The 238,241-nt window shown below is 40.2% G+C and overlaps 7 protein-coding genes across 12 annotated transcripts; 4 read left to right on the top strand and 3 right to left on the bottom strand.

Annotated features, from left to right (window-relative positions):
- The first annotated feature begins 4,645 nt into the window (after nt 1-4,645).
- Nucleotides 4,646-93,854, top strand: LOC309720465 (ankyrin-3-like). The gene is made up of 49 exons (XM_082557443.1): nt 4,646-4,783; nt 33,714-33,815; nt 34,085-34,183; nt 36,372-36,470; nt 36,866-36,964; nt 38,290-38,475; nt 38,923-38,946; nt 40,469-40,567; nt 41,844-41,942; nt 42,122-42,220; nt 42,801-42,998; nt 43,526-43,624; nt 43,797-43,895; nt 43,978-44,076; nt 44,174-44,371; nt 45,569-45,667; nt 47,286-47,384; nt 49,042-49,239; nt 49,489-49,587; nt 50,234-50,332; nt 50,450-50,548; nt 50,660-50,755; nt 52,687-52,759; nt 52,897-52,953; nt 56,639-56,762; nt 60,307-60,409; nt 61,794-61,903; nt 62,730-62,762; nt 63,639-63,863; nt 63,979-64,133; nt 64,832-65,043; nt 65,244-65,451; nt 66,644-66,740; nt 67,733-67,961; nt 68,074-68,199; nt 69,212-69,334; nt 69,872-69,898; nt 71,640-71,721; nt 72,992-80,245; nt 81,059-81,133; nt 81,506-81,637; nt 82,051-82,194; nt 86,370-87,804; nt 87,908-88,070; nt 88,374-88,451; nt 88,800-88,883; nt 88,997-89,110; nt 90,031-90,122; nt 91,767-93,854. Exons 1-48 carry the CDS (start codon nt 4,661-4,663, stop codon nt 90,100-90,102), a joined length of 14,046 nt encoding a protein of 4,681 aa, XP_082413569.1. The 5' UTR covers nt 4,646-4,660; the 3' UTR covers nt 90,103-90,122; nt 91,767-93,854.
- Nucleotides 93,855-96,246: 2,392 nt separating this feature from the next.
- Nucleotides 96,247-115,811, top strand: LOC309720691 (coiled-coil domain-containing protein 6-like). The gene is made up of 9 exons (XM_082557828.1): nt 96,247-96,605; nt 97,703-97,852; nt 99,738-99,866; nt 100,452-100,555; nt 101,706-101,866; nt 105,792-105,948; nt 107,961-108,061; nt 109,255-109,376; nt 114,471-115,811. The coding sequence occupies exons 1-9, from the start codon at nt 96,351-96,353 to the stop codon at nt 114,672-114,674; spliced, it is 1,383 nt and encodes a 460-aa protein (XP_082413954.1). The 5' UTR covers nt 96,247-96,350; the 3' UTR covers nt 114,675-115,811.
- Nucleotides 115,812-119,376: 3,565 nt separating this feature from the next.
- Nucleotides 119,377-127,115, top strand: LOC309720689 (monocarboxylate transporter 9-like). 2 transcript variants are annotated; one of them, XM_082557825.1, is made up of 7 exons: nt 119,377-120,256; nt 120,717-120,858; nt 120,979-121,228; nt 122,979-123,122; nt 124,052-124,147; nt 124,596-125,474; nt 125,659-127,115. In XM_082557825.1, the coding sequence occupies exons 3-7, from the start codon at nt 121,036-121,038 to the stop codon at nt 125,841-125,843; spliced, it is 1,497 nt and encodes a 498-aa protein (XP_082413951.1). In that variant the 5' UTR covers nt 119,377-120,256; nt 120,717-120,858; nt 120,979-121,035; the 3' UTR covers nt 125,844-127,115. The 2 variants fall into 2 exon arrangements, with proteins under 2 accessions (XP_082413951.1, XP_082413950.1); XM_082557824.1 differs by lacking the exon at nt 120,717-120,858.
- Nucleotides 127,116-127,336: 221 nt separating this feature from the next.
- LOC309720687 (protein FAM13A-like) lies at nt 127,337-147,238 on the top strand. 3 transcript variants are annotated; one of them, XM_082557820.1, is made up of 21 exons: nt 127,337-127,710; nt 128,475-128,676; nt 128,804-129,013; nt 129,878-130,058; nt 132,630-132,795; nt 133,254-133,372; nt 137,204-137,242; nt 138,278-138,499; nt 138,811-138,925; nt 139,071-139,156; nt 139,845-139,917; nt 142,159-142,351; nt 142,963-143,212; nt 143,465-143,597; nt 143,837-143,918; nt 144,420-144,619; nt 144,727-144,810; nt 144,942-145,043; nt 145,334-145,548; nt 145,717-145,818; nt 146,279-147,238. In XM_082557820.1, the coding sequence occupies exons 1-21, from the start codon at nt 127,681-127,683 to the stop codon at nt 146,403-146,405; spliced, it is 2,931 nt and encodes a 976-aa protein (XP_082413946.1). In that variant the 5' UTR covers nt 127,337-127,680; the 3' UTR covers nt 146,406-147,238. The 3 variants fall into 3 exon arrangements, with proteins under 3 accessions (XP_082413946.1, XP_082413947.1, XP_082413948.1); XM_082557821.1 differs by having other exon boundaries at nt 127,338-127,710; nt 139,860-139,917; XM_082557822.1 differs by lacking the exon at nt 137,204-137,242 and having other exon boundaries at nt 127,338-127,710.
- Nucleotides 147,239-147,354: 116 nt separating this feature from the next.
- Nucleotides 147,355-162,598, bottom strand: phyhiplb (phytanoyl-CoA 2-hydroxylase interacting protein-like b). Of its 2 annotated transcripts, none has more exons than XM_082557827.1 (5): nt 162,518-162,598; nt 153,816-154,012; nt 152,247-152,421; nt 150,160-150,277; nt 147,355-148,722 (listed from the first exon to the last, which is right to left on the bottom strand). In XM_082557827.1, the coding sequence occupies exons 1-5, from the start codon at nt 162,579-162,581 to the stop codon at nt 148,179-148,181; spliced, it is 1,098 nt and encodes a 365-aa protein (XP_082413953.1). In that variant the 5' UTR covers nt 162,582-162,598; the 3' UTR covers nt 147,355-148,178. The 2 variants fall into 2 exon arrangements, with proteins under 2 accessions (XP_082413953.1, XP_082413952.1); XM_082557826.1 differs by lacking the exon at nt 162,518-162,598 and adding an exon at nt 161,728-162,511.
- A 5,338-nt stretch (nt 162,599-167,936) lies between these two features.
- bicc1a (BicC family RNA binding protein 1a) lies at nt 167,937-228,169 on the bottom strand. 2 transcript variants are annotated; one of them, XM_082557446.1, is made up of 21 exons: nt 227,643-228,169; nt 210,759-210,805; nt 199,611-199,680; nt 195,979-196,058; nt 194,784-194,942; nt 193,444-193,497; nt 188,773-188,955; nt 185,185-185,436; nt 183,486-183,617; nt 179,890-180,094; nt 178,110-178,271; nt 177,714-177,886; nt 177,469-177,610; nt 175,532-175,685; nt 174,195-174,354; nt 174,054-174,093; nt 173,676-173,830; nt 173,324-173,486; nt 172,844-173,007; nt 172,423-172,522; nt 167,937-171,107 (listed from the first exon to the last, which is right to left on the bottom strand). In XM_082557446.1, the coding sequence occupies exons 1-21, from the start codon at nt 227,833-227,835 to the stop codon at nt 170,980-170,982; spliced, it is 2,916 nt and encodes a 971-aa protein (XP_082413572.1). In that variant the 5' UTR covers nt 227,836-228,169; the 3' UTR covers nt 167,937-170,979. The 2 variants fall into 2 exon arrangements, with proteins under 2 accessions (XP_082413572.1, XP_082413573.1); XM_082557447.1 differs by lacking the exons at nt 210,759-210,805; nt 227,643-228,169 and adding an exon at nt 201,681-201,825.
- A 1,401-nt stretch (nt 228,170-229,570) lies between these two features.
- Nucleotides 229,571-236,193, bottom strand: LOC309720481 (ubiquitin-conjugating enzyme E2 D4-like). The gene is made up of 7 exons (XM_082557468.1): nt 236,010-236,193; nt 235,385-235,448; nt 235,236-235,267; nt 234,417-234,494; nt 234,075-234,180; nt 230,571-230,664; nt 229,571-230,491 (listed from the first exon to the last, which is right to left on the bottom strand). The coding sequence occupies exons 1-7, from the start codon at nt 236,031-236,033 to the stop codon at nt 230,446-230,448; spliced, it is 444 nt and encodes a 147-aa protein (XP_082413594.1). The 5' UTR covers nt 236,034-236,193; the 3' UTR covers nt 229,571-230,445.
- Between the last annotated feature and the right edge of the window lie 2,048 nt (nt 236,194-238,241).

The following is a 238,241-nucleotide window of genomic DNA, read 5'->3' on the forward strand; positions in this document are numbered from 1 at the left end:
GGGAAACCATGCAATAACATTTTGGTCTGGTTTGAAGGGGACTGCTTGGTCGTGACACACATTTAGGTAGGTTATTGGTAGCTAACTGGGTTAAAGCGCGTGTCTCATGGCACATTTGCTTATCCGGAGGGGAGACATTAGAATAATTTAGATGACAGAATAGCGGAACGAGAAAGGTATTAAGGGGAGGGAGAAAAATAGATGGTATGCAAAAAAGCTTGTGCATATGTGTGTGTGAGTAAAACCTAGTTTTGTGTTGACATGCAAATGATGAGGGTTAAAAAAATAAAACTCACCAAAACAACTACAAATCGCCTTCAGCTATGGCCGTAAATACACCCACTTAAGTATGACTGCAATACCGCTGGATATAAAGTGAGACTTGAGTAATTTGTTTACGTTCTACATATCCCGAAGGAATTGATGATTTTTCCTTTGGTTGTACTTGTTTCCATCCCTGCATTTTGGTGTTTTTTCACCTCTCTGTTCTTGTAGACTGTTACTTCATCCATTATTTTTCCTTTATTTCTGTTCTGTGGTTTTATGTCATGGCGTTTTAAAACACAATACCTTCTTTTCAATCCCCACCACCTCTACTCAGTACTTCCCCCCCCCCATGTTAGCCTTCAGGCCAAGTGTAGGTGGTATTTCTCTGTGTGGGTAGATCTATTTCTTGTCAGTCTGTGCCACTTGCCATTTGACCTTGCATTCTTTTCCTCTGCCCTTTTTCTTATTCCTGGAGGCATTTCCAGACCAACAAACAATGATTTCTTCCCAGCTGGAGCACAGCACAGGGAAGAGTATTTTGCACAGATGGATGTTATGGTCTTATATGAGCTGAATAAGGTTCTGTTATTTTATATGTAAAAGTCTTAAGCACAGAGGCAAAATCTTAAATCTTTAATGGCTGCGGTGGATTGAGAGAACAGGTGAAATTTGTTCATGTGTTGTAAATAGTAGGCAGCTATAGTGATTTCTTTATATATCCCTGAATATGTGGGTGCTTTTCAATCTTATCAAATTTTTATGATGTCAAATTTGCATTGCCTATGTTTTCTAAACAAAAACTCATTTTTAAAATGTCCTGTACTGCCTGATGAACTGTTAATGCAGTTGACCACTAGATGGCAGCAGAGTACAATGTATGTGTGCAGTCTGACTGGTCAAAATAAGCTCATACATTTTTTTTTCTTTTTTCCAAAACCTCCAATCGGATGCAGATCATACATCACGTGCGAATTGGTTTAGTCAATCTGACGAATATATATGAAAAATGGCGTGTAAAATAAGTATAAAATCACCAGTGCAAAGAAACACTTAATTTATATTTGGGTCACAAGTAATTACCTATTACACGGCCTGGTTAAAAGGGGCAGTAAAACCATTCATGTGGCTGGAGAAAGCGTCACCTTCCTCCCTCTTTTATTGTGTCGGTGTAATTATCTATTCTGTAACCTCAATGTGACTTCTCCAGCTGAGATACTCTGGATCCTGTCTGGGCTTCTGCCTGTTTTTGTTTATGTGTTAGGGTGCACTGTTGTCACTGGAGAGATCAAAGAGGCCACTGGGAGTCACGCTGTGATTGGACAAGCTGTATTCAGCTTGGGAGCTGCATAGGATACAGAGGCTCAGGACAAGGCAGCCTACCCCGGATATAACAACATGCTTTCAGGAATATCTGAAGAATACCGGTTACTATTGCTGCTTGTAGAATGATACTACAATAATGCGAAGAATAATGTTAATTAAGAATGATATTTATTCCAAAGTATTCCTTCACAAAGACCTTTGTCAATCAACAGCACAGACACAAATAAATTTGCTTTATTCTGATAAAAGACTTAGATGAGCACACAATATTAACATTTCTCTCTGAAACTGGATTAGACCATTAACATTTCAGGAATGTTTAAGTACTGTGTCTCCATTGTGCCAATTCATGAACTTGCAGCTCTCCTAATAGCCTGCATACATTTTGTATGCAGTGTATTCTTCATTTTGTGTGTGATTTATCACTCTAGTGGTCTTTTTTTTATTTGGCCTGGCTTTATGTTTATGGCATGGTGCCTGAAGAACAGTGGAAAACGTCCAATAATCGTCCACTTCTAGAGTTCACCGGCCACCAGCCAACTCCACTCTATTGTAGTAGTTGTTATTTCCCTTTGCCTCCAAAATGCTGGTGTCTGAAATATAGGACACCTTGGCAGTAGCTTTTACTACAAATACAACTGTGGGAGAGTGCACTCTTCTCTTGGCTATTAAAGTGCGATTAGGGTATTATTGATGAATGAATTGTGGAAAAAAAGGGGTTTTAGAACTGGCAGGTACTAAATGTATTTTTTTACACAGTTAATTTTTTTTAATTTTACATTTCTCTTTGGACAAAGGATTTTCTTTTCTTTCCACTCGGGTGATTTGTATATCATGTGCACATATGCCTCCATACATACACATGCACACATGTACCCACCCGCTTGCTCCCTCCCTTTCTAATCCCTCGTCTTACCTCTCCACACTCCTTATCCATCCATCCTGTCCTCCCCTGAGCCATCCCATTGGCCCTCACCTAGCAACCGCATGATAATTTGGCATAATGTGACACCCCCTGATGCATTATGGGGGCTGTAAGTCAGCTTCAGCCCCCCTTTTTGCTGTTGGCTGGCGTTTGTGGTTGAAAAGAAAGAAAAATGAAGTGGTGAGGATGAATAGATTTCTGCGGGAAAGAAAAGGGAATTTCACGCTCATATCGTTACATGACTGGTGTCCACCAGCTAAACCCGCTGTGTCTCCCAGGAGGGTTGTTCTCCTCTTTCACTAACAGCGGCGCCCGATCATCTCCTTTCCTATCCCCCACTTTTCCCCATATGGTTCCATGTTCAGTCCATACAGTTAGAGCTGTGAATGAACACAGAATTTGTTGAAAGCAGACAGGCATGTGATAAGGCATCCTCTTGGTGTCGACAGGACCCAACCAGACTCATGATTGCCTCTGACACGCAGGCAGGAAGGGAAAGAAATACAAAGATGGCTGCCGCATGCTCCATCTGCCTCCACGATGCCATGTGTGACGTGAGCGTGGTGGTTGTGAAGGACATTCTAAACAAGACGTTTTTTCCCCATTCTTCAGTCACCAAAATCAAACAGGGTCTTTTTTTTCTTTTTCTATGCAGATCTTCTTTACTGTCGCTCTGTCCTCCTCCTCCTCCTCCTCCTCTCTGTTTTCAACAAAGACCCGAGAGATTTGGTGAAACAAAAGCTCCCCTGGTCCTGTTTGACCTCTCCATCATGATGTCAATGATCCCAGATGGGTTGACCACACAGAAGTTAGGGAAGCACAGGATTGAGGACTCATAAATCTTGGAAGCAGGCACTTACTTGTTAGATTTTGGATGTGTGCATTTATTAAATTATTCATTCATTTACTAAATCATTTATAATTCTGTGCAGATTAGTTAATTTACTTAATGGATGACTGGATTATTATTTCTTGCAATTTTGTGTCAGTCAAGAACATTGTTACAGTCTTCCTTGTGCATACATGTGTATGGTTGTGTGGTTGCATGAGCGTGGGGGTTGAAGGGTGTGAGCATCAGTCATTTACTCTCTCCTCCCTCCTGCATTGGCTCTACGTGTGTCCTCTGCATGTTCTACCATCCATTACTTGATCACCTCCAACTGGTAATGCGTGTATATATGTGTGATAGTAGATAAATGCTGTTTAAACACACACGCGCATACACACACACACACACACACACACACACACACACACACACACACACACACACACACACACGTATATAGATATATCTATATAAATACACACTCACCCATTCTGCTGTTGCTTCCTGCCACCATTTCCTCTCCTCTCCTTTCCTAGCCAATGTCTTTGCTTCATTCATGCACTCATATCTACTCACACACAGTTTATCTCTGTTGCGCACACACAGACACACACACAAGCGCCCTGTGGTGGAGCACCAGTTGAGGTACTGTACAACAGCAGCAACCAGAGCACAGAGACAGAGAAAGAAAGTGAAAGAAAAAGGGACAGGAAAAAAGAAGGAAAGATTTAAAAGAAACCATTAAAAAAAAAAAGAGTGCGGTTACCATGGTAACCCCCACCCCCCCACACACACACCCTCCCTCCACTTCCATTCTCTCTCTCGCTCTCTCTCTCTCCTTTCTCCTCCCTCCCTCCACCTCTGTGCTGGTGATGCTCGTGTCTCTTTTCTCTCCATCCGGTTCGTCCTCACCTCTCCTGGACGTGCTCCTCTCACACTGCCAACGGATGACACACGAGGAGGAGGAGGAGGAAGAGGTGACGAGGAGAAGCTGCTGTCTCTTTTCTCCCAGCTTTCCATCACTTTAAAAAAAAGAAAGAAAGAAAGAGAGACCAGACCGGAGCAACAACCAAAAGAAAGGACACATAGGATATATATACATACATACAAAAGAAAAAGAAACCCTACTCTTCTCCATTCTCCTTTTCAAGGAGGGCATTTTTCTTCCCTTTCCCCCCCTTTCCTTTTCTACCCCGATTTTTTCCTCTGAGATCCTGGTTTTGTCAAATTATAGCCCCTGAACTTCTCTGGGATTTCAGGTGAGGCACGCGTGTGTAGTGTGTGGTGCTTCTTCGTTTTTTTTTATATTACCTATCATGGCTCACGCGGCCTCCCAATTGAAGAAGAATCGGGGGGAAGTGGATGTGAATGCAATAGAGGACGAGAAGGAGAAGCGGAGGAAGAGCAGGAGAACAGCATCCCGGGAACAAAAGAGAAAGGTAAAAGAGACGAGGGCTGGCTTGGCTGGCTGGTGGCTTCATCTGCTTTGCTCCACTAGCGTCGCTGGACCGTGACTCTGTGTGTATGAGCAAGTAGATGTGGACGTTTACCTCAGCTTGACTGATTAAATGAGCTTGGAGGTCTCGCATACATTCATTCATTCATTCATTCATTCACGTGTTCATATAAATCCAGATGTGGAGATTCTCTTGCTGTATCTCTTTACTCTGGTCGTGCTGTCCAATTCAAACAGCATCTGTAACTCTGTACTTTAAATGCATGTGTGATGGAGTCAGTGTTTATTGCCTCTATGCATTCTAAAGTGTATCTGAGTATGTGGGCATACATGACAGCGGAAAGTCAAAGATAATTACACCTGCTTGCGATTATGATCTTAGCTACCTGCCTCTGAATGAGGTAAACTCACCATGGACTTGTGCCTTTTGTTTTCTTATCCCATTCCAACTCTTTATGAGTCATATTGTCTGTCTTTAGTAAAACTACACCACACAAGGCTCCTTTAAACAATTCCATATCCATCCTTCCTCGTTTTAGTGAAGAACGGGCATTATGCAGAGTCAGGTTGTTGAGACTTTTTTATTTCTATCAAATGAAGTTTCAAGGAGCGTGAGGTGATGATTGCATGTTTTTAAAAAAAAATGCTATTAAATGGAGCAAACCCAGGCCAAGGTGCAAACCTCTCACATAGATGCACTTGACCACTGTATTGTAAATATAAATGATTACTTTAGTGAGTTTTTTAGGTTCTTGCATGTGCATGTCTGTGTTTGTACTTGGATGCACAGACAGCCATGTATAATGCATACATATCTGATTTATTGATGACAAAGCTTTTCATTTGAGAGAGGAGGAACAGAAATGCACGTGGGGTCTCCCTCCTCTTCCTCCTCTCGTACATGTTAAGTTCTTTACTTTGGAGACACTCATGCAAAAATAAGGAGAACACAAGGAACTTATGAGCTGCTTCTGTTGAGAAAAAAACACAAAATCAGCAATGAATTCTCTGTCTGTCTGACCAGAACAGAGTTTAGAGAAAGCATGTATTTTCATTCTGCGTATTAATGCCAGGAGATTTGACCGTGAGAGATCAATTCAATAACAGTGACATTTACTGTACTTTGCGCCCATGGGTGCCTGGTTTTGAATTATGCTGCTGGCAACGTTATTTGACCTTAGCATAAACAAGAAGTGAGCTAGCATGGCCCAATCTTCTCTAAACAAACAACAAAACAAAGATTCTTGAGTTCAAGTGAGTTGGTGGAGTTCTTTGGAGCCAAATGTGTTTTAAGACTGTGCTCATGTCTGTTGGAGCGCTTTTTTTACTTTCTCCTGTGTTTGTGTGGCAAACTTATATGTGTCTGCAATGCTGATCTGTATTGGAGGTTTTATGGTCCTTATGAAGGGTCATGTTTCTTAGAAGAGAACAAGAGACAGAGATGGAGAGGAGAGAAGAGGAGAGGGTTGTATTGATTGGATTGTGCACAGCACCATCCATGAGAGTAATCAGCTTTTTCTTCTCGGCCTGCCCTGCGTCCTTCTCTCTGTCCTCACACCGATCTACTCTTCATTTCTCTGTCTGTCACTCTGTGTTCCTTTGTAGGGCTTTTTTTTTTGCGTGTTTGTCTTTTGTCTTCTCCCTTTTTGGCTTGGTCTCTCTTATTCACATCATCCTGTCCAATCACGTATGGCTCTGTGACTTTTTTATTATTTGTTGTTTGGCTCACACTGCTAGCTTTTAATAATACTCTGTGACAAAACAAAGTCAAACACTAAAGTTAATTTGTTTGTCAGATGGTGAACTGTGGGCCGCTGCTGTCAGTCGCTCGCTCTCCCACACTTTATACAGTAGCTGCATTTCAAAATACACACACCGGGTGCTCTTATGTTTTCATTCCTATGGCTTTACTCCATGGCTGCCCTTGCTTGTGCATTGGTTAGTCTTGTTGGTGGCCTTCCAACTCTCGCTGTGTCTCATAATATAGACCAGGAGTTATCAGAGTCACAGACAGACATAACAAAAGAGTGACACATTCAGAAAAATGTGATAAAAGGGCATTACAGTCAGAGACAAAAATGAGAAAGAATAACAGAGAAGAAAATTAAAACCGTGATAATTTGCGCACAATGTATTTGAATTTTTTCCATCCCTTTAATGTTGTTAATGTTGTAATTGAACTTTTTTAGAAGCCATGGAGCCCAACTCAAGAAATCTCGCATCATTTCAAAGTTATGTTGTTATTTTCTCTTTATTATTCTGCCTGAAAACCCTTTATTTCTGTCTGCATCATATTGTAGTAAACGCATATGTGCTTGCTTAGGCGCAAATTGTACAACAGAGTGTTTTGAGTCACTCCTTTCCCAGCCCTACCAATGCTATATTTAGTTAGCAGAGCAAGTACAAAACACTTTTAAATGCAGAGTGGATGCTTCGCTTTTTTTTGCATTAGTCACCAAGCAGGTGGATGACTGTATGTGTCATGAAATGCAGCAGAATGTTTTGAAATTCATACTTAATTTATGTTGCATCGATATTTATTAACTTTTCAAGTTGCATTCTCATACCACTTACTGTGATTGCTGGGGTTTCCTGTCTTGTTTGAAGTAATGTCGTATTATAACCCAGTGTGAAGTTCATTCAAGCATAGGCTGTGCCCTTAACCACTTCTTTGTTCATTTGATCACTACTTCCTAAATGCACCCAGTAAACTAAGCTTTTGGACATGTATTAATTATTCATTTGTGTTGATTTGAGCTAAGCAATTCTCATTTCGTCACCTGCAAAATGCAACTGGATTGTTGTGGAAAGGTCATTGTTGCATATGCCTTATCACTTAAGCCATCTTAACTTGTGTTAGTTATGTAAATCGCCAGGAAAGCATCATGGGAGGATGGAGGAGATGGAGTTTCTAGTGAGATGTTACGTGCGTGTTTGCATAAAAGCTTAATTTTCATGTGTTGTGTGACAGTTTCAGTGGAATCGGTGAAAACTTGGTCGCTGCAGTGGTCACTTTAATGGGAAACCCCCATTACGGTGTTACAGAAATGCTTCAAGCTGCTGTACTTCTAATGACATTATCTAGAGCCAGGAGCCCCCAATGGATTCCCAGAGAGAGAAAGGGAGAGAGCTAAGCAAAGCATGGGTTTCTTACTGTCCCAGTTTTGCACACCATTCCAGTACCCAGAATATGCATTGGTATGGTACTTGTTATTCTTCTTCCAAGGTTTATTTGGGTCACTTGGTCCTGTTTTGATAATGCTTCACCTTCAGTTGAAGTGTTGTGCCTATTTTATAGTTTTGTGCCTTTGTGCTTTGACTGTGTGTCGTTGAAGCCTCGTACTGCACCATTGTGTCTGTTACATTGAGAATGCTTTTACTCTTTGATCCACTTAAGTCTGTCCTCCACATCGGAGGTAAAGTTTGTGATTCATCACTATCATCACTGTTCATTAGGAGGTATAAATCTCGATAATAAGAGTGATGAATCTAAATAAGGGCTATGGGATGAGAGCCTGAGGGTAAGTTGGAGTGCTGAAATTGGATTCCAGCCCTGTGCTTCAGTGCAAGCTCATGGCAACAGTGGCAAGGCATGATTCTGTCCAGCCCCTGGAGCAAAAATAAACAACGGCGTAAAAAAAATCCTCAGGGGAACGTAATATTGGTGGAAATTAAGACAAATTTATCTCTTCGTTTTCTCTATTTTTTCTTTCCTACTTTATTGTATAACGTCCCTGCCATCGCTTTGGATGAAACAAAGCCGACACGCGTATTGCTCGCCTTCTCCTTCCCCTCCTCCTCTCCCCACCATCCCCTGAAAGATGGAGGTTAATGAATTCAGCGCCCATGCATGCCTCAGCTAATTGCACTGGCATTGGGAACTCCTCCCAGTATTACAAAACGTTTTCACCATCAAGATGGCCATCGACTGGACAATTGACAGACCTGGATTTAGGAAAGGCTGCTAAGCTTCAGTAATATAATGTATTATGTGCAACTATGTTTATCACGAAATCTGTTTTTTTTTTTAGTTTGTAGTATAAGTACTACACTGTTTGCAGGACACATTGCATGAGTGTGTGTGCATGTGTGCTTGTCTCAGAGAGGCAGTGGTCACCTGGTCTTAATGTCCAATATTTATATTGAACGAAACATCACGCTCTTGACTAGGGATGGGTATTGTTTAGGTTTTATCCGATACCGGTGCCAAATCGGTACTTTTGAAATGGTGTCAGTGCTCAAACGGTGCTCAAACCGGTGCTTAAAGAATGGAGAACACAAAATTGGTCCAAAAACCTCTCATGTTCAGCTGGTTTTTTGTAAAAAGATAACAATGTTAGCCTTTTCTGCAGCTATGGGGCATATATGGTATCACTCTTGGCTGGAAGCAGTGCTTAAACAATGGAAAAAACACAAACTTTGTCCAAAACCTCTCATGTTTAACTGTTTTCCACTTTTTCTTTGGTCATTTTAGCCTTTTTGGCCAGGGTGAAGGGAGTATCTGCCATCAAACAAGAAGACAGCCGCATCTAGCTATGATGATGTTTGCTAGTTCACCTTACATGCATTAATGTAATAACGTGGTTAGCCTACTCAACGTAAATTACACACGGACAACATTAAGCTACTCACGCAGAGAAGAACGGCTGCTGCTGCCACCATCATCCGTCATCATTTCTGCTACACTGGCAGGGCTAGGGGCCAGGACTCTCCTCTTCGTGTTTTTGGGGGATGTTGCATAACAGGCACCACACCCGCAGTAGATGTGCTCGGTGTGAGGTCTCGCAGCAAGCTATCATACGGCGCATTTCTGGGCTTTAAAAACAAACGCTATGCGTCGCCGGGTGTTTCATCGGATTTGAGGTGTTACCTCCTTTGACAGTATCACAGTATCAGCTTAAAGCACTTGTTGCAGGCTGCTGAGTTTGCATCTTTTGCTGTGAAGTACAGCCAGACTTTTGACCGCTTCGCATTGGGCATTTTTAATCTGTAGCTCTGCTCTAAAAGAACGTACGTACCTGGCCCCGCCTACTATCATCGCAAACGTAAAATGATTGGCTAGAAGTGTATCACAGCTCAGGAAAAAAAAGCACCGAAATAAAGCACCGAAATGTGCGCTGCTTTTTGGTCTGGTTACTACCGTTTATGTCAGAACCGGTGCACCGGTACCCATCCCTACTCTTGACTGTACACGTACATATATATATATAGTAGCTTATATGCACTGACACTCTGAAAGGGACAGACATAGTTCAGTGAGACTTTCACTAAATACCTTGAAATTCTGTAAAAGCTGTGCCTTTTGATATGAGATTCCTACGTTGTCTCTGCTGGCATGAAAATAAGAAAAAATCATAAAAGATACTTTTAAAAAAACTAGAAAATCTGTTTGCTGGGACTTGATGAATCATATTTATTTAGTACCTCTTTGTATAGTTGATTTAGCTGGAGGTAGGTGAGTTGAATTCCTGTGCTGGTTTCTGATTGTTCACGGAAAAGTTGCACTAACGCTGTTTGATATTCACTGCAGTTTTATCAATAAGCATACCAACAATTTAGCTTTTTCTACCAGCTGTCTACTTCTTTGATAAATACAGTTTGCAGTAGGGCATACTCTGGTCCGCTTAACCAGTCTGATGTCTTTCTACATCAAATCAAATTTCATTCAGATGTGAGAAGGAACAACATTTCCTGAATCTTGACAGTGTGGCTGTGTGATGTTATGCATTCACATGTAGATCCTAGTATAGTAGCATAGAGTTCCATCAGTACACTGTAATCCTCACTCCTGCGTTTCACATGTCCGGAAACGTGATGGATTCCTCCAGCATTCAACGCGGCGTTCTTACTCTACTGTATCCTGCTATTGTTCTACATTAGCTTGAGTCTCTAAGGGAAAATGAGAGCATGTAATAAGGATTGTTCTAATTATTGATCCACCACTCTGAGGGTCCTCACTGAAAACAGCTGCTGGGGGATGGGGTGTGTGTGCGTGATTGTGTGTCCACATGTAAGAGAGAGAGTGGTGGTGAAGGGGTTTGTTAGGGAGCGCTTGTAATGGGAAACCAGTGTATGTGGGAATTTGTTTGTCCTGCCAACAGGGGAGAAAAAAATCATGTTTTCTAGTTGTGTCTGTGTATAACTCCTAAGTGTCTTTTTGTTTTATGTGCAGCAGGTGATTTGGTTTTTATGGAAGATCAAAAATGATGACATGCTTGTAAAAGCCAGGTGGATGCTGACCATGGTGTGTGTGTGTGTGTGTGTGTAGAAGAAGAGTGTTTGTCTATGAAGAATCATAGAGGAAAAAATCACCAGCAGGGGTTATAGAGGTAGAAGAAGAGTGGTAGAGATAAGGACTAATAGATCAAATGAGAGTAAGCGGGTGTGATGGAAAGGAGCGCAAGAGATTAGGAGAAATGGAGAGAATTAGAGAGGCAAGGAGTGAGAAATGATAGAGAGGGAGCGTGATCATAAGCCTAAAGGTCATTTGAAGGTCATTGTTCACTGCGAACACAAACGAACACTGCAGCATCACTAAGAGTTAAAAACTGTCTAAATTCTTTCATCTTTAATAAAACGATCAGCATTGCTGCTTTACCAGGTGTAACTATGAAGTTTAACTTCCAGGCATCCATGAAAACAAAATGTATTACATTTAACGGAGTTAGAAGTTAGCAGGAAGCTAGCGGAAGTTAGCTCGCTAGTTTCGCTAGTTACCTAAGCATGATATTGCATGTTCTGACTGAGAGATTTCTGAAAAAAATCAAACGTACAGCTCTGCTATCACTTCCAACATAAATGAAGACAGGAAACTAAACAGCAGTGACGTTTGTAGGGTTACTGAAGTTGGGCTAGCTGGTATATAATAATGTGCTACGTGATCGCTAGCGACACAGCTATGTTAGCATAACATAAACAGTGAAGCTGGAGGACGAACACTAACACTTTTCCACTTATAAAAGTTAACGTTAAGGTTCCTCATGGTTAGAGACAAATGCAATCGCATGGCAGGATGCTGTAAACGGACCAATCTTCAGTCAGGAGAACAACTGAGATAATCCATCCACAATACGAGGTTAGTCATATACTGCAACAACATGGGAATAGAGCAGCTGCCAGAGAATTCAACATTAATGAATCAATGGTACAGAAGTGGAGGAAGCAAGAAGAATGAGTTTAATAAAGTTTGATTTATCTGACTGCTTTGTTTCGCGTAATGTGCCTTATAATCCTGGGCACCCTATGGTCCGAAAAATACGTACTGCACACTACAGTTTAATGTTGCAAAGCACCTCTTATGTCAGCCCATTTCTACTGGAAATGCCTTTTGGTTAAACTTTCAGCAAGGAATTTGCATTTGCACTGTTACATTTTTATAAAGCTTTAATGTACATAAAAATCAGCTTCTTGTTTAAGTGAAAATAAATGATAGGTTGTCTTTTTGCGCTAGTAATGTTGTGGAGTTGTATTTTGTCTCGCATCAATTATATCGTTGGTTATATCGTTATCGCAAATTTTCAAATATATATCGTGATAAATATTTTTGGCCATATCGCCCTGCTCTACACCCAGTGTGCTTTTCTGTTGCTGTAGCCCATCTGCTTCCAGGATTGACATTCAGTTTGACATCCAGAGATGCTCGCCTGTATACTTATGCTTGCAACAAGTGATTATTTGAGTTTCTGAGTCATGTAAAACACCTTTCTTCAGCAGGTCATCTTGACCATATCTAAATGTCTAAATGCGTTGAGTTGCTGCCTTGTGATTGGCTGATGAGATATTTGTTTTAACAAGCAATCGAACAGATATGCTTGACAAAGTGGCTGGCGATTGTAGTTACAGTGCTGAATGGTATGTAAAGGGAGGAGGGGTAAAGAGAAAAGAAAAGAGAGCAGAGGCTTGATAACGTAAGGACAGAGAGCGACATAAAGAGAGGGGGAGCAGGTGTTTGTGGCGATAAAGAGAGAAAAGAGAGAAGGGGGCAACCTGAAGCTGGCTATAAGAGAAAAAAGATCAGGGATAAGTGGATGAATTAGAGTTGGTGTTTGAAAGGGAGGAGAGAACTCAAACAGTGTGCACACATAATCTGACAGTGACTGATTAGATCTCCTTGTCTTTCAGCTACTGATAGTGTATTGCTTTTAAAAAGCATGATGCTACCTGCAGGCTCTAGCTCTTTTTTCATCCATTTGATGTATATGTCTGTCTCGGGGTCACTTGCAGCTTACTGTTCACTGAAGCACTATTGTGCATGAGTGTGTGTGAGTCGAAGAGGGGGAAGAGGGAAAGAAATGACGCCCCCACTCTTACAACATCACACTTATTAAACCCCTGCTGTGCGTCAGTGCCAGACCTCCTCCATCAGCTCTTAAATGCGCCAAATGGTGTGTCATGTGTGCGTTTGTGCATGTATAGCAGGTGCTCCTCATACATTCGCTGATAAAGCTTACCCGTAGTGCTGTCTAGATTTCCTACATGTCTTGCAAACACCCACACACGCACACACGCACACTCACACAAACGCTATTTACCCTTGGGACTCACGCCTGTATGGCTTGATAATTACTTTCATTTGCTCGCCCCCACCTGCACCACCACCCTGTTCCCCTGTCCTCTACTTAACCACCTGCCACTCCACCATAACATGCAGAGATAACTGGAATCATGCGACCATCACTTTTGTTGTCTGGCTTGATTTTATGAGTCAAGCCAAGCTCAGTAGAGATAATACTGAGAACCCCCCTCCCCTCCCCCCACACAAAGAAAAGGCTACCCTAATTAATACCCTAATCTCATATCTTATCAATAGTCCTGGATGCGTCATCCAGTCTTTTTACATTTTCTACCCCTAAAAACATCTGCACCTGGCCAAGGACAGGAGCATGTGGTCCTGGCTGGAGGAAATGGGCTGTGTTAGGACAGATCGATGGTAATCACACCTCCACACAGTTAGGTCTCTCACATGGAGTAGGGAGAGAGGGAGAAAAGGGGGTAGGGGTAAAAAGGGAAAGCAGGAGGTTAGGGGTGTATCAAGGGTCCCTTTGGGAACAGAAAAACGCCTTGATTCATGATTAGTGAAAAAATATCCACCCCACCCCTATCCCCTCCACCCATTCCAACTCCCAAACATGCATGCAGCCTACTTTCTGAACAAGCTCCAACCTCACTGATTGAATTGTTTTAGCAAGCTGATTTTGCTGTACATACCTAAGCTGCTCTGGTGGTGGTGTGCTGTATTTCGTCTTTGAAATGTGTAATATTGCCCTCTGTAGAACAGTAAAACAGTCCTGCGATGTCTAACTAAGAGACTCAACTTCAACACTGGCTCTTAAAACCACTTTGTCACAGTATAGACGCGGCATTTTTGTGTACTTTTAGCGCTGAGGGAAAGACTCCATTCCACCTTAAATCAGGTAATTTAGTGTGAAAAGGTTGCAGTGTGATCTTAGCATGGGGATTCTGAATTTTCACACAGTGTATGTGGTCTCGAGTGTACTGTGCAGTATAGTGAGATATAAAAGAAGCAGTTAAATGATCACTTTTGTCATCTCTTGGTTTTAAAACAACCTTGTGCAAATTGTAATCCAGCATAATGACAGCTGATGGGAAAAGGTTCATTGTAGCTCCAAGCTGGGATTGGTATTCTTTTACTGGTTATGTGCCAGATCACTGGAAAAACAGACCTTTAGACAGGGAGCATTACACATAAACACACACAGAAGTCTTTGGCTGCATGTTTTTATTAACAGTTGTGTGCACAGCCAGGATAGAGGCAAAGCATTCTGTCTACTTAATTTTGATAGTGAATTATTCACAGGCAGCTTTGCCAAACATGTTTGCACTCTGTTATCAGTGAAGACTCCCAGCATATTGCAGATTGGATATGTGATTTATCATCCCCACGAAGACTATCTGCTCTGAAAGATGACTAAGGCAGCACAAATTCTAACTAATAAAAGCACTGGATTTTGCCATAGAATACCTAAACGACAGCTTTAGAAAGGTCAGAGAAGGTTACACAGAATCCAAGTTGTACCCAGTTGTACTATGTCTGAAATTCAAGGATGTGGCTGGAACAGATCGCAAAAAGAGTGGATTCATATCATGCCTATATTTGTGCTCGCCCTCCCCCAAATGTCCTCAATTTCAAGCCCAGAGTCTACTGATTTTTTTCCCCTCTCTTTCATATTTTTTCTCTGTCCTCCTGTCCTCCCTTCTCGTCCTTTCCCTGGTTGTTCCTGTAGGTAACCAGAGAAGGGAATCAATGCCTGGGTGGCAGTTGTAAGCAAAAAAGTCTGGCTCTGTTATGACCTCCTATCTGAGCTAACATATTGGTCATCATTGCGGGACTATATTCTCATAAATTATGCGTTTAAGTCATTCATAAATGTTTAAAAAATTAGTTTGGGCCAGACTTTCAATATTTACAATAGGATTTGCTTTGGACTTATCTTTTAAGGTGTAGTACATTATAGTTATAGAGCAGGAGGGCATATTCTAGTTTATAGCTTTTATTAAAGTGGGCTTACATTTAAGATCAGCTTGAGCATCACAAAAGTCCTTTATTTAAAATTATTATATGGACTTACACATCCCTGTTTTTAAAGGCCCTTTGAAAGAATTAGTATGCTGCCTTAAATGGTGTTTTACTAGGATAGTTAGAAAATTGGTGCTCCAAGGGGCATTGTCTGTACACGTTGTGATGTAGATTTACTTGTGTGTCTCCAGGACTGATGCTGTGCTCTGTCTCTGTGTGTCTTTCAAATCCATCAGCCTACTACAGATCTATCGCTAACACTGTACAGCCAGGGCTAAAACAGGAAATGAGAAGAGTAGAACATTGAAACAAGAGCAGTAATAAATTACTAACCTATAAAAAAGAATCCATGGTTATAGATTCACAAATGTCAGTATATATGGGTGATTTAATTCCCTTTTTCTTAAACTAAATTGAATTGTGTTTAGGACAAGTGGTCCCCCATGTCTGTCATCTTATACAGTTTATCAAGTTATCAAGAAAATATTCCATAAGTGTTGTAGTAATGAAAATAACTCAGCTCCAACCTGAAAGAGATGTTAAACCTAAAGCAGTAATGAAGACTGTTCTTGAACTGATGATGACGATGGAACTTCATCTCTGTTGTATCACCTTTCACCTCATGCAATCATTTCATTACCAACACGTGAGCCGCCCTATTCCAGACATAACTGAGTCAATGCAGTGTCTCGAATTCACTGCGTTTGAAATCAGTTTGCTTTACAATTTCCGATTGCACAGCTAGCATGTTATTTTAACTCTCACCCTCTTCTTCCTCCTCTGCTGGTGGTCCTTTCTCCTTCGTTTCACTACAGCTCCTTTCACAAACCCTGCGTGTTGAAAATAGATCAGCCCTACAGCAACTTCTAGCAATCTCCCTTGATGATGTGTATTGCCGCGTTGACAGTCTCACATCAGATATTTTTGGTTGTGTTTCTAGTTGTTATTTCAAATGCAGCTTGAGTCACAGACAACCCAAGTTCTGTATGCACTGTGTGTCATCTGTGAGCCCACCCAGTAGTCTCCTACCTGAAGGACAGTGAAAAGCATTACCCAGAGCTTTGTCACATTGTTACTGTTTTAGAACAAACGTACTGGGGCATTTATATGTAGAACTTTTTGTTTTTATTAGAAATATTTTGTTATATTTTATAACTTTTTAATATACTGTATTATTTAATTTCATTTAGTTAGTTACTATGACAATATAATTTCATCTGGAATTAATAAAGTACTCTTATTGTTATTCTGAAAGTACAACTTCAACTGTGAACTTTCATCATCCTGCCATCACTGTTATGCTAAACCAGTAAGTTAAGCAGAAAGGTCAGATATTTGCTGTCAGACTGTGTATGCTGTACTTTGGTGGCTCAAGCTTGTTTGTAAGGTTTCCTTTTGCTTCAGTTGGTCACATTCACATTGGACTTTTGAAGTAACTTGATTTGCAGCTGCTGCATGCCACACTTTTTTTTCTTGATTTCCACATTCGTTTTTTAGGTGAGGGAGATGAAGCACTAGAAGAGACTCTAGAGGGGCCTTTTCTAAATTTCTTTAGGGCTCCTCGAGGAACCATTTTAAGGCGGGAGGTGTTCTGCCCCTCTGCAACACTTCTTGCAGTGGCAGTGCGAAGCTCTTTTTGTGTTGTCTGGGCTTAAAGGCTACACCCGATGAGGTGCAATTAGTCATAACTTCGGTCAGCATGGAGGAGCATGATCATTCTTCTGGTGATTTATATATCAAGAATGATTGTTCAGTTCATCAAAACCTAATCAACAGATTAATCAACTATAAAAAATATCCACAGGTTATTTTAAGGAATCATATATCGCAGAATTTGAAAAAGGGAAGTGCTAAATCATTGTCCTGTTTATATAATTGCAGTTTGCTATCTGACAGACTGAAGGCTTGATCTGATACACTGAGACGGAGCAGTACGCGTCAGGTTGCTGTTAGTGGTGCTGCTGACTAGGTTGCTGTCACCATGTGCATTTGTGTGTGTGTGTGTGTGTGTGTGTGTGTGTGTGTGTTGCTGACTGGGATGCTGTCAGCTGTGTGTCAGCCATCTCGACACCTATAGTGCACTTTTAACTTTTTTTTGGGACCTTCCCTCTTGATGCCCAAATGTCCACCTCAGCTGAAGAAGGGCACGCACACATACACACACATACACACACATTCACACACAAGTTGCTGAAGTGACCAATTATAAGAAGTGTTGGAACTAAGCAGGAATGACACAGTCTAGAGAACAACAGGAAAAAAGCTGTGCTTGTTCTTCCTTTTAAAGGGTCAGCATGTGAAACGTGTAATTTTTAAGCCCAACTTGATTATATCCTACAACGTGTTGATTTAAATTTGATTTAAAGCTCTTTTAGCTGTTATTGATTAGTCTGTTGACAGTAAACTAGTAAAGAGTAAAACAGCTGCGCAGAGTCTGTCATCACATTACGTTTTGGCAGAATTAAGATTAAACACTTTGATTCAATCTCACCGTGACTCTAATAATGTTATGAGTCAGGCGCAGGCCATTTTACAATTGGTGCAGCGGGAAGCTGTCCCGCAAATGGATGATTGAATTGGTGAAGAGTAGAGAAGCATGTTTATGCATCTCAGTTTTTAAAAAATATGGATTTTTTTGTGTGTATTCTATTATTCTATTATAGAATTAGCAATACCTTCTGTTTGTTTGAGAACTGCTGATTTATGTTACAAAGAGGAGACACTTCATAGTGAGCTGAGTTATGGGTGGAGACTGCTCAGTTGCATTCTCCTCATAGGAGCACATACGACACTTAACCTAGTGAACATCAATTTGTCTGCTACGACTCTAGGAATGGATTAAGGAGTCCAAACAGTCAGCCAACATGTAGGGAGTTGCAAACATATCCTTAACTGAAATAACCTCAGTTACTTACGTAAACGCTCGCAAATGGAAGTTTAGTATTTCAGCTTGTTTGAAACACTTCAAATTTGTTTCTTTTCCTTTTATTGGCCAGTCTCAGGTTTGTGTTTGTGTTTGTAACTCAGCCCAGATATCCAACATTCAGCTGCCTCTCCACTGCTGATGTTGAAACTGGTGTTTTTTGGGTACCATTTGTAATCAAGCTGCCAGATAGGCACCTGTGAGGTGTTTCTCTACCTCATGACTTTGATGTACTTTACCTGCTGCTTAGTTTTGCACACCAACGTCTCTCTCTAGTTAGAGCCAGTTTGTGATGTTCTGTCAGGGTAGTAGTACTTGCAGTTGTGTGAAATCTTAAGGGTTTTTTTTTTAAGTTGCTTTGTTTATTTTGTGTTGTTTCCTGACATGGAATGGTTTTGTTTTTGTTGATTAAGAACAATGTGGAAAGTTGAGCTTTTTTAAGACTTGAATCAAATCCACAGATACTGATGCTCTGGACACTTTCAGAGTTATTAAACTTTTTTTTTCTGGACAAGAACAGGACATCTCTGCTAGCCTGAGTTAACAGATTATAAAACAGAAACAGTACAAAAGGAGAGATAAGACAAGGGTGCTGAAAAAAATGAAGTAAAATTAAGCATAGCAGATCTGAATCCACCAGGGACAGAACGATGTTGCAGAGAGCAGGAGGACTCTCGACTCACTCTGTGTGTGTGTGTGTGTGTGTGTGTGTGTGTGTGTGTGTGTGTGTGTGTGTGTGTGTTGTAGAGAGAGTAAGAGTGAACGTGTATACTGCTCTGTTGGCTGCTACAGCAATGCTGACTGTCCCTATCAGTCAAGGTTATGTCTTATTATAGGTCATTAGTCTCTCTGCTCAGCTGTGACCTTGGCGGTACCTGCAGGAGCATGTATATACACCATAGTAGTCAAAAAGCTGTGTGTGTGTGTGTCTCTAAGTGTTGTTTATGTATGTGTACCTAGGCTGCAGCCTTGATGAGCACTGAGTTCTGGCTATCCGTGTGATAGATGAGTGGACACACGGGGTCACAGAGGGTTAGCTAACACACCCATATGCGGGGGGCAGGGAATGGATGTCACTCACAGATTTAGTGCTACAGGACTGATGCTGGTCTAAAGTAAAAGTGCTGCCACCCACAATAAAAAAAAATGTCTGCTGTGCAGGACAATAGCTTGTGTTCTAACTGCCAACAGACATTTACTGGTTGCTTTTCTTTTCCCATTCTGACAGTTACACTGAGACACGCAGACCACAACTGGCTATATCATCAAATTCTAACACACCTATTAGACTCATTTTTGTGGATTTAAAGAAATAATCCAGGAGTTTACGTGCCATAAAATAGTCTGGCACATACACTCCCACAAAACCACAACACTTTTACACTTTTTTATTTATGTCTTTCTTGTGTATTTGGTATTCTAATATCTGAAAAAATGCAAAGCTTGGCAGTACTTAGTACATAGTACATAGTACAATCCATGGGTCTAACCACATATAATGGAAATATACAATATTATATTACTCATCAGAATTACAATTTTCATACACATTTTAATCCTCTGAGGGCCCAAGATCAGTGTGGTAGTTTAGTTCAGAGCTTGTTCCAAAATCGATGCTGTGCCAGTTGATTAGATATTTAATTTAGTATAATTTACCACTGTTCCACTTGTAGCTTGCTCTGACGGTGAACTGTGTTTTGGATGTTGTATAGAATCAGATTGGTCATAACTGATCTAAAGCCAGTCTTATTTAATGGACTGAATAAATGTGAGTTTAGGAACTCTGAGATGCTGAAATGCATCGATTGTCCCGTGCTAAACAGCACAGATGTTAGAGACTCTGCTCATAAGCATAGCCAGCATTAAATAGCAGACAGCATCAGAGAGAGAGATTTTACATTTGGGGTTTTTTTTGAAGGTCACATGATATGTCTTTACATGGCATTGTTTGTGTGCACTGACATCTGCTGGTGTTATTAATTTAAATCAGTTGCTCTATGCAGAGACGCTTGGATTGCTATTCCAGCGCTCGGTCCACTTGTCAAAGCCTTTACAGTCTTTTGGTTTCCAGGATTAGCCTTTACTATTATTGTGATGAGTTTTAAATAAAACTAAATATAATTTAGAGTGTGCAAATTGTTTAAAATGCTTTTTGCTCTTAAAGAAATCAAGACGTTTCTGTGTATTAGTGTGTCCTTTGAGAAATGGACCACTTCAGGGTAACAAAACACAGGTGAATTTCTCTACACAACACACTCACATTGCCTGTCTTGTTGCCATGTTCAGGGAGCACTGCTATTAAGGATTTGGGCCTTACCATTCAACAGCCTATTACTTTGTGTTGCCTGAGGGGCAGCTGGCTGTTTCAGCACCTAATAGCCTTCTGTTTGCCAGAAAGAAATGCCAGGATATTATTCCAGTGTAAGAAACAGAATGTGTTACAGCTTCTGTATTTGCAGAAAAGAGTAGATATTTAAAAGGTATAAATGAAGGATAATCAGTTGTATTGGTGAGCAGGATGATGGGCAAATCCAGTGTAAATCCATGTTCACGCTCATATTTTTTCACATCACTTTGTTTCTTTCCTCTTCTCCTCGGTCAGAAATCCTTGGCCTCGTGTCAAAGGGGCGATCGTGGAGAATTAGATTATAGTCCCGTAATTTTGACAATTTCTACTGAGCAATTCATGCTCGTGTATGTGTTTAGTTTAAGTGCTTGTTTGCACATGTGCGACTGTCTAACTGCATGCTTGTTTGTGTGCGCACTGTGTGGAGACTGGGGGGGCTCAGAGGGGACAGATGGCTCATGGTCTGTTCTCGTCTGGTGCTCTCTGTCTGCCAAAGATCAGGCAAAAACAGGTACAGCACTCTGTTTTTTTCAGCCCTGCACCGACAGGGGAAAAGCAGGACTTTTTATTCTTCCTGTTTTATAGATAGCTTTATGAGCTCTCATAATGTTACGGTCAAAACTACAGAAATGACATTTACAGCAGATTTTGTTGTACCTCAGTGTCAGACAATGAACGCATGATTTTCTTCTGTGGCTCTTTAATGTGGTAAATGTTTAGCTGGAAGACTGTAGCATACTTTTTGACTGGCACGTGTTTGTATTCCATCTTCCAGACTCTAAGACTTTAATAATTTATCAGGGGGATTTCTGAATTTGCTCTGCCGGGTTTTCTTAGTTCAAAGACATCTTGACTAAGTGTGTCCTGCATCAGACCGTACCCCCCTTTTTTACACGCTGTATTATTTGACTTTGAAATAACAGCTGTTTGCCACAGTGCAAGCAAGAAAATGAGCAAGAAAAGATTTTTAAATGATAAAAGTTATGCAAAAGGTTTACCATGCCAATGAGTACACGTTAACATACCAGCTGTGCATTTTGCTCAGTGATGGACAATTCACATCTTATTGATCTTTCTCAGCCATCATAGCCATTTGTGATAATGGGGATGGGGAGTTTTTATACTTGGCTTTTCCTCTTTTCCTATTTAAAGCCTTGGAAAGACCCTCTTGGTCTTCTGCAGGGGCCTTGGAGACGTATAACATAAATACATCTTATACAGAGACACACTGGCTGCACACGAAAACATAAAGATATTTTTCATACTTACCTATAGTACTTCAATTTGTTAACAAGATCAGCTAATTCCAATGTTTTTGAAGACCACTTGAACATCATAACCCATGAAGACTGAGACAAAGAAACATTAAAGGCCTCAAGCGTTTTCTAAAGTCAGAGGCTTTAAACAAACAGGATGTTGGAAAGATAAATGCACAAAAAAAACTGGCAACAAATCATACTACCTTAAAACTTGATTACATAACTCTGAATGTCATCTTGAATTCAGTTTCACCGTGTCCTGTTAAATTTAGGACTAGATGCCAGATGGGCATTTAGTGTCTGACACTATCCAGAGTACTTTCAGTTATTGTAGCAGAGCTGTGGTGCTGGGCTAGTTGAGCTAATGTGGAATTTACAAGGTGCATAGATGCTATAGTTAGCTTGCTGCTTACATACTAAGGCTAGGATTGTAAACCAAAGAAGCTCATTCCCTTTTTGACCTCAAGAATGAAATTGAGGAAGCTCAGTGAAGCAAGGGAGTAAAGATTTTCACTAACGATGTGTGCAGTTGATGAAGTGAGATCAGGAGCCTCTGTTCATCTTCCTTTTCCTCCAGATCATTGGTAGTAGCTTAAACAGTCCTTATAAACTGACACAGAGGAAAAAAAGCCAATTCTCTATTCAGACTAATCATGTCAGTTCAGGCTGCTCAATTTTATATATGCATGTTTCTCATTTACATTTTCTCCTCAGATCTTTCTTTTTGAGCGTTTTGTGAGTCATCACATTTGGGACTGTAAGCTTTTGTCTTTTTCAGGTCTTTTACAGCCGAGCTTCTTTCATGTGTTACCCCCACACACACTTTCAAATGTATTTATTTATAAGTCACATGTACCTTTTTCTCTAGTCCATATAAAGACACACACAGATGCACACACTAAAAGTTATTGCAGTTTCAGCTCCCACAGCTCATTACCTGCTGTTCAGCCAGGACTGGGTCTTACACTCATTACAGTCCATCTACCGGTTAGTCATTTGCATTTTTATGTCACATTTTTATGTCACAAAGAAAGGAAACTCACTCACATGAAAATGTGACTGTAGAGGACTGCCCCTTTTTAAACACAAAAGGTCTGTTAAAGTGGTTATGGGTTTATTGTTTCTTTCAAATTGCTTAACTTCTCACCAAGTGCACATGATAGGTTATTGAAATTAACGTGTTGAAAACATGCAGTGATGAGTCCAAAAATCATTAGTCCTTGTGAGCAGCAAAATCACTCAGTGGTTAGTAGCAGCCTTACCTCAGAGTAAGGAGGTCTTGGGTCTAAATCTGCGCAGTGCTGCAAAGCTCGAGACTTCTAATTCCTGGTTAAAAACATTTCTCAACGCCAGAATAGTGTATCAATGGGGAAGCATCTTGTCACAGTTCACTCCAAACAAAATCTCTGACTGATGCATTGTTCTCTAACTGAACAACACAAACAAGGAATCTAAATGAATTTACGAATGCATTTCTACATTTTAACTTGTCCTTCTTCTGGATGTGTATTCTATCCACCAAAACACTGTTGGTGTTGACGATGCTTAGCTAATTCCACAGTGAGGTTTGCGATTCTTTGCACAGTTGTCATGCAGGAGACTGCCCACCAGAGTCCAGTGTTTGACTGCTCAGCAGAGTCTTCTGCAGGTCACACTGAGGTTAGAGATGGTGAGCTGAGGGAAAAAGAGGAGTTGTCTCTGAATTAAAGCCAGACTCTGATATGTTGTTTAATTTTCTTTGCCCTTTTAGCCCAGAGCCCTTTTTATCTGCCCAAAGTCTGTTTCCTCCTCGTGCCTGTGCGCAGCACCGTGTGACCATCGATCTTCTGGAGCCTGTTTTAGGATGACTTTTTGGCGCGACAGCTATCGATCGAGTATGGTGCACTTGTGTGTAGATTTAGCTATACAGGTGAAATCCAATGCGACATTATGATGTCACCCATGTCAGTGTCAGCGTTACTGGCCCTAGACAGCAGGGAGACAGGACATTTCATGTCATGTGCAACAGTAGTACTAACAGTAACATGATAATAGGTGATAGAAATGTTTTAATTACCTACACACGGCTGCAGCAGAATCAAAGGAAATACTGACACTTGATTATAAAATGTATTAAGTCAAATATTAAATGTATTAATCAGATATTTTTAAGATGATTTACTCCGGTCTGTACTAGTTTTTAAAAGCTAGATTATATTAGCCACACTGCATAGTTGTAGTTGAAGCTTACTTATTGAGTGGTTCACCTACTTTCCATGTTCTCCTTTCCTTCTCCTACTCTCCTTTCTCCCCCTCCTTGCTGCCTTCCCAGCTTTCTCCCTCACTTCCCCTCCTAACCTCCCTCCCTAATGGTTTCATGTCCCAGGTGACACAGGGGAGCTGTGCCCTTGAGCACGCTTCACGCAGCAGGAGCATTAAATATCTGTGTATGTGCGCGTGTGTGTGCTTGTGGGGGTGTGTGAGATGTAAATTTTCAAAAGACTTTTAAGCATACACCCTGGAATAATGAAAGTGTGATATTTTATAGCCTCTGTGAGGTAGCTCAGTTCTCGTAAGTGTTTGTAAACTGGAAAGGAAAGCTGGGCAACAATTTGCAAAGACGTTTATTTTCTAGTACGACAAAAACCTCCAAGAACTGTTCGAGTACAGTGTGCTGAGCTGTATATCATGCTGGTAATTTTATTTGAAAATAGTTTGTCAATTGGATTTTCAGAAAATGCACTGCCATGTTATTACTGCAGGGTGGCAGAATATTTTTCCTCCCAAAACTTTTATCTCTGATTAAAGTAACGTGTTTACGTCCTGTTTAGATTTTAAGTAAGTGAAAGAAAGGTTGAAAAATTTACAGATTAACAATACTGTGAATTTAAATTAAAATAAAGTAAATAAAATAGATTCTGATCATCCTTTTTTTGCCGTGACGTATGGTTCTGCACTATACAAGGAAAAACCCTGACGTCACTATGTGTGTGTGTGAAGGTGAATAAATGGTGGAAGACATATTGGTTCTCTGTTTCTTGCAATTAATTTATGTTATTTTTTATTTCAAAGAATACGATTTAAAATAACACACACTAAAATACCACACAAATGCCACCAGAATATTAAATATATATATATATATATATATATATATATATATATATATAGTTTGTTTTTTTCCCAAGTAAAATACTAAACCAGGACTAAACCAGTGGCTGTGATTGCTGGCAGCCGCTACCAGTCGTGAGTGCCAGAAAAGATAATTTTCCATAAGTAGGCCCGACTCTCTTCCCCTTTTGTTGTGACCTCCCCCGTAACCATGGTAACCATGCCTTTTCCAAGGAAGGCTGCTTATTGCAGCGTTACTGTGAAGGGACCTGTGATCCACCAATCACATGTTCAGCTCGCCACTTCTGGTCCAGAGCATCTGTCACTCCCTCTGCCACTTCTCACGTGCACTAGTCTCCCTCTCTCTCTCTCTGCATTTAAATTTCCCTGACTCCCGCTGATTGTCCCCAACTCTCTTTATCTGTCGTCTGGCAGTTTATAGAGCTGGAAAATACCCAGAATGCAGTGGTGTTATTCATCCGGAATAGTAACAGAATGCACTGGCCTTTGCTGAGAGATGGAGTGCATGTGACTGACTATTCTGTCTGTGTTTACATCAGTGTCTGTGATACTCTCTGCTGCCAGGAGAGTCCCCAGTAAGAAAATAACAATTTATTGTCAAAATCTTACATGCAACGTATTAGGGATTTTCCATATGCTGGCATTTAACCACAGTATTTATTTAGATAATCTTTGGATTAGATTATCTTCCACTGAAAATAGTATTAGTAATATGTATTTTGGGGGGGTTTTATGCTCATGCTGGATTTTCTAAAAGCATAAAAACATTATTTTGTTTTACTTTTGAGCTTCAGTTCAGATGTGTTTATTTTACTTTTATAGCATCTTTTAACAACAGCACTGATCTCAAAGCACTTTAAATTTCTATAACCACGGTCTTTTCGCCCTTCGTTTCCTGTGTAGTTAACCGGTTGTGTATCTCATTTTCCCCATGCCATGGCCCTGCATTCCCACTTTAAATTTTTTTTTACTTGATGATTTTCTTTCTATACTATGTACACAAAAGAAGCTTCATTCTCATTAAAGGAAATACTCTATTTTATCTATATGAGGGATGACACAAGATGCCCACTCACTGTGAATTTCCTGGACATTTCCCTGCGTTATTCCCACATGGGTGCAGTTGGATTTTATATCAAGGAGCTGGCAGAGTGAAGTTAGTTTAATGTCCAATCTGACTGATCTAGACATTTGCATTTTCACGTACAGCTGTATCAGGTAGTGTCAGTGAGAGGTTCGGGGCTACAGTGCACAGTGTAGCACAGGAAATGGGACAAAAGGGCTAAGAAGAAAAAGAGAGAGAGAGATAAAAACCACCTAATCAATGGTGTTTTGGGGTCTTTTCATGCTGTTTGTTGACATTAAAAAGATACATGTTGATATGTAGTGTTATAATGGCTATTATCACATTGTCTTTCTGCTTTATCGACTGCAAATGTGCAGTTGGAGCAATGGACCAATCTTTTAGCTTTATAAACATGCAACTGAAAGCTATGTGAAAGCATAACAGCAGCGGGTGGTCTTGGAAGATGAATGATCAGATTGCATGCCACCCACAGGTGCAATAATCCTGGATAAAATATACACCTCACTAGTTATGCTGGATGTTATGCTTAACTTGCTCATACAGATAGTGATCAGATCCAGCTCTTCATGTAGAGCAGTGAGTTCACTTGGTTGCTGTCTTACTGTGTGGGGGGATTATCCAGCAGAATCTGCGAGGAGAAGTGGGGCGTGCCTGCTGAGGGGTGAGAGGTGGAGAGACAGAGGGTGTCCCTAATACTGACGGAAAAGCTCCTAATCCTCTGTTAAAATATCCCCATTGACCGTTGGGGGTGCCCCTCGGATCCACCTGCCCCTAGGATAGTGTGTGGTGTTATTGTTGTTGTTGTCTGTTGTTATTGGAATTATAAACCCCATAAACCACCCCCAGTAGGCACGCAAAGTCTCACTGCTGCTAGCTCCCATGTTCTCAGATCCCCCTGGCTCATTTTACACAACTAGGTAGAGCCGCCCCAGCCGGGACATTAACTCACAACACTCAAACTGGTCTTTTGTTAGGGGAAAATAGCTGATAAGCAGGATGACAATAAAAAGCCGTGTGCTGGCAGACCCTGTGTGAGGCAGGGAGAGTGAACCAGAGAGAATGAGTGGGAGGGAAAGAGGGCAAGTGGGTGGGATAACAAGAGGGGTTGAGGGGGGGTGGCATTTTAGCGAAAGTATTTGTTTCAGCTGCTATTTTCAGTTTGGCCCATGTCCATCATTGACTACCCAACCTTGGATATCAAGATAACGGTAGCAACCCCCACCTACCTACCCTGAGAGTAAATGAAGGTGAGAAAGAAAAGGAAGGAGGCAGAGAGGGAGGGAGAAGCCTCAGCTATTATGGTAAGTCAGGGTGCTCTTCCTGCACACTCCCTGATTTGAAGGTGCTTTCTGGGGCAGGGGCCAGCTTCTGTGAGGCAGCAGGGATTTACTCTTGTTGACATTTGATAAAAAAGACACCAAGAGGGGACAGGGAGGGAGAGAGGCAGCAGAGGGGATTTGGCATGTGTCCTTTCTACAGCGTGAAAGACTACGAGATGTTCAGTGCTTTGTTTACTCGCTACAGCAGTGCTGTGTAGACCTCCTCTCTAGTTTTTCCTCCTGACATCAATTTCCTTTACCCTCTGCAATACGTCTTCAGCTTCCCTCCATCCCTTTGTCTGGTGTGTGGGGCATCAACCAGGCAGAAGAAGGGGCTGCCTCCAATTACTCGTATGCTAGCACATCTTAGTTTAAAAAAAAATCCTTTGTTAACTGAACAAGTTGCACCTTGCTCTTTCCTCTGAGTGGATAGGATGGATGGTCAGGAGGCTGAGATAAGGGCAGGACTAACTAACGGACTGACTTAGCAAATGACTGCTTGGCTGGCTGGCCACTCTGAGCTCAGGTTTCACTGCTTGTCATTCTGAGGAGAGAGAGAAAGAGGGAAATAAAGTGATCATGGCGGTGGAGGAGGGTGCTGTCTTCCTAACCCAAGTGAGTAGTGCTAGAATTTCTGCCTGGATTAATTTGATTTATTTTGCAGTTTTGTTTATTGACTCACTCAGAGGTTAATATTGTGAATTTAGAACCATTTTGTGAACCATTAGAATGGTACTGGTCTCATGTCATTCATTTGTACTAGGCTGTGGCTGCGTATGAACATGGAAAGTCAACTGATCTTAATGAACAGAGCTTGAAGTGACTGTGTGATTGTTTGATCCTGCATGGCAATACTAGATCATGTTTTTGACTGGACTGATATTTGCCCATACAAATTGTACACATCCAAAATGTAGGTAAGTAAATATGTGAGTTCAGCTGAAACTTTTATTGAATTACTGTAGTGTGATAATATTCTCAGTAAAGCTGTTTCATTGTTGAACGCTCTGGATTAATGAATTTTTTCCAAAGTGATTTACTTTAGTTACTTGCTCATTCATTCATTCATTCATTCTTTTGCTTTCTAAGTCACACAGTGTCTCACTGCCGCTTAGCCTAAAAGCTTTATTAGAACCACTTGTCTGCGCCATGTGCTGATGGTACATGCAACTCTTACATTTAAAATCAGAGAAGATTAAAAAAATGTCACATCTCTTCATATAGATATCATGTTATCACTTAACATCCATGTCTCTAAAAGGTTTAATTAAGATTTTCTGGTGTGAGCTTGTTGACAGTGAAATGATGGATTAATCAGCAGCAGCTTTTCTGTATTTTGCATGGAGAAAAAGAAAGAAGTCAAGTTTCCATGGGGAAATAAGCAAGGCTGGGGATTTGGGAAGTTTGGCTATTTAGAGCTGAGAGGAATGGATGTTGTGGTTGCTGAGATGAGGTTCTTTGGCACTCATAGAAGATGTGGCCTGTTACTCAATGCCCCTGACTCTCTGCTTGTAGAGCTCTGTGAGTTTTGTGTTGTCAGGAGAGCAGGGGATAAAATCAAACAATACAGCTGCTGCTGGTCTGGCTCTCCTCTTCTAAGCTCCCTCAGTTCACACAGCGCCTACAGCGATGACATCAACGCGTGTGTGTCTACATTGTTTTTATCTGTGGTGCAGCGGTTAGTTCTGTCCCCTCATGCTATGAAAGGTCCTGATTTGAAGCACAGCTGGGGTCCTACTTTGTGGAATTTGCACATGCCCACTTGGGTTTGTTTCAGGTACATGCGTGTTTTTAGACTCCACAGTCCAAAAACATGCATGTTAGGCTCATTAGTGATTCTAAATTGACTTCGGATGACTGGTATTTAAAGTGTATATAATAAAGCGCTATATGAATGCGTGGTTAAATGCGGCTTGTAGTCTAAAGTGCTTTGGATGGTCAGTAAGATTAGAAAAGTGCTATATAAATGCTGTTCCACTCAGTGTGCGAGCTTCTGCTTTGTTGTGAGCTTGGTATATAGTGCCAAGCTGACATCATTGTAGTCTGGAAAGACAGGATATCAGTTCTTTATACTAAGTACCTTCTATCCAGATAGACTATCACTGCGTTGATGTCATGAAGCGAAAAGGTGCCAATTACAGATTCAGCAAAAATGAAAACAAACAGCAGCAGCAACGGGTCGTGAAGTTCAAATTCAAGAAGTGAATGATGTGACCCACCCAAAATCTGACCGTTATGCCTTTACTAGCATCTTGAGGCGACTTTTGTTGTGATTTGGCGCTATATAAATAAAATTGAATTGAATTGAACTTAATTTCATCCTTTTGTGTCATACTGTAATGCTAATTTTATTCTAATAGCTGGATATCAGATTTGCCTTTGGAAGGAAAGAAAACTCCAAGAACAACAAAAAAAAGAAAACAGATCTATTTTCTTTATCCAAAAATGTTACTGTGAGTAGATTCTCATTTTCCAAGTTTATTGTGGGAGAGTAGCATTTGTTGACACCACACATGCATTGTTACCAGCTTACAGTATATATCATGTGAGCAAAAACAGGGAATGTTTACTAGATATTTGAAATCTGTACTATCAAAATTTCAGTAGGGATTGTGCTTTGTTCCCATGCTTCCCTTTTTTGAAGAGGCAGATTGAACCTTTAAGGGTTTGTTCTTCTTCAAAGAGCGTATCCACTCTATGAAACAGGTGCTGTAGTGTTATCAAACACATGCATTTTGGTTCATCAAATGCCAGCACAAAGGCCTAGCTGCTTTTTATTCACATTTCTTTTTCTTCATTTTAAAGAGCATCTGCAGGCAGTGGCGACAGGGCTCTATTAATTTTTAACCCATATGGTTAATTCTCATTTTTATAGCATCTTACCTGAAAGTTAGCTCAATTTTTGACTCTTTCAGATGTTAATTTGGAGTGATGGCATAATTTCAGGCTTTTTTCGTTAGCACTTGTGTGCCAGATTTCGCTCTCGTCCTCTACTTTCTATCTAACATGAGATTAATGCTTTCCTTCAGGCTTAACCTAGTCTTTAATGGCCCCATTTTCTTTGAACCTCTGATCTGTGGAGGCTTAATAATATTTCTCTTACTAATCTCATACCCAGTCGTGTGTAATACTTCATTCACAAAGACTCCAAGATCCCTCATGTTAGACATAGATGGGGATGGCTGTGGGGCTGGACGTTTTGGTCACTGTATTAAGGGATAAACTGAAATCAGTAATAATGTAGATATGGATGTGGACTACTTAATCTGTTGCGAGAAGCAAAGAGCACCATGTGATATTTAAAAGACTATGCAAGTTGTCATAGAAACACGTAAAAGCTCTTAATAAAGTAACTTTTCTGTAATGAAGTTTATATATTTTTTCTGTCTCATCTGCTGCCAACCAGTCATCCCTCATTTAATATCTGTATTAAACGATTAAAGGCTGCATTAGATATCATGTTCGACCTAGGTAATATTTGATGGTGTAAATCAAGCAGCAGTATTGGTGCATGCTGTCTTTCCACAGCAGTGTGACCTTTGCATTTCCATGTCAGGGGGTTTCAGAGCGGTCACGCATTTGGTTGCACTCAAGAGCTCATACGTGGGTCAGACATTGCAGAGCATGCTTCACAGTGAGGACACATGGCAGTTAGTAGGAAACATCTTAGTTGGTGGGAAACACAAACATATGCTGCACAGATATTATAGTATGTGGAGAGACTTCAGTAAGTCAATAAAAAGGCAATACCCATTTAAGTTTTGGCAAATAAACATTTTATATGTTTCCTTCCCATCTTCGATATTGTTCAGAACCACTATAGTTAAAATTAGATTATTTCCATATGCAGTAATTTCCACTTTGTGATGTGACATGCCACCCTTTAAGTGTATAGTGATAACAGACATGACGCTGATTAAGACAGAAACAGCATGAAAGGACGAGTTGGGTTGGAAGTGAGTTGCAAAGAGCAGCTTTAAAGCATCTTAAATAGTATGAACTCTATGAGAACTACCCATAGGATGCATAAAAGAGTGTCTGATGAGCAAGTTGATGTAATCTGGAACTGAAGACAGATGATCTACAGGATTGTGGAATGTGCTCGACTTCAAGGCCTGCCTGAATTTATGCTGTGTTTAATTCTGCGGCGGAAAAATGTGTATGATGTTTTTTGGAGGGGAAAACGACATCATGGTGTTGCTTTTTTTATTTTTACAGCCCCCCTTCAATATTTAATATCAATATTTTCTCACCATTCCTGCATAGCCAGCACTTCTCACTGTAAAGAAGGTTGAAAACAAATGAAACGTAGACCTAACAGAAGACAGAAAATAAAAATGATGACAAGAAAGAGGGTGGCTGCTGACTGTGGCTGGGCCACAGGTTATCATAAAAGATCTACTCACTGTATTATGCTGAATTTTAAGTAAAGGTTATGCTTAATTTTAAGTTAATTGCTGTGGAGATTGTTTACATTACATCACGTTGTTTATAAAGCTATTTGGAGGTATTTCTCTGAAGAAGATCCAGAGCATAGCACTAGATGTTTAAAGGCTTTCAGTATCACAGCCCGGTACAATTCAGCAGTGCTAATGCTAAGTAATGCTAAGATAATCACAGCCACACACACTGATAGAGCATCAATCTTAAGAAAGAATCTCAAGCTTTTATTATGCCTCTTTAGACCTTTGAGACATTTATAATATTACCTCTGCACATGCATTTGATAAAGTTAAGAGCTGAATTTTTCTTTAATTGTTCTCGGTGCATGGCTCATTTTTGCTGTTTACTTATCATGCTGGTTCGGTACCACGCATGACTTTTTCTCAAGGCCACAAGAGCAGAAATATCATTAGTGATTCAGTGCTATCACACATTCCTCAGAGGGTTGGGGCTATGGAAAAAGGAAGGAGAAATCTCTAGATGTGGCTGCAGATATATAAGTTTTAGCTTAATGGTTTCTTGTAATCTTGTAATCAGGAAATGACTCGGGTTCCAGTTAACACTGCCTCATTTGTATTTAATTTGTTTGTCCACACATGTGTGCAAGAGCACAAACAGAAATATTTTCCTCTCAAACTTTTATACAGACTAGTGGAACAATCTAATACTGGTGTCTTGTTCCCTCACATTTTGGCAAAGGGTCAGATCCCTCTATGCTCGTCAGAGTTATTTCTGGACAAGCACAGTGGAGGGGGAGGCAGAGAATACAACATTGGATAACCACTTGTACCATTGCCCTGCTGCGTTTATCCTACATGTCTCTGGATGCAAGCTAAATTTAGCAAGTCTGGGCTTTTGATAAATCAGGGGAATTTGGTTTTGTGCCCCTGTTATGAAGCAGCATATCACAGCATCTCTCCCTCCTGCTCTCAGCAGCACCAGTGCTGAGTTTTACAAAATGCTCTTTGCAAGGCTGCTGCGAAGAAGGGAGACAAAATGTGCAGAGTTTGCTGTGTGTCATTTTATGTCAGACCTAATGTCCTCTGAGGTAACATGAACACAGAAAAGAAACTACCTTCGTCTCTTCTATTCTCTTTTTTTTTTTTAGCTTTCTCCTTCTCCTTCTCTTTTTCTTTCTTCTCTCTTCCTCCTTTCCATCTCGCTCCCTCCCTTTCTTTTCTTCTCTACACGCACATGCTCACCACATTTGTTATGGGGCAAAAAAAAAAAAAAATGCTTGCCTCATCATTATATTTTGGTGTGCAAAGCCCTATTTCTGTAGTGAAATAAAGGACAGCTGAGCAGAACAGCGGATGCTCTGCTTCTCATAGCACGGCAACGTAGAGTCATAACTGCTTTGCTGGTGGACAGAAAACATCTCAGAGGAAAAGAGGAGGTCTCTGTGGCAGCTGTAACGACCACCCGGTCACTGAACTTCTTTCACTGGGGAATCATGGACATTTGGATTTAACAAAGCTGCAATAACATTTCGGTGGGATCTGATGGATGATGAAGGATGATGTGAATTGTCGGGAAGATATGCTTGGGCTCTCTCATTTCTCATGGATTTACTTCTTGAAATGTTTGTGTTTTCTCGCTTTGAAGCACAAGTAGACTTTTTTTTGTTCGCAGTGTAAAAATGAACACATTGCATCTGTGGATATTAGCTTTGTTTTTTTGCCAAGATAAGATGTTTTTGGATGTCTGAGAAATTATGACAGAGTTCTACCTGGTACAGTAATGCACATGCTTTGTTCTACTGTGGGCTTAAAGATGTGTTATGTTTAAATCAAGACAGTGCTTAATTCGTCTCTCTTTGTTCTTGCTCTCTCTCTCATCTGCCTCTCGTGCCCTCTTTCGCTCTCTTTGTTTCCTCCTCCTCTTAAGTCTGATAGCAATGCCAGTTACCTACGAGCTGCCCGGGCAGGGAACCTCGAAAAAGTCCTTGACTACCTCAAGTCTGGGGTTGAGATTAACATTTGCAATCAAGTAAGTTTTTACCATTTAAACTGTCATGTCCTTATGCATGCTCATTGATTTTAGAATTAAAGAAGCATGTTAGGGTACGCATTAAGCTGCAATGCTTCCCAAGCTAAATTTAAGAGGACTACAAGATTCATGTATAACTTAATAAACACTATCTTACCATAAATAAAACATAGATGATTTTAGCCAACGTATCATTGACAATCAAACGTAATCTCATATTATCTCATCATGCATAAGACCCCTAACTCCTATAAATGTTTCCTTCCTAGAATGGTCTAAATGCTCTTCATCTGGCCTCCAAGGAGGGACATGTAGAGGTTGTTGCTGAGCTGTTGAAGCTCGGAGCCACTGTGGACGCAGCCACAAAGGTAAGACCAACTCCATCAGGTATAATGGAAGACTATATTTGGACCGAGCGCGGATCATGGCATCTCTGTAGGATTAAACAGTATGCAGAATCAGTACGACGAAGTGTGCAGCCTTTGTTAGTGTTTGATACTGGATCAATATTTAATGACGTCTATGGGGACTACTGCTGGAAGCAGACAAGGTAATTAGCCATACGAAAATAATAGAATGTGTGCTAGAATGAAGCAAAAGAGTGTGTTGCAAGAATTGTATGTATTAAACATATAGATAAGTAAAACCAGTTGTAGTGTTATTTTATGTATTGTAAAAACATGCATATATTTTAATAAGACAGGTTTTTGCTATGGACGCATCTCAATTCTGATCTAAAAGGAGTTCAGAGGAAGAGCCACTGAAAATGTTTTCCATATTTCTCCCCTGAAGCCTTTTACTGCCATTTAGTGGTCTGGCTCAGCCTCTGGGCCCCAGGCCACATGCCTAGTGCTGACATAAACATAAGACACAATAAAATATTCAAGATCAAGGAAAAAATCTTCCCAATTAAAATATTTCTGTATTGTGACCTGGAGGATGCTCGAGGATTAGTTTGATATGCCTGTGTCTGCTTGCATCCTAATGCCGATCAGTTTCCTCTTTAAGCAGCCAGAGGAGGCAACGCTATCGAGGATTCTTGTTTAGCAACAGCGTCTCTGTTTGATTCTAGTTATTGTTCATTAGCCCCTCCAACAGTGCTGCTCTCACTGTGGGAGAGTTAAACAAGAAGTCCTGTGTTCACTAATAGTCAGTGATACAATAACTGATCTTTTGAGCTGTAGTGGCATCGCTGCACTGGATTACATGAACTTAAATACGTGTCTTTAAAATGGTATTCATAGTGTTTGTTTAGCCAAAAATATTTGAGGGTTCTCAGCATGAAGGAATTTAAGGAGTATTTTTCTAATCATTTTTTTAAATAAGGCCAAGATCTTCACCAGCCTTTATCTGTGTGTTTTCAGTGCTCAAATGTACACTGTGAAAACATTGGCACATTTTTTCAAGCACAGGAGTTGGTATTTTTGCAAAGCTAAATAATGTAACTTGTCAGTTAGCTTCAAATAGTGCAGCCAGCACTTCTTTAACACTGCTGTTTAAGTGTTACCACTCATAAAGGCTACGATAGATCTGAATGAACACGATTCCAAACAAAAGCTGAAACGTTTGGCCTCAAACATGTAGTATTGTACTAATGTTGTGTCTCGTTAGACACATATGAATATATAAATATCTCTTCTCCCTATATATAAATATATCTCTATATATTTGTGCAACTTTTTTTTCATTTACAATTTTGATGGATATAGCTATGACATTTCTATATCTAGTGCGTAGAAAGAAGCTTTTCAATTTCTTTTACTGCATTTCTTGTGATTTATTTTGTTACTATGGCCTAATTACTTATATTTTGATGTATAGCAAGTTGAAATGCTCCAAAAAAAAGGCCATTACAGCATGTAATAAAGGTATAAACATAAGTACAATTAGCCTGTCAACAATAATAAGGTGACTAAATGAATATTAAAATAAAGTGACAGCGTATCAAAACACAGATATTTTATAAATCTGTCAAAAAAAATCATAGTGAAATAGAAGAAATCAGAGTTTCAACCATTAAACTAATTTTTGTATTCAGCAGTGCTTGCAAATAACTGTAATTTGGCATCTTTGGCAGCTTTGAGTGGTGGTGTAATAAACAAAAAGAAACTTGTCTGTTTGTTAGGAGCCATGGCTATCAGATTTCCCTGCTCCTGTATGCGCTATACGTGACTGATCGCTATTGTGCAAAAGAACCTTGTGATCAACTAGCATCAGGATCATGTGGCCATGAATCAGGCTGAGGGTCGACTCTGCCCTCACAAGGAACTGCACAGGTTCTTAAAAAGTCTCCACTAGTTTTATTTACCGGCGGGATAGGAAGTGACACATTGTTGGCACTGCATGCAGGGGGATGCCAGAGCTGGAATGCCAGCAGTACAAGCATGTGATCTGTGTAAGGGGATTCACAGGTGCACGTAGATACTGACGTGGATATATGAAGAGCATAGTGGCAATCAGTCACATTCACACACGCACACATACACACAAGCAAAACAGTGGGACAGGTGGGCCAGAGCTTAACACGCATTCCTTTGGTTGTTCCGTGTAATCCAGAAAGGAAACACTGCTCTGCACATAGCGTCGCTGGCTGGCCAAACGGAAGTCGTCAAAGAGCTGGTCACTAATGGAGCCAATGTCAACGCACAATCTCAGGTGGGATATACTCGAAATGCCTGCAAGTCAATGTCAAAATGACAGCAAGGTCTTGGTGGTCTGGCTTTAGGGTAGGTATAATTACACTGCTGTTGAGATGATCTATATCAGATAGTCGCTGACATACAGGGAGAAATCCTCACTGACAGAAACTGGCATAATGCCAACTAGGCCTCTGCCTCTTCAGGAAACTGCTTGTCCTTGCATTTCACATTTAACTCTATTAGATCGAAGCGAGAGAAAATATTCAGCCAGCTTCTTTCTCTCTGATAATGTCCAAAATAAAAAAGCAAGCAGAGGAAAAACTCTTTACCTTCAGACCACTGGAACATGTTTTGTTAAGATATACTCAGTGTGTAAAAGATTGTGTGTCTTTTGGTTCATGTTGTGTGCAGAATGGCTTCACTCCTCTGTACATGGCAGCCCAGGAGAATCACCTGGAGGTGGTGCGGTTCCTTCTGGAGAACAGCGCCAGCCAGAGTATCGCCACTGAGGTACTGTACATGTGTGTGTGTGTGTGTGTTTCTTGTGCTCACATGTGTGTCCATTTCTCTGTAGTATGTATCCGTGCATTTTCTATGCCACTGTCGTATCTAAGGTTTTTTTATCTGTTGTACTAACCACCTCCATCTCCTCTCCTCCTTTGTTTCCTTCCCTTCCTCCCTTTTTCCTCCACCCCCCACCCCCCCATTTTGCCTCAGTCTCCATCGGTGTCTTCATCTTTTTGTCTCCTTTTTCACTTTCCTGTTTCTGTCTATTTCTCATCTTTTTTGTCTCACATGATCCCTCTCTTATCTTTCCCCTATTCTCCTCTGCCTGCCCCACCTCCTCTCCTCCTTCCTCATCTCTTTATGAGGGACTAGGCAGAACTTCATTGATTGGTAGTGTACGGAGGAGGTAGAGTGACCTTGAGTGGGTCACTGATGAGGTCTGCTCTGCTCCCTGCCTCCTCTCTACAGCTGCTGTTACTGCTCTGATTAACGTTGCTTAGTCTGTGGAACACACGTACACTTTCCAGTCACAGCACGTTCACACAAACACACGTGCACATACGCAGATGATACAATACCCAGTGTACCCTGTCGTCTGCAAGTTTACATTTATGGGCACGCATGCACAGTATCTACTCAAACATGATATAAGGTAATATACAGGCTGGTGACAAATTAAAGGAAGTGCCTTAGCACTTCCCCCAGGAGGGTTCAAACCCAATTTTCCAATTAAATAGTCCCTTGTTTAGTATTTTGATGATGGCGATGGAGAGCACTGCACTGTCAGTCTATAACCTCCCATCAGTGTTCAGCTGGGCTGAGTCACCCCTCATCTTGAAAGAGGCTTATCAGGACAGGAAAAAAATGTGTGTATATATATATGTGTGTGTGTGTGTGTGTGTGTGTGTGTGTGTGCACACTTCTGCCCACACATACTGAGACATGCAGTATCAAAAACACAGTAAAATAAAATGGCAGAGCTTTTGGCTGAATTATGTATCATAAGAGCAATGTGAGTGGGAAATGCCGAAGATGTGAGCTGGAAATGTACAGTAACTTCTACATTATATGAAGTTATAATTAATTCTAAATGCTCCTCTAGGTCAAGCTGCCTCTATATTTTTATGAAAACACATCACTGTTATTGACATAGTTAACCTAGTTGTTTATTATAATAATTAATACCTTCAAATAATGTGAGCAGCCTAGATTCATCATTGCCTATAAAACTATTAAAAATCATTTTGCTTTTTATAAGCTGCGTTTAATTTGCTCTCATCATCCACGCCATCCAGCATTGGTTACTCATTTCTTCCCCTCCTTCGCAGGATGGCTTTACCCCTCTGGCAGTGGCCCTCCAGCAGGGCCATGACCAGGTGGTCTCCCTGCTATTGGAGAACGATACAAAGGGCAAGGTGCGCCTGCCTGCCCTGCACATTGCTGCACGCAAGGATGACACCAAGGCCGCGGCCCTGCTCCTGCAGAACGACCACAACGCAGACGTCGAGTCCAAGGTGAGCAAAAACGCTGATGCAGCCCATCTTTGGTAGTGAATGATCAGTTGATCTCTTTCTTTTTGCTTATTTGATTATTTGTTTTTAACACTGATTTCTTTGGTTTTCTTGATTGTCTTTTTTTTCCTGCTGCCTTTTCTCTTTATTGTTTGAATTTGTTGTTGATGCTCTTTCTTTCGGAAAAGAAGCAGAAGTACATTCATGTTTGTTTTTTGGCCAGTTTTATCTCTGAAAAGATTTGAGTTTGAGAATATCCTTCTCATTCTTAAAATCAAACTTCAAGTAAGAGCGCAGTCTGCACACCGAAACTTTTCTGCCGTAGATTATTTTTCACTGAGCTGCCTCTCCCTCTTCTGCTCCTCCACTTCATGTGAGTGAAGGCCCTTTTTAATTTGTTTTTTTTTCTCACTAATTGCCCGTTCTCTCCTCTCTTGGCTGACTCTGTAGATGATGGTGAATAGAACAACAGAGGTACACCTCTACTCTGTACATTATGTAGTGTTCATCCTATTCATAAAAACTCTGAAAACAACAACGACAATCACTTCAGTGCCCCTGACTTGATGCAGTAGTGTTTCTGCAGCCCTCTGTCACTCCCCCTTTTCCATTTTAGCTCAGTACTGCCTTCTTCCTTTTCATTGCTTCATCAATCTAGTGGATATATCTGGTCATTGAGAAAATCAGAGCTAAAGCGCATGCTTCACAAATACTGATTTAATAAATCTGAGGCTAAAGGCTTGGGTATCAAGGTTTTCCTTGATTCTAATGGTTTCATGGTGTCCAAAGCTGAAGTGTCTTATTTTTGGAAATCCCTTGTCACTGTTTAAAATATGTTGTCTTAATGTGTCCTGACTAAGTCCCTCCATGAAACTGATTAGCATGATAACCAGTGTACGCATGAAAAATGGTTATCATTCATTTGAAACCAGCAGTTTGTCCATAACTTGCATGGCAGTCTAATTCCCTTTACACTCTAAAGAACCCCTGCATTCTAGCATTAGTCAGGCTCTCTAATTTGTTTACTGGTGTATCCTTTATTGAGCTCTAGTACATCCAATATTCAACACTCACACCTAAAGCATTTTGCATGGGACCAAAGTAACAAGCTAGTGTGACACTGCGTCTGTGGTAACATTGGCCCCTTTTTTAAACCAAAGCCAGGTGGCCACCTTCTGTGCGTGCCTGTTTTGGTTGGCATTGTCTGTGGTTTTGGCAGGCTCTGATATGATTCATCCAAAAATGGCTTTGATTTCAGACTTATGCATTGCGTTAAACAAATGTGTACTCAGATAGAAGAAAGACACTGTAATCTGTTTTATATGAATAGTGTGTTTTTTCAAGGCAGATATAAATCATTTTAATTTTGGTGAACTTTGTGGTACGATTTCTCAGTTCAGGATATCGGTGGGGACACGTGTCTGAATTACTGATTGACTTTTGGCTCTTTGAAATTAAAATTCCAGCAGTTGGATTGTTTAATGTAAGACATAAGGTCACAGATATTTTCCAGTGTCTTTTAGTTGCTCCGACAGCTAATCCAGGAGTTATATCAGGATACATCTCTCATTGAAGATGTTAACAAATGGAGATTAAGTTCATTTGCAGGGTGATTATTTGCAGCTAAAAATATCAGAATGCTGTAAATAGAATTAAACAGATTTACACCAGTTAGCTCTTGAGCTTTCAAATCAAGTTGTATATTACACTCATATCTTTGTAATTAGTTTTTTGTCAGTTAAATGTAAAATTGTTATATTTTAGTTGGGCCCATGTTTGATTCTAACAGTTTTAGAAAAAATAGACTTTTTCTGCAACTGTTAGAAAAGTCAGGTGTCAGTGTAGCAGTGTGCAACCAGTGTGTCCTTGTTTGATGTAGTGGGACTTTGTAAAGCCAGATGTTTGATCTTGTGTGAATGTTGCTCCACTGTTTTTTTAACATGGTGTGTCTATTTGTCTGTCTGCACGTGTGTTGTTGCATTTCTTCAATCCTCAGAGTGGTTTCACCCCCCTCCACATCGCAGCACATTATGGCAACATTAATGTGGCCACGCTTTTGCTGAACCGCGGGGCTGCTGTGGACTTCATGGCTCGGGTGAGTTTCTACTGCCCTCTGCTGGTTGGGAAAGGTGTAACCATTACACACAATAAATATGAATATGGTATACGGGTATATTTAATGGATTAAAAAAAAACTATGAAACGGTAAAACAAAGGTATAGCTTAGCTTTTATGGCAGAGGAAAATCACTTTGATTTCCCAAACATCTGTCACATTTATGCTCCTTGAAAGCAAAAGCAAAGAATAAACTTATATTTTGCATGTAAACCCTTCAGCAAAATAGGATGGACTGAAAATATTGGTGTCAAATGTGGGTTTTTTTTTTTTTACATGAATTCTGTTTGTGGACTTTTCATTGATAGGCGAATGCATATTTTGTTTACTCAAGGGAAAAAAACAACAGTGAAACCCAAACCACCCACACACAAACTTTAATGTCAAGTCAAGTAGAGTTTTATTGTCAACCCAACAATATACACTCAAGTATACAGTGGGACGAAATATCATCCTCTTGGATCAAAGGTCAAAATGTAAAAATCAAAATGAAATAAATTCAAATATGCATTTATACAACTATACAGAAATAAGATAAACTAAGAATAAATACAACAGTACTGGACTTGAATAGAAGAGAATGAATGAATAGAAAATAATGAGAATGAATATAAATAAATACAATAGTACACATACAGAATAGTGCAAGTATTGGAAGTAATGTTGGTACGATGAAGCCTAATGTATTTGTGTTCATTCCCATAAATATATAGGTATTCAGTGGTAAAGAGAAAGAGATTCCTGGATTAATAAAGACCCTCATGAAATGGGAGATTTTTTAGAACAATGGGACATTTGTTATATATGTATCTGTTATGTTATTCTCAGACTGAATTCATATTTTTTTGAGATATGATTAAATATAAAGACCTGGAAGAGATTTTATGTGACATATACAGAGTAATCTCAGTGATGTTGTCTTAGAAAATGGGTTTCCATATTAGATGTTTACTAATCAGAGTGATCAGTGGCCTATAATTGAATCAGCTAGTGTGTGAAGCAGTGTTTATGTTTGTGCTGCTTTTATACTGATTACAGGTAAGGTCCAGAAAATTATCCACCAGCAGTGGTGGATGGTTAAACAATGGAGCTGGTTTACAGCTGTTTGCTTGAGAGCAACAAAGCATTACAGTCTGTTGCAGACTAGTCAATTTCATGACGAGTTTCTAATGAATTAATTCTGTCTAATTGTAGATATGTTTAAATGCATAATGTGAGAGCAGAAGCGTCTAAGAGTTTTCCACTTTTTCACTTAGAATGACATCACACCGCTTCATGTGGCCGCAAAAAGGGGCAACAGCAATATGGTAAAGTTGCTGCTGGACAGAGGGGCCAAAATTGATGCAAAGACCAAGGTAAGACTTTTTTCACAATTAGAAAGGCACTTGAGGCTGAAATATATGTTTTTTAGACTTACAGAAGTTTTTGTCTGTAGCAGTATTTGATTTTGCACAAACGGAAGTTTATTAAAATTATTTTACAGTAAAATGCAAATTTAAAAAAGTGTTTCATTTTGTTATTTTGTTCTTTTAAGGACGGTCTGACACCTCTTCATTGTGGGGCACGGAGCGGACACGAGCAGGTGGTAGAAATTCTTCTGGACAGAGGAGCTCCTATACTGTCCAAGACCAAGGTAGTTACTTGGATGATCAATTCAGGAGATGCTGCTAAGCTCAGAATAGGGAAGGAAAGAAAGTTCACAAACACATGACATCTTTTTCATTAAGTTAAATATAAAACAGACCAGAATAGATCACTATACACGATGTTAATAACACTGGAATACCTTTGTTTTCAAAATCAGCTCTCCTAACCACTCGGAGCTATTTAAATAATTGTCATCCACTCACATAGCAGGTCTGTTGTTGTTGCTGTAGTGTTGTCGCATTGTCTCCATAACATCTGTGCGACCTCTCCAGAACAGCCTGTCTCCGCTGCCTTCGCAGCCCTACAGTTTGACCGCGCAGGACGACCAGTGTAACAAAATAGACATTGTTGTAATGGCCTCGTTATAACAATGCTTCTGTAACCTTCTCAGCAACTTCCTTCGCAGTCTTTCTGTGCAGCGCATGGCCGCGTCCTAACTTACTGTGTCTGTCTGTCCATCTGTCTATGTGTCCGTCTGCGTGTGTGTTTGTCGCTCTCTTTCTTTGTCTGGCTCTCTCTTTCTCTCCCCTTTTCTCTCTTTCTTTCCCTGTCTCGGCCCTCTATAGAACGGCCTATCGCCTCTCCACATGGCCACTCAGGGGGACCACCTGAACTGCGTCCAGCTCCTGCTCCAGCACGACGTGCCCGTGGATGACGTCACCAATGACTACCTTACGGCGCTGCACGTTGCTGCCCACTGCGGTCACTATAAGGTGGCCAAGCTCATTGTGGACAAGAAGGCCAACCCAAATGCCAAGGCTCTGGTAGGGATAAAGCCGTACAAGGGGTGTTAAGAATGGGGGTGCAAAACAGAAAAGTCATGTGATCGTGACAAAAAAATCACGTTCAAGAAATACTGAAATGTTGATGTTGGTAGGTGTTAGTCACCAAAAGTTTTGCTTTTATGATTAATATTATACTCATAGAAAAAATAAATGGTTTGGTTTGGGTAGCTTTACAGTGCAGAAGTCTTAGCACTATAATATAAAGTTTTACTGTGTCTGTCTATTTTCTGATAGTTTTGTCTGTGTTGGATATTTTGTTGTTGTTGTTGTTGTTTTTTAATGATATGGACTATTTTTGTGTGAAATAAATAGATATGTGCTGATACGAATGTTTAAAACAGGACTGAAAACAGGTTTATTCCTCATATTTACCTTTTCTTTACCACACATTTGCATCCTGGCACATCTCAGCATTCACTCATTTGCACATGTTTAGAGGCTGTGGGGAGTTTCTCAGTGATCGTACTGGAATACCAGCCTTAGCTTTACACTTTCTCTTCATGCAGAATGGTTTCACTCCGCTTCATATCGCCTGCAAGAAGAACAGAGTCAAGGTGATGGAGCTGTTGCTTAAACATGGAGCGTCTATCCAGGCTGTCACAGAGGTAATAGAGCATACTGGAACACCTTTACTCTTCTGTACCATTTAATACATAATAATTACTTGGAATTGATCTTATTGTTGTTTGGTTTTGATGTTCAGGATAAAACTTGGTTGCTGATTTGGTCTTTAGTGTTTTAATGTTTCATGTTGATCATCGTATCTATTATCTGCAGTCCGGCTTGACGCCCATTCATGTGGCAGCCTTTATGGGCCATGAAAACATTGTCCATGCGCTGACGCACCACGGAGCTTCGCCCAACACCACCAATGTGGTAAGTAGACTAATTTTAATGTACTACATGTCGATACAGATTAGAAAATCTCCCTTTTGCCAACAACCTTTGTATCTTCCAGCGAGGAGAGACAGCTCTCCACATGGCAGCCAGGGCAGGCCAGGCAGACGTAGTCCGATACCTGCTAAAGAACGGAGCCAAGGTGGAGACCAAGTCCAAGGTTAGAACACAGAGCGTCATTATCAATCACTGTGTCAAGGAGAAAACAAAAAGGGATACAGAACTGGGCCAAAAAGTCACTTCCCCTCTCTTTGCAGGATGACCAGACAGCGCTGCACATATCCAGTCGGCTGGGGAAGGTCGACATTGTCCAGCAGCTGCTGCATTGCGGTGCGTCTGCCAATGCTGCCACCACCTCAGGCTACACCCCCCTTCACCTGGCTGCCCGCGAAGGACACCATGATGTTGCTGCCATGCTCCTGGACAATGGTGCCTCACTCTCATCTGCAACAAAGGTATGTCTTGTGGAAGATTAAGCATTATATTGCAATGTAGATAATGTTCCCATTTTCCAGTATCTCCACTAGTAGGCATGGTTTTGTTTCGAGTGGCCTCCAAGGTTCTTGTCATATGAAATAAATGCCTAAATACGTCCTTCTCCCAGCAAAAGAATTCATAGTCTAAGCATACTAAACTGACTAAACTGACACACAGATCTGACTAATTGCATAAAAGTGCATTGCTCAAAGTATAAAATGGGTGTGGAAGATGTGAGTGTGATATGTTTCTGTGGACTGTCTTTGAAGGTGACTTCTGTTAGCAGAGCAGATTAATGAAGGGTAAACCCCATGGTGGGCTCTTACTTCCTCACACACACACATATAGCATCTTTTGGGACTTTACCTTAGTCGGCTTTTCAAGCAAATGATATCATATCTGTGTGAAAACAGAAAATTTGTGCCATCGAGCAGATTAATTGACCCCTTTTAGGTGTTTATAAAGCAGATTAAATGAATAGAAATTTAAAAACTGGCACGATTACTAGCTATCCCACAAATGAGGTCAAGTGTTTCAGAGAAAATGGGAATCTGTGGAGTCCCACATTCCTCTGGAAAATATGATCTAATGTCTTTAAATATCTTTGCAGACACACAGGAAGGAAGCCAAGTGATCACACTGGCAAATCAAACCCAGCATCACAGCAAAACGTGTAATAGACATGCATTTGCCTCAAGAGATAGTAAAGACCTTTGCCTTACTTTCTCAGTGTAATGAACCCCTATGGAGAGAAAATTACTCATGCACAGACAATACTCATTTGTAAGTTATTTTGCATTTGAGTCTTGTTAATAAAGTGAATCCATCCTAATTTAAATATGGCTAAAATATAACTTTATTGAAAATGTTTTCACAATGTTGAACTTTTTAACCTATTTGGACTGCAATGTTCGGTGTCCTGTGTCTTATGAAGGAAAGAGATGTTACTCTTAAGATCAAACTTTCTGTTTTGTTCAGTCTGAATAACACAAAATCTTTGCTGCTGCTGTTTTGTTTTCATTTGTGACTTGAGCACTGAAAGACAGTGAGAAACTATGTTGCTTAAGGAAAAGCTCGATCCCACACCAGCCAAGTGGGACCTAAAATAATGCAAATATTCACTTCCTGTTTAAATACCCTCACTACTCCCTGCTCTCCCTTTTTTGGCCCAACAGAAAGGATTCAGTCCCCTCCATGTGGCAGCAAAGTATGGCAAGATGGAGGTAGCCAGTTTGCTCCTACAGAAGGGAGCTGCACCTGATGCTGCTGGAAAGGTGAGATGTCTGAAAAGGCGGAGAGTTTCTTGAGTATAAATTTAAGAAACAGAAAAAGATGACCTGTTTAAGACGAGCAGGCAGGTTCAGCAAGGAAATGACAGACAGCAAAAGTGCAGTATAAACCTGAAATTCCTAATTTCATGTCCTCATCTCTAAGATAGTCAGCAGGGCTGTGTTGTGTTTTCTGAGCTGCAGCTGGCCCAGATGCTGGGAGGTAGTAGTGTGGTGGAAGCAAGCTGAGGTCTGATCACAGTGCGACACATCAAACAGATGCTTGTCCTGTTGCAAAAACCTTGTAGGCAGATTTCTTTTATTCCACTGAGAGAGACTTAAATAGCTGAGACCTGCTGGCACTAGTCGTATGTGCATCTTTGCCACCATCTGAAAGCGTTTAACATAAAGACTGTCAGATATGATAATGAAACTTCCACAGTGTCTGGTGGTGTCATGCTAAAATCTGCCTCAGTGTCAGATACACAAAGAAGAAAATCAGGTCGTTATTATTATAATACATTTTATATCAAGATGAAAATAAAGACTTTAAGATATTATATGGTTTTTTTTATATCTTTTGGTAGAAATAATGAGTATGTCACATCATATGCCGCCCTGTTTGATCACTCTGCGTGTGCGTTTTGATGAGAAAACATTGTAAAACACTTTTAGAGCCTAAGATTATAAGGTACTCCATATATACAGACCATTATTTACATAATGCCTCCATCATCTAACTCTTATAGAAAGTATTAAGACAATGACATGACCTTGAAACTCTCTTTATGGAAGGTTGTTGTTAGTGAGCCACACTGTGTGGAGGCCTGGTTGGGCATTCACCTTCTGTGGGACACGTCCTATGAAAGAGTAATTGCGAGCACGGTTTTGGGGTTTAACATGAGTGATGCAGACCCTTTAATCTCCCACTTGTGTCGATGGATACACTGAGAAATCTTGTCTCAAAATATATAATTTGAACAACTAGTGGCAGATAAGCACATGCTTTTGGTTAAAAAAAATTATTAGATTCAGTTTTCTGATCACATTTTAAAATAATAACTAGACCTTGCTGCTTCTGCTGTTGGTAAACTAATACTAATCCTTCTTCTGCTGCTATAAAAATAATGCTTTAGTCACATCTTTGCTGGCCAGTGAAAAGTGTGTATCTTCAGTTTTGGTGCTTTTGCACACTTGAGATGACTTTAGCATGTTTTGACATGGCTATTGAATTCCAAATCAAAATACTGTAGCCGTTGTAGATAAGTGCTGCAAAGTCAACATTTTGAAGATACATTGAAATCTATCAGCAGGCCAGCAGGAAAATTCTCTCACTCAGTTTCCTAATAATGCCATCTACCTTTAGCGCATGAAGTTAGAGCTCTAACCGTCTCCTATACTTTGTATCTTTCATCGGTTCGATGCCCATCTCTAAAAATTTCTTAACACAGTTTTAATTTGGCTCTTTCATTTTACTTGTCAGCGTGTCTGTGCTTGGGTGTGGTCGGTGATCTTCTAATCCCGTGTTGTGTTGCATGCCTGTGTGTATGTGTTCCTGTGTGTGTGTGTGTGGATGTGTCTCTGCATTTGTACGTGTGTGTGTGTGTGTGTGTGGGTGTTTTAGAGTGGGCTAACTCCTCTGCATGTAGCTGCTCACTACGATAATCAGAGAGTGGCACTGCTGCTGCTGGATCAGGGAGCTTCCCCACACGCTGCCGCCAAGGTATCCACACAGACACATATCAATACATGTGTTAAGAGGAACTCACCTGGCTTATCACTTACGTAACATCCCATTTATAATGATTTATGTGTAATATTCATCCGTGTGAATGTGGATCTAATGCTCGCCCATTTCCTCCATCCGTTTCATCATTTATCAGTGAAAGTGTGAGTTTTATTTTGTGCTCAGTCAAGTCTTACAAACCACCTGACCAGCCTGAAATGAGGTCATGCTGTCAGCAGATTTGAGTTGCTGGTTTGCTACATATTGCAAGCAATATACTGTGTTTCTCCTAAAAAGAAGAAATGTAATTACTCCAGAGTCAGTAATAGTGCCAAACCACTAAAATTTCCTTTTTTTTTTGTCTGTTCAAGAGTTGAGAAAATGATGTATTCCCAATAAAACCTAAAAAAAAGCTGTTAAGTTAGACAGACAAACATAAGTGGTCAAGTCATGGTTTGTCTCCTGCCAGGCTTTAAGAGTCTGTCGAAACCGCAGAACGAGTGTGAGCAAAAAGCCAGAACCAACCAAAAATGTGGCAGGAAATGCCTGTTTTGCCTGGACTGTCAAGTGACATGCCACAAAGGGAGACCAAAGCTTGCAAAGCCACTTTGGTCCATCCTAGCTCTCTTTCTCTCCCTTAATCTGCGTCTGTCTAAATTTATTCCTTTGCCTTTCTTGTCGCCTTCCCACACTCATTCTGTCCTGCCTTCTTGCTTTCTCTCTTTCTTTCTCAAATTGTTTTTCATTTGGCTGGGTTCTAAAGTTAGTGTGCTTGATCTAATTTAAGTGCTTTTGGAAACAAATCAATCAGTGTGTAGAGAGAGGAGTTGTATAGAGGCGCTAACACAGATACACGAGTAGGGTTACTATTGCAGTTATTGCTGCAATAGTTCCCTGCAGTACCATAATCTGTGCTCCGTGTGTGATGTTTTTCTACTTAGTGATGGAGATAGAAAAAAATGGATTTTGACTTGAAGTATAAGTCTTGCTTTACACAGTGTAGTAAATTAAATCAAAGAAGGAAGCCAAGTTAGGCTCTGTAAATAGAGGCTCTTCCCTCTTCCAGACTCACCTTATCCTTTTACTCACTCTCATTTGAGCTAGAATTACCTTCTCCCTTGCAGACCTCAAGGCTACCCAGAGGTTTGAATGTAGCCCTCCTGCTACTTTGTAATGTTTTCTCTCAGGTCCTCTCCTCCACAGTAGCAAAAAGGAGGAAGCCAGGGTGGTGACTGTTCACGTTTAAGTTGCACTCCTGTTTCTACACTTTGTCTCTAGCACTTTCACTGTTGTGAATGTGTGTAACAGCTGAGGTCAACCTTCTGTCTGAGGTTTTCCCATCAGTTTTACCTGTGATACGTTAGGCTGGCCACACTAGCCTCATGACTGTCAATAAGTTGAAAGACCCTTGTGCTGTAAGTTTGTTTTCATGACAAACTGGATTATACGTCCTGATGCAAAATTACAACATTTTTAATCAAAGCTGTATCCTGATTTTCAGCTGCATCTATCATGTAATAGATCTTTAGTTTTGTAGATAAAATGAAAATTACTTTTAGACACACCCTTCAGCCCTGCCCATAGTTTAAGTTTTACAACCATAGAAGAGCTCGGTCCAGCCTCCTAACCTCTACGCCTCTCTTGCGGACCTTAGAACGGCTACATGCCCCTTCATATCGCTGCCAAGAAGAACCAAATGGAAATTGGGACCACACTGCTGGAGTACGGTGCAGACACCAATGCAGTGACGCGGCAAGGCATCAGCCCAATTCACCTTGCAGCACAGGAGGGCAACGTGGATCTGGTGTCACTGCTGCTGACCAAGAACGCTAATGTCAACGTGTGCAACAAGGTAGAATCTGTCACATAGCTCTAGTATTTATACAGGAACTACTACAAATGTAATTAAGCTTACACATGTATATGGCCCACAATCCTTCTTACCCAGTAGACAAACACTTGTCATGATTTTTGCCATAACACATTAGACTTCTCAAACAAGTTTTCTGAAAAACACCCTACTTTTCATTCTTCTTCTGCACACCCACCCTAATAAATGTAATTGTGGATTTGCATGTTTTTCTCCTTTTTTCATATACAGAGCGGACTAACACCACTCCACTTAGCAGCTCAGGAGGACAAGGTCAATGTTGCTGAAGTCCTTCTCAATCATGGGGCTGATGTCAACCCACAAACAAAGGTACAGCTTTCTCAGATGACTTCTTGCACACATGGGAAAACTGTAAATACTTGAGTAGGCAGGTTTGCTGCATATTTATACTTTTTTAACTTCCATCAGTTAATTTGCTTTATGTGCTTATCCTGATTTTCCTCTTTAGCTTAACACGCTCATACACTCACTTGTCTGCCGACATCTCAGTTGCTGCATAAATAAAGGATTGTTACCTGAGTAGAAGGTGATCACGTTGTTATGGATGCAGCAAACACATTCATGCACATAATCACGTTCACTAAGAGCTGCAGTAGCTAAAGGTTGGGCTAACACAAGGTTATTTGTGGTGTGTTTGTGCTGACAGGACAGTTGTTTACAGCAAAGAGGTTATTCACCCACTGATCTCCATGATACACAAATACATAATTCATAGAGCAGATGAAATACGATGCAGTTTTAATTTAGGATTTAGAGAAATCCCATTATGTGAGAGGATTTATATATTTGCCTGGTAAATTTTACACTTAAAATATAAACTTTCCAAAATTCAGGCCAGCTCTCTAGTAAGCTGTGATGTAACAAATTATAGTCTGCAGTAGGCACTTGTGAGTAATTTTCCGTCCTGTTTTAATTGAATTGTCTGTGCCTCTTCTGCCATCATTTGTCATTCCAGATGGGTTACACTCCGCTGCATGTAGCTTGCCACTATGGAAATGCAAAGATGGCAAACTTCCTGCTGCACAACCATGCCAGAGTCAATGGCAAAACCAAGGTAGACACACAGAATCACACACATACAGTCTTGTATCGCTGAAGACCTTCCTGCAATCCTGCAGTGTATTTGCATCTTTCCTGGACAAACTGATTGTGTTTGTCTGGCTGTGCTTAGAACGGGTACACTCCTCTACACCAAGCTGCTCAGCAGGGCCACACCCACATCATCAACCTGCTGCTTCAGAACGGGGCCTCGGCCAACGAACTCACTGTGGTTAGTACGCAAACACACGGGCTAGACAGCAGAGCTTAAGTTTGAGGAAATACTGAATGCTTTTTTCCTTTCTGTGTGTAACTTCCTCTGTGTGTTTTTGTCACTGGTAAGAATGGGAACACTGCCCTATCCATTGCCCGCCGTCTTGGTTACATCTCTGTTGTTGACACTCTGAGGCCTGTGACTGATGAAAACTTGGCCACTATGGTAAGACACTGACTTCTTGTCAATGCCATCTCACATGCTTTAAGACATACAATCTTAAGACATATAATTACTTCATACATCAACTGATGGATATTTTGTGTAACTTGACAGCTGGGCAAAGATTCTGTGCTTCTTATTGAAAGGTTTTAATATATGTTTTCTTTTTTTGGGTGTGTGAGACTGTGTGATTTTTATTGATGATTCAGCTTCATTAGTTTAAATAATAAACTGACAGCTATCACATTTTAGCAAATTAACATGAGCAAATCTCATTTTCCAGACACTGAAGGGTAAACTTCTATGTTTTATTTTCTTAGCAGCCATTTATTTTTATTAGGGTATTAACTATGTGGAAATCAGCTTTGTCACTCTGTGATACTTTACATTTTCATGCAGTTTCTGGTTTTAATTGTTGGTGCATTAAAGGATTTTCTGATATGTAAGATTTCAGAGTTGATTCCAATGCTTTTTGGGCTCTGACATCAGGAAAAACAAGAATATCGGAACTAAAAGTTGTACAGTGCATTAGAAATAGTATCACTTTGGTTGTTTGTTGGATTAGGAAGGTTGTTTTTTGCTTAAAAGCGAACATTAGAAATAAGGTTTTTTATTTGTCTGTGAAACTACTAGTGTTTTCTTACCGAGCAGCTAGCTCATTGCCAAAAATAAACCGTGGCCGTGGACAGCCAGCAGCACACTGTAAGTGGAGTTAAGGTGTGAATACTGCAAATGAGCTTGCAAGTCAGTCTGTCACGCTGTGTCACATGTGTGAAGTTGTCCTGCTTAAGAGAAAGGGACGGCTCAGATTGGAGCTTAAGGATTCCCCTCGTATAGCCAACGTTACTAACAGCAATACTAACAGCTGACCCTAATGATCAGATGAGTGAGGTACAGAAAGACAGGCAGTGATGAAGAAGTGACAAGCGTGTGAGGGGGACAGTGAGTGAAGAGCCAGGAAAAGGGGTCATTGAGGATCCAGCACAATCAGCAGGAAAGTGTATTCGTCATAAATGCTTCAAACCACAGGAGTGTGAATAAAAGATCAAGGTCATCTCCTCACACCTCAGTGTGCCTGATCTATTATTCACCGTACACAGACCTCTGCTGTTGTTTTATGTTGCTCTTAAGCCTACATCTGCAGCCTTTGGAACATTTGCTGATCGCTTATCTGGGTCAAGATGGCCTTCAGAAATACAGTATGGCTACTTCTTGCTATGACAGGGCCTGGAGCCCAGTCTAAGGCCCAAATAAGGAAATATATGTGAAGCTTTCACTTTATTTGCAACTTATATCCTGAAGTTGACACCAGCTGACTACATTTATCAGAGCTTCAGCTGATAAAATATTTAAAGAGTGGGTAATAATCAAGATCATCTTTTCTTATGTTCCCTTTGCTGTCACGCATAAACTGACTTTCAAAATATCAACAACAATGTCACTATCAGTACTTTCTTTTAATATGTAGCAATGTGAAAGGCAGTGATTTCAAGTGATTATGTGACATATCATAATTTAAGAAAATCCATTTGTAACTGCTTAAAAAAACAGGTGAGGAATATACTAAGGGGGAACAACTAAGCTGTAGTGCCTCTTCACCTCACTGTACAATACCTTGTGCAATACTTTTTGTAAATAGTCAACAGTGCAATAGACTCAATACTTGAAATGTGCAATTCACTTGTATTTTTATTTTTTATTCCTATTTATTCTATTTATCCCCTTTGTATATTTTATTTATATTTGTCTCTGTATTTATATATGTGTGTGTGTGTGTGTGTGTATATATATATATATATATATATATATAACAATTTTGTAACTGTAACTTCAGTCGTTGCTGTGCTTTTTGGAAGTCGAATTTCCCAGAGGAACCCACCCGAGGGATTAATAAAGTTCTATCTTATCTTATCTTATTTTTTTTGAATTTCCAGAGTGCATCCGAAAAGCATAAAATCAATGTCCCTGAGACCATGAATGAATTCCTCGATATGTCAGATGATGAAGGTATGTAAAAAAATGTTTTTAAATTTTATCACTGAGGCCTAAAATCAATGAAAGTGCATAATTCCCATATACTGTGTGCTAAGTGATGTCATTCTCATTAACGTGCATGTTTCACTGTATGTGTATCCAAAACACAGTCCAGGCCAATGTGCCAGAAACTCTCAGTGAGGAGTCTTTGTCAGATGTTGACGAAGGTATCGGTTTGAATCCTCTCTTCTATTTTTTGCTTCTTTTCCTTTAATACAACAGAGCTGCCTTGCCTAGAACTAACAGTGTCGCCTTTGCTGTACTGCTGTTCTGCTTTGCTGTTCATGGTAATGGGAACGTTTTCAAAGGAACTTACTCACTGACCAGAATACACACTGTCCACTCAAACTAAATGCTGTGGTTATTCTTTAGTTATTATGTTGTTAAGGCTCCATGGGTTGTGCATATATACTGTTTTATTGTATTTATTATCTTTCCTTAGTCTTTAATCATGCAGACAAACAATAAAGTCCAGCTGTAGCCATTTTATTTGACACAAAATTGTTTAGCTGTGAAAAAATGAAAGCAAAATCAATGTGACACACATCAAAATGCAGAGTTGGAATATGAAGAGGCCGGCATACATCGTGTCAAATCATTTTTCAATGTATGTAAAATTCAAATTTCATAGTTTGCAGCAGAGTAGCTGCTTCAGGACTGCAGGCCAATGTTCTGCCAAGTTTATGGTACAGAGGACCGTCCACTCAGTCCTCTGTCCTTTGTTTTGGAACTACACAGCCAAGATTCTTGCAAAATTGATGAGCTCGTTCACAGGCTGTTGCTCGGGGGATGTTGGTCAAGGGGTGTGGAGTTTCTGTGTGAGGCGATACAGCTAGAATCAACAAGTATACACGCATATCAGGTTTTAGGAGATGAGTTTGTTCTGAAGATCCTCACATAGGAAATATAGTGCCCATGACTTAATGTCCCCCACATAAACGGTTTATACCATGCATGTATTTCATCAGCGTTGTACTTCTGTGGCCTTGATAATCACTTTGCCCAATAGCACCACCAGACTGGCTTCAGACAGCAGTTGTATTCAGGTCTGCACTCCTTCATTTTCTATAGGATGCTGTTGTTTTGCTCTATGTGGGTTTGTGTTAAAGAAGTAGCAGGAGTAAATGGAGACTTTCTTCAACTTGTTTTAATCCTACATGAGGGAAGCCAATCCTATTAAGCTGCAGGCTGGAGTGACTCTAACAGCTCCCCGTGGTTGCTGTTGTGTGTGTGTGTGTTTTCTTGTGTGTTATTGTGACCTGCCTTATGACTTCTATACATGACTACAGCCACTAATCTATAGAGAATAACTTAAATCTTTGATTTTCTCTGTTAGCGTCATAGTATAGATTTCTATAATTCCTATGGCATTGGCCTGCAATAGTTTCATTACTGCAGTTAACCGTTGCTGCTTTGCTTGCATTCTCTTACTCTTGTGCAAGTTGTAGTCACTGTGTGCAACACAGAGACAGAAGAGCTAGACAGAGAAATGTTGCTCAAAAGATTAAAAATTGCAAAATTATGTGGTTATTTCGTCATTATTGTAGCCCCACTCCCACTTTGACACACAGCCAAACTCCCTCTAGGATTTCCATCACAGAGGAAGAATAAAACCTCAGTGAAAGTTTCAAATGCTGACGTTCCCAGGCATTTGCTCAAACGACCTGTCAGCTGACTGTGCTCTCCACAGAGCGGTAAACACTTCCACCGCGGCCCCTGTTGACACTCTTCAACTGGAGTTTGTTGTGGATGCTGCTGAGCCATAGACGCACTGTCTCTCTCTCGCTTTAAATCCAATGAGATGAGCTTTTTTTTGAGCCGCCTGCAAGAGATTTAACCCCGGTGTGGCCACCGATGTCAGGTGGCTTAGACTTAGGCTGTTTTATGTTTCCTCGTGTCCTTTTTGTGCAACAAGGAGACGCAAAACTTGGAGAGGTTCTAATCTACATTATTTTCGCAACGAAAGCAGCAGGGATGTGCGCACGGGCAAAGAAACACGCAAGTTGGTTGGAGTGGAGTTAAGTGTTTGAGGTGACGAGAGGGCAGCTTTTTCCACCAGCACCAGAAGCATTGAATGGACTTCTTGATAGTCTTAAACTTTCTGCAGTTTTTACACCGTGGGCGTTTTGTGGCGTTTTAGAGAAACAGAAATTACCGCCGAAACACGAACAGAGCTGTAATCGATATGGCTGCGGTGGACAAAGGTAAGTCGCTCGGGGGGTTTAAAAGAAGTTTCAATAGCCGGTGCAATTACTAAGCCACAGAGAATTGATCGAGAGACAGAAAGTAAGAAAGTGAGAGTTACTGAGCGCCAATGTGAAATTGTCACTATAACATGTGGTTATTATTTTTTCCGTTTTTACTGATTTTACGTAGTTTTTATTGTGTGAATTATAATCAACATCCTTTTTATATTTGTGAACAGTTTTTGTTTTTTCTTCTTCTTAGAGGGACGGAAAAGGCAGGCTTTGTTTTTTTTTTGGTTTGTTTTTTGGGCGGGGGGATTCAGAATATGCTTTAAAATATAGGCTAGAACAGGAGGGTGTTTGTGTGTGTGTGTCGGGGTGTAAGTGGTGGAAAACTGAGCTTGAATGGGACTGCCACACTTTATTCTTAACAGCGAGCAGTCGATCCCTTTCCAGGTCTGTGAAGTCAGACAGAAATATCTGTGAAACGCAGGAAGTCGGATTATCCGCTCTGCCACAACAATAAAAGATATCGTTATGCGTTCAATAACACTATGCTACATCCACATCATAAGATATGCATATTTCGCTTTCATTTTTATTGAGATTTGGAAACAGACAGGAAGCGATATTATAATCGATATTTCTCTGTCCCAGTGTTTTAAAATTAAGGTGCACAAGATTTCAAAATTATACTAAATACACAGAGATTATTTATTAGTTAAAATATTTCTTTAGTATAATTAAAATATTGCGATATGTCTTCGAAAATCTTGCATCTTTTATCAATTTCCTTGCTTCACCTGAGAGAACATGTTCACAGTATTCTTTGTAAGAGTAGCTGATGAACATTATAATTGTAATTTATGAAGTGTAAACATAGGGAGTAAACAGGTTTAATTTTTTTCTTTGTCTTTAGTTTTGACTAAAGATAATTTCATTTATAACCCTTCCACCACTGGTTTTATTTTGAAATCTGACACCGGAAACGCTGCCATCCCTTGTCCTCTTGCTTGACACTGGTGGTGGTGTGTGATCGGAGTGCGGCAGTATTGAAGGTAGGGGGAGGGGCTGCGGTGAAGGAGCAGAGTGTTGCAGGCAGGACAGAGCCGGACATGAGGGAGAAGGGGAAACACTGTAGCCGCCCCGGCGGCTTCATTGACCGGCGTGTCATCGTTCACCGGTCCGCCGATCGAGGTGCGGTGCGGTTATGCACTTTCTCCTTATTCTTTGCTTATTGTGCTGAGGCTTTGGTAGCTATAAAACCTTCTGCTTTGACTCTTCTGAAACGAGCTGCGTTTGATTTTACAGGAGAGCTCTAGATATACCGCAAAGTGTCTTTGCTGCTGCCTCTTTCTCTTTTAATATTAGTCTCACCTCTAAAGTCCAGCATAGGCGCTGCTGAGTGTTCCAGCTTCATGTTGTTGGTGTGCTACAAATGAAAAGAATAGACTGAAAGAAAGAAAAGTTGCAGTGAGATAGTCTGGGTTGATTTAACGGCAGAGGGATGCTGATAATTAGCCAAGGCCCTCTCTAAGTAGTCTAATCAAATAAAAAAGAGGCTGGTGTCGGCTTGTTTTTCTTTGCTGGGTGCCGCATCGTCTCTCTTGCCCTGATTAGCTTTTGAAGTTAACAGGAGGGTTTTCTGATTTCGTCCCTTCACTAGGTGAGGATGCAATGACTGGGGATACAGACAAATACCTGCGGCCTCAGGACCTCAAAGAGTTGGGGGATGACTCTCTCCCTCATGAGGGGTACATGGGTTTCAGCATAGGAGCCCGCTCAGCCAGGTAGGCACCTGCCATTTTTATATATATGCACATTAAAACTAATGATGTACTTCACAGTGTGACATCATCTTTGCGATATTTGCAGTGGTCACCCTAAATCCACAGATTTATAATGCCATAGTTGATATGACATATATTGTTCTTGTTGCTCTTGAATAGTTTAATGCACAGCCCCCTCCACCGAGCACACACACATGCATACATATGCAACATAAACACATATAGGCTCACACACAATAACACAGCATAATGGAAGTCACCAGAAAGCGCAGCTGGGAAGTTGCCATCTAATGATTCAACCTGACTAAATGATTCAGCGTTTTGCGTGACCCTGTTTGAAACTCGGGCAAAAAAAAATGTACAAAGAGCTAGCAAGCTTTGATACCTTTGATGCTCTGGGCGAACAGCTGCGTGTCGGTGTAGCTACACTTTCACATAGTGGACAAAGGATGTCGTGGAAAAATGGCAGGCGCCAATGAAAACACTCCGGTGGTGTGTTGTGCAGCCCCACAGTGTGTATTGTAACCGCACTGGCAGATGGCACTGTGATGGCTGGATTGATAAAAACAACGTCACACTGACTGTGACAGGAAGCTGCTAACATCAGCAGGGCAAGGCAAACAAGGGAAACACTGGAGGGATTCCACGTGAACGACTTTGTTTTGATGGGCTGATCCTGGAAAAAGTTTTGACAGAGAGATAATACGTTGAATTATGCAAAATGTTAGTTTGAAAGAACTATTTTGTACAATGATACAGCGAGGAGCACATGCAAGCTTAAAAGCTGTGCTCACCTTTCTATTTCAGAGTTTTATTACATTATTATTACACTGACTTCTCCTTACAAATGATCAAGTCCTTCCATAGTTTCCATAGAACTTTCTTCCTCTGCAAACTACAGACACATATACTAAAATCTGCATATACATATACATACATTGCACATACACTTTGTTAAGCTGACTGTTTTTGCAGGAGTGCGGAAATGTATAAAATAATGTATTGATCAGTGAATGTGTGATGCTGAGCAAGTTCTTTTCTTTCCCTTACCTTTTCATTTATGACATTGACATTGCATGGTCTGCTTTTTGAGTGGGCTGGATACACGCAAACACCTTCTCATGTAAAACGGGAAAAATTCGCTCAACCTTGTCGTAGTGTGCCACCAAAAGCACAGCATCAATGTCACATCACGCTTGAACGTCTTCAAAATGCTTTGCTTTTCACTCTGCTATTTTGTTCTTTTTTTCTTGTTTTCTTGCATCCTGTCTCTCATTCTAGCCCTAGAATCAGGTAAGAAAAGAGTAGTAGTTGTGGTACCAGTAGTAGTAGGTAAAAGATCTGTGAATGGTGTCTCTTCCCTGTGACCCTGTGAACTACTTTTTAACCCCAATCCAACACTCATAAGACTCTAACTCAAACCACCAGTCATTCATTGGACATTGGTGTCATCCAGTGTTGGTGTTTCTCTGTTCGTGGTAGCGTATTTGACCCATTTGCTGTTACGTGTTGTATTTTTAGATCATCATCATCATCCCTCCACTTTTTAAATCATACCTCTTAGTGAAATCTGTGTCTATTGTTTTGATGTAGGTGTGCAAAAGAGACAGTTTTGCTGGACATAAGAAAATATAAGCAGCTGTTTTGCGGATCTTTCAGTTTTGAGTTGTGTGGAGTAATCGACTAATGTTTTGATGTGGCTTCTTCTTATGTGGCACCTTATATTTTTTTGGAGTGTCTCTGAGTGTAACTTCCAGGGATCGGACACATCATTGGATTAATAATTTGTTGACATAATTGGAGGTGTCCCACAAGTATTCGGCATGATTCCTGCTGTTCAATTCTGGTTTGCAGAGATGGAAACTTTGCATTCGAACACAGCAGCACTCACGTGGATATACTATGACTCAGTTGCCTACAGTTGCCTCTCTGAGTCCACAAAAATCCCTTCGACTCAGTGCTTAACTGGTTCATAGTTTGACATGCTAGATTGAAAATTTGAAGTAGATTTTATGAGTGACCACCCATAAAAATGAATGGAGTGGAAAGAGGAAAGGAGGTGTTAGAGCAGGGTCTGATTGATTAGAGGAAAGCAGTGGGATAGAGGCAAAGTTGAAAAAGTCTTTAGTTGAGTGGATGAACTGATAAACTTCACAGTATTGTTAAAGCATCGTGACTCAGGAAATGAGAAAGCAGAGAGAGAAGGAGATCATTATGGAGAAGGATGACACGCAGAAGTGAAAAGCTGACTACAGGGAGGACATAAAAGGGAATGAGCAAGAATGAAAACACAGAAGGAAAAGAAGAAGCGCTGATGTTTTTGGGGGGAGAATGAGAAAGAGGAGGAAGCTGTAAAAAACAAACATGTTCGGGGTGAGAACAGAGTAGGGGGGGGATAGCGCGGCGCTGCCTTGCCAGCGAGTCCATTCAGCCCGCACAGAGTTGCTTGGTAACTTCGATGCCGGGGTAGGCAGGCTCTGCTGAATAAAGGGCTTCTCTCTGTGCTGAATAGCGTGCCCACTCAAACACGCTGAGCTCTGCATTTTCTCCCCCTCACTCACCCACTCTCCCCCTTTTGCACTCACGCACGGCGCATCAATACACACATACAGTATACCCTCTGAGAAACGAAGGCAGAGTTTTCAGCTTTGTTCACAGCTGAAGCTGCGTATCCTACACAAACAACAACAACAACAACAACGCACCTTTCACGTATGATATTTAAGTGCTTCTTCGCACACACACAAAAATATATGTTTTAGGTAAGCGTTTAGTCACCACACATCAAATGAATATTTCACATCTTCTGCAATGATCAAATCGCTGTAAAAGGAGCACAAGAAAGAAGCCCGAAATGAATCTGCAGCACTGCACTGAGCCGAAGAGGCAGCAAAAATAGGCACACATCACCACACACAGCCATAAAGCAGACTGCAGCAAGATAGATAGAAAAGACCTGCTTCCCTTCTTGTATTTTGCTCCTTTGAAACAGGTCTAGGTCAGCTAATCTTAGAATAAAGGAAGGTGAGCTTTTGAGCTTGAGTCGGATTTAAAAGTTGAAATATCTTTGAGTGAATCTTGTTCCTTTTCCTGTCATTGATGACGTCTGCATAGAATTGAACACTTTAAGCTCTTATCTGCCAACCAGGTGCATATAAGTACAGTCTGCTATTCTGTCATACGTCATCATTCAGGCAGACGTAGTTACACTAGTGCTCATGACAGACGTATAGACAGAGCTGTCTTTTTTCCTTTCAGGCCGCCTACTTCTCCTCTTCCTCTTTCCCTCTATCTCTTAATGCAAAAAACTGACCTCACTCTCATTTCCATCTCTGAATAACGTGCTGCAATATCTGATCCCTGTTCAAATGCAGACTCTTCTGCTTCTCTATTTTCCCCATATTACTTTTGGACTCTCTGTCCAGTAAGTGAAACCCCTGGAGGTTACATGTAGTAATGGATTCCTTGCTTTTTGTTTTATGCCGTGTCCCCCTGCCCGTCACTTGTTGTTGCCCGCGGCACTGGGTTGCATGGTAACATGTAGCCTCCGCTCCTTCAGTTCGGATAGGTCCAACACGCTCAACCGGAGCTCCTTTGCACGAGACAGTATGATGATTGAAGAGATTCTGGCTCCTACAAAAGACACGGTAAGTTTCCTTTCTTTCGACACTATTTCCAAGCCTTCTGTCACCTTCTATCCACATTTTCTTCTTTGCTTTTTGTTGTAATTGTTGTCTTTCCTGATTAAAACACAAATTGGATAGATTAAAGGCAGAATCAGAGTAGCTTCATTCATCTTGCACAAGGGTCATAACAGAAGAAGTGTTAATGCCATGCCTGCTTTTGCCAAAGTGCTGAGAGTGAGCATATAGCACCTTGATGAAAGCTTTATTCAAACCCATGAGCTTTGAGCCCCCCACCTCCAGCTTCCTGAGGGAAAACTGCAGTGCTCTGCAGCGCTCATCTGTCATTACGTTGTTTATGTTGGTCTGTAGCAATAAAAGAACCTGTAACTCTTTTCCTGAAATTATTGTTAATATTTGTTTCAGCATCACCCAAGATCCCAAACAAAACTTGACGATATTTTGTAGTTGTCTTGAATTAGAAAAGCAGATGTTTTGGAAATCATTTGACTATTTAACAACACTACTTTACTGTCTTATGTCAGAGAGCTTCCTGGTAAATTGGTGCTGTATTAACCTGTAAATATTATGTATATGAGATTATGTTTGCTTTGAATTATCTGCGTTTTGATGAGTGAAGTTTCAGTTACAGTCACCTATTGAATGTAGATGCTAGAATCAAGATGTATTCAAGGAGTCAAAATTGTTTTCCTCAGTGGAGCACAAATCCTGCAGTGAAGCACGGCACCATAAATTAATTTGTGTGGGCCATCTAGTACCTATAATGCGACTGCTGAACTGTTTTTCTTCTTCCCTAAGCTTCAGAGTGTCTGTAAAGACATTTCCTACTTGGTTGACCCACTCAATAAGGTATAAATGTCGTTGGATGTCTGACTCATTCGTCGGTTTTGTTATTTTTCATTCGCAGTGGTTCAGCTTCCATTTCTCTCAAGTTTTGCTTTTCCGTATATTTGTTTGTTTTGGGTCTTTGCCATAAGTCATTCCCATGCTCCTTTCAGTGTACGAGAGTTCCAAGATTCAGTGTTCACATCCTTCTTCTTTTATTAAAGCTCATCTTTAGTTTCAAGTTTCTCAGTCATCATAATTATATAGTATCATCTTTTATTTATGCGCCTCAAGTGCCTTTGTGTCCTGGCTGTTGTAAGACCATGGACAGTGATGGAAAACATTGGTGAAATAGAAGCTGTAAATGTAATCAGCCCATATCTATCATTGCAGTGAGTGATAATTTGTTCACTTTTTGTCATCTTGCACCTTGTTCCTTTTGTCTGGATCCATTAGTCAGTTTTGCAAATCTGCTGTCAGTTTTCTTTGTCATCCTTTTTCTTCTTAACCCATTCTTTACTTTCTGTGCTCTTTTCCGTGTCTTTGGATCTTCCTCAACCAGCACCTTGCTGTGACCAGAGATTACAGTTCGGAGTGTATGAGACGCTACAGCTGGACTCCTGACACTATGGATCACAGCCACAACACTGTGTCTAGTCCAATTCACTCTGGGTAAGAACAGCTGCACTCTCATCCAGCCTGGGAAGATGTTTCCCAGCATGCATACACTTACAGTACATGTGAAACGACACACATACTGCATGTGCATTCATATAACTATTTGCAGAAATCACACATTTTATATGCTTACTGCACGCAAATGTTTCACTGTCTTTTGCTCTCCCCCAAAGAGTCAATATTCAGCAAACTCTGCAGCACTGATGCAGACATGGTGCAGGGCTGTGGGATTTCTGCAGTGCTGCTACTGTACACATTACATTAAAGCAACAAGACACACTTCACCCTCTAAAACTCTTGAGTTCCCCCATGTTCACTGCCGTCATTCTATTTTTATCATTACGGAAACAAACCGCATACTTTGTGAGCTCATGGTACAGTGGCTCATGTGTTTCACTTAGATAAACCGATGCGTCTTTTACATACTTTGAATATACGACATCATAAAGTGTTAAGATCTGCTCAGAATAGAGCGTGCTGTCTTTGCACAGAACTTGCACATAACTGAAAATATCTTTGGTGTTACTGAGAATTTAAATAGTGGGATCTATCATTTTAAGTTTTGGATCTTTCTTTCTATTTATGACACATTATTTTACCTTCAAAGCGTGCCTGTTTATTTAAACATTACTGTGTTCATTGTCATTTTGTCCTCATTTTTTTGTCCTTATTTTTACTGCATCCCTTGTTTTTTCACCTTTTTAGTCTTCTTTCATCTCGAGTAGTCATTAGAGATCCCACCAGTGATTATGGAACTGCTACTAAAACTAGGTTCTGGGGGTTTGCCTCCTGCATTGTCTCCCATGTGTTTATTTTGCAGCTTCTCCTCCCCGCTCCCTCAGTATGACTCCAGGTGATGACTGAGTTTGCTGCTCTCACCCATGATGGCGCAGTGATGTCACTCGCTCCTCCACCTCTGTCTCCCTCTCATCTCGTCACTGTCTCTTCCCTCTCCCGTCTGTGCCTTTGTCATCTGTGTGGTCTGGTGTTTCATTTGCACTGCTTAGATCTTAGAAGTTTGTAGTCGACATGTTTGGGACTCCTTCTTTATTGTGCTATTCCTTACTCTCTCATTACACATAAAAAATAACACCTCAGTCTTCTGACAAAATATACAGGGATTTTACTGTTTGCAACATGCTTAGCAAGCAACACTTATGGGGAGAAAATTCAATGTGTGGCTTTAAATTAAAGCTGCACAGGCAGGTTTGTATGCCTACCCAAAACTTACTCCGTCTTCTTATTTGTTTAATTTGGTGTATTTGTGGGACGCCACAACGTGCTCTTGATTTGAAGAATACCGATCGTATCGACCCAAGTTGAAACATTAGTTCTGGTGTTTAATATTTGACCACTTAATGCTGCTTTACAGGGGCTGAATCTTTGGCACGTGCTCACTTACAGCCTCAGTCCTGGAAACTAAACTTTCTACAACTTCATTAGCAACCAGTTTAGTTTCACACATTGTTTAGTTCCCTAAACTGAGGCAGGTGAAGGTGAGAACAGCCAAGTTTCAGAACTCAAAGCATCGTTTTTCTCCTCTCTATCGTCCTGTCTCTTCCTCTTTCTCTGTTTTTGTTACTTTCTGTCTTTTCCTTCACTTTATTTTGGTGTACGGTGATCACAGCATGGGAATCGTCCTCCCCACTTGTGTCCGTAGCTTTAGTCTATCTTTCTCTTTTGTCGTTGTTTTGTTTCCTACTCTGAAATGTTCTTCTTCATCTGGCAGGTTCTTGGTCAGTTTCATGGTGGATGCCCGTGGTGGTTCCATGAGGGGCAGCCGCCACAATGGCATGCGCATCATCATCCCTCCCAGGAAATGCACGGCACCCACACGTATTACTTGTCGCCTGGCTAAAAGACACAAACTGGCCTATCCTCCACCCATGGTAGAGGGTGAGGGGCTGGTCAGCCGACTGGTGGAGGTCGGACCTGCTGGGGCTCAGTTCCTTGGGTAGGTTTTGGGTTTTTTTGTAGTAGGCTAGGAGACAAATCAAAGGTTTTTTCTTCTTTCTTTCTTAGATTGTGCACCAATTTAACGAAGATTCTTATGCTCTGTTTCCTCAAAGTCCTGTGATTGTGGAGATCCCTCATTTTGGTTCAATGCGGGGGAAAGAGAGGGAGTTGATCGTGTTGAGGAGTGATAATGGTGACACGTGGAAGGAGCACCAGTCTGACATTAGACCAGAAGACCTCACAGAGCTGCTTTCTGGAATGGATGAAGGTAACAGGAAGGTTATTTGGTGTGCTCCACATTTTATCAACCATCGTTGGGCTTTTTTGTGTGGAGTTTGCATGTTCTGCATGGGTTCTCTCTGGGTACTCTGGCTTCCTCCTGGAGTCTCAAGACATGCAGTTAGTGGAGTTAGGTTAATTGGTGATTCTGAATTGGATGTAGGCATGAATGTGAGTGTGAATGGCTTTCTGACTGTCTGTGTTAGCCTGTCCTTGGTCTTGCCTGCCTCTCAACCTATGACAGAACCCGGAAGTGGATGAGCAGAAGATGGATAGATATTTATTTGAAAAGCAAATTGCTTTTGGATGCATTGAGTTCCATGTACAGTGAACAGCTATCATCTGATTACTACGGCATAAAACTTTCTGCGTTCCTGTCTTTGTTTGCCAATGGAGATTAATTGAAAGAGCTCATAAAAATCTAATGATCACAGATGATTTGGTGCATTTCAGCCCAGTCCTATTTTTGCTTTTTTATGGGCTGATTACCTGTAAGCTGACAAAGCCTGCAGAAATACCATTGATCAACTCAAACTACAAATGGAAATTACACAAACAGATATACTGCATATCTGTTGCAAATATCTGTTTATGAGTGCAAAAGTACACAAACACATATATAAATATATATTTATGTGTGTGTGTGTGTGTGTGTGTGTGTGTGAAATTCTTCTTCTCATCTTGCAGAGATGGATAGTCCTGCCGAGTTGGAGAAGAAGCGTATTTGCCGCATCGTCACTGGAGATTTTCCACAGTATTTTGCTGTGGTGTCGCGGATTAAGCAGGAATCTAATCATATGGGTCCTGATGGAGGGGTACTTTCTAGCAGTACTGTTCCCATGGTCCAGGCCTCATTCCCCCCAGGAGCTCTCACCAAGAAGATCCGTGTTGGCCTGCAGGTACAGTAGGACTCCTAATGCCCACTTAAGTTTGGTCTGTATGATGACGGTGCACTGATTTGTTTCTTTACCTTACCATTCATTTTAACTGCTTAGATCCCTTAATTTGTTAGAATATTTTAAAATTGCCTGATTTGGCAGTAATCTGAGTTTAATGGCCAAATATTTTTTTCTGTACATCTTCCTGGCCTTCTGTTTAGGCCCAGCCTGTGCCAGATGACATGGTGAGGGCAGTCCTTGGCAACAGAGCCACCTTCAGCCCCATTGTCACTGTAGAGCCGAGGAGAAGAAAATTCCACAAGCCGATCACTATGACGATCCCTGTCCCACCTAGATCGGCAGAAGGCCATCCCATCGGCCATCGAGGCGAATCGGCACCCTGCCTGCGTCTCCTCTGCAGCATCACAGGCAAGCCGACCTGTGTATTAGTAGAGCATGACAATACTCTTGTGGTACCTCTATGCAAACAGCTTTTGCAGAATTAACATTTATTTCCAAGATTCCTTAAAAGATATCTTGACAGTCATTACATTTCTTATTTTTGTTTTAAAATGTTTTTACTATTATATAGCACTGTGCAAAAGTCTTGAGCCACCCATCATCAATTCTGTTTTGCTTCCAAAAAACAGACTTTTTTAAAGTGTCTTGAGCAACAATTCTCAATTTTGAAGTTTTTCTTTGGAAATTGGCTATATTTTAATTAGTTTTCAGTCCAGTCCGTTTACCTTGGCATTTTCTGAGGATGTGTTGTGTTTGTCAAGCCACTTAACACTGCCCTAAATATGAATCATTTAAGTAGAGAAAAGGCACTTGGCAGGCCTAAAAAATGTCAAGCACTCATTCACAGTACTCAATATGTACAGACAAAATGAGGAGAGAGATTCAACAGTGAGTGTTTATGGCTATTTGTAAAACCTAGTGGAGGCTTTGTCATGGATTGGGGCTGTATTTCAGCCAGTGGTGTTGGGAATCCTGTCAAAATTGATGGAATTATGAAAGATTCACTATGCGATACCATCTGTTTGGGAGCATGAGATTGATCTTAAACACATCACCAATGCAGTAAAATCATACCTGATTAGACAAACACACAGTGGAACCCTCTCAGTCATGGATGGGTCTCCCCAGAGCCAGGACCACAACATTGTTGAAGCAGTGTGTGATTATTGGAACAAAGAGCAGCCAGCATCCAACGAAGAGCTTTGAATGTCCTTCAAGGATCCTGGAGAACTTTTCCTGAAAGCTAATTAAAGAAGAATAAAGGTGGTCATAACAAATACTGACTTTCAAGCTTATTAGAATTGTGAAAACTCTGTTTTTGCCTTATCTACTTTGTTTCCATTTACGTTTTCACATGTCAGTACACCTATTTTCCATTTTTCGAGGAATATATACAAAATGAAATAATAAACATAAGGAGTAGCTTTAGACTTTTGCACAGCACTGTACAAATCATTATGAGTCGAATAGTCTGATCAGTTCTACTATGATAGTAAAAAATGCAGAGCTAAGAAGATAAAAGAACAGCGATTACGTAAGCTAAAAACTGCCCATGCTGAAAAGGCAGTGAGCTAAATTTTTGTCCCTGTTTTTAATGCAGGAGGAACCTCCCCTGCGCAGTGGGAGGACATCACAGGAACCACACCACTGTCCTTTGTAACTGACTGCGTTTCCTTCACCACAAATGTTTCGGCCAGGTGAGACACACTCGTATGTTATACACACGGCAAATCAGAACTGGACCACTGCATATATAAATATACCGATGCCCAAGCTGTCAGTCAATCGTCATGAAATGATCTTGCTGACAAACAGACAGACAAACAAATGGCGCCCGTGTTATACCTCTGACTTGAATGATCTAAATCTCTAAATTTTGATTAATTGGACTAATTATGGAGTGAAACTGTTACATTTGTGGAGGGAGAATATAGTACATTGAGCCCTAGAAACAGGTGTAACTTTCTTTATTAATAATAAATAATAATGACTAGATGTATCAATAATAAAGGTAGTAGGTTAAAGTATGGTTGGTTCAGTGTATATTTATCAATATCAAATATCAGTGTATATTTTATATTTTCTGGAGACCTTGATAATAAAAGCAGTTAGTTGCAGGTCTAGTCTCACCTCAGTGGAAGTCCCAACAAGTAACCCAAGAGAGTTTAACTCTCTTCCAGAAAACATTGTTGTGAGCTTCAAAATATTGACAGTGTATTTGCAGAAGTCGGCAGTGAATGCCCAAATATACCACGAGATAAAAGCTCAAAAATGCAACCAGTTAGTTGACAGAATCCCGAGTTCCCCTCTGATAGAGTTACACTCAGTTACACATTTAACTGTGTGGTGCAAAGTCAGTAAACCACAGATTGTTGAGGTATGCTGTTAAACTGACCTCAGCAAGTGAACCTTTCAGTTACATCACGCAAAGTCATGATTTTCCATCCTAACTTGATTTAAATCATGCGGTGAGTGTGTAGCCTGATACTAACAGAGCACCCTTTGGTACTCTATAATTAGATTACTGCACAAATATCATGTGTCTTTTTGCATCCTTCAGAGAAATAGCCACATTTGTTTGATCACTTAGATTATTATTTAGAATGACTGTTATACACCTGTGAGAAGATTCATACAAAATTGCTTTATTTATTTACTTTTTGTGTCGCCTCGGATCTTTCCCCCTCAGGTTTTGGCTCGCAGACTGTCACCAGATTCCTGAGACGGTGAGTCTAGCGTCTCAGTTATACCGGGAGCTGATCTGCGTGCCGTACCTGGCCAAATTTGTGGTGTTCGCCAAGATGAATGATGCTGTTGAGGCTCGGCTGCGCTGCTTCTGCATGACGGACGACAAAGTGGACAAGACCCTCGAGCAGCAGGAGAACTTTGAGGAGGTGGCCCGCAGCAAAGATATTGAGGTGGGATGCAAACAAATGTTCTGCAGTAAGAGAGTCTAATAAAAACTGCACTGACAGATAAAATAAAACAATGTGCTGTGATTCTATATTTTTGGATAATGGATTTCTGTAGGTTCTTGAGGGCAAACCGATCTACGTGGATTGTTATGGCAATCTTTCCCCTCTTGCCAAAAGCGGGCAGCAGCTGGTATTTAACTTCTTCTCCTTCAAGGAAAACAGACTTCCTTTCAACGTAAAGGTATAGGATGTGTTCTTCCTGTCACACTCTCTGTTAGCATTTACTGTAGCCTCCTTTATACAGGTGCATTTCAGTAACAGCTCTCCTTTCCTTGAGTCTGCATTAATTATCTCATGTTCTGCACATGCTTATGTACATGTACATGCTTATAAGTGGATTATATTTTTCCCTGTTATATCTTTACTTGTATATAAAAACACTGCAATAGGTTGAGGTAGGGCTGTTCGATATAACGATATATATTGGATGACGATATAAAAACGTCTATCGTTTCATTTTATGCTATCGTTTGTTTCGTGGTGTTGCAAAATAAACTGTTTACTGCAATATTTTTTCATCGTTTTGATGGTCACTGTGGTGGCTATATTAATTTCTTAAAGTTCTCTCTTTCTCTTACATTTAATATAACCACACTACAGACAGACAAGCGTTTGTTTTTATGCGTTGTCGTTAGCAACAACGACGGTAAAACCACCGTGTGTCCGCTTGTTCCACATAAACCTTTCACAATAAAGCTCAAGATCCTGTTGAGACTTTTCAAAATAAACGGAATCACGTGAAAGATGCAGAGTGTTTACGGATGAGAAGCAAAAAAGAGCCGTCAGGTGCTAAAAAATAAACCTTAGACTCAAATGTTAGAACAGGCTTTTCCCCGCAGCACGCCGTGTAATAAATACTCACAAAGAAAACGGTGGCCGTTACAACTTATGTCTAAAATGTATAGTTTCATGCATCGGTTAAAACACGCGACTCCAGGTACACAATGCCCAGCTGGAAACACTTCACGCAAGTCGAGCTGCCCGAGATTCACAGAATTTACAGAAAATGTTACATTTTTGTGATTTATATCGTTATCGGACGATAGATGTCTTAATATCGGGATATGAGATTTTGGTCATATCGCACAGCCCTAGGTTAAGGTGCAATGATAATTACTCCTGGAATTAAGAAGAAATGCATTTTTTTTATTGACATTAGGTTTTGTTGAACAAGTGTTTACTGTCTTCTGCAGATCAGAGACATGGGCCAAGAACCATGTGGGCGCCTCTCCTTCCTGAGAGAGCCAAAAACCACAAAAGGCCTTCCACAGACTGCCATATGCAATTTGAATATCACACTGCCAACCCACAAGAAGGTACGATTTCCATGATTAAACTGTTGATTGTTTTAGGCCACGTCATATCATCTACATGTAAATGAACCAGTTGAAGAACAACAAACACTGTCCTCCCGAGACCAAGAGAAATCTTTGAAGCTCACCTGGTCTAGAAGTGACTGCCTCCTCCTTGTGTCTTTTATTAATGTTAAAGCCTGTGCCAGTCATAAGACCCCACAACGTACACATTGCAGCCACACATGCACATCATGCTTTGCTTTAGTGCCTGGCTCTCTGTGGGTACATAAAAATTATGCCAAAAAAACAACAAAACAATACTTTGTTTGTTTGTTGTGGTGTTGATTGATCACAAGAAACTGTATTTCCTTTGCTTTTGCTTTTGTTTATTTTGCTGTGTGTATTTATTAATCCCATAGATTTTTGATGCTTTTTGTTGTTTTTGCTGCTCCATTTTCATCCCCTGAGTTTTATTTTCACCTCCCGCTCACTATAACGTCCCTGCTCTCCATTGTGTCATCTCTCTCCTCTCCTGCAATGCATCTTGGAATACCACAGGATATGGAGTCTGATCCTGATGATGAGGTAAACAAATTCTTCATCATCACACGAAGCCGCTTCTTCTTTGTCGTCCTTTCTGTTGGCTTTACTGCAGAGAACGTTGTAAATATGCGTTTTGCAAATACCTTACCTCAGTTCTGTACCTAAATGTGGAAGATGCTTCTGAGCGCACGTTTTTACACAGCCGTGTCAATCCTGACCCTGCAGTGCATGAGTGGAAATGGCAATTGTTTTAATCTGCAAGGATTTATTTATCGTTGTCTCCATCCCAAGTCCAGTGGAGCCAGTTGCTGTATAACATCTCGGCTTGTTTTTCATCACTATCTTATTTTTCATACATGTTAAACAGGACTTCGTCATTACTATAAACATATAGAGACTTTGGTATATTTTGTCAGCCAGACATGTAACCCTAACTTTTATTATTTGTCCACTTAGGCTACGTCCACACGTACACGGGCATTTTTGAAAACGGAGATTTTCCGTTTTCGTTTTATAAAATAATCCCGTCCACACGTAAATGAAAAAATGATGGAAAATGCTGCTAGGAACATGCCAAAGCAACAGGTGGCGATATATTCCTAACTGTGTAGAAATGTTGGCCAATCAGAAGTCTAGAAGCCTCGGTGGGAGATGGTAAACAAAGCTGGGGCATAGAAGCAGAACAGAGTCGTATGTGTGGAGGGACAATAATTGTGTGTGTATGTGTAAGCATTTAAACACTGCAGACAGTAAAATTAACAGTAACAGTCTACCTCCATTGTAGAAATTCATTTCACCGAAACATTAACGTGGCGCACAGTGTGACATCAAGAAAGGCGCACACCTTTGACGCTGCATTTTCTCCGTTTTCCTCATCCACACGTAAATGCAAAAACGGAGTTTTCAAAAATATCCACCCTGGCAGGCGTTTTTAAAAACGAAAACGCCGTTTACATGTGGACGAAAGGTGCAAACGCATAGAAAAATCTCAGTTTTCAAAAATACCCGGGTACGTGTGGACGTAGCCTTAGTCGTTGGTTTTTTGTATTGGGGTTTCTCGTATTTTTTGTCCTTTTCCTTGGCTTTTCTGTAACAATAGTACTAACTCTCTCCATTGCATGGCAAAACATTTATGGAAGAGGATTCCAACAATAAACGTTTATTTCAACAAGAGTGTGATATTGGAATAGTTAAGGTTCGGCAAACAAGTTCATTAGGATTTGCAAAAAACTGTAGTCATAGTTTCAAAAACTTAGGCTGTTTGTCTGCAAAGAATAAACACACTGCACTCACTTTTGTGAGTTACCCAACTCTTTACAAAGGCTACATTTCACACTAGTTATTGCTTTTACACTAAAAATTGGCATCAGATTAGATTTTAAATCATGAAATGCATATTTGTTAAATATGAACATTTGGAGAACCTATTGATACCAACACTGACACAGTTATTATTATTGACGTTTTAAGATTTACCATGATGTGAAGATGAGAAGAAATTTATTCAATATACCATACTTAACTGTAAGTTGCACCAATTACTAGTGCAGGGATTACATGCAAATCATATATCGTTTACAGTTTTTTGAAGACACATAACTGTAGTGCCTCCCTGTGCAAGTACTAACAGCATGCACTGGTAGACTAAAAAAGCAGGTTTATTTCCTTGCACTATAACTTCTAAATTAACAAGTTAACAAAAATATTTATTTCTGTTAGTTTCAAGCACATTTTACTTCATTTTTATGTTGAAGCATCTTTTGTTCTTTTTTGTTTGTTTCAGACTGAAAAGCCAGAGCGACGTCATACCTTTGCCTCCTTAGCTTTGCGTAAGCGCTACAGCTATTTGACCGACCCAGCAGCGAGTGAGTTTCCCATTTTTACCTACGTGAAATTTTTAATTGGTTTCAGATATTTATGTTATTTTAATCAGTTTTAGTGTCTGAAAGGTCCCATGATATAGTTTACATATTTCTACCTCTCATTTACATATAATATAGAACCCTGACAAAACATGTCCATCGAGCATTTATTCCTACCACCCAACACATACTCTTTTATCATCTTTCATTCTGCAAACATTTGCATGGTTTCCTGTGTGTCATGCTTTGCTTACCCACCCCATGTTGACAAAATGTCTCCCTGTTTTGACTGCTATGTTATTGTCACTGGTGTCAATGTCTGTTCGTGTATCATTTGAACAGAAATGTTTTAATTCATGTTGAATAAAAATATTATTTTGAATTGTTCTCATTCTTTCAGCAGCCATTTCACTCTTTTATTGGCTTTATGATTGCGTGCGGCTGTGTATATTAACATGAAATAGGTTGCACTTTACATGAACTTTCTTCCCCCCACAGTGACTCTTTTAGAGCACAAGATTTGATTTAAAAACAATTTTTTTTCCTTTAATTAAATCTTGGAATACCTTTTCTCACAGATATTATGTTTTAGGGCCGGAGCTCTTTCTTCTCGATCCACTATCTTTGCTTTATTTTAATATGTCTAAACTTGTCTTTCTGACAATTTTGTGAAAAGTGTTAGGATTATTTAATAGTATACTTAGCTAGAGATAAAATTGTGACCATTTAAATAAATCTTTCATTGCAGGTCACATTTTTTTGTAAAGTGCAACCTCATATTTTATTTTAAGTTGTGACCAAAATATTAAGGTGATATTTTTTTTATTAATAATATACACTTGTGGGGTCACCTGGCATTGAAAATGTACTAAATGAAAAGAGAAAGACCTTTTAATCAAAGATACACAGTAAAAGGCAGTGTTGTTAGGAGCAAATAGATTAAGCATATCAAAAGTCAATGGAATTGCATATTTTTGGTTATCATGACCTTTTTGTCACATCTATCATATCAAGCATTTTTGTTTTTGTTTTTTGTTTGTTTTGTTTATTTTTTCCAAGATCCATTCTCTTTTGAGTGTATTTATTCTCATTGCTCATCATCATTGTAATATGGGCCTTTTACATTTCAAGTGTAAAATTATGCCTTTGAGAGTAATGCCCTTTCTGACTGACTCAAATTTCTCTTTCTGGTTTTTATGTTTTATTTCAAATTATTTTATGTTGGATTTTATTTTTACTTCCTTATTGCTTTTGGTTTAAATTACTGTTGAAGAAACAACTGATCGAAGCTCGCCGAGAACACAGCCTTCTAGCTACCCTCACAAACCTGTCTTTTCAACGAGACCTTATCAGGCGTGGTCGCCTGTTCCTGTCGCCGTCCCTGGCCAAGCCAAGTCTGGGTTTGGCTCCCTCTCCAGTTCGTCATCCAACACGCCCTCTGCCTCTCCATTAAAGTCTGTCTGGTCCATCAACTCTGCCTCCCCCATCAAGACAAACATCCCTGGATCACCTGCCTCTTCTGTAAAGTCAGTTAGTGACATAGCCTCTCCCATCCGATCTTACAGAACCATCTCCTCTCCTATAAAAACGGTAGTCCAGCAAGCTCAGTACCCCGTCCAGGTCAGCCCCAGTCCCCTTTCTTCACCGGGCAAAAGTGCCCCAGATCCTCTGTCTATGAAAGGATTGGCAGCATTGTCTGCTAGAACCTCCCCTTTAACTGTCCCTGAAAGAGGGAGCACTCTTCTTGAAAGATCATCTATGGGCATGACCCCACCAAGCTCTCCCAAATCTTCTCTGAGTATGTTCAGTTCATCCCTGCCATATAAGACTGTTATGGGAGGATCTAGTGGCACTGCATCATCCTCATCACCTATAAAAACTGTACCTGGTCTCTCTTCTGTGCGTTCCTTTGCCTCTGATGTCACAAGCCCTGCAAGAAACCTGTTTTCGTCCCTTTCATCACCACTGAAATCCAACTCCTCCCCAAGTGCTGCAGCTTTGATTAATGGAAGTGTCTCGCCCACACAGTACCGTTCTTCATCCCCAACATCTCTTCTCTCCAGCAGTCTGCAAGAAAGGATACAAGCAACCACCAATGCTGCAACCACAAGTGTCAATGCAGCATTTGATGAAGTTGAAAAAACATTCAATTCTTGCTCTGCAGGCTATGGCACCCTGAAGTCCATGTCTTCTTCTGCGTCTTCCTCATATCAGTCCATTAGATCATCAGCTTCTAATTCCCTGTATCCCTCACTAAGATCCCCCACTAATGTTACCACTGCTGTAACGTCTAGTACAATGACTGTTCCAGTGTACTCTGTTATTAATGTGCTGCCAGAACACCAGTTTAAAAAGTTACCTGAGGTGTCAAAGTCAGCTGCTGCTCTTCTATCCCCAAGGAAGACTGTGCCAGTTGAGGTAAATGCTCAGTTGCAGTCTTCCTTTGCCAAAACGCTTTCCCCTATCAAAGCTCCCTTTTCTGCTGGCCTCAAGTCAAATACCACATCACCACTGTCATCTAGTCAAGAGATTCTGAAGGACGTAGCTGAAATGAAGGAGGACTTGATTCGAATGTCAGCCATTTTGCAGACAGACCCAAATTCCATAGCAAATAAAGGATTTCAGTCTGATTCTCCCAGAGAGGCTAAGATAGAAGATGAGGAGCCATATCGGATTGTGGAGAAAGTAAAGCAAGACTTGGTAAAAGTCAGTGAAATCCTCACTAAAGATGGTGTGAAGGATGGTAGGGTTTCCCTGACCAGGGATTCATTGGATGACATACATTTCTCGAAAGTACAAGTTGAACAACCGCCAAGCAACTGGAGCTATCCTCCAAGATATGAGACAGTGGTCCCTCAAGCCAAATCGAAAACAATTCCTGATCGAGATTTCAATCTGTCCAAAGTGGTTGACTACCTGGCCACTGATGTGGGCAGCAGCTCTTTCTCCAAAATGTATGATACAAAGCATAAAGCAGATGAGGGCAAAAGAGAAGAAGATGGGAAAGAGAAGCAGAAACGTGTTTTAAAACCCACCATAGCAGTTCAGGAGCATAAGCTCAAAATGCCTCCAACAAACATGAGGTCTTCTTCTTCTGACAAGGAGATCAGTAAAATAGCTGATACGCTTTTTGGAGCAGATACTGTGCTAGAATCCCCTGATGATATCTCACATGAACAAGATAAAAGCCCTCTCTCAGACAGTGGCTTTGAGACCAGAAGTGAAAGAACACCCTCTGCCCCTCAAAGTGCCGAAGGCATGGGCCCCAAAGCCCTTTTTCAGGATATCCCAGTTCCACCAGTGATCACTGAGACTAGAACTGAGGTTGTCCATGTCATCAGGAGTTATGAGTCTCCAGAGGACAACAAACAACCTGCAATGGAGGATGCTCACCCAGTAAGATATATTGATTCAGATGCTAAAGGGCATCAAAATCAAACTACGTCAACTGCAGACCAGAATAAATGCTATTCAATTAAAGTCAGCCCTGACGAAGATCCCATGGGGAAAGGGATGAGGGTAAAGGAGGAAACTCATATCACTACCACCACCAGGATGGTGTACCACAAACCACCTGGCAAAGAATCAGCATCTGAGAGGTGTGAGGAGACGATGTCTGTGCATGACATAATGAAGGCATTTCAGTCAGGCAAAGACCCTTCTAGAGAGCTGGCTGGACTGTTTGAACACAAGTCAAACAATGAGGAAACATCTCAGAGAGTCCTCGAGGATCTCAACTCCAAGCCTAAAGTTGAAAGAATAATTGAGGTTCATATTGAAAAGGGCAATAAAACAGAACCAACAGAAGTCATCATCAGAGAGACAAAAAACCATGCAGAGAAGGAAATGTACTACTATCCAGGGAATAGACAAGATGAGGAAGAGACCGAGGAGTCTCTCCCAGTGTACCTTGACTCCCCAAGAGTGAACACACCCATGTCCCAGGAAGAAGACAGTCGCCCTAATTCAGCCCAGCTCATGACAGATGACTCTTACAAAACTCTAAAGCTACTTAGCCAACAGTCTGTTGAGTACAATGAGGATGAGTCATCAGAGCTTAGAGGGGAGTCTTACAATTTTGCAGAGAAAATGCTACTCTCTGAGAAATTTGACCAATCTCATTCTGACACAGAAGAATATTTGAGAGATAGGTCTCGCTTCTGCTCACCAGATAGAAGCAGTCACAGTGAGGGTAGATCAGTTGGGCCAAGGACAGAGTATGTCTTTAGGTCAACAAGAAACGTCTTTGATAAATCTGGACGGATGGCCAATGTTGATGACAACTTTGACAAACTGACACTTTTGCAATATTCATCTGAGCCTGGTAGCCCCAAGCAGTCTGTTTGGATGCGTGTGTCAGATGACACGCAGAATAAAGAGAGAGAACAGCTTATATATGAGGACAGGGTGGACAGAACTGTAAAAGAGGCAGAGGAAAAGCTAAGTGAGGTGTCTCAGTTCTTCCGTGATAAAACAGAACAGCTCAATGATGAGTTGTCATCTCCAGAGAAGAAATCTCGTAGACCAGACTTCAGAGAATCACGGTCAGGGCCCAGCTCTACACACAGCAGTCCAGAAAGATCAGCTTATAGGAGTGGGAGTAGTGGGGAAGAGTGGAGCAGGGAAAGGCTTCGAGGCAGGTTCACCTCCAGTGACAGGAAATGTGCCAGTTTACCAAGCAGTCCAGAAAGGAGAGTATTGTTACAGTATTGTGATTCCGACTCAAGAAGACAAGGTGATGGTAAATCACAGGTAACTACAGGTGAAAGCCCTAAACCTTTTCAGATGTCTTCCTCCAAAGTCAGTGCAGTGAGGCTAAAGTTTGAGCAAGAGGCTCAAAGGCAAGATCGGAATCCTCAGGGTGTCCAGAATTCAAATCCCCCTATCAGAAAGCTCCAGGAAAGTAAGCTTCCTGTTTACCAGGTATTTGCTGGTTCAGGTGTCCCAAAAACAGGAGATGGTGTGGGAAATCAGAGGAGTTGTCAAGAGAGTGAAACAAATAAGTTCTCACCCAAGCATGAGACTAGTGGAAAAAATCAAGAAGAGAGCAAGTTATTCAGAACATGGGAGAACCAGGGGTATGGAAACTATAAACCTCAATCTCCCAAACTATCTAATTCATTAATCCATGATTCTATGAAAGGCAGCAATAATAGTGATTCCCAAAGACAAGAAACAACAAAAAAAATAATCTACACAGAATTTGTTGTCCGAGAAAGTCCAACCAGCAACGATAGTCTAAAAAAAAACTCGGAATCACAAATTCCTGTAAGAAAGCCATCTAATTTCTCAGAAAATCAGAAATCTCCCCCTTTAAAATCTGATACCCCTATTGAACCATTTGAGAGGGCAGGGTCTCATAGTTCAGCTCGAAATCGGGTACACAGTAGCTCTGAATCCAACAAGTCTACCCGTGGATCATCATTAGGAAAATCCACAGATTCATCAGAGGGTAGCCAGTCAAATGTAGTGTGTAATGGTGTTGATAGTGACCAAGTAGAATATTTGGATCAAGTAACTCCTGTAGTTGTAACTGAGGGTTTTAAAGATATTAAGCCCTTGCCTGTTTATGTCAGCATCCAAGTAGGAAAGCAGTATGAGAAAGAGACAGCTTCGGGTCAGCTGGGAACATACAAAAAGATAGTAAGCCATGAGAGTAGGACAGTGCATGAAACCAGGGGTGCATTTTACTCTGTCAAACAAAAGCAGTTGCCATCGCCTCAAGGAAGTCCAGAAGATGACACTCTAGAACAAGTGACTTTCATGGAAAGCTCTGGGAAAAGTCCTGTTACCCCTGAGACTCCCAGCTCAGAGGAAATGAGCCTGACCTCCAGAACGCCAGACTCTGTGATAGGCTTCATGCCTGGCATGCCAAGTCCTATCCCAGAGGAGTCTGAGGAGGAAGAAGGAAAGACCTTCATCTACAAAGAGCCCTCAAAGGAAAAACCTAAGCCAGCTTCCCCAGAGAATAAAAAGCAGGATGGAGAGAGACAAAGGTCAAAGGACAAAAGAGTGGCTTATATAGAGTTTCCACCACCTCCTCCTATAGAAGCAGAACAGTCCAATCCAGAGAAAAGGGGTTCATGTGCTTCTTCCTCAGAGACAGAGATGATGGAGGTTAACCTGCAAGAGGAACATGATAGACACCTCTTAGCTGAGCCAGTCATCAGGGTCCAGCCTCCATCCCCTATTCCCCCTGGAGCTGATAACAGTGACTCTAGCGATGATGAGTCCGTGTTTCATCCCATCCCACTCAAAAAGTATACATTTAAAATGAAGGAAGAAGGAGAGAAACGTCCAAAACCCAAAAAATCTGAGAAAAATGGAGATAAGGACTCTGGGATTAATGGTGTAGTAAAGGGAGAGGAGGCTGATTTTGAGCAAAATGGCAATGATCAGTCAATCACTGACTGCTCAATAGCGACCACTGCTGAGTTCTCTCATGACACAGATGCAACTGAAATTGACTCTTTAGATGGGTATGACCTTCAGGATGAGGATGATGGACTGAGTGAAGATCCAAAAACATCTAGTCTGTCTAATGATGGAAAAACAGCGGGTGCATTTAGCCAGTCCAAGCTTGAAGTGATAGAGGAAGAGAAATGTGAGGAAGGGGGAGATGGAAAGACTAAAATCAGTGCATCTTCTCTGCAAAGTAGTGGGGATGAAAAAGATTACACCCTTGAAGGAAGACATCCAGATAGACAGGGCTTTGGAGAAAACTACTTTGGCTATCAACTTGAAGAGGAGCTGAATTCACCCTTTAAAACAGTGGCCACCAAAGGTCTGGACTTTGACCCCTGGTCCACAAAAGGGGTTGATAATGAAGGGGTTTTTGAGTCCAAATCAAAAGATGATGACCCAAAACCCTACGGCTTATCAGTGGAGGACTCACAGGCTACAACTCCTGACACAACCCCTGCTCGAACACCAACTGATGAGAGCACACCGACTAGTGAGCCTAACCCTTTCCCTTTCCACGAAGGGAAGATGTTTGAGATGACCCGCAGTGGTGCTATTGACATGAGCAAGCGGGACTTTGTTGAAGAGAGGCTTCAGTTTTTCCAGATTGGTGAGCATTCCTCTGACCCTAAAACAGGGGAAAAGGGGCGAGGGGGCAAGATCCTGGGGGTACTTTCCTCTCAATCAAAAACAGGGGAGAGGGCCACTGTAGATGGAAAGGTGAAGGTTATAGATACTACCACAGACAGCAGCACTACACCAACAACACCAGCAGCAACTACAGCAAAATGCAGTCCTGCACAGCCTCGCAGTGACACTGGCTATGCTGGTACTGATGCCCCCATCTGTGAAGCCATAGCTGAAACTGCCTCGTCTTGCACAATCACAGCCTCTAAGGTTGATTCGAAATTACGTACTCCTATTAAGATGGGCATAGCTGCCTCTATAACTGTGAAAAAAGACTCAGGGGATCTCACTGATTGTAAAGCTGAGATATCTGAGGGCCAGCTGGTGCCAGAATACATTAGTATAGAGGGGCAGTCTACAGACAGCAAGTCTAGCAGCCGCACTTCGCCCAGATTAGAAAGAAGAGATTACCCCTCTGAAAACTGCAACAACAATAATAACCTTGAGTCCTCCAATGTACAGGCCAACTACATACAGTGTGGCAGTGTGGTGTTTAATTTGCAGTCCTCTTCTGAACCCACCCTCCAAAAAGCTAGTCGGATAGAAACGCTTTGCTGTAGGGAATTAGAAGAAAGAGTGGAAGTACACAGCAGTAGTCAGGTGCAGGAGGAGAAAAATGAAACAGTTAAAGAAAATGAAGTAAAGCAGCCCAAGTCAAGACTTCCAGTTAAAGCATCAGGGTGGTCATTTCACACGCAGGGAACAGCCATAGGTAAACAGAAGCCGAAACAAGCAGTGAAAGTTGAGGTTAAAAAAAGAGGCGAGCCAGCCATAGCCAAAGTAGAGCCCAGGTCTAGGATACCAATAAAGGATGTTAAAAAGAGCAGCCCTGCTACTACAGCTAGCTCAGTTGTTTCAGTTCGGGTTACCTCACAGCCAACGAGGGCACTGGCCACAGAGAGAGCAGCCATACAGTTGCCCTCAAGGCTTCCACTGAAGGACAGGCATCAGATCAGCAGTGTCGCAATTGAGGGAGTATGTAGACCAGACAGACAGGAAAACCCTAGTGAGCTTTGTAAGCGCACCATCGAATACTTTAAAGACATTAGCGGGGAGACGCTAAAGTTGGTGGACCGCCTGTCAGACGAGGAGAAAAAGACGCAGACAGAGCAGTCGGAGGAAGACAGCACCTCCCGGAGCACCTCTCTGTCGGACGCCTCCCAGCCTTCCCAGCCCTCCCAGCCCTCCCGCTCATCCAGGTCTGGTAGAGGTTCGAGGGCTGAGGCCGGGGCCGCGTCCGTAAGGGCAAAGGTGGCGACGACGGACAGGGCCTCCGGCAGTGAGAGGAGCAGGAGGAGTAGGCGGACTGGTGGGAGGAAGGAGGGCAGTCAGGGACTCACAGGGTCTCGAACGCCTCCCATCGCGGAGATCAAGCCTAGTTTGTAAAATTTTCACACTATGTTTAAAATACATCTATATATTTCTATATTTCACTTGTAGTTGCATGACATCGTTGTGATTGTTTAATGGATTGACTGGAATGCCTGTGGCGTGTTTACATATTCCCTTCAGAATAGTAGATGTCATTTAAATTTCTTTTTCATTGATGTACTGTGTACTGTATTGTCCGTGTCGCAATATTCTCTTTCTTCTGTTCTCCTCTTTTGACCCCGTTTACCTTCCATAGTTAGAGTCAGCATGCCAGTAGTAGTGACTGGTCACTGGCACAACCAGTCACTTGTTTTACAAATCCTGGTCTGTCTCTGTCTGTCTGTCTGTGCAGGGTTGTTACTGAGTTATTGTGGTAGTTTGTTTTTACAGACTATTTCATGCAGCTGTCATTTAAACTAACTAGTGTTGGCAAAGAACACACAAAAGCGTCTTCGCATGTTAACATTTTAGATTCTAACATAGACCTTTCCACTGTAGATTTTTAGAAGTCTGTTGTTGAGAGTCATGTTATGCTTTGTTTTGTCACAGAGAACCACTTACTATGTAGACACATTTATGTTCCCCATAGCGTCTCTAGTATGAAATATCCTTTCCTTGCCATCTTGTGGAAATGATTCCAGTAATATGGTAGCCATAGTAATCAAAATATTTGTATCACAGCTGTAACTAATGCTGATAATCATGACTAATAAGTGGCCAGGAAAGGAAAATTATACACATGTATTTTTCTTTTACATTAGCGTGTAAGTGTAGAAAAATGTTATTGGTATTAATGAATCAATGTCTTCTATCTTGCCAGGTCCCCAAAGTCCTTGTGAGCGAACGGACTTGCGCATGGCTATAGTTGCAGATCACTTGGGACTCAGTTGGACAGGTTATAACCACTGCTTTATTTATTTCTCAAGCCCCCGAGCCTTGTTATTTACTGCCACCTTCAGGCTGACTGTCACCCAGAGCCTCTGATACTATACGCTGTTATAATGTAGCGTTAAGATACCAGGTTTAAAAGCCTTAAAAAGGAGAGGAATTTTAAATAATTTTAAATAAAGTGATGGATCAGTTAATGCTAAAAACTTTTTTTTTTTTTTTTTTTAAACAACAGGATTTTTTTAATCATTTTTATTGTGTATTTGTATTTATGTTTCCACTGTACATAAAATGATGGACAATTTGTTTATGGATAGTGCAAAAGAAAAACACTGAAGTTTGAGTATTCATGTTAGACTTGGTTTTTGTGTCTGAACAGAGCTGGCTCGGGAGATGAACTTCACAGTGGATGAGATCAATCACATTAGACTAGAGAACCCGAACTCTCTGACAGCACAGAGCTTCATGCTTCTTAAGAAATGGGTCAGTCGGGAAGGGAAAAACGCCACAAGTAAGATTATTTTTTATGTCTATACATCTTTCTTTTTACTTACTCTTGTTTTTGTTTCCATTCTTTTTCAGTCATTCTGCTGTTGATTTACTCCTGAAAGTTCTTTTCAATTTTTCAATTCAATTCACTTCAATTCAGTTTTTTTTATATAGCACCAAATCACAACAATAGTTGCCTCAGGGTACTTTATATTGTCTGGTAAAGTCATATATTGTCATTCCTTATTATCGCCCCTCACTGAGGTTTTCTGCTTTCTTTTTTGTTATTCTTTTCTCTTTTCTTTTGAAAAATCATCCAGATGCTCTAAAATATATTTGCTTAAAAATTGGTTTCGCTATGACTAATCCAAACGTCTGCATAATTACATTTGCTCAAATTCCTGTTTTACTGTTTTAATGTCTCTTCTTCCTCAGCGGATGCCTTAACTGCAGTGCTGACCAAAGTCAATCGGATGGATATTGTGACTTTGCTGGAGGGGCCAATATTTGACTATGGTAACATTTCAGGCACAAGATGTTTTGCCGATGATAACGCTGTTTTCCGGGATCAGGCTGATGGTAAAGTTTAGCTTTGTCTAGCTGACCTCTTACCTCTCCCTGCTACCTTCTTTTTCTTGTGGCAATGCATGGATCACATATGTATCATACTAGTGAAACCAAAACCACAAGTGGTGATTTACACTCGGATTTAGAATTTGTGTGAACAGCTGGGTCTTACCATTCCTCAAAGACGTTCCTTTTGATTCTACAATATATTTGACACTGAAATTTCTGCTTTACATTTCAATTTCATTTTAATATTTAGTTTAAATGAAAACTTTTTTATATAGCACTTTATTACTTGCACTGATTTTAATTGGCTTCTGTTAAATTAACTCTCATTAAAATTAGATTACGCTCAGGGTAAATACTCTGCAAATCACTGCTGTATCCAGTTGTCACAGAAGATTAATATACATTGTTAATTTCCACTTCAAGTGCATGCTGCATGTTAACTATTGCTTTGAATGTTTTTCAGTGTGTGACTTATACAGAAATAATATAACCCTATAGTTTGCTTTTCTCTGCTGACTTAGTTTAGCTCTCCTAGTTCTCCTCCAGTTCCTCAGAGCCTTCCTTGGATAGATGAGAGAATGTCTTCCTCTGTGAAACCAGACTGCCTCTTCCTCCTCCTTCTGTTCCTCCTGCCTCCCATCAACTCCCACCAGCAGTATCCACTGCTGATAACAGCACATAACTGCTCTTAACAAATGTAAAGTCATGTGTTGGCAAAATCCTCATATGCCTGCTCCTTATCCACCCATATTATTCACTCGTTGTCCTGTTGTGCAAGCATGTTTCACTGGGTTTAATGTAGTTTTTGTTTCTTTTTATCTCTCTTATTTTGTATCTTACCTTATTCCTTTCCCATAGTTTGCATAATTATCCCCTTAACTTCCGGAGGCCCTGAAGCAGCTTTCATCCTGCAAACACCCAGTCCTTTCTTTCCAACACCAACCCCAACACCTCCACCCACTCCCCTTACACCTTCAGCAGCGCTTTACTGTCACCCCTTCCCTCCACGCCGCTCGCCAAGTTATGAGTCGTCCATTTTGCTCAAAGACTTGGCACCTTCAGCTCCATTTCAGCCGGCAGAGTTCGACGTTTTCACCTCTCCCCATGCATGTCCCATCCCTCAGTGTCCCAATACTGACCCTCGTCAATTCCCGGCCTTTCCTTTCTCTCCCCTTACTTCTTCCCCAATCCCTCTTATTACCTCACCTTTTCCTTCTTCACCTGCTCCTCATTCACCATCACCCTTTCTTTCTTCTGCTATATCTGTCCCAACATCTCCCACATCTGCTCCAGCTTCCCCCAGACTCAGCATACCTACTCTGGACCTTTTGCAAGCACTATCAGTCACTTGTCAAACTGGTGATACCTTCAAACCTACAACAACTCCGCCCAACCTCACCCTTGCACCCTGCGCTATGTCTCCTAGCCATTCTCAGCCTATCACCATACCTGTGTCAGCCATCCACTCTACAGCCCCAGGCACAGTCCCTCCTTCTGTCACTGCCTCCTCAAGCAAAGAGTCCCTAGTGACCCAGCTGGCCTCCTCTTTCCGCCCAGTGTCCCCACTTTCCATGTCTACCCTCCCTCCCATCTCTCCTTCAGGATCACGTTGTCCTAGCCCAAGTCCTTCTTCCCCGCCTCTCCGCTCATTGTCTCCCTGTCCTGTTTGTCAGTGTACTTGTGCACCCTCAGTCAATCCACCTCCCACTCAAACCCGCATCGATCCTTCTAATATGGAAATATACCTTTAGCATTTGCTATCCTTTATCTTGTTCTCCTTCCACTCCATGCTTCTTCCTACTAAAAACTCTCATCTGTTGTCTATCCCATGTGAGCATGTAACAGACCACCTTGGTAAATATTAGCCACATCACACACTATAAGGCCTCATGTCAGTAATAGTTCCCACTTTTAATATCTTACCTCACTGACAAAATCTTTCAAATAAGAGCAACTTCGACCAGCATTTGTGATTACTACTTATAAAATACTTCTTTATATATAGTAGGTTTAATATTAACCTAATCAGCCATAACATCAAAACCACCTGACTAATATTGTGGAGGTCCCAGTATTACAATCAGACAGCTCTAAACCATCAGGAGATCAACATGAAGCCTGTATTAGTGTCTTGTTCTGTCCAGATTGGACTTTTTCCAGGGCATCTCACTGATGTAGTTTTGTTAATTTTGAAGTTCATATCAACCTTTAGATTAATATTTTCCAGTAGAATATTGACTTCACCTCTCACAATACTTTTAATGTTGTGGCTGATCTGGTACAGTTAAATGTATGCATTCATTTTATTTTATTTATCTAGTATCCAGCCATCCTACCATCTTCCATCTTATACAAACACGCACACTGGATATTACAAATATGACATCTCTCATTTAATGGTTTCTCATTATTTTTGCTAGTTCCTACATTGTAGATACATACTGAAGACAAATATATGAAGCAATATATATGAAATTATGTAGCAAAGAAGAAATTGATAATTAAGCCTAAATATGTCTTATATTTTAGATTCCTCAAAGTAGCCCCCCTTTGCTTTGTTGACAGCGCTGCAAACCCTTGGCCTTCTCTCAGTGAGCTTCATGATGTAGTCACCTGAAATGGTTTTCACTTCACAGGTCTGCCTTGTTAGGTTTCATTTGTGGGATTTCTTATCTTCTTAATGGGTTTGGGAACATCAGTTTTGTTATGCAGAAGTCAGGTTGGTACACCTGACAGCCCTATTTGACACCTGTTAGAATTCATATTATGGAAAGACCCAATTAGCTAAGTAAAGAGAAACAACAGTTCATCATTACTTTAAGAACTAAAGGTCAGGCAGTCTGAAAAATTGCTAAAATGTATCTGTCCCCAAGTCCAGTTGCAAAAACCATCAAGTGCTACGACAAAAGTGGCTCACATGAGGACTGCCCCAGGTAAGGAAGACCAAGAGTCACCTCTGCTGCTGAGGATAAATTCATCCATGTCACCAACCTCAGAAATTGGAAGTTAACAGCACCTGAGATTGGAGCTCAGATATATAGCACACAGAGTTCCAGTAGCAGACACATCTGTACCATACATCAGCTGTTCAGAGGAGACTTCGTGAATCAGGCCTTTATGGTCAAATAGCTGCTAAGAAACCACTACTAAGGAAAAGCAACAATCAGAAGAGATTTGTTTGGGCCAAGAAACACAAGGAATGGACATTAGACCAGTGGAAATCTGTGCTTTGGTCTGATGAGTCCAGATTTGAAATCTTTGGTTCTATGTGCCGTGTCTTGGTGCGGCACAGAAAAGGTGAACGGATGGTCTCTGCATGCATGGTTCCAACTGTGAAGCATGGACAAGGAGGTGTAATGGTGTGGGGGTGCTTTGCTGGTGGCATTGTTGGAGACCTATTCAAAATTGAAGGCACACTGAACCAGCATGGCTACCACAGCATCCTTCAGCGAGATGCCATCCCATCCGGTTTGCGTTTAGTTGGACCGTCATTTATTTTTCAACAGGACAATGATCCCAAACACACCTTCAGGCTGTTTAAAGGTATTTGACCAAGAAGGAGAGTGATGGAGCACTGCAACAGATGGCCTGGCCTCTACAGTCACTTGACCTAAACTCAGTCGAGATGGTTTGGGATGAAATGGACTGATGATCTCTGGGAACTCCTTCAAGACTGTTTGAAAACCATTTCAGGTGACTACCTCATGAAGCTCATCGAGAGAATCCCAAGAGCGTGCAAAGCAGTAATCTGTGCAAAGGGTGGCTATTTTGAAGAATCTAAAATATAAAACATGTTTTGAGTTATTTCACACTTTTTTTGTTTACTGCATAAGTCCATGTGTGTTCATTCATAGTGTTGATGCCTTCAGTGAGAATCTATAATTTAAATAGTCATGAAAATAAAAAAACACAAACCTTCTGACAATTTTTAAATTGTTAGAAGGTTCAATAAATGCTCCATTAAAAAAAAATTCTGGCAATTAGTTCATGCTTCAGGCTTTAAAGGGTTAAATGTATCCTTATCCTAGGTAACGGTTGTCTGGATACATGCTTTACATTTCATTCTCTGTGCTATTGTCCATGTCATGTGGTGTTATGGTGTGTTTTCGGGTGTTAAATTGTTTGTGTTATGCTTTGGTGTGTGTATGTCTGTACATTTTTCATCCTGTCACCTACAGATTATCAGAGCATTCTAGTGGAGCTGCAGTCCCCCGCCACACTGCACTCTGATCCCTACTTCCTGGAGTCTGACCTCCCCGTCACTCCCAATCCTTCCCTTGCACACCACCAACAACAGCACCATTACCCAGAACCAGACACACCTTTGCTTGCTGACACCCAGCCTCAGCCCTTGCCTTGGAGTTCAGAGTTAGAGCCCAGTAACAGAGAGCCAGAAAGCCCCCCTAGGAGCCCCCCTAGACCCTGTGAGCTCACCCTATCTGTCCCAGTATTTGAACTTCCTGATCCTATTCCCTATAAGCCAAGAAAGCCCCACATTGCCCTGAATGATCAGCTGCTATTGAGCGAGGAGGAGGACCGATCTTTTCAAGAAATGGAGCCGATCCACAGGCCCAGGTCACGGTCCTTTCCCACGATGTGTGAATTAGATGTTGATATGGCATACACCACATCTTCCCCTTCATTATCATCAATTTCATCGATAACCCCTTCATCACCAGAGAGAGCACAAATTGGAGATGGAAGAGTGCAGCTGGATCCCTTTAATGGGGTAAAACAGGATGTTTGTTTGAAAAGAGGTGAAAAGGAAGTGACAGAAGAATTAGGGAAGGTTGTTGAAGTGGCTGCAGCAGAGTTGGAAGAGGGAAGTGCATTAGTGGAAAAGTGGGTAGAGCGAGACTTAATTGAAAATGTGGAAAGAAAATGTGAGATGATAACAAAAGATAGGTCTAAACTAACAGAGGAAAATTTGGTGGAACAGAAAGAGGGGTTTGAAGAGGAAGAGGAAGATTTAGTGAGTAACCAGCAGGATAATATTCATGACGGGAATGAGGGGACAGCCTATGTTATGGAAGTGGTGAGAGATGTACAGCTGTTAAACGAGCAGTATGACCTGCCAGGAAATGAGCATGAAATGGAAAAAGCTTGTGCCACATTTGAAGCAGAAAGCAGAAAAGTTGATGGAGACGCTGAGAAAGTTTTCTGTAAGGGTGATAGAATAGATGATACACATGAAGATATGCAGTTTAAGGATTCGACGTTGTGTGGCAGTGAAAAGGATATTTGCAGTACATCACAACAGGACGTCGAGGACCAGACTGTAGTCCGCCTCTCCCCTCAGGCCTGGGATGAGGCACTTGAGGAACTTCAGCCCAATGAAGAAGATGAGGAGGAGGAGGAGGAGGATAAAGAGATCAAAGAAGAAGCATTAGGGTCTTTGTTGGAGGAGGTGAAGAACAAAGGTGGCTCAGAGGAAAAGGAGGAGAACGAAGAGATGACCAAGTCCAGGATTCAGGAGCTTTGTGATCACGTTGAACATGCAGAACAAGACCTTTGTTCACTTTCAGGTTGGCACAGCGATTCATCCAGTGTCAATGTGGAACCACCAACGCCAGGACGCAGTGTCAGCTCAGACTTGCTCGACAGACGAGAAAGGTAAAATCTTTTTTTTTTTAAGTACAATGCTCAAATAGAATCACAAAATAACAATCTCTCAGACCACTTATTTGGTGTGTTGTTTTGTTTGTTTTTCCAACAGCCAAGAGAACTCTAGTGACTCCATCACCTCCTCATCTAGAGGAGAATCAGGGAGGTCCCGACAGAACGGCGACAACTCAAAGCACTCACCTCAGGACGGCTCATCTGAATCATCAAATGGCAGAAAAGAGGAGGGAACATTAATGTCAGAGAAAAAAGTCCAGGTAATACTAAAGACTGTTGTACCTGTAACAATGAGGGATGAAATCTTTGTTTATTTTCTGTACTAAAGTCCTATACTGCCTTCTAATTCTACAGGAGAAATACATAGCACATCTTACGCTAAAGAAAACTAAACTTCTCTATTATTCTAAAGTTGTCTTTCCTGATTCAGCCAACTATGGAGTTGAGGTGCATAAAGGACAACAACAAAAATGTTTCAACCTGTAACTGTCCTACACATGTGCTTCTTTTTTCCACTTGACTCCCTCTGTTGTGTAACGTTTGTATAAAACCTCCCTCCACAGCGAGTTAGTGTAGATTCCGGTTCAGAGGAAGAACAGACAGTAACCACCAGAATCTTCAGACGCCGTCTAATTTTAAAGGTACACTGAAAGCCTGAAGCAGGTGCTGAGCTGGGTCGTGGTTTGGTTTGGTTTAGACTGGTCAGTCTGCTGTGATACGTAATAGTCTTGCTTGGTATAATGGTGGTTTATTCTATTTGTGTGTATGTGTGTGTCTAGATATGACTGTGCATATGTTTGTTTACAAGCTCTACTGACCCTGTCACAGTTCATAAATGAAAACTAATCCATCCTCTTTCTGTCAGGGTTATTATTCTCACTGGTGTTTTGTTTCAGTGTGGTGATGGTGATGGATTATTTTTAATCGTGTGTGAAGTGCTCAGGAAGTTGGCAAGCTTTTATTCACGTGCTAACCACAAATACCTACAGGGAGAAGAAGCAAAGAATATCCCAGGTGAGACCATGACAGAGGAACACTATATGGACCAAGATGGTAACCTCATCAGTAGAAAAGTAATGTATACTTTAATTCCCATTTCCTATCCAGCTCTGAAATAATACCCATCATAGGGATGGTGTTTTTATACAATCAGGCACCATCAGATCTTTTCTTCTGCCTTGAGCAGGTCATAAGGAAGGTTATTCGCCGGGTGTCTACTCCCACACCAGAAAACCAAGGAGGTGACAGGTGGCACAAAGACCTTCACCACAGTCCCATTCTGCAAGAAGATGCATCAGAGGTCGCATGAAGATCCAATTAATCTACCATCTAGATGGGTTTCCTTTGATATGCTGTTATTCTCCTGTCACAAGATATCAGTCTAAGAACTACTTGGGTGGGAGGTTAACAGCAAAAACAATTTTTAGGCTTAAAGCTGCATTTGACAGTGAATCACAGTGGGTCTGAAACAAAAGAAAATAACATTATAACTCATCTAAATAAGAAATTTGCAGTCACGGGCCACAATTCTGAGTCTCACTTTAAAAATTAAAGGCTCTTCTGAACCTTAAAGATTATTTAAGTGAAGTGTTAAGAGCAAAATTGAGATTAAGAAAGTAACACGTGGTAAAAGGTGCAGCTTTAAGTCAAAGAGGGAGGGAGTCAATTAGATTTAATCATCTTTTACTCCAGTGAATTCAGTGAAGTTAATTCCTGTTAACACTGGATTAACTGGTTTGAGATGACTATTATCTCCATAGTGGGCAAATATATACAAATATCATATGAACTGCAACCTTGCATGTTGTGTTTTAACAGTGTGTGGTGTCTGTTTTGTTTGCATAACAAAGAAGATGCTGACTGCAGTTCTCCTGACTGTGTGGTGCTAATGGTCTTTTATAATGGTCTTTTAAAGCATTTAGCCAATTAGTCAAGAGTATGACTAATGAGTGCTAAGGAAACTCAATCAGCTCCTTTTGTTTCCAGCTCTGTCCATAATGGCATAATTATTCTTTTTCCAGGTGTCTACTTGGCGTGTGGTTTAAGTCCTAATTATAACTCTTGCGATGATGCTATTACTAACATTTGAGTTTTGCTTCTTCTTTCTCTTATTTTGATGTTTCAGGTGTGTTTTTGGTTGCAGTGAGGTTTTTTTGTGTCTTTTTCTATCAGAAGATAAGAATACCATGTCTTATGTATACTTCTATGTGTGTTTTCCAGCAGGGAGAGGGGTCAAGGAATAGCAGGCGGAAAGATGATAGAAGATCAGGGGATAAAAAGCACCACTCATAGGGATGGTTACTCTCTTCCAGGTACAGTAGTTTACTTTCTCACCTTAACACAGTCATCATAGTCCCCAGGCTTTAACTACTGTACATGTTGTACATATCCGTTGTTGTTCACTGACTTCCCACTAACTGAAGTCAGGTGCATTGAATAGCACCTAGTACCACCTAATGCCTTCACTTTTGTATTAGTGTATTCTGTGTTTTTATTTCTAGGCTTTACAGATTTTAAACTTTGAACAGAGCAAACTATCATTTTAGGCACCAAAAGTAACCTACCTCTCAATTAACCTACCGGTATACCTTTTATTTATTAATAAATGTAGTACAAAGTAATCAGTCGTGTTCAGTGTAACCACGTTTTACTATTAAGCTAGTAAATAGCAGATTTTGTTTGTTTCTTTTTTAATAGTTAACTATAAAGATGTCTTGTCGAGAGATACAGTCCTGTGAAAAACAAAGTACACCTGTACTGCTTTTGAAAGAAGGAAGAAGGTAAATAGCAGCCAGTTGCTGCTAATCAAATGCAGTTGATCAACTGATCATAAGTAAGTTGGATGTGCCGTTAAGAGAAAGCCTGTCTTGTCTAAACAGAACAAGACACCACAGTTTAGGTTGTTGCATCTGAAGAAACCAGAAAGACTTAATGTGCAATGTCCTTTGGACAGTCAAGACCAAAGTGGAGATGTTTGGTTGTATTGCACAGACCCATATTTGGCAAAAATCAAAAGCAGCACATCAGTACTAACGCTTGATACCAGCTGTCAAAGCGGAAGGGGGGTGATTTGGATTTGTTTTGCAGGCACAGGGCACCTTACTGTCATTGGGTTGACTATGAACTCTGTATACCAGAGTCTCTGTATACCCTAGAGTCAAAAGCTTGGCTCAAATCATGCAAAAGGAGAATGATCCTGAAGAAAACTAGCAATTTTTTTTTACATACTCTCAATAAATACTATACTTTACATACTCTACAGCATCACATTTGGGAACCTCTGAAGCTGCTCAAACGTTTGCACAGTGCTGCACATGAGATGCCTGTATCCACAGTATTAAAGTAAATGAAATCATCAATTTAGTCAGATAGTTCAAACTCAAAGCAAAGAAGAAACTGGCATGAGCTTGGTTATCCCCTGGCAGATTTTCTGTCCTCTGCGTTCCCTCAGTGTGAATGAATAGAAAACATTTACAAAGGGAACAGGGTTGAGGGTCACTACACACCTCAGCATTATATTGCCCCGCTAAAACCCTCCACGCCTTTTCTTTGTCCACTAAATCCCCAACTCACAACAGCTTTGTCCCATCCAAAAAGAGTTTGTTATCCCACTGGCCAGACTGTTAATCCCTACTGCTGCTCACCCGTATGTTTGCGGTGAATCATTCCATCTGCGCAGAAATGGGATGGCACTGCCATGAAGTCTGCCAAAGAGTTTCTATGGTAACAGAGGTCACCATAACAACCCACGTACCATCAGGTCTTGTTAATGTGTTGTCATTTTGTCATACAAAGGAATGAAACACTTAAGAAAAACATTGTACACGTTACACCCTTTGAATTCAGTTTAATACTCAATATTAGGCAATGCACTGTCAGTTGTAATGTATTGTATGAGCTTCAAGAGGGTGACAGTAAATGTGCTGCAATATGCAACGTACTGTTTTGTCTTCCAGATACAGAGGAACCAAGTTCAACGTTTCCTGGGAACAAGTGTTCAGAGGGCTAAGACTTCAGGTTCGAGGACTTAAAGCAAGGTCCAGTGTGCCACTATCTGCTCTAAATAAATGGCTTTCACATGAAAGGAGTCAACCCTTCTGACTTGCGCATGAGCATGAAAAACTCACTCCCTGTCAATTAAAGGACCAAGAAGTTCTCACTTTCTGACTGTGGTGGACCAGTGGACAATGATCCTGCTTCCTGTTTTGTGTGAAACAATACGTGCCATCGGTCCACTGGTGTTGTGAGAGCTTTTTGGAGGAGCGTCGTTTGTTGCGAAAAACGACAGAGACTCCATTACTGACAACCACACAGGTGCAACTGTGACCAAAGATGGCACAAGAGCTCAATGCACATGGTGGGTGAAAAGAATGAGGTAGTTACAATAACACACACAAGAAAAATCGAATGGACACTTCTAATCCAACTTCAACACTCGCCTTATAGTTTTTTCTTGAACCCATTGTTGTCAGGATGTAAATTGTTTGGAGGTTTTTTTCCTTCCTTTTTAAAACTTAAACACAACTAACACAAAAGCTTTTTTTTCCTGTATATAAAATTCTAATGTGTATAATTCTTTTAAATCGAATGGACAAGTTGCTGGTTGCGAACGCACTGAGGAGAGTGACCTTTTCAAGTGCTTTCAAAATTTACTGAAACGATTTCACTTTTAAAGATTTGAGTGTAACTTCACGGGTTCTTGTATAATTAATTACTAGAACAGGTATAATGTTTGTACATGAAAAAGCTGGTTTGATTTTAACAGAAGAAATTTCCAGAAAAAAATCTAATTTCTGTAATTCCCAAAGTGGGAATGGATCTAATCCTGCAAAAAAAAGGAGCCTTTCAGAGTACTCATATTTTCATGCATGCTGTTCACATTATTTTAATTACAATTTTTACAGGTTTGCAAAACACTGTATTCAAATGAATCCCTTTATCACTATACACATATAGCCCTGACGTTTGTCACCGATTTTATATTTCAAATTGAAAAAGGATACCATTAAAGCTTTTATCATGTTGGGGTGAGGATGAAAAAAAATCTCTAGCTTCTTGAGGATGTGATGTCTTGTCTGTCTGTGTAAAACTGGAGGGCAGCTTCTGTTACAGGAACGAAGTAATCAGAATGTAAATGCTAGTAGGCTGGCTCGCTGTAAAATTATACTTGTATTGTGCATATTGGCTATAAGGTTTAGGAGTCTCTGTACACTGTAAGACTGTTTGTAAACATTTAGCAGTGTTTCAGTTTGGTTTTCTAATGGCTGCTGTGGTATTAAAGGAAAACTGGGGCATTTCACTTTGGATTCTTTGGTGAAGTATTTCCTTAATTTAAAACCTACTCACATTAAGGACACATAAAGACATTGTTTGATTGTAGCTCCAAATAGCATATTGTATGACAAAACACTGGATGGTCAGAACCAGTTATTTAAGCATTAAATAAATTGTGTTTTAACTCTGAAACTGTGTGATCTCTTTAGGCTTGAGAGTCTGTATATGCAGTGTCGAATAGAATTGTTTTCACTAGCTCACTGACAAAGTTTTATTTTACACACTTTACATGACATTAGGAATTTATGTATCAGTTTTCATTAGATGCCCATGTAGTTAAAGTGTGGTGTTCTACTGCTGCGATGGCTCAGTATGCTGATGTCTATGCTGTGGACATGAAAACTATGTAACTTTTTTTTTTCAGTTTTTTTGGGTGGGAGTATTAAAGGAAGTCAGATAGGGTGCTGTACCACATCCCCTTGTACTACTATGTCAATCAGGGGGTAGAGGATACTTTGATATGGTTGAAGTATCAATTTTGTTAATTTTCTTTGATATGTGTTTTCACCTGAGCAGATTTTTTGATGTACAATTCTTACTAACAGAGTGAAGCCATTGAAATATAACTATTCTAGCACTTTGGTTATTCAAGGTCTTTTAGAGGCTATAACAGCAATGATGCCATCACAAATGTTTCAAACGTCTTTAAAAAAAATCAACCTAAAAACTCCAAAAAAAAAAATACAATAAAATGCAGTGATTTTGCAGTACAGTTGTTTCTCTTCTTATCTTTGTGTCCTTGAATGTTTTTTCTTTAATTATTATTATTATGTAAGTTGCACAATGGCAGTGATCAGTAGTGATGTCGTGGGAGTTACTGCCAAAATTATGTGTTTCTCCTCACCTAAGTGTCCTTGAGCGCCAGGCAGCAACACTTCCAGCTGATGGAAAAAATGTAAACTATACCGTAGACATTTCATAGCACCATCTCTCATGCCTTAGCCTTATGATTTTTTTAACATAATAAAGCTCAAGTTCAATATTGGATGCCAAAGATGGTAAGATAATGCAGTAACAATAACATTAACACATGTTAGTTCCTACATTAAAACACAATAAAGGTAAAATGAGTAACACTGATGATTTTCTTACAGTGCAATTCATATGGATCTTACTTTGTAACAATATTTAGTTTGATGTACCACTCGTCTAAATGCTGTTGAAGACCGGGCACATCCCAGTCCCTGAAGGTAATGGCCACAGCAAAAAACCTGCAAGCCCAGAGGTTCTTTGTCAGTACCCTGTTTGGACAGACCTGTTTTGGCATGTGAGGAAACCACACATTCGTAGGCAGATGGTTTTAATGTTGTTGCTAAAAAACATAAATGCCAGTGAGTTTGTCCAGTAAGCATGATCATCTTTAATACGTGGTGGAACACAAAAGAAAAACACTGTGCCGCCTACTGATTCATTAGTGTTTAAAGCAGTTCTTCCCACATCATCCTGTGACCATGACTACAGTTGCAAGATTATCCCAAGAAAACGCACAACCTGCTACACCTACTTTATGCTTCTTTGATTTAAAGATGAGCATTGTTTAAAATAATCCACAGATTACATTAGACACCACTGCTGTGGAGCAAGCTGAAAAATCAACCCCCCTCTTTGTAATGAAATGTGACACAGAACCTGGAGCTTCCATGTATCTGGGAAGACATTCGCCTTTTTTTGGGGGGGGGGGGGGCTTTATAAAAACCTGTTTGGGTACAATTAGGTCTCTCGTCCACTGCATACTGGCTAATTCTTCTCTGGATCTTCAGCGATGGATCCACAATGGAGGATTTCCATTGCAGAATATAGCAAATTCTCTCATTGGAAAAAATGACCTTCACCTTACATTTAAATTTTTAAATTTTTGTTCACTATCTGAGTTGACTAACTCTCACCATGGACTTATTGTGTGAGGGCATTTTGGCTGGTGGGAGGACGTGGGTCTCCGCTTTGCTGTGTGTATCTGTAGAATGGGCATAACAGGTTTGTTTTAGTTTGTAGTGTTGGCTTGGCAATTTTCCCTTAAAATAAACATGAGCAACACTGACAATGTAAGGCATGATTGGTCTGTATGGACCATTTTCTGAAAGCCTGAACATAAAAAGATGTATACGGTGCTGTGAAAAAATCTTTGCCCCATTCCTGAATTCTTATCTTTTTGCACAATCCTCACACTTAAGTGTTTCAGAAAATCAAACAGATTTTAATGTTAAAAAGATAACCTGAGTGAACACAAAATGCAGTTATTAAACGATGATTTCATTTATTAAGGAGCTACAGAAACTCAAAGACGCAGGCAAAACAAAGTCATTGCCATCTATCAGTCTGGAAATGTTCACAATGCCATTTCTAAGGTTTGGGACTCCATTGAACCACAGTGAGAGCTGACATCCACAGATAGAGAAAACTTGGGACAGTAGTGCATCTTCCCAGGAATTGGGCAAATTACCAGAATTTGCCGAATCGATGACTCAACCATGTCATCATAAAAGAACCAGAACAACACCTAAGGAACTTCTGGAAGGTCTGTATCTCATTACAACTCTACCAGAAAATCCAGAAGGAGAATGTCTGGCCATCAGTCCATGCACTTGCACATGCACTTGGGTTATACAGAAGAACAATGATCCAAAATACACCAGCAAGTCCACCTCTTAATGGCTCCAAAAAACACAATGAGAGTTTTGGAGCAGCCTAGTCAAAATCTGGAATTAAATCTGATCGAGATACTTCGGCACTACTCTGGTTATCTTTGTCTAATATTAAAGCATATTTGATGATCTGAAACATGTAAGAGTGAAAAATATACAAAAAGAAAGAAGTCCAGAAGGCCGGGAAATATTATTTCACAGTATTGTATAAAATGAGCATAATGTCATATTGTCAACACAACAGCTGACAAGTAAACACTGTATAAGTAGGGTTATACAGTGTTTACTTGAAGGATGTTGTCGTGTTAGGCATAAAACGTGGTTTAGGGTGCGGTGTTGTGTCTTAAGTTTCCCATTTTGCTGGCAATCCTGTCTCGGATTGGGTTTCCAAAGATGCATTTCATGTTATGGGTGTATTAGGTAGTACTGGAGACATCCTGCTGGGGGTGCTATACCGTTAGGCGGGTGCAAGGCTACGCAGTGTACCATTCTGCTGTCTGCGCTCCTCAAACGCTGCAGCTGCCGTCGTCTTCTCTTCTCCACCACACACACCGTCGCACAGCCATGGCGGACAGCGCAAGCGAGAGCGACACCGATGGAGCGGGGAGCAGCTCCGCCACCCCGATGTCGTCCTCCGCTTCAAATTCGGGGAAACCGAGCATAGTCATTTCACAGTTTCGTTTGGAGGAACTGACCAACCGACTGGCCTCGTTACAGCAGGAGAATAAAGTTCTTAAAATTGAGCTGGAAACATTTAAACTCAAGTGCAAAGCCCTGCAGGAGGAGAATCGGGACCTCCGCAAAGCTAGCGTCACCATTGTGAGTAATGTTAGCTAGCTAACTAGCGAGATGCTATCCCCACCCCGTTTGCTGTTTTGCATTTGACAGAGTAAGTTAGCGCTAGCGAGTGTTGTTTGATAAAAGCTGAATGAGTGCTACGTGGAAATGTTACCTGAATTCGGCCCTAATTCTTTGCTGTTATGTTAGCCCTATTAACATTAGCTACCTGCTAATTTAGCCAGCGGGACAACGTCTGCTAGATGGTCGAGCTGCGATATCTTGCTACTTTGCTTTGTGTTATTTTGTGTTGCTAATCGTGGCTAACGTTAGATGAACTGCTAACGTCAACCAGAAAAAAACGTCAAAAAATTGGGTGGGCACCTCACGATGCGAGTTAACAGATTGATTGTAGATGTGTGGTCAGCTGATTACTCACTGCTCGGCATTGTCACCACGCTATGGCCAACATGGATATGGTAACTGAGTGAAAATAAATAGCCCACCAGAAGCCTTGGCACCGACTGATGCGTCATATTTCTTCATGCTCGGTTAATCAGTCCTAGCTTCATAAAAATGTGTAACCGATCTGCTTGATAGATGGGGAAATATGTAGGCCAAACTTAGCGAGCTAGCTAAATGCCACGCTCTAAATGTCTGCAAACCCAACCACACTTTCACACTGTCCACCCTCTGTGTAAATTTGTGAAGCTTAACTAGCTGTTTGGCTTTTATAATCCGCGCTGTTTTTCATAACGGCCAACGAAGCAGAATTTATTTTTGAGGTCAGGAGAGATAAGGGATGGGTGAATTTGAGAGTGGCAAGGACGCATGTATCACAAGCAGTGTAATGCTAGCTGTCCCAACACATTTCTTTATCCGCCCCCCCAGCCCATGTTTCTCTCAGTCACCCATTGCTGCAATATCTCTTGAGTCATTTGAAAGAATTATGCTTCCTCTTTGGCTGGCAAGCATCACTGCAGCAGTCTTTATTTGATTGGTGCATGTTTCCCCTCACTGTCAGTAAGTTATAGTTTAATCAGGATAAAGGTGAAAACAGTGTGATGTGCCAGAAGCAAGAGTTTATGTCACTGATATCTCTTCTGTCGCTGTGTCTTTTTGTGTTTTCTGTCCCACAGCAAGCGAGAGCCGAACAGGAGGAAGAATTTATCAGTAACACCTTGTTCAAGAAAATCCAGGCTCTTCAGAAGGAGAAGGAAACCTTGGCAGTCAACTATGAGAAGGAGGAAGAATTCCTCACCAATGAACTGTCAAGGAAACTCATGCAAGTGAGTGATAGAAACAAGATTGGATGGGGAGGTGCACACTTTTAACGCACATTTTGGAGTTCTTTACGCCACACAGAGTGGAGAATAGTGTAACATTAGTTTAAAGTTTTCCCCTGTTATCTTACTGATCAAAAACGTCAGTGTGGTATATCGTTTCTTCATGCTGTGTTATGCAAATTTCTTAAGTATTGTTGCTCTTGTTCACGATGTGCGGGGTGCTTGTCTATGCACACAGCAGCTAGTGCATTATCATCAACTGCAATTCTACTTGCCTGAAGCCTGGAAAAGCTCAAGATGACTTCACTGCAGCTGCTAGCACGTCTAAATGACTCTCAAATTACTCTCCTCCTGTTGTCGGTTATTTGGTTCAGTCTGTTTTCCACATCGTATTTTCCCAACTACAGAGCATATAGCACTCGCTCTCATATTTTGAATAGATAGCTGTAGGGTGACTAATGGTTTGTTGATATCTAAAGAAGTAGGGCTGTGAAAGAGATGCATGCAAATGTCTTAGCAAAACCCGCTTAAGGTCATACAGATCTACTTATTTGGGCTTTTTTTATATTCCTATCTTAGAATTTAACATGCAACAGACTTGTATCTACTTATGTCGGTAGATTAGTTGCTTAAAAATTGGGGCGACAGATGGAAAAATCAACTGAATATCAAAACTTATAATACTGAGCATGCAAATGACTCTACGCAGAAGCATTTTTGGGACAAATTTTGTTTTATTTGGGTTTTCCCAGCCATTAGTTTTGCTCCACTTTTTAGCTGCATTGTCTGTATTTGAATAACCCAACAACACAAGCACCCCAGCCCTGATTTTAAACTTGTGCCTTGTATATTAAACATTCACATGACAATAGGCTGTGCTGAATATTATCTATTATCTTGTAAATACACCAAAAAACACCCCTGATAATGTAAAATTGAGACCTTAAAGGTGTACTGGGCTGCATACTCCTAATATCCCACCCTCTTCATTTTTGTTGATGGTACTGAAAACAACATTACCTATTTTAAAGGAAGCCGATGAAACTCTCTATTTTCCTCTAATACTTATTATTAGTGCACATGATACTAAACAGAGTCCCATCCAACATTGCCTTTGTTCTGGTGCCAGTCAGAAAGAGCCTCTGCTTACAGAAGAGCCTAGTAGAATATAATCTCTCTCCAAGGACTTCATAGTCTGGCATTTATTCTTGAGTCTGTTTATAATGTTCACACAGTATAAAGGGTTGGATTGCTTTAATAAAATAGTTTCTAGTGTTAACTGAAGCAAGGCACCTTATTAAAACAAAATGGTTAGTTTTAATTAGGAAAAAATGCCTGCACTTTGGGTGGGGCACAACTTGGTAACCTGGTTTTGCATCCAGGATACTGCAGAGCACTCGACTCTCCATGAATGGAGTCATTGTAAGTTTAAACAGACTGATGTTTTGAGGTTTTCTAGTTATTTTTCTCAACAGCATGATGGAAATGGTTATATTTCCCTCTCCATTTTTTTCCTTTAAGTGAATTTGCATCTCTTTCCCCATAATGAGTAATCAGTTATATAATCCATCACAGAGCTGTCCCATTTTGAATCAGCACTGAGCCGCACCCTTTTTCATGCTGGTGAACTGCCAAAAGTGATTACTTGGGTTGCCAAAACATTATTTTATATTGTCTGTTCTTCTGGGGAGTTTACCCTGAAACCAGTGGAATTGTCTAATGACGCTGTCTTTTATTATTATTTCATTGTATAAGCCGTGGTCATCTCTGTGGTCATCAAACAGCTTTTACATGTCTCATTGTGAGTTTGTTTTTCTCCGCTCCCTTTTTACTCATCTGTTTCTTCTCTTCATCTGTCAATGCACTGCTCTCTCCTTTTAAATTTTAGCTCCAGCATGAGAAGGCTGAGTTGGAGCAGCATTTGGAGCAGGAGCAGGAGTTCCAGGTTAACAAGCTCATGAAAAAGATCAAGAAAATGGAGAACGAAACCATTTCAAAGCAGCTAACCCTGGAACAGGTATGCTTATTATGGTAAAATGGGAAAGAATTGCTCATCCAGTGCAGTGCAGCCTATCCTTAAACTTCCATTTGTTCAGTCGCCATGGTAGAGTGAGATGCAAAAAATCTCAACGTCGTTTTTCTTCCCACTGAATTTTAAGTGGAAAGAACATTTTGGTCTGTGGCTGGGTCAAACCTGCTGAAGCCACCGCATAATGTCTCCATGCCCTGACAGGAGATGTGCAGGCATTCGTTGTTGGTACTCGCTTATTAACGTGTCAGATTGATGCAGTGCGATGCCACTGTGCATCTTGGCCAGATACAAATAGAACCAAAAGTTATTTCACCTTAAAATCTGCCTCAGCTTCTTAAAGACACCAATCTTAGCAATAAAATACAAATATTTACATTCTTAAACTACTTTAAAAAATCATTATGATATGTCATAATGCCATATGCTTCTAAGTTTTAGAATACAAACTCTGAACTGAGATCTTGGATTTGCGATACAGTGTTTTTGTACACAATCCTGAATGCTTGTGAATGCATTTCAACTTCAAGGTTTCTCTTTCTGCCACACTCTGCTTTATCTTTCGTTTTTCAGTTGAGGCGGGAGAAGATCGACCTTGAGAACACATTAGAGCAGGAACAAGAAGCTTTGGTCAACCGACTGTGGAAGCGAATGGACAAACTGGAGGCTGAGAAAAGGTGATGAGACATACTGTGCTGCTTTTTCTTTGGCCATATACATAATGATTAGATTAATTGTGGCCAAAGTTCAAAACGATGAGGTAAACATTTTAAAACTGACTCAGCTGAATACTTCCAAAAGAAGCTTCCAAAGTTTTTCATCTTTTATGACAAGCTAACATCGGCTTATCTTGGATTTCTTTATATGGTCTTCTATTCAGTGGGCAGATGAGTTTCCTTTGCTCTTTCCTGACAGTAAACGAATGCTTCAGTTTACTTTATTGTTGCCAACTTAGTTGCAACTCTTTTCCAGAAAGTGCCTTGTAGCACATGACACTTTTCTTTTTTTTAAAAGCACACAGCTCTTCTCTTGCTCTTCTCTTGCTCTTCTGCTGTTGGTGAGAGGAGAGTGTCAAGAGAGAGAGCGACACAAGCAAGTTTATTTTCCATTTCCAGCATGAACAGAAACAAATGTAGAATCACGAGAAACGTTGTTTACATACAATGATGATTGAGTTAACCGACCAGTGAGCATAAACGTGTGGGTGAAATGTCACTAAGTCATAACAGTTGCGTGTTTCTTTTTCCAATTGTTTGTTTTTAAAAAATTTCAAGACTTTTCTTTTGGAAAAACTGCCAAAATGGTAAGGTACGCTAAATATGCCATGAACTTGATGGTTTTAGCCCAATATCTTTAAAAAGAAAAGGCCAACTACAAACTGAAATGATAGTATTAAATGGAGGGAAAAAGACTTTTACTTTTCATTTTTGACTAAATTAATTTATACATTTACTAATGGGTTAAGTACTTGTTATATGAAAGAAATATATTTGTTTGCATTGTTTTATTTTATAGTTAGCATAAAAATGTGCCAGTGTACCTTTTATATTCATTGCTTGTCTGTGTAACACAAAAAAGTAATTAGTTTATTAATTTTAACTTAAACATTAAAATCAAATAAACAGCAATAAGTAACCTTTCTTTTAAATTGCAGTTTTATGAAAAATAACAGTAAGCTGAACTATTAATTATCTGTTTATAAAATTAACTTAAAGGTTATACATCTAATTTCGTTTTTTTTTTTAATACAAATAATAATAAATAGAACATTTTGAATAATAATAATAATCCTGTGTTTTGTTTTGTTTTTCCAATTTTCCAAACTAGAATCCTTCAGGAGAAGCTGGACCAGCCTGTGTCGGCTCCACCATCTCCAAGAGATGTTTCCATGGAAATCGACTCACCAGAGAACATGATGCGGCATATCCGCTTCCTGAAGAATGAGGTGGAGAGGCTTAAGAAGAGCTTGCGCACCACTGAGCTGCAGCGTAAGTGGCCACTCAACTTGTCACATGATCAGAAGGAAAGTCAGTCTGAAGGGAGAGATGCCCTCAAGTGTTGATTAAGGAAGTGGTTGGTAAAATTGATTCTTGGATAAGTGCTTGTGCGTGTTCACTTGGAAAAAACAGGATCCTCTCTAGCCTGGTGCCTCCATACTCATATTTCTGTAGATATGTTCTAATGCAATATACAGTCATGTTACATCATTATTTACTGGTCATATTACACTGGATGGAAAGCAGAAAAAGAAAGGAATGGAGCTGTACACTGTTAGAAAACAAAAAAAAAAATTCAACTTTATTGTCATTGCACATGTCATAGGTACAGGGCAACGAAATGCAAGACACTAAGAAAGGTTGTAATCCATAATCGATTCCTTCTTTTGAAATGGTTAACCTGAACTCTGTTCTTAATCTAGTTGACTCTCGTTATTTTGCCCCAAAAGGAAGCAGTGTTACAAGTGCTTACATGTGCCCTTCCTTTTATTAAAAGAAAAAGAAAATATTGGTGACTGACAACCTGTCAGAATATTACCATGAACATGTTTAATGGATGGATGTTTTCCAGATGCCACATTTTGAAGCCATAGAGTTAGTGTTCCGGTCACACCCAAAAAATATGATCACTGGATTACTTGGTTATGGTTCACGGTGATCTGACCCAGCCTTCACGGAAAGCTTTATCAAAGAGGAAGGTTTTGCATCTCGCTCAAATTTAGAGAGGGTTTTTGTCTGTATGTATACTGTGAAAAGTATTGGTCCCATCACAGAACCCTGTCGAATTCCATGACTAACTGCTGACTCGTGATATCGTCATTATCACTTAGTTTATAATTATAGGGAGTAGAGCAGGGCGATATGACCAAAAATATTTATCACGATATACATTTGAAAATTTGCAATAACGATATAACTGACGATATAATTGGCACTAGACAAAATACTTTACAACTCCTCAACTTTATTAGTGCAAAAAGCCATCAATGTATTTTCACTTAAACAAGCAGCTTTTTTATGTGCATTAAAGTTATATAAAAAATTAACAAATGCAAATTCCTTGCTGACAGTTTAACCAAAAGGCATTTCCAGTGGAAATTGGCCGACATATCCTCAGCATAACCATGTATAATATCCACAAAACTTAAAAAGAGGTTATACACACACAATACGGTAATAGTATGTTGAAGCACAGTACGTATCACTCCGCGAGGCTCCTGTCTACGATAGCCGTAATGCTCCGACAATCCATCAAGCAGTGCGGCTTCGTAGTTTAGCAAAGTCGTACTGAAACATTTGACAGATTTTCGAGCACTGTGTACCACATAAAATCGTTTCCAGGTCAGTAAACACAACCAGAATTCATACATAAGGCACACGGGATTATAAGGGGCACTGTCGATTTTCAGAAAAATCAAAGGATTGATTTTAAGTGTGCCGTATTTTCCAAAACACATGGTAATAACGACGGCCCGCTAGCATGCGCTACCAAAAATAGTGCTTTGTTGTGTATCTGACGGACGAAAGCCAAACCAGTTCCACACCACAGAAGTTGCAGTATTTTTACAAAACAATTCTGGTTCATCCGTTTCATTCAACGATCCACTTTCGCTCTTCTCATTCTGCGTCGCCGCCACGTGCGTATGTAAACAAAGGCACTGCGCATGCGCGTTTTACCCATATTCTATCGCGATATTTCATTTTCTTATTGTTGCCCAACATTACACCGGTATTACTGTGAACGGTATGATATAGCCCAGCCCTAATAGGGGAGCAGTAGGAAAACTGTGAGCAGTTAATCACAATCCAAATGATGCATGTAAAAATGCAACCAGACTTCGGATCTTGTCTCACACAAAATGATCTTGTGGATTGTTATTTTCTTCTTTATACATAACTGCTTGTGGCTGGAGTGATCTGGTGGTTTAATAGAGGCAGCCTTGGGCATTAGAGCATTTGATTTATTTTTTTTTTTCCTAGGATGTGGAGTAATACTAGAGCACTGCATTTGGTTGCAGACATTGATAACAGCTTGTTTTACGGCTTATTTAAAAAGTACCAACACTACATGCGATATAAGATTTTTTTCATATCACGATATGTTTTTTTCATTTCAGGCGATAACGATATATATCACGATATAAGCCAAATAGCTATATTTGTAAGATTTAAATGTGCCGTTGCTCACAAGTAAAATGTGAAATAATCAGCAGCTTGTTTTGATTTAAATATTTATTTCCCATAATAAGTTCAACAGGGCAGATGTACATAAAATGAGGCTCCAGTTTCAGATAAATAAAGGCAAATATTACAAACTACACAAAAGGTAGCTGCTAAAGCGTTTAAGTTTCAAAGTAGAACAAACAAAACAGACTACTAAATTGTCAGTTCCACTTAGAAACAAAATATTAATTCTAAAAATAAATCTTAGTTTATTTTACAGAAGAAGAGACAAAATTGACTAACTTATATAATATTGCTTTGGAAGCGCTGTCTGAGAGACATGTTTATGTCCAGGGAGTTGGTAACGAGGTTCCATTACCTTAATTAGCTGCTTGAATCCTTCATTGTTGACCGTGTTTATTGGTAGCATGTCTTTAGCAAGACAGTAAGCTATGGCATTCGTTCTGTTGCTATGTCTCTTAGCTTTTTTGACGCTGGAGAAAGCCGACTCAATTGACTGTTGCTGCTTCACAGGGATTCCCCTGGTTGTTTTTGATGACGAATTAGCGCTTTCAGTCAGAGATTGAGCGTGCTCCTAGTGGGTGGCACTGCTTCAGGTGATAAAAAAGGTTTGCTGTATTTCCAGACTTTGTGGGAACATGCTTTCGGCACAATTTACAGTGCGCGTTACTCTGTTTTTTTGTCAGACTTCAGATAGCCGAAATACCTCCACACTACAGAACTTCTCTGGCCTTTCCTTTCGACAATCTCTCCGGCATTGCAACCGTCATCTGTGTTCTCTTCGGTAACCTGGTCACCCAAGCTCTCGGTTGATTTTTCTCTAGTCAGCACGCTCATTTCCTCCATTACCCGGCCGGCACGGCGGCTGGATGCTTCCCAAACAAATACACATGTGTGCCTTGGCACTTGAGCTGTACGTAACAAGTCACATGACGTGACGCTGCGGCTGTGATTGGTTCGGCTCTGCGCCGCTTTTCTTATTGGCTATTCATTTTTTTTTGTTTTTTTTTTATAAGAGGAAGAGAGAGAGAGAGAGAGAGAGAGATGAGGTCTATCGCAATAGTGTCATTTTTCTATCGAGAAAAAGTTATTTCGCAATACATATTGTTATCGTTCTATCGCCCAGCTCTAGTTAATGCCAGAGGAGGTTTGGACCTCTGCTGTTGAGTCAGCAGAGCTTTGGGAGCCTTTAGGTTCTGTGTGCTTCAGTATTTGGTGACATTGTACAACTTTACTTGGTCTGCCGCTTTGAGCCCGAGTCGCTGTGGTTCTTAAACACTTCCGCTTTATTATAACACCACTTACAGTTAGACATTTGATTTCTATACACCTGTAGCAATGAGACTGAAAGCCCAGGTTTTCCATATATTTTTTTGTTTTTCAGAAAGCAAGAAGTGATAAAGATTGATCATTGTGGCTATGGTTTGATTTTGCCACTAGGTGGGGATGTCAGACCAGCCTTAAACACGTGCTCCCAAAGCTAAGCCAAGTGACAAGACACCAGAAATACTGAAGCTTGTTGCTTGCATTACTCTTAGTTGAGATTGTTTTGGACCTACTTTCACTTTTTTCCTAAAATGACAACAATGTATTACACAAGAAAACCAGGTTACATTCACAGCTCTTAAAGAGAGGGTATTATGTTATGCTAGGAGTAGTGCAGGTGTAATTTGTGTTATTGTATAGTAATAGTGCGATTCTGTCAAGTTTAAATCCCAATGTTCACTTTCAGATACAGAGAAACGTGCCCAGTATATAGAGGAGGAGCGACACATGAGGGAGGAGAACATCCGGCTGCAGAGAAAGCTTCAGAGAGAAATGGAGCGCAGGGAGGCCCTGTGTAGACAACTGTCGGAGAGTGAATCCAGTCTGGAGATGGATGATGAGAGGTAGGTGCAACAAACATAGAAAGATGATCAAAAAGTTCACAATAATACACAAAGTCATACATACCAGCAAATAAAGAGAAAATGGAAAAGAGTTAAATGGATTGAACTATACACTGGAGCTCGATGTTTCTTAGAGGCATTTGGCTTCACTGGGCATTTATACTGCTGACATAGCCAGCTGGATAAAGGGACCTGTGAGAATCAAAAGATGAGGGCACAAAAGTAGGGCAAATGCAAATGACAAAAGGCGTGTTTTCCACAACGGCACACAACAATTGGTCTTCCAGTAGGCAGTCATTGTTGCTGTTAAAAAGGCCTGCTTGTGATAAAGCAAGGTGACAACATGGTGTCTGGTAACTTTTTGGCTGGCTGTCAGACACAAAAAACACAGAGCTTAAATCAGTTCCGCATTCCTTGGTGTTTCATCTTAATTGTAAAAAAATGCTTCTTTTTTTTTTCCTAATGAATGTTTAACATTGACCTGCAGATTCAGGTCATGCTATCGCTGCCACGTTTACTTCTGATACATGTAGAAAAGTCAAAATAATTAGCAGTAGCTTTGTTTGGTTTGGAAAGACCTGCGCTTTCTTGATGAAACTTAAAAGAAACCAAATTTTGGCTTAAATGGTCCTTACAGACTTCCTTCTGTTTGTGAGTGAATGGTCCATTTGAACTTTGTGCAATCCTTTCTACTCCTGGGACCAATTAACCTTCAGACACAAGTTGTACCACATGGTCCTTCTTTTTATTCAGAAGTGAAAACAAGACCAAGTAGTTTGGGGTGGCTTCAAGGTTTATGTTTACTAAAACAAAACAAACACTGTTGCACTTCACTGAGTATGGGGTCATCCACCAGATTTTTGTTTTTTAAACATACCAACTCTTCCTACTATTGCTGATCAAATTGGCTCATTGTGTATGATTAAACATAACCAAATACAGATTCCACTGGTTTAATGCTTTCAGTTAAATCAGTTTAGTAGCATGTTGAAAGACAAAGTTGTTTACAACATTAAATCAACTTTCTGCATTTTGTCTCCTTCCGCAGTGGCAAGATGGTGTAAAACAAACCCCCACCATTTTCCCAGAACTAGAAATTGTAATGTTTAAGAAAAACAAATGTATGTAAAACACTATCCAGTTCAAGTTTCTTTATTGTTGTGTACCTGGTTCAGGCCTCTGTATCAGATGCATGGGTGTCACTCATCTTTCAAGTCGGAGTGCAAGGATCACACAGCTAACTTTTTTTTAAAGTTAGTTACACTTTAATGTTATTAAAGTGTAACTAAAAACAAAACAAAAAAAAGAGAGAAAATAATTATAACTTAAAAAATATTTATAGAGCAAATATCCTTGCATATGCCCTACACGAGGTAATACTTTAAAAGATTCAAACTCACTCTGAAACTAATAAAAAATATACATTTTCAAAAAATTAAAAGCTAAACTGAAATGAGCAAACCTAGAGAAACTAAACCAAATGAAAAATAAGGGTCAGAACTAAATAAAAAATAAAATCTAATTTGAAAACACAAAATTGTAATAACTGATGTGCTTCCAGTACCTCTGAATGTTAGTTGTTGCATACAAAAGCTGAGGAGGAAGAAGAAAACAGGGCTCTAAATAGCTTTAGTATATGGCCATTTCAAAGAAGCAGCATATGGCAGTAAAATCTCAGTTTATATTAAATCTTCCTGATTATCAGTAAAAACTTTTGTTAATTTTAGGAAAAAGCTTTTTTCTGCATGCACAGGATGCTCCTTTGATCACACTCAGACGTCGACATCAGTATCTTCTCCTTAGGAACTTGAAAATGTATCGTGTTTTTCTCCCATACAAAATAAGCCAAATTGAGCACTTTCAGAAGCCCACTTTGAGTAGCCATACAGAAGCTTTTCACATTGCATCTCAAGGAGTAACTGTCATCATTGATGTAGCACTTTTTGCCTGTTTAACACATTACAATATGCTTGGATTGCTTTTTGCATTACAAAAATATGTCGTACTTTTAGGTACTTCAATGAGATGTCTGCACAGGGTCTGCGAGCCAGGACCGTGTCCAGTCCCATCCCTTACACTCCCTCTCCCAGCTCCAGCCGACCAATATCACCAGGTAGGTAAAAACACAACAATAAACGGCCTTTGATAGCGATTAATACAACTTTTTGCCAGACAGCAAGCTTTATCTTTGTTCCAGCTTTTATCTTAAAATCTTGTAGGTACTCTGTCAAATCAAGACCACACAATTACAGCTTAATTGTCACACTGCATTTTATATAAGCTTCGTGCTCAGGTAGAACTTTGCTGCTCACTGTGAGCCTGACAGGCCATGATGTGGGGTTTACACTGAATACTATCTAGAAGTCCGCAGAGCTTTCGTTTTTGTTTTTTTCCCCCTGATGAAAAAAAGATGATAAATAAAGACTAAAATCATAATGACATGTATTGAAGCCTTGAAAATGAAAATATTCTGGAGAGACGAGATCCAAGCAGAGCTAAATGGTCTAGAAAGTCAGACAAGCACATTTGCCCTGCCCTGGGAAAGAGTACAGCTTTTTTTGGTTTTGTTTGTTTTGAAAATGTGATAAAATGTCAATGTTTGGGAGAAAGAAAAGAGCAAGACGTATAGACACATTTCACATTTGATGTCAATGAAAATAAGACTCTTAGTGAACATGTGGAGCAGCTAAAAACACAAACATTCTCATCCTACACTTTATTTTATTAAACTTAATCAAATTTAGATTTTGTCTACTACAATCCTATTTTGTCGACTAAAATGAGACTTAAACTAAATGTCAGAAAACTGAAATGAAGTCAAAATCTGCTCTCAAATTTAACACTGGTGGATACGCTCCTAGCTTACTGATCTTGGCACTATAGGTAATTTAGTAAAGATTATTATTGGATAAATGACCATTTGCAAAAGTATAAAAAGTACAGGAAAAAATAGAAGAATAAAATAATAATTGTTAGTATAATAAAAGGGAGAGCACCATCATATTTCAGTCACCCTTACTCTCTTTAGGCACAGACCTAATGCTAAAAATAGTGCAGAAAAAAATTAACATTCATTTCTGGTCTGCGTACTAGTTTATGATACAATAAGGTATGATATCAAAGTAAATATTTGGTCAATGATAAAACAGTCATCCTGTGCCGGGACACTGCCAGCCACAAAGAACTTCCCTCTTATATCGACGTAATCTTGGAGTGAGTATTGAGGAGGAAAATGAAAGTGTCTAGAATTGATGTTAACTTTTAATAAAATGTCTTTCTCCCTCTGGCTGTCTCATTTGCTTACAGGTCTCTCATATGGCACCCACACAGTTGGCTTCACTCCTCCAGCTACACTGTCCAGAGCTGCCATTTCCCACTACAACACCCCCGCCCTGCACGTCCACGGAGGCTCCTCTCATGCCGTAGCAGTAAGTGACACCACCCACATCATCTTTTAGAAAATTATTGAGAATTCACACGTTTTTGTTTTATTTTATATATTTATTTATTTTTTAAACCAGATTTCCGGCAGGTTTCTCAATTAATCATCAAACAAAATTTCTGACCAATAAACTCAAAACTAGTTGCTCTGTAAAGGAGTAAACAATTGACAATAAAAATAATAGGTGTATAACCTTTCGTATTATAAAATTATTTCAGTTTTATGGGGGTATAAAGATGTTTTCCAGTTCAAGTACATAGAAATGATCAACAAGTTTAATGATTAAAAGTTGTGTTAATTGTGACTTCATAAGAGCAGCAGTTTGCTCTGAGTCAGCATGATCTTTGAACTATATTTAATCAGTGAGCTGCGTCCATTAAATGAACCTTAAATGAGGACACCCACGTGGAGACATGTACTGCCTGTTGTTTTGTTAAATTTACTGCCCTGTCTATATTTTTTAATGTCAAGGCTAGCTCTATTGATAATACAGTACTCTTCAGCATGGTGGATCTTTAATGCAACAACGACTATGACGTTAACTGTCACTTTTCAGTGGTTATTTAAAGGTCTAACCTGTTTACACTCCCATGTCATGACTTTCAGATATTACAGTCCTTAAAATGAGTATAAGTAGGAGGAATAAAACTGTGTGTGTCCACCAGTATTCACTCAGTAGAGGAGTCTAGATTTTGACTCTCAAAGAATACTGGCTTCTGCAAACATTGTTTGTATTGTTGGCATCAATACTAGAACTTACTTAGCATAACTCGTAAATGTCCTAAGTTCCAATTAGCTGTGTGTCCATCTCTTCAGCACACTGATAACTAAAACAACACTGACTTATCTATTTATATTTATTAATAAGATATAGATATGTTTAGTAATATTTTACACCAGGGGCATGGTTTGAACCTGTTTCTATTATGCCTCCTATCCAAAAGAGCATCACAAAGTCATAAAATATATAAATATCTCACCAGTGTTTCCCCTGACATTACCTTGGCAAGGCTGGTTTTGATGAAAATATCATTAACTATAATACTGCTATAGTAGTTATACTGTGGAAGTTTTATTTAAAGCAGAATCATTTCATAATTTAAAAGTGAAAGTAAGAAGAAATGTGGATTCGGTTTGGGGTAATAATGTGTGGTGCACACAGCGCTGTTCTGATAGTAGTAATGTGTGTGTATATAGAGTTGTTACATAAACAAACGGATGTCATAATCCTTATCAACTAAAGTGGGAAATGAGCTGGGGTGTGTAAATTGTGACAGACTGCTCACAAAGTGAATGATTACTGTTAGGTTTGTATGTCTGTTTACAAAAAAGTACTCGAATTAAGTTCAGCCACCCTGTTGATTCAGTAGTGATATTTGACCTCGAGAACACAATGATGATACAAAATTACCATCAACAATCCCCTCGATGATTGTAAACATTGTCTGCCGTACACACACACACACACACACACACACGCTATGTACCAGTTGTTGTATTAAGTATGGAGTTAGCATTGTGCATGTTTGTGTGGTTTATTTTTAGGACTTAAGCTAATGATGATACATAATACTCTACCTCACACAAGAGGAGATGTGAGGGAGAGTAGTCTCGAGCAGTGGCACACAACAGGTCTGCCCTTCCTACCTTAGGCTGGACATTCCCAGTCGAAGCCCCCGTTTAATACACGCAGTCTGCCAGTCTCACCATCAAGAGACTGGGATGCAGTACGCTGAGCTTATTTGACTACAGAAAACTGCTGGCAGACAGTGGAGACATAGTTCGGTGTGGTGGACACTGAATCACATACTGGCGCCAGATGAAATTCACAGCTGGGACCAGTTGATTCCCAGGCTGCCCTGCTCCCAGAAAGAATATCCAGGCTATTTGCAAATATGCTTCTTCCAGACTGGCCTTAATTAGTAACACAGACCACTACATCACATCTGGGCAGATCTGCTGTCCAGGCATGCTCATTACAAAGATTGGGCTATTATGGAGTAGATGCGGATCACTTAAAGAGAAAAGGCATCTTCAGTCATTCATGCACTGTTTGCCCCAGGGCATGTCAGAGTTCATGCTTGCCCATTGTATTGATGGTATTTTCTCCACTGGCTTTTTCTTCATCTGAAGAACAGCAGCAGCACATGTTGCATCCTGTTTATGCTTGACAAATTTATGCAGAACTAAGAGTTTATGGAGAAGTGATCAACTTTTCATTTTCTAGGGTACGTTATTACAAACCTACAGCTCTCACACTGGATTATGAAGGCATTTGGTTTATCCTGTCCAGGTCAGGGTCTGTGTTTTCCAGTGGACCTGCAAGCTAATTCCACATGGGGTCTGTTACTCAGGTGTGAAGTAGGTTTCAATCAAGAAAATCCACGCACTTGCAGGCTTATGCTCTGCCCTTCACATTTGTCCTGTTTTATAAACTTCCAGTTTACAAAATGGGATAAAAACTGGAAAGCAGCTCAGGTAATACTCAGTTCTTGGTCTTCGCTTGAACTTTTTAAGATTGTTGGAGATAAGCTCTTCTGGCAATATGGGAGCCTCCATATTTCAAAGTGAGAAGTAAAATGCTAGGAATGATAGTTTTGGGTTACTTGCGTAACCCTGGTCCTCAGAATAACATGCCTGAGATGTCTCCCCAGACTGACTATTGCAACGGGCATTAAAGTTTGGCATAATGGGATGGTTTAGACTTAAATCCTTCTGAGGAACAGACAGGGAGGCATAAGACTGAGTGAGACTGCTCTGAGAAGGGTTGTGCCATGCTGGTACAGTGTTATAGTTATTACCTGGATTAAAAATGTATGTAGGGGGCGTTTTTTTTTTTTTTTATTAAACTTTACTCCTGATTGTTGGATCTCATTTATACCTCTCTCCTAGCATTCTCCCTGTTTAGAATAGAATAGAATAGAATTCAACTTTATTGTCATTGCACATGCACAGGTACAGGGCAACGAAATGCAGTTTGCATCCATCCAGAAGTGCTTTAGTGATATAGATATATTACAATATATATTAGCAATAATATAGATATGTGAGTATATTACAGAAATGGGTCTATTATGGTATGTTATAATGTACACGGTATGAAGTATGTTGTGAATATTCTATAACTATAAGTATGTACAGGCTGTAGTGAGTACAAGCTATGTACAGGATATGAACAGGATATAAATATGAAAAACTATACAGAATATGAAATAAATAACTTTACAGAATCTGGGATATACAGCTATACAGAAATGGGAACTATGCAAGTTGTAAACAGTTGTAGGATTAAAAATTATCGAATGTACAGAATGATTATTTACACAGAGCTATACAGTAGTGCAGTTAAGATAAGTGAGGGTGTAGATAGTTTCTACAGAGGCTATATAAAGTGCTAGTGGTTGTGAGTGGTGGTTCAGTCCATGTTATTATTGTGTTTGAGGGTACAGTTGTCCATTGTGGGTGTGTGTATGTTCAGTCCATGAGTTTAACGTGGGTCAGATGTCAGGAGGCAGAGTTCAGGAGTCTGACAGCTGTGGGGAAGAAGCTGTTCCGGTACCTGGTGGTCTTAGTCCGGAGGCTCCTGTGGCGCCTCCCAGAGGGCAGGAGGGTGAAGAGTCCATGTGATGGGTGACTGGGGTCTTTGATGATTTTCCCAGCCCTTTTCAGACACCGCTTCCTGTAGATGTCTTTTATGGCAGGAAGTGGTGCTCCGGCGATGCGCTGGGCAGTTTTCACGACCCTCTGCAACGCCTTCCGGTCCGAGGCAGAGCAGTTCCCGTACCAGACTGTTATACAGTTGGTCAGGATGCTCTCGATGGTGCAGCGATAGAAGTTCACCAGGATGTCTGAGGACAGGTGGTTCTTCCTCAGAGTCCTCAAGAAGAAGAGGCGCTGGTGAGCCTTCTTGACCAGCTTGGAGCAGTTGGTCGTCCAGGTGAGATCCTCGGAGATGTGGACTCCCAGGAACTTGAAGCTGCTCACACGCTCCACAGCCGTCCCCTTAATGTGGATGGGTGGATGTGGGTCAGCATTCCTCCTGTAGTCCACGATGAGCTCCTTGGTCTTCTCGGTGTTAAGCAGCAGGTTGTTTCTGTCGCACCACTCAGCCAGACGATCCACCTCCTCCCTGTAGGCGGCCTCATCGTTGTCACTGATGAGGCCAATCACCGTGGTGTCATCTGCAAACTTAATGATGGTGTTGGAACCATCAGCAGGTCTGCAGTCGTGGGTGAAGAGGAAGTAGAGGAAAGGGCTCATCACACAGCCTTGTGGTACACCGGTGTTCATTGTGATGGTAGATGAGCAGCGGTTATCCAGCCGGACATGTTGGGGGCGGTTGGTCAGGAAGTCCAGTAACCATTTGCAGATGAGGGAACTGATACCCAGGTCTGTCAGTTTCCTGATGAGTTGTGAGGGGTGGATTGTATTGAATGCTGAACTGAAGTCTATAAACAGCATTCTGGCGTAGGTGTTGTTGTTGTCCAGGTGTGAGAGGACAGAGTGCATTGCGATGGAGACTGCATCCTCTGTGCTCCTGTTCCGGCGGTATGCGAATTGGTGGGGGTCCAGGGTGGGGGGGAGACAGGATTTGAAGTGTGCTAGGATGAATTTACTTTCTGTTCTTCTATGTGGATGTTACAAACCACTGTCTCCATTTAGCCCCTACAAGAATTTTTAGGGAAATGACTGGCTGGGAAATCAGAACCTCGAAAAGATTACTTTTTTTCCGTTTATTCCATTTGTCAGTTTAGAATTGCTGTTATCAGGTCTTGATGAACAGCTCAGTAGGGGAAACATGTAATCTTGGCATTCATGATCTTTTTCCTGCAGTCGTTTGTAACTCTGGGAGCACAGTCCCACAAAAAGAGTTGATATTTTCACAATTACCCTCCTTGGCTATGTCTGGGAACAATTAAACGCATAAACTTTTTAAAAATGTATTGATAAAACAAAATTTCTCCGAATGTCTGTTTGCCATAAACTCTATTTTCTGCATGACATTTTTAGAATTCTGTCATCTGGTTGTGATTTACAAGCAATCTGTGTTTATTCGTTTCTTTCTCCTTTTGTCAAACAGCGGCCTTCCCCAAGAAGAAGCACCAGCCCTGACAAATTCAAACGTCCAACACCCCCACCCTCCCCCAACACACACTCAGGGGCCCAACAGGCTCAGCCTCCGCTACCCCCGCCAGCTCAACCCATGGTCCAATCCATGTCCTCCCCGGCAGCCATGTCACAGCACGCATCAACAGCGCAGCAGCAGCCTCCCTCCCAGCCTTAAAGCCACACACACACAGTCTCTGTCTTTGCGCGTGAGCGCGCCCACTGAATGCCACGATGCTAATGCAGCAGCTTCCATCATTACCAGCTCTGGAAGTGAAGTTTCTTACTCTGTACCAACTCAACAAAAGACGCAGCTTCAAAAGTTTTGGAGGGAAAAGAAACAAGATAGCTACTCGCCTTCAGTGAGGCTATCTGCCTGCCAAATCTTCATGTGGCGTTACTTAACTTCTCTTAAAAGGAATGGATAATTGAAAAATAATCACTTCTGGGATTTGTAGGATAATTATCTGTTCCACCTTTTGTCTTGTACATGTTTTTTTTTTTCTTTGCTTGGGACTTTAGCTGGTTGGAATTGTTGTTGTGGCGCTTCTAAGATAGCACAAACAGCACATACAGTATGTTTCATGGTTATGTTTTACGATAGGTTGGATGTTTCGATCGATCGATGGATGGATGTATGGCTAGAGAGTTGGATGGCTAAATAGATGGATGTGGTCAATTATTTTCATGCCTATAATATGACACTTGATTGCAGTAATGTCCTCCACTCCAGATCACCCTCTGTCATTAAAGCAGTGTAAAACAGTTCACCACAACCCCAAGTTTAACGTGGCTTTGATTAGGTCAACAAAACGGTGTCATAGAAGAGTGCTAGGAGTTTCTCCATTATAATAGGGCATTGATCAAACGGTGCTTGCAGCACAGGTATTTTAGTTTGTGTAAGCATTCAAAGATCTGCTGCTCCTATGTTAAAATGAAAAGGAAAAAAAGCATCAACGAGGATGGACACATAAACCACAGATAAATGTCGCCTTTTGAGGTGTTTGAAAATATAGTCTGAGGTGTTACAACTTAGTCATGTACTCAGTCTCTTCTCTGATCTTCTCTCTCTGGTGTATTTCTGAAAGCTTCTGTCATCCTTATGGATATTCCCATCAGAAAAAAAAAACAATGCTCTTTACACTAAATATACATACTGCGAAAACATTCTAAATGAATGGTACTGTTGAACTAAATTTCTATGTATGATTAAAGCTCTTGAGATGACAACTTCTGTTTTAATTGTGAATTTTATGAATATCGTTTGATACTCCGTTGTAATGTAATAACTGTGGGTGTAAAACTGATAAGCAAACCTGGAAGACAATCTTTTTTCTTTTTTTTTTCTTTTTCACTTTCACACCTGCGATTTGATGCACTTGCTTAATTTAACAAAACATTTCAACAGGCTCAAAAATGCATCATCTTTTTGTGTATTTAACTTCACTGGAATGTTTCACTGTGGTAGTTATGAGAGTCTGACAAATCTCTGAAGTAGTTGATGGAAAATGTTTGTGCCTTAAATAAACTGCACCAACAAAGCTCACAACCTGGAACAGTAGAAACATTTTTATATTTTTTTTATATTCACCATTTAACATTATAGGGCAGTATGCGTTTATGAGCACAGGTAGGTACACTTCAACACAGGTAAGACTGCTAAGGGTTAATGTCTTACCAAAAATGGCTCAGTGAATATGATAGATTGCTGTAAAAGTTTGCAAAGGCTGACATTGTTCCCCCCTCTACAGACACCAGCAGGTCAGCTGCCACTTACTCAGTCTCCCACAGTGGATTTACGGTACACTTATAGTTCCTAGAGGATATAATGACTGGTGATTCCCCAACTTCCTCTAAAGTGTGTCACTATGAGGGTGACTCTTGAAATGTCCCCAGAGAAATGCGTGGATAAACATGGCTATTTATGTTTAACGGCAGAATAATAAATCCTAAAGACTGCTGTGGTCCTCTGACAACTTTGCTATTCTGCTAAAACGACACTCCCTCTGATATGATGCTCTTAAACTCTGTGCTTATCTGGATTATTTATAGTGATCTTTAGAGGACTGAACTTGTGAACATGATATCAAATTGATAAAAAATGAACTTCTAAATCTACCTGTTAAATATGTTCAAATTTTAACTGCTATTTCAGTCTGATATTAAAATGGTTGGTAGATCAGCAATTTGCGTGGCCAGCCATGCTGCTAACTACAAATTGAAATAAAGATCTTTTATCCTAAGATGTTAATCTGTTGCAACAACCACATCATGTGATGTCCTCTTGTATAGATCTGCTGACACTCCACTGCGCCAGTGTCTGATTTTCATTTCCTACTACACATGGTTCTAACCGGTTTCAACTGGATGGAGACCGGAGGAGTGGTTTCCATAAATCAGTCATTCCAGGATCATTTAACACGGTAAACCTTTGTAATGTGGGTGCAATAACCTGGCGTGGGAAGAGAACAGGACAAGGATGACAGCCTGCAAAACACATTAGACTTCCATTAGGTCTCCGCATGTAACTGTTCCTGTTCGCACATACACTCAGCTTAATCTCACCAAAATCAAAATACACATCTCATCCTAAGAGTGACATAAGTATATCTTTATTTGAAGGCTTGCTGAGAGTTCTGGCACAACTAAAGTGGATCCTGTGTTTTTCTACTGTGGTGCGGTGTTCTCACTTACTGCTAAAGCCAGCAACCTGAACTAATCCAAGCATGAATCCGTACTGGAAGCTCAGGGTGGCAATGCTGGGTGTTAAAGTGGCCTTTAACCTCTGCAGCTTTATGGAGCTAGGATGGCCAAACCACCCAAGATTTATCCAGACTGCGGGGTGGCGCTGTGTGCTTACACCTGCCAAGCCTCTTACGGAAAGGCACAGCGGGCCGCTGAATCTCAGGTGTCATAAAAGTGTTAGATAAAAAGACAAGCTATTAAACTAAAGTCAGCACACATAAATCTCACGGGAACGTGTGAGTATACTAAATGAGCTTTGGGTGAGTAATGTGAGCATAATGTCTCAATGAGACTATTTTCAAAATACATTTCTTTATATTTGAATATGGGATATACATTACAAGACATTACTTGTAAAGAACAAAATGATTGCTCAAGCCCACACACAGTGTTTGGGGTTAATCCACAGATCTCAGTGTTAATAATTTTTTATGTCTGGAGTGACAGCTGAAGTATAAAATGATTTTTTTTTTTAAAGCAGCTGAAATTGTGTTTAATCCTAATTTCAAACCTTACATGGCATGTGTCTCAAATTTAGTTGGTGAAGAAATGTTATTTTACCGTGTGGAGCAACAATTAGGGATCGCAAAAGGCACAACTGTTTATTTTAGGCTTAGCATTGATTTTGCAATGCTAGTCGAGGCATTTAAGGTCTAACAGCAAGTTATAAGTCAAAACACACATGGAGCTTATCAAACATAATGATCCGCAGTGTGAAATACCTTGGATTACAGACGAGGAAAATAGGCCTGTAATTATTCAGGTCAACCTCCAAACTGAGGAATTACTAAACACCTGGGCGTAGACGCAGGTGATTTTCTCTAGTAGTTTTTACAAATAAATTTATATGCTCTGTGATCTCAGGTTGGCTGAACTGTTATCTTTGATGTTGTACATGAAGTTGCAAGATTAAACATGTTTGCAAAGCTTCAAGCATATAACAATCATGTGAAGATTTATGCAAATTTCACTCTCATTATTACTGCGGCATCAAACAAGTATTGAAAACCAAACTTACTTTACTGCTATTTGAAGTTTGCAAAACATAAAGCTTAAAATTTAAGATCGGTGGATCTTAGATGGATTTTAACCCAGTGGAATTAATAGTCCATATATGGAACCTGGGAATGTTTGAATGCATCAACATCAATTCTAGTTTCAGTCAGTAGTGCTTAAAGTGTGTCATAGCCACTCTGTAATCCACTCCCCAAACAACCTCAAATTCCTAGCTCTGTCTGTGACATGCACTACATCTAGTTGAAACTGGTTTGGAGCAACATGTCAGTGTAATGTGACTGTAAAGTACAATTAATTCTGTCTCCCTTTTTCTTTTTTACACTTAGTTTTTCAGGCAGAAGGGGATTATGGAGCCTAAATCTTTTCAGTAAGACCCCTTTTGGCAGCAGACCTCAACTCTGGGAAAAGCATCAAAGATCCTCAAGAATTTTGAGTTCATTCAGTGTGCAAACCTGTTTTACCTCTCCTTTCTTCCTCTCCTCTCCCATTCTACTCTGCTTCCCACCATCACGCCCACTATTCATTGGTGACTTGGTTTCACAATGTTACTGACCTGAGGTTAAGAATGGGGACAAACAACATGGATGATATAACTTTATGATGCTACAAAAGAATGATTATAGCAATTAATCTCCTTGCTGTCCTTCTATGTATGTATGTAATGTATGGATTAAATTAAAAGTCAAAATTTCCTGAGACACCCTATGTTTAAAAAAATGTCTGGTTGTTGTTGTTGTTGTTGTTGTTTTCTTTTGTTTTGGGGATAGAACAAGATTTAGGGGAGATAAAGCCTATATAAGCTCTTATTTTTTTATTTTTTTATAAACACACTTTTTTTATAAAGTGAAACTTTTTTTTTTCAAGTAAATCCCAAACTCTGATATTGTGTCTTCTCTTTATAAATCAGTGGGGATGCTGCTAATATTCGTTGTTCCCTTGATTACCATAAACAAAATCACTAGCACTACAATCTCATGCATATGAGTGGTTTGTGGTTCACACATGTATGTTTTTCTCCGGCTTCATTTAAACCTAATAAAGAGATTCTCTTTAGTGTGTTGGATACCCTCGGATACCATGTTACCTGCATGGTAGCTCTCTATGATGCAGCTCGTTTTTACTAGTATTCGTTATGATTTTAAACAGACTCCAGTTATTTCCAGCGATGTGGTGACAGATTATGATTTGGCTCAAGTTTTGTACATGCATTGCTTTAACCTGCGCTCACCGGGAAGATGACTCCACTCGCGTCCTGCTGATGCAACCGGTTCGGACTGGACTGATGGAAATATTAATGATGACACCAGAGGGAAAGAAACCATACTCTCAGACCGATTTGTTAGTACAAGAACCCCAAACTTTCAGCTTGATCAGTCAGACTCAGATGAAAGCAGTATATTTCTTTCTACGTGTTTATATTGTTATTTTATAGCTACCGTTAGTTATCGTCATTATTACGCTTTCTCATTGCTTCAAAGACCATCTTTACAAAAACAGATCCTTCATTTGTCCCCTATGACCCGGAGAGCTTCCAGATAAACAGCTTTGTGCATGTGCATTTTGAATACTTGCTTGTTTTACACGAAGCAGGAGAAAAACATACACGTCTGAACCACAAACCACATCCGCCGCATCGCTAAGAGCCGTTCTGTCTGTCTTCTGCGCTCCAGGCGCGCAAGCGAAAGCAGCGCTTTTTCTGTTGTAGATGCGTTCAAGCTGCCGCTGGACCAGCAAGAACAGCTTTGAACCGGTTTGGTCGCCGGCTGCAAAGCAGGATGCACAATGAAACACTGTTGATGCAGTGCGTTTTCTGGTGAAGGAACCCCTATAGTCCAGCTCAAAAAACAGAAAGAGTGTGCGATGCCTTCATTTTTATTTGCTTTGTAGCGATACGAGGTGTTTTATTTTTTTTTTAACAAGGAAAACATCCTAACATGGAAAGTTCCCGCAGAGCGCGCAGTTAGGCAGGCGCCTGCAGCTGTATTTGTATATGCTGAGGTGAGTGCCGCATGTATTGTTTTTTAACAACATTAAAAAACGCGTGTCTTTTTGCAGTGAATCAAAGATATATGGCTACAAAACGTCGTCACTTTTTTATTTTCACAAGTGTTGGTCAATGGCAGTGTTAGCGTATGGCTATATCCATAAACTGTAAGCAGCTTTTTTGGTTCCTATTTGCTTTACATTTATATTAAAGATGCCTTCTTTGGCTGAATTGTATTTACTGTAAACATGTAAATACATGCTTTGTAAACATACAGATCTGACATATCTGAAGCTTCGCACTAACTTTCCCCTTAGTGACGCAAAAATAAAGTGCGGTAGTTATGATCAGCGGTCTTAAAATCTTGGGTAAGAACAGAAGAGAAACCTCTTCTATAGCCATCTGAGCTGAGTTGAAGGGAAGGTTGAAGGTGAAATGCTTTTTTCTTTCTTTCTTTCTTTCTCCTCCTTCGAGGTGTGGTTAAAGAGAAAGGCTCAAAAGGGCCAGTTGACTCTGAGTAAGTTGCAGTCAGTCTGTGTTTAAGACCTGACACAGGTGGCCTCCCTGTTTGGCCAGGCCAGGTGCCGCAACAGCCTTCCCCAGATTAAGGCTTGAAGTAAGTGGTTTTTGTAGGTCAGGTCTAAAAATATCATCCAGGGATGAGCACTCTTTTTTTTTTTGTTTCAATTTTGCTGTAAAAATTTAATTGTATTGTTTGTTTCTATGTTCTTACCAGGAACACCACCTCCAGAAGCCATAACAGATCCCAGAGCGCAGCAATAACATCAGCATCATGGCTTCAAAAGTGCTCGATGGAGGCTGGGGATGGGCGATTGTTGCGGCTTCCTTCATGGCCCAGTTCCTTGCTTATGGATCACCCCAGTCTGTGGGTGTACTCTACCCTGAGTGGCTCCATACATACCAGCAAGGCAAGGGCTTGACTGCCTGGGTGGGCTCCCTTGTTTCTGGAGTGGGACTAATAGCCAGTGAGTAACACACATTGTAATGGCATACTATACTTCAGTATACTTTAATATACTTCATATTGGGGTAGAAGAAGTAAACTCATTAGCAGAGATTTCTCAGTCCGAGGTTGATTTTCATTATCTGATGATTTATTGGTAAGCAGTAAATTGATGTTACCATAACATTTGGATATTTTTACTTGCTGTTAACAGTATCTTAACCTCTCTGAGTTAGAGAGGTTAAGATATCATATGTGATTTGTGGTAAATGTAAAGCACTAAATCCTCACCTTTATACCTGTCTTCCTACAATTTCCTTCCCAGTTATGTACCATAAGATGTCCCTGATAACAAATGAGACATAACACCTGCTCAAAGTCTGAAGGCTGACTTATATGTAAAGGGGCAATTGAACTAAAGTAAGAATGGGGTATATTGGATGTGCCAGTTTTTAATATAAAAACGTATTTATATGAAGGATTAAGCCAGTTGTCACGGCTGCGGGGGGCAGACGTGTGGTGAGTGTGAGGGAGGACCCAGACGCTGGCATTGGCTTAGATGTGGCGAGCTTTATTAACATACAGTGGAGGCACAAACAGAAACACGGTGAACAAAATAAAACCTAAAGGTGACCTAAACTGGGAATGGCTAACAAAACGAACCTGAACTGACGACTCTGGAGAAAAGCAGGGAAGAAACACAGCAACGACTAGCAACGGACATGAGTGAACACACACAGAAGGGAACGAGGAAACTACACACAGGAGGGAGGCACAGCTGATCGTGATTGACAAGACGAGAGGGGAAACGCAAACTGAATACACTGGCATAAGACACAGACTTTCACAATAAAACAGGAAACTAAAAAAGTAACATTTTACTTTTACTTGGAGCAGATTTGATGTGATGTAATGGAATGGGATCACTTGCTTCTTAATCTGACCAAAGACAAAGGAAAACAAAGATAAGTTGAGGCGAAAATACAGATACTATATATATATATAAGCTTTATTGAACCCAAATATAAAAAGAGAGAGGCAAAGGTGCCTGAAAGTAAACGACCATGGCCACTGGAGTATGAATGTAAAATATGAATACAAAATATATTCATCCTCCTTAGCCTTTCAGTCATTTCTGAAAGATATCATATATAGAGTACAAAGTATGCTCCACAGCAGTTAAGCAAAAGAATTAGTGATATAGGCCTTGGTTGACATTGTTGTATAAACCAAAGCTTATCTTCCAGCCTTGCTTCTTGCTGTCTTTTTCTAAGGAATGAGGTAAAAATCATGCCTGGATCTACCCCAAAGGGTGGCCAATCTCTGGACACATGTCCCAGCCGTCAGCCTGTTTCAGCACTGCAGTTTCTGCTGTACAATGGCCAAGTCTTCCTCCTGCTTAGAGAAGCAATCAGCAAATTGTACATAAGTAAAGCAGTCTGAATGGGTATGGCAGAGTGAAAAAAAATCACTGTGTACTAAATTTCAGAATTGCTCTCAGTATAGTATAAACAGTTTGTTGCTCTATTTGTAAAAGGTGATTAAAAATACATGTTAAATATTAGCCAGGTAAAATTGCAATAAGGTTGGGATTAAATAAAACTGTAACTAAACTAAGTGATGAACTTTGTGAGAGATGTGAGAATCCTTCAGGCAGGTTGCCAGTTTAAACCTAATGTGATGTGTCAGTGTCATGCTTTGTGAGTGAGATGAGATTTCTGACCATCACTTTTTTTCTGCCTCTGTGTCTCTTTCTGCCATTGCTCCTTCAGGTCCTATCTGCAGCGCCTGCGTGGACAACTTTGGCGCTCGCCCTGTGACCATCTTCAGTGGTGTAATGGTGGCTGGCGGCCTGATGCTCAGTGCCTTTGCTCCAAATGTTGAATTCCTTATGTTTTCCTATGGGATTGTGGTCGGTAAGGAAACACTTTATAATCACACTGAATGACATCCTCTTTTGTGTTTTATGCTATACTTGGCAGTGCTTCAAGAACACCTGAGATTTATTCACCTGACCGTCGTTAAGACAGTCGGCTATGGAGTTCAGTCTTGTCAGTGCGCAAAACGTTTTTTATGTTTCTTCAATCATTGATGTAGACTAAGCTTGTTTTCTTCTAACATATGAAAATCCTGTAACACATTATATAATCATTTGGAGCAAACAGGGGCACATGGCCTTGTTGAACTGTTTCGCACCATTAAATGCTGATGATCAGTTGGGTATTAATGATTATCACTGGCACTGAGAATTAGTGGACAAGACATACAGTAGTGTGACGTAAGAGTTGTTTGATATTGCTTGTTGACAGAAAAACAACATTATAGGTTAGCCACATTCCTGTATGACCTTTTACTGCCTTTGTGGCCTCATCAGTATGCACTTGTGCCCAACACCACCTGTTATTGCACCTCAAGTGACAGCCCCGCTATACTTAATCCTGGGTATCCATCGCAGGATTAAATAGTTCCTTTAGCGAGTCAGCGCTAGAGGTCAGAGGCCATGCATCTTTGAAAGCAGTCATTTATTTTTAGAGTGGTCCTTAGAATGCTGACTGTAGCTGTAAAAGCGGTTTACTGCTCACTGTATCCTTTGTTTTGCTGAAGATATCTGATGCACAGTGTCCTCTGAACTTAAGGCTTCATGCTGCTTGTATAAAGCAGTGAGTTCAAGTTTACAGCAATATTGTTTAACTAAAATCTACAAAACATACTTTAAAAATTGTGATTAAAATGTAGTTGTTCTCTACTCATTAAGCAGTCGTATTCATGTGCCATTGCATCCCCATTCTTGTTTATTTTTCATGTTTTACGTGACATTTGCGTTTTCTTCTTTCTCTTACCATAGGCCTGGGTTGTGGTCTGGTCTATGCAGCCACCTTGACAATCACCTGTCAGTATTTTGACAAGAGACGCGGCCTCGCCCTTGGCATTGTCACCACAGGTACTGCTGCCTTCCTCTGACCTGAGGGCTATGGGTGCAAACCAGGTCTCCAAGCTCACTTCTTTCATGTTTGCGCTGCTGGGAACCTTAGGAAGCTGAGGTAAACATCAGTAGAGTAGCAAAGTCAGAGTGGTCTGTGGGGTAGGGAAGAGGACTGATGACCAGCAACCAGATGTGGTTTGGCAGTCGAAACTGGTAAATAGTTGAACAAAATGTTGTGAAACTACTTGACATAGTTACATTTTAAAGATTATTAATAACATCCAAGTCTTATTTTTAAAGTGAGTCTAGCAATGATTTAGAACTACAGAGCCATCTCAACACAGAGCCGTCGTTCTGGTTGTCAGTTACACTTTAAAGTTAGTGGATGATAAGGCGCAATGGCTTTAAGTTGTATCGATTGATGTGTTATTGTATTACTCATTCCATTACTCCTTTTCTCACCCAGGCACAAGCGTTGGAGCATTCATCTACGCCACTGCTCAGAATGAGCTCATCATGTTGTATGGCTTGCATGGTTGCCTCCTTATCATTGGAGCTTTAGCACTAAACCTCATGGCTTGTGCTGGCTTCATGAGGCCCCTCAATTTGCCTGGGTACTACCTCAAACAGAAGGCCGCCCTCGAGCGCAACACAGAAGAGCAGATTTTTGAAAAGCCCCAATTGGGAGACCTGAAGATGACTGCAGGTTCTACTACAGCTACTCCAGAGAAAACACTGGGTGTGAAGGAATTGCTCATTACCATTGATGCCAAGGACTTGGCCATTCAGACTATGAAGAAAAAAGGCAGCTTCTTTTCTGGGTTTGATATCATAAAGGTCATCAAAGAGAAACGGCAGGCTTACTCCAAGTACATCCACTCCATGTCTGAGATCCTGCAGGACCAAGTGATGGTGGCTTTCTGTATCGGTGTCTTCATGTTTAGTTTAGGTGCATTCCCACCTGCGCTCTTCATTGAGGATGTGGCACAGAGTCAAGGACTCATTGAAGAAGTTAGTCTAATTCCTTTGGTATCAATAGGGGCCATTGCAGCTTGCGTAGGTAAACTAGGGCTAGGTATCCTGGTGGACATCAGGTGGATCAACAGCATCTATCTCTATGCCTTCACCATGTTTGCAGGAGGTGTGGCACTGCTCATTATTCCTCTCACTAACAGTTATGTAGGACTGCAGATCCTGTCTGCCATTGTGGGTTTCGCCAATGGAAACTGGTCTCTCACCTCCTACATTACCACTAGGATTGTTGGCTTGGAAAAGCTGACACAAGCCCACGGCATCGTCATGTTCTTTGGAGGATTTGGGATCATACTTGGGCCCCCTGTTGTAGGTAAGTTGTAATTATTCTATTTTGTGCTAATATAAAAACCTGGTGTAGCTTTTAGAGACGTTTCAAAAATCAAAATCTTACAGGGAATTGCAAAAGGCCTGTTAACTTCAGGAAATGACTCACTGCTGTGTCTGCAAGGAATCCCTCTCTGCTCACAGTTTCTGTTTTTCTCATCACTTTCTAGGGTGGTTCTTTGACTGGACACAGTCATATGACCTGGCGTTCTACTTTAGTGGGAGCTTTGTGTTGCTGGGAGCATTCCTTCTCACTCTGCTCACCCTTCCCTGCTGTAACGGGAAGCACCCCGAGAATGACAAACCGGAGGTCCTTTATAGCAGCAGCTGTGACAAAGTTGCTTCAGTAGCCTGAGTCTGAACACCTTTCACAAGATTTCAGATATTATTCAGCAACTTTCTTTGAACTCCTAGAAGAATATTTTTGTTTTGACTGTACAGGGGTCACCCACTTATTTCTGGTGCCAGATATTAATACACCAAAATTATTAAATAGAGGCCATTTCTCTGTGCTTGGCCCAGTTTCTCAGGTTAAATCACACACTGCAGATCTCTTTTGAAGATTTGATTCTGATGCCTGTGTCGACTTTTATTACTGCCTCATTTTACGAGGTAAACTGAACAACATTGTTCAAATTTGAAACACTGATACTCACTTTATTGTTAGTCTGAAAAATAAAGACAAGGTGCCATTCATAACGCTGGTAAAACAAATCTTTGTAAATTTGTTCTGTGTTATTTTAGCGTGATGACAAACATATATAACTTTTTTTTTCATGATTACTTAACTATAATACTGTTATATCTTACCAAAGCATCCGTAATAGTCAATACCTGTCAACACATAATGCCTGTTGGAACAATGATAAAGCCTTTGTTTTACATGATTTTTAAAGTGCATTCACTTAATTTATACACATACCTCTTTTTTTCTGAATCAGACAGAAGTAGACGAAGTCATTCTGATTCAAAAATATGTAAGCACAAGAAGGAGATCCCATTGTTTTTCCAACAATAGCAGCATGTTGATTCTCTTTCTGGTGTGATTATTATGAACTCTGCTGGCATATTCGCCTGACCAGGCTGGTCCTTTTCATTTTCATGTTTTGTCTGTCTATGTTTATGTGTACATTCTGTCTGTCAGTGTTCACACAGGCATGTTTGTACATGAACACAGGTTGTGTGTTTGTATTATTTGACCTTGTTTTTTTGTAATACAGCAGGTTTGTCCTTTGTGCGTGTGCCATTTATATGCACAAATCAGCCATAGAGCTGTAAAAATGTTTTTGCTTAATTTGATGTCATCATAATTGTAATGAATACATTGCAATAGGCTTTTTTTGGTCACTTGAATGTTGGTGAATAGATCACTACAAATGCCCTTGATGTTTCTTAACAGTAAGTTGGGACTAGGGTTTGCTTAATTTGCTTTTTATATTTGTAGAGGGTACTCATAGAGCATGGGTTAGGTCCTGTTTATATGGATGAGACTGTAAGATTTGGCCACTATTATTATTATTTTTTTATTCCATTATTATACTATTTATGTTGTTTGTTTATGTCTTTATTTCTGTTCATTTAAACAGAATTTTTAATTTAAAAGTGTCAATAAAAAAATTCAGATTAATGGTATTGAGTCTTTACATTTTTGTCGAAATAACTTTAATCCCTAGTACAAAGTAAACATGTCCTTGGTCATGTTTTTCTGCATTTGCCTGGAACACTTAAGGTAAAAATAAATAATAACATAATAAAACATCTTGATATATATTTTTCCACTTAAGCTCCTCTACAAATAAAATGATCTGGTGGCAATTTGGGATACAATTCCGACACCGAGCATCTAACCTACAGTAAAGTAAGCTACAGCATCCTGGTCCTGAAGGGCTCGACTTCTCCTTACCACACGTCACCATGGTTACACTTGTGTCACGTGACTAGCAACCTAAACAATATTTTCCAGGGGGGAGCTAACGTAACGGTGAGAAGAAGTACGCTAACTACTCAATTTTAACAACAGCATTCCCCCTCCGTTGTACACCTCGCACACTGGGATGTGAGGGCCATGGCAGTAATTAGTCTTCGTACGTCGGGCTTTCAGATAGTTTCAGAGAGCGGATCATCATGTCGAGGAGGGAAAAACCTGTCTACATTTCAAAAAAGGAGAACTGCCCCGGTTCGCTGAGCTGAAAATGGGAGCCAGTGCTTCATTATCGCTCTGTGTAAGTTTCGCCTGAGGTCTTATTCCACTTTTCGGTATTCTCGACATGTTCGTTGTTAGTCCGAGAAACACTCGAAGTTCAATATATGTACCTCCACACAAAACTTCTTATAACCTGGAAACATTTAGTTAATGTTAACCGATATATCTAAGTTAACGTTTATTCCTGGAGGTCTCGTTATATCCAGGAAAAATGGCATTTTCTCCCGAGAGAGTGTGCAGTTTTAATGCTAAACAGCTAGCGTTTTCGCAACCTAGTCAAACAACTCACAGGTAATGAAGCAGAGATGGGGAAGTTTTCAGGATGTCCGCAGGACCTGGCTACTCTTAACCCTTTAAAGCCCAGCGTGTCGGATTTGATACATATGTTTTTGTGAGTTTTTGAGACTTCTACATCATTAGCGCGACTTTTTTTTTAATCTTCAAAAAATGATATAAATTGCATGACACATTTTTAATGACTAAATTGCAAAAATATGGCTTATGTAGCAAATGTGATAAAATGTGATACAAATTAAAACTCATATATCTATATATATATAAATGCAGATTAAAATTTGATATATTTTTATATATTTTGTCTAAAGGGTCAACAAACACACCAATATCAAAAAATTAAAGATTCGGGTAGTTATTTCATGGTTCAGGTTTTAAAGGGTCAAAAGAGAAAAGAAAATACAGAGAGAAAACCCCCAACTGTGGTTATTGACTATAATAAAAAACTTTGACTGAGTCAGCTGCATTGTGCCTCCTCTTGTCATGCAGAGCGACGTGTCTTCAGTGAGAATTGTGAGGCCCAGCGCCAAGATCAGTCCAGAGCCCTTCATTCCCACCCTGGTTACGGAGCCTGAAGAGGCACCCAGGTGTGTGTTTGGTGTTGCTTTGGAAACACTGAGAGAGGAAGGGCAGATGGTCTGTGGAATACCCCTTGTGTTAAGAGACATGGTGGATTACTTGGATAGGAATGGTAATTGCTCTACCCCCCCCACACACACACACCCTTTTCAGTCTCACCTTATTCCTCATTTCTTCCTTGCTTTTTCTTGCAACATCACCTGAATGTGCACTTAACTAACTCTCTTTCCTCATTGCAGGAATACAGCATAGAGGTCTGTTCCGTCTGTGTGGGTCAGTGGTGCGAACCAGGCAGCTGAGGCAGCGGTGGGACAGTGGTGAGAGGGTTGACCTGGACCATGAGGCAGATGTCCCTACTGTAGCATCTCTACTAAAACTCTTCCTTCGGGAGCTCCCTGTTCCTCTCATTCCTGAGCCTCAGCGCAAACAGCTGGTTCTGTTCATAACAGGTAATGCCAATTAGGTGGTATCACATTTTATTAACTCTAAGGTAAAATATGGTTGCATTGAAATTGGTAGTATTATTGTTAGTCCTGATGCAAGCAAGGCTGAGCTCAGTCAATATGTTAATGCGCATCTTGATCCCATTTTAACACATCAAGCTTTCTTTAAAAAGCTGGAAAGGAAATTTGGCGTGGCTGAGAAGCTACCTGCTGCTATCAAGCCTCACTGAAATATCCTTTTAAAATATTCTACAAAAAAAGTTTAAATTTCACACAAAATTGGAGTATGACATACAAGGAAAGCATGTTCTATAAGTTTTTTTTTCTTTAGATTTTGTACCGTGACCTACATTATACTGAAGCATGATAACAAATCCAAATATACAGCAGAGTAACTAGCGATGGAACTAATGTACCTGTACCAGATCAGTGGCCTGATCTTAAAAGTCAGCCTGGGAACATGTGAAAAAACATGAGCAGCTATGATGCTTTTAAATCCAGAGAAAACAGTGCAAAAACCTCACCATTAAGTACCAAAACATGTATATGCAAATGCACTTTGGAAACTTTATCTATAAACTGCTAGGTAAAACTATCTTAATCTATCTTATATTTATGTAGATTCATTCTGCTTTGTATCAGCACTTCAAGCTGTTGGTGGCTATTGTACTCTGAGTAAGAAATTAATTATTTACTCGGTAAAATGACACCCCTGTTAACAGTGCCTATGCCAAAGAACTAGAGACACAAGTGATGTTAAAAAACTATTCAGTATGAATTCTCATGCAAATTTATATATGTTTATAAGATATAAACTCTTTAAGTCTGAAATGTACATGTTATTGTATTTTGTGTTTTTCTTATTTTTAGGATACACAGATGAGGAGGAGATGAACCAAAGTCTGAGAGAAAAACTATCCCAAATCCCTGATGACAACTTCAATATTTTGTCTTACCTCATCTGCTTTCTATCCAGAGTGGCCACTCACAGCCAGTCAAACCACATGCCTGTGGAAAATCTGGCAACCATCTTTGGACCTTGTATATTTCAGTAAGTTGCAGTTATTAATGCCACATTCAAATCCTCACCAAAGCTACAGCGTGACATAAACACTTAAGCAGAGAGTTTAGTGACTCAAAATTGTATGTTCTGCCATGCCTAAAAGTTTTGGTTTTAACATTTCGTTTTGAAGAGGTTTGTGGTTCTAGTTTCTCTTCATTTTCACAAAACACTGGCTTTTTGTCATGATGGCAACCTACAACATGTCAGCAGCAGTTCAGATGCCTCAGTGGCTTTATGTGTCTTTTGCATGGAGCTGGGTTGGTCCCTTTAAGGAAATGGGTGTGAACTGGGGTTAATAATGCAGAATATGTCACATAAAGATACAGACAGGGGTCATCAGGATTTTGCCGGTTGTTTCTCCCTTCCTGTTTACAGAAGTCAGCCATCACTGTAAACAAGCACAAACTCTAGGGAGCAAAAGTGTAAAGTTAGACTTTTCTTGCTTGAGTTTTCATCGCAATTATAATTGGTCAGCATCTTTTAAACAGTTCCTCCATCCTTTAAACTCTCAGTTTTGCCTTTTTTCTGCTGTAACAGTTAACGTCATGTCAGTGGAATGTGGTGTTAGTCATAAAGTTCTGGATTTGTGGGGAAAATATCTGGTGATTATAGGCTGAGTACAAAGAGTTGGTTAGGGTGTGTGGAGTTGGCAGCAGTGGTTTGGAAAAAAAATATGGAGGCGGGTTTGAAATGGTTGGTAGTCTTGGAGAGCTGCAAAATGTTCGGTGCTGTTTTGCTTCTGACCTGAGATCTGAGAGGAGTGGATTGAATGAAAAACATTAGGGGATGAAAGACTGCAAAAAGATGTTCAAAAGTGATTACTTTGTTAAAAAAAGTAGCTTCTGGTTTTTGATTGTTTCTTGGTTTTGACTGACATGCATTATTATGAGCGCCTGCCACTTTAACTTTTATATATGTCATTTAAACCTGTTCCTTTCCTTGGAGGTGTCAGTTATGTAATGTGTCTGACATACTTCTTCCATGCTGACCTATCAGCCATCGACTCAAGTCAAAGTTTATTTATATAGCACATTTAAAAGACTAGTGTACATCAAAGTGCTTCACAATAAAACCGCAGTGTGGGCAGAACAAAGAACAAATAGTACAATTATACTTAAAATTGCATTTGCCGAATGAAAGCCAAACTAATTTGTTTTAAAAGCTAAGTTAAACAAGTGTGTTTTTAAACGGGATTTGAACTATTGAATTGATTCCGAAGTATGGGTTTCGACTGGGAGATTATTCCAGAGCCTAGGGGCAGCGATGGCAAATGCACGGTCACCTCTGGTTTTTAAATGAGACCTTGGTTGCATTAGGAGCAGTTGGCTGGATCTTAGTGCTCTCTTTGGGTGTAGCTTGCCATCACCAGTGTGTGAATGTCTGTGTGAATGGGTGGATGACTGAATGTGTAAAGCGCTTTGGGGTCCTTAGGGACTAGTAAAGCGCTATACCAATACAGGCTATTTACCATTTGTACAGCTCAAGGAGATCAGTTAAGTAGCTAGGGGCCAGGTTATTTAGAATTTTAAAAGTGAGCAGAAGGATTTTGAAATCAATTCGATATTTGACGGGAAGCCAGTGTAGGTTAGCAAGGACAGGGGTGATGTGCTCATGCTTTCTAGTGCCGGTTAAGAGGCGTGCTGCCGCATTTTGGACTAATTGCAGGTACTGAAGGAGGGAGAGTTGGAGGGCCAGGTAAAGAGAGTTGCAATAGTCCAATCTACAAGTGATGAAGGCATGGATACGTTTTTTGAGTTCTTTATGTGGTAAATAGGGCTTAGCTTTGGAAATTTGGCGTAATTGATAAAAGCTGGTTTTTAGCACAGTAGATACTCTTTTTAATTTAAAAGAAATATCCATAAGCACTCCGAGGTTTCTGGCAGAATGAGAAAGTGTATATCCAGCGTTTGATGGTTCAATGGTCGAAGATTCAAAAGAGTTTGACGATCATAGGAAATTAGTGCAAAAACATCCGGGAAGCATACATAAAGTAAAACGGCAAGCAGTAGGCGGAGCTTGGGGAGACGAAGCAATGTATGTATTGCATTGTGATCTTGTTCCCATATAGGCCATGTGGACTTACGTCTATTATTACATAGCCAAATTTTCACACTCACTTCATACGGGATGAACTTTTTGCTGTTGTTTACACTGAAGAAAAACTGAAATGTAGCTGTCAACAATAACACTGAAATGCAATTGCAGCATAATGTAAACATGTCAAGACATTCTATTTTATTCTCAAGTGGGGTTTCCACACTGTACAGGATTATCTGAAATGTAATTTAAGCAGATGTTTCCAAAGCCAAAGTGAAATTTCATAGTTGTTTACTGATGTTGTTTTTGTCACTGGGCAATGTCAATGCTGGGTGCATAGAGCCCCCTTATGCACTCAATTTATCTCAGTTTACTGATGTATAAGCCTCTGTCCACTAGATGGGGCCCATTTCCAATATGTTTACAACATGTAATGGAAGACATTTACAATTCACAGTGCATCATACAGTATGTATGTATTGCGTTGTGATCTTGTTCCCTTTTCTCTTTTTTGTTTTCCAGTGTTGCAGAAGGACCCAGGATGCTGGAGGAGCAAAGTGTATGCAATGCCCTGTTGCTCCATCTCCTCAGGCATGCAAAGGCTCTCCTTCCAGCCCCAGCCGTGGGCTCCTCAATTGCCTCAACCTCACCTCCTCCTCCTGTCCTCTCTGCTCTTTCACACTTTGAGGTGAATCCAGTTTTTTTTTAAAACTAGATGTATGCATCTATTTTGAATTAATGTTACAGCTCTTTCCATCAAATATAGCAGTTTTACATGGTAGTGTTAGTTATTACCAGCCTTTTAGCTCATGATATTCAGTGTGTGTCACGTTATGAATAGTCTGTCTGTTTCTTCAGAAGACGTTCTTTAATTTTACAGATATTTTTAATACATTTTGTGGGCCATAGGCAGTAACATTATTCATCCGTTTTTATCATATATTATTTATTGTATGTTATGCATTAAACTGAAAGTAGGATTTATTGCCGCTCTATTACAGTAAAACCTTTGTTGTGACGTTTCAGCTGACTTGGAAGCAGTTAAAACTGCAGAATCTTGTGTAGTAAATGCAGAAGATTCCTTCAATGGTTTGTAGTCTGTCTCTAGTGGTGTGTTTGTGTGTTTACTGTTGATGTCCTTGCTAGGTCCGACCCAGCAGCTGTTACTCAGACCACAGCAGCGTCCCCAGGTTTGGGGTGGAGAATGCCGTGTCATCAACCAGTCCTGCTAACCAGACAGTACGGCTGCAGACTCACCTCAAAAGGTACTGTCCCCTAGCACTAATGTATTTGAAATTTGATAGATAGATAGATAGATAGATAGATAGATAGATAGATAGATAGATAGATAGATAGATAGATAGATAGATTTCCCTTTAGGTCTTTTTAAGGCAAGAAACCTGTGAGCTTCAGAGCAGCACCTTCTTACAGTAACTTTGTCAACCAATATTTGTGTTCTGTTACTTGTCCAGCTTGACCCATTTGACCTTTCAGTCTAATGGACAGTAAAAATAGTACCAAATTTATTTTCTCCCAGAGAGACTCTACATATTTCTTTTTCAGTTGTGAATGTTTGTTGCTGCAAGCTTGTAAATGGAAGTTCTGTTTGAAGCACATTTTGTTCTTGCCATTTTAGGCATAAATGCTAGTAGCTGTTTACCCTGTGATGAAGCAACGATGTTATCAGATGACATCAGGCTCATGACGACTAAAGGAAAAATTCAATATTACATCACGATCACAGCCATATATCAAAATGATCAGATTGTTCTTACATTACCAACTTGTGTCAATTTAAAAAGCAGGCATCAGTAGCTGGGCAGCTACAGTACGAGGCATGAAATATACATTTTTTGTACGTGTCATTTTCAGGTTGGATGTAGAGGAGTTGGTAGCAAAGACCTCAGTCCATTTCCACAACTCATGTTGATGCACAAAAGTCATGCCTGTCTAGCTGCCGATATGTTTTATTAAGATTTGTTTTATTTACCTTAAGACAGAATAAGCTGAACTTGTCTGAGATATTGGTCCATGCATTCATTTCAATCAGATTAGACTCTACTCTGTTTGCTAAATTATTCAAATTTCACTAGGGCACCTTTAGCTTGTTCAGAATGCAGAAGCCTCACTTTATTGACTCACAGTTCAACACAGAATTACCTTAAAAATCGTTCTGTTAGTTCATAAAGGTCTCAGTGGTTTAGCCCCACCACTAAATTGCTGATTTGCTGGGTGCCTATAACCCAGTTAGACCTCTCAAATCACCAGGTATAGATCTTTTAACTGTTTCCAGAATTAGATCTAAGGGTTCTGAGGGTTTTAGTTACTGTGGCCAAGGTCTTCAAAACAAGCTGCCTGTTGACCTGAGGTCGGTAACAAATATGCCTGCTTTCAAAATCAGACTCAAAACCTTTTTATTCTCACAGGTTACATCTAATAACTGTGTTGTTTTTATTGCCTTAAGACATTGTAGGGATATATAGTTTTGTTTATGTTTTTATCTTTTATGATAAGCACATGCAGTGAAATGTGCTACATAAATAAAATTGACACCGACATTGTATATATAATGTAGATTCAATGTGGAGTTCTTATCTAAGAATCAACCACCCTGTGTTTATTTGTTATCTCATAATTTTATATAATCATCTACTGATTCAGAGCTGCAAGATCTGTCACCAACAAGCTTCGAGAAGATTGTCAAAGCTTCCAAGACAGTTTTATGTGTTCTCGCTGCATCTGAGTGTTTGTTTAGCTCTAATAGGGCAAACAAATATCAATAATTTTTCATCAACAGCTTCCCACTCTCATCTGTTCTTCAGGCAGAAATGTTGAATCATTCCAACTGTCTTTCTAGTTTAAATATATTGAAATCAAAGGTACACAGCATTATCTTTTTATTAGTTTCATTTCTGTAGGTAAATAGGAGTCGGGTTAAATATCTACAATACGGTAACAAGAAGTGAAACTGTGTTTAGCTCATTTATTTGTTTCCTAACTTAAGAGTAGCAGCACATTGTCTCCTCCATTTCTCCTCGTTTCAGAAATGCCTAATTTTTGTTTTGCATGCATAAACAAGAAGGGATCATATTTATTTTTTGCATCTGCACATGCCAGACTGGTATCTGTTGCTGGGAGAGATGCCTGGCATTTGCCTGCTGTGCTGTCTTGCCATGTCTTGACCTTGGTGCAGTCCCGCTCTAATTATATCTCCAAAGGGTTTCATTTCAAAACAGGTGTCCATTCTGACTTTTTCCAATTACATAAGATGATATTATAAATATACTGAATGATTCTAAGAAAAAGTATCATGTCTTTAAGTCAGCGCATTGCAGTCATATTTTTCAGTCTTTCATCCATTTTCTTCCGCTTATCCGAGGCCCAGTTGCAGGGGAAGCGGCCTAAGGAGAGAAGCCCAGAGCTCACTGTCCTTGGCCACCTCCAGCTTGTCTGGGGGAGCACAAAGGGGCTCTCTCCAGTGTGTCCTGGGTCTGCCCCTGGGCCTCCTTCCCGTGGGACATGCCGAGAACAACTCATCCAGTAGGCACCCAGGAGATGTCAGATGCCTGAACCTCCTCAACTGTCTCCCTTCGATGTGGAGGTGTAGTGGCTCTACTCCAAACCACCCCTGGATGGCCGAACTCCTCACCCTATCTCTAAGGGAGAGGCCAGCCACCTTTCTGAGAAAGCTAATTTCCACCACTTGTATCCACAATCTTGTTCTTTCGGTCACTACTCTAGCTCGTGACCATAGGTGAGGGTAGGGATGTAGACTGACTGGTAAATTGAGCACTTTGCTTTTACGCTTAGCTCTCTCTTCACCACGATGGACCAGTACAGAATTCGGATCACTTCAGCCGCAGCACCAATTCATCTCTCGATCTCTTGCTCCCCTCTCCCCTTTATTTGTGAACAAGGGCCCGAGATACTTAAACTCTTCCACTTGGGGTAGTAACTCATCTCTGACCTGGAGGGGACACTCCATCCTTTTCCAGCTAAAGAACATGGCCTAGTTGGAGCACACCCTCTGGTCCCCCTTCTTAAAGATGGGAACCATCTTAATGTATCGACATCCCTGTGTTTGAACATGGTGTGGATAAACTGTGGTTTGTACAGAAGTTCAATAACAGAATACCGCTTGGGTTTAGATCTGGTAGGCCGTTCCTCCCAATAATGACCCCTCCAGGTTTCAATGTCATTGCCCACATGACTATTTAAGTTTTCTGGTAAGGCGATGGAGTCCCTAGGTGGGGCACGCTCAAACGTCCCACCCAGGGACTCCAAGAAGGCCAGGTATTCTAAACTGTCATTCAGCACATAAGATAGCATCCCCCAAACAGACCATCTCAAAGGCTGCCAGAGGCCCGACCTGACGGCGCAGGGGAAAAACCCTCTCATCTACTGGGAAAAACTCCAAAGTACAGGCAGCAAACTGAGGGGAAAATAAAATTCCCACCTGAACAGGTCCTTGCAGGGCACCCATGACATAGATAAGGAACTCATAAAATTCTCATAAAACTCTCATTTTCAGGTTCAAGTTTCAAGGTTTTTTTGTGTAATAGGATTTTTATTGGCCAATGAATTATCTTCCTTATTGAGTCATGTTTTTTTTTTTTTTTTGTTAAATATTTATTGTGTAATTGATGTGTTTAGGCATGATTTTAAGTACCCCCCATTTGCGACCTTGTATCTATTTTTGTTAGTTTGTGTTGCCTTTCGGCTCTTAGCATCTCTGGCCTACTTCCACCCACTGCTGTGCCAGAACTGGCACTGCTGACCCTGAATATGACCAAGTGTTTCTGTCTGGGAGCTCAAATTTCTGTCTGTGCACAGCTGAATGCTGAGGTGTGTTTGTTTGTGTGTATGCATTCTTGTTTGTGTGTATGAGCCTGGGTACCCATGATGGGTCAGTTCTCTGGCTCTGGGTGCTACTTTTTTATCATTTAGCACCCATCATCTGTGCTCTCTTTTCTTTATGTCTTTGACTTTCTCCATCCACCCAAAGCAGCAAACTGTTTACTGTCATAGGTAAACTGCATAATGTTGTAAGTTAATCGGCTTTGGCAGAATATGTTTTCTTGTCTCATCTGCTTCAGCATCAGGGACAACAACCATGGATCTACAGTCTTCTGCAAGTGAGTGAGTTCATGCAAGGTAGCTTTAGAGCCAGTGGACAGATGTATTTGCTTTGCAGCAGCGATCATTCATCCATAAAAAGGTTATGAGGCTGCTGGTATCACTCAAAGCAGAAGTCTAGTCACAGATAACCTGACGAATTTGTGTGTTTTAGGGTTTTGTTAACATTATTTGGTGATTTGGTGTTGTCTGCAGTTTTCTGATAGCTGTTGTTTCTGCTGTTCACTAGCTTCTGTTAATATAGTGGATGTTTAAAAAAGGGAAACTTGAAGCATAATTCATTTGGGTAAATCAGTTGTGCTTGTTTTTCCTGAGGGCAGCTCATCAGAGTTTTATGAGACATGTCGTGGCGTAACATTAGATCAGGCACTGCTGATTCAGACTCCCAGGATGTTTTCCTGCAGAGATGAGCAATTTTAACTCCTCTTAGCCCTGTGATCATGCACTTACAAGTTTGTTTTTTCGATTTTACTCCTGTGAATGCAAAATGATATACTTTAGTTTATTTTTCCTTGATTTAACAATGCGTTTTATTTTATTTTGTACCCTACAGATTTTTTTTAATTTGTTCTTTGCTGTCTTTAAGTGTATTAAAGAGTCCCTGCATTTTAATGTGCTAGACTGAAAATTGGCACATTGTTAATATATCTTTTACTATTGCCTAGATAAGAAATTAACCATGAGAAAAATTATTAAAAGTTGCCTTCCTGTAAAAATGCCTGCTATCAATTTAGTTATTCCTTCTCTACGGGAACATTTGCATTGTGTTTTTTTAGCTAGACCATTTGTTCTTCTACAGCGGATTGTTCTGTTAGTACCATTTTAGATGAAAATGTTCACCAAGCCTTTGGTAAAAAATTCTGTATTTTAACTTCATCAAGGTTTCTAGCTCCAAAATATCTGCTCTTGTTGCTTCTTCATGAAATCATTACTTAAAATGTATTAACACTTTAAATAGGGTGCCTCATTAGAAAGTGTTTTCTGTCTCGCCTCATCTTCTCTTCGTGTGAACTCTTCTCTCTGTCTCTTCATAGTACTGACACACCGGTGCAGGGCTGTGAAAACAGCTTTGACGTCAGCACTGACATTCAGAAGCTGATTGCAGACCAGGAGGTTCTGGAGCAGAAGAGTGAAAGTGTGGAGGCAGGCGGTGTGCTCTCCTGCCCCACTGACCCAGGGCCAGGGCAACATCCACCGAACAGACCATCTCAAAGCACACAGGGGGAGCTGCCAGAGATGGAGTGTACCACCCTGGGGTGAGTATATCTGTCTACCCATTTTCTACCCAGAGATTATGGTGCTTATATAGCACTCTTCTACTCTAACTTTAACAGAGGATTCGAAGCGCTTTTTACAGGCCACATTCACCACATTTATTCATTCAGAGCCACAACAAAGTGCACTCTGATTAATGTATCAAGGGCAATTTGGAGTTCAGTATCTTGCCTGAGGACTATTTGACAAGGTCACATCAACATTATGTCTGGTCATATTATCACAAGAAGATAAAAAAATATATATTTAGTTTCTCCCATCAGCCTTCTCAACCATTTCTCTTTATCAACAGAACCTTATCACAGGTGGAGGTGTCCTCCATAGCGAAGAAAGAAGACATGTATGAAGTAGACATGGTCAAAGATGGAAAGGTCCTTTCCTCATCTCTCAATGATGACTGTTCTGCGGTGTGTATTGTTTTTTTTTTTCACATTTTATCACAAGTTTGCTTTATTTCTCCTTTTTTATTGATTTCTACTGTTTAGTAACAGCATTATAAAAGCTCACTAGGTGTCTATAACGTTGCATGACTTGGACTAAACTGCATTTCAGGCTTCTGCAGACACAGGCCACCTGTCATCTATTTCAGAGAATGAAACACAGAGCAATGCCCAAACACTGAAGCAGCCCACAGAGAGGTGAGAGGAAGGTTTCTTCATGCACATAACAGAAGATGATTTTTTTTTCCAGCTGTGGTATTCATTTATTTATTTTTTTATTTGCTTTGTATGCCTTATAGCCCTGTTTGATTATGAGGCATGGCAGATGGCAAAAACATTTAAGTCAAAGTGAAACTGCAAATTTCAGACTCCTCCCAATCGAATTTTAACATTATTCTAAAAATCAGAGAGAAATAAGATTTACATTAGTAGTCTTTGTGTGATCGTTAATGTTACATGATTCTATAATAGTTTTTTCCCCTTTGTACTGCTCCTTGGTTCGTCTTAGCTCAGCTCATCTCCAAGCTCTGCAGTCAGTTTAGAAATGGGTTATGGGAACAGTGTCCTGCTCACAGTCATGGTTTTGATATGATTCCAGTCTAAATAACACTGACACGCCACAGGGGCTCACGTGGAACAGACCGTCTAGCTGGATGTGACTGACCTACTATAGTGGCAAGCTGAATTTTTGTTTACAGATAGGTCATTGCTGTTATGTCCCACTGATGTCAGACATGAATAACCCATGGCCCTAATGGCATTGCCAGCTAACCCTCTGGCCACAGAGCAGCAGATCTGTATTGATTATAACAGACAAAGCATTAAATTGGCGGCCATGTATTTATTTCATGTATTTATTTCAGTTGTATTTGCCTTTTGTTGACAGAATTTTCTTTTGCAGCGTCTCTTTCACCTCTTTCACCAAGGCAGAAGACAAAACCACAGTGTCTGAATGGAAGGTAAATATGGCTCTTTAAACATTATAGCTACCCTCTCCAAATAATTTCCACATTCTCCTTTAAACTCTTTTTTTTTACACTAGTACGACTGTTCTGTGACAGCTAGGCCAGTCTGCACAAAAGTGAATATATTTATAATGCACGTTTAGAACATCCAGAGTGATTTACAAAGCTAGAAAAAGGGAAGCCCTGGGCTGAAGGCTAGCTTAATGTAGTGCACTAAAAAAACGAGAGAGAGACAGAGAAAGAAGGAACGAATGAGAGAAAGCCTTGAAGTTCAGGTGGATTGTCTAAGATTTTAGATCAAAATCAAACTGTAAAAGTGATCTCTCATACCAGATAAATATGAAGGGAAGCACCCAAAGTAGTTAACGTAGTCATCTGAGCAGTAGCTAAATGCTGAATACCCTCACAATGCCCCTTTTTAGATTTGGAGGTCACACAGCTGGATGATGGTGATTACAGTTTTGCAATTGCTATCTGTTAAAATCTGTTAAAATTTTTGATTACAAAGTCATCTTAACTTTTTTCACAGAAACTATTCAAACTATTAATGAAATAAGTCTGTGTGGTGATCAAAAATAACTGGAGAGCTATTTTTTATGTCTCTATTATGTATCATTATAATTGAAAATTTTCCACATCGGTAAGTGTGTGGTTGCCCACATTGATATGTGTCAGTAAGTAGGCTTTGGGAAGGGGATATTAACATTGGTTAAGCTCTTTGTTCCTTCAGAGGGGAAAAGGAGGAGGAGGATGTAACGGTTCTCCTGACAGGCATCATGATTGCAGAGGGAGAAACACAAGAAATGACGCAAGTTCTCCTCCCTCATGGTCTTTATAGATACATAAGTCAACACTACTTATGTCACCAGGATGAGTGATGCTGCAATCGATTGTGCTTGTGTGTATGTATGTGGAAGAGGATGGATGGATATATATATATATATATATATATATATATATATATATATATATATATATATATATATATATATATATACATACATACATACATACATACATACATACATACATACATACATACATACATACATACATACATACATACATACATACATACATATATAGGAGCAAGGTTTCGTGACTGTGGGTTCTCTGGTTTAGTAATGATAGCCTCACTTCTGCCCCTCCCTTACATCCTTCCACCTCCTCTGTGACGCACAAAGCCTTGTATTTAATTTTTTCAAATTTTGTTTTATGAATGAACAACCAAGGAGGTGTAGAAATAAGAAGCCAATCCTGTATCTGCTGCTGTTAATGATATTGATGATGGGGGTGGTGCAGTTACAAATCTATTATTTTTTTTCACTCTGCATATCAGCATCAGAATTCACTGCGTATGCACCCACTTGCACACACTCACCGAGGCAAACGGCTTCGTGACTCCCCGCAGCTCCATTAAACAGACTCCTTGCTTCGGCTTGACGTTGCTGTGGAAACACCTCATCATATATTGAACCGCTCTCTTTTCTTGCACACACGCCCCCACATCGCACGCAATGACTGAAGAGGTATTCCTGCCACCCCTATTCTTCCGTGCATGATGAATAATCCATGTGGAGGCAGATCAGCAGCAGAAGTGTTGGGAATGCCGGTTTGAAGGAAAACCATGTGGATTTAGGGATGTGATATCTTTTCTGGGGGCTTGCCATATTATCATACACTGCCCACAAACAGGCGGATCAGGTGATCTGGGAATCACGGTGACACAGTTAATGGAATTACTGTGTATTGCTCATCAGAGATCCCACGCTGTATGCTGGTGCATATTAGGAATCTGACTGACAAAGGGATTCGTATCTTGCGGGTTGACTGCTGACAAGCTTGTAGTTGCTCACAGAGCTGAGGGGGGTGACCGCAGTGGGAATTCGATATTTTTTCTTCTCTTAAATGTGTTTCTTGTAGCGATCATTTGCAGTAACCTTTCATAACTACAAGGAAATCTAAAGACTTGTGTTCTGTTCCTCGTACGTCAAACAAGCAGCCTGCTTATAAAGCTGTATTCTGCGTTTTGACTCATACCTTTTTCAGGAAGACGACAAAACCACTCTTCTCACCTCATCTTGCAAATCTTTACCGAGCCACACTCTGGACCAGAAGAGAGTGAAGAGATTTTGAAAGGACTGCTCAAGATTCCTGAGCATGATGTGAAACGCTTCTTTTTCTCTATCCTGTCCTACCTGCATCCTTGAAGCTATGTTTTGCTTCTGCTTCCAGAGCCCCTCTCTAAAGCTGCAAGCCCTGGAGGCTGACTTGGGACCTCCCTTAGCATCAGGAGACCCTGAACCTCAGGATAACTTACCTGCTCAGCAACAGCCTCTGTCTAATGAATCGCAAAGGCTGAATTTGACCCACAGCCTGCCATTAGCGCCTTCTCAGGAACAGCAGACAGTCGACTCATCACCGCCTGGTAAGACAAGAACAATGACGATGCTGTTACAATGAAATAGTAATAATGATTTTTTAGCTTCCAGTATAAACACTGCACTGGCACTGAAGAGCAAAGCTGACATGATTTGTAAACATTAAAAAAACTTTAAAGTTTCAGCTTTGTGAGATAATGGGTTTTATTTTATATGTACTAAACTTGCAGCTCTACCTATGGTATATAATTCAGTCTCAGTTTTCTTTCATTTATTTTGCTCATTAAAGCTGTTGTAATGTTGCTGTCAATAATTGTTGGCCACAAAGTATGAGCTTGATTATTTAGAGCTGGGTGTATCTTTCCTTGGTAAGTTAGGTAACTAAGGTAATATTGTTGCATCACTCTACAGCTGCTGGTGTCCGTGGTTTTTTATTTCTGTTATTTTCATCCTTTTGTTTGGGCTAAACATTGTTAAAAACATGTATTTATTTTCTTTTCGCATAAAGATTATAACAGCTACACGAATAATCTTGTTTTACTGATTTGTCACAAACAGATAAATTAAGATTTTGCAAATTAAGATAGGATTTTAGCCTAGCTTTAATTTTAATAAACATAAAATTATCATTTTACTTCACTCTTGCTCTCTCCTACAGCACACACCCCGTCCCCGCAGCTGTCAGATTCCAGTCCTGTCCATTCCACTTCTGCTTATTTAGAGGAACTTTCTGGAGAGGATACACTACCGAGCCCATCAGGCCCTCACGCCAGCCCACTCCTTTCCCGTTTTACGATGACTGACTGTCCAGTTCCCTCGCCACGTTGCCCCAACCTCAGCCACAGCCAACGCTACAATCTAGACCCCGACACAGCTCCATCTCCACCCTGCTCACAGCACATACGCATGTAAGACGACTTCTTTGCCGCTGACATTTGTAGCTCATAAATGGAATCCTCTCATGTTATGCTCTTGCTGTAGGTTAAAAATGAAAAGCAATTTGGAAATGTTTTTTGTTATTCATAATTAATGCTAATACCTTACAAAATCATACTGGCTGTTATATTTTGTGATATTTAACTACACCCTTTGAGTCCTTATTGCGTGGACCAATGTGCAGATGTAGAGTTAAATTGGGCATATGCTCTTCTTGTCTCAAGGGCTCGCTGCAGTGTCCTTACAGAGCGAGACGAGGGCACCGTGTCCATCTCAGCTCTCAACAGGCACATCCACACGCTGAGGAAGAGGATCAGGCATTTTGAGGAGTGTTTTGAACAGGAGAAGCATTATAAGGTTTGGCAGTGAATCAGACTTGCTTCATCAGGGTGCTGTAAAGATATTTAAGTTCTAAACTGTTGCTGCTAAGGATGAATTACTCCCTCTGCTGGAACATTGGTAGCATAATGGTTTGTTAGACAATGAGGAACAAGCTGGTGATAATGATTACTTTGAAAAAACACTTACTTGGTATCCAGTGCAACAGACTGGCCACTGTTATGTGAGATATCGTTTTCTGTTGTTTTTTTTTCCAGCCAGCACACAATGACAAGACAGCACATCCAGAGGTGGCCAGACTGATGAAGGAGCTCATCAGGTGTCGCAAGCAGCTTAAAGGTCAGTTAAATAACCAAAAACATTCGCAAGTAAATTATTTTAAAAACTGCAGCGGGGAAAGAAGTTTCGTAAGTGGTTCGATTATCGGAGCTACATTGAAGCCTGAGCTGAAAATATGTACCTGTAAGCTAAACAACTAATTTTGAAACGTTGACTTAAATGTTGCATATACCATGAATGTAAATGTCAGTAATGTAGGAGATAACCCATATGTAATAATTAATTAACTGAAATGAAAAGAGAGATGTTTATAGAAATTAGTAGGCTGAAATGTCATTTTAAAATGAAATGGTAGCAGAGAAATTATTATCTTTAACCTCCTAAGACCCGAACTCTTCCATTGCCTGCATTTTTTATTTCTCTTTGATATTTGGGCATATTGGGAGCTGATGAATGTAAAAACAAAGAATCACCAGATTTTTTTTAACTTAATTTTTGTTTCTAAGAAAAATGAGAACCACATATGAGGATATTTGTTTAAATTCCTGCTCTTTCCTGTAGAGCTGAAGCTAAGGCAGTCAAAAGAAGCTGAAACATGCAGGGGCAATACAGACAAACAGGAGGCAGTACCGACAGGAACTGAGCTCCAGCAGCTGAACAACAACAGCAACGCCAAGCCAAACGTAGAGGAAACGGTGAACATTATAACAAACAGGCTGAAGGAAAGACGGCAAGAGCTGGGCCTGCCCGACAGCATTAAGGTTGATTTTGCAGAATTGTTTGTACCATTAACACAAATATAGCAATACAAGTTTGGACGTTAGATGTTCTAAGAGTTTATTAGTTTTCACTACTCCCGTATGTACAGGAGATGTCCCCTTTCCAGATGAGTATGGAGAAGACCAGCATGCAGAAGTGTTTGTTGTACTTCGAGAGTCTTCACGGACGGCCGGTAAGACAAGCTTGGATGAATGCTCTTTGTTTTGATTCTTTTGAGAAGTAGTTTTATTTATTTTTATAAATATCTTTCTAGTCTGGTGAAAATCTATCTTAACGTTTTTCTTTCTTCATCTCTGTTGTCAGAGCACCAAGCAGGAGCGAACTTTGATGAAACCTTTCTACGATCGCTACCGTCTTCTCAAACAGCTGATTTCTTCCTCAGCCACAGTAAACATTACAACCATTGTGAGTCAACATTCAGTTGATTTTTTGTTTGTTGAAAGAGAGATAATACCAATGATGCTGAATTTTTAAGAAGAAAGGTTAAACTCAGACTACATCTGGCTGAATAGAACAGCTGCACAATAATATTATGAAACTTCTCTTTATAATATTAAGAGATATAAACAATAATAATGATTTATAGAAAGTCAGCTGGTTTTATCTATCCATCTCTTAACTTTCAGAACTGGACCATTGAAAATCGTTGGATTTACCTCTCTCTTTACCTTTCTCTTTCTTCTTTATCTGCACAGGAGGAAGAGGAGGGCTCTGATGAAGAGCATCCCAAACAGAGAAGCCCCAGGCAGCAGCCGCTGTGGTTAAAACCCTCCATGTGCGTGTCTTTAGAGGAGTTGCAGTGTCCGCCCTCCCTAGAAATGTCTGAATCGCCTCTGGTATCGCCGCTGGAAGAAGTGAAGGTTCTCCACCCGCAGATTATCACTATGGCAACACTACATGAAGCTTCCAGGTAAAAAAAAAAAAAAACAACCCGATTTGCTCAGTCATGTTTTAAAGAAAGATAAAGATGGTTCGCATTTGTTTTTCTTTGATCAGCTTGTCTTTAGTTGTGGTTTATTTATTTAAACACAATCCAGATGATATAAAAAGTTGATGAATTGGTTCTTTCTTAATGCAGACCAGAATTACTCGATCACCTCAGGCTGACTCGATCAGAAAAGCGGAGGGTTCACCAAGCGCTTCGAGAGTTTGAGGACCAATTCTATGCACAGACTGGCAGGTAACACACCATGAAGCACATACGTACGTAACACATCAAGAGTACTTGGCTTTTGAATTTTATTTTGTCTTTTACTAAACTTGGAACATTTGGTTTTCAACAATGCCTTGTGAAAAAAAAAAAAAAGAAAGAAAGAAAAACATCCACAAAAGAAATTCCATTGTTATGGTACGACAGTGTAATGCACACTCATGTAACATTAATCCAGCACACAGAGCTCAGGAAAGACAGATGTTTGCTCTGAATTGTACACAGTACTGTACATGTTAGTCCTCCAAAGTTAATGCAGTAAGTCTTTTTTTTTTTTTTTCTAATTACAATACACACTGTACAAAGCTATCTGAGTAAGGCAACATAGGGACCATCAACCAGTTATGGAAGCTGCTGCAAGTTGTTTGGAAACTACAAACTAAAGTTTGCTTTTCATTTGCATCTTCCATCCTCCGTATATCATTAACAGGGCATGTCAGAAGGAGGACCGTGGACCAATGGCGGAGGAGTACTGCCAGTATAAGAACCTTAAAGCGAAGCTCCGTCTACTGGAAGCCCTGCTTAGTAAACAACAGGACTCAACCAAGACAAGTTGAGTTACTCACAGTGGGACCTTTTTCTCTAACTTAACAGGACTCGATCATTTCTGAAATAAATCAGGTCGTGAAGCCGGTGGTTCTGGTCTTGTTTCATGCCATGCTCATTATGTAGATGCACTTTACATGAAGGAAAAAGTGATGGAAATTGGTGACAATCTAAAATGCGGGGTCACTGCAGTCCCAAGAAGACATCCCTTATTATTCATGACCCATCTTATTATAAACCTGATGTAGCAAGCTTATGTTATGTAGCACAAATCTATGTCAAGAATGAAGCGCTGTAATAACTTGATGTTAGTTACACTGGAGTCATTTTAAGATTATGTATTATATGGCACTTTTTGTTATTCACTTTTTCCCCCTTGCCAAAACACTATTTGACACCTGTGTCCAGGGTTAATGTGGAAAATGCATTTAAAAGTGCTGTGTTGGCAGAAACGCGTAAGCTTAAATGCAGTCAATGAGACAATCCTGCAGTGTTTGTGCATGTCCGTTTTTAGTCCTACATTGTGCTATGATATGTATTAAGAATTACATAGTTGAGCTATATTGTAACTTTTGAATTTGCGTGTTCACCTTGGAAAAATGTGAATTTTGGTGAACATCATAGTGCAAGTTATACAGTACCTGCTGTCGAATTTGTGTTTACCCCCATTTTTGCCTATATGAAGTTTATCCCCCCTAAATGCCGTTGTTGACAATGATCAGAGCTTTTAACATTGTGCACTTCTGGTTTATATAGTTTTCTATATATCTATATATAATATATGAATGTATCAATAAAAATAAATATTTTTTCACATTTATTCTAATAAACACAGTTTAAGGTTCCACTTTCTTTCTTTGCACTAACTACAACGAAATAAGAATGACTGTTGCAGAAAAGGTTGCTATGACAGAGGTACTGACAGCTTTCAAACTCATGCTGCACAGAACTGCATCATGCTTTTCTTTTTTTTTTTTTTTTTAAAAACAAATAGTTCACTCTTGGTCATCAAAGACTCGGTGAATACACATTTCAGAGGCTGTTGCATTAGTACGGTTAAGATTCCACAGCGGTTTTATGTCTGGTTTTTAATACCTTTGGTATAAATCAAGATGACTATCGATGCTGCAGCCCTAGAAAATTGTAGTACCAGTCCATGCCACTAGGAGGAGGTAAAAACAATTTGTCAACTGTTCAATGACAATCAAACATCGTAAAAAATGACAATAAAATAAGACAATGTAATCAGAAAAAAGAAATTGTCCACACACACAGTGGGCAGTTAACAGTATATCTATAAGAGCAAGGCATAGGCCAATAAAGTATGGGACAACTGATTTGAGAAACAACAGGAAATTGAAATGAAGCAGCCCATGTTTGTTAGTACAGTTAAAGGGTTTTGTAAGTGTGACTTGCCGGATGAGTAGATGGATCTGTGTCGTTGGTGTCCCAGGTTTACATATTTCAGTCTGCTGACTCCTAAGATATCTTTATGTGTTTCTGTTTTCAACATTAGGATAACCCACCCTCAGATGAGTAGACAATGGTGCAGGTGTCAGAGTGGTGTACCTTCGTCTTTTTCTCCACTCTTCTTTGGGAATGATGGTCTTTTGAGAGTACAGAGCAGTGTCAGAGATATGTTGGTGTTAGCCTACTAAATCTGCTTCATGCATGTGTTGGTCTGCTTCATCAGTACATGTGGACTTCCTTTGTGTGAGTAGAGGTCAGTTACTCCCCCCCCCCCTCCTACGCTCTTTTTCCTTTTAAACATTCTGCTGTTTCCCCTAGCGTCCCACGCTGATGTTGCAGGTCTTGCAGCTGGGATCCTTCTTGGCATTTACTGTGGAGAGACTCATCAGCTGGTGCCCACTGATCTCTGCCACCGTGCCCAAGGATAGGTCTACAGGCTCTGTGTAGATCACCTCCAAGATGACATCTTGGGCGTGGTGAAACACCAAACCACCATCACCCTCTTCAACCTGCTTGCAGGTAAGGAAACGGTTGTTGGTAATGTCGAGCAAAGGAAGCCTCTGCTTACAAAACTCATCACCCCTTGAGCCTTTCGGTGCTAGAACCAGAATCACATAGTGGTAGGCTGTATACATACAGTAGAAGTCTCCAAAGTACAGGTTGGTGTCAGGGTTGAAGAGCGCATCAGCCCGCACCTCAAAGCGATGGCGACCATACGGGGAATCCTGCGGGGGCTTGCCAGTGTTGAACTCTGTGTTGCAGCTGAAAAAGATGCCCTCCAGCTTACCACTGATGGGAGAGCCATGGCTGCCACTGTTGTCTTTAATAGAGGGCAGCATCCGGTTTTCTTGCGCCTCCCTGAAGTTTGCAAACAAAGGAATGAAATCTGTTTTATTCTGTTTTTGCATTTCTCTGGCAATCAAAGTAGTTTTTGTAAATACTGGAGAGAGTGGCACCAGGTTTTAATTTGGAAATGAAAGAGCAATTTTCTGGAATTTGTAACACATGGGAAATAAACTGAATGCGTAAGATGCAAAACATCTTGAATACTGAGCCTCATAATACAAAAAGTTTTATAGTAATCACATTTAGCTTAGTCCAGTTTGTGTCATTGGAATCCCGGGGGTGAAAATATTCCAATGAGCTGTTTGGTTTTTTTCATTATGACAAACTGCTATAAAACAAAAGCAGCTTTCAGATTAACAACTGAACATTCAAAGCATCTGTGGCAGCTGCATACACTTTCTTCTCCACAGAGGGAATCTGAGCAGCAAAGTCCCAATAATGGAACTGTAATTATTACGGCAATTCATACAGCTATCACTCCAGAGGTTCTTATTATATCCATATTTCAAGCTTTGTCATGGGCTTTATGGACTATTCAGCTCCAACCACAAGTGTTAAGAGCCTCATGTGAGCGGTACTGTCAGTACTCTTACTCGCCACATGATGACGCAGTTTAACAGACGCACGGTACACTGTAGCAGCTACAACTCAGCAAAAGGGAGATGACTATCCAGATGACATCATGCTGTGTAGCACCAACAAAAGACTGCCCACAAGCTGTGGCTTTAGTACAGAGACTGTGCTTTGTTAAGCTGTGAGCATTACCTCTGAGGGACAGGGTGATAGGAGAGAAAACAGTCACTCCGTTAAAAGGAGGAGAAAAGAGGCCAAAAGTGGAAGAAAATTCACTCACATGAAACGAGATAAAAATCAGTTCACTCTAGCTGCACAATGCTTCAGTAAACAGTAGTAGACCACTCCAGAGATATCCCTTCTTTTCCTGTCATACTCGTGTTATTTTTGTTTTTCTTTTGACTACATTCCCGAACAACTGCCAGCTATTGTCTGTCAGCTACATGGAGCTTTCAAACAAATCAAAGTGTAGAAGAAAGACCTGGCTTTTCGTTTGATGTGCATGCGTAGCATTGTTTACTGGGGGGAAAAATGGCTGGCTGCTCGAGTACTTATTTCTGCAGATTCATGAAACCAATGCAGCTGAATCTGGTTTTGTTTTGCTTTAGCAGCTGAAGAGCAACACATTTTTCTGATACCATGTTACCCACATGCTTGTAAACTGTATTGTATAAAACATGACCAGAAAGGAGTGAGCCGGAGAAGTTTGCTAGAAATGTGTGTTGCAGTGAGCCATGCAAGTTGGCAGATGTGTTAACCCAACAATATAACAGCCAACTCTTTAGATACAGAATGACATGGAAGCTCAGTTAGGTCCAGGCTTTAACTTCTTTCTTTGTAATGTAATAAAGAAGAAAATCATAAAGTTATGCCCACCTGGCATGATCAAAGTACTCTTTATTCTGGTTTCTGTAGAAGACAGAGAAAGGCAGCATCCGCCCAGCAATGACCTCCGCCTTCTCCAGCAGCTGGTTTAGATGCACTGTGGAGTAATCTGGAGAAAGAAACATTTTTGTAAAAATGATTTCTACAAAAGCAGATTAGAAATCTGTATACATGCTATCAGCATTTTGTCATTAATGCCATTAGTATTAGTAAATGTAAACATTAAAAAAACAAAACGAGACCCACTAGAAGCACCGGTTAGGATGAAATATGAACCATGCATTAAGGATCCTGGCATTTTTCCATCTTTAACTTTTCCATTTAGATATGACTCAGCATGAAGCCCAAAACCATTTTCGATAAATGGATGTACTCAACGGGGAGTGGACTTTCTCCAAAGCATATAAAAAAAATCATGAATGCATTTTCCCCATGGCTATTTTCCCACAGGCACCAAACACATCACCACAGGTAACCGGTTAAAATTCTCAGTACCTTGAATGAAAATGAAAGAAGACATCCGCTTTATCCTGACACTGTAAATGTTTAATGTCAAAAAGGCTGACTTTTATATAGATTGATGGAGCACAAAGCCGCAGCTTTCTACGTGCAGAGGAAAAATGCATTTGACATCGAACTTGTCAAAACACATGTTCGACTGGTTTTGGTGACAGGACGTGCATCTCGTGCCGGGCTCAACAGCTTCATTTAGCATTCTCCTTCTTCAGCTTCTTACTGTGACACAGCTCACACTCTTCACTTGCCTGTCATTCTTCTTCAGATTTAAACTGCCTCTCCTCATCTATTTTATTTGATTGTATAGCTGTTCTACAGGCACTGATAGTCCACCTGTTTGGTCCAGACTGAAATATTTCAGCTGTTAGATAGATTGTCCTAAAATAATGTCTTGATATTACAGTTGCCAGAAGATAAAGCTTACTAATTTTAGTAATTCTATTAATTTTTTAAGATTGGATTTTTGATGGACTTTACAGAATGTTATGTTTTATATTTTCCCATCATCAGGTTATAATATCTCTTTGTCCAATACTTTGATTACATATACTAAACTGGTTATGGACAAATCAAGTGTGTGATCATGAATAAGTTGTATAGTTTTAATGTTTTATTTGGGAATAGAATGGTGTGTATGTGTGAGTTTGGTGATGGAGTTTTTATTATGAATGAATTATGAATTTTTTATGAATTATGTCTATTTTTTTATGTTTTATGGACAACAGATGGAAATTAGCCCTTGGCTTTAATCTGATATGTTTACATTCATGTAATTTTTTTTTTTACATGTATGTTCATTAACATGCACTGTCCTAAATAAAATAAAAACAAATAAATAAAAATAAACTAAAACTACACTAAGAATGAAAACTAGAAGTGAAAACACATTTTAGTTAAATAAAAAATAAAAACTAGAAAAAACTAAAAACTTTTGAAAAAAATGTAAACTAACAATTTTGTGAACTTTGACAACTAATTAAAGTAAAATAAAAATGCAGAGGAAATTAGGTCTAGTGCCCTACTTTTTTAGTAAGTATTATTTTAGTATGGATTAAAAACAAAAAGTCACAAGGAGATAAAAATAAAGACTAATTAGAAAATAAAAAAACTATAATAAATAACTCTGCTCTGCTATCATGAGTGTTGACGCTCAAGTTATTTGGCACTTCAAAGTGTAGAGAAAGTGAGATGCAACAATCACCCTAAACTGGAATTGGACATCATTAACCCCAGTGATGTCCCTCCTCATCCACCCATGCCATACCTCCCTTCCCCCATCCTGGTCCCCAGACAATGACGTTGAACTCCGAGACCTCTGCATCAGGAGATAAACAGCACAGCTCCTCTCAGCCCTTCTTTGTTATAATCCTTTCCTTCCACTCCGTATATTAGCTTCCCTCTTACCTTCTCCCTCATTAATGCTCTAGCCTTTACTCCATTGTACTCTTCTCTCTTCCATTATCGTTCTCTATAATTAACTCAGGCTCACCCAAAATTAAAGCCAAGACTGATGTCACATATCCTAGAAGTGCATGCATTCATCAAAGCACCATATTCCTCACCAGCAGTGCAGAATTCAATAATTTCGCTCCACTCAGACACGGAGTAGTCCCCATCAGCCTGTTTTGATGCAGTCTGGACAGCCACTGTGTACTCTGTGCGTGGGCTCAGGAACCAGTGGCCCCGGACCGTCATGGGCAGGGGTACTGCCTTGGCCACCAGTTTGGTAGGAACATCCTGGAGGGATGGAAGGAGTAAAAGAGGACAGAGTGGAATGGAAAAAGTGAGTGAGTGTTGGCAGGAAGGAATTAGTCAGAAAGAAACTCCTTATAAAGACACTTGTAGCCACACACATAGATATATTACCCTATGTTACTGGCTGCAGGTAGCAGCCACGGCTTCTCATTTGTGTAAATGTAAACTATACACTTCACCCCCAACAACAACCCCCCACAACCCAAAAATCGGTGGGCCATAGCAGCTCATTGATTGGACCAAGAGCCCCTGCCTAGCAACAGAGTCAGCCCATCAACCCACCGACACTGCTCCTGCGCCAAAATCAAAACATTAGTATGGGGTCGCCTGCTACTCCAGAGCAGAAAGGAGAAACACTCAGTGACACAGCCCCAGCAGTGTGAGGAGGCTGATGACACAAGTCGGTAAGATTATCAAACCAGACTCTTGACTGCGTCGCGAACGAGCTGGCAGAGAAGGCTGTGAGAGCGGTACTAGCCTTTCAGAGCTCAAAGTGACAGCTGACCGTGGATTCTTTGAACAAAACCACCTTGAAATGAGTTCATCTTGCCTCAAGCATGAAAAGGTAAGGTCGTCTTGAGGTAAAACAGTGTCAACACTAATCATTTCTGTTTACAAAGATCAATAATTAGCATTACACTAGATGTTTAGAGCACGGCAACATCTATCTAAAGCACTACTGACAGTATGATAATTAAGGTGAAAAGCTCATTCTTCTGTCAGAAGTAGAAGAAATGTAGAATTAACTGAAGTTTCATCAAAAACATCAAATTGAGCAGAGTTTTTTTTCTAAGCCACAGGTTTCTCAGAAAATTTGAATTTAATACTATAATTTAATTAACTGTTCATAAAATATGAATAGATTTAGGTTTATGGCAGATTATAGAGTATAATTATTAAACAAGAATAATAATGGAAATGTACAGCAGTGGTTTAATATATTTTAATAACTGTTGTGCAAAGTATTGCCTGTATTCATGCAGAACTATACAGCTGTTGCTTTCCTTTGTGCTGGCAAAAATATGAATATACTGCTTTTGTGCAACATGTGTAACAGCTGTCTTATATTGCTCATAGTTGCTGTTGCACACCTCTGGCCCGGAGACCTGCTTTTAAAAAAGGATTCAACCGAAAGGAAACGATTAGCTGGTTAAATAATAAAATGTAAAATTGCTTTTTTAAAAATCATTTGGTTAAAGATACTCTCTTTGCTCTCTTCTCTTTCCCCCTCATCCCTCAGCCGGTCATAGCAGATGGCTGTGCTGTGCCTGGAGTTTTTCCCTTTCTGCTGAAATTCAATATTTGCTGCCTTTGCTATAACAATAGCACTGAAATCTTTAAATGGTATTTATGCGCCTCCCTTACTTGAGCATTACCTTGTGTTTGAACTTGTTTGAGTTTTTGTTCTCCTTCTTGTTCAGGTCAATGAAATAGTGCGTGATGCGCTCCTTGCTGCGTGCCTCCATGTCCCAGCAGATCTTGAAAGAGTCACAGGTGATGTTGCTAATCTTGATGTTCTGAGGAACTGGGAGCTCCTCCATCTCAGAGATGCTGCCGTCCTGGGATTTACTTCCTGCACAGTCCAGGAGAGGAAAAAAAAGACACCATAATGAAACGATGTGGTTCAAATTTAGTCTAGAAATCCTCTGAATAAACATCAGGTTCTGGTTTACATTTTATACAATAATAGTTGTGTCTCCTAGCACTTAAATTATTTGATGATCTATGTCTGAAGACACATTGACCAGTGACAAATCATCATTATAACCGCATCAAGTCATCAGTACACCTTTAAACCTAACTTACTCCCGCTATACCTAAACATATAGCAGGAATTATTCCACTGGCAGCACACTGGGTAATATAGCCACCATGTCACAGTCACACACAAAAACCTGCTGCGTTACTGACTGCCGTATACAGTGTGTTTCCATGGCAACACATCAGTCCCTCTACACATGTACACCTATCAGCTCTCCAGAACATATGCGCCATTAAATATTTTAAATGCTTGAATCCCCTCTCGTCTTGGCACAGATTGGTCTGTTTATGATCAGTTTTAAGGATAAAACACAGCTGTCACAGTGCAGGCCCTGCACATAAGCCCAGAACCATAACATTTAAAATGCCAGTGAATGTCAGAGGAGCTTTTTTCTTTCCTCTTTCTTCTTTAACGGAGGCCCATTATGTCAATTTCCAAATCTATGTTTGTTATCTTGTGCACTATTAGACTCACTTTACATGACTAAAAGCGATCCTTAAATATCTTATTTATCCATCTTTGTTTTTCTGACTGGCTGCCCCTTTGGAAACAAAAGATTCCAGCAGGTGGGTGTGGCTTCTGTGCTCTGGGAAATAAGGAAAATGCAATTCTGGTTTAAGCTACATGCTACATTTTCATACCCAGTACCTAGTGTATTTGACTAAGACAAAAAGCTTCCATTGCTCTCATTCAAAGAAATGAATAAATCTCAATTTTATCTGAGCTGCATAGATGTCACGCACTATAGGCCACTGTAACATGTAGCAAAGGCTTTCTACCCAAAGTGCACAGAGAGGCTAATGAAATGTCAAAACCGGGTTGAATAAGAGCTTTGTAAGATTAGGATGAATATAGACTTTGCGTCACACTATGGGACGCCCACTTGGCACGGCAACAATGTGTTTTCTGTGTATGCTCTGGGGTCTAAACAAGAGTGAGTAAAATTCAAGAATGCGGTGTTTGGGAGTGATTCGAAACATGGTTGGATTCAATACAGTGTCAACAATGGCAGAACCAGTGAAGCATAAAAAACTATCTCTGTTCATCAAATGAGAGGGAGCGAGATAAAAGACTAATCCTATAATTGGTAGTGTGGACACTCCTGCCTCACCTCCATACAACACTAGCAGTAGAGCATCGGTAGACTGATTCATTTTAAGAACCTTTTTTACCTTCTAAAATCATGACTTCTGACCAATTTAGAAAAAAAAAAATCCATTAGGAGGCACATTTATGTCCTTCATCACCACATTAAATCACACCAGACCAGACCCCCTACTTACTTTTGTCCTAATCACTAGTTTCTAATCACAACTAGCTGATTACCATCATCTTCGATTTAAAAAGACCTCCTGTTACACACTTGGGCAAAACTGTTGCTCATTTTAATTAAAACGTAACACATGTTGTGGACTTTAGTGCAAGGACCTTTGCATGACTAAGTTATTGCATTTGGACATAACATTTATTATCTCTACCAACATGTCATGACCCGGACTTTTTTGGGACCTATGGGAAAAGGATCCTGCATATGTAAATATGTAAAGATACCAGATGTTAAATCATAACCCGATCCAGCATGACTGACTGTACGATCATGCTTGGCCCTACTGCGCTTCTTTGATTTGTGAAACCACCTCATCCTATTGCTTTTAAAGTCCATCTCATTATACTTAAACACACTGAGCTGATAGGTTTGGCTCAGACCAGACAGAGAGAGTGAACGGAAGACGTGACGACGCGGACCTTTGACAGAAAACGCTCCACCGAGTCAGCACAGAGCAGACAGTGATGTAAGCACATGAAGCTTACATAAAGTCCCACCTGAGACTTTGTTTGCTGACCTTTAACAGATTCAAGAAAACTACCAGGCCTGTTGTCATTCTCTGACATTCATGTCAGCAAAAGATGAAATATACCCCAAAGGAAGTGAAACAATGGCAAGGATTTCTTATAGATTTTCAAATGTAAAATGAAGCCTGCTTATAAAAATACTGTGCAAATAAACAATTCTCTAATTCTGGCCACCTTCAGTATACAACTGTAAACATTAACCGACATCAAACATCAAAGATGGAAAACCTGCTAGCTCACTCGCTGTGTTGTGCGGAGTAGGTTGCTTGTCCTCTGCTCCCTAAATTGTTAATGTCAACATTGATGTTTTCACTAAAAACTAGACCCCATGCAGGTCTTTGCCCTCCCATCTCTCTGCAACTCCACAATACTCATTTACCTCGTTTACTCTAATGCTCTCCTAATTAACCTGCAGATGAAGAGCATTACACTGAGGCAGTGAAGCTTTCCAAATGCAGTCAGAAATCACCTACAGAACACTATTGAGGCAACTCAGTCACAGTAAAGGTTGTGCTATTAGGGAAAACAAGCTCTGAAAGCTGAAGGGAAAAGGAAATGGTACTAATGTGAAGAGCTATAGACATATATACAGACAATTGACAGGTTAAAAGGAGAAAGAGGTGAAGTTTGGCTTTGAATTGGTTAGGTTGAAGAGTGACGTGTGCAAAATATACAAAAACAAAAAACCCCAAAAGAGGCTAAAATGAATAAATGATATCTAACTGATACCAGCTAATCTAGCTAATCTTGTGTTCACCAGCTTTGTCAGAGCCAGTGTTAAGCTCAGGTCTGAATCCTCTGGGGCTGCAAGAGCACAAGACGAATGATGAAGAACACCAAACGGGATGAAGGTCAGGCGGTAAGGGAGAAAGCAGAACCTTTCATGGCTTTGCTCAGGAAGACTAAAACCTCCCTCCTTTTTAAATTAACGTGCTATGTTTGACGCCAGTGTTCATTTTGCTGAATCATAATTTTTAACACAATATACTGTAATAAGCCACTGTTATTTTCTGTCGATTTACTCCATTTCCTTATGCTGTTTATTAGGAGGGGGCGAAATTTTGCTTGATCTTTATCAAGCAAGACAAGAGTCTGTTTTGGAGCAAATGCTTGAGAGCTTATGAGCACAGATTACTCATGCTGTGCACATATGCACCGGGAGTTCAAAATAACATGCAAGATCTGTAGATGCACAGCAGAGCACCAAAGAGCAGGCCACGGAAATATCGGCCCTATAGAAAAAACAAAAACAATCTTAAAAGATGAAAAGCCTCAGACGAGTTTAAGAAATGGACCATATTGGTTATTGCCCTTTTACTGTGCAAACAGTCTAACGCCACAGGGAAAAGCAATAGTGCAGAAGGATCAATATAAATCTTGTTAACATGCATACATGGAGCCATCCTAATGGCTCTTTATGGTGGGATTTGTTCCAGTCACACCTGCCTCCAAATTATAAATTACTTGTTGGCACTCTTTACCAGCAAGAGGAAAGTGATTTGATTTCCATTTAGACCATTTAAGCAATGTAAATGAACTCTCTTGGTGGTTGGAGTTTCCATGATGTGAGACTACATTATGCTTCCATTTGAAACTTCTTGAATTCAAAACAAATAAACTTTCAATCAAGTTTAATGATAAAAACATCAACAACACATTTCTGAGCACTGTATGTCGGATTATTGTTTCTGAGTGCACAAGTAGGTACTCAGACAGACAAGCCTCCTACATTTTAAGTTGCAGTGCTCGATGTAAAATTGATCTGCAGACATGAGCAACACAACAGACACTAGGCATAGATGCTTGCAAAAAAAAGAAAAGAAAAAAAAAATCACGCCTTTGTTCTTCTCAATGCACAGGCTAGACCGGGACAGAGATCATGCTGGGAGTGAGAGAAGCCGCCAACGGAAAAACATCTTTCTCTCAGAGTGAGTTAAACAATGCCCCGTTCATCAGGTTACGCAGTCTATGTTCCACCTTTTAGACATCAGTAAGCCCCCGAACACCAAACAAAGATGAGTAACGATAATTTAATAATGCAGTCTTTAGTTAAGTAGGTTCAAAATCAACAAAATCAATACAGAGGGGTTTTTTAAAGACTTTTCAGAGACCAGAATGAATCATCAGTGCTCATTTGCACAAAATATGAATCTCCAAATCTCAGACTTGTGTTTTTTTACATTTCATGTTTTGAGTTTCTGCAGCGAGGGATTTTTGTATACCAGCAGTGAAAAAAGAAAGAAAAATAAGCATAAATGTTTGCAGTGGCTTTTCAAGGTCAGACGCCACTGTTATCAATGATGCTTTGAAGCATCTCGTAGAGCGGTCAAGTGCAAGTGAATATGTTACACGGTCAATAAGTGACTGCATAATATGTACCTCCAACTCTTGCCAGCACAGTCATGAGACACAACTGCTCACAGTGAACACAGCCAAACTAAAATGCCAGCTTACTCAGATGACGCTGTATGACATAAGGCAGACCTGCTGTTGTATCATGTTGATACATACTGGATAGGCTTTTCCGTGTGTCCACAGAGTATTTTTTAATCACAGGAGTCTATAGCCATTTTCGCAGATGTGAATGACTGGAGCCACGCACCAAAATTAATTTAAATGGATGGCTGCACCGTTCGAGTGAGTGTGTGTAGGAGAAAAGGCCATAGAGAAATGGCTCTGCAGAAGTGTTTTGGATAGAAATTGTTAGTGGATGTAGCTTTGATTCCAAGAATATGTCTGTATGACCACAAGGAGCATCGCTACTTTCACTCATTGACTCCAGCCCTGCTCGACTGTGACACAGCATGTTTGAGCTAATAAAAAATGAACATAATGAAACTTTATATCTTTGTTCCTATTTTCAATTGATCATTTTAGCATTCTGAAATTTACTGTTAGCAGTAAACACGTGACTGGTGATAATGTCAGTAATTTCAAAAAGGGTTTGTCAGCTGTTGGAATAAGAAAAAAAATTCAGTTGATTGAGCTAGAAAAAAAAAAGAAATTGCTTGATTTAGGAGGACAACAGCTATCTTTATAAAGACTTTCAGTCCTTCACTGCCAGCTTGATCTCAGAACAATTTCATGATGTTCTCAGGTCCACTGTCAAGGGATTAAAAATGCATCCATGTATTGACTTATCAGTGCACCTGTCCATTCTGGAAATGCGCATGCTAGTATGTTACCGCTGTTTCAGAGAGATTTCAAAGAGCACAGTCACACTGCTTAGTTGCATTAATAGCAGCCATCCATCATGGCAACTTCATCACATCAGCGGGTACGGCACAAAGGCCATGTGAGACATGCAGCGTGGATTTGATTACGTTCTGCAAATGCGTATTAACTGTGGATATAAAATCAAAATGGTGGTCCTTGTCAGCCTTACCGGCCTTACAGGGGTTGGTGACAAATTTATCCAGCACAGCATCGGGGGAGCGATCCATAGACTATGGAGAACACCAGCAGACAAACTCTGCTCACATGAGCTGATGCTGTGACTTGTACTACTCTTCATTCTCAGCAAAACTTGCCCCACACCCACCTACTCATGTCACAGCCCCATCACTAAACTGAACCATTAACACCCCGTCTAAAACTGGACACACAGAAACGACTTGTGTCCGACCATTCCTTTTGTGCACTGAAATTCCCAAACAGTCTTCACTGTGTTGGAGAGTGCCCTTTCCCACAGACAGTAAGCCTACTGAAGCTATATGCACCCATCTGCTGGGTCAGCATAGGCATAGAAGCCTCTCATCTGATAATAAAATATTAATGATTTGGAAGATAAATTTAGAAAGCTGTGGAACAGTGAAATGAATGCGGACCTTGAGAAAAATGTACGCATTGATTGGATAAGATAACAATCCATTTCCAGGAAAGGTAAGAGCGAGTGATCCAGTCTTTTAGAAAGGGTGTGGCTGGGACAGTGCAAACTATATAATATAATATAATATAATATAATATAATATAATATAATATAATATAATATAATATAATATAATATAATATGAGGCTCAGGTGATAAAATTCAGAGACTGGGAAAAATCTACAAACCATTCTTAAAAAAGAAAGAAAGTTATCCAAACAAGCTGAAATCTGTAGTTTTACAGATGTGCTCCACCTTAATGTGGCAACACTAAATATTTATGGGAGTATGAAGATAATCTGCACAAAAATCCATACATAAATTGTTTTTTCCTAATCTCTTCATGAAGTTCAAGTTTTGTCCACAGTACTCGGGGCGTTTGTTCCTATCAGACACATTATAAACAGTTTCAACTAACCCATTGACAATACTTGTACAAGAACAACTACTTGTCCTGAAGAATTCGCACAGAAGGTGGACATTGTCACTGTGTTGCTTCATAAACAGAGTATGTGGGTGTCTCAAGGACACACACAGATAATATTTACACTGAGTAGCCTTCTTGGAAACTAAGAAAGTGGCTGTTTTGGCTCAGCAGTAAACCTGCAGCACAGAAAGCACAAAGGCTAGCACAGTGATCATTTGAAACGGGCAGCATCGCGTATATACCGTTTAGAATCAGCTCTAAGGGGTATACACTCTGGCAGCTAAAAGATTTTACAGTGACCGAGGAGACTTAATAAAGATACATCACTGACACCTTGGATGCCCTAACCAGCCTGTGTACACATACAAATCAATCTGGCATAGAAACTTATGAAGAAAAAAAATGAACCCAATTACACAATGAAAAGGTGTGATCATATTTCATGTGAATTAATTTCCAATCTTAATTAAGAGGCACCTCTGTGAGCAGGAGTCTTGACGCAGATGTGGAATTAGCGCTGTGTAATTGCACTGATGGGTGTGTAGGGCTGCACCGCCTGAGAACACATGTGGGTGCAGCCATGTTTCTGCCTCTCATTCTCTCCTGATGATGACTTGCCTTTTTTCTTTCCCCACCATTCAATTCGCGTCGGGGTTAAGCCTCTTCGTGCAGCTACTTGTCAATTTTCGCATTACAAGCCTGGTTTATGAAGCCTCGTTTTCTATGATGGGAATAGTTTCAGCTCTTCGTTTAATGATAAATATTCGGAAAACTTTTGATTCGAAGAAGTGAGCCACAGACAACACACAGCACGGGCGCAGCTGGAAGACTTGATGAATTATAAACGTGAGCGCAGGGGAGACTTTTATGGGAACTGGGGGTGGGATAGCAACTAAAGAGCGTCTCGTTTGTAATTATAAAATTTGCAGGATGACATGCAGTAAGTGAGCATACATGGGAAAAGGCAGCTCCTTTGGAAGATGGAAGAGAATTAGCGATTAAAGGCGGGGTGGCAGCCGGCCTCTGTCCATGTCTGTGGTGCTGAAATCAAGACACTCATCATTTAGACTAAGATTCCTGCCTCCAAGTTAAGCAGTACACATTCATTTTGAGCCAAGACCTTATTGCCACTGTAAAGACGCTCAGCTATTCCGAGCACGCACAAGCGCACCATCCATTCATCCATCCGAGGAACCAGCGGAGCCAGCTGCCCCTATTACTGCCACACAATAAGGGTACATACAGCACGCAGAGACAAACACTGACAAACTGACTGCATGCCTGCAGCGACTCCGAAACTAACAAAGCGGCCTAATGCACTGGCGTTATGCGGAGATATGTCAGCACCCCAGTGAGAAGCAGACAATCCCCCCTTACCATCTCGTTCGCATAACTGTATGGCGTCCAAGCTTAGGTCCTTGATCATCCCCTCGCAGGGACTTAATGGACTGCTGATGTTGTGCGCCAAACCTGGTACCTCCATCTCTGCAGAAGAGCCTGGATGATGTTAGTAGTTTAAATTTCGTCCACGGGTTTTGCACAGCAGAAGGCGTCCGTCCGCGGTCGTTAAGGGGTGGGAAAAGAAAGAGAAAGAGAGACTGGTGTCCAGTCAGTCGCTCGCAGCTCTCCTCTGTCTCTCTGGGGTGGTGCGGCTATTGGCGCGTCAGCGGAATCGTCACGGGCGCGAGCAGCACACGCCGCCAGTTGCAAAATGAGGCATGGCAGCTTTTGCGGGGATCCGTGAACGTATATCACTGTATGTATTTATCTTGTTTCACACGCTGCCAAAAGCAGAAGAAGCTTCTGAGCCTTCAGAGCCACAAGTGTGCGCGCGCCCGTCCTGTATGTTACGCCGCCGCGGGACAGTTGAGCATGAATAGTTCAGCAGATTAGCGCAGAGACGTTCTGGAAATACAATGGCTTCTTATGTAACCAGATTAGCTCGGCGTTCCTTTTCCACGTTAGGTCCCTCATCTAAACGGTCCACGCGCTCCCGTTCTTCCCCATTTCACGTTTAACGTCATCCCCAACGAGGCTCTCACATGTCCTTATTTGGTGAGGTGTAGTCCCCTTTTTGTGCAGGAGCGCAGGTGCAAGTGGTCCAGGCGGTAATGAGCAGTGGGACGACTCTGACATGCTGCAGGACATAACGAATGACCAGGCTTACCTCTGCTTTTCCATTTAGGTGACGAATCCTCTCGCTCTTTAGACATGTTGGCGCATAATAACATATCATAGCCAGAAAACCACACTTTATACTGGGTGTGGGTGTGTAATTATCTCCATTAGACCTCTACACCCTTTTTTATCAGTGCCTCCCAGGAACAGGAAGGTCAAGTGCAGGCGTAGACCACACTGTGGCTAAGCAAGGCTTCAGGCTGCCTTTAATAACAGCATTTGATTATACAGAAGTTGTGGCTCATCATCATGGAGTCATTCTCATTCTTATATCTCCTAAAGCAGTCTTCCCTCGTCTCCATGCTCCACATGGGAGCATCAGACTGAGGAGGTGTCACTTTCTATTTGTTTTTGTTCAAGTGTTATACAAGAAGCCCGGAGGAGAGGCCAGAGTGCTTATCTATTCAGCGGACAACGGATTCTGCAGCTGCGTCTATTCCCCCTCTTGAGTCATGGTGCTTAAAACCACAAAAAGAGGGAGGGAGTGCAGTGAACCGTATAGAGGAGAGTCACCCTAACTCTTCTGGGGAAACACACTGTCACAGCATCATCATCATCATCTCTGAAGTTGAGACAGACAAGAAAAATTGTAGATTAACAAAACTAAAAAGGGGGAAATAATAATAATGTTTGATTTGCCTGCAGGAAAGTAATTGGCTTGCGTTTTCATGCAGCTTGAAGGATTAAAAAAATGGGGTTGTGGCGGGCAGGCAAATTAAAGTCCTGATAAGCTCATAATCACTATGGCATTCAGATTCAGTAGGAAACATATAAGGCGCACCACTAAAGCCTTGAACATATTCCACGCTTGGATTCCACTAAGGCTCACATTTCCTGCCAGGGATACACAGTGCATTTAAGGTAAAGGTCAGCATCCTGATCACTCCCTGCAAACACACTGCAGTGTTCTGGGGAGAAGATGCTGCCACATTCACCTTAAAAATTTAAATTGGAGTTATTTTTAGTATGCCTTTAAGTGGATGAAAGCCATGCGTAACATTATATATTTGCTATATGACATGACTTGACAGTTGCCCCCCAGCTGTGTAAAGAGCATTACAGTGACATCCATGGATTAACAACACTGCATTTGTTTAAATGCCCCCCACACCCCACTAGTTTCAGAAACCAGATCATTGAAAGTCCATGTGCAGTGACTAAATCATAAACAAAAACAAGTAGAGCACACCTAATAGCCCTAAATGCACAAGCTTCAAAAAGCCTAATTGCTATATGTCATCATCAATTTCCCTTTGTTGCCCTGTCTCCCTCCCCCCACACCTCTTATGTCCCTCCACTGCCTGCTGTGCTGATCTGCTTTGAGAGAGGAGGAGCAGGATGGGGAGGGGGAGGGATGAGGCTGACCAGTTCTGGAGGATTCCTTCTCATTCTACCTCCATCCATCCTTTCCGCCACGCCATCTCTCCACCCACCAATATCCCCTACAGGGTGAGTCGTCCTGTGTTAGCATCAGTGTTTCCAGTAGAGCTGCAGGAGGATGAAAGAAGGCAGTGTAACACACACACACACACACACACACACACACACACACACACACACACACTGCCAAATCTTTTCCCCTTTCTTGTTCCTTTACTAACATTCTTCCTTTAATACTTTTGCCTCTTCAGTTCTACTTTGTCAATTGTCTACCATTTTTTCCTCTCATTTGTTTTCTCATTTTTCTGCTCCACTCCAAATCTTGCAGTGCCATGCAGTGTATGTTTGTGTGCGCACACTATAGGCCATAGTGTACACTGTATTGGCAGTCCACTCTCATTTGCTCCCTCTGCTGTGTTTAGAGGCCAAGTGAACACACAGTGGCAGATGGAGAAATAGCGGGGAGAAAGGTGCAGTGAGAAAACAGATCAAATAGGTGTGAAGATTTTGAAGTGATAAAGAAGGCGGAGCGACCCATATGCAGACGTCTCTATAATTATATTTAATGCCTCTGCATCTTTCGGCATCTCTTACACAGCCGCATACACACAGTCTCAGAGGTCAGTTAAGAGGCAGAATATGGAGTGCATGGGCAGACCATTTTATATTTGCAGAAAACAATACCAAGTCACCACTGTGTGTGTGTGTGTGTGTGTCACATCATACCACAAAGACATTTATCTGGCGTTTCAGGGCAGCAAATGAAGCATGTCATTGATTTACAGTGTGAAGTCTGGCCTCGGTGTAGCTGCAGCTTGATTGATAATGGATCTGTGCTTATGCGTTTTCTCCGGGGGCCCAGTTCAATTCCACTTTATCTAAGATTATATGAAATTCAAATGAAGTTCATTTATACGCCGAAAGGCCACAATGAAATCAGGGGAGACCAATTAAAAGCCGGGTCCAAATGTTATTAATAAAATGAATTAATTGGGTGTGCAATGCAGGATAAGCATGAAGGAAAATAAGCTTATTTGTTTTGCTGGAGAGCTTCGCATGAGGAGGATAAACATGTATAGCTGCAGAGCTAGAGGCTCATTAACTATAGCTTAACACAAAGACTGGAAACAGGGAGGAGCAGCTTTCCTCCCTCTGACTGAAGAAAGAAAAACCCACCTATCATCGTCTATAATGCTCACAAATGCAGTCATATTATTTTGTTAATTTAACCAACTATGCCCATATTTCAAGGCATGATTGTTTTTTGACTTTCACATTATTATGCCAATGTTTCAGCTTGTTAGTTGTCTTTTTATTTCTGTTTGTATGGAATAAAGCGTAAACAAATGAGCATAAATGTGTTGTTTACTGAGGTGCTGCCAAGTGGGTTGGTTGTGCTTTGTTATCAATGCTTTCCAGGAATGACAGTTTACAACCTTTAAGTGAACCAAACTAAAAAAACATAACAGAAATGATATTTGTATAGGACCTTTCAAGACTAATATCACAAAATGCTTTACAACAAAATACTAAAAACTTAAAATGTTCAAAAATAGATTTTTTAAATTGGTGAAAAACAGGAAAACTTTGACAGACCTTCAAAAATCCTGGAGACCTGTTGCTCAAGACCACTTCAAAAAATACAATTTAGTCTGGCTTCTTAAAGCAAAGTAGAAAGAAATGTTCTTGTGACCGTTTTCAACATCGGTGATGCAGATGCTCTGACATACGGGTCACTTTATATGATGGAGAATGAGCTCACAGAAAAAGAGCTAGACTTATCAGGCACCGTGAGCATAATGTCCACTGGATAAGAGCCAGGTATGGTGAGGTAGCAACCGAGTCACAGCTACTCTAATTTACACCTTTCCTGCAGAGGCAAGCTGCCCATGAGAACAATATGTGAAGCTGTGGACTCTGGTCTTTTGACGGGGATGCTGCCAGGATGCTGAATAAATGCAGGGTTGGTTAGTGATAACAAAAAAAAAAATACTTCTTTCTCTGCAATTTAGCTGTCCCTCTCTCACCCTGTCTCTCACAATAGCACATGAAATTGAAATTAGCCACGCTGGGCAAAGGGAATGATTGCCGACTGTGCTGCACACACAACTACCCATAGTGCAATTGAAAAGACTCTGAAATTTTGCAACTACTAGCTTTTCTCTAGAGCTCTAATATCCTTTATGAGATTAAATGTAGGTGAATTTGTTTCTGCCGAATCCAGATACATTCTCTTCATGATGGGACCATTTTCTTAGATAAGACCTAGATTTAATTATAGGTGTGATCCGTTTGTCATGTCAGCAATTGGCAGCAGACAGCAAAAGGAATGTTTTCATAACATCCTTCCTACACATTACCCCGTGAGTTTCTCACTTGTACATACCAGTATTTACATCCCATTCAATATTGTGACGTTATAGAAACCACAGGTGCTTTACAGACCATAGTTCAGTGGCACCACCTGTTAAAGGGCTCATTTGAGATGGATGAGTGACTCCCTCTGTCTATGTGGCAAACAGCTGAACATTAATTTGCTGCCATAATCAGAAGAGAGGCCTGGAGATGGTTTTTTTTTTGAGCAATAAAATAAAAACGACTGAAAACCGAATCACTTTCCATATGTCAGGTAAAATACAGCACTTTGGGAATATGCAAACAGCCACAGGCAAACGCATCATTTTCTTTCAAGTTTGAACATTTTCCAAACTAACTTCAAAATTACAGCTATGATATGTATTAGAGGTGGCGAATGACAATGTGCTGTGCTGCAAAGAGTCTCTCACGAATAAAATGCTATTTTTATCATTTCTTTACATTTTATAATCTGTTGCTGAGTAACCATTTTCCACGCTTTACTTGGGAAATGTCATTTTCAGTGACAATACTGCCCCCTTGAGGTTTTCCCTCTGCAAAGCAAAAACAGTTTTTCTAATCTTCTCATATTAACCAAGAAGCATCATCACTGCTGAATTTGTGACCGAGATCTCACAAAAACCCATATTTTATTTCACGGATGTGAACAGTTTTCTGGCAGTTAGTCGTGCAGAAATGTATTATTTGCAGTACTTTCATGCAAAACAAAGAAAATAAATTCTCTCCCCATACTACAGTAGCCTGTTTATAAGGAGAGAAGACAACTTTAAATTTCTTCTCAAGTGTGTCTTGTACTGCAAATCCTCATTGGTCATAGATTCATTTTGTTGGATTAAGCAGATGCTGTGCAGGTTAGACATCATGTAAGCACATTACCCTCAAACTGCAGTATGCAAATGTGTTTTTGAATGTGTCTTTAAACAGACACACCAAGTGATTGCAGAATAGTGCAGAAGGATTACCTTCAATTCAATTTATATAGCTCCAAATCACAACAACAGTCACTTCAGTGAAAGCACTTGGTGACAGTGTGAAGGAAAAACTCCCTTTTAACAGGAAAAATAACTTGAGCAGAACCAGGCTCAGGGAAGGGCAGCCATCTGTCATGCTGGGTGTGAGGAGTGGGAGACTGTGTGGAAGAGCCAGAGAATAATTAATGATGTAATGCAAAGTGGTGGATAAACAGAGTGAAAAGAGCTGATCAAAGAAGAAAGACTTGATGCACGATGGGAAGCCCCAATGGGCCTAGACTAATGCAGCATAACCTGAGGGTTCAGCGTCACCTAAACCAGGCCTAACTTTTTTTAGCCTAATTTTAACTAACTTCTGCTGGTCAAAATTACAAATAAAGTATGTATCCAAGGCGGATGAGTAAAACTCCTTTTTGTCAACATAAATCTCTTAATACAAGATAAAGAAGTGCAATTTCTTTATCTTTCTTTATAAGGAAGAAAAATTTTCCCCAAAGCCTTCCAGTGTGCTGGATTGGAGTCTTTGCAAGGTCGATTCTGGCCCTCGGGCTCCACGTTTAACAGCCCTTTTCTAGAAATACTGCACTGATACTGTGCGCCTGGACAGCCTGGTAGCTTCAGACTTGAAAGTTTCAAAACTCAACATTTCTGTGTTATGTGGGAAACAAAACCAAAAGGCGCTTTTGTTTGCATACATTTATTACCTTCATAATATCATTTGAATGTTCGAACAAACATTTTTTTGCCTGCTTGACAGATTCTCTGAAAAGTTTATATCTGTACTACAATACAGTTAGAATAACAACAGCATCAACAGATGCCACAGTGAACAGAGCGTTGACCACATGGCAATGTTTATGCACGAATCCATCTTAGGAATATGGTGCAGAATTGTACGTTTCTCACGCAAAAACAATGACTGTAAAAATGAAAAGTTGTACAAAAGTTATGTTATACATCATTTCCTTAGTGGTTTACATTTACATTATAAATGTACCATTTGATTGCAGTACAAAGATTCCTTCAAATAAATCCCTTTGGGAATATTAATATGACTAATACAACAAATCAAAGACATAATTGTGAAACTATTCAATCAAGGGCAAAGACTAGGCAAGCTAGCAGTAAACCTTTTGACTTGGTGAGTCCCTTTACTGATCTGTGATCAAGCTGCAATAACATGCATCATCAAGGCAATATATATAAATTTGAAACATTCACTTGATGAGACAAGAACCTCTATTGCCCTCCGAGCAAACACATCCAAAAAAAAGTGAAGGATGAAAACAAATGTCTGCTAGGCAGGAACACGAGTCACAGCACTGGGAGAATCAGTGCTCAACATTATTTATCTATTTTCTTTTTAAATGTAGTACCATGTGGAGCAAAAGCAGCTCCGGGTTTCCTTGTAGAATAAAGAATCCCTTTCTACATTAAGCTTTAGCCTTCTTCATCTTCTTTAAGACTTCAAAAAAACAAAACAAAAACAATAAAAAAACAAAACAAAAACAAGAATTTACCTGGTTTGCATAAGCAACCATGTCAGAATATCACTTAGTGTAGTGTTACTAACTTGACAACCACATTGAGAATGGCTCAAGTCAGATAGGATAGGATGCGAGATAGGACGGAAAAGTGGTTAAAAATGAGGGTTTTAAATCGCTGTAAATTAAAACAAAAAAGTGATAAATGATCAACTACTTTGAAACGATACGAGGATTGCTGCTGCTGTCTGTCATAATTAAATCTGCTGAGATAAACGTTTACGCACTTGCAGTGATAATTTTTCAGAAGTGTCTTGTACATACTTTAAGAGTTTATACAGGTCTTGTTCATTTAAACTAAGAATATTACTCAGTCTTAGCTTTTAAACCTACTGTACTGCAAATATAAACAAAAAGGAAAAATGACTTCACAAAGAGGCTTTGAATTGCACTTGAAAAACGCTCTCATCATTGGAAGATGGATGTTCTTGTAGTTTAAATGCTCAGACATATTTTAAGAACATTACACAAAAAAACATTTGAGTTATCCAAAGTTAATGAACTGCTGGAAAAAAGGATGTTTTCCTTTTCAAAAAACACATGACTGAACATAATCCAGGGCTACAGAGCAAACACAAGCTCTGGTGATAAACACTGCCGCTGCATGCATAATTCTGTTACTTTATTAAACACTGCTTAACCAGGTTTTGGGGATATTAGATTACATGACTGATAGTAGAAAATACCAGATTTTTATTTGTTTTCATCTTAGATCTCGCAGTACTTCTGGTGACCTTAGTTCTCTATTTGTGTCTCGCAGAACTATTAATATGAGACCATGTTGGCTGTGGGAAAACTGGTTCTTTCTGTGATGGCACTTCCTATCTGGAAAGTAAGGTCAGAACAAAATATTAGTGTTCTTAACGAAATTTCTTCCTGCTGAAAAAAAATGAGTTATGGATATTGGCACGTTTCACTATTAAAGGCAAGGCCTTGTTCTGTTAACAGGCCTCCTCTCCTTGCTCTATCTGAAACTCTAAGCTAACAGAAAGATAAAAAAAAGTTTCAGATACACAGTAGACCAGATTGGGAGATTTAAGGCACATGGAAGGGGCCACAGAGAGGCCATGACTGGCAAAAAAGATAAAACAAAAGACCAAGTACTATAAACACAGAAGAAAAACCACAGAAAATTGCCTGTTGACACAATCAAAGAGGCCTACAAAGCTTTGCCTAACTGTCTCACATCTCTGCTGCTGTCTAATGGCACAGCCATGTTATGGCTCCAGAGACTAAAGGGCAGGAAATAAAACTAAAACTTACAAGCAAACTAATTACAAAAAACAAAACAAAATAATCATAGACACTCATTCATGAAAATATAAAAAAATACATATGTAAACCGATTACCAATAAACATTCCACTCATTTGCCTAAGATGGTAATAAAAACTAAAAAATAAAATCATAATGCAAAATGAATACAAAATACTTATTTTTGTCTCGTCTAGAAAGAGAAACTGATGCTCAACACAAACACTGATCTCGGAGGAATGTCCACCAATCGAAACACTGAAGGAGTCAAAGGTCACAATGAGATTTACTTTGGTTATGTGTTAAAGTTGATCAAGTCACCGCTTAGGTGCGCTGACCTATTATTACTTCATTTGGTGCTGTGCTAATGTCACTGGTTAAGTGCTTACTTTTGGCTTGGTAGAAAATGCATCTGTGCTTTAAGTCAATAAAAAAATGCATAGTTTCATTTCAATCTAAGGAATAAGGCTCTCACAGGCAAAAATCTAGTATTATTAAAGTGCATGTCACTGATACAAGAGCATAATACAAATGCAGGTAGTACCAATGTGTAAAATGATGTACTAATCATTCTGCCTGTTCCCTTGAACAAAAAGTGGACAGAAATACTGGACAGAACCAAAACCACACCCTTCATATATAAATGCTCAACAAGAGACTAGTGGATTTATAAGGCAATAACACTGAACTTCATGTATCTGAGAAATCCCTTTTTTTGTTGTTGTTGGCACTTCAGGTAAAACTATGGCTTTTAAAAAAAAAAGTATTTATAAATGCGCTATATGGCAATGCAACTTTGCGAACAGTCTCAATTCAGCTGAAGCTGAAAAAGGGTAAACAACCACTGAAACCTAGACGCCACTCTAAGATGCTGGACTCTGGTCTTCTTTATGGACGGTTCTCCGATGACTGGAGCTCTGGAGGCGCCTACCATCGCCCACTGACGCTGGCCATCTCAGCGTGAAACTGGCGGGAGAGGCGGCCGCTTGCCCCCCCTTCCAGGAAGGAGGACCTGATGGGTGGCTCAAATAGTTTCCTCCGGTTCTTGTTTAGTTCTGTGGGCAGGAAAAAAAAAAAAAGATAACCGCAAAACATCAGGAGCAGCAAAGGTGATACAAACATAGTGTTTAATGTGGGGTAACTTCCATTGTTGCGATGGGAATTGCAGCAAATCAAAGTAAAAATAAATAAAACCGTGGAGAATGTTGCCATGTCTCTGCAGCCTTCACTGATCTACAGTGACAAGAAAATTGGATTCAAAGCACTACAGAATTGCTCAGATCAACAAAACCCCTCTTTGTGTCCATCTGTTTTTACACAGCAGTTTGGACAAAATGATTTCATAAAAATGTCTCAAGAACACCCTGGCATCTCTCAGTTATTCATATGATAGCCGCAGTCTGTCGGTGCCAGCATAAACCTTCAGTATGATTACTGGAGGCAGGCAGCTCGCTCCAGCAGCTCTTTTTACTGGCACACCAGCAGGAAGTTAAAACCTGGATTGCCTTGACTGGTATTCTATCTTTTTATGAGAAGCAAAAACACAGAAAGACAGACAGAGATGCGCAATATGCAGTTTTCAAGCTCTAGAGTCGGTCAGCGGAGATGAAAGTTGACCTCGACTTGGCTGAGGCGACAGGCAGCAAAACCGATCCTGGCCTTGGATCCCTCTGCTTCCTTAATAATCATAGTGCTGACCTCGACATTTCCCCTCATTGCCCTCGCTGTAAACCCTGACTCTGGTCAGACGTTTGTGAACTGAACATTTAAACAATAACCATGACAGGAAGCTCATGATCCCAACACAGACATGATTAACTCGTGCAGGCTATTATAATGTCAGTAATGAAGTGTGACACCCACCACATTCACATTAGATCAAGTGTAACAACAGGGAAGAGTCTGCATCAGCATGAGACAGGCAGCTGGAGCAGCTGGGAAAATACCGAAACACTCATCAGAGAAGAATTTGCTTGAATCCCATTTATTGCTGCTGCTGCAAATTACTGCAGCATGTCCTCTCAGAAATCTGACCAGTTTAACTTCTATTCTGGCTTGCTGACAACAAGAACCACCTATGAACTTTGAGATATGAACTTATTATTTATCTTTTGGACTGCTGGGATCCACTCAGACAAAACAATAAACATAAAAAAAAAAAAACCATTAATGAAACTGCCTTCAGCAAAGGTGAGCTGGCAGAATGAAGCTCGTGCTGGTACGAGTGATTATCGGCACAGGAAAAGACCAACGTGGGTATCTCTGCGTTGTTATGCAAATGTTTTATTTGCAGTGTCATGCAGCTGACAGCACAGAGAAAGATAAAATGCAACAAGAGAATGCTCTTTCTGAATTTTTTTTTTTCCATACCCGAGATAGCGAGCAGCATTTTCCTACGGGCACCAAAGGTGGTGATTCCCAGTTCCTTCAGGTCCTGGTCTGTGAGTGTCAGGAATGTCTGGAGGTCAATCTAGAAGCAGCAACGAGCCAGTTTAACAACCTTAATCTAGAAAAGATCTTCAAACATAAATGTCAAGACTAATGGTCATGTACATAATATCCTCCCTGCCATGCAAGCAGTAATATTTGATGTACGAATGCAATTCTACAGCTTGTTAAGGAAAAATTAATTAAACTATGAATGTAACATAGCAACAACAAATAATGACAGGGATATTTCACTTTGGACAGAAGCAATGGTCTGGCACACCCACACGTCCACCCCTACAGTTAAACCAGGGAAGACGATGAAAGCTTGTGCGATAAAAACTTGGTTCAGAATCAGGATTACCTCTTGTTGCTGGAAGACGTCCGTGTACTTCCCCAAGCCCAGTTTGCTGAAAAGCTCGGGCAGGTCTGAGCCTTTCAGAGACGAATTCAGGCTGCAGCCGTTTGTGCCCGTTACTGATGAAATAGAGTCCATGTAGTTGCTGCTGCTGAGGAAATGTTCTGCAGCTACAAGACAGTTTAAAAAGAGACATTTCTTTCATTCAGTCAGGTAATGAAACAATGTTTAACTTAAAGAGATGAAAATTTGGACCATTTTGACTGAGACCATCTGTTCTGCAGATTAACTAGACTGGCAGCTTCACTAGACTTTAACGTGCCAACCCTGAGTGCTATATTGAGTATATTACTCTTACAAGCAAAACCATCAAATTCAGAGGCAAGAGTGCTCACAATGACATTTTAAATCTTTATTTTGTTCTCTTTCATTTCATTGTTAATCAGCATCATTATTTGAAGACAAAAATAACAAAAATTTACTGACCAGATTTGTTCTGTTTCCTCTTTGGACTGCTGACGGCTGAGGCGAACTCTGTGTGGCTTGCTAGGCCGTTGCTGGTGGCGTTCCTCTCACGCCAGTTGTCAGAGTCACTCCCGTTCCCCACGCCTTCCCGGCTGCTGGATCGAGACAACGACAGTGGGGAACCCTGAGGACCAAAAAGAAACAAGTTCAGACTGAATTCTGTACATCCCAATACAGAACACAAACGTCTGTCTACTAAAACAACAGTCAGGCAAATAATGTTTCTTATAATATACACAACATCAGTACATGCTAAGATATTGAACATATTCATCACGATAATGAAAGTTAAACACTTTCATTTCTGTCTGACCTCGTATGTCGTGCTCATGCTGGGTTTGTATGAGACGTGATTGGCTCTCCTTAGCTCCTTGATAGTCTCAGCTGGCATGGACTTTGAGAAGCCCAGACCACTCCAGGTGTTGGTCGGAGTGCGCACCTCAGTCACTACTGGCTTCTTCAACATAGCTGTGCGAATACAGAAAAGCAGTGATGCAAATATGTTTCTATAAAAGAATTATATAATTCTTTTATAGAAACACTAAATATTATATAATTATATAATATTTAGTGTGAAGATGTTTTTGTGGCTAAAGAAATAAATGTAATTTTTTTTAAGGGGACTAAATTATATGTCACACTGCTAATGACACTGATTGCACTATTTGATGGCACAAAAATGTCAACTCACCTTTAGTTGCCAGTAGCTTTTTCTGTTCATAGTCAAAAGCCTGTAAAATTCAACAGATGGTTAAAGCCAATAAAACCATGGCCTCTCTTTCCATGTTAGCTGTGTGTGTGTGTGTGTGTGTGTGTGTGTGTGTGTGTGTACCTGCATGTTGGCAAAGGAGGTCTGAGGTGCCAATCGGATTCTCTCCCTCTCGTTCAGTTGTGCTGCCCTTTCAGCTGCCCGCTCACTCCCCGGTGCCCTCTTATCTGCCACAGGACTGTCTGATGAGCTGGACTCCGTGTCCGAGAGGAGACAGTCAGAACTGTTGGAATTAAAACAGGCACTATATCAGTAAATAACCTTTCTTCAGCTCATCCTTTGCTGACGTGATCACTCAGGCAGTTAAAGAGGGCCTTTAGTAACTAGCATCTCCATTATCCCTTTTCCACTAGTATCTACTCAGCTCGACTTGCCTCGGTTTTAAGGATTTTCCATTTTTGGCACCAGGTACTTTTTTAGTACTTACTCAGCCGGGGTTCTAAGTACAAAAAAACCCAACAACACAGCGGTTTAACAAAAAGCGGCTGAGCCTTAACGGCCTCCGTTATTCTATTACGTTTGTGTCGCATACCAATGACATCATGTGACTTTGCTATTACAACCTGAGTCACATAAGGTGCCTGACTCAATTCTAATAGAAAACGACTGAAACCGAGTAAAGCTGAGTCGTGTCTAGCAGCTACTCGTGGAAAAGTGCTCGCTCTCATGAATGCTGATGTATATTCGAATTTGTAGCAGCAGAGTACAGTTTTTGGACTCTAGTAATTTTGCATGAATCACAATTCAACACACAATGCTCCCTTTCATGCAACTTTCTTCTGACTGGCTGTCTCTCTCAAACAAAAAATATGAAGATCAGCTGGGTGGGGTTTCTGTGCTCACACAGCCAGAGCTGCGCACTTGAGATAACCATGTTAAAGATATCTCTTCTGACTGACATCAAACAGAGCCAAACCGCTAAACAGCTAAGCAGTTAAAACAGTCTGAAGCCTGAGCTTTCAGCTCAAAGGGGATTACTTGCACATTTGCAGACCTCATTATTTCAAACTTTGGCCATGTTTGATATTAACATCACAACTGTCAGAGCATCTATACGGAAAAAAACAAGGGAAAGTTGATGGATCCCACTGCACCATTTCAAAAACAGCTGACGTACTGGGATTATTATAAACATAGAGTTAGCCATCATAATAACAATGCTGTCCAGTATAATGTGTATAACGTACCACAGCTGGTTGCTCCAGTTTGGGATAGTCTGTGATTTTATGCATTATTATTGTTTAAAAATAAAAATGATCCCATTGTTTCTGGGCTTATCTTAATGTCTGTAAAGATCAATATTTAAAGAATACTATCAAACTTTAGGAGCATGATCTGTAAAAGATTTTGGAAGAGATGCTAAAAAGTAACAACAGAAGTCATAAATGATTCAGACATACTGTAGATGAGAGTTCTTGGTGCCCTGCAGGAGCTCCACAGCCTGTCGTTTTCCTGATGATGTCTTACATGACGCCAGCATCTGTTTCAACTCACTTCCATTAGCGGAGTGCGAGGGGCTTCTGGGCATGCCCACTTCTACAAATGTGTCAGAGCCTGAAGGAATAAACACGGACAAATGGTGAATATTCTCTTTTTTCTGTGCAGACAAAATACACATAATGACAACAATAGCTGTAATACCTTAGGTTTCATCAATTTCAATTTATACCATAACACAGCCTGCACTCAGAAGTGACTGGGTCATTCAGTATGAATGAGTATGTTTAGCTTGTGAGCATATGTACTGCATGTGTGCATGCATTCAAGTGTGACAGGTCTCACTTGAATTCTAGATTAATTAAAAACACACCAGCTGTGATTATAGTGCTTTTTCATCCGCTTCTCTGCTTTTAACCCGACAAGGACCTGCTCTGTGCAACAGGATGTGCACGTGTGAGTATACATGGGTCGCATACTGTAAAATAATATGATGTCAGCCACTTAAACGAAGTTCTCTGGGGTTTAATGTTTGAACAATATCCCCAGACACCTTCAACTGACACAGCGGAGTTAAGCTGTACGAGGCAAGCCAGCGCAAACACATTCTGGGACACAGGAGGTGGTAAGGGAGGGAGAGGAAAACTTAACTGGACACACCGCGTCGGGGGAGGACAAACTTTAAAAACAGCGGGGAAAAACGAGACGCGTGAGAGTGAAGGTTTGAGGGGAAAACCGCGAGTGTAAGACACAGAGGAAACGAGGGCCTTTCTGAACCGCGAGGAGACCAGCAGTTAATCTGTCTCCGCTCCAGTGAATGTAGTCAGAAAGCGTATGAGGTTAGGAGGACAGTATAGAGAAGTAAAACGTGGGTACAATAAAGGTATTTTCCTCAAAGTGGGTTTAAGGGTTGCATAAATCTCAAGTGGAAAATCCTGATTTGGACATTTATGTTAAGTCTGCAAAGCTAAGGTCCAACAAACCTGAGCTGAAAGTTTTAACAGCTCAAACATTTTGTCAGTCCAAGGCTGTAACAACACATAAATCATAAGACTTTGTTTATTATAAATGACTCACCACAAAAAGTGCGCAGTTGTGAATAAGTGCACACTTTCAAAATGACTTTTTAGCCAAGTTAAATGTTTTAATTAAAAACGGTGAAGATACGAATGAAAAACGTTCATAAAAATCTGTACATCACCTCCAGGCCTTTACATTAAGAAAACCCAGGTGGCCGCCTTTGAGCAAGCACTTAGTGACAGTGGGAAGGAAAAACTCCCCTTTAACAGGAAGAAACCCCTGGAAGAACCAGGCTCAGGGAGGGGGGAGGGGCGTTAACTTGAGACAAACCAAACCAATCACATGACCTCCTTGGCAGAGAGAATTAATCTTATATTATTCTCAATAGCCATTTTATATAGTACACAGTCATACACCACTTTGTTAGGTACACCTCTTCAGTTGCTTGTTACTTGTATCACATAACAGCAACTCAATGCATTTAGGTACACATGGTCAAAAGGACCTTAAGAAGTTCAAACTGTTTAAACAATGGTGAAGAAATGTGACTCTAATGATGTGTTACTTACTCCATCTCAAGTGTTTATTGAGAATAGTCTGAGAGAGGAAATAAACAATAAGCAGCAGATCACTGGGTGAAAATGTCTTAATGATGCCAGAGGAAAATGGCCAGGAGTGCTTGGATCTGATCCGAAACAAACAGTAACACCAAAATTGGACAATATGTAATTGGAAAAACTTTGCCTGCTCTGATGAGACTCAATATCTGCTGCAGTATTAAGACGGTAATGTCTGAGTTAGGTGTAAATGTGAAAGCATGGATCCAGCCACAAATCACATGTGTTCAGTGACAAGGACACTGCAATGATTTGAGGAATACCTTCGTCCGGGCTGGACTTGCTTGACCGTGGTTCTGATGGACTGTGGCCACTGGCTTCCTGGACTGAGTCACATGGAGCTGGACTCAAGACATTTTCTGCAATTGACGCCGTTGTTATCCTCCCATACACTGAGCCAGAGTGCTATACATGTGCATGCCCACACAAAAAATAAAAAATAATTATTATCACAGTCATTCAAAACGTAGAGCGAGGTGATACAATATAAAGTTGGTAAGGGCCCAACCTTGACATGTCCATTCAGGGTGCACTCAGGGACCCCGTTGGGCTGCTTGTCTATGGGGGCGAGGCCAGGTGGAGGAGATGGTGTGTTCGGTGTATAACTTGGCACACCGGACAGCAGGATGCTGCTCAGGGTGGCCTGAGTGGCAGGATGCAGCATCAGCTGAGACGAGAAGCCTTAAGTTTCCAAAATATCAAAGTAATAAGAAAAATGTTACAGGGCTTTTTGTCATGTAATACATTACCTGAATTACCAAAAATTAAAATAAAGATTGAGACATTTGTAAGGATTTTACTCTTTCACGTCAAGCATGCATCAAGACACATAATTTGTGAATAAAAAATAAATAAATTAAATACAGATTTACCATAAGAGCTACTGGCAGTACTATATACAAACCTTGGGTGCTGGTGAGTGAACTTGGCCAGAGGGAGGGGGAAGGAGTGGGGTTACTGGGGCTTGGGGTCTGCAGAGGGCTCATGGAGGAGTTCAAGCTGTTCAGCACAGCGTTTGGGGCAGCAGAATTGGGGAGAGAGTGTGATGCTGTTGCACCCAGGAAGGCTAAAGGGTAACCAAAAGAAATTAGGAAAGAAAGGAGAAGACAGTATATGAATAGATCAGTGGTGGTCCTGTCAAAGTGCATTTTTTAAGCTAATCATAAGTTGCACTAAGAAAAAAAAAATCTTGGTCTTCCAGCTATTTAACTGGAATTCCATCAAACTGCCATCAACCCAACAGCAAATGAGAGCAAGAATTTCTTAAATTTCTACAAGGTCATGGATGCATAAGTACACGTCTAGTGTGTCCTCATACCCAATAAAACTATGGTATCGAGAACACCAACAATGTGGTGCTTGGTGTCTTAACCCAAACGCAGTGTATGAAAACAGAAAGAAGCAGGTCTGTGGCTTTAACAAGGGGCTACTTTGGCTCCAGGAATAAGGCCAGGGATTCTTCTGGCACACTGGTCTGTAATCTGAAGAAGAAAAGCATGTAGCAATTACTAAAGGCCAGGATGTGGCCGTCCACAGCTTCACCCGGGGCCCCTGAGTTTAAATGAAACAGCAAAAAAAGATTTCTACTGTACGGGCACTCTCCTGGCACACTGAGCTTTTTTGCAGCCAATCTTTAATCTCATTTTCTAGGGGGGACAATCCAATCATAAACTGAACACATGCTCATCAAAACTAACAGAAGATATGCTAAAACATTTGTGCTAGGTTTTCCAAAATTATAACAAAAATAAACCCATTATCTCAGAAAATTCTCAGCACAAATACATACTCAACATCTTGACTATCACATATGGTCCAAGTCAGTGGTAGGAGAAAATAAACACATTCCAGTAATGTAATGCAGATTTGCTGTGGTTACCATTTGATGACATACTGCATTTATATTTAAATTTCTAACAGATAACAGATCTACTGCCAGCTAGTGCTTACAGGAATGAGCCACTTCCTGTCAGCTTATCCTATCTGCCTTTCCGACTGCTTCTGATATATAAATCATGTCCTAAATTCCATGTTTTTTTTTTGTTTGTTTTTTAAACAGACTGAATCTCCAAATTTTTTTATGAGAAGAATGCAAAAATCTGATAACTGTGACTAAAGATTTGTTATACACTGCACGCACTCTTACAACCAATTGAAAGTCATCCATGGAAACAAAAATGTCCCCTAATCTCAACAGTTCTGGACTCTGTTGGGCTCAGATGTTGAGGTCAGCGCTGCAGACAAACTCCTACGCGATAAGAACCGTTCATCATCCTGTGATTCATAAACTCATAAATTATTCAAAGTGCTGCAACTACATGTGTACCGAGGTTATTTTCTGATGGTTGACTGATCAAAGATGCGCAGATTTGGACTTGCGTCCACACAGCTCCTGCTGTAAAGGTCATATAGAGATGCAGTGAGTCACCAGCTGTGATTTATGTAAAGGGGGATTGTGTTTTTCAATTCAGTAAACCAATGAAAATTCTAAAAGAGACTACTTTGTGTTACACGCTTGGGAATGACACTGATTCATGAAGATATTAGTTCTTCTATCATGATACAATTGAATCTGTTGCATTTTGTGCACGAAATAAAAAGGTAACATCTTATTCACCCTCCCCCAATCATAGAGAAAGATATTCTTTAGCATTATTTCTTAGCAAGTTAAACATTGTCATTACCAAGATTACTCAGCCCCAGGCCAGCTGAGGCCAGGATGTCCAGGCCAACAGGGCAGATGAGAGATGGGGATGGACCATTAGTGCCAGCATTCAGTGCCACAGGGGGTGAGGAAGACACCACTCCATTGCTCTCGAGACCCAAGAGGAATTTTCGGGCTTCGTACATGTTGACTGCATTCCTCTCCACACTCTTGACTATCACAGACTGGGAGAGATCGAGAGAGAAGGAAGAGGCGATGAGAAACCGGTGAAAACGGGAACAAGTGGGATGGACATGGAAATAAACAGGAAACTAGGAGGCAGAAGAGAAAAGCAAGAGGAGGAGCAAGGGAGAGATAGGGTAGGGAATGTTGGTACCATAGATAGGGAGTGAAAGGGAGGCTGAGGGAGAAGACAAACATAAAATGTGAGGAAGGAAGAGGGAATTAAGGGTAGATTAGAAGGATAAACATTGAGGCAGTGTGGGAGAGAGAAGGAGACGGGGGAGGAACGACAGTGAGAGAGACAGTGTTTCTTGATCAACATATCTGTCTGATATGAGAGAAGAAAATAAGAGACTGTAAAAAGAACAGAAAAACACAAAATTCACAATCAGATTTGGAATCATTGAAAGAAATGACTGGAAACCTTGCTTTATTCGATCTTACCAAACATCAAATATAAATCAAAGTGCTGACTTTTTGCATTTTGCCAAAATTGAGCTTCTGAATTTTTTTTTTTTTCAATCAGCGGTGAATATCCCTGACACACGTGCACACCCTCCTCTACAGGACTGCCAAAGTGATTGAAGCAGACAGGCTGTGGCACCCATTTGGACCGGCCTTTTGGATTATTTCTGTCACCTCATTAAAATGTTTAAGTGAAGGGTTCTTAAGAGGATCTGGGCTGGGTCGGTGTTTATACTGGCACTTCCACACCGGTCCCCGCAGGCCCGTCTGGTTTGGGCATTGAGCCCTGACTCAGGGTGGGACGTAGGCACCTTGATGAGCAGGTCAGGTTGAGGCCAAACAGTGAAATATGACTAGGAATACTACGTGTACAACAGCAGACTATTATAAACATTAGATCAATTGTATATACAAAAAAGGCGTGCCAAAGATTGAGTAACAGATTTCACTAATAGAAGCTACATTTAATTAAAGGTCATTGAGCTTAACTCCAAATTTCTACCTAATTTACCAAGAATGAAGCCACTTACTTTTTGTTATGCTTCAGCTTTTCCTACTAAAAAAAACAGAGTGGCCCTGTCCAGCAGATGAAACATGCATGGCAGGCTGTGCAGAGGAGAGACTGCGATTCCCCACTGTGGCAGATGCCGACTTGCCAAAACCCTTCACTGTGTTGGTACAGGGATCCAGTTTTTCCCTTTCTAAGTTTTAGCAGTGATGAAATATGACAAGGCAATCCATAATTTACTTCAATGTCATGCTGTCATTTGATGGAAAGTAACTGAAATGGAACAGTGGCTTATTTGTTTCTCGAGCAGTCGTTTTTTTCCCCTTCTCTGACGCTGCATTTGAACAAGTAGGACAGCAGCTGTCTTTTTCTATGGGAGAAAAGGACACATTTTCATTGAAACTTTAATGTTTACTGGATGTTTGGCTTTTTTTAATGTAGTCTATTATACATGTTGTGATTTCTTAAGATAAGACCACTGTGGAAACTGAGTGTAGTATATGCCAGATGCTTGAATCAATTATGAGACTGGCTGAAGGTTAAGGCATTCATCCACTTTGTTACTCGTTCAATTAGTTCAGGTTTGCAGTGGGTGGGGGGTGGGGGGGGTGTAGAGTGCATTGAAGCTGCCGCAGGGCAAGGCATGAGTTACACCCTGTACAGGTTGCCAGTCCATCACAACCCCACACGCTCACACGAATACCTACGGCCACCTTAGAAAAACAAGTTAATTTAACAAGCGTGTCTTTGAACTGTGCACGGAAACCAGAGCACCTGGAGGAAACCCACGCAGGCACTGCGAGAACACGCAAACTCCACACAAAGAGTCCAACAAACCGGGAGATCGAAACTCAGAACGTTCTTGCTATAATTTTTTATCATTGCTGTAACATGCTGGCACTGTGTAACATTTATTCATGTAAGCAAGTGGTTCTTTTCTGTGTGCTTCATTTTCAGAATCTACATCTACTCTGTGTGCAACTATATGAGCAGCAAACAGCTGGGATGGAATATTTCCTCTCTTTAGTTAAGTAAATACATTACTCTTATTTGGTTATTTTGCCTGGTAGGAGCTCTGTAACGGTCAATACCAGTGCACAGCTAGTGTTACAGAGGAGGACACTCAACACTGTGTCTGTACGCTGCCTCCTAAAGTAATCATTACTCTGTCAAGTACATATTACAGTCCCAAGTGTAAAATGCATAAAGAAGAAAAATTAGCTCCTTTTAAAAACAAAAAGAACCCCCCAAACCTATTTTTTCTTTGAGAAGAAGAAAAATTGAGAAGTATAAAACCTGGTAACTAAAAGTTGACAGCAGAATAAATACACTGTAATAACACGGGGCACTTTCTTTAGTCTACGATGTTCATAATATTATAGAAATGTGGTCCAGTTTCCTATGGGTGCCTGTTTTAGTCCTCAAAAAATGAGCATTTCTTGTACTTTATCCAGCCACTGATCACTTTTTAGCCAGTGTCTTGTTATGCTCTTTTTACATGCAACAGTCAAAACTGTGAAGGGATATATTTAAGGAGCTGCTGTGGTTCAGTTCATCTCCTAATTGGAAGGTTGCTCCCGATGCAGCCGTCAGAGTGTGAATGTGATAGAAAGCACATAGAATAACTTGCTTGTATGAATGTGTGTGTAAATATATCCTCTAGAAATATGATTTTTAATGCCACTGGAAATGTTGAAGCATGATCCTGGATACACAATCTCTCCTAGTTAAAAAAAAGGAAACAAATAACTATTTAATTTAAACAACACTAGGAGCTTCTCATTTAAGCTTATAATAAAAATGATGTGTTTGCATGCAAACATTTGCTAACTGCCACTACATTCGAAGTAAATCTGATAATAACAATATTCTTGATTTTGATGTGGGTCTTTGTTTATTTTGAAAGCACATCTAGAAAAGTGGACTGTGAGCTAAATGGACTAAAGCCAGCTTAATAAGCCATAGATGATGCAGCATTTGGAACTGTTTCTATGTTCTTTATGGTGCGATAACACTATACTGTTAATATGACTATAGAGGATACAAAGAGTCATCCCCCCCCCCAAAAAAAAACCAAACAAAACAAAAATGGCTCATCGCGATCAATTTAAAAAACACAATGTACACACAATATGCATCCTCTAAAAAACCAAAGAATGGGTTTAAACCCATTCTTTGGATTTGCTGCCATGAAACCACAGAGATTAACCACATGATGATGCTCAAGGCAAGATCAGGGGTTTACTAAGGTCATTAGGTTTCAGCACTTTGTGACAATCCATTGAAACAGTTAAAATATTTTGGTTTGGATAGAAGTAGCTGTAGCTTAAAGACTAAATTGCCTTTCTCAAAGCCAAGTCAGTACCAGTGCCTGAAATCCCAACTTTCCGTGCCGTGTGAGTGTGGGCTTGAAGTCATACCTTGCTGGGCTGTTTTGGCTTTGGTTTGATACTGATGAAGACATCCAGCTGCTCCATTAGCGCTGTGATACACTGGGGCTCCACCTCAATATCCTCTTTAATGTCAAACATTAATACCAGAGGCAAACAGCCCTGTGGAGCAAAGACAAAATAAATACATATTTGTAATAAACGTTCATTTTCTTATGTCAGCTGCACACCAATCTCTTTGAAAAGCTTTCAAGTTTGCACTGGTGCTCCAGTAATATAAGCCGTTTCTCAATAGTAGTATACCATTTGTAGAGCAAGTTGGTCATACCAATAAATACAAGATTCAGTGCTGGATTCATCCCACACTGAGTTTGGGAAATTCCGCCAACAGCAATCTGTTTTGCATGATCACCACCACAAGCACCACAGACATCTATATTTTGGGCTGAGAGCTGGACAGTGCTCCTATTGTGAGTGGGTGTAATTAGCAGCAGAGAGCAGAGCCAGACTGGCTCTGACGGGGCTTGAGATTGGAGCTATAATCTATAGTCTGGCTATGAGAAGCCAAATCACACAGTTCACTACCGCGAGGAGGCCTCTCCCACTCCTGTATGCCTATTCTGCATCTAGTTTACAGCACCTCACCTAGCCCTTTTTATGCCCTTTGTTCATTTCTACGATCCTCTCCCACTCATTGCTTTTTGTTTCTCCTCTCTTCTCCATCTCATCTCTTATTAATCTTTTTTTTTTTTTTTTTTAATTCTTTACTCTTCACCAGTGTAAGACACTTAAGAAGCTCCTTCTTGTGTGTCCCATTTCAATTCCAAAAGAAAGTCATGTTTGGTCACTGAAACAACTCTGGCATTTGCTAAATGTCTTTGGGGCCAACTGGGAGACCGCAGACAAAGAGAAGGCAGCTCTTGCAGAATTACTGCCCCACATTATGGATGTCCAAACAGAAAGCCAAAGCTGTTTACAGCTGAGATGTCATATACACACCAGCTCAGCCGAAGCCAACAGTAATTAAACAGCCATCACTTTTACACATATCTGAAACAGACCTCTGATTATACTCCTAAGTAATTTAAGATTCGGGTAGCCTCAGCGGTCATGGGAAACAAGACAAGAATGACCGCTGAGCATTTTAACCAAGTGAAATTTAAATATGAAGTGCTATCTTTGGTCCAAACTTTAACGTAATCTTTGAATTACAGTCAGGTTGATATCCAGTCCACTAGAATCTACCACAGAAAGCAGGTCAACCCATTACCATGAGGATCTTCTTCTTTTTTTAAGGCATAGAAAGGACATAAAGAAGTCAAGCCAAACTAATTGTGTCCATCTTACATGCAGGTATGTAGCAGCTATGAACCATGTGTGCTAACCTTGAGTCGGTTACAGATTCTTGTTTATCTGACAGACATTTCAGCAGCTCGACTAGAGCCAAGCAAATCTCTCCCAAGGCTATTCAAAACCCTCAAGGCAATCGTGGTTTACTTCCTAACTCACATCTGAAAACCCATGCATCATTCACACATACCATGATGATACTGATGAAACAGTGGCATCCATTCTAGCTACCACACAGTATGTGGAATCTGTACATGTAAGAATATAACGCAAATGCCATCTCTTAACCACAAAAACAAAGTTGGAAGGGGCTGGCTTAGCAGTTTAGCATTCTTTTTTTCAGTTGTCAATAAATTAAACACACACTGAAGATGAATACCATGAGGTACTGCCGTGCCAAGCACACAGATTCGATGGTGCCCTGAATGTAGACTGTAGATTTCTTCTGGGGGCTGTTGGGATCAGGGAAGTGGATCTGAGCTCCCGTCCTTTGGGTGATGTGCTTGATGTTGCTGCCATTGCGTCCCTTCATGAAGAGGTGGTGCTGCGGTGCGATGTCCAGGTGGGTGGTCAATGAGATAGTGCTAGCCAGGCTACCGGCCAGGTGCTCCAGTAGCAGAGCTGTACCTCTCTGAACAGGGATTACAAAAGAAAACATATTTTAGCATATTTTATCTCACAGGATAATCACCAATTAGATTTAAAAGTAAAAACACAAAAAACAAACCATTTTTCACAGGATTCTCTGCAGTCGTGTGCAAAAATAAGCAAATCCCATGCTTTACACAATAACAAAGAGTTTTGCCCCACTCTTCTTTACAGTGCTTTTTCAGTTCACAGCTTGCAGATATTCTTTAACTCACAGCCTTCTTAAAAGGTCCTGCCACAGCATGTCAGACATTCTGATATAGATTTTTTGGTGTACTTGGAATAACTGCTCTGTTGCGCGACCCAATTTCAGCCAAGCTTTAGCCGTTGGACAGATGGCCTCACATTTGACCCTAGAATACTCTGCTGTACAGGGGAGTTCATGGTTGACTCGATGACTGCAATGTGCCCAGTTCCTGTAGCTGCAAAACCAGCCCAAATCGTCACCCCTCCACCACAATCCTTGACAGACGGTATGGCGTGTTTGTGTCGACCAGCCGGTTTTGATCAAACGTGGCGCTCTGCATTTTAGTTAGACATGTCCACTTTGGAGATCACGTCTCATCTGTCCAAAGAACATTCTTCCAGAAGTCTTGTTGTTTGTTCAGATGAAATGCTGCAAACCTAAGCTGCACTGCCATGTTTTCTTTAAAGAGAAAAGGCTTTCTCTTGGCAAGCCTCCCAAATAAGCCATACTTGTTCAGCGTTTTTCCTAATTGGACTGTCATGAACTTTAACATGCTAACTGAGGCACGTCGTCTCAGATGTAGCTCTTGGGTATTTTGCAATTTCTTTGAGCATTGTACAGGACATTGTCCCGTGAAAACTCTTCGCATGACTGCTAAGACAACTGAAAAACAGCAAAATGTTCCCTGCTGTAAATTGTTATGCATGATAGCCATCTGATCATTCTTTGAGATTTAGCTCTTTTAATGGATTTCATCTTAGTCTTCCTATGAATGGCTCCTCTTTCTACTTGAGTCCTCCTGAAATTGCACCCAAAATGCTGTCTTGACTTTCCTTTGTAGTTGCCAATCCAGCCCTCCCTATTTCTCATGCAGGAAAGGTGAGGCGCGCACACACACACACACACACACACACACACACACACACACACACACACACACACACACACACACACAGGTGGCATCATTGGAACATCTGTGTTTAAACAAATATGGTAGTTACAAATTAAGGGCACGGAGTCACATAAGATTTAGATCAGAGACAACCTGTGAAATTATACAGAGCAATTCATAGGTTATACTAATACTTCAATAATGTACATTTCATAGTGTTGGCATCCACAGTCTCAATGAACCAAGCAGCCAACTTGTTCAACTTGTTCAGCATGTGTTAATGTGTTGATGTTAAGCACCACTTGGATTTTGAGTGTGCCTTGGTGCTATTAGCTTATTTACAGAAACATTTGTGTATATTAAGTGCAGTCATTACAAAAAAAAAACAAAAAAACAACTATTCTGTCTATGATAGCAAGTTATCAAATTACTGTTTAGTATTCAATCCATAATACAAAGACACTTAGCGAAGCCATGAATCCTCTCATGAGGAACCGCAAATAAATGTTTGACTGTGGCCTTTGATAACTTCTAAATAAACGCAAATCCATTCATCGATTTAACTTTTCAGGCAGGAATATTAAATAATGCATCTCATTTTGGATGCATACTCGTTGCAAGAGAACAATATTTTTGCCAAGAATACAAGACTATAACTAGCAATTTGCATTTTTTAAATATGAATATAAAACAGTGCATATTAAATAAAGTAAAGATGTGATGAATTGTTAGTCTTGAAAAGAAAAAAGATAAGCGAACAAGAGGCTAAAACAATATTTCATTTTAAGCAGTATCCAGGCCAGATTACAAAGTAATTGTTTCACAGAGCAGTAAAGCAAAGCTGGTGCTTTCTCAGAGAAAGCACCAGTGTTTTCTATATAACCAATGAAAATTATTGCTTTTTTTTTTTTTTTTAAACTGTGCTGGCCATCTTAACAGTCTCATTCTTTGCAGTCTCTGCAAGCCATCACTTGGCCTTGTAAAGTATGTCATTTCCCCTCTTCTACAGGAATCTGCACACTGTGGCCAACATAAGACAACAATCCATAGAGCACCTTTAAGAATTGCCAAAACCACTAAGGGTCTCACGCCACCACACAACATAGCATACAGCTTTCATCTGGCATTCTTCCCAGTCCTGACTGACCCCTCAGACCTACCGCAAACTCAGGGGCAATGTTTCTGCATATGAACACATGTGCTGTACATAGGAACACACAAATGCACACAAGCATACAAATCCAAATAAAAGTGCACTGGCACTGATGAATAAATGAACGCAGAAATGCACATATGCAAAACGCAACTGTTGGCAAACTAAAATTAACTCCACGTTGTTAACTAAAGCTTGGTAGTGGGGTGGGGGAATGGTGGCTATGATTTGTTTGGCAGAGATTTATGAGAAACCTTCCTGGCACTATCCTAAGCCAGATGCCTGTTGAGGAAATACATCTCTGTATGTTTATATATAGGAAACATACAGTATGATTACGAACATACACAAGCAGCAGAAAAAAACTGCAAGAAACTCAGAGACTAATTTAAAGTACAGTTTCATTTGAGGGGAGCTTGTGGACTTGCTGATACAGTAGTGGGACACAGTCTCCCCTGCAGTGGAGAGCTAAACTAGCAGCCGTCCAGTTTGAGTGACCAAAAATCTCTCAGCACTCTCTTGCCCCTGTGGTGCCGAATGTAATGAAGCAGTTTATATGAGAAAAGTGAGGCATGCCGAAAGTGTTGGTGGGCCTTAACGCGTGGCTCAGGAAACCCTTTTTTTGGGCGCGTGGTTCAACATGTAAATGGATTCGCTAAAATATTACAGAACTGAAATGACTGAGAAGGAGTACAGAGGTCAGAGTTCAAGCATATTTTACAGGACACACAAGGGCTGTTTGGCCTTTCCATAATTTTGCCACAAAGTAAAAAGGTGACGTTACAGAGTTTAAATTATTAATACAGCTGGTGCAGTATTAGGAAATGCTTAAAACAGACTAATGAGTCAACAGCTAAATATTCACTGGTTCCTGGCTATAAAATGTAAGCATTTGCTGGTTTCATGCATTTCATGTTTTACAATGTCGTACTTTTTTATCGCTTTAGTCTGTGGAAAGTTGTAATGTGCATTTTTTACTCCATAATTTTCTTATTAATTAATAACAAAAAGCCTTGACCATCTGTTTCACACAACCCTCAAATGCCACAGACCATTCGTCACTTCTAAACCGTGAGATCCTTCTTACCTTGAGTGCGTTGGCATTATTCTGTGAGCCGCGAACAACACCTGTGGCTCTATAGAGACGTGTCGGGGGCTTGAAGGAGACTGTGAGGTTGTAGGTCTGCGAGATGTGCTGCACAGTGGGCGAGCTGGGGTCAGACTGCATGATTGCAGGGAGCTCGAAAGACAGCACAAGAGGTAGCAGCTCCTGTAACGTGACGGGACAGGTGGAAGGAGGAGGAGGACAGAGGAAGGGAAGGTATTAACAGTAAGCGACAACCATCGTCTTTGAACATGTGGAAGCATAGTGATGGCGGCTGAAATGCTGCAGAGTGTTGGAGCTTATTATTAAACTGTTATGGCTTCTGTAGGAAAAAATATAAAACATGTGGAACCAGATTTTTTTCCCCCCTCTTCAAAAAAAATTATGACAGAAAGAACATAACAGCCGGTGTCAAAACATTAGTGACTTACACCGATTAAGTAAAAACGCATAAGGAAAAGGGGGATTTCTTCACATACTGAAGACTTATGTGAATTGACACACAGCCATAACAATCCTTCATTTAACAGAAGGTGGCAACACTTGGTATGTAAATCTGTCAGGCCAAATAAATAAATCTGGGGAAGGTAGTCAAAATGAAGTGGAGTAGCACCGGCAGCAAAAAGAAGGAAAAAAAAAAAAACAAAAAAAAAGAATAGAAAAAAAGACAACGTCTGCAAGCAGCAAAATGCTACAGGGTCAAAAAAAAAAAAAAAAAAAAAACATAAAAAAAAAAGAAATAAAATTCTTCATCATTTTATCATTATGGCTACACGAAAACATCCAACTATGGTTTAAAATTTAAAACATTAGTGGTCCATGGCCTGTTCACTCTCATACATTAATTCTCATACATCAAGTCACTGAATTAAACCACAGGACCAGCAACAGATAACAGTTCCTGTCATTTGTGTCACAGCCTTCATTCAAAGAGAATAGATGCTGACAACTTTACTTTATGCATACACATGCTTATATATACACACACACACAAGAGAGATAAATCACACAGCCACACCCTTATACAGAAAAACTGAAGGGAATGCACATATACACACTCATAAAGACAATGAACACACACACGCACACACTTATCCAAACACTGACTCTTGGGCAGAGCGCCACTATGGTTTTGGCTGCCAGTGAAGGGCAAGCAGCATGAATTGCTCTGACCAAAGAAATGCATCCCTGATCAGTCCCATATGCGCTTGGCCTTACATTTATATCACGTTTCAGCACTCGCTCTCCGAGGGTTCGAGAAATTTAGGTCAGCACTGAGGGAAATGCAAGGGAGGACAAGCAGACCAGCAGGAGTCGAGAACTGAATGAAGAATAGGCTGATTTTCACGGCGGAGCTGAGTTCAGCTTTTTTCAAAAAGGACAGCTTGGCAAATATGGGTTTCACATGTATTCAAACAGAAAGTGCTGTTCAAAGGCCTCACTTGTCCTGACATAAGAGTGAGGGATGAAGAAAAATGAAAATATCTTTGAGGTAACGCAACTAGCTAGACCTTTCATCACCTACCTGCCAGCTCCATCTCCGAAAGCCACATTAAATCCCCCAAGAATCCATCACCTCAACAACTGGCTTGTTACAGAGTCAAACAGATCTCCACCCAAGAAGGCATCAGAAGTACGGCAGACCTTGTAGGTCCACTGCGGTGTGTCTGAATGATTAAGGGACATGATTCTCCCTTAGCTGCATTGCTAATGCAGGAACAAACCAGCCACTTCTGGTTTTAGAAGACGACTGGGGAGGATGTGGTCTAATGCCCACCCAGAAGATAGTACTCTGTCTAACTAGCAACCATAACTGTAGGAGTTATGTAGGAGGACAAGAAACTGAGGTAAACTCTCTAACCTCATGCATTTTACTGTGGAATTTTTCAATTTCAACACAACTTAAAAAAGAAAAAGATTCGAAATAACCGTCGAGTCCACTTTTTTCCCCCGCCCTCAAGATCGATGCCACTCGGCATGCACTGGATGATGAGGGTGAGCCTAGAAATGCATCTTAGGTTATCTTAACAATTAACTTTTAAGAAATTAGACAAGCTCTGGCACTTAGTGGGCTTTAGAAAACGTGGAGGACAGTTTTCCTTTATATTTTAACAGATCCAGGGTGATGAATTATCTGCTGACTTCACACCAAATGTAGGGAAAGAAAAAAAAAAAGAAAAAGATTAGCCCTTCAATAATCAGTCTGTGTTTACACACCTGGCTTGTTTTGTCTGGGCCTTCTGACTTTTGAGTTTAATCCAAGCCAGAATTACTGATGTGAAACTGAAAAGATAAACACTGGTGCAACAAAAATACTTGATACCAGAAAAACTTAATCATGGTTCGTTTTTCCCCCCTTTTCCCCCTCTCTACTGTGATTTTTTTTTTTTAAAATATTGATCCAACTTTCTGACCAAGTGAAAGAAGTATGGCAGACTGTCAGAGCTGGAAATGGAAAAATGAACCACAGGAGCACCGGGGAGGAGATTATGAAAATATAAACAATATAAAAAGTCAAATGGCTAAAACTAAATTAAAATGTAGACACTTCGAGATATTTTCAGAGGGGATAAGAGGCGGGACAGGGCGAGGTGTTGAGAGGGGAAAAACTCCACCTCAAGATAAAGTTACTACAGTAGCAGTTTAACACATTATAAAAGATGTCAACAAAACTAAATCAAGCCATTGATTTGTCTCCAGGCAAACAGGGATACAGCTTCTGATGGCACGTCCAAGGCTTTGTATAAATATTCTGTTTGGTGAGATGGAATCCAAGTCGGTGATGACTACAGGACGCAGGTATACCACGTAAACATCTAAAGTATGTTGACATTTTCAGTGTGAAGCTAACGCTGACCAGATGAAATGTATACAATGTTAGGCGATCTGTACTGTGCCCGGCTGTTTGAGTAGCGTGACTGCTCTGCCACGGTGCAGTCAAGCGAACCGTGCCCTAATCTGCTTTAAGAAGTGGGCGCATGTAGCCTGATCGCTAATCATGCCCGAGCACAAACTATAACACTCCTTCATCGACAGCTGCCTTAAACTGGATGTCAAATTTATAACACTGTTGACAGCACATACAATATGTTTGGCTATTCCAGGACTAGGTAAGTATCAAGGTTTCCACTGAAAGACACCAAGCTGACAGACAGGAGAGGAAACTCTTATTATTCAGCTCACTTGTCCGCTGACTGAGTCTTCTCTCGAGGACACAAAACTCTTTGTGGTTCTTTGTACAACACTGGTATGGTTCGGTTTGATTATTCTTTTCCCCTCATCCATAGCAAAGAAAGCAGATGATCTGGGATTTGATTTGTTGCTTATGAAAACACCCATTAAACATGGAGAGATATGGGTACATGCATGCAGACATTTGCCAGTACGCACTGCAACAACATCCAGCGTGACCTTGTCTTCCTGTCTTTTCCCTCCAGCACACACTCACTCTGTCTTTCTCAAAAGCACACATCGCCATGTTAGTTTTGGTCAGTTCATAGCAGAGGAATGTGCTCACTTTAGACAACTGCTGTGGTGTTGAAATACAGTAAAAGTCTAAAGATGTAGTAGGTCACACAAGCACACGAGGTCTTTTTGCTCTCAGAGATGAAGCTGAAGGTTGGGCTTCCCGTCAGAATGAAACTGAAGATGGAAAAAATGCTAGAAAATGGGTTTGAGATAGACTTGCCAGAGGGAGCGTTGCTCATGCTTTTATTTTACAATTGTTCTTGGGAAGTGGACTGGGAATAAGTAGGGAATGGTGCTTGTGGCTTAGACGAAGTGTTGAAACTATGCCTGGGCCACATATTTACCTACTGTAAAGGTTGGAGCTTTTCCACTGAAGGATTAGGTGCGCAACTTGACTCGACTGTCCTAATTTTGACATTTTCTTGAGCATGGTCATGATTTACACATTTTCAAATGTCCTTTAGAATATTCTTTAAAATCTAGTTTATGTGACTATTTCTTGTCTTAAACTTTTGTCCTTAATTATTTTAACTTCATGTCAAGTAATTATCGAATAGTACTGGACATGCTGGTGCTGGTAAGCACAGTATTTCAGATGACACAAGCTGGAGAGACCAAGTTGACCAGAGGATCAAGACATGGACACTTGGATACTGCAGTCCAGCTGAAATTTTGCCTGGTCAAATGTACTCCGGTGGAGCAGCCAAAGGCAAAGGAAAACAGGAAACGGCATAGGTGGAGGTAAATTTAGGGCAATACTCTTATTATTTGTTATACATCGTTTCAAACACACACTCGTACTTGCAGTTGCTGTTACTTAGTACGGCTGAGCAAAATCCTTCATTCTCACCATTGTTTTTTACATCATGAGAAATCAACATTTCCCAATCAACAACTCAATCCTACAGTCAAGTGGGATGGATTAGGCAGCCTTGTGATTTTCTGTTAAAAACAGTCCAATCTGGCTGAACTCTGCACTACAAAATAACACTGAAATCTATTCTTAAAGAAATTGGTCAGCACTAAAATCAGCGGCAACTTTCAGAAATGTAAACTGAGCACAGTCGGTCTGCTCCACGGAGGTTAAAAGTGCAAATTTAACAGTCTGCAGGGAATGTGCCTTTGATACTCAAAATTATGGGTGGAGTATCCCTCAAAGACAAACGTGGCTGAATTCCAACTTACCCTTATTTTTACTCGAGCTGCCTCCACCCCGCCTGGCTGCCCTGCGATGGACACCTGTTCATAATAAAAAGTAAATGATGTAAATCAGTCATCCAGTTCCCCCGCACTCCAAGATAAATACAAGACTAAGGTACTTTGCATACGGTTTCATGTAATTGTGACATCTTTGCAGGCAATGTTTTGAACCGTGTCATGAATCTGCTCGACTCAATGATGCAATTCACTGTGAATGTAAAAACAACCGTGCAAATTTAACCAAGTAATTTTTAAGCATAACCACCAAAAAGAGAGGCCAGATTAACTAAATTTAAAGACTAATGAAAAGGGTGATAAATGATCTCATTAGCTTTTTCTGTTCTGATCCTCGTTCCTCACTCTAAAGACGATTCAGCAGCGCTATCCATGAAAGACCTTAAGCACGGTACACAGCTACAGTGCCAAAACAAATATAAAGTTTAAGTGTTGCTGTCAAAAGAAAAAATTAAATCAACACAAAGCAGGTCACTCTAATTCACCTCTGCTACATGAAGAAAATCTTCAAATATACACTTGCACTGTAGATTTTAACATAAAAAAGCTTTGCTTAAGTGTGATTCAACAATATCCTGAAGCTCATCAGCTTTACTGAGAATCAAAAGTAGCCCCTTCATTGAGTTTTACAGTAATGTACCATGTGCTCATCAATAAAACTGTACTGTCAATATGCCTGCCCTCTCAAAGGCTCTGATGCAGACTGAAAGCTTTTGATACTGGAGAACAGACACAGCTTAAAGGGCCTAAAAGGAGAGTGTTGCTGCTTATCAGCCCATACTTGCATCATCAGACTGGAGGGGATTGAGCAATGCACAAAATACAGAGTTCTGAGGGGAGTAGCTTAACCATCTACATCTGGAATAAGTGCAAACTGTTTTATGCAAAGCCCACAGAGAAACCGTAAGAGTAAGGTGAGTAGACCTTTGAAAATAAAGAACTTGTCAGTTCTTTCATACACAGGTGTAGAGCAGATATCTAATGCTTGGACCTCTCCTCAACTCCTCTTACTATACTTTAATGGTAATTACAGCAGGATCCTAGTGCTATTCTAGTGAGGCCAGCCAAAACATACTAGCTTCCTCTGAGCTGGCCAATCAAAACACCCGAGTGAACCAACTCTCTGCAACCTGTCCAGACTGAGACCCCGTGACAGCTAGTAAATGGATTGGAGGGCTGCATACACAGATCAAAGAGTTATTTAGAACCTGAAACCTAAGAAAATCTGTTTTTAAGGGATGATGGTAGGAAACACTCTGGGCAGCAGAATGCAAAGCAGTGATCCAAGACATTAAAGAAAAGGTTCAAACCTGGTTGCTTTTCTCTGCCTGGTTGTTCCTGTTAGAGTCTGGGAAATGGATGTGACACCCCGTCTCCTCCATCACCCTCTTGATGTTGTTGCCTCCTTTGCCAATAACGTGTGAATGCTCTGTGTGGGAAACATCCATCTTCAGAGTCACCCTGTTACTCTAATGAGAAGAAAGAGTGATAGTGGTTGAGAAGATGACTGATAACCCTTGAAAAATATCAGTGAGGTGAGAAAAGTACAGAACATTGTACATAAACTAAAGGAAAAAAGCAAAACAAAACTGCATTTACAGCTTTGAACTAATGAAGATATTTCTAGTAAATACACCCATCCGGCCCATGGGTAAAGCAACCATCTGGTACATACTGTGGAGTTTATAGTCTCCCCGAGCTACAACTGTGTGTTCAACAAAAAACAAACAAGCTAATAGACCTCTCGCTTTTTTGGTGATGTTTTAATTTCTTTTAGTTGTATTTATAGATTGCCAATTACCAGCAATATTCGAGGCATTTTAAGACACTGTAAAGTAAATACCTTACAATATTAAACAACAAAGAGGTCCAAGATTCCCTGATTCCCCTGCTATTTCTCTGATTGTAAATCCTGGTTCACTGAAAGGCCTGTTGAACATGTGTCCCCCTTTACGCCATCTAAACAGTCACAAAGTCATTACTTTTACAATTTTCCACTCTTTAAAAAACACACTCACATGCTGCACTCATTTAGAACAGAATCAAAGCAACAAAATATGCTGTTTATTAAAAAAAATGAATAAAGCAAATAAAAATTCTGAAATAATTCTGTGTATTCCAGGGGGGGGGAAAGGCCTTTTCGTGACAAAACCATATAAAATGCTATAAACAATGCCAGTTGGGTGCAGCTCTTCCGTGTGGGTTGCTGTACAAAGTGCACAAGCGACCTCTTGCCCCTAGGGTGTGCTAGAGCCCAGTCACCCAACTATGTGAATTCTTTTGCTGTCATGGCAACGGAGCCTGCATGCACACACTGCAAAACTGAGAAACTCAAGACTTGAGTGTTGGGATTGATTAGTGGAAAGTTGATTGCTGTCAGTGGGAGAGTTCAGGTGAAATAAACCTGAGTGAAAAACACCTTCAGCAGGAAACAGAAGACTGAGAGCTGCCCGTTTACACACAAAGGACGTTTTTTAATCACTGTGATGAAGGTGTTTTCTTTACCTTTGTATCGAGGACAGACATTATTCGGTCTTTGGCTTCCCTTACATTCTCCCTCTTCCCGCACACCTTGATGTGTGGATCTGGCAAGGAAAGAAGAGACGGGCAGACGTTAAAAACGAGGCGGACGGCATGTGTTTAACGTCTGTAGAAGTATGCTATGTGCGTGCGTGACTTGGTGCTGACAATGAGCAGAGGCAGAATGCGACAAGTTCAATCCAAATATGACACAAAAAGTCTCCACTTGTCAACAAATTACAGTGCGTCAGACAAAAGCTGTGTGACAGTAATTACTGCTTTTATATCTGCCGAGTCTCATTTTTATTGGCAAGCAAATGCCATGTGGTGATTGGGGAAGAGGAGCACCTCTGGAATTACATTCAGGCAATCTCAAAAAACTGTGAGCTGTTAAAAACAAAAAAAAACAAATCTTGAGCTGCAATTTTGCCTAAATAGAAGACAGACACCCTCACCTTCTCTTTTCTGAACCTCATTCTGTCAACCTCCTTCAGCTTCTTTCTCAAATACTGCTAAAGATCACTGACTGTATTCTGGTGTTTATTAGCAGTCACTCCAAGACCCAGTAGTGTTTACCCAAATGCAAACTAGTGATAAACGCACCACTTTGAAGCATTTAAAATTTCTGAGTAAATACACTCAGCAACCACAAAAGGATCGCGCAAGAAATATCCAAGCAGTGAATAAACTGTGCCTCCTCAGCTTCTCAGCACAAACACTGCATAGCTAAACTTTTCACAGCTAATGGTTTTGTCTGCGCAGCATTGGGTAAGAATACATCTGGCACTGCTGCATGCAGGACCCCTGGAGAATGCAAACGCAAAAACACAAATATGTGCGTGTGTGTTCACATGCACACATTCATGTACTACACGTCCACGGTCCATCGCCCACGTGTTAACTGTACCGAGCAGCAGGAAGTCCACAAAGCCCCTTCCAGGAACACTCCTAACCATGCACACACAAACACAGGATCACAGATGTACAGCGTAGTCCTCAGACAGGACTTGTTGAAGCAGATTTATTGTTACAAAGTCACCGGGACCTTAGAGAAACTCGTACTAGCGTGTTTAGTCTTCCAAGGAGCTTAGGAGTGAAAAGTCCTGCATGGGTCAGATATGAGAAGCATAGAAAAGAAAACAGTCAGGGTAGTTTCTTTTTTGTATTTACAAAGGAAGCAAATGTTATTAGTTTGATATGCATCAACAAACAAGCACAGATCTTGTTGAGAGCGCCAAAAGGGTCAGACAACCTCAAGACTCCAAAAGATGCTGCATCACAGGAGGGAGGAACAACAGCTCACAGATTGTTTGCGGGTTAAGAACTCACAAAAAAAAAAAAAAAAAAAAAAGCTGAAGTCAGACAGGAAAACAAAACAGAGAAAAAAAAAAAACAAACAAACAAAAAAAAAAAACACAAGCACAAAGAGTGGTCAGAGATCTATCACAACCTCAGCACTGTTCCAGGGAATTTTCCCATCATTCTGCTGTCGTGAACAACAGAAATCACTCAACTTCCTCCTGTAACCGTTAGAGGGAGTATGGCCCTTTCAGTGTCCCCACTCCAACCTGCACAGCACATCTGGCAAACATTAGCCAGCCTAAATGAGTGCCGCAGTCGTGATGCAGAACACCCCCGCATTTTTGAAGTGGTGTGTGCTCTGTGCTTTTTCTCCACCCCCCATTTTGTATTTGATGAATGATTGTTGAATATATATGTATAAAAAAAACAAAACACCTTAAGTCCTAATTTGGCACGCACAACACCTATGAAAACAAACAAAAACAAGAGTAGACCTGTAGCTGCGAAAGGTGAATGTTTTCAGTCACACAGATTTTTATTGTTCCACTTGACAGAGAAGAAACCTTTTGACCCAGAGCTCTGGCCTGGCAAAGCTGAAGCATTTTTCCAGCGAAGGACTGCATTAGAAAATACCACACAAATGAAGAGAATTAAAATCCTGTTGACTTAGCGTTCCTCATTCAAAACATCTGCGGAAACAGTGAAACACAACTGGCAACTGGAAGTAGCTTTAAAACAATTATCCGTAATGGAAAAAAAAACAAAAAAATGATACTTTCTGAGACGCCAATAAACCAACACTGACCACTCCGGTGTCCTTAAATTGCTACACGTACGTGTCTTGTGCATGAGCGATATGGCTCCTCATTATGATAAACTGCAGGCTAGGTGCTGATGACGGCTTGTCCCAGAGGCTACCAACTTGCCTTATCGCACCTATGCAGGCGGTAGAGATGGCTAGTTGCAGGTGATGAATGAAACAGCAGAGCTGGCATTTTGATGAAGTGCGGCTCGCCATACGCAGAGGTTACAAAACATACAGATCCCCTCACATCTGCTGCTATCCCACCGAGTGTAATCAATTCCAGACTGCACATGAAAATTCCAGGGAAACAAGGAAAGCTAATGCTATTAAAGAGTGTGATTTTAGATAAAAATAACGGAACATAATCTGCTCCGTCATCTTCTGTCAAGAGCAGAGCAGGTGAGTTTTGTGTTGGACTAATTTTGTGTTCAATAAAAGGTGGATAAAATCTGTGTTTCTTCGTTTCCTGAAGTTTACAGAATGGCTGATGTGGTAAGTGAAATGAACTCTATTTTGCTGTGTTGTCCCTTCCTCTTCCCTCAATTCCAGGATCCAGGTGGTTAAAGCAGATGGGCAGTTTCAACCCCCCCCCCAAAAAATGCATAAGATAACCAAGTGATTATATAACACTCTTACCCTCTGCTGCTTTCGGTTTACGCAACACCGGGGGAAAATCTAACATCATGCGTCAAAAACGTACATTTTTTTTTGTACACATCATCATTCCCAGGTGCCGTCAAAGGCAGGTTTTCTGAATGAACTAATACTTGGGGTGAATGGATAGTTGTATGCGAATGAACTGCGTAGAACCTACAGCTGATTAAACAGCCAGAGGAAAAAGTGTTTAATATTCTGATGTGTTTGCATCAACTTTTTATCCATAAAGAATGAGTGAGGAAGTTACATAATGTCACTGGATTGCACATCTGGCTTGAAGATGCGCATTGTTTTCCTCAGGAGAACTGCTAAAGTGGGCATCGCTACACCAACTCCTCACCCTCCCCTCTCCTCAATCCTGGCCTCACTCCCTCCCGGAAGAGCCTTAAATAACCGTGATAATGTTTTATTGGTAACAGAGCACTGGAACAACTTGGGCAATAAATGCGTGGGCAACCAACTCCCACCCCTCCACCTCTGCAGCAAAAATCTGAAAAAAATTCCTCCATGAAGATGAGGTTACTGCCTTGCGAGGGACAGAAAACATGCAATGCTTTCATCTTTTCAATTAAATTTTTAATAACCAATGCTAGTGCAATCTTGAAATACTCCCCTTTTTGTCCATCCGACCCCACCGAGTTTGCAAAGAACATTTTTCTGGTTACAACAAACTGACTCATAACCATTAACCTTTTTTTATTAGTTTTTTCAGATGGAAAACCAAAACAAAGTTAACATATAGAGCTCGTCATATCCATACATCCTATAGGCTCAACATTAAGCCCCCCAAAAGTAAGTTACACACAAGCAACAGTATAGGAAGAGTTTGGTATAAAAAGCGGGGAAACCTCACCTTTTTTTGACTTTGCTCCAATTTTCAGTTTAGAAGGCCAGGCAATCTGCGTTTGGGTCTCATCCATGATCTGAAACAGAATGAAGGAGAGCTGGCATTAGATTTTCACAGATATCAGTACTGGTTGTGTATTAGCAGACAAAAAAACCTACTAAATTAGAACTTTGAGACTTCTGTCTTGGCAGTAATTACAATAGTTTTACAGCAACATACTGAACTAAACTTCTAAGTTTGTAAATGTGTTTTTCAGATTTATTTCTAATTATACTATTATATAGATCACTGTGAGACACTATGTGGATTTTTGGAGATTTTAATTAGATCAGCTGTATTAGCAAGCACTAATTTGGGTGACTTTGAAAACACGAGGAGTTGTGACTGCGTTCAATTAAAAACTGCTCAGATTCTGATCAACACACACACCCACACACACCCACACCCACACACACACACAGGATTAAACTTATAGGTCACTTAGCTTTGCAATGCATAACATGCCTAGCAATCCTTTGGTCATGGCATTCAAATGAATGCTACTTTGACATGCACCTAGCAGACAAATAGACAAAGCAGGCTAATGCATCCTACGACTCCATAGAAACTCCTTAGGAACATGCCAATAAAGCATAAAAATCTTCTGCTAATGTTGTGGTGGCAGACAGCACTAGGATACCCTCAAAAGTCCCTGATTATATCCATGCATCAATGGATGAAGGCTGTTTTGGCAGCAAGCGTGGAAAATAGGCAATATCAATGTATGATGATCGAGATATATATATTTATTAGGGGTGCAATGATACACAAAATTCACGGTTCGGTTCGGTTCGATACTTTGGTGTCACGGTTCGATATTTTTTCGATACAAAAAAATGTTCATGCATTTTTAATTTGTCATTTATTAAAATTATAAATATATATTTTAACTCAAAAGTACAGTTTTTAAATTTAACCCTAACCCTTGTGCGTGTTTTTTATTTTGACAGCGAATGCGCACCTGCGGACCACTTATGTGCAGCCCTGGTTATTTAGCTCATCATATCGCAGCCACAGAAATTCTTTTGTCCATGAAACCATGAAGCTGCACTTTCTTTTTGCCTTATAGTCTGATTTGTCATAACTTCTCCGTTTTGTGGTAAGCTTTTCTTTGGCTGTCACTTCTTCACCCTGACCTGTCTTATTTGGCTCAGCAGAACTGAAATGCTTTTACACGCTCACTCACATAAGCTCAGCGATTCTCTGCGCGATCAACCTCTCACATGTTTAAGCTGCGGGAGATTTCACTTGTCATGTTTGCATAGTAAGCTAACGATTAATAAGACGATGTCAGAGGAATTGGTGCGCAAATTATCATCACTCACAGATCAGTGCTGTCGCTCTCTATACACAGTTCGCACGATTGCAAAGTGAAAGCAAAAAAACAAGCGCAAATTCAAACGCGACTTCAATATGTCACATATTGACAGTGGCTCACCGATGCCAATGACATAATTACCCAGCTACATTTCTGAAAGAATGCAAAAGCATTGACATATATTTTCCTTCCTACAATAGCCCGACGGGCAGGGAAGAGATAGATTTTGGTAGCCCGACTGAAAAAATCGCTAGCTTCGGGACGTCGGGCTAGCGATATTGCAAGCCCTGTATCTGATTGAGGAATCACTCATCTTTGGAAAAGAGAGTTTATTACAGAGAAATGGCTCTTTCCAAAATAAAAGCTATACTATCCGCTTCTTCTGGGCTATATTCTCAGCAGCATAAGGAGAATCATGTGCTAACAGCGGTCTAAATGACTCGGCTAAAGTTAGTAGCATGCTTGCTTTTTTTTGTCTGCTTTCACTTGTCTTTGCACTAGGATGATGTCGGCGTAAATGTGCAGTCATATTCGTTGTGTTCCCACTAGTGCATTCAGGTTAATCTCGTTGAAATGACCTTAACGCCACAACACGGCAAATCTCCACGGCCAACACGTTAACGAGCTAACTGCGCTAACACACTAGTTCACACCAATGTAATTGAGCATTGCATGGCACATCCAACATACTGTTTTACTTTAGTCCATGACTCGCTTACCTTCAGGGTCATACGTCACATGAAAACCAAAATAATTCCAAACGCCAGATCTGAATGAAGTTCAATTTGCCTGTTGCAAGGAGAGCTTAACTTCTGTCTCGCTAGCTTGCCCTGCGCTCTTCCTTCTGACTATGCTGTCTGTGTTGAGCGCTCAGTGGATCTGCGCTGGACAGTGCAGCCTAGGCGGAGTAGTCGAACACAGATTCACTGAGCGCTCAACACAGACAGCATCGTCAGAAGGAAAATTGATAAAATAAATTACAAATGTTGTATTGTTCGATACATATGCGTACCGAACCGAAAGCACTGTATCGAACGTTCAATATCGATACGAATATCGTTGCACCCCTAAAATATATATATATATATATATATATATATATATATATATATATATATATATATATATATATATATATATATATATATATATATATATATATATATATATCTCTCTATCTATCTATCTATCTATCTCTCTCACTGGAGAAGGGGGGACAGCAGGTAGCAAAAGAAAGTACAATGAGCTGTCAAGAGGCTGCCAGCATTCACTCCTATTTTTTTTTCTCCACCAGGAGGAAGTTACCTTGCTTGGCCTCCTGCCTACAAATCTATAACGGCTGCCTTTTGAACTGCCAGTCGTGAGAAGTACTTGATATTAATGGAGGGGGAAAAAAAGAAAAAAAAAGAAAGAAAATCAGATGTGTCTCCTAATGGCTTTGTCCTCAATGTGCTCCATCCTTGTTTTCAGAAATGTCCTGTGGTCTTATGTTTGTTTTAATACTTTCCAGGGGTTTGTGTTTTCGGGATGGAGAAGATATGAAATTCCCTGTTTCAGCTACGTGATCAAGCACCAGAGGCCCGCTTCAACACATTACATGAGCAGGGGCTGCCACTTAATATTCCTTAGTGGTCCAGTGCATTAAGCCATAAGCCACATATTGTAATTCAAATGGGAGAAAGGGTGCATTAAGATCCATCAGTGCTCCCTAGTCAAATTAGATGTTAGGCTTATTAGTACTGCTACAACTATTCACAGCTTTCATTGTCCCCTCAAAGATTATTAAATTATATCTGCCAGTTCTTTTTTTTTTTTTTTAAAAAGACAAAAGTACAGCTTGTATTGCTAACTGAGGCACAAATCAGAATGGGAAGCTCATAAACTCCTGTCTGCTTTTCTACATGTTGAAGGGTTTTTCTTGAAATCATCAACAACATAGTTTGACAGCTTATCCACAGCCAGTCACACACACACCTGTAAAACAGAGCCAGCTTCCACAGGCCTGATGTGTGTTTCACTTTACGCTACAGCTGAGCTGTATATTCTAAGCTGATGAGGGTTGACGGCCCCTTTCAGGCCTCACTGATTTCCTACACCTTCACACATAAAAATGTAAAAACCTAGTACCCTGAAGTCAGAATTTTAACTTTTATTAAGCAATGGCATCTATGGGTTTATTTTATAGGCTCCTTTTAAAGGTAAGTAAATTTCCTCTCACAAGTGTCTGCATTCCTCCAGAAAAACAAAACAAACTCAATAAAAACTTACTGATGTATTGTTATATTCTTCCCTCCCTCTTAAACTCTTGACCCAAGTTGCATATCTTTTTAGAATTATCATCATCTAAGGGTAAAAAAATTAAGCTTTCTGTCCTCCTTGTGATTTATCCGTCTCGTGGTTCTGCGATTACTTGCAGTGTCTACTGAGTGAAATGTACATGTTGTGCAATGAAAATAAAGGCAAATTCTTCTCAGATAATCTTGCTCAACTATTTCTGTAAGGAATTTATTCTGGTATCATTAAAGGGACTAAGCTGGAAACAGATCCGGCCTTTAGCGTGCTGCTAATGATCACCCATTACTGTCTTACTGGAGACCTCCCCATTCCTCTTTGATGCAGGATTTTTTACAAGTGCTGCAACAACATTATCCATGTATTCACTCAAAATGGTTTTACACAGATTGTAAGTCAAGCCTGAAACCAAAATCTGACAAGTTTTATGTTAGTGAGTTTCAAACTAGCCTCGGGCACAAGCAGCTAATCTACAACATGACACCCACCCACTGACGTCTGGTATATGTGAGAAAGGACAATAAATCACAAACACCCCTGTAGCTGAATGCAAACTTTTCTTCGCAGTCTGAATCACATGCTCACACCAGCTGGATGCATCACAAGCAGCATTAAAGGACATTCTGTTCCCGGCGATAAAGACAAATTCTCCCTTAACTTTTTCCTTTAATTTTAAAAGTTTTTTTTGTAACTTCTGCTCTTACAAATCACTCTCCTGTGGCAATGACACGCATGTCTGGATTTGTCATGAAGGCCTTTAATTTAAAAGCACATATGAAAGAAACATAAGACTGCAGCAAGCTCCCAGAGGTAACAGAAACTGCAGTGGCAATGGTGGAACTAAAGCCAGATGACTGATAGCGAGTAAAATGACACTGTAAATGGAAATGTACTTTTCACTCTCTTAAAGCTACACAGAAACTACAATGGAGCACAGAAAATAAGCAAAGTAGAAGGCTTACGATTTAAAAAAAACAAAAGACATTATGGCTTATACCCTAACTTTTTCTGTAAAAAGGGCTTTGTTCAGAGAAAACTGTTTCCTGTCCAGCGTTGCTGTTCTTGGCAGGGTCCTGCAGATGGGACTGATTTCTGGCAGACCACACACCATTTTAAAGGGTGGATGGTGTTTATTTATGAAGGGGCTAGCAAATGCCTCTCAAATGGGTGAAGATATTTGCACAAATTTAAGTAACCTATATATTTACCATTCCAGCCACTCTATTCTGCCACCCTAGCCTTTCTGAAATCAATACAAAAATGACTGTGGCTCCAACAACATTTCATGGCACGACCTTGACATGATCAGCTCTTAGTGGTTTGCAGCTGTGCGTGCAGATGTGTGCGTAACATAACACAGGATATCATTAAGTAAATGTCCTCAAAGATGGCACATCCATTTAAAACACGTGACTGCGTTAGTATGTATTGCACAGCAGCAGTCGACAGTGTAGAGGCATGTTTCCTGGATCTCGCTGCAATGGTGCAGCTGTTGATTCAGCTGGAATATGTGCGATTGTGTGTGTGTTTGCGGGGATGACAGAGGGTTTCTGGGGGGAGGTGTCAGAGTTACGAGACTGAGAAAACAGCAGAGCTCGAAGATGACAGCACTGACTGAACCGTTCCCGTGAGGCTCAACAGTCATAGCTGAGTTCATGTTAACAGAGTGCTAAGTTGCAGCACCGTAACTCCTCTGGGCAACACATACACACGCAGACACACACACACTTTAATGGATGACGCATGATAATTCAAACTGCTTGACTGAACACAAACATTTGTTTATGTATGTTTTGATGCCACTCATACTGACCTAGTTATTTCAACGTCTCACAGACGTATGCCAACCAAATATTTCACCCTGACAGTCTTAATTTTTCAGGTTTTTTCCTTGTCAGCGCAGTGGAATACAAAATGCGTCAGTGTAAATGAAATGAATTACATCTGGCATCAGATGTAGAGAACACTGGCACTTAAATATCCTGCTTGGCATTATTTAGAGAACCACAACCTCTGGGATGGAGACAGAAGCAGGACTGGGGAGGAACTGGATAGAGGTTCAAAAGGCTTCTCTTGACTCAAATCCACTCAAAGCTCTTCTGTGGTGCGTGGCGTTATCGTCTTTTGTTGCCCCACGACTAAACCTCTACACACCTCTCCATAGAGCTTAGAGTGATGCAACACTTCCAACAGTTTACAGCGTAAAAGTTTTTACTGCATAACAATATGATAAACTGTTCACTGACGCACGCTTTCTGTTAAACAATCAAGTATATTATTTGGAGAGAAATCCCCTGCTTACACCAGAATGATAACAAGGAAACATTAATGGATTAATAGAGTGCAAAGACCTAATAACATTGGAACAACAGCAGGGAAGAGGCAGAAAGAGACGTGCGAGAGGGGAAAAACATGAGTGAGTGATGCCAAAAACAGGCTGAAAAGAGAAAAGGGACATAGCTGGTAAGATTCCCTCACAGGAGCTGCAGGGAACTTCACATGGCTAACTTCACAGCTGGCGCACCCTCCTGTTGTCCAACATTGTCTGCCATCTTCTCTACTATTTTACTGACAACATGAAGAGGGTGGACTGTTTTGGACTCTATGACAAAAAGTTGCTCTGAGCTCAAAGGAAGTCCAGCAGACAGTGAGTAAGAGGGTTTGATCAACTGCAACAGGCAGGCTTGGGAAGAAAGTGCGGGGGTGGATCATTTTGTGCTGCTCTTGCCAGAGACTGAACTCTAAAAATCTCAACTGCTGAGGCAACTACAAAATCTAATTCCCAACACCCAAAGTGTAAGAATGTGTGCGTCAAAAATGACTATATGCTTTCTTATGTGTGAGAGAGACTTTCTTCGTATGTGCCTTATTAGTCCCACTGAGTGTGTGTGGTTCATGGGTGTGTTGGAAGGGCAGGAAGCGGTCCAACTAAGAGTTTCCATTTTCATCAACTTCAAGGTATTTCACACACCTCATCCATTTCTTTCAACAATCCACAGTTACACCGTGTGTTTATTTTCCCAACTCAAATTGGGCATGTATGGTGATCACGCTATCAGAGGGGAAACTATACAGAGCTGTCCAAATGGAAATTCTACAATAAAAACATGACTTTAGCACTTTACTGCTTCTTACCAGACTGCCAACTCAAACAGCTGCATACTAATTTTTAATTGTCAATTTAACCTCTAGTAACCACTGTTTCTTTGAACAAGCTGTGACAATATTCAAGTCAAGGACTTTTAAAGTCATGGCTGGCAAAGTCAATACACCACCAGGCGTATTTTGCCAGACCTGCTTTGAGGTAGACATCTAGACTGCATATCCTAAACACTGCCGTTCTATCCAAGCCAAAAGAAGTGAAGGAAGAACTAGAGTGCATTATATCGAGAGTCCTTGTTAAAATTCCGACGAGGGAAATCTTAAGGCGCCTGGTTTGCATTACTTGGTTTTTGAAAACTGCTTCAGGGACAGTTAAATTGCCTCCTTCTTTGACATTTAACTCCGATTCCTAACCTCCAAAACCAAATACGGAAAATAGACAAAGGAGGAATGCTAAAGCAGACCGCTGTCCATCATTTATTTCATTACAGCCCATTAACATAGTATAGAGGGAGATTTAATATAATGAGGAAGCTGAGTTTTAAACAAAAATCAATCCACTTGAGATAAATTAAGGAAACCACAATATACTTCAATATACACTTTGAATTTTCATGTCAGATCTTACAATTTGGGTCAACTGTTGTCAGTGTGATTAGACTGTATGCAATGACCAATCTCGATTACGTTTGAGACAGTTTCTTTTATATACCGACTCAAATGCTGCACAAATCGACATACCACTCCATTAATCATAGTTATGTACAGCATTTGGTGTTTTTTTTTTTTTTTTAACAACAGCTGACTATAACACACAGTAATGATACAATGTGTTGCAGAAGCCTCGTTATTCATTTCATGCAATGTGTCTAATAACTGAGAAGTGCAACCTCTGTATCTGCAGATGATGCTTCAGGTGTTAACCTTGCAAAGTACGTTTTAATACAGTCAGAGTCTCGGTTAATTTTTTTTTTTCTTTCCAACTTGCTTACATAAAACGTCATTGTGTAATTTAATGCTTGAACTTATACAGGTCTACTCAGTCTTGCACTTCAAGTTGCTAAAATACCCCTTCGGAAAAGTTGCATTCACTTCAAAGCCAAAGGCACCACTCTGCCAAGACCTTAGGGACATCAGATCTCTACATGCAAGACTGTTGATCTGCTGCTTTTAGAACTGAAGCACAGACGGAAAAGACATAACCCAACATTTTTTTTTTTTTAGAAAAATAAAAAGCTATAAATGCTTTGTCGCAATGACTCTTGTTTTAGGGTCTGATGACAGACAATTTTTACTCCCAAAACATGAGTTGAAACATAGCTCTGCCCGACACAATGTTGTGATCTTAGTCAGCATCTGCACAGTCTTTTCTCTTGTGACATATGCATGCAGACAGGTTGTAGAAAATCTATAAATTTAAGCCGTAAGCTGAAGTTTTAGTATTGTGAATTGTTGATCAATAGAATTTTGTTTTATTTTAATTACTTTTAATATCATTTTACATAATTCTTAACATGAGGGGGACAAAGAGTAAATCAATCAGCTTTAAAGTCAATATTGGGTATGATCGCCTTTGGTTTAGGTAAGCTTTCTAATAATTTATGCAAAGAGTCTTAACAAAAAGTTTTCTGGGCTTATTAAAGGACGTTCAAAGCTCTTTTTTTGGATGTTGGCTGCCCCCCCCCCCCCCCCCCAATCGCTATCAGGATAATCCTACACTGCTTCTGTAATGTTCTAAGATAACGTGGTATGTAGCAGCTTTATCACCATTTCTCTTCCTTTTTGACAACCACCCATTTGTTGAGACATTTCTGATAGGGCTTCAACAAATATTAGATTTATCTACTGAAGGTCCACATGCATCCATCAGGTCCTGTATCATGTATCATTGTCCTTCACTTGTCCAGTTCCCTCATCTTTAATTAACAATACAGTGCAGAGATATGCCAAGTTTGTGGATGATTGCTTGTTGGGAATCACCTTATCTTTAGCATTTTTCATAAATTCAGCTGAAGAAGTGGGAACAATTTACATGTTTTTGTGAGAGGCTGCTAGTAACAAAATGCCCGAAGATGCAATTTAAAATTGGTTCTTTGCTAAGTTGCTCGTTATATGTTAGTGTCCCCAGTCTTTGTTGTGGTCTTTCATTTTTTTGGAAGCAAACACATGTGTCCCTCACGTTTTTCTGTGTCATTCCAATAGTTTGGGCAATCTCCCTCCAGGAATTAGCTGACATCTGTGAGTCCTTATATTGAGGCTATGATTATTACTCTCTCACTGATAATCAAAAACTGCAGGACAAAAAGCAGCAGTGACAATAATTGTGGGCTGTGTCAACGCCCAATCTAGTTAATTTTCCAGGGAGTTTACAGTTACATCATAGGTTATGGTGTAGAGTTTCCTACGGGTTTGTGGTTAGAACGTAGCCACTGTGTAGATTTAACATCCATATAGCCATTCTCTTCTGCTTATCCTTGTCAGGGTCGCTGTAGCCTATCCCAGCTACCATAGGTCGATAGCTGGGTACACTCTGGACAGATCGCTGTTAGATACCTAACCCAACTAACTGCAAGTCTTTGGACTGTGGGAGAAAGCTGGGGTACCCGGAGAGAACGGGGAGACCAGAGAATCATAAATCCCCTGTAAAGCCTGAATAAAAGAAGATTCCACTATAAATTCTCAGGTTCAAATACTGGACTGAAAATGAGTGAAAAAGCAGCCAACGTCAAAAAAAAAAAGAAAAAAAAGAAAAAAAAGGTTAAGGCCTTCAGAAAGCCAAGACCAGACTCCCTAAAACCACCGCAAAGTTGACCTCGTCCTGAAACAACAGCAGCAAAGGCAATGTCATTTCTTGAAGATGTTATGCTGCTAAAATTAGATAAATTAGTTGAAAATTAAGTAAGATCTGACTGTAAAAAGATTTAAGAGATTTTGTTGGTTTTATAAATGATTTAGATAATTTCATTAAATATCACAAAGCCGCTAGAGGCAAGTGTTGGTGTGATTTGTTGATGCGCGAACACATTATCAACAGTTAACAGTGAAAGTTTAACATCTCATCCACAACTGCCTCTAATCACCGGTCCTGCAGCCTGTCGTCCAGCATCCTCACTGCTTCGCCTCAGTCTGTAGATATTCACCTCCGCAGCTCCAAAACTTTTCTGCTCTTGATTTCACTCTTTATTTGCGCAATTTGTTCCCCACACTCTGGACTCTCTGCAGTTCCCCTGCTGCTCTATAAAGCCAACAACTCGCCCGGTTCTCCACACGTTCGGTCACACACTCCGTGCTCTGAGTGGCTCTGCTTCAGCTCAAACTCCCATACATGACACGTTTGGCCCTGCAGTAACTACTACTCTGCACTACAGCAGGCATCATATCAAAAAGTGTATAAATAGTAAATGTTGCTAGGCAACCTGGCATGTACAATATTGTTTTACATTAATTTCTATTGGGTCTAAATTACCTCCTCATTTGTTCTAGGTATAAACGGTTATGTTTATTTATTTATTATTTTTTCATTTTTATTTCACACATCCTAAAATTCACTATTTGCTATATTTTAACCAATTTCGATATTTTCTTTAAATGCCACGGAGTGAAAATGACCCCCTTCGTGGTTCTACTGCTAACAGAGTGCAAGAAAGTCTGAAATTAGGGGTGGCTCAAAACTTTTGCACCATACTGTATCTCAGTAACTCAACCAACTCAGTCTACTTTGATTAGTCTTTTGTTAATTTTTCATGGTGATCAAGTTTGCATTGCCAAGCCCTTGTCAGGATAGGTTCCAGAAATAAAACCAGGAGAAAGTCACATTACTGAATAGTCAGAAATGGTTTCACTTGAGAGTTTGCAATTAATAAACAATTGTACTGGTATGAAAGAGCATCAATTAATAAAGAACTGAGCTATACAGCCACAGTGTCATACTTGACTGTTCCCCAAGTACCAGTACGAGAATCTGAGCAAGTTGTCACCCATTCAGAAATATTTAAACTCACTGAGCCAAATCCTCGTTTCATTGAATGTAGTGAAGCTTGAGGACATTTCATTAAATTGCTCACACAGAAAAGTCAGTGATGCACTGCTTGGCCGGATTAGGGTTTCTAAACTTTAGATAAGCTGGTATATTATGGTACATTATGTAACTGAGAAAGCCCAGCCCCCCCCCCCCCCCCCCCCCCCCCCAGTGTTGTGTCAGCTGTGTTATAGTATCAGAGCCCTGGAGTGGTTTAACGTCAGTGTAGTTCCATTGTTTTTATTTGTTTACATTTGTAATTAGGACTGACTGAAGGAGCACCTGAGCATCTGCTCCATTACCAATGAGTGAAGTGCTGCTCAGTGGGCTTGAAAACAACCCAGAGACAAAGCACACATTATCCAAGTGCAGACTACACACTCACCTTCTGAAAGAAATCCTCCCCACCGTTGACTCTCCCCTCAGAGGCAGCTAGAGTGAGACAGAGGAAAGAGAAATATAAATTCATCAAAACCACACAGTCACTCAGTTTTTAAATGTACAATCCAGCCTAACACAGCCAAATCACACACAGATTATCCAGTCCTCAAAATGTTACCGTATCTGCACTCAGTAAAGTGTTTATGGTGGATCTCCATTTCTTTGCATATTGCGTTTGGCATGCATAGCGATACTGCTGATTTGCAAGAATGGTATAAAAATGTTCCAAGCAATTTTCTATAATCCTAGAGATTGGACACAGCTTCCGTGTAACAAATTGATGGATACAGTGAAAATATTTGGGCATTTTACAGTAGCCATTAATGGAGCATTTCATACCACACTTGGATTGACTGATGTTGGTTTTGCACTTCTTAAAATAACATTCACACTTACGACTTTTGTCTGTCAGCATACTGTAAATGCCTGGCCTTGGAAATGGTACATGACAACTTTAAAATTCCCAAACATTGGGTGTAAACAGACTAAGGACTTAGAGAAGCAGTGGTGTTTGACTTAAAGTAAATTTCCAAGCAGGTGAAAATGCCAAGAAACTCCCTTAGCTGATACAGTAAGCAGGAGAGAAGCACAGAGCCAACCACCAGAGCAAGTCAGGCCTGAAGTCTCTCCAGCACATCTGCAAGTCCTCCAAGCTGTGGCAAGTTCTGTTAATGCAAAATACATATCTCCTATCCAAGGAGAATTCTCATGTTCCTGTCATTTGGGAATACAGGGAGAGTTTAATGATGCATTTCGGTCAACGTTCTCAAGATGGATCTGCTGCAGTCTGTGTAAATCTGGGTCAGAAACATCTGCAGCGGTAGAGTTGCCGTGACTTACAGTTCAGTCAAAAACGCTGACCTCGGTGCAATGACGACAAAAGTGTCCGAAACATTTCAACATTTATTTCTGAATGGACAGCTGAAGTATAATGTATTCAAAAAGTGACTTTGCAGTTTTGAACATTAGAACCAAATTGAATAACTAAAAAAAATGTATGGTAAACTTATCGCACAGTAAATATCGCTGTCTGGACTGTTGGGCTTTAGAAAACCATAATGGTAATCATTTATGATGAGTTATAATGAATCAAGAACGTAACTGCAACTAAATGGAGCTCTAAACCTATTACGTCAAAAAAGAAAAGCAAGCAACCATATGGTGAATGCCCTCTGAGCCCCGTTGAGTTTTATGTAAAATTTCCTCAAACCTATAAAAGCTGGCCCATTTAAAAAAAAAAAAACAAGAAAAAAGCCCATTACAGATTGTACACGGTGCAAACAGTATTATATGATGATAATCCCACTGTGAAATTAGGGTGTGGAAAGGATTGTTGAAGCTTTCCTATCCACACCACATTTTAAAAGACAGATAATTAAAATTCACTAAGCACTGCATCCTTTTCACCACCCCAATACACTGATAACATGAATATTAGCTCATCATTGCATCCAAAAGCACAAAAAAGTGGATTAGAAACTTGTGAGTCTGAATCTGGAGAGTCTGATTTAAGCGAGCTTATGTCCACGACCATTCTTCCTGCTTTGGAAACCGATCGGAAAAAAATTCCATCTGTTAACACTCTTATGCAACAACAACATTAACAACTGTCACGAAAGGGAAAATAAGCATCTTGTTGAATCAATGCTGGATGTCTCTTCAGCTGCGTTAAGAGCCTCTGATAGCGGATGCTCATAATGACAGCGTCAGCATTCTGCCGTGCTTAATCTGATAACAGACGAGACTAATAAGGGTGAACAGGATGGCGGGGGGCTGTGACGAGCTGTAAACACTGGTATGGACTAAAAGCTGTTTTGCATTGATGTAATTTCTCTTGTAATTTGTATTAATTTTGGGAATGCAAATATTTTACAAATCAGTATTTGATTCTTTAGATAAGGTATTTGTCAGGTAAAACACACAAAATACTTGGCCGCTGCTTGCCAAATGCAAAATTGTTTTTGCTTTACTTTATCTCACATCATATACTTTATTTTCGTGACTGTCATGCATCCTAGGCGGGAATTTTAAGACGGGCACTGTGGTGGTATAGTGATTAGCATCGTTCCTCACACAAAGAAAGTCCTGGGTTTAAATCCTGCCAGCCAGTTGCTGTTTTTTCCTTGTGTGGTTAGCTCTCAAAGGCATGCATGGGTTAGGATAATTGGCAATTCTAAATTGAGATGTAAATGGTTGGTGTTTTTCCCTCTCTGTGTTATCCTTGCGATAAACCAGTGACCTACCCAGGGTATACCCCATAGGATTTCTCCCCCCATGACAAACAACTGATAAAGCATAAAATGTCATGAGTGTCAATTTGAGCTACAGTTACAACTATGCGGCTACCAAATACAAAACAACGTGTTCCGTATTCACAGAACTCCCAGCATATTTAGTTTATCTCAGTGAATGTAGGTTTAAGTGTTTTCATCCAGTATTTGCTTTAGTATAGAACTGCTCCGACTTGAAAGCTCAGTTTTGTAGGTGGTCTGAAGTTCCAAGATTATGAAAGACCCTGCTACCGTGTCACTTCCTGTAAGAACTAAGACAAACCAAAAGGAAAACAGCAGCGTCGGTTTTCCCCCATGTCTACTGAAAAATAAAAGCAACACACTGTCTATCAGAGTAGACCAGCTGTTCTTTTATCATCTCATCTCCTCTTATCTTGCCTATATGTGACAAAATAGTGACACAAGTACAGGTTAAGCCAACCAAAAGGTAACTTACAATATTATTCTACTTGGTAATAATTTTCTATGTTGGAATCTGTGTTGTAACCCAACTGGAGTCAAGGAGATGATGTGATTATATTTGGCTCCATATAGCCAAATAAGGTGGTAAAGTTGCACAAAATGCTTGAAGAAGCAGGAAAACATCAAATACCTATCCACTCACTGATTTTAAACAAGTCAAACTCTTGGTCAGCTGTATGACATTTTCACATACATTTTCACATATTCAAATAAGACAATGCATTTTTAAATGAATGAACCAAATGGGGAAAAAAAAATGTGAAGAAGTTGCCGTGGTGCCTTGAAGCCACTGTTATGAATTAGCAGTACACAAACTAAACTGAAGTGAGGAAAATTACATTTATTTCACTGATAACTCGCAAAAGCAAAGACTCCAACTCCATCTTTGGCATAAATGAGGAGCTAAATGGAATTTGGTATGGGACAAGATTGAAAACACGAGCCATGTGCAAAAAGCAAAACATCCTGTTGCCATATGTGTAAACTGGCCGTGGGAGAATCCAAGGCAGAGACAGACTGTTTGATGAGTTCCAGTGTATATAATTTTTTATAACTTGTTTGAGAAAAAAAAAAAAAAAAAAAAGAAGTAATTATAGCAGCTTTGGAGGTGGGATTCGGGAAAAGGGTGCCTTGGGTCTTGAGAGCTCTTTGCAAATGTAAAGCAAATTAGATCCCAGGATCTGCAGGTAACGTCTTGATCATGCTCAATCATCCAGGTAAGCAAATCCCCAAAAGTTGGTTCTATTATTCTGTTAATCTGGACGTATTGTTTTCCAGTGAGAGCTGACTGCAGGTTTTCCCAATCTTACAAACAGTACATTTGCATAATGACAGAAACTAGCAACACTGAAGGAACGATGGGCTGGGAGATCATTAATATGCAAATTCTCATGACCATTGATCAACAACTCAAATCAAAGCTGAAAAAGATCACCACGAGTTTTAAAACGAGTGTGCGGTACCACCAGCAGTGTCTGATCTAATGACCTTAAAGCCCGAGAAGATGAATGTGGTTTCAACAGGTCAGATAAATATTGAGGAGCTTGACCATGTAGGGCCCTAAAGGTTAGAACTAAAATTTTAAAATGAAACCTAAAATTTACAGGTAACCAGTGAAGGGAGGCCAAGATTGGAGTGATATGCGATCTTCTCTTGGTGCCTGTTAAGAGACGTGCTGCAGCATTCTGCACAGTCTGAAGACTATTTAAGGCTGATTTGTTAAAACAAGTAAAAAGGCCATTACAGTAGTCTAAACTAGAGATGGCACGATACCACTTTTTTATGTCCGATACCGATACCGATATCATAAATTTGGATATCTGCCGATACCGATATGAATCCGATATAGTGTTTTTTAATCAACAAAACTGTTTTTTAAAATATCTTGCTGCATTTTGCAAGTCTGCAAGTTCATACTCAAGTTTAAAACAACAACTACACTAAAGCTATTCTGTTATACCTGTATACAAAAAAAATATTTCATAGTTCAGCAATACTGATCAATCTAATAAACTTAGACCTACACCATCCTCCCTAGTCTGGTATTTTAAAGAGTACTTAGCGTAAATATTAAGCAACCTAACTAATAGGGTTCCAACTCCCAGCAACAACAAAAATAAATAAATAAAAAATAGGGAACCACCCCTCACGCTCCACCTCAATGATGCTTAATCAACGTAATCAACCTTAATTTGATGCAGTGTGAAAAAAAATGCACAGAAATCAATTATTTTTCAAGAAATATTAAATAGATTCAACATCTTTCTTCAACAAAATTGCAGACTGCACAGATGGTACCTTCCCAAAGGAAAATGTACTATAGCTTACTAGGGTATATATATTAGACTTAATAGTCACTATATACAGTAATTGACTTCTATTCATTTTACATCAAATTAAAACTTTGGGTGTCAGATAATTATTTATTAAAAGCTAGACATTTTAAATGAGAATAAGAAAGAAAAGTATGTCTTTGTGCCCCCTTTTCCCAGTTAATGCCCTATCGGCCCCCCTGGCTAAACTTTGCTAGATCCGCCCCTGCACAGTTACCAGCCGTCAGCTACGTAGAAAAAGATCCTGGTGTAGAAAGTAATATTAAATAAATTCTAACAACAGCTTATCAAGCTTAAACGTGCTGCTGTTGTTCAGCCGCTGGTTTACTCTTTCTGGCGCAAAGTGGACCAAAAACAAACAAGAGAGACTCACGACAGAAAAGCCGATCAGCTGATCATTAGCAGTTTCACGATTGAAGTAGCAGCCGGAGAACGAGAGGCAGTCGCTCGTTAAGCTTAACGTGGGAATGCTTTACAAACATTCAGAGATGGACTTACACACTTGCTTTACTTCTCTCGGGGATAACTTTGTCGGAGATGAAATGCCAGGTTGCTAGCGAAGCTCCAAATGCTATCCAGACCACAGGTCCCGCATGCCACAGCTGCTCTATCACGTGATGCATACTGCTCCGACGTTCTGAGGCGAGTTACGGCGTGTTGCAAGTTTTGTGAGGTGCTTTCGTGATATTTAATGGATCGGATTACATTTTTTATTTTTCTCCGATATCCGATCCAGTAATTTAGGTCAGTATCGGACCGATACCGATACGTAATATCGGATCGGTCCATCTCTAGTCTAAACGAGAAGAAATAAAAGCATGAATAATCATCTCAAGTTCAAGCTTTGATACCATTAGTCTGAGTTTAGAAATATTCCGTAAATGATAAAAACAGTTTGTTTGTGTGTTTGTGTGTCTACAAACCGATAGCACAACTTTGACCTGAATGGGATGTGTAACAGGAAAAAAGAATTTGCTGTCCAAAAGTCCAAAAAGAACAATAAAGCAAATTTATTTTTGGTCGGCGACCACAAAAGCAAAAGCCACAGCTTTTTGGAGTGATGGGCTCTACACAGAAGAATCAAAGGATTGCTTGGCTACAATAACATTATACGTGTTTTTCTTGTTTTGCCTTAAGGCACAGTAGACCTACATAGATTTTTACGTTTTTATCTTTTATGTTAAGGAAAAAGAGCTAATGTGTAATTAAATGTGCCATATAAATAAAAAGGCAACAGCCATATGTTTGGTGAACATCAAAGAAGTCTTTTCATACTAGCTGTGAAGCACGGAAGCCTAAATGTTATGGTTTAGGTTGTCTTGCAGCCTCGTAGATAGAGGGCTGAGTCAACTTTGAATTCATATAAAACATTACTTGAAGAAAAATGTGAAGACATCTGTTTGAAGCCGAACATGCAGCGGAAATATCAATGGGGTAATAATCCTTAGCTCAGGAGTAAATCCACCAAGGATGTGCTTAAAAAAGAAGAAGAAACACAGGGTGGCCTAGTTAAAGAATCCCAGTGAAGTATTGTTTTTTGGAAGAACATTACATGCATCAATGTTTTTGTTGTTATCTTTAGGTACTGCGTCAAAGATGGTCAAAAGGAATGTACTTTTTTTTTTTTTTTTTAATCACTACTGATTAGAATAAAATACCAGCCTCATCAAAAAAAAAAAAAATTGCTCACATGAACATTAAGTTAAGTGACTGAAAGGCTGCCTCTCCACTGCCCTATGAAAGACCGGGATTATTTTCTCTGTTTTAATGCAGTGAATGGAATTTGCACTCATTATTGTTGAGTTTGAGACTTAAAATTCAGAAAACCAATAAATTCACCCTCTCAGCTTCAAAACAATCATGTGATGATTTGCCAATAATATAAAATTAGAAGGGAAAATAATGACCAGAGAGATCCTTTGGATTTAGCTTTGCCCTGTTTTTCAAAGAACTGACAGGCCTTTCACCACACACACACACAGACACACACAAAACAAAACTGCAGAACTCATGCCTCTGTACTTAGATAACCAAGAAGCCTGTTATTTTCACCAACAGAGAAAACCAATTTAAATTATCAGCTTTCCTTTGGACAAATTAAATGAATATTTGCATGAGAGCTGAAAAACAGAATATATCCAGATTTTAAAATACATTTTACCAGTATATACAATTCCAGACTCATACCAAAGAGACTTCCATTTCTCAAATGCATTAGATCCATAGTTTTGTTCCTACCCAGGTTACACAAGGACAATGCAATGCTCCTCCTTCCCAGCAATGTGTACTGTAAAGCCATCACAGCTGAAAAATGAGCCAAAGGCCCTGAGCACAGTTCACATTTTGCAATGGATTATGTCCTCTGATGTATTTTTGAAAATATGGTACAAATAATGTGACACTAACTTAAAGCAACAAACTCGATTGCATTAATTTGAGAAAATAGACATAATAGTTGTAGTTAATCAGATCCACACTCTCCAACGCTTTCTGTATAATTATTTAATATAACTAATCACTGTCATTGCACCAACAAAAAAAAACTATACAGGCCTAATAGCGGGCAGATGGAGTAAGGTCTGGTATCCATTATTTTGTGGAAAGAGCAACTTTCTGGGAGATTCCGCTGTTTTGACGTTGAAGGAATGTAAACAGTGTTGATTTCTACAGTTCTGGCTTCATTCCACACACAACAATCAAGCAAACAATAGAGACATAGGGCTCAATAAATCAAATAAAAATATATTTTTGACGTTAATATTTTCACCCTTGGACAGTTTCAGTTTTATGCTACACTGGTTTAACGGAAAATCTGAGACATGAGCTCAAGTTCTGTTTTTGTGTTTTTTGTTAAAGCCAAGTCACAACTCTCCCAATAACTAGAGTACAAAAATTTCATGGCAAGGATTAAAGTAATTATCCATTTAGGCTGAATGTGTCAAAATCAATTATTTAATACCAACTAAATAACAAAGCAGGAGTTTGTACACCTGGGGCTCGCTATCTAAACAATTTGTATGGATAAAAACTATTTGTTTACATTTTCCCCCGACACATAAACTAAATGTGACGTAAGCATGTGCGGACTGCATGTGTTCTTTGAACCACGTGTACACATTTTCTTAAGAATGTCAAGCTTGATAAGATGCAGAGGAAAAATTAGCTGAGACATATTATAAGAGTCTTCTTATTATGCCCAGGCTTTTGTTTGTATGTTGATAGGTGGTTGCTAGGCAACTTGATCTCATATTATATGCATACTTCAGGTTTTGTGGAAATACATTGCAAATTACTAATGTGAAATTTAAATCATACAGTGCTTTTATAAGATGATGTTGGTGCAAAAACAGTGCTACCGCCACTACTATTCTTTAATGTGGTTTCATTTGCCATAAATAGGAGTGCAAATTTCTCAAACTAAGTACAAGATCACTGGGATTTACAAAGAGGATCATGCATATACATGCTTTTCTAAAATCTGACATGTGCACATTTGCTTTTCTGCTTTCATGGTTGTCTGACTAAAACACACAGTTTTAGTCATGAAACTACACACGGCACTTTGCCTCTGGTCTCTGGTATTTGCACTGTGCAAGATTTAGCAATCAAAGGCCTTAATGTGAAAGGATTTCTTTGAAGACAAAATCTTTTTAAATTGCAAAAATCAAAGAGAGGCACCACCTAAATCTCTAAACTGCAGGGCTGCTTAGAAACCTCTGTAGGTATTGTACTGGCACTAACCACAGAGGACTTAAGGTGAAACTTGGAACATTTGCAGAAAAGTCTACGTTAGCATTAAGCTAAGAAAAGACGTGGTGAACTTCATAACAACAAGTCAAACCTAGGAAAGGTTTGACATCTTAGCATACCAAAACTAAAGACATGGATTAATATGAAAGCCAGATTTATAAACCGTTCCATGCTCGCAGGAAAACAACAAGCTTGCAAAAACTACAATTCCCACATTTTATGAAAACGAGGATGTTTTTACAGCAGCTTTCTAATGTCCCTCCCCACAGTCAGAGCGGCAGTTCTCAGCTGATTTAACATGGAGCTAATGAGAGGGCCTGAGAAAGCTATTGCAAACCACAAATGCACGTGCAATGCTTGTTAACACATGAACACGTGTATTTTTTAAGCATTATAGAGAATTTCTTCAGGCCTGGCTAGGACTGCATGGTTTAAAAACTTTAATACCACTTCATAGAATATCTTAGTTGTTAATACTTTGACTTAAGAAGGTGACATTTTAATTATATCATATTTAAAAATAATGCAAATTACATGAGAAAGTCTGTGATATGTATAAATTGATCTTGGGTTGTGAGCTGACCTATTTGATCTACCATGAACTCCTTTAGCCCCAAATGTTGACTTTGTTTTTTCCCCTTTTTTAAAAGTTGAAAATATTAATTTCATGTAAATGGACACAAGTCAGCACAGATGAGACCACACTGATGATAAGCCATGCTCAGAGACACGACTCATCAATCTACACTGTGATCATTACACAAACTGATGCGAGACTCTGTTACACACTATAATTTAAATCCCCTCCAAAGTAGTTAAATGATAAATAACACAATCAATAATGTTGAGTGAGGTTGTCTTTCGGTAATTAGAGCTGCTCACAACCAGCAAGTCTGAATATCTTGCATGAAAGCCAGTTTCTACAAGTGTAATACCACACAGCTGACAAGTACCTGGCAGTAAAAGGTTGAGAGATTTAAATGAAAACAGACAAAACCCAACACTCGAGTCTCCCTGTAAACTGCTCTGGAATATTTTTGGCAAGATGGCATCTACATAGCACCTGAGACTCATTTCTCGTTTCTCTACAACAGTATCTGATTACCATTTCAGGATTAGGAAACTGTAAGAATACAACAGAGCCAAGGGTTTTGTTTTATGTGAGCTTATCTAAACTGACAGAGAAGCATTCTCAGCTTTTAACATGGACATTTGTAAAATAAAAATACAATTTAAAAAAAAACCCTGGAAGACAGAATCTGTTTAGTTAGAGACAATTATGCTTCCTACGGCAATCCTCCTTTTAGAACGAATCAGTTCTGCCATTTACTGATCGTACGAGGATAACTGTTAACCTAACAGACACTTTTTGAAAATTTAGTTCACATTTGTTAGGGCTACTTGGAAAGCAATTTGGGATTCCATCTGCTAAACTTTGCCAATTTTGCCACTGGGGGCAACAACCAGCATTTTGGTGCATCCGGTGTAGCTAAGACAGTCTATCAGATATCGGGTTCAAGACTGTTCTGGTACAGGCCATTGCTTACAAAAGCAGCTGAAATGAGAAAATTGTTCCCACTTGTGTTCCACACACAGTTTACCTGCATACAACCAAAACCTGCTCAAACATGATGGAAACCATAATGTGTCCAATGCTCAAACTATTGTCCTTTGCATACAAATATTGCACATTTGTGTGTGGATATTCATTTAGGGATTTACTTGGGAAGTGACCTGTGAAAACAGCTGTCAACTGAGATTTCATGCTCTGTCATCTAAAGTCCAACATTAGCTTTGAGCACAAAACAATCAACACTATAGATTTCCCTTGATTTGGGTTGAGGATTGCATAATTCTAGGTATTGTGATAACAATGACAAAGCAGTAATCAACCATTACTCAAAATCAAGAAGTCTGTCTTGATGCTTTTATAGCGCTGTTACATTTATAGCTTTGAAAAAACACCATCAATATCCACAAAGCTGAACACCTGTTATTGTATTCCTACGGTGAGAAGTCGTCACTCTCAGTCTCTCAAAACAGCTCAACTCCTACTGGGTTGCCAAGCAACTATGCTATCAAATACACCCGCTAAGTGCCAGATGTCGCTGTCTGACAATGATAAAAGCCTATTGGAGAAAGACTACTCACTGACCCCAGGGGCACAAGAATGGACAGCACAGAAAATTTTCAGAACAGCCTTAAAGCACCTTTAAAAAATAAATACAATTAAAAATATATATCTATCCATAAACACCTAGACTATTTCTACATCATATTAGCAGCGAGATTTATTTACACTCAAGCATCCTGGGTAGTAGGGTCAACCAGTCCAGTATCAAGCTGTTCTCGATAACATGTCTGCGTTATGACCTCCCTTGTGTGAATACTGCCAAGTGATTACATAATGCTGTACATTCCTGGTGCCTGGTATCTACTGTGTTAGATCCCCCATGGAGCATAGGGAGTTATTCTCATTTAACAGGCTGAGAGCTCCTCTGTAAACATTACACTGGACTGTTAAGAAATCGCTTGACATGTCCTGTTCATCAGCATTGCAACCGTAGAAAAGCACATTTTTTCCTTGTATAGATGCAGAAAATCCTTAGATGCATGCATGCAACAATTCTTCACATTTTCTGTGTTATCTAGGCTAATGCGATCAATCAGAATAGTGTGCGCATTATTAAACAGTTCAAAGAAAAACATAATGAAATCAATGACATTGGCTAACCTTAAAATAAAGGGAGAAGGACTGCTCCCCCCCAGCTATTCTCTTTTGTTCATGCAATGAGTATTCTGGCAAAGGGAAGAACCAGATCGAAAAGGTGCCCTTATTAAAATTAATTTTAAAAAAAAAGTTTTCCCCCCAATCAAGGCAAGTGGAGAAAAGGCAGGCTGTACTGGAAGTTGAATGAGGAGAGAGAACAACAAGCCAAAACCCAAGGTTCTCCATAGATAAACAATGAAAGCTCTAGGGGGAGTGGTTAAGGGCTGGGTGGGGTGCGCGTGCGTGCACATTTATGGGAGTGTGGTGAGCGCACATGAGCGCAGGATAAGTCGGGGGTGCCCCACATGAAACATTTCTAAAATAGCAACCGCAAACCAGACGGAATGTAAATCTGCACTTTGAAAAGAGTTGAAGAAAGAGAGGTTTGAGGGACGAAGAAAAACAGGTATTCATTTCAGCCCATTTACAGTTCCAGGAGCATAGAATTGGGTCACAGCACTCCAGCTCCACTTGGACTGTTGAAATAAGACTCCTGGTTTTATTTTCTTGAGTAATGAATTACAGGTTTTTCCACCGACTGAAGCTCAATTATATTACAGCTCCTGAAAGCCTCATCATGCCCAGGATGAAGGAATTCAACGCGTAAGCAAAGTCGAATAGAATTGTTTAATTGTATCAGCATGTTTCAGTAAAATCTGCAAAACCCAGGAGAAAACGGGAGAGAGGAAATGTGGCAAACTGCAACCAGGCAATATCCAGTCAAGAGTAAAACCAGCAGGCAAATGAACTTAATCATTTATACTGCTGAACTGTATTTGCTGATGTGTGTTTGAATACAATAAATGATTCAGTGATTAAAGTGCTCTAAAAATGCAATATACACACATATTCTTTCAGTGCATGTCTTCTTTTTAATAAGTCAGGCAACTTTTGCTGCACAGAACATATCGTGTAGTGTTTAGTGGTGCATTTTCAGACATGAAACATACAGTATTGCCTGTATACTCCTCTCCATATCTGGCGATTTACAATTTTAGTGTCATGAATTCTTCTTAAAAAACTATTTTTGATCATTTCTTACAATCTTTCCATTTATAGCCTAAAAATTCTCCAACTTCTTAGAAAATGGTTGAAAATCATCATTGATTGCCCTTTTAGCAAACTGTTGTTGGGACAACAGCCAGCACCCATCCCATCCTTCTCCATTGTTTTTGCAGTGTGACAGTACATAAAAAGTATTTATATGAACAAAAACGGTCATCTCAGTTCTTCCATCAGTTGATCACTGGGGATTTAAACTCTCTCATAACTCAAACTTCAATCATAGTGAAGTCTTTTTAGGTCTAATAAGGCAAAACCGATTCCAATAGAGAGAAGAGTACATCTATTCTGCTGGCACATTTACAAGTATAACACATTTTTATTGAATTACATTCAAAATCTGTTTTAAAGATCACAATAGCTCTGAGAAACAGATGACTAACTCATCAGAGCAAAAAAAGAAGGATTTTTACATTCAGACATATGGGATTTTCCTTCTCTTGCGCTGGCCCTGCACATATTTTCCATTCATGACTGAAATGTTTTCAAAAGTTGGACTGTGTAAGGCTTCTCCATCTTTACTTTCACTTTAGACTAGGTAAATATTGTGGTGCTTAATGGCTAGCAATTCAGTCCCTGGCTCTTCCACATCGTGAGACGCCCTTAGCAAGATGCTGAACTGAAGTTGTTCCCGACAGCAGGTGACATCTTTGGACGGCACCGCTGTGCAATTTTGGGTGGACGAGTGAGGCAAAGTGTTGCAAACAGCTAATGTCATGCCTTAGATTATCAAAGTTCAGTTATTTTAAATGAATCATGCAGCTAAACTATAGAGTTTCTGATGTGTGATTTGCCTGCGTTTGGTTGGGTTTGAAGGTTAAAGTGAGGATCGTGTCTTAGTATGAGATAAAGACTTGGGGAAAGTCCAACAACTCTACAGTGGATGTGATGGAAGCTGCAACACCAGAGCACTGTTTGAATACTCAAGAGGGAGCAATAAAAGGGGAGAACAAGAGAAAGCCTGCAGCACATTCCCCAAAAGACACTCACTTCCTGCCTGCGAGTCTTACCCAGCATCCAGGAGGAAGAGGAGGTTAAGCGCCCGCCCACACACACACAGACACACAAACCTACACCTCATCATTTAGATATAGAAACAAGCCACTAAATGTCTATTCTACCATTTAGAATTTCTACACTGCTTAAAAATAAAACGTTTTCATTCCGTCCCACAAATTCAAAAATTGTGAACTAGTACCAGTATCTTCAGATCCCCTAGTGTCTAAAATAACTTCATTATAATGCTGAAAATAATTGAAAATTCTCTCAGTGTCATATGCAGCGGTTTTTCCATTTAGAAATAAGCCTAACCAATAGTGTGTGGTTTAGAAGCAGGAAAACAAATTAGTTCAGTGACGAAAATGATTCACTTAGTCTAATTGCAGGCTGCTGTCGCAGTTACTCAGCAAACATGTTGTTAGGATGTGTATAAACAGTGGCCCACCAGGAGCCAAAATTCACTCACAAACACAGCTTAACTCTAATCATTAGTAGTCTAAATGATCCAGAGCTCTTACAGTTGAGCCATGCATATTAGAGCACATAGGTAATACATGTGTGAAAACTCACGGAAAATCATGTTGCACTTACAGATGCATTCAATTTTGATAATTGGAGTTGGAAACAAATGTTACCTCTTTCCCACACTTGCCCCCAGTTTCTTAGTTTCGTGAGTTTGAATAGCGATGTAATAGGCACAAAAGTTCTCTTACACTGTTCCCTGCCCACACAAGACCATCCCTCTGTTAATGTCTCCAAGCCATTAACTTGGGAGTTCTATTTGCGGGTGCCAAGAGTACAAAAGTAAATCCAGATAGCTGTTAGGGTGAGATTTTGTTGTCACTTTACACTCTATTTACTGATCTAAGCCCAGGAACCTGTGTCCCTGCCAATGCGAGAGACAGTAAATTTGTAATTGAAAAGCCGTTAATAATTTCCATTTTCTCCTGAAGCAAACTGTGCCAGAACAGGGGGGATAGTAAAATGCGGCTGATTCGAACAGCAGGTTAAGTGTGTATCATGGGATTCTGTTTCAGTGCAAAGTCGTGGAGACGTGCTGGTGACTCACCAACATCTTTTAATGGGCACAGAGGGCTACTGGGTCACTTTTATTCACCAGAATTTATGCAACCCCTGACTAAAGGGCTCTCAGTAGGTTGATGTCCTTCTCTGACCCCTTACCTGTATGTTCTAAATAAAGCTAGGTTTCATACTGAGAAATCATTTGGAAGCCAATAAAAGCAAATGCACTTGTAATATAAAGCTACAGAGGGTCATATCCCATACCGGTGAATAAAATGCTTGGAGTTGAAACAATAGATTAAATGTACCGTATGAAAGCTTACTATATATATTATTCATTGCTGTTTCAGACTGGAATCTTTGAATTAAACATGATGAATATTTAACCACATGGTACGCAGGCAAGTGGTCATCTCTCATCTGCCTCAAATCCTCCCATCAGTTTCCCTGAAGATTAGTTGTGAATGCAGTTTCCAAGCAGTACTGTAAAAGTTTTCCATGTCTTTAAAGAAATGAAATAAAATAAAATGTATGCCAGCTGCTTACATATAATCTGTATTTTAACAAAGCAAAAATGCAAACAGTGCAGGAACATTACCTGAATCTGGCAAAAAAAAAGAAAAAAAAAAGAAAAAGAAAAAAGAATAGGTTATTGCATGATTTGACCCACAGCTCTTTCTCTGGGGTCAAAAACACTTAATTTTCCAAGAAAGAGAAGCCAGAGATACCTCACAGACAATAAAACACTGGGTAAAAATACACTGGAGCTCCCATAAAATGATTTCACTATGCTCCAAAACTCTGGCCTACAGAACATGATGTACCACATCAAAATCTACAGTCTATCCAATCAAAACACAGCCAGATGTTAGAATGCTCTGACCAAACGGGATGACGACAAAGGGGATGTGAATTTACACCTACTGAGCAAATAAATAAATAATAATAATTTTTAAAAAATGAGAATATATGATCATGTAGGCTTAAACAAACTTTTGAACTTTTTCTATCCTAATGAATCGTCTGCAATGTTCTGCACACGCTTGGATTGCAAAATGTTTACTGCAAGATAACCAAGGTAGCTATGAGGAGACCTCAGATCTCGGCTTCAGATCAAAACCAGTGAAAATAACTGTTAAAGCACTGTGGTATTTAAACCTGCACCTACAGCTGACTATAAAGATCAAGAGTGGATCCCAACAGCCTTTCCTACTCTGCATCCTAGCTGCAATGTCAACATGTGCAGCGTCAGCCATGATGTCATAAAAGAGCAACTGGGAAACAAGAGGTTGGCAAAGATAAAAATCTGACAAACTGTACAGATTACATATGGCATACGCACACGCAGACACACTGCATGACGTGGCGTGCGGTGTGTCCGGAACACTCGGATTTAGGGCCAGCCTCTAGCAAAGTTGTTTTCCTGGAAGAGTTGGGGATGACATGGAGCACTGAGGAATGTACAGAGCAGTTAGGCAGCAGCAAGGACTTTCTCAAGAGGGAACTACGTGTGTGCATGTGTATGTCTGTGTTTTTAGTATAAGGGATGGACTTCAAAACCTGCCTCTTTTCAGAGCCTAGTTCCAGTTAGGACAGCTCAGACTAAACCGATGAACCGCATTCCCCAAGTTAAAGTCTTAAAAAAATATTAAGCAATAGTCATTACTGCTGTCAACACACACGATATAGTGTCCTTGACAGCGTTTCAACATGATTATGACTGATAATATTCCTCCTAAAGTCTTGTTTGGCTGCTCATCAGATCCAAGTCACTGAAATGATAAAGAATCCAGCCCACTTATGTAATGCTCTAATATTCCACACTCCAGCGTTTTGAAATCTGTGATAAATTACATCAACCTTTTGAGTTTCCAGGGACCTCTTAACTCTTAACTGAGTCTGACTGGGCCTCTCTTTACAAGCCTGTCATCGCTTGTTTAAGTGTTCATTGTCACTTGCACGTCATTAGGAGAGATCCCACTTTTAACTTTTCATCAGGATTCTGTTGTATTGAAGACAGAATGGATCACACAGTGTGATGCAATTACAGCTGTTGCTACTGGATTTGTTTAACGGCTTATGGTAACTAATCAACTTCCAGTTTATTATTTTCTAAAAGTCAAGCAAAGGTTTTGCATCATGCAGACTATTTTGCAAAGAGCCAGACACTCAGTTTACTCTACAAACAAATGCAGACTGCAGTAGTTGCTGCAGCGACAGCCTGTGGCTGGAGCACGCAACTACCCAAAAAAAATACCTCCAATGATGGTTAACCGACTTCTTCGACCTTCTGTTTGTTAAGGTGCAAAAATTAAGAAATGTGGACGTCCATTTTTCCAGGGCTGCCCACAGCTTCTGAGTGGTTAGCTATTACGCTGTTTTCTTATGTCCACGCCATTAATTGGAAGTCAATAGCTAATTGGCGCGGCCCATTTGACTTAATTGATTTTTCTCGGATTAAGCAAATGACACGCTCAAATTCCCCGAATAAGAGGCCTGAAATTTAAACAACTTCGAAAAAGTTTGATTATATGAGTCTAAAATAAACAAAGGGCCGGGCGAAAGCTGCTTCGGGATGCAAGGCATTGTTCGTTTAAATGTTTAAACTATCTAACTTTGCACATGGCTAATTTTATTACCTAATAACATGACTTCCAGCTTTTTACGGTCCACCCGAAACCTCTCCTCAGTCCACTCCGGGTCTGGCAGCGAGTGAGGGCCGCTGAGATCTTCCTCTGAGCCCGGCAGAGGAGAGTCTGCGCTGCGCTCGCTGTTGGAGCCCTGGTCCGACTGCTGCAAGTATCCGCTTAAAGCGTCGCACTGGGCAGCCATTGTGCTGCACGGAAACTTCTCCAGCGGCCACTGCGTTTAACTCAAAGTTAGGTCGAGTAGCAGGAAAGCGCCGTTACTTCTGCTACTTTTTATTCCGTCACTTCGAGTCGTTGTGGAAGCTCATCTCAACGCAGTTGTGACCTTCCTCTGCAGTTTTCTTTAAGCTCCTTCGTTTCCCCCCATTAGGCAGGCTTCTAAAAATAGGCAGGCGCACACGGAACCACTCGCTATAGGTTGTCTGGCGAGTTAACGGACGGCTACAGTACACGCACCAAACATACCAAGCAACTCCTCAGGAAAGTTTCACGTGTCATCCAGCAAAAAAAGCGGGACTCCTCCCAGAAACTTTTCTCGAGGATCTATACCTCCCCCTGGGTTCCTGAGAAGTTCCCCAAACTTGAATATGTGAGAGTTTTTGGTTTTGATTTGTGTTTATGCTCGTAAGGGCACAACTTGTATGTCTCATTTATGGGAAACTGTTGAGGGATTATATTGCCATTTATAGCCACGGAAATCATAGTTATTATGAGTCCAAAATTATACTAAATTACCAGCAGACGTGACAATCAAGTCTCTATAAATAATTAGACACAAAGACAGCTTTGACGTGTGTATAAACCAATTTTGCTGTGACTTTTCCCCCTCCAAACAGCCCTAGGCAAACTATCTATTGGTTTATAGAGGAAACACTAGAGTGGGAAAGGGAAGTAATACAGGAAAGAGAAAACAAAACAAAAGGGAGTGTAGAGGTCACTCAGTAATGCCAGCTATGGACATCCAGAGTTATTCATATTCACTGATCTCAGAGGTTTGTCCTCTACAACAGGAACAGCATTGCTAATCTTTATTTTGATTTAAATGTAAGGTGCCACTTAACGCTGTGCTTGCCAGCCAATTCAGACATAACAAACCTCCATGTTAACAACCCTAATGTGGCAGATGGAGCTTTTATCACACTGCAAACTAATCATGTAGCCGCAGGACCACGGTTCTTGGCCTAATTCGTTTTCCAACTTCTTCCTGAGATCTGGGATTAAAAGTGGTAATTATTAAGTACCTGACAATTTAATTTTAGTCTTATGAGAGAAGTTTTAACTGCATTTCTAAAAATGCAGATGAGCTTTGACATCTGTTCCCTTGAGCTAAACTTTCAAAAAATTCTGTCAAGGGTAAAGCAACCACCTGAATGTCCTACATGCTTATTTAAATGGTCAGGAAAAAAAACACTAGGATGCTTGTTTCTTGGCAGGCTGTAAGAGTTATTAAGACCAAGACAATCCAGTTCAGGGTTGTGGAGGGTTGAAGGTGGGTGGGGGGCTGGAGCCTCTCTAACACAGAGACAGACAACCATTCACACCTACAGCCAGTTTCACTGGATTCAAGCACAGGACGTTGTTAGTGTGAGACAACAGTACGAGTAGTCTTCTTTAGACTATTAGTAAATCCAATAGTCTGAAAAAGTCACATCAAATATTGCTTTGATGTTTTATCAGCTTACTGTGCAACTATTAGGTTTTCTTAAAAACAACCTTTAACATCCAGAACAATACAAAATGAGAAAACAAAGTCTGAATTATTTTTCATTGGAGGAATGTTGTATTTACTGCAGACTAAAACCAGACTACATCATCCATGCAGAATATGTTTATGGTAAATAAAGTAAAAATGCACAAAGAAAGCCATTTATATCATTATAGTTACTGACATATGCACAAACTGTGCTTTTCTCTCTTGATCCATTGGCAAAAATTGCTTTATTTTAAAATGCAGCAAGATTTAAATCATTGACAGAGAGGCTCACACTTTATGATAAAACTTCTAAGTGGTTTGCAAATTGAAGCCATTTTGTGAAAGCAGTGGTTATAAAATAGTGTAATAACAGCTGGGCAAACATGCTTGAGTTCGATTTTAAACAGGAAGTGCTCCACTTATATGGAGACACGAGCTTCATCAGCACAAAGGAAGGAGCAGAGGTGATGGTAATGGGTGGTCTGATTTCAATTGACAGAACAGGCCTCATTTTCAGTTCATAGCCAGAGCAACACTCCATAATAGCCACTATCCACACAATTAACCATTTAGCAAATGGGCCTGAATTAAATGTAACACAAACACGAATATTAAATTATCCACCAGAAATGTTTGGCAAGTAAAAAGTAAAGACTGCCACCTAGTGGTCAGGTTTATGACACCAAGACTTGGTTGTAGAAATGAAGAGTTATCACTGAACCATTTTCAGTTTAGTTGTGAGTACTCCTGAGAAACAATTATAAATTCACTTTTTGCATAATATTTTAATGCAAAAAAATCATGAAAAATAAATTCAGTATCATTCCATACAGCAAAAATGTAAAAGAACCTCCCCAAACTTCCATCTCATATCTAATAATAATAATAATAATAATAATAATAATAATAATAATAATAATGCCAATTTAAGAGAATAAAATAAAATAAACACTAAAAGCAGTTAAGTCAAGTAAGGTCTGGGTAGAGAAAGTGCTTCAAGCATGTCAAACACCTCAATTAGAACCAGTGAGGATAAAGCAATTAAACAGTCATATTCTGAGGTGTTGAGGGATGCGTCTTTGCAGCTGGAACATCAGTCCTTCACATTGCATACCTTTGGGTCCATTCCCTGGCAATTTTGTTGTACCTAAAGAGAAAGAAAATCATGTTAAGAGAACTGTGCACTTGTGTAATTGTGTTTTCTTAACAATCGGCTTTGTACTTACTTTTGTCTGTCTGATTTATAAATATGCGCGATGTCAGGGACTAGGGGATCATCTGGATTTGGGTCACAAAGCAGTGAGCATATGGATAATAAAACTGTTGAAACAAAGACACATAAGAAAATAAATGGATTAATTTAATTTAATTAAATCACCATGGTCACTTTAAGAAAGTTTATTTTTATTTTTTCAAGCTCCTCATATACACAAGAATAACTCTAAATTTGAAATACAAATAAATGAGCTTTGATTTGATGTACACTGACATCAAAATCCTGTTAGTGTAGGTCTTTAGTAAGTGTATTTAAACATAAAACATGCATTTGATATTTTTCTGACAGAAGTGCACAGAGTGCAGAGGTCACATTTCTGGATAATCAACCCTAAAAAAATCCTATTACCCATTTTCCTAAGGGCTAGAAATCATTCACTTGGAAGACTCCAGACTTCGTGACAAGACAGCGGATTGCTTCAATGCAAACTGTGTGCATTATAATGCATTATGCTCATCTTTGAAATTCCCACCTCATGTTATGTTTTACCCAGCATTTCAATTAACTGTTAATTATATTGATTTATTTAAAAAGTTTCATTTCCTGTGATTTCAAAATAAAACGGATGCAAAACAGATACAGATCTGACATGGCACTGCTGTAATTTATCCATCCACACTGATACATTTACATTTTCAAATAACACTGCTGCAAACTCGTTACCATTGTTTATATCTGATAAGGCACATCTGTATGGAGACAGCAGTGGCATGAAAAAAAATCCTATATTTAATTGCACAACATTTACTAGCATAGACAACAGGGTCAGTACTGACGGCCACCATCGTCCCTGTACCCAAATCCTCCACCATCTCCTCATTGAACGACTGGCGACCTGTAGCCCTGACCCCCATCGTAAGCAAATGCTTCGAGAAGCTGGTCAGGGACTTCATCTGCTCTGCACTACCCGACTCACTGGACCCTCTACAGTTCGCATACCGCCACAACAGGTCCACTGATGATGCCATAGCCCTGACACTACACACTGCCCTGTCACACCTGGAGAAGAGAGACACATATGTGAGGATGCTGTTTGTAGATTACAGCTCAGCATTCAATACCATCGTTCCCTCGAAGCTGGACAGGAAACTGCAGGATCTAGGACTGAGCAGCTCCCTCTGCAGCTGGATCCTTAGCTTCCTGTCTGACAGACGCCAAGTGGTCAGACTGGGCAGCATCACCTCATCCCCCATCACACTGAACACTGGTGCTCCACAGGGGTGTGTACTGAGCCCTCTCCTGTACTCACTCTACACCTACGACTGCACGGCCACTAACAACTCCAACATCATTGTGAAGTTTGCGGACGACACTACAGTGGTGGATCTTATCACCAACAGTGATGAGACGGCTTACAGGGAGGAGGTCAGCGCCCTGACCCACTGGTGTCAAGACAACCATCTCACCCTCAACGTCGCAAAGACAAAGGAGTTGATAGTGGACTTCCGGAGGTGCAGAGAAGTACACACCCCCATCACCATCAACGGCGCTGCTGTGGAGAGAGTGAGCAGCTTCCGGTTCCTTGGTGTACATCTGGCTGAGGATCTTACGTGGTCAGTACACACAAACAAAACAGTGAAGAAGGCGCAGCAGCGCCTCTTCTTTCTCAGGAGACTGAAAAGATTCGGCATGAGCCCCCGCATCCTCAGGACCTTCTATCACTGTGCCATTGAGAGCATCCTCACTGGATGCATCACCACCTGGTATGGCAACAGCACCGCCTACAACTGCAAAGCTCTCCAGCGAGTAGTTCGGTGCTCTGAACGGATAATTGGAGGTGAGCTTCCCTCCCTCCAAGACATCTACAGGAAGCGGTGCCTGAGGAAAGCGGGGAGGATCATCAAGGACTCCAGTCACCCCAGCCATAAACTGTTCAGACTGCTTCCATCAGGAAGGAGGCTCTGCAGCATCCGGTCCCGTACCAGCAGACTGAGAGACAGCTTTTTCCATCAGGCCATCAGACTGCTGAACACGTCATAGACACCTCAGCTTCACTACTGGAACTTCAACATTATGCACTCCATACTGTACAGTAATGCCACTGTTTTGCACATGTCTCACTCTGTATATTTTATTTTATTTATTTTATATATTCTATTCATTGTTTACTCTATTTAATTTGTAAAATATGTGTACACACACACACACACACACACACAGAAAAATATTTAGTATACACATCCAGAAATGCATATACTATTATATATTGTACATATATTTATTAGTTTCAGATGTAGCCATTCTTGTATTTTGCTTGTTTACATTATTGTATTTTGCACAACTCTGTTGCTTGTGAAGCTCGCACACAAGAATTTCACTCACATGTGCTGTACCAATGTACCTGCACATGTGATGTGACAATAAAAAGTGATTTGATTTGATTTGACTATGATTAGTTATCCATGCTAACTACTAGTAATCAATAGACGTCTTTGTTTCCTTCTCTAGACTGCATAAGAGTCGGGATCGCCATGAAGTCATCGACAGGTTAATCAAGTTCCTTTGTGAAGCTACAAGATGAATGTTTTTGTTGTTGCAGAAAGGTGGATCTGACTAACTACATGCCAATGAGAAAACCCTGGTTTATCCTCCTTTATAAATCTTTATATTTACCAAAATTAAAAAAAAAAAAACTTTTATGTTTTATTTATATAGTATAACCTGAAAACTGCAAAGTATTGTATAGCAAAGCATGGGAACTGAGGGCTATTTTTTTGTGGATTAAAAGTGCCTTAAATGCAAGTTTAAGGCGCTTTGGAGTTGTTCAGTTTTTAGAACTGGAAACTACAGCCATCTTTTACACCATTTTTTTTCATGCGAAGGAGGATGACGAATTAGGGCAGGACAGGTAGTAAGTAGCTGCTGTCCTTACTTCAGCTGGAGCACAAGGTCACAGGTAGTGATGAGTGGCTCGGGAGGAGCATGTGTTTTAAACGGCCAAGAAAACCTTGGCATACAGGAGGACATCTCTCTTAAAAAAAGCATGTAAGTGTCAGAATGATTAAGACTTATACTGTCATTGCTCGTATCAAACAGGTAGACCATCTTTAAATAATTTAAACATGGCATTGTTGCTTGGCATCAGGAATTGCCTTGCTGAATTTGTATTAGTCATATGGTAAAGGTAGGCGTATACCCCTTTTCACTGAATCCGATGTATGCGCTGAGATGCTGTTAAGTAACGTGCAGACTCCAGCTACTGGGTGTAATATAAGCACAAGTGAAGATAATAATGCTGGAATCCAGTTATAAGAGCAAGAGCAGATATCCTGAGTGCACATGAATTTCTAAACTAAAACTGCTTGTCCATGCTAAAACACAAAACAGGATGAACAGTTAATCCAAATCTCTCAGTTTTAGGGGTCCTTAAAAACCAGAGTACAAGTAAATGTATCAAATACAACGAATCATAAATCCATGTCCATAAAATGAATGTGGACATGGATTTGGTTACCTTTTGATACTGTAAGTGCAGGTGACCACTGTGACCTCAAGATGTCAAGGCAAATGCTACCATTGCTGTTTATGTTTGGGTGATAGATTTTCGTAGTAAAGGCAACCTGTAAATAAAAGCAAAGCACAAATGTGCAAAATTAGCTATAATTTAAAAAACAAATACTGTAATAACAGTATTTTTATTTAAAAGATACCATTCATTTTCTGAATACAACTGGATCTAATAACAATATACAATATTCATTAATCATTTACTCTATACAGTGACAAAAATAGTGTTATCGGTATAGTATAGTGTAGTACTTCTGAGACAATTAGTCTCAAGAACAAATACACTTACCTTTGGTGGTTTAAAGGGATAGTCAGTGGGGAAATGCACAGAAAGGAAGAAAACTCCTCCATGATATGGGCTATCATTCTGAAATAAAGTAGAAAACTGGTTTAAAGTCATACCCAACACTTCTTTCTTAATTACAGGGATATAGTCACCGGTGATACTATCACTATATCTTACCACAATATCACAGTAATGTCATGATCCTTGATGATCAAACAATTATAAGAGCAAAAAGCAGGCATTGTGTATATATCGGCAAAACTAGTTGGAGCAGACTAGTGTCAGGGGGTTCCCCTGCCTCTCGTCCTATGATAGTGGGGATAGGCTCCATTCCCATGTGATCCTGATAAGGATAATTGGAAGAGAATGGATTGATAAAACTGGAAAGCCTTCAATTTTCTATCCCTGTTTACTGATTTATGCCCCCAGAGAGTTTTGTCACAAGAAGCTATTCAACTTTTGCTTCCTTCACCCTTGGTATTTTAAAAAGTCTCTCCATTTAAAACAACAACAACTATGAAATAGTGACTCTATCGACTCAAACTCACATGAGGATGCACTTTAAAGTGACTACATGTTTCAAAAGAATTTCGACACTTGCCATCAGTGTATCGATAATGTGTTGCATGAGAGATACAATATATGGCCTCAATAATGACCTGGCCTTCAGTGAATAGCATCAGGATAGAGTGTGCCAGTCTGTGCTGGCCATAAAGAACAGAAAGGGCTGTAAACTCCACATAAAACACTATTGTCTAGAGATCCAGAAGCAGCTTGGTTTAAAAAGAAAATGTCCAGGAATCATATCCAGAAAAAGCTCACCGGTCCTGTGATGGTAGCTTGCCAGTGAAACACTAAAGAAAACAACGATAAAGAAACAGCATGTGAGCATACAACACAGTCCCAAAAGACACAACTAAACTTTGAGACATGACTAAAAAGTAGCAAAATTAACCAAAAGTCACACTTACTGTCTTCCCCAACAGGTCCAGCAGAACATGAAGCTGGAGGGTCCCTCTGTAGGTCATTTAACTCCTGAAAAAAATCAACAGTTTTAGAGTTTGTCAGCTTGTGCACTGATTAAGAAGCAACACAAGCGTTACATTTTGTTAGACTGTATATTAATGTGGGCAAACTACCCTCTAAATCTAACAAAACCACGACTACAACCGGCAGCGGGTTTGGATTTAGGCTAATAAACCTGCAAAAATGCACAACATGTCACACGATAAAGCCCCGGCCCTTTCTCAAATACTTGATCCTAAAGAGGTTTATCAGTCTCTTCAACACGGCGACAGGCATACACCCAACAATAGCATAACTTAAATATCACAAAAGAAAAGCCTGGCTGAAAAAAACAGAAGGATTGTTATTCCATTTCTGTACCTGTATTGGCTCAAATGACTTGCAGACGGTAAAAAAGAAATACTGACAATTGTTCATTGCGAATTTAAAAACATTATAAAACACTGATAACGCTAGCAAATATGCTGTAAGACAACTGACTCGCTACCGTTAAAGCTATGTTTCCGCATCGCTCCGACCTGTACACCGTACATCAAACAAATTATGTAAAAAAACGATTATTTTCTTTACCTTCTGTATTCTCTTCAGAGCCATGGCTAGTCTTTTAGATCGTTTGACAGACGATAGATATTAACTTTGACAGCTGTCAGCACCAACTACGCTCACTTTCTGCCGACTCGGTGTTATCTGTTTTGACAAACTGATTCTCTCTATTGTTTCCGCGTTTTTGTTGAAGAACGGACCGGTGCATTGTGGGGGTTGGAGTTTTTAGTCAAGCCACTTAAAGGGACCGTTCACCGAGGAACAAATCATCCTTTAAAATTGACTCTTCCAAGAAATTAGTGAACAATTAACTTAGCAAACTTACTACTACACCTTATGTATTCTTTCTTTACTGATATTATGCAGCGGTTTATAACAACTGATTACGTATTTTAATACAGTTAAAAAAATAAAACTTTACATGCTTTCATATTTTTTAACTGTACATAATTTCAGATGAGATTAATAAAGTATTCTGATGCTTTTGGTGTCTAACTTGACAAATAAACAGCTTGCTAGTTTGTTGTTAAAGGATATGTTTGACATGAAGGTGCTTAAGTATGTCATTTACTGCAAGTGGGGTTCTTTCTTTTTGAAAATTACCTTGATATTACAACTTAATGTCTGATTTTTGGGGAACATGTTTGAAACTGAACACACACAAACCTATTTGGAGCTAGTCAGAACTCACTATAGTTTCACTGAACACTTAAGGATATCTTGGGACTCTGTTGATTACAACCAAACAATAAAGCATTGGAGTGTTGATCAGGGAAATAAATTATATAATCAGTAGCATGACATATTGTTCTATTAAAACCTTGCACATCAAGATATTTGTATTGTTTTTTTTGTTTTTGTTTTTTTACGAATTAGATAGTATTAAATCATAGAATATTAAAACATAAAACTTATTTGTATAACATAGAATAGGAAAGTAACAAAATAGCAGAAGATATTATCAAAAAATCACGATGTGGAGCAGACTTTCTGCTTTACTTCAAAGGATTTTATGAAAAATATTTTTGAAAATACAACCATTTTGATACATGGTAATCTATATAGGATGTATACATAGTTTACATACTACAGAGATTAAAAATAAATTAGACAAACTAACATAATTTTCTGTTTTTTTAAAAGCCCATTGCTGTTACTGTTTGCACTCTGAAGCACTGTCCAATCAGTTTTGCAACATTTGGCTGGATCTGAGCAGAAAGTATAGCACTGTACACTTTACTATACACCCTGCTTCTTCTATTATCAGTCACATCATAAATAAACACTAGTGACCTGTCGAGCTGACACATGCCATAACAGTAAAAGTCTGCACTTCAATCACATCTTATTATCTTATTATTGTTATAAACAAAACAAAAAAAGATGTAATTATCAGCTTATTATGACACCTACATTTCTAACACTTACTGTAGTCCTGGGGTTCAAGGCTTAGTGACTTTTTTTCCCCTAAATCACTAATAAGATGAAAGTGATTTGTAGTTTAAAGTACTTTAACTGGTCAGTAAGACTAAAAAAGTGCAAAATGACACTAAGGGCAAGTCGGAGCCAAAATTGTAACCGAACCCCCACCCAACCCAGGGGAAAAAATTATATATATAAATCTAGGGTCCATGAAAGATTATAAAGAAGCAATTAAAGAAACGCAAAGCCATGAGAAAATATGACATCACTTACCTCATTATCAGGTTTGAAAACCCGTTATTCAATTCAATTTTAGATTCAGTTTTACTTACATAGCATCCAATTCACAGCAACAGTCACCTGGAGGCGCCTGTTACCTCTACAAAGTTGCTATAGCAGCATACCGATGACTGTAGCACATTTTTCACAAATCTGCAGCTCACGGGAAAACAGGGAATGGACTGGATGTTTGGCCAACCTTGTAGAGTGGTTGATTCCTACGAGAGCAAAGAAGGAAGGACTGTAGAGAGATAAGCATACAGTTACATACACTAGGAGAAAGGGCACATCTGTCATCTTTCACGCCTGGATTGTTGCATACCACAAAGCCACAGAGTGCATTTATTTATTCATTATCACTGCAGCACTGGACATGCCCAGTCATATAAATTTATTGCCGGTATATCCCAGTTCTTACACTTGCAGTGTTATAAAATACAAACGGTGAATTTGACTGAAACGCCATATCTTATTATCGTTTAAAGCCGTACTGCATACCCTCAGCTATTCGTTTTGGTGAGAGAAATACTCATCCGCTTCTTTGGGCAGAACAGACAG

The sequence above is a fragment of the Aulonocara stuartgranti genome, assembly GCF_965226115.1.
Source record: "Aulonocara stuartgranti genome assembly, chromosome: 13".
NCBI classification, from domain to species: domain Eukaryota; kingdom Metazoa; phylum Chordata; class Actinopteri; order Cichliformes; family Cichlidae; genus Aulonocara; species Aulonocara stuartgranti.

Excerpts from the sequence above, each read along its gene's own strand:
- LOC309720689 (XM_082557825.1), top strand. The coding sequence starts at position 121,036 with ATGGCTTCAAAAGTGCTCGATGGAGGCTGGGGATGGGCGATTGTTGCG. Across the intron at positions 121,229-122,978 it reads TGGAGTGGGACTAATAGCCA|GTCCTATCTGCAGCGCCTGC; the intron begins GTGAGTAACACA and ends TTGCTCCTTCAG. Across the intron at positions 123,123-124,051 it reads TTCCTATGGGATTGTGGTCG|GCCTGGGTTGTGGTCTGGTC; the intron begins GTAAGGAAACAC and ends CTCTTACCATAG.
- bicc1a (XM_082557446.1), bottom strand. The coding sequence starts at position 227,835 with ATGGCTGCCCAGTGCGACGCTTTAAGCGGATACTTGCAGCAGTCGGAC. Across the intron at positions 199,681-210,758 it reads GGGAGGATTTCTTTCAGAAG|ATCATGGATGAGACCCAAAC; the intron begins GTGAGTGTGTAG and ends ATTCTGTTTCAG. Across the intron at positions 193,498-194,783 it reads AGGCAGAGAAAAGCAACCAG|GTGTCCATCGCAGGGCAGCC; the intron begins GTTTGAACCTTT and ends TATTATGAACAG.
- LOC309720691 (XM_082557828.1), top strand. The coding sequence starts at position 96,351 with ATGGCGGACAGCGCAAGCGAGAGCGACACCGATGGAGCGGGGAGCAGC. Across the intron at positions 99,867-100,451 it reads AGCAGCTAACCCTGGAACAG|TTGAGGCGGGAGAAGATCGA; the intron begins GTATGCTTATTA and ends TTCGTTTTTCAG. Across the intron at positions 101,867-105,791 it reads GCGCACCACTGAGCTGCAGC|ATACAGAGAAACGTGCCCAG; the intron begins GTAAGTGGCCAC and ends GTTCACTTTCAG.
- LOC309720687 (XM_082557820.1), top strand. The coding sequence starts at position 127,681 with ATGGGAGCCAGTGCTTCATTATCGCTCTGT. Across the intron at positions 138,500-138,810 it reads ATGGAGTGTACCACCCTGGG|AACCTTATCACAGGTGGAGG; the intron begins GTGAGTATATCT and ends CTTTATCAACAG. Across the intron at positions 142,352-142,962 it reads AGTCGACTCATCACCGCCTG|CACACACCCCGTCCCCGCAG; the intron begins GTAAGACAAGAA and ends TCTCTCCTACAG.
- LOC309720465 (XM_082557443.1), top strand. The coding sequence starts at position 4,661 with ATGGCTCACGCGGCCTCCCAATTGAAGAAGAATCGGGGGGAAGTGGAT. Across the intron at positions 42,221-42,800 it reads CTATACTGTCCAAGACCAAG|AACGGCCTATCGCCTCTCCA; the intron begins GTAGTTACTTGG and ends GGCCCTCTATAG. Across the intron at positions 50,549-50,659 it reads CGGCCAACGAACTCACTGTG|AATGGGAACACTGCCCTATC; the intron begins GTTAGTACGCAA and ends GTCACTGGTAAG.
- phyhiplb (XM_082557826.1), bottom strand. The coding sequence starts at position 161,833 with ATGGAGGTACCAGGTTTGGCGCACAACATCAGCAGTCCATTAAGTCCC. Across the intron at positions 154,013-161,727 it reads ACAGTTATGCGAACGAGATG|GAAGTAAATCCCAGGACGGC; the intron begins GTAAGGGGGGAT and ends TGGACTGTGCAG. Across the intron at positions 148,723-150,159 it reads GAGTACTTTGATCATGCCAG|GGAGGCGCAAGAAAACCGGA; the intron begins GTGGGCATAACT and ends TGCAAACTTCAG.
- LOC309720481 (XM_082557468.1), bottom strand. The coding sequence starts at position 236,033 with ATGGCTCTGAAGAGAATACAGAAG. Across the intron at positions 235,268-235,384 it reads TGGACCTGTTGGGGAAGACA|TGTTTCACTGGCAAGCTACC; the intron begins GTAAGTGTGACT and ends TGTTTTCTTTAG. Across the intron at positions 234,495-235,235 it reads AAGCTACCATCACAGGACCG|AATGATAGCCCATATCATGG; the intron begins GTGAGCTTTTTC and ends ACTTTATTTCAG.